At 44.2% G+C, this 288,358-nt stretch overlaps 1 protein-coding gene across 2 annotated transcripts; it reads left to right on the top strand.

Moving 5' to 3' along the window:
* Positions 1 to 24,399: 24,399 nt before the first annotated feature.
* On the top strand, positions 24,400 to 189,046 carry DPYSL4 (dihydropyrimidinase like 4). 2 transcript variants are annotated; one of them, XM_069239749.1, is made up of 14 exons: positions 24,400 to 25,019; positions 44,447 to 44,535; positions 74,885 to 75,069; positions 86,188 to 86,352; positions 92,415 to 92,476; positions 92,575 to 92,655; positions 99,076 to 99,144; positions 99,618 to 99,738; positions 115,437 to 115,593; positions 120,631 to 120,772; positions 128,700 to 128,870; positions 130,729 to 130,908; positions 167,070 to 167,241; positions 187,267 to 189,046. In XM_069239749.1, exons 1-14 carry the CDS (start codon positions 24,537 to 24,539, stop codon positions 187,356 to 187,358), a joined length of 2,169 nt encoding a protein of 722 aa, XP_069095850.1. In that variant the 5' UTR covers positions 24,400 to 24,536; the 3' UTR covers positions 187,359 to 189,046. The 2 variants fall into 2 exon arrangements, with proteins under 2 accessions (XP_069095850.1, XP_069095851.1); XM_069239750.1 differs by lacking the exon at positions 24,400 to 25,019 and adding an exon at positions 26,900 to 27,406.
* The last annotated feature ends 99,312 nt before the right edge of the window (positions 189,047 to 288,358 follow it).

Genomic DNA, 288,358 nt, shown 5'->3' on the forward strand with positions numbered 1-288,358 from the left:
ATTAAAAACAATATTCTAAACTACGTGTAGGAGTGATCATTACAAAATTTGGCAATGAGCGCTGGAGCATCAATGACCTCACCTCACATCCCGCGAGCTCCACATTGCCTGCAACTGCCACATCGCAACTTAGCGCACCCATTGTGTTCATCCTAGGCGTCCCCTTATTACGACACACAGGATTGTGCTTGCTGACACTGTCTCCATGCAGCTGCCATCTTTGGTGAATATTCGCTGATACGCACAGCTGGTGGTGTTTGAAGAACGTATATATATTGCGCTTTTCCGCAAAGCTAAAAACAAAGGTAGATTAGTTAATTAGCCATGGCTGATCCTCACAGCTCATAGCAAATGCGGATTAATCTGTCAACTTTCTCTTATCTGTTTATTAGTAGCATTCTATCTATTTGGAATTACATTCAAAACATTTAAGTGCTACCCAACTTATAATACGTCTATGACACCTACAGGATCTTCGTGTGCTAACAGTGATTAGCATGCTTATGGAGTAAATATAGTGGATTTTTACAGGCCAACTCCACAAAAAAGAACACTTATAAATCTATAGACGTATGAATTAACAGCGTTTTAACTACTATTAAATGGTGTTTAAGGCTACAGTTACATTCATATATATACTTTTTTTAGTACATCTATATTACATATACATTTTGAATCTTTTGATTAATTTTGCATTAACATTGAATTTAACCATTTAAAGGCAAAACTGTATTTATATAGTATATTGTATTGCAGCCATGAGTTCCCAAAATTATTCTTTACAGCCTCATCAAGCATTGTGGCCAGCAGGCGTAAAACCCTGCATGAAATGGTTTGACTGAAAATTGTATTTTCTAAATTACCTAGCAATTATAGATGTGGATGGTAAAATGTCTTCCGAGCAAAAGAAACAGATCTTTTTACATTCAATTGGACCTAAGGGTTTAACAAGCATTTGCAATGCAATAGGTCCAGCATTTACTTGAATTGGAGCTATTGGCATTGTAAATGCATAACTGAACTTTTTTGCCACATTAAGGGTTCAACCCTGCCATATATTTTGGTTGTTTCGGCTACATTATTCCAGTGGCCCTGTGTATAACTAAAGGGCTACTAGGCCTACTGGAATATTTTTGTAAACAAGGCCTTTAAAACACAAAGTACTCCCAGGTGAAAAACATATTTACTTGGCAATTGGTACAGACCACATTTCCCGTGGGGCAATGAATAAATATGTGTACTCCAAGAATGCGTGTTTACTGGATCACTATTCCTTTACTGCAATCTGGGGATTCGAACAAAATGTCCATGATTTTTCACACACTTGAGTAAAGCCATCTCACATGATATTGATGATCCTCAGTCAGTCTTGAACTGAAATATCACTTATAAAATATTGACCATTGTACAGCATAATCAAATGTAAGTGCTCCTCGAGGTTAGTTTTATAAATACATGCACATACAGCTCAAGTTTCAAAGACTCAAACATGTGGAGTTCATCTAGTCAGGTTTCTGCTTTGTATTCGCAGCTTGTATCACGTTATAAAAATAAAACTACAAGTCCAAGAATGCAAAGCAGAAACATAATCTAAATGAGCAAATCACATTTTGAACTATGGAGTTGGACAACTCTATGAATACTACTCCAAGGGCTGTCTTCCAACTTTATGATATTACGGTTGGAATGTCCTCTTGAATAGTAGTGTCTCACAATAAAAACACAGCAAAGCCAGGATTTCAGCACCTTACCTGTTATCATCACAGACTGCAGCTACAGCTCTCATGAGCTGGGGCTGGCTGCCTCCACAGGGTTTGGAAGTAGCCACAGTGCACAAATTTCAAAGATATTTATTAAGGAGTTCAGTAAAGTTGTAATATTACACAGAAACAAATAACTCATTATTCCTGGAGGCCCAAAAAACACAAACATCTTCAAAGCAGAAAATAGCTTTAAAGCGCTATGCAGTTGACATGGATGCTGCATATAAATGTTAAAGCACTAAATACAGATGTAATGTAATTTTTAAAGCTACATCGCGCCTATATATTCCACGTCCAGCCACTCCTGGTCCCTCAACTCACTGTTACAGCTGTTTTTTTGTCCATGTCATAATCACTCTGGTGAATAATGTTCTTTCTGCATTAAATCCTGTTTTCCTTCTAGAAAAACGACCTCCATTTTAAGACATTGCTTTATTTATAAGCGATCACAGACATAGTGGTCTACTGACCCCAGCAGGCCACCAAGTATATGATTGTAGCCAATCGCCGTGGGTCACAATTTGCGACCTAACTCGTTAATATTTATGAGGTATGTCGAACTGTGACACTACAATTCTCTATTTTGTGAAACGAAATATAAATACATAAAGTTGGTTTGCAAAATTAGAACGTATTCAGTGAAAGTCAGTGCACAAATTTCAACCCCTTTTATCGAATGCATTCTTCACACAAGGCTCTAGGGGCCAGATGTAGCAAAGGGTTTTACCCATTCTGTGTCTATGGGAAAATATGTTCGTACATATGGCCCTAGGTGTGCAGAAGTGCGAGTGTAGTGCATCTGATGTGCTCTCGAGGAATTATGGTAAAAAAGCCTCTTATTTTCTCCATCCTTCCACATTTTCTATGTTTGAATCATCATGCCCAAGAGTAGGTGTGTTCTGTGGGAAAGTAATGTCTATTTATTAGAATGAGGGTATCAGCCTTCTATTAAGTAGTTACATCTGCTAGCTAGCATTGCTAGATTGCTAGCAATCGCAGATCGCCAATTTAATTCGATGCGCTGTTAAGTTGCAAGATTGCACTTGATGTTGACTTTCTTTAATGAGAGACGTTACTTAAGACAGTATTCTCTGGGATTAATAATTGTGTTAGCTATCTTTGCATTTCTTTGACTTTCAATGGGCGAACTTGGTTTATGAGTGGGTTTCAGTGGCTGTCAGTTGCGAGGTACTTTTTCTTACAAGTGACAGTTTTATGTAGACTGGAGGGACTGTCACACTGTGAAATATTGGTTGACGTCACAATCTGAGGACGTAGGAATGATGAGTTAGTAGTCATGACAGAGACGTGGCCAGGGGTTTCATCCTGACTGTTCTGTCCCAGAAAAAATATTGTTGCTGCTTTTAGCAAATGCACTGGCTAGAGATGGGTGCAAAGAGTTCTCTGCTGGCCCTAAAAAACAGCCCAAAGACTATCTCAATACAAGTCTCTCTTGCATCCATTTGCAGACGAGTCCATTTAATGGTACATTTGGTTGCCAGAAAAATCTGAAACTCTTTCCTACACACCTAAAAAATTTACACAGCCGTAATATTGGATTTCAGATAGAAAGCTCCTACAAACGCGTGCGCTGCATGCCGCTGCCATCTAGTGGTTGAATTTGAAATAGCTCTAAAATTATTCAAACAATTTATGTATAAAAACAAAGCTAAATTGGCTGCTTCAAACAGACCAGGGCGGAGTACAACTTAAATGCCGAATCTTCCTTACAACAAATCATTTGTAATTTGCTTTTTCAAGCCATATAGTTAAATTGAGTTTATTTTTGTTAATTCGAGCTTATATTCACATAAACGCTAGGCGAATGAGTTTTTTTACTGGGAAACAATTCGTGGAAAATAATCTTATCCAGACTACAACCCACCTCTACCAATTGGATTGTGACAGAGGTTCACTATGTGGTGCAAAGAACAAAAATCTACTAATTACCCTCTTACAGGGATGTGCCTTTGGATGGGGGAGAATTCCATATTGCTGCCAGAGCGCAAACAACTTTTCTCAACCCACCATGGATTTACTTATTCGTCCAGACTACATCATCTCACTTCTAAACTACAAGTAGGTGACGGGGTAGCAGCTTTCTACAGAAACTCAATTCCTCCTCGTTAAGAGTTTAATTCAACTCAAACCGACCACGCCATCTGTCATCCTCCTTTATTTAACACTTTGTGGACCAAATCAACTTGGATCCTAGGACTGTATCCAATTACAATCAAAATTTCCAAAGGGACTTCAACATTCACTCGAACAATTTTCATTATTCTCCACGCCCTCCCTCCGTGCTCCCTTTCTGTAGGAGAATGACCTGTTTCAGCATTCCCTCAAACCGCAAACATCCAATGGGCCACATTTGATATCATCTCAAACAAGCAATGACGTGGGCGAGTCGATTCAAAGTGCCATAGCCACCATGAGCATGAGCACGAAGGAGAGACACAATAAGAGACAAAAGAATAAAAGAAGTTCGCTCACAGTAAAACATATCAGCAATAGTGCAATTATCCATGTAACAACACGGCAAGTCTTCAAGGCGTTAACAAACCAGCCTCAAAGAGGAACAAACATAAGGCATTTACCAACATCATCAAGGGATTTTTCAAAGGCAAGCACAGGAATGGATGAAAGTGATGGGCGTGAGGTGGGCTTGGTTAAAGTCCACAGAAAGAAAACAACATGTCGAAAAGCAGCACTTGCTCGCTGCTATGCTTGACCTAAAAGCATATAAACAATTACCTATGATTCAAGACAGTGGAGATTTGAATGTTTTCGATAGAGCTATTGCAATGTTTGTCAAATATTTTGCTCCTAATGTGTGCATCGGTACAGTTAGGTATAAATTATTTCAATGAAAGCAAGAAGCTAATGAACAAATAGATGATTGTGTTTCCCCCTTACGGAATTCATCTTATTAATGTAAATTTGACGGATTACAAGAACAACATATTCATTATCAAGTGGTCATGCACACTAAAGATCTTGCAATTCAAGGGAGAGGGGTGAGTGGGAATGCTGAATTACAATATATTTTGGACATTATAAGGAAAGCAGAACTGTCAAGTCGTAGTGTTAAAGCAGTTAAGGATGAAATTTGCAGTCAACCAAAAGAAGTGATTGGAAAGATTAAAAGTAAAGAAAACATTTTCTTTCAGAAAGGAACAATAGAATGAGTCAGAACAAGAAAATGAATAACCCTAAAGAGGGTATGAGATATTATTGTTGTGACAGTAATTCCCATCTGGCTAACCGTAAATTATGCCCTACCACAAAAGCAAAATGTTTGTCTTGTGGAAGAATAGGACATTTTGCTAAAGTGTGCAACAAAAAGAAGGATGCAGCCGTAAAATGTACTGATGAGGAGGTTAATTCAGAGGAGGAAGAACAGGTTAATATATTTTTAATGTAAAGGATTCATTTGGGCTGAATGTTAATGGAGAAGATGATAAGTTAAGGAAGAACCCTATTTGTACTATAAGCATTGGAGGGGTGGAAGTCTAAATATATGTTGATTCTGGATCTCCTTACACTATAATCAATGAGGAGGTGTGAAAAAAGAATTGCAAATCAAATTGGTGAGAGATTATTCACTACTAACATTCATCCGGAAGGGTTTTATAGTGAAATGATTGATGTTTTAGGTTGTAGAACATTAAAGTTAGATTTGAAAATAGTAAATCTACAGGAAAACTATGTATTGCTAAGAGGTGGCCATCTGTATTAGGGTGGCATGATCAAGAAAATGTAAATATGATGTTAAACCCCAACTGCTCAGAGCCTGTAATGGTTGTAGATAATAGTGAAGAAGTGGGAAACCTAATGTTAAAAAATGTCCTTCTTTTTCAGGGAAAATTGGAAATCTAACAGATTTTGAATATCACATTGTTTTAAAAGACAATGCACAACCTACAATTCATAAAGTGAGAAATATTCCTATTCTTCTGAGGGAGGAAGAACAAAATGAATTAGATAAATTGTTAAAGACTGATATTATAGAAGAAATGGAAGTATCCGAATGGAGTTCGCCTGTTGTAATTGCCAAATGCAGCAATGGCAAAATTTGATTATATGTTGATCTACGCTTCCTAAATAATATTATTGTGGTTGCCGAATTTCCACTTGCCTAAAATCTCTGTGTTGCTTGCATTAGTCAAGGGTGAAAAGTGGTTTGCATCAATTGATTTATCTGCAGCTTATCATAAGATAGCTCTTCATGACAATAGTAGAAATTATACAGTATTTATGACCCCTGTGGATTAACATCGTCTGCAGCAGTATTCCAGAGGTTGATTCACAAATTATTTGGCAAAATGAGAAACGTAAAATGTTTTCAAGACGACATTCTGATTTACAGCAAGGATAGGCAGGAACATAATTCTACTTTGGAAGCTGTTTTGCAAACACTATATGACAAAAATTTAGCTGTGGAATTTGCTATGCAAATTTGCTGTGCATTCCATTCCATAGCTAGGGTGTGTGTGGTGTGAGGAGGGCATTTCTCCTAAACCTAATTTGATTGAAGCTATTAGTAGTGCCCATGCACCAAATAGCAACGAACATTTTTGATCTTTCCTGGGTTTAGTTGAATTTTATTCAAAATTGTAAAATAATTTTCTGGAAAAATATATAAAATTAGACAGTTGTTGAAAAATAAAAATACGTTTTTATGGTCCCCAGATTGTCAGAAAGACATCAGAAATGCTATTGTCCAAGCTTCAGCTTTAAAAAATGTTGACCCTGATTTAGAGAACTGTTACACTGGATGCCAGTAACAAACGTTTGGGGGGAGTATTAACACAAAGGGACTCCAAGCAGAGAGAGAGAGAATCATTGCTTATGCGTCCAAGGCCTTGTCACCAGTGGAAGAAAAATTCTCTGTGATAGAAAAAGGAATGCGTGCATGTGTCTGGGCATTAGAACACTTCAGGTCCTTTGTTTGGGGTATGCCATGAACTGTAAAAACTGATAACAAACCGTTGGTTAGAGTGTTAACTACGGATGGATTGTTCAAGGCTTCTTCAAGGATAGCGAGAATGTCAATGTGATTGTATAATTTTATTTCAAAGTTGGATATGTATCAGGCAAATCAATATTATGACAGATGTTTTATCCAGAATGCCATTGGATATTAAAGAGTGTGAAAGGCAAGACTGGGATCAGTTCCGCAGTGCACATGTCCATGATCAAGGCATAACTAGCATTAAGGAAGAAGAATGGAGAAAAATACTAAAGATATTGTCTTACAAAAGTTAATACAATATAGTAAACAAGATTGGCTGATGAAATCTGATTTAGCTGTAGAATGCAGACATTTTTGTGAAGTAAGGAATTAATTAACAGTAGCGAACGGAACTGTGGAAAGAGGTGATGAGGTTGTACCTCCATTTAGCTTAAGAAAGAAAATTGTAACTCTGTGTCATGAAGGGCATGGAGGGATTGTCAAAACTCAGAAACTGTGAAAAGATGGTATTGGTGGACAGGTTTAGATATGTTTGTAGAGAGAATGGTTAGGAAATGTATTATTCGCTCTAATTCAGATAAATCTCTGAATAGTATTAGACCTCGTATGTGTGTACCCATAGTTACAAAACAAACTTGGGGCACACTTGCTATAGATATCATGGGGTCCTATACGAGAAAGTCAGAAATACGTAATTGTCTTAATTTATATTTTCTCAAGATGGCCAGTTGTCAAATTTGTGGAAAAAGCTGAGAGTGATGCTGTACTAATGTTTTTAGACAAGATCAATTCAAATGAAGTCTTACCTGTACAAATAATTAGCAACAATGGTGTTTAATTCACATCTCATGAAGCTAAAATTATTTTGATAAAGTGAGCATAAAATGTAGAACCACATTGCTCTATGCTCCGTATGGGAATGGAATGATAGAATGATTTAATAGAGTAATTAAAAATGTTCTGCAGTTAGCTATCAAAAATGAAAGTGATTGTGAAGTTCAAGTTTTCAAAAGAGTTTAGATGTACAGAACTACTATTCATGATTGTTAGAAATTGGGTCTCTAGTTGGCAGAGGTATACACCCTTGTCCAAGTATGGACCACAGTCCTAGTCAGGGTAAGTCACTGCACAACCTAAATTGTCCTGTGCTCACCCTGTGGCAGCTTGGCGCAGAGCAGGCGGGCTTAACTTAGAAGGCAATGTGTAAAGTATTTGTGTAATAAGGCATACAGTAACAAAGTGAAAACACCACAAAAAGTATTCCACACCAGTTTAGCAAAATAGATAATATTTATCGGAATCAAATCAGACAATATTACAAAAATCCAATAAGTAGATTGTGAGATATGCAATTTTTAAAATGTAGGTTAAAATAGCTCATAGAAGTGCAATATGCCAAATGTGGCTACCTGATCACGCTGGACTGGGACAAATTCATAAGTTCAGGCCAACCGCTATGTAGCATGTGCAAGTTACAGGAACCCATTTGGGCCCGCTGGACACAATGCCTGAAGTCCTAGTGTGTGGTCTGCACAGCGTGGCTTTGCAAGGCTTCCCGTCGTCTGGTGTTGGTTACGAGAAGCTGTGGGGCGAGGCTTTGCAGGGCTGGACTTAGCTGTGCATTGATCCCGGGGAGCTGTGCAGCAAGGTTTTGTGGGGCCTGATGTCACTTTGCGTCGATCTTGGGGAGCTGTGCGGCAAGGCTTTGAAGGGCCTGTTGTCGCTCTGTGTTGGTTCTGATGGCCTGGCAACCGCGCGGCAAAGCCTTGTGGGGCTTCACGCTACCTGGCGTTGAGTCCAGTGATGCTGGCAGCTGTCCAGCGAGGCTTTGCAAAGCTTCATGTTGTTTCATGGCAGTTCTGATTAACACCACAGAAGGTAAAGCACCTTAGGCCCACTTCCAAAGCAGTGCAGACTCACAGCTTGTAGAGTCCAGGTGCAGATGGTTCACGTCTTTGATGTCCCTGAGACATGGGAACAAGCTCAATCCACGCCCTTGGAGATAACTTGTGGAGAAAGGCAGAGTCCTTCCAGCAGAGGCAGGGACCAGCAGGCTGCTATGCAACATGCAGGCCAGCATTCCTTCCAGCAAAGCTGTCCAGATGAGTCCTTTGGGCAGCCAGGTAGCTCCTCTGACAGAGTTTGGTTGCAGATCTAGAAGTGTCAGATTTTGGAGGGTCACAGACCCAGTATATACATAAAATGCCTTTGAAGTCGGGAAAACTTCGAAAAGTGGTTTGAACATCACAAGGTTCTCTTTCAACCCAGCCCTGTCTGCCAGATTCCCTGTGGGGGGTTAACAGTCCTTTATGTGGGTCAGAACCCCTCCACCCTTCCTGCCCAGGGAGACCCATTCAGAATGCAGATGAATGCAGAGGTGTCTGAGTGTCCTGTGTTTATGGCTGTCAAACAGCATCATCCAGACGTGGATTGGAGACAGGTTGTAAGGCACAGAAGGCAGTAACTGCAGAGAAATTCCCACTTTCTAAAAGTGGCATTTCTAAAACAGTAATATTAAATCCAACTTCACCAGTAGGCAGGATGTTGTTTTTGTAATTGTTTTGTTTTATTTTCACAGTTCTTTTACAGTCTAATGTTCACAATTGGCTAGATTTAAGTATAAAATGTGTTTTATTCATTGTTTATGTTGTATTTATTTAATTGTACAGCCTGTGCTCCAAAGCATTGCTGTTCTCTTGAAAAGGGATTCTACATTGTTAAGGCAAGAGAACAGTTGTCGGAGAGTGAGAGAAGTAACGAGCCGAGCGAAGGTTAGGAATGTCATTTGGTGCTTCACTCTTCAATAAATCTTCTAAACCACTGTAGTATCTTATTGTAGTGGTTTATATAATCTTAGAACGACCCACAGAGGGTGATAATGTTGTGTTAGAACGTATCTAATGGAACGGGGGCAGAACAATGGTGAAATGGGAGCAACATTGATGAGAGAAACACTTGGATCCCTCTGAGGTGAAATTTGTTTAGCTTTATCATAAATAAATCCCTTCATAAAGGATCGGCTTTGGTGTAGTCGTCACTACATTTTTGGCAACAACCTGTCACCTCAGGAAGACGAACCCAGCAACCAGCAAGTGTGTGTCTACGCGGTCACATACACGTGATCGGAACAAACCGAGCAACGGACTAATTGTTTTTTATGAGACCACGCGGATCCAAAACTTATCTCCAGCGTCATTTGGTAGTAAAAACGTCGGTGGATACCTCAGACACTTTCTGTTATGTCAAGGTTTGCCTGCAGCACAGAGCATCAGGGAGGCTTTGTGTGCTCCATTCACTTTAGAAACATGAAGCAAATGGCTGCCATTTTGGGGGCGTGTTTTGAATTATCATGAGAAAATAACTATTTCCTTCCTCAGTGACACAGTCAGTATTTATGCACTATAAGTTTTATTTAGTTTTGGTCACAGTTCATTCATTTTTCTTGTTGAGATTGTGGGCATCATTTGTGCCCTGTGTCTGCAAAAACATCGTATTTTTTCAAAGTCAGTTGACTAGTACAAAAATGATAACAAAAAATATTTGAGGTATGGAGTGGAGGTGGGCAATTTAATAATTTTAAGTTTGTCTTGGATATTAGTTACTCAAGAGTTTTATTTAATTGTTCAAACTATGCAGTCCATAAACTCTCCACCACCATTTCATGAGAGTCCTGAAGAACCGCACATACAGTGGAAACAATGGTATGAGGCTTTCGAGACATATTTGGGAGCAATAGGGGCAGCACAATGTAGACCAGAACGGAGAAAATATCTCCTTCTTCATTCATTTGGATTTGAAGGATGTGCTATATTTAAATATCTATCAGACATTCAGAATTTCAAAGGAGAAGACATTGATGACTATTTAGAGGCTATAAAAAAATTGAGCAATAGGTTTCATGCTCCACCCAGTTTAGTTGTATCTAGACATAAATTATTCCAAAATTACCAGAGAGCTGGTGAAGATGTGGATAACTATATTTCTGTCCTCAGAACATTGGCTGTGGAGTGGCAATTTGGAATTTTGAACGATCAGTTGATTAAAGACCAGTTTATATGTCAATGTACAGACAGATCAATTAAGCGGAAGCCATGGTCATTAGACAATCCATCGCTAATAGAGATGATCAAAATTTCAAAAAGCATTGAAAGTTCTATAAAATCGATTCAAGAATTTGAGAAATCTATAGACAGTAAAGTCAGTGTTGTCAAAGACAAGTAAGAAAAGGGGGGAACAACCGAAGCACAAAAAAATACATGTTTTATGTGTGGTAATACTTTGCATCAAAATGGGGTCAAATCTTGTCCAGTTTTTAATGTTCGATGCTGGTGTTGTGGGAAAACTGGTCATTTTGCCAAAGAGTGTCAAGGTGGGAAACGTAGTGGCAACGAAGTCATGGCAGTTGTTGAAGAAGAGGATAACACTGAAAGTTTATTGGAGGAGGTGCGAGATATGGTATTGGTAGTTAGTGATGACATAATAAACAGTGGTGATCCCGAATAGTGCATTGACCCTTACGTAGATGTACAAGTGGGCAATAAACAACTATGGGGGTCATTCTGACCTTGGCGGACGGCGGAGGCCGTCCGCCAAGGTACTGCTGTCAGAACACCGCACCACGGTCGAAAGACCGCGGCGGTGATTCTGACATTTGCCCTGGGCTGGCGGGCGGCCGCCAAAAGACCGCCCGCCAGCCCAGGGCAAATCAACCTTCCCACTAGGATGCCGGCTCAGAATTGAGCCGGCGGAGTGGGAAGGTGCTGGGCAGACACTGAAATACTTTTTGGGGCCCTCTTACGGGGGCCCCTGCCGTGCCCATGCCATTGGCATGGGCACGGCAGGGGCCCCCAGGGGCCCCGCGGCACCCCCTACCGCCATCCTGTTCATGGCGGGAGAGCCGCCATGAACAGGATGGCGGTAGGGGGTGTCAGAATCCCCATGGCGGCGGAGCGGGCTCCGCCGCCATGGAGGATTCAGACGGGCAGTGGAAAGTCGGCGGTACACCGCCGACTTTCCGTTTCTGGCCGCGGCTGAACCGCCGCGGTCAGAATGCCCAGCGGTGCACCGCCAGCCTGTTGGCGGTGCTACCGCCGACCTCCGCCATGGCGGTAATTACCGCCATGGTCAGAATGACCCCCTATGTCTGTTAATTGACTCTGGTGCTAGGATCACTATGATCACGCAATAACGTTTTAGTCAGATATGGGAGGGGTGCACACTGTTCCCTCCGGACAGAGCCCCTCTTTTTTATAAAGGGAGAAAGATTTTTTGAGAACATTTTGCAATTCAGGAGAAGACGCATTTTGGAAAAATCTATGTAGCAGCAAAGGGATTAGACATTCTATAATCTTTTCATCAAGGTTTATTTGGAATGGTGTTACGACCAGGTACTAGTGATCAAGTGGCCGTGGTCAGGGACACAGATGAAATAGATAGATTGTTAAACAAATTTCCTAAAGTGTTCTCTGGTGAACTTGGGAAAATTCAAGGTTTCAAACATAATATCAAGGTTAAAGAAAATGCTAGACCAGTTAAGCATAAGTTGAGATGGGTTCCGTTCAGTATCAAGGATGATTTAGAGAAAGAGCTTGAGAATTTAAGAAGCAAAGGTATTATTGAAGCCATAGATTCTTCCTTATGGCTTTCTCCATTAGTGATGGCGAAGAAAAAAAAATGGTGGCTTGAGGGTATGCATGGATCTGAGGTCACTGAATAAAGAGATTTGGGTAGATTCACATCCTTTGCCAAAATAACTGAAATGTTGTCTACTATAAAAGATACTAAGATTTTCAGTAAACTGGATTTAGCATCAACATATCATCAGGTAGAATTCACACAAGAATGTAAACACTTGACGGCATTTGTATCACGATCAGGAACATTCCAATTTTGCCGCATTCTGTTTGGGCTTACGTCTGCGGCTTTGGTCTTCCAGACAATAATGACCACGCTACTTAAAGATGTTTCTAATGTTTATGTTTTTCAAGATTCTGTTTTGATTCATGCACCAGACATAAAGGTATATAACAAAGATTTGTCTCAGGCTCTAGAAAGTTTTGAGCAATATGGGGTTGTTATGAAAAAAGACAAATGTGAATTTTTGAAGTCATCTGTGGAATATTTAGAACATGTAATCTCTGTCGATGGTATCCACCCAAAACCGGGTTTAATTGAAGCCATTGTTAAGGCTCCTCCATTCAATGACAAAACAGGAGTTGAGTCATTTTTAGGACTATGTGAATTTTATTCATATTTTATTCCAGAGTTTGTGACTACTGTTAGGCCCATCTTTAATCTATTGAAAGATAAGACAATGTTTAAATAATATTATGTCAAAAAAATAAAAAACTAGTTTGTACTCTGTGTTATATAAATTGACATTATCAGTTTCATTTCATGTAAAGCAAACCTAAAACTCTCCTTCCCTTGGATCTCTTGATTGTGCTATTATATAGTAAAACATCTTTCAGATTAGGTTAGCTGCTGTCCTGTTGGATTGTATTTGACTTCTACTTAAGCACATTCACAGGCTGTAATTAAAGGAAAATTTGGGGGTGGGTTTTATCTTTGTATTCCTAAACTGTACCTTTCATGGGTGGGTTTTCATCTGTGGACCTTGCACTTCCCTTGACATACCGCCAAGTCCAGTAGTTTGAAGATTTATGGTCTAGGATCCTTTGGTAGGGATATTGATTCAATATAAGTGATGTGTTCTCAGATATGGCAAAGCACTCTTGACACTGGCCAGAACTTTCTCTGGTTTGATTGCATGGATATTTTTGCATTTTTACATTTTAGGGGCTCTGGTATCAGCAGGTGCTCTCAGCCCTGGGTACCAATCTTTATCTTTATACAATGATTGATGTATATGTGACCTCGTACTTCTTCCATCATGTTTTTTGGTCTAGACCTCAGACATCATGATTCCTCCTTTTAGAAAGTGTGCTTGTTGAAAATGGGCAACTTTTAAATCCAAATTATTCTAGTACTTCATTTCTAGGTTCATTCCTGTTAGGCTTGATGTCTGGAATGTTTTCTGGCTATTAGTCAATTAGTATCTATTTTCTTGTGAGTCATTTATGTACTCGCTCTTCTTTCATTTGTGTTTTATGTTTTCAGTGGTATTGTTGATGAGAAGACAGAGGTTGGGTTCTCCAGGGGAGTTTAGTTTTCTCGCAACGAATGGAAATGGAAGACTCAGTTTTGACTTCTGTTATTCTGTCAAACATGATCCTCCCTGCACTGCGAGTTTGCCCTGACTTACTCTATTTGGAACAGGCATATCAAGATATTATATTCTAGCAGAGCTGTGATATTTTGCATGTATTTCGTAATATATTTTATTCCCTGTAGGGGTGTCCAATGTGATTTCATTCCTCTGGGAATCTCTTTTTCCTACCTTGAAATCTCTTTATTCTCACTGTGAATTGGCCTGAGTCAGCAGAGCATGTGTATTCTCAGATCGCTGATTGAACTAATATTGATTGGATAGTTGTGGCCCTTAAGTAGGGGCTCTCTTATCCTAATTCATAGACAGATTTTTTTTTTCACTCCTGGTTGTTAGAGGGCTATATACCTGTGGATGTCCTCTTTCGTATCTGTAGGAGTCAGTTCAGACCTTCTGGTCTTTTTGTACATTTCAATCTATATGTAACACTCCTATCGAGAAGGGTGTAGGGTTCATGACCCCAGAGTATGGTTAACAGAGACTGAAATCTTTATCCACTGGCTTGAGCAATTCATAGAAAGCTGCTTTCTTTCCTTACTCATGTTCTTCAACTAGTAGACCCACATGATCATGAGTTAGGCATGTTTCACAGGGTACTAAGTTGCTGCCTGTGATGGAGAAAATGAAGTGACAATGCTTTAATTGCTTATTGTAAATCTTCATCACACTGTCTGTCTTTTAATTAGTCCTAGGGGACTTCCTGGAGAAAAGTGAAGTGTTTAAGGCGTGATGGCATGGGGTGTGGTCTAAAAGGTGTTATTACATTTAAAGGGCTAGCCCTGTAGCCTCTTCCTCTGACTACACTCACTCTAATAAAAACCCATAATATTAAAAACACATGTTATCACAATTGATTTTTGAAATGTTTATGTATGTAAAAACATGCCTGTCCTCAATTGAAATGCAGTTGCAGACCCATGTGCATGGGTTAGTTCTTGAATTAGGGGATGTCATGGATCAGGAGTAAAGTGCCCACTAGAAAGCTTTTTCTTTTGTCTGAGATGACATAACAGGCATTGCTGCAGGTCAGGAATAAGGTGCATAGAGTAAGCATTAGACTTAAAGTCACAAAGACATAGCTTTTCCAGTCCTTGATTTTCCTTTCAGAATTCATTGTTTCCACTAGTGATAGTTTTAAAGGAATGTTAGAAATTAGGTCTCTAGTTGGCAGAGGTATACACCCTTGTCCAAGTAGGGACCACAAACCTAGTCAGGGTAAGTCACAACATAATCCAACTATCCTGTGCTCACCCTCTGGTAGCTTGGCACAGAGCAGGCAGGCTTAACTTAGAAGGTAATGTGTAAAGTATTTGTGCAATAACTCATACTGTAACACAGTGAAAACACCACAAAAAGTACTCCACACCAGTTTAGGAAAGTAGATAATATTTACCTGGATAAAATAAGACCAAAACGACAAAACTTCAGTATGACCACGACAAGATATCACTTTTTATACGTTTAAATGAGTCTCAATCCTTAAGAATCAGCATTTGTATCCTTTTAACACACAGTACCTGGGATGCCAAATTTAATGATGCATGGGGGCAGCAGAGGAGGAGATGCATTGAAAAATAGGGCGCTGTATTGGATTTTCCAGCATGCCACAGACAATGCTTTGTTTCTTTTCAAGCTGCAAGGTGAAGCATTGATTTCCAGGAGCGCAGCCTTAGTTCCTCACTGCGATGCAGGGATATTTTGATGCCCAGGGATGATGAGTTGAAACTCCTTGATACTGGTAAAAAGGAGTAGGTGCTGTGTCGATCCGGTAGATGATGCGGTCATTCTTCAGCTGCGAGGCAGGTGCTACGTCGATTTCTGCGGGCGTTGCATCGCTTTTCCGACCCACTGGGATTTTCTTCTCTTTGGTGAAGTCTTTGTGGCCCTGAGACTTAAGAAAAGGAGGCAAGCTCAATCCAAGCCCTTGGAGAGTACGTGTCGGTAAGGTAGAGTCCTTCCAGCTGAGTCAAGACTCAGCAGGCTGCAGGGCAACAAGCAGGGCAGCATTCCTTCCAACAAAGCAGTCCTGATGAGCCCTTTGGGCAGCCAGGCAGTCCTTCTGACAGAGTCCAATTGTTGATCCAGAAGTATCTGATTTTAGTGGGTCACATACCCAGTATATATACCCAAAAATGCCTTCGAAGTGGGGGGAAACTTCAAAGAGTGGTTTTGAAGTGCACAAGTTCCCCTTTTAACCCAGTCATGACTGCCATAATACCTGTGGGAGTTACCATTTTTTGAGTGAGGGCAGGCCACTGGCCTTTGAAGTGTAAGAGAGAGCCCCTCCACCTTTCCTGCACAGGGAGACACATTCAGTATGCAGATGAATGCAGATGTGACTGAGTGCCCTGTGTTTATGGCTGTATTGGTGGCGTGCACAAGAGAAGCTGTCAACCAGGACAGACCAGACGTGGATTAGAGACAGGCTGTAAGGCACAGATGGCAGTAAGTGCAGTGAAATGCCCACTTTCTAAAAGTATCACAAAACACATATCCAAGTGAAACTCATTTTCTATCAATTTAAATATTATAGCAGAAAAATCTTGCTACTGGTTAACTAATACAAAGAAAATCCTAAATGAAGACGAAAATCGTCTGTCTAGAATATTTTTTTTATAAGCACTGAATCCAGTACCAACACATATGTGAACAACATGTTTTTAATGCTTTGGAAGCCGCATCAGCACATAATTGTGAATCACGTTTATAAGCATACTTTAGGAAAATAAACAAAGAGTGATAGTTGAAACAAGTGATCCCCAAGTGAGAAAAGACACACCACACCATAAAGCAATAAAGAAATAGCTTATAGTTATGTGATCTTTGGTGTATCTCACAAATACAACCTCTTCTTAAGTTATGAAGTATGCTTGTCAATACATTGATCGATAATTCAAAACATAATCAAAGAGGTCTTGTCTGATTAAGGTGTCAATGGTATTTCAACCCTCATACTGGATTTTAGGGTCTCATCAGGACAAAAATGACCTGGGGAATGGTGAAAGGTTGGAATTATTAAAGCCTCAGCTGGATGTTGAATATTGGTATCACTGTCTGACCCAGAATGATGCTTTTGTCTCCTTAATATAAGAGCTGAGTAGACTGGCAGCATCTTTCCACAGTAGGGAAAGCTGTATTTTCTTAATTCTGAAGTCTGGATATCCAGACTCATCCAGCTGAGGCTTTATTAAATTCCACCCTTTCGCCATTCCCCAGGTCATTTTTTGTCCTGATGAGACCCTAGAATCCAGCATGAGTGCTGGAACGCCGTTGACAAGTTAATCAGACAAGACCTCTTTGATTATGTTTTGAATTATCAATCAATGTTTTGGCAAGCATACTTCATAATTTAACCCCTTCGCTGCCAGGCCTTTTCCCCCTCCTGTGCCGAGCCTTTTTTTGGCTATTTGGGGCAGTTCGCACTTAGGACCTCATAACGTTTTGTTCACATAAGCTACCCATGCCAAATTTGTGTCCTTTTTTCCCAACATCCTAGGGATTCTAGAGGTACCCAGACTCTGTGGGTTCCCCAGAAGGAGGCCAAGAAATTAGCCACAATACAGTGAAAATTTTGTGTTTTTTTTAAAAATGGGAAAAAGGGGCTGCAGAAGAAGGCTTGTGTTTTTTTCCCTGAAAATGGCATCAACAAAGGGTTTGCGGTGCTAAAATCACCAGCTTCCCAGCTTTCAGGAACAGGCAGACTTGAATCAGAAAACCCAATTTTTCAACACAATTTTGCCATTTTACTGGGAGCTACCCCATTTTTACGATTTTTTGTGCTTTCAGCCTCCTTCCAGTCAGTGACAGAAATGGGCATGAAACCACTGCTGAATCCCAGAAACCGAAACATTTCTGAATAGTAAACGAAATTCTGAATTCAGCAAGGGGTAATTTGTGAAGATCCTACAAGGGTTTCATGCAGAAAATAACAACTGAAAAAAGAAAAATTGAAATTGAGATGAAAAAATCTGCAATTTTTCTCTACGTTTTACTCTGTAACTTTTTCCTGCAATATCAGATTTTTTAAAGCAATATACTGTTACATCTGCTGGACTCTTCTGGTTGCGGGGATATAAAGGGCTTGTATGTTCATCAAGAACTCTAGGTACAAAGAGACAATAAATGACCTGCACCCTGTCTTGGGTTTTCATTCTATACCGGGTACACAGCAATTCATTTGCTGAAATATAAAGAGTAAAAAATAGCTATCAAGAAAACCTTTGTATTTCCAAAATTGGCACAAGATAAGGTGTTGAGGAGCAGTGGTTATTTGCACATCTCTGAATTCCGTGGTGCCCATACTAGCTTGTGAATTACAGGGCATTTCTCAAATAGAAGTCTTTTTTACACACTCTCTTGTATTTGGAAGGAAAAAATGTAGTGAAAGACAAGGGGCAATAACACATGTTTTGCTATTCTATGTTCCCCCAAGTGTACCAATAAAAATGATACCTCACTTGTGTGGGTAGGCCTAGCGCCTGCAACAGGAAATGCCCCAAAACACAACGTGGACACATCCCATTTTTTGACAGAAAACAGAGGTATTTTTTGCAAAGTGCCTACCTGTAGATTTTGGCCTCTAGCTCAGCCGACACCTAGGGAAACCTACCAAACCTGTGCATTTTTTAAAACTAGAGACCTAGGGAAATCCAAGATGGGGTGACTTGTGGGGCTCTGACCAGGTTCTGTTACCCAGAATCCTTTGCAAACCTCAAAATTTGGCTAAAAAAACACATTTTCCTCACATTTCGGTGACAGAAAGTTCTGGAATCTGAGAGGAGCCACAAATTTCCTTCCACCCAGCGTTCCCCCAAGTCTCCCGATAAAAATGGTACCTCACTTGTGTGGGTAGGCCCAGCGCCCACGAAAGGAAATGGCCAAAACACAACGTGGACACATCCCATTTTTTTACAGAAAACAGAGGTGTTTTTTGCAAAGTGCCTACCTGTAGATTTTGGCCCCTAGCTCAGCCGGCACCTAGGGAAACCTACCAAACCAGCACATTTTTTTAAAACTAGAGACCTAGGGGAATCCAAGATGGGGTGACTTGTGGCGCTCTGACCAGGTTCTGTTACCCAGAATCCTGTGCAAACCTCAAAATTTGGCTAAAAAAACACATTTTCCTCACATTTCGGTGACAGAAAGTTCTGGAATCTGAGAGGAGCTACAAATTTCCTTCCACCCAGCATTCCCCCAAGTCTCCCAATAAAAATGGTACCTCACTTGTGTGGGTAGGCCTAGCGCCCGCGACAGGAAATGCCCCAAAACACAAAGTGGACACATCCCATTTTTTGACAGAAAACAGAGGTGTTTTTTGCAAAGTGCCTACCTGTAGATTTTGACCTATAGCTCAGCCGGCGCCTAGGGAAACCTACCAAACCTGTGCATTTTTTTAAATGAGAGACCTAGGGGAATCCAAGATGGGGTGACTTGTGGGGCTCTGACCAGGTTCTGTTACCCAGAATTCTTTGCAAACCTCAAAATTTGGCTAAAAAAACAAATTTTCCTCACATTTCGGTGACAGAAAGTTCTGGAATCTGAGGGGAGCCACAAATTTCCTTCCACCCAGCGTTCCCCTAAGTCTCCCGATAAAAATGGTACCTCACTTGTGTGGGTAGGGCTAGCGCCCATGAAAGGAAATGGCCCAAAACACAACATGGACACATCACATTTTTTCACAGAAAACAGTGCCTACCTGTGGATTTTGGCCTCTAGCTCAGCCGGCTCCTGGAGAAACCTAGCAAACCAGCACATTCCTGAAAACTAGACACCTAGGGGAATCCAAGATGGGGTGACTTGTGGGGCTCTGACCATGTTCTGTTACCCAGAATCCTTTGCAAACCTCAACATTTGGCAAAAAAAACACTTTTTCCTCTCATATCGGTGACAAAAAGTTCTGGAATCTGAGAGGAGCCGCAAATGTTACCTCACTTGTGTGGGTGGACCTAGCGCCCACGAAAGGAAATGGCCCAAAACACAACGTGGACACATCACATTTTTTCACAGAAAACAGAGGTGTTTTTTGCAAAGTGCCTACCTGTGGATTTTGGCCTCTAACTCGGCCGGCCCCAGGGGGGGCAGAAATGGCCTAAAATAAATTTGCTCCCCCCACCCCCTCGGGGAGCGACCCTTGCCTACGGGGTCGCTCCCCTTACGTGACGGCGCAAAAAAAAAGATCCCTGGTGCCTAGTGGGTTCTGCCCCCCTTGGGGGCAGATTGACCTAAAATCGGCCGATCTGCCCCCAAAGTGGGCAGAAATGGCCTAAATACAATTTGCCCCTCCAGGGGAGCGACTCTTGCCTAAGGGGTCGCTCCCCATCTCTAAAAAAACAAACAAACCAAAAAAAAAAACACAAACAAAAAATTTGCCCTGGCGCCTAGAGGTTTCTGCCCCCAGGGAGGGCAGAAATGGCCTAAAATATATGTGCCCCCCCACCCCTTCTCCAGGGAGCGAACCTTGCCTACGGGGTCGCTCCCCTTGCCTGACGGCGCAAAAAAAAAAGATCCCTGGTGCCTAGAGGTTTCTGCCCCCCTTTGGGGCAGATTGACCTAAAATGGGCCGATCTGCCCCCAAAGCAGGCAGAAATGGGCTAAATACAATTTGCCCCTCCAGGGGAGCGACCCTTGCCTAAGGGGTGGCTCCCCATCTGTAAAACAACAACAAAAATCCCCGGTGCCTAGTGGTTTCTGCCCCCCTTGGGGGCAGATCAGCCTAATTAAAATAGGCTGATCTGCCCCCATGGGGGGCAGAAATGGCCTAAAATAAATTTGCCCCCCAGGGGAACGACCCTTGCCTAAGGGGTCGCTCCCCTTACGTGAAATTCACGGGGAAAAAAAACTCCCTGGTGTCTAGTGGTTTCTGCCCCCCTTGGGGGCAGATTGGCCTCATAAAAGTAGGCCAATCTGCCCCCAAGGGGGGTAGAAATGGCCTAAATTTAATTTGCCCCCTATGGGAGCGACCCTTGCCTAAGGCGTCGCTCCCCACACCTAAAACAAAAAACTAAACAAAAAAAAAATAATTGCCCTGGTGCCTAGAAGTTTCTGCCCCCCTGGGGGCAGATCGGCCTACTAATAGGCCGATCTGCCCCCAGGTGGGACAGAAAAGGCCTTAAAAAAAAATGCCCCTGATTGGGAGCGAGCCTTGCCCAAGGGGTCGCTCCCTTATGACAATTTCATTCAAAAAAGAAAATCCCTGGTGTCTAGTGGGCGTTTTGACGGCTGGATTGCTTTCAATCCGGCTGCCAAAATGCAGAGAGAGACTTCAAAGGGAAGGAAATAAATTTCCTTCCCTTTGAAGCCTCTCTCGGCCTCCCCCACGTGATCAAAAGAGAAATGCAAAGCATTTCTCTTCCGATCGCGCTGGAAGCTGAGCTTCCAACGCGATGGGGGAGGCTCTGTGACAATCAGCGCGTGCTTGCGCGCTGATGTCACAGGGGGGGTGGGGGGGTTGGGGGTGTAAGGGGAAGGGCTTCCCCTTCCATCCCTGACTTGGGGGGTGGGGGGGAACCCCTCTGAGGGAGCGCTAGCGCTCCCTCTGGGCTGTGTGCCCAGGACGTAATGGTTACGTCCTGGGCACAGCAGCACTGTGCCGCAGGACGTAACCATTACGTCCGCAGCACAGAAGGGGTTAATAAGAGGCTGTCTTTGTGAGATACACCAAAGATCACAGAACTATAAGCAATTTCTTTATTGCTTTATGATGTGGTGCCTTTTCTCAGGTGGGGATTACTTGCTTCAACTATCGCTCTTTGTTTATTTTCCTATAGTATGATTATAAAAATTATTCAACATAATATGCTGAGGCAGCTTCCAAAGCATTAAAAACATGTTTTTCACATATGTGTTGGTACTGAATTCAGTGGGTTTTTTTTTAAAGATTCTAGACAGATAATTTTCGTCCCCATTTAAGAATTTTTTGTATTAGTTAACTAGTAGCAAGATTTTTCTGCTATATTATTTAAATTGATTGAAAATGAGTTTCACATGGGTATGTGTTTTGATATAATTATACCCAGGTTCACGTGGACATTCTGGGTTGTTCTTGTATTTGTTTAGTGTCACTTTCTAAAAGTGGCATTTCTAAAATAGTAATATTAAATCCAATCTATATCTTAAAAGTATATAAGGGCAGTTCTAATGCTGGCCTATGAGAGGAGCAGGTCTCCCAGTGGTGAGAAACGAATTTGTGAGTTTTTCACTACCAGGACATGTAAACACATAAGTACATGTCCTGCCCTTTACTTACATAGCACCCTGCCCTATGAGTTACCTAGGGCCTACCGCAGGGGCGACATATGTAGAAAAAGGGGAGTTTAAGGCCTGGCAAGTAGTTTTGAGTGCCAAGTCCAAATGGCAGTAAAACTGCACACAGGTCGTGTAATGGCATGCCTGAGACATGGTTAAGGGGCTACTTATGTGAGTGGCACAATCAGTGCTGCAGGCACACTAGTAGCATTTAACTTACATGCCCTAGGCACAGGTAGTGCACTTTACTAGGGACTTACAAATAAATTAAATATGCCAGTTGGGTATGACCCAATGTTACCATGTTTTTAGGGATAGAGCACATGCACTTTAGCACTGGTTAGCAGTAGTAAAGTGCCCAGAGTCCTTAAGCCAATGGAAATTAGGTCAGAAAAAGAGGAGGATGAAGGACAAACGTTTGGGGTGACCCTTCAGAGAGGGCCATTTTCCAACAAGAATCATTTAAACTAAACCAATACTACATGGCAGAGGATGCGTTACAGTGGTAAATGACTGCTTTTGAACTGGTAATAGGTGCATTTATAACACAGAGACATATTTTATTCTTTGATGCGAATTTGTAGAGTTGCAAGTTCCCAGCAGTGGTATAGATCATGACTGAGGTGTTCTGTCAGTGCTACGTGGGTCCTAGTATTACATTTTAGGTCAGTATTTGGGTACATTGGCACAGCTATGTGGACACATGTAAGTCCTCTTGTTCAGTTCCTGGTGTGGTCAGTGGTAACTGGGCAGTTATCTTCTGATAAAATAATATTTATTACGTATGTTTGTGTGCCTTGGGCACTGTTGTACTACACATTTACTGCCAAGTATTCCTGGTGTGATTGCTCAGTTAGGTTGTAGTCTAGTAGTCTACAAAGAGAGGAGAAATTGGAAATCTGATTTAGAAAAATACAAATAAATAACGTTCACTCAAAGGTATTGTGCGGTTAAAGCTATGTAAAATATATTTATATATATCAACATGTAGAACATCAAAAATAAACAAAGGCAAAAAAATAGAAGGTCTTACTGGCTTCTGGGATAGGAATACGACCTGGAACAGTGTAATAGCACGTATGCAGGAAGGCAGTACAGTTTAGAATAAAATAGGCACCAATGCACAATGTTCAGTGCAGGAAATATTGTTGACCTCTTTCTTAAAGCTATTTGCACTTTAGATTCACATCCAGGACAATACCATGAGTGTTTTCTTGGCTAGTAAAGTTAGAGACCTAATTAAGCTTTTAAACAACTCTTTTGCTACCTTGGCAAGGTCTTTTCTTGTGAATATGCCACAGCTATATGAATAGTTCATGTATATGCGCTCCATGTGCTAAAAGTCCCTCCATCGGCCACAAGGATGAGGCTGCGCCATGACATACGATGGCTGCACTCTAGTTAAATCATAGGTGGTAAATAACTTAGGTTTTATCTGCATTTGTAGATTTCTTGCTATTTTGTTAATCTCGCAGTTATTGTATTTTAGTATTGTCACTTCCTGTGTTTTCCTCAGTGTCAAAGATACAGTGGCATCACTTCCTATGATGTGATGGGGGTTCAAAGGGTAGATTCTGGAACCTTTGACTGGATTAATTGACTCCATGACAGGCCCCAGCCTACCGAACATTATCCATTGGTAATCAAAGCATTATCTGCAAAACAACGTTATGCAGCCTGTGCTCTGCAGGTTTGGTTATATAACTTTTTCAAGGACAGTCGCTGATCTCGGAATAGTTAAGAATGAATTAAGCACATAAACATGTATTTGTAAAAGCGTGTATTGTAAAAATATTAAAAAATATTGTAAGAAGCGTGCTTACTTGTAAAAATAGACATTCGTTTTAAAAAAAAAAAATAGCGAACGTGTTAAACGAGGATCGTGGTGTTCTGATTTTGGGTCTTGGTTATATAATCGATCTACAGTGACTCGCTCAACAGATACTAACTAAACTAGATGCTACGTTTGTCGATTCAGAAGTGCCAGGAAACTGTGAGGGCTCGCTTAAAGTAAAGGAGGGGCGTGACGGTAAAACGACTTGAAGTGCTGTCCAAGAGGTGGCAGATGCGGCAGGATCCTCAGGGAACCCTATCGAGGCAGCATCTGGGCCTCTTGTTTCAGCACTTCCTCCGGGGGACAGCTCCACTTGGATCAGCCTCATTTAAAAGGTACCTACCAGTGTCCTCACAGCAGTGGGAGTGGGTGTGGGGCGGTGTAACCCGAGTCCTGAGACCTCCCCGCAGAGAGACTGCTGACCCTGGACCGCAGACGCTCAGAAGTCTTCAGCCTCTAGTCCTAAACCGTCGACCTCTGGGCAGCTCAGCTATGGCCGCGCTGAAGAAGTCCGATACCCCCCAGGAAGAGCAGGGCGGCTGCTTCGCGGGTTTGGGGTCTGGCAGTCCTAAACCGAGACAGAAGTATGGAGGCATGTTCTGTAACGTGGAGGGGGCTTTCGAGAATAAAACCCTGGACTTTGACTCGTTGAGCGTGTGCAGCAGGACGAGTGGCGGCAGCAGCCTTGAGAGGGGGCATCCGAGAATTAATGGTGAGGCTAGCGCAGGCCGGGAGAGTAGCAGAAGGCAGAGTAAAGGCAGCTGCCTGGAGAGGGGGTATCTGCGCATAAATAGCGCGGCTAGCAGAAGCAGGGAGAGTAGCACCGTGTGGAGAGAAGACGGTCACCTCGAAATGGAGCGCTCAAGAACCGCTAGCAATGAAAGCGGCATCATGGTGGACGAACTGGCCCAGGAGGAATCTGGCACCCACGGGGCAGGAGCAGCCACGGGGCAAGAAGAAGTCATGCCGAATCAGGTAACCAAGCGCTAGGGTCCTCCGGGACAGCAGAAAGTAACGTCGACTTTTAATGCAGCCGGTCTGTTAGCAAATCTGCCCCATGACACCAACATACAAACTAACGAGGAGTTATGTCACCACTTACATGGGCGTATCTGCACGCGCAGTGAATGCTGTTTCTAGAGTGCTGTATCCCAGAATGGTGTAAAATGGTGTAGTATATGCTTTATAAAAATGCGCTTCAAATATCCCAAAGTGATCTATGCTTCTTAAAGGTATCAAACGTAAAGAATGTGCTTCGTAATTCGGCTGTACGAGTCCGCGCAGTCACCCCAGCTACTAAAAATTGGACTTTATTTTTAAATACCTTTCATGTTACATGTCCCCTAAAACAGTGTTTTAAAGAGAAATATAGAAGTGCAAGTACTCACTTTTTAAAGTATTTGCTTGTTCCTCTCAAGTGTCGGTACTCTCCCATTAAATGTAGTGCAACAGTGCTGAGAAGTGCTGGCACACTGCTTTTCAAACTAAAGAAGTTCAGGTACTCTGTACCTGGACAGTACCTGCCCATTTAAAGCACTGAAAGTACTCAACGATATGTGTTTCTTTATCTTTCAAGTTTCGATTATCTAATGAATGATTTCGCTAACCTTTGTTTCTTCGTTTTTTCTGCCTTCATTCCCGTGACCCGCCATCCTTTTCGGCAGAGAGGGCACCAGCTGCCGGTTCATTCGTTTCGGACTGTAAAAGTGTAATGTCCCCCACCCCCCGAGTGTAATTCTTGGGTGATGCTGACAGCGCCCTCAGGAGAACTGAAAAGTAAGGGGCTGATTCTCACTGGCGCAGATGGCTCCAGATGAGGTCGATGGTGCCTCTGAAGCATGTGTGCTAATGCCGGGCGGAGTAGTGTGGCGGAAGTGCTCCAGTGCCGTTGCCTAGCAAGGGTGCCACGGCCGTGGGTGCAAGCAAGGGAAATGCCCCCCCGCCCGACCGCTGTTTGGGTACTGAAATGCAACAATATGCCGAGTTCAATGGGCCCCTAGGGATCCTGGTCCCTGGAGTTACTGCACCCGCTGCACCCTTGATAGCTTTGCCAGGGCCCAGTATTAAAGCTGCGGATCTCGGAGCACGAGACTTGCATTCGAGCTCCAGCTTTCAGTTTGGCCACGTGCCACAGTTCCATGAATCCTTGTGCCCCATTCTCTTTATTCCAAAAAGGGAGTGCTAAAGAGATTCCATGAGACACATTTCATTCACCATAAAAGTACCTCACTCTCATTTGGGTTCTTTGCACCTCCAATCTTCCAACATTTCGCATAGTAATGCAAAAGAAAACTACGCATATTTAGCACAGGACAGGGAAGGGATTGGGTGGGGATTCGGCAGGGGTTGTTTAATGATGAGGGGCGCTGGATGAAGAATGGGGCAAGACACTGGCTGTACCTTTAGGATTGTTGAGAGGTTGCAGGCGTGAAAGGAGAAGTCCTGCTACACGAGATATCTGCACCGAGATTGGTGGGCGAGCAAGATGTTGCGTGATTGAAGGAGAGTGGCTAGTGCACGAAGGCTGGGGAGAGGTTTGTGGGTGATAGAACGAGGGGCAAGTGGACTGGGACTGGGGAGAGTGGTGGGCGATGACAGGAGAAGAGCTGCTGGTTTAAGCGGAAAGAGGTTGCTTGATGGTGAACCCAGGGGAACAGCTGGACGTGGTTTGGGAGAGTTTGTGGGGTAGTGGGAGGAGAGAGGGTCCTAAGTAGTACTGGAGAGAGGTGGACGGGAGAAAGGCTACTGCCGATGAACCGAGAGCAGTTAGACGAGGATGGAGAAGTTGTTTCTGTGTAATGAAAGGGGATGGGTTGCTGGGTGAGGACTGGGGAGAGGATGATGGTGGGCGGGGGGACGTTGCTGTCTGATGAAAGATGGTGCTGTGAAAGCATTGGGGAAGCCCTGGCTGGCACCGCTCCCCTCCGGGGCACCTGCGTTGCCGAGCACGCCGGGCTTTGTTTCCTGCCTCAGTCCTGAAGTTGGTCCCTGGGTGGGGACGGGAGAGGGGCTGCTCCCGTAAGGGCTGCTTTCTGTCAGCCCACCGCATGAGGCTGAAGGCTTTTCAGCCAATCGCTGTATCCAGCCGCATCTCAGAGCAGGAGAGCTCCAGCAGCGAGGCTCGGTCCTAAGGCAGCACCGCGGCCGAGAACACAGGGCAGAGAAAGGGACGAGCACAGCCCCTCCCCCGCACCCAGCAGAGGGGGAAGGACTCCTCCCAGCAGAGCCCACGAGCGGAAGAACGGTCCAGGCATCTCCGCCCGAACACAACACCCATCTCTCCCAGGACCCCTCCGGACAGGGCCCACCCATCCCTGGTGACCATGTCCTACCAAGGGAAGAAGAGCATCCCTCGGATCACGGTTAGTGGCGGGGAGGGCGGCGGGGGGGAGCTGCTCAGGCAGAAGGAGCGGAACTGAGAGGGACGTGTCAGCCATGATTTAGAGATGGCTGGGGAGGCAGCCCAGGCAGAGGCTGATCCCCGAGTTTATGTATCATGCTCACAGCCGTCTCCTCAGCAAGGCAGGTCTTCTGCAGATAATTCTTCAGGCCAGGACCGCAGACCTGGCCTCGCAGCGGTGTGTACACACCCCGGAGACAATAGCACACCACCGCTATAAACAGAATGCCTGGTCGTAGCCGCAAAACACCGGATTCTGATAAATATTCATTGTTTGTACCGGGACGTATCAACGTTAAAAGAAGAATCCCAGACTGTTAAATAACGCACAGTGGGAATGCGCTGGTAACGGATGCATGTATGAGATCTCCGTGTTCAGGCGCTATAATAGCAGTATGAAATGCTTATTGACGTGCTTTTGCTATATGCACACAGAGGCAATCCCTCTCTGATTCCTTTCCCTTCTACTCGCTACTGCTCTGGTAGGTCATTCCTTCCTTCTTCCCTTTCCCCTTGCTCACGTTTTATTTCAGTATCTATCTCTTTCACTCTAAAGCACCACTCCCCCCAACGCCCCCTCTCTCGTAGTAATGTAAGGAATAGTGCGTTCTCGGTCATCCCCGCATCACAACAACCAAACCATCAATATTCAGCGATAGACGCTGCCTCGGTTTATACTTCATTGCAAAGCACATTTACTCTCCACAGAAAATTCGGAGTCAAACGAAAGCCTCTCGACGAGTGCACCCGTTCTATTCTAAAAATAAAATCGTGAGGGAAACATTTGCATTAACAAATCTTTTTTAGCGTCTTATATCGAGTACGTCTGTCCTTTAATGCTAGCCTTTTAGAGTGTTGATTCCAAGATATCAGTGCAAACGCTCTATGTTTTGTTTGATTTCGAAATCCCCGTGAGAACCCTGCCGGGGAAGAACAAAGGGAAGGGCGAGGAGTGACCCGTGACTGCGAGGAGCCGGCAGGCCCGCTTCTATTACAGGAGACACAGTATTGAGGCATCATTTAGAGACTCAATGCGGACCGACCGTGAGGTTGACTTACCAGGGGCTGCTCCAGTGATACAAACAGGAGACAAACTGCAGTGAAAAGGGTTCACGGGAACGCGAAGGCTATTTTGTTTTCTGGCCCTCACTTTGAACTGGACTTTAAGTGGGATGTTTTCTGTGGTATGAGTAGGAACGTTGATGCTGAAGGCAATGTCTTTTAATTATTTCAGTAAACACCGATTGTATATGAAAGGATCTTCATAGCAGAAGGAGTTATCGCTCCTTGCCTCCCTGGATGACTTTATAACAGCTTTGCTGGCCCAGTTATTTCCCATATGAAGATCACTTGGCACATCCCGTCCAGTTATCTACATATGAGGCTGAGTTATTTTACTGTGCGCGGCCAGATGTCCATATCTGCATGTATGTATGAACATATAGATGTGGTACTTCTACAGGCAAACCTAACCAAAGGTCAGCGGGATGCAGACGCATAAAGTCAATTACTAATAGGACAGGAAGCTGGTTACTGCGTTGCGATGTAGTGTTCCTTAAACAAGTAAGTCTTCAACTCTTTTCTAGATTGGAGCAGCGCTGGGGCAATGTCGATGGATATTCAGATGTTGTTTTACATCCTGAGGGCATGGAAGGAAAAGGCCTGCTATCTTACTTCTTTTTTATATTGCGTAGTCCTCAGTGTGATGTGTACTAGGGATTATTTGTGTATCCTAGTGGTACCCATGAGAACTGCTCTTTCTGCTACATCTCCTTCTCATCCTTGGCTACTGATAGACTATGTAGAGTTCCTCTTAGCCAAGCTTTATATGCATCCCAGGTTACATGAATCAGAGCTGATGCGAGGTTCCAGCTAAAAAAATCTCCCGTAGCCTTCTTCAGGTTCTGCACTATTTTTGGCTGATGGATGAGCTTCCTGTCAACTATCCACCTCCCGCTGCCATACTGATCTAAGGTCTTAACTTTAAGAAATAAAGCAGCATGGTCTGAGAACTGAATTGGAAGGTGTTCAATCAATGGAGTCCTGTTAGCTTCTCTATGTCCTACGAAAAAGTAATCTAGTTGTGAGTAATGTCTGTATTTCTTACTATAGAAAGTGTAGTCCCTGCGATTACCTTCTAATCTCCGTTGTACCTCACACAGATTCAGGATTTCTATCATGAAACGCAAGTAGACCCTCATCTTTGGAGAGATTACTTGAAGGCTTGGCGAGGAACTGTCCAAGCTATTGTCTAGAAGGATATTAAATTCTCCTCCAAGAAGTAGAGGAGCCTTAAATTCCATAAGTGCAGAAAGTAGCTGGATTAACTGGTTGGCATTGTCGATATTAGGGCCATAATGTGGGCCATAATAACTTTCCAAAGATAATGGATTTTGTCTCACCTTAACTTCTGCAATTAACCACTGTGTACCTTCATCCGACTTAGACCTTACTATCCCCACCCGGGGATAGACCATACTGTAGTGGCTACTCCCTTTGTACAATGTTGCTGTTAAGTTGCTAGCACTTTCACCACTCGTCTCTGTTTCGACATAAGATCGCTGCATCCCTGCCTCAGCAAATGGGTCTTCTGGAGCATTATTATGTGTGACCTAGCCTCTGTCAGGTATTGCAGTGTTGCTCGCTGCTTCCTTTCCACCCACAACCCATTGACGTTCCGACATAAAATACAGAGAGCCTGAATCTCCTGCTGATCACCCATTCTCCCGATATTCTTTTCTTTTCATTTGTCCACAGCAAATCCTACCTAAAAACAACTATTATTTTACATTGAGGACAAAACTTTTTTTGATCTTTTCCTACATGCTCTCCACCTCGTACACATCCACCTGCTGGAATCCTCCCTCACCTTCCACATGGCATCTCAAATGCCTGTTTCAGCTCCTCCTTCTCTGTTTGTCATAGCACTTACCCCAAGTTTAACTACTTTTCTTCGTCCGACCTTCTCCCTCTGACCTTAAATGCATATTAAAGTCATCCACTGCTTCAGGCCCAGAAAAGCTAAATATCTTATTCCCCCACATTATTTTCAACATCAATGTGAATCTGAGCTGCACATTCACTCTGACTTTCCTCAGCTCATCCATGCACTTGCCTAGCTCCCATTGCCTGTCCTCTGTGGCTCGTGAGATGTCTGATCTAACAGAAAAGGTGAACACCTGCAAGGTTTTCTCCTTAAGGCCAGAACTTAGGATTTCTTCTTTTACTTACTATTACAGGAAGTTGACTAAAATTTTGTGGAGTTTAATGAGCTACCTGACTCTTTGAGGGCACCTCTCCTGTCTGGTTCTCTGGAGCAAATTTTGCAGAGTTTCTTGCACCCTGGTTTCAGTTTAAAAAGGTCTCTATGCACCCTCTGAATTTCATGCGTAAGGTCCAATGAGGGATTGATCTGTGGGTAGGTGTCTTTCTACAGATTAACCACAAAGAGGTTTATGCTGTTCTTCTCAGCCCCTCCCACTACATTCAACATTCTGAGCTTAGTCTGTCTCCCATTGTTCTCCAGTATCTTTAACTTGTCTGCCAGCTCTTTGCCTTGCTGCCTAACCATGACACCTCCTGCATGTTTGAGTTTACCTCTGTGCCCAGCTTCAATATTCTGCTCTCTGCTCTCAAGTGCCTCAGTACTTCAGGTTAAACCCATTATTTTTTCCTCCAGACATGTCCACTGAATCTTCTTCTTATTTGCATCAGAGATGGAGAACTGATCCTTAAGTTCTTGGGCGAGAGCACCAACCACTTCCTGTATCTTTTTTCACCCAAGAGGGCCACCACTACCAGGGGTAGTGTTCTGTGACACACCTATCTCATGGCCCATCACCTGGCCTGTATCTACTTGTACCTATTCCCTTGTTTCTTTTGAGGCCACTGTTGCTACCTCTTCGAGGGCTACCATCGTGAGGGGGAAAATCGGTTTGCCAAAGGTAAGTCCAGGGGCACCCCGGCTAATCTTGACCTCCCCTCATCCATAGTTGCCTCTTCCAGATATCTTGTCTTCCCAGCCACACAAATTTGTTTGCCGACCTCACACTGCCAAATGATCTTAGAAGCTAAAATCAAATTTGCCGGGGAAGCAGCTTAGGTTCAAACTATTCCAGAAGTGGCCCAAGCTTGTCAGTAGGAGGTTGGATCCTTCACTTCCCATAGGCATTAAAAAAAGCCTACTTTAGATTTGCAGGTTCTATCTATAGTCCCAGAATGTTATCAAAAAGAGTTCTCAGCTCTTCAGCCAAATTCAGGCATCAGACAGACACCTTGGTAAAATTGTCTTTGGTCAAATTGTCTTGTGACTAGAGCAGGATTCTCTACATACATTCAAGATCTACAGCAAAATAATGTGGTGGTGCTATTGGCCGTTGAAGATGGAGGAGTGAACACTTATTCAGTTTCATCTTTGCTCTCCCAGGTTATTATGATGGTAAAGCCTGGTGATAAATTTAAAGAACCTAAATCAGTGGGTGAAATGATTTTCATTAAATAAGGAGAATGCCCAGATGAGCATTCTTTTGGTGCTTCAGAAAGTTTCATTTTCTAGTTGGATTTAGAGGATGCTTATTTTCACATTCCAATAGCACCATCCTACCCGAAGTTACTCATGTTTTGTATGCAAAATCTTCACTTTCAGGCTAGGGCTCCTTTCCTTTGGCAAACAGTTTGTCCTGAGGGTTTTCAAATATGTATTGGCACTATTACCTGCTTTTCTCCACCTTAAAAGTAGGGATGTTTTTTCTTACCTCAACAGCTGGCTGCTTCATGCTCCCACAAGCTCATATTTATTTGATGGACTGAATTCTGGTCAGACCTCTCTGAGTGAATGATATTCCTTCTCAACTAGAACAAATGCATTCTCTCTTCATCATAGTATGTAGTATTTATAGGGACTTGTGAGGAAAGTGATGTACTATATGGTGTGGTTGTGAGACCTCACCATGTAATACACACATGATAACCTTAGGTATCTGTGGCTTTGATCAGTCAGGCTTAAATAAAGCTACAAGTATAAAGTGTTTAGAAGTACCAAAACAGCAAAAGAAGAGTCACACAACACAAAAGATATCCAACACCAATTTATAAAAATAGATTTTATTTGTATACATTTTTAGACACCAAAATGAACAAAATCCACCTGAGGGTTCAAGACATATAGCTTATTTAGATGCTTTTCACTCAAATCATCAACAATCATTGGCAAATTTCACAGTTAACAGAAACTTTGGAATCCTTGTGTACATTTTTTAAAGTTGTGTTTGGACACTCCGGCCCACTTTGGGCAACCAACTCTGGCAGGAAGGAGGTCAAGGGGGCTACTAAGAATTTCTAGGACAGTTACCTTGTCACTAAAAGAGTGTCAAGTCCAGTTCGGAGCTCTATGGGTAAACAGCCATTAACTTCAATGGAGTGGACCTAATGCAAGGGTTTACAGAATGCTGAAGATGTTTAAGATGCTGAGGATGCCATGCGGTCGCGGAAAGCTTCCTGTAGCTAATTCTTGGTCCATGGTTCAGGTGGGGTGAATTTAGCCACAGGGATCAATGTCCACTGAAATACTCTTGTGTCCAGCAATAGTCCAGTTGTCACTGGACTACCAATTTCCAGTTTCAGAGAACCCAGTGGTTCCCTTTGGTGAAGGCTAGTGTCCATCTTGGGCAACCAAACTATGCTCCGACCACACTCCTGAGCCCAGCAGACTATAGTGCAACTTCAGAGCATCAAGATTCAGTCTCCCGGAAATCACACTGGCGATCAAGTGATTGTGGGTACTGACTTGCCAAAACTGGCTTTTTCAGCTTTTGTGGCCTTGGTGCTGTAATAGGAAGTCAGACAACTGACTTTTTGAGTGCACCTCTTCTGTCTGGGTCTCTGGAGCTACCTTACCACAAGACAGGCACCACATGCACAACCTTCTCTTTTCTAGCCCAAGAATCAAAAGGCGCAGTCCAGTCTTTGGTGTAGCCTCTCTTGCCTGCCCAAAGTAACAACAGGGCAGTCCAACTTCGCTCCTCTCTTTAGTCCATATGTAATCAGTGGGACTGGTGCCAGAGGTGCCATATTTATGACAAAAATATGCCCTCGGGGAATGCTACAGTTACCAGCCATTGAGCTACCAGGTCCTCTCCTGCCCGCTGACAATTTCTTGCAATGTGTGGCAACTGGCTATCCCAGAGTGCACTATTCTCCCCACTCTCAAGACAGGTTACAGTCCCTCATTTCCTGGCTTGTGACAGCGGGGCTTACAGCACTTTGCAATAGGGGGGTTCCGAATCAATGGCATTTCTGTAACTTGATCAAATAATCAGTCATAGAGCTGCAGCTTTGAGCTTGATTTCTATAACAGCATCGCTTACGTATTGTATTCTCACATACCTCATCTTATCATCATGATATGACAGCAGCTGCTTTATACCTAACAAGCTGTATTCAAAAACATTGTTACCCATTTTGCAGTCAATTTATATTATCTTGTGACACAGAAACACACTTGTGTGGGTAGTCAGTGAACACTATGCCATCCTTTTTAGAGCTAAACAAAGATATACTTGTCTCCTTTGAAGGTCAGTACCACCTGACGGCTAGTGAATTTTCATAGCCAACACCACTATGCATGGACATTATCTGCGTTTAGAGATATATATGCACTCTTAACATTTTACCTTCATGGGCATGTGACTGAACCCCCGGTTTATTCTTTCTAGCCCCCTATTTCTTTTCTTCACTGATGATGTTCTCTAGTTTCTTTGAGGACACAGCATCAACTGTGTGTACCAGTACCAAACAGTTTTACTATTACTTTACTTATGTAGGTCTTACCTATATTCTCACTACAGGACAAAATGCACCCTGGGTCCCACACCAGGGCCCTTCAAGTTGAGGCACAACACCCAACATTAGCGGGTAAGCTTGTGTATCTTGTATGAATGTCACAATTTTATTGATATTATACACACGCTTTCGTGGTGGTCACATTTCACCATAATTGGGGTAGGTGGTGGCACTATTTCTGGTAAGTGCTACTGATATCATTATAAAAACCTACCTGCCATTGTATTTCCCCACAGTTTGCAATGTAGTGGATCTGGTGGCAAAATTTACCGTAGACCACTTATTGGTTTTGTATTTTTTCTTTCAAGAGCATGCTATCTGAACAGAAGTGATACTTGGAGGTCCTGACACATGCCAATATGCCTCTTATGAGGCCTAGTTTTCAGAAACATGTTGACCTATAACGCAGAAGCAAGGTCAGTTGACCACTACAGTGTCCCTTCTCTCTTTTTAATCCTGACCCAGTCATGCATAATAAAGTTGTATGCCTGCTATTGAGTCAGTTTTGATCAACTTCTTCATATATTGCACGCTCTGCAAGCCTTTACCACCCTTTAGTTCCCCATAGGGCTTCTACCACACCTCTTAAAACATTTAAAGAGCTCCTCCATCTCAGAGAGGGAGTTGTAGCCCACACTGTCAGCTGTCACAGTGCGAGGGGAATCAAAGTGATAAAGGATGCCACCTCTGGTGGTTAGGAAATTTGTCATAAAAAAGTAACATTTCTGTTCATCTAGGTTTTCTATCCCTTTTTAGACCAAGGTGTTTCTGTGTGTGTAAGATTTAGCATTTGGGAGTGAATACCTGCAGGTTTCCAAACCTCCCCTGGATCCTTCTTTTGTGTGTACCAAAGTTGAGTTTGCAACTTAAAGCTGCTCTTCCAGGCTGTTGTTGTAGGCATGGGAGACATGTTTTACTTTGTCACACTGAGGGGGGCACAGTAAGTGCTGCAGTCCCTGGGGTACACTTTAACTTACAGGGCCTGAGTGATCATGTAAAAGAGGCATTTCCTTATAGGACTAGATTAATAAATTACCTGGTCATGGTTTTTCTTTGAGAAGCCTAAGTGGTGAGACTTTCCAATTATTATCTCTTCCACAACTTTCATAAGCACCAGCACACAAGTAGTATTTTCACAGTGACACATGGCATTGTGGGTGTTCACAGTACCATTGTCTCATCTTCATACAATTCTCTTATATCTTCACAGTCAGTGCATTCTGGTCTCTCAGGATTCTGACGCTTTGATTAATGTGCAATATATTTTACAAAAGGCTCTTCACTGTTGTGTGATCCAGGAGAACCTTTCCAAAGGCCTTCAACTTCAAACTGTGATGCCAGTGGTAGTAACAACAGATGCAAGTTTTCTGGGATGGGTAGCAACTTTGGTGAATCTGTCAGCAAAAGATTGAAGGTTAACTGACTACAGTAGTCTGGGCTGTAAAGTATATATTTAGGGTTTGCTTTTACAGGAACGTGAAATGATGTAAAAGAGACACTATGGTGACCGTTGCATACATTAACTGCCAGGTGAAAACATGATCATGGTTGTGGCTAGTAACAGATCAACTGATATCTCTTTCAAGCACAAAGTACCTGGTTGCAAAATCTCCGTAAAGAACCGCAGCAGAGGAGATGCGTGGAAAGCAAAGGGGGTGTGTGTCGATTTCTCGGGCCGCACACAGTGATGCGTCATTTAGTTTTCATGCAGGGATGGTTGTGAGTCGATTTCTGGCACTCGGTCGTGGATCCTTTTCAGGTTGCGGGCTTTTTGGACGCCCCGGGGACGATGCATGGATTTCCTGCGCTGGCAGGACAAAGTCATAGGAGCTGCGTTGATTCGGTGGGCGTTACGTCGAATTTTCTACCACACGGCAGGCGCTGCATGGATTCCTCTCTGGAAGTCAGGCTGCGTTGTTCCGGCTCAGCTGTGCAACGATCCGGTGGGCCGCGCGTCGAATTTCAGGTCGCTAGGCTGGCGCTGCATTGGTCATCTAAATGCAAAGTCAGGCTGGGTATTTCCAGTTTAGCGTGCAGTGAAATTTTCACTGCGGTGCAGGCTTCGTCGCACAAGGAGTCCTTCTTGTAGAGATGAAGTCTTTTTGGTCCTGACACTTCAGGGAACAGGAGGCAAGCTCTATCCAAGCCCTTGGAGAGCACTTCTTCACCACAGCCAGGGAACAGCAAGGCAGAGGGGCAACAGCAAGGCAGCAGTCCTTCACAGAAAGCAGACAGGTGAGTCCTTTGAGCAGCCAGGCAGGTCTTCTTGGCAGGATGCAGGTTCTGGTTCAGGTTCTCTTCTCCAGGAAGTGTCTGAGTTGGTAGGGGCAAAGGCCCTGTTTAAATACCCAAATATGCCTTTGAAGTGGGGGAGACTTCAGAGTGGCTTAGAAGTGCACCACGTCCCCTTTCAGTTCAATCCTGTCTGCCAGGGTCCCAGTAGGCGGTGTGGCAGTCCTTTGTGTGAAGGCAGGCTACTCTCCTTTGACATGCAAATGTCAGGCCCTCCACCCTCCAAGCCCAGGAAGACCCATTCAAAATGCAGATGTATGCAAGTGAGACTGAGTATCCTGTGTCTGGGGTGTGTCTGAGTGAATGCACAATGGAGCTGTCAACTAAACCCAGCCAGACGTGGATTGTAAGGCACAGAAGGATTTAAGTGCAGAGAAATGCTCACTTTCTAAAAGTGGCATTTCTACAATAGTAATATTAAATCCAACTTCACCAGTCAGCAGGATTTTATATCACCATTCTGGCCATACTAAATATGACCTTCCTACTCCTTTTAGATCGGCAGCTACCCCTCAAACAATGTATGAGGGCAGCCCAATGTTAGCCTATGAAGGGAGCAGGCCTCACAGCAGTGTAAAAACGAATGTAGGAGATTTACACTACCAGGTCATGTAAACCACACAGGTACATGTCCTGCCTTTTGCCTACACAGCACCCTGCCCTATGGGTTACCTAGGGCATAACTTAGGGGTGACTTATATGTTGAAAAAGGGGAGTTTTAGGCTTGGCAAGTACTTTTAAAGGCCAAGTCGAATTGGCAATGAAACTGCACACACAGGCCTTGCAATGGCAGGCCTGAGACAAGGTGTTATGTGGGTGGCACAACCAGTGCTGCAGACCCGCTAGTAGCATTTGATTTACAGGCCCTGGGCACTTTTAGTGTACTTTACTTGGGATTTACCAGTAAATCAATTATGCCCATCATGGATAAACCAATCAACAGTACAATTTACACAGAGAGCATTTGCACTTTAGCACTGGTTAGCAGTGGTAAAGTGGTCAGAGTTCTAAAGCCAACAAAAACAGGTCAGGAAAAATAGGAGGAAGGAGGCAAAAAGTTTGGGACTGACCCTGCAAAAAGAGCCAGGTCTGTCAAACATTTCTCATTGGCTACATGCTTTTTAAGTGTCCCTGCTCCAGCATATGGTTAGTCCTCGTGTGGCAAGGTTTTCCCTGTCAGTCTAGAAATTTAGAGGAAGCAGTTGCAATACAAAGTTCCTCCAACCAATCTCTCTGAGCGTATTCATGATCCCCCCTCTCTCTCATCCTGTGGTTTATACTTTAACTCCACAATGGTGTTTTCGTTTAGATTTCATGCCCTTCAACACCTTCTCTTCAGCCTTTCAAGTCTATTGACACCAAATTTCTGACATGAAATTAGCCTTTTTGATAGCAATTACATCAGCTCGTATCTGGTGAGTTGGGAGCTTTACTCTGCTCATTACATTTTTCAGTTTTTGATGATAAAGTAGTTGCTCACCCTAATATTATCTTTTAACCCAGTCTTTACTTCTTTACATTTGACACAGAAGGTAGATCTACTTGGGTTTTTTCATTCCCAGCCCCCTCTAGAACAAGAGTTGACACATATATTGGATGCAGAGATCTCTTATGTTTTACCTTAAACACTCTCAGGAGGTTAGTTGACGGTATCACCTGTTAGTGGCCTTTGCTGCTGCAGGCCAGAGTGAAAAAGCTTTCAATGATAATTCCCAGGTGGATCCGCTCAACCACTGTTTTGAGATTACTCTACCAGCTGGGTTTCAGGGCCATCAGCAAGAGGTTTCACATCCTCATGGGCAGAAGAGATGATTGTTTCTCTACCAGAGATCTGTAGAACAACTACATGTGATTCTGAGAATGCGTTTGTACATCATTACAGACTGCAAGGCATTAAGGTAGATGAAAGGAACTTTGGAGTTAACCTATTACGTTCCATTCTGTCATAATAATTCCTTCCTGATACAATTTCATTTCGATAAAACAATAGGTGCCACGTAATGCATTTTTTGTTTTTTCCTATTTGCTGAAGTCCAGATTTGCGCTGGTACCCCTCATAAATAACGATTGGGAGAAGGAATACAGGTCATAGAAGTAGTGTCCCAATTATGCAAATGTAACCTTTATTACTGTCGGCCGTGATTTCCACATACCAGTCACGATAACCTATTCGTCCCGGTATCATCTATCCAGCCTTCATCAATCTTTGGTTATGTCAGAACAATGTTAGGAATTAAAAATGTTAATGGCGCCCACATGTGGTGGTTAGTGCTTTCATTTGCATTAATTTTAGAGTTTTTTGTCTCAAGGTAGATTAAACTTCAGAAAGATTGAACCTCAGAAGTAATGGCTGGGGCCAGTACATCCATCAGAATTATGAGTAAGTAAGATTGCTGGTAAGTAATCAGGACTTTAAGTGCTAAGTTTTCTTTTTAGAAATTAAATAAGACTATTATTCAGAATGGTTCAATAACATAATACAAAGGTGATTAAAATAGACTTAAACATTTCTTTCCTCTGGTTGGGACCTTCAGGTTTTAATTCTGAAGAGCAAGCCGACAAACCACAAGGGGAATTCAGGCCCATGGAACAAATGTGTGATCTTTGGTGTTTTTTGAACCGTGGTCTGGGTTTTAGGTCAGCAGAAAAAGTCAGAATTCTTTATGTACACTTGAACCATCTGTTTTTCAAATGCCCTTTGTCTGCAGCATTAGCTGTGTCATTGGTGTTCTGTGTGTCTCAGTTGGTGTTACATTAGTTTGACACGACATTCAACAGTTTTGTAGCTGGTAGCGCTAAGTCAAAGGCATACAGAAGAATGCATATCTTAACATAGTGGTTTATTTCAAGGATGCCATAATTGGCTGTGTATAGTGTTTTTGGAGTCGAAGACTTACATGTTTAACAAAAAATGAACCAAGACACGTCAGTTTGAAATGGGGTCGTCAGTGGCATCCTTCTGCAGTGCCAATAAATGGCACACTGAAAGTGGCCCATTGGATTGAAGCTTGCAGTAGTTTTGGGGATTGTTGTGGGATTCATCCGAAGCCGTAGCCTGCAGATCGCACCTGTCCAGTGGAAGCTGGCCCTCAAAGATAGCTCCCATTCTGCAAAATGGTACCAACAAATTCGTACAATAATTAGCCATCCAAAGCTTTGTGACTGCATGAGTGGTCCAAAGCATTGATATACATCCTCGCATTCTACAAGAATGGAGGATGAACTCTTAACTGCCCCATCCATAGTGTCTATATTGTAAAAAGCCAAGTACAGAGGAGCAAACTTTCTCTTAGAAGTCTGCCTCTGGTGCTGCCGAACACCAATGAAGTGGGACTGTCTATACGTGATTGGAGCTGTCTTACACCCCCCCCCCCCCCGATTTATGTCACTCGTGCAGGTTCATCCCTGTTTTGTTCTTCTGTTGTTGTTTTTGTACCGTTACCTTTCTTATTGTTTCTTCTTTTTGCCTTTCTCTTGCTTGTTCTTGGTCAAAGTCCAGTGCTGAAATCTTTGACCAGTCCTGAAAAACGAGTGGTGTCTCCAGCAACCACTGACATACATTTAGCACTGCCTTAGTACAGTAATTTGGAAGGACTTCCCGATGTGCCTTTTTTTATTTAGATGTAATGTGTTGTCATAAATCTCTTAAGTAGCACTATTTTAGGTCCACGTATTACTGGACTGGAGCTAGATAGAAATGACAAGTGATACATAAGAAATAGCTATAATGAAACAGTAGTCTTGCTTTTGTAAATATATAGATGCAATAAGACGAACTGAAACTAACAGCATTCAATTGTTATCTGCTAACAATATTATTAGATGCGTAGCCCCTCTCAAACCATCAAGTTCTGTGATGAATACATGCCCAGTCAAACTGATTAAAGGCTAGCTAAATTTATTTGTCCTGCTCAATCAACGCGTACCTGTAGAGAGGTGTCTAACTTAAATATAAAAAAAATAAGCAGTGCTGTAAAAAATTAGGTACATGAAACCAGTCGAGGCAATTTAAGACAAATCTCTACACTCATCACCTTCTTTGAAATCATTCCAGATGAAGTCTGCGAACAAATATAAGGTACTGTATAGAAAGTAGATTTCTTAGATGATGCATAATCCGTCTCCTGCCTCCTGCCAGGAATAGGAACAGTCATCATGTGGATATTAGACAAGGCGCTAGTGCTCAGAAATCTGGGCCACACAACCGCAATTTTATCACTAGACCTGTCAGCAGCCCTCGATAACATGGACCTTTGCGTCCTCCTTACAATACTAAAATAATGGTTTAATATTACAGTATAGGTATGGTCATGGCAAAAATAATTCCTCAGAGAGCACACATGATATGTTACACTTGACAAATCCTGCTCGCAACCCACACTGAAGAATGTGGAGTACCCCAGTTTTCCGTACCGTCTCCTTTAATGTTTAATCCCTACATGCTCCCTTTGGCACATATAATAAAAGAAACAGATTTTAAGCGTGAATTCTATGCAGATGACAGGTAACTACTGTTTGAAAGTAAACACGAAGTTTGCGCCTGTGCTCTATGAACTTCGTCTATCAAAGTGAGATAACAAGTAACCACGGAAACGTCATAATAATCCTTACTTTTACAGTTCTATTGTAATTTATGCCACCTGTGCTTAGGTGATCTGACAACAGCAGAGGCATTGACTCATACTACATTGTAATTGAATGTATGTAGTGCTTACTGCTCCTGATGCGGCATTGCAGCTCTTCGTGGCACATAGAGCGTTGCTCTGCGACCCAGGGTTAGTGTTTAATGTAGTGGTTAGTATGCTTATTCCTGTGTTTTCAGAAGAAACCCTCACATGCATTACCCCAGTGTGTTTGTGGTGGAACCAGAAGGAGGTAGATGCCATCGCTAGTGGGGTGAGGGGTGTTCTTGTTTGTGTGAATCGTTGGTGGAGTGAATAGATAGGGTAGCGGATGCCTAAAACATTAATAAATTGCTAGCAAGTGAAAACCAGTTTGTGAAGAGAAAATGGTTATGGGCTATGCGTGGAGGCTTGGTCAGTTCGCACAAGTACAGACGGAAAAGTAAGCCAGATGACGTGCAGTTTTGTGTAGGATTCGGGCAACGGGGGCAGGGCATGCAGAGAACTATAGGTATTCAATGGTCATAATTCAAAACTCCCTTTTTTCGGCAGTAATGTGGCATGCACGGGAGTGAAGGTTGTTGGATTTGTTGCACTTTGGCTACAAAAAAGACGAGGGTTGTTTGATAGTACTTTTATTTCGCATTTTATTTTACAGTGAAAGGGTGAGAGGAAGATCTATTGGCAGGTAAGATTGACTGAATCTTTGCATAAGATCATGACAAGTTGGCCAAATATTCTGTTGATGTACAGAACAGGCTTTATTTTTGCAATATGTCTAGTTTTTTAGAAGGCAGCTTGTCAATGCGTCCATGATAGCCAGGTTGGGAATAACCAGCTAGTGACCATCCTTTTAAATTCCAGTTGTTTGTCAGTGGCTGTTATTTTTGCAGAGATGGAATTCCATAATTTTGTAGACTATACAGAAGAGGTTGTGCTGCAGGCAATATTCTTTTTGTGAAGTGAAATGATTTATCGCTCAGTAGTTTGCAACGTGAATTTCTTGATCAGGAGATCTTTTTGATTATCATCCAGAGGAGTTCAGGATCTTTATTGTGTATTGCTTTGGCAGTGATGCACAACTGGTTGATTGACATCTTCTTGTGACTAGTGGAGAGCCTTGAAGGTAGAGGGGACATGTCTGTGTGCATGCCTTTAGATGTAAAAGTAATCTTGTGGCTGAGTTCTGAATCCCTGGAATCGTCTCATGGTTTGGAGAGGAATCCCACGAGACAGACCATTGGCTTAATCATGCTTTCTTCAAGTCCTGTGGAAATATTACTATGGTCTGAGAATTATTGATTAAATTGAGTGTTGGTATAGCCACCCATGGATTGGCTTAAAAGTGCATCCAGCTGGTTTGCACTTTAGGGCCCATCCCCAGGGTGATAGAGATGCATGCATTTTTCTGGACTGCTTGTTCAAGGTGGCATCGCCAAGTGGTAACTGTTTCTCTTGTCCCCTAGGTATGATAGAGATGCATACATTTTGGGAATGCTTGTCTAACGTGGCATTTCCAAGTAGTAACTGTTTCACTTGTTTTCTAGATAGGAGTAAAATGTATCTGTTGCTGTGGTGCAGTGAGTTGTCATTTTCTTGCAGAATCCTTGAAAGCTAGGAATAGTTGTTTGACTGCTTTCGGGATTTTTGAATTCTAATAATATTTCATGGCATTCCTTGCCTGGGAATTTGGCGCTGTAGATTCTGCTTGACTAATGTATTTTCTTTGTCTGTTTGATATACAATTAACCTACTGTTCTGCCTAAATAGGTGCATTTTGTCAAGGAGGCTCTTTGATTTCAAGCAGGTGTGCTGACGTGCTGAGATGTGTCCCTTTATCATTCTTAGGTATTCTTCATCAGAGGGATTTCTTTTTCTTTTTGGCATGTTTTGATATTTTTAGATTTTTTTGGGCAAATACCCTGGTCATCCAGTCATGTTGCTTCTTTACAGAGTGCATTCTCTCCAGTTGTGAGTTAATGGTTAGAGGAATTTCAAACCCATCCATTCATTGTAATAATGTCTAGTGGCAGAATATGGTGGCTAAAGTTCAGCCTTCTATGTGGGTCAGCCTGACTGTATGGATTAGGCGTTGAGAGACCAAGCCTGATAAGATGGCATTCCATTGAATGATTTGAGGTTTGTCAAATCAGATGTTTAAGTCAGCGATGGCCCGCACACACAGGAAGAAAGTTCCCTTCACATCAATGCCACCGAGTTTTGTGTTTCAGAAAAAAATCCCACTTTGATTCTTTGTTTCTAAACAGAAAAAAAACTTTGCACCAAGTCACCATGCCATGGTGGTTGGCTTTCATCACACTTTGATAAAAGTGCTTTGGGTGAATAGGAGGGACATTGTTCGTCAAAAGTTCCACGCCAAGCCAGACGAAATTTATTAATTTTGATATTGTGGCATTCACAGTCCACCTTTAAAAGTGATAATTAGGGCTGGGTGAAAGTTTAACAATGTAGGAGTAATCAAAGTAATTTTGGTAATTTCATGTTACTTATGTGACAGGAAATTAACAATCACTCCTGTTCATGTAATTCAAAGTAAATTGGGGCAAAAATGCCTTACAAATGGGCACAAGAACAGAGCTTGAGCAGCTGCTGCTGTTCGTGTTCTGTTGAATTTATGGTATTTTTTTTTGCGCAAAGTGCATCTCCAGGTCCATTTTGGCAAACTGATAGTTTACGCTTCTCCCATGATTCCGCATAATCTCATGTAATTTTGATATAGTCTTGTGTATTCAAGACTACTGCACATTTCACAACTTATGCCCATTTTGTTATGCATCAGCTAAAATATGTATCAGCACTTTCACAATTCTTGCACTGAGGAACATTTAAGGGTGGGATCACGTAAACAGTTTTTGACTGTGTTATTGAGATTTATCAGCCATAGATATGCTAGCAGTGTATTCCTGTCAGCAGTAAATTACAAAGTTCCTGAAGTTAGAACCAGATTTCACCATATAGTGTATTTTTTATTGTTGTCTTAGTAAATGATGTTTTTCACACCAAATTTTACAACAGCTGATAGTTTTCAGTTAAGTAGAACTAAAACGGACAAAAAACTGTGTATGTGATAAGCCCCTACTTGCATCAGTGACGGTATGTGGTATGTTTAATGTGGTGAGCATCATATTTAAAGTTTCTACATCCTGTTTTCCGACTTCATTGGTTATCATTTTATGGGTATGTAGAGAATAAATCAACTAACTTTTTCACAAAACATCTTGTTTTAGAGTGACCGACTGCTGATCAAAGGGGGGAAAATAGTCAATGATGACCAGTCTTTTCTTGCGGATTTATATGTGGAAGATGGGTTAATCAAGTAAGTTCTCTTAACTGAGAATAGTGATTACGTTTTCTAAATGTATAGCTATTAATGCTTAAAATAAAAAATGTCTTTTTTGAAACCCTTCACTATTAATGCTCCCACATATAACCTACATGGAGCTAATAAATTAAGAGGAAAATAGGGAAATGTAGTAATAAAGAATGCTGTCAGAGAAGGGTTGTTAGTAAGTCATCTAGCAAAAATAATCTTTGCATGAGAAAGGCAAGAGAATGCACTCCTGGAAAATATGATTTACATTTTCATCTGTTTGTAATGAAGGACATTATCTGGAACCCCATATTGGTGAACTTAATCATGTAAGTGAGTTTATAAGCAAGTAAAACATTGCTTAAGTTCAGATGCACAATATTGCTGAAAAGCTATTCTTAGACAAATTAGCACACCATATGTGTAGAATATGTTCAGAGAAGCCCGAGCATGGGGATTCACAGATTATCCATTGATGTAGAATGAAACAATGGGAAAAGTATGGAAGCACAGTACAACAAATAAAAAGAAATTAGAAGCAAAACGGTGTTACCACTTGAAGAACAGGTAACTAATATTTGTTGTGTAGTTGAAATCATTCAGTATATGTATGACGTTGCTCCACGCAGGGAAGCAGGATATTAAACCAATATCACTTTAATATTTCAACAATCAATTATATTAATCAAAATCAATTGCCAGAAGAAAGAATTTATCAGAGCTGTCTTGATAGAAAAACATATGGAGATACAACACTGGCATTGTTTTAAAAAATACAGAAGCCATTTCCAATGACAGTCAGACGCTCAGTGGTTTCCGGTTCACCTTTAGGCTCATAACACTGACGTAGGCCAACCTAGAAAGTTTTATTTTTAAAGGCAACTGCTCACATTTTTGATATCGTAGTTCACTTTGATTTTGATGATTAACTTTCTGAGAACGCCAGGCATGATGGGTTAATTATTTTTGACCAACAAATCGTGTTCTGGTACGGGATAACGTTCTGTTTCACGGTTCTTATGTGCTCTAGAATTCACAGTTTGCAGTAGTGGTGAAATGTACCATACATTAAGCCTTTTGCATGTATGCAATTACAGACCACATACAATACTTTATAAAACTATAGAGGAAGATTCTCCAGTGGTTCTGAAATGATTATAGAGCATTTATACCACTTACTCAAAAGCAATTCCAATCCCCGTCTTTCCTCCCAACTTTCCATCTTCTGCCACTCTACACATCTTTGCCTTGATACCCTCCCGTGCCTTTGTATGTTCTTTCTGTCATCAATTCTGCTGATTGCTTGTTCACACTCTCGCGCTCTCTTACTTTATCTCCCTCGCTTTTTTTTTCTTTCTCCACCTCAAAATGCATGTAACATGAAATTAATTTAACAGACAAACAAAATACATTTCCATGTTCAGCAGGTCTATACAATTCATTTTTTTCCATGGCTGTTACCAGTGCCTCCTTTTCACATGCCCTCTGCACTCTTGAACATAAGGAGTGATGTTTCACATGATATCCTTGAACCCTGATGGAACCTGGACCACTATCCCCTCAGGATTAAGAAGTTGCTAAAACCACTTAATCAGTAGGGAATACCTGCATGTGGCCTTTCAATTTCAGATCTAGAGGCACCACTCACCAATTCCCAATCAAACAAATAGGCAGGGATCAAGAGCAGAAAAGAATGTGTCAGATGTTCTCACCTGAGAGTGGTTAAAGTTAGAAATTTTAAAAGGGATAACCCGTCTGTGATTGCATTTTAAGCAAAGTGACCCCTTTCCTTTTTCAGGGATAAGGCTTCTGGTTAGCCTATCCCTGTTCCTATTTCAGTGGTGAAGAGCAACATAGCAGAAGGCTAGTTTACTTGTCCTCATCCCATCCTTTATCCAAACTCCACTCAAGGCTAGCCTGTTATTCCCAATAATGATCAAAGAAATTGTCCACTTTTCTCCCTTTCTTACTTCCTACAAGTGGATCTACCATTCTGAGTTAGGATTCCCGTCAAAAGAAATGTTGTGTTCTGAGTTTATTTTCACAGAAGAATGTGACCCGTGAATGTGGCGAGAAACCCTCACTATGACCAGCATCCCTTCTATGGTGGGGTAGGAATTCAGGAATCTGGTCACCTCACCACCCCCAGGAATTTATGTGTAAAACCTGATGATAATGTGTAAAACACTTAAGCCCATCAAAGCAATGTAATTTGTTTTTTAAGAGAATGTGTTTCAAGAGGGCATTATTAAACAAATAAAAACATATATCAGAAACAGAAGTAATTAAAACCTAAAGTTTCCAGTAGTTTTAGCATACTGATTAACATAAATGCAGAAAATCTGGTTTGTAGTATTTTTCTAAAAGCTATTAGGTAATTAATGTTATCACCCTTGGCACATTTAAAAAAAAGGACAGTTTTAGCCTTCTTTAGAAAGCTGATAATGTTACCACCCTATGTTCTTAAGAACAAGTGAACCAATATTTCTCTCACTCTTGTTCTACATAACTAAAGTGTGCAAAACATGTGTGCAAAAAGAGATGACTTGCCAAACTCACAGTTATGGCAACATGGTAGCACGTTTTTCTACTTAAATAAGACTGAGAAAGTAACAATGACCATACATTTGAACCACAACTACCTCCTCATTAGCTGACTCACAGAATCCCTTTCAGGGGGCCCCTTGGCATGCAGTGTTACTGGGCTCAACTGACGTAGTATAGGCCTTTTACTCTTGATGCCCCTAGGGCCCTCCCTACCATGGAGCCCTCTCAATTGCGCCAAGCACCCAATTTTGCACCTGACTCTCAGTTACAAGCATAGCAAGAGCAGTCAAGGCTCCCAGGGAGAGAAATGTAGATACAGATTAGTGAACATGACTCAAAAGCAACGTGCAATCAGCACACACAATAAATCAATGTCCAGTCAAATAGTTTGTATGAAAGTATTTTAATTCTAATTCTACACAAGCAAAGGCAAACAACATTCATTCAAAAAGCAATAAGATTGTCCCCTTTGAGGTAGGCACACTAGTAGTTGTCAGGCCACTCCCCAGATGCCTAGTTCTCATGTAAAAGGTGTGCTGTTATTCTCCATTCACATGCAGCAACATCCTTGGAATGTAAACTATTAGGCTCTGTTCATGGGGTATCCCCTCTTGGACTAAGTTAGTATGGTGTACTTAGAGTCAAGTGAGGTTGCAAAACTCAAAGGTAGTGTATCCCTCGGGGTTGCTCTGACAAACCTCCCTGTCGGGTTATGCTGGCCTCAAGTTGCCTCTCCTGCGACCCCTCCTGGCATACGGGTCGTGGCTACTTCCAGCACACAGACAGCCATATCAATGCTACACAGTTCCTTGGCACGGCGGCCCCTCCTGGCATATGGAGTCACTAACTTCCACGACCCTGCACACAGGGAGAAGCCTGATCAGTACAGTACTTGTTCTTTGTGCATGGCTTCCCTTCCTGGCAAACAGGCTCACCAAACTCACAATGCTGCACATGGACAACACCTCGATTGATGCGGCACTGCTCCTCAGACTGCACTCAGGAGCCCCACACACCTGGGCTCCCCTCTGGATCTCACTCCCTCCAACACGCTCCTCTCCCTCACAGGTACACCAGTCTTGGTAAACAGGTAGGTACTGGTGCTCCAGATGCCAGGGCAGGTATTCTTGATTTCCCTGGGTAATGTCCCCTCACTGAGCAGGGATACTAACAGACTGTGCCCCTAGTCTTGGTCAAAGGCAGAAGTATTGCAGAGCTTTTCCTCCTCATGCACTCTGCTGGATGCTTGCTAGATAACAAACTTGGGGGTCTGAAACTCCCCTACTTATAGTTCTCTTCCAGGCACCAAATGTGATTTAGGGTCTGGACCTTTGAAGTTTTATGTTGGGGTTCTGCTTCTTTGAAATGGACATCTCTCCCCTTCACCGTTCCTCCTGAAAGATATCTATCACAGCAGGCAGTACTCTGAAGCTGAATAACAAGATTCATGGAAGTGAATAGCAAGATTCATGAAAGTGACCTGAGTTCACACCCAGGTGTCAGCCACAGTGATGTGCACACCAAAAGTTAATCTTGGGCCATCAGCCATACTCTTTATGGTTTTCTTATTAGCCCCTTCTCCCTCTTCTTGAGATGTGTCCAGGCCGCTTTCTTGTGAAATGTCACTGAATCAAAGAGACCTTTAAAATTTACAGGTAGAGCTTGGCTCCTCCTAATTCAGTGCTTGCCCCACCTAGCTTACTGGGATGCAGCAACATACAATTCCATCTGGGGAGATTCAACTACTCCTTATGTTTCCACCAGGCAGACCTGGGCTTTCCAAAATGGAACCAAAGGCTGTCCATCTAATGTATTAGGTCAGGCAATTATGCACTCAGTGTATGTTCACATCACACTCCACTGTCTAGTACTGTTGTGCCCATGTTCCATGCTACTAGCAGCACTCCACATGCAGCACACGCACTCAGTCTGCTCACACTGTTCAGTACTTCTGTACTGCACCAGAGTGTGTCACTTTAAACACAAGTTGCCAGCGCACAGACATTTGTAATGTGCATACTGTTCCACACTGCACCCTGTGTGTAGTGTATACCTTGCATGCTCACATGCATTCAGCACATGTTTTCATCACACATGCACTTCCACATCAACCTAGGGTATGCCAAAGGTGAGGTAAACACACAGCAACAGAACTTTTAAAAAGGTGAATGAGGCTGTAGGCCTCACTCAAGTGACAACCCCTCTTGAACTAACCTCCTGACTTAAGGGCTTCAGCCAGGGGGTTTCGAGATCAGAACTGATGTTACCCTTTAGCGCAGCCCTCACTGATGTTCTGCTGGGGACGTGGTCCAAACTCAGCACAGGGGATCCAGCTCCAAATGACCTTAGTTTCCTCACCCAAACATCCCACCCTGGAGAGCTTGGTGGTCCAGGCCACCGCTTCCCATGGTGCCTTCTTCTCCACTCCCCTGGATAGGGAGCCCAAGAGGCTGGGACAGCTTGGGAAGAAAATGTTTTCTTTCTCCAGCCTGTCATTGAGGTCTGTAAACACCTCGTGCCTATTGGGATGTTTTCCCCATACTTTATGGGATATGGTGACACAGGTGCTGCCACAGGTCACGGAGGCCGTGTGGGACACTCTCTCACAAGCTGTCAAAGATGGGAGAGATGCAGCAAAGTTTACAATAAGATGTGGTTTGTGTAGGAAAGTAGCCTCTTTCTAGTGTGGTTACCCCCTCTGTTGGCCTGTTTGTGAGTGTGTGTAAGTGTGTTTTTACAGTGTCACTGGGATCCTGCTAGCCAGGACCCCAGTGCTCATAGATAAAAACCTATATGTCAGTGTGTATTGCCTGTCTCACTGGGATCCTGCTAGCCAGGACTCCAGTGCTCATAGTTTATGGCCTAATGTGTATGCCTGTGTAGTGCCTAACTGTGTCACTGAGGCTCTCCTAATCAGAACTTCAGTGCTTATGCTCTCTCTGCTTTTAAATTTGCCACTGTAGGCCTGTGACTATATTTACCAATTTCAATTGGCATACTGGACCCCCTTATAAGTCCCTTGTATATGGTACCTAGGTACCCAGGGCATTGGGGTTCCAGGAGATCCATATGGGCTGCAGAATTTATTTTGCTACCCATAGGGAGCTCAGACAAACCCTTGCACAGGCCTGCCATTGCAGCCCGCGTAAAATAACGCACACGTTATTTCACAGCCATTTTCACTGCACTTGAGTAACTTATAAGTCACCTATATGTCTAACCTTCACTTGCTGAAGGTTACGTGCAAAGTTACTAAGTGTGAGGGCACCCTTGCACTAGCAAAGGTGCCCCCCCCATAGTTCAGGGCCATTTCCCCGGACTTTGTGAGTGCGGGACGCCATTACACGCATGCACTACATATAGGTCAATACCTATATGTAGCTTCACAATATGACCATGTAACATGTCCAAGATCATGGAATTGTTCCCCCATTTCAAATCTGGTATGGGGGAGCCAATTCCATGAATCACCGGGGCTCTACAATGGACCCCCAGTACTGCCAAACCAGCTCTCTGAGGCTTACACTGCAGCTACAGCTGCTGCCACCTCACAGACAGGGCTCTGCCGTCCTGGGGTCTAGGCAGCCCAGTCCCAGGAAGGCAGAACAAAATATTTCCTCTGAGAGCAGGGTGTTACACCCTCTCCCTTTGGAAATAGCTGTTACAGGCTGGGGAGGGGTAGCCTCCCCCAGCTTCTGGAAATGCTTTGAGGGGCACAGATGGTGCCCTCCTTGCATAAACCAGTCTACACCAGTTCATGGACCCCTTCTCCCCTGCTATGGCAGGAAACTGGACAAAGGAAAGGGGGGTGACTACTCCCCTGTCCATCACCACCCCAGGGGTGGTGATGCCCAGAGCTCATCCAGTGTGTCGCAGACTTCAGCCATCTTACTTTGCAAAGTGTGGGGGCACTCTGGAGGGCTCTGAGTGTCCAGTGCCAGCGTGTGACGTCAGAGACCCCTCCTGATAGGTCCATACCTGATAAGGCCCTCTTAGGGCTATTTAGGGTCTCTCCTGTGGGTTCTCTTCAGATTCTGCTTGCAAGTTTGCTTCAGGAATCCTCTGCAACAACTTCAGACTCTTCTGACCTCGGATCAACTGCAGCCTGCTCCAAGAAATGCTGTAACTGCAACAAAGTGTCTACAAGAGACACTTTTCTTTAGCAACCTCAGCTCCAAGTTAGCAACTGCAACAGTTTCCATGGTGTGCACGCTCTGGGGACTCCCTGTCTTCATCCTGCACCAGAAGGACCGAAGAAATCTCCTGTGGAATGACGGAGTCACTCCCCTGCTCCAAGCAGACACTTCCAAGACGACGACCAGTACCCTAGGTCTCCTCTCACAGTGAAGAGCGTTCTCCTAAGGACACAGAGGGTAGACATCATCGACATAGACTGTCCTGAGGTCCTGCTGATGCAATTTGAGGGAGGTAAGACCTTGCCTTCCCCGTCTTCTTCGCCTCCTGAGGCCTCTGTGCATTCTTTGCAAAATTCCTTCATGCACAGCCTGGCCCAAGTCCCCAGCACTCCATCCTGCTACGCACAACTCGCTGAGTTGTTCTCCAGCGGCGTGGGACCTTTTTTTATTGTGCTGCATCAACTGCATTTTGCACCTCCTTTGATCCTGGATCCTGTGACTCCTAGGGGTGCTGACTGGTATCCTGAGGGCTCTCTAAAGTGCTGAGAGCCCCCTCTTCCTCCTCACACAGAATTGAGGCTCCCAGGTCCCTCCTGGGTCCATCCAGCGCCATTTTGATGCAAAACGTACTTTTGGTGTAGCCAAGGCTTGTTGGCGACTTCCAACATGAAATCTCGTCTGGAATGATCTTCACGCTGTGGGACATGTTTTGCAGTATGTAGGAACCTTCTGGCATCTTCCTAGGGAGCAATTCTGCAGTCTTCAACTAGCAGTGGACTCTTCTTTTGCACCCTCTTCTGGGTTGGCAGGGGCTCCTGTCCTTCCTGGAACCTCTTTCGACTTCTGGACTTGGTCCCCTTCCTTTGCAGGTCTTTTGGTCCAATAATCCAGCAGTTATTCTCTGCAGACTTGGTTGGCTGCTGCAAAATCCCCAAAACGAGGTGTAGTGTGTACTAAGGAAACATGAAGTATTTTACTCTTGCTTTTCTGGCCTCTGGGTGGGGTAATTTACTTACCTTTACTGTATTCTTACTCTCCCAGCGATTCTGCACACACTACACTTGGCTAGGACGGAATTTGTGATTCACATTCCACTTTTTTAGTATATGGTTTGTGTTGCCTCTAGACCTATTTTCTCCCATTGCTATCTATAGGATTTCCTACTGTTTGCTTTGTTCTATAACTATTTACTTGTCTAATTTTGGTGTCTAGTGTATATGTTGTGTATAATACTTACCTCCAGAAGGAGTATTGTCTCTAAGATATTTTTGGTACTGTGTCACCCCAATACATACCTTTATTTTTGGTAACACTGGGTATTGTCTTTACTTGTGTATAAGCACTGTGCAACTATAAGTGGTATTGCATGAGCTTTGCATGTCTCCTAGTTCAGCATAAGCTGCTCTGCTATAGCTACCTCTGTCAGCCTAAGCTGCTAGAACACTACTACATTCACTAACAAGGGATAACTGGACCTGGTGTAAGGTGTAAGTACCCAAGGTACCCACTACAAACAAGGCCAGCCTCCTACAGTTTGGACATGACTGACTCACTGGGTAGGGCAATTTCATCGACAGTGGCCCTTTGTCACCACACCTGGCTTCGTGCATCTGGCTTTTTGGGAGATGTATAGGAAAACCTTAAGGACATGCCATTCGATGGCTTGCGCCTATTTGGTGAAAAGGCAGATTCGGCGCTAGAGCGCTTCAAGGATTCTCGGACTATGGCCAGGACCTCGGGCCTCTCAGTGCCTCCTCACCAGCAGTCTGCCTTTTACCCCTTTTGAGGCTTCGGAAGAGGTGGGGTACCACGCCATCCACAGACCAGCCACTGTCCTCCGTCAGGTCAACATCCTGTGCAAGGATGAGGTTGTGGTAGCTTCATGCCAGTGGGTCTGGCCATAAGTCATCCACCACCCAGCCTCCCTCCTCCACACCACACAAGCCCCCCTAGTATGATTCTACAAGACCACAGGCGTCCAGTTGGAGGGAGGTTTGAATTTCATCTCCCTCACTGGTGATCCATAACATCGGACTAGTGGGTCTTGCAGATCATACAGAACGGCTATTCCCTCCCCTTCCAGTCTTTCCCTTCCTCTATGCCTCCATTAAAAGAACGGCTGATGGAGGATCACATAATCTTGCTCCACGAGGAATTTACCACTCCCTTGTCCAAGGGAGCTATAGAAAGGGCCCCAATGTCAGAAGTAGGCAGTGGTTGTTATTCCCGTTACTTTCTGATTCCCAAAAAGAACAAGGGTCTTCGCCCTGTTCTGGATTTATGGAACGTCACTCTCTTATTCAAAAAAGGAGAAATTCAAGATGCTCACTCTTGCTCATGTCTTATCTGCCCTAGACCAAGGAGTCTAAATGGTAGCCCTGGTCTTGCAGGATACATATTTTCACGCCCCCATCCTGTCTAACCAGAGGTGTTACTTGTGGTTCAAGGTGAGCCAAGAGCACTTTCAGTTTACGTGCTTCCCTTCAGTCTCACCAGTGCCCCTTAGGTGTTCACAAAAGTGATGGCAGTGGTAGGAGCTCATCTGTGCAGGTTAGGGATTTCAGTCCTCCCCTACTTCCATGCCTGGCTGTTGAAGGCTCCTACGCCCCAGGCTCTCGTCACCCACCCACCGGGCTTGACCTCCTGAGCAGCAAGTCCAGGATATTCAGGTTATGATACCAATGTTTCTGTCTCTGTTCTGGATTTCTGTGAGACATACTCTGAGGATATTGGGCCACATGGTCTCCTGCATCCTGTTAGTCAAGCATCTCAGATGACAAATGAGGGCTCTACAGTGGGACCTGAAGTTCCAATAGGCACTGTGTCAGAGAAATCTCACTGACACAGTTCAGATCTCGGAGTGAACTGCAAAAGATCTGCAGTGGTGGTTAGTGAACTGCTATTGGGTCAGAGGCAGACTCCTCTCCCTTCCCTAACCAGATTTCACAGTAGTGACAGATGCTTCACTTCTAGGATGGGGTGGCCATCTGGGAGAGGTGGAGATCAGAGATCTCTGGTCTCCAGTGGAATCCTACTCCATATCAATTTACTGGCTCTCCAGGCAATCAGACTGGCATTGAAAACATTTCTTCCGATTTTGAAAGGGAAGATAGTGCAGGTGTTCATGGACAACACTACCGCAATGTGGTACTGCAAAAAGCAGGGCAGGGTGGAATCGTGGACCCTTTCTCAAGAGGCACTGCGACTCTGGACATTACTGGAAGGGCAGGGCATAACCCCGGTTGTTGAACACCTGGCAGGTTCTCGGAACGCCAGAGCAGGCAAACTCAGCCATCGATGCCTAGTGGATCATGAGTGGTGACTCCACCCAGAGGTGGCGCAAGGACTCTTTCAGCAGTAGGGAGAGCCTCGGTTAGATCTGTTCACCTCTGTAGAGAACGCGCAATGTTAGCAGTATTCTGCGTTGGAGTTTCCAAAGCGGCAATCACTCAGCAACTCTTTTCATCGCGAGTGGAGTTCAGGCCTCCTGTACGCCTTTATGCCCATACCACTTCTGCCCAGAGTTCTCAAGAAGATCGAGAATGGATGGGCCCAAGTAATCCTAGTGGCTCCAGATTGGGCACAGAGAGTCTTCTTCCCGAGCTTCTGAAAATGAACATTGATCCTCTGATCACTCTGCCCCTTCGGGAGGATCTTCTGTCGCAACAGCAGGGGAAGGTTCTCCACCTGAACCTGTCAACTCTGCATCTGCATGCGTGGAGATTGAGCGGCAACGGTTGACAGCCTTTGGGTTTCCTTCTAAAATCTGTAAAGATATTTTGGCAGCCAGGCATCACTCCACTAAAATGGTATACGCCTGCCGTTGGAAACACTTTGGGGATCATTACAACCCTGGCGGACGGTGTTAAAGCTGCGGTAATACCGCAAACAGGCCGGCGGACAATAAAAGGGAATTATGACCGTGGTGGAAACCGCCAACATAGACAGCCACTTTAACACTCCGACCGCCACGGCGGTACAGACAAGCAGCGCAGCGGTCACCGCCAACAGACAAGCGGAAGACAATGTACCGCCCACAGTATCACAACCCGCCAATCCGCCACCTTTTCCGGGGCGGATTCACCGTGGATAAAAACGTGACAGAAACAGCTTTTGCAATGGGAAAACGCTCACCCCAACACACTCCACGAGGAAGGAGGCCACCATGGAGCCCGAACTACAAATACTCCCTGTGCTTGTCTTCCTGCTCCTCTACGAACACCAGCAACGTAGGCGCCGAAGACAACAGTGAGTACTGCACCTACGACATAGGGGAGGGGGGAGGCAAAAGTCAGGGACACACACACGCAACACCCCCACCCCCAACCCGACCCTCACCCACTACAACACACACACCAATGCATTTCCAAACAGAACAGGAACAACCCACAACCCCCCCGGTAGAATGCAAAGACAAAAGGAAATCAGTTCAAGCATTGTAATGTATCAAAATACAGTAACCAAATATACACAGATATATATAAACATTCGAAAATCATACATCACGATTAGTACTGCAGGTATGCACATATCAATGTCCGTGGACCACTGGGCCCACAATGCATGGGCGAGGCCCACACTAGATACCTGTCCACAAACGAAGAGAACACTGCAGGGGCATCAGATAGAAATACAACAGGCACCTCAGGGGCAAGGGAAGGGGGGGCACCTCAGCCGGATTACAGCACCACGCCAGATCCACGAAGGGGCTCCATGCCCATTGATGTATCCTGGGGAGTGCAAAGCCACAGTCTCTCAAGTCTCTACAGTGGGTGGGTTGCCCACTGTACCATCCTGGGGAGTGCAAAGCCACAGTCTCTCAAGTCACTCCAGTGGGTTGTTTGCCCACTGCTTTATCCTGGGGAGTGCAAAGCCACAGTCTCTCAAGTCTCTACAGTGGGTGGTTTGCCCACTGTACCATCCTGGGAGTGCAAAGCCACATTATCTCAAGTCACTCCACTGGGTGGGTTGCCCACTGCTTTATCCTGGGGAGTGCAAAGCCATAGTCTCTCAAGTCTCTACAGTGGGTGGTTTGCCCACTGCTTTATCCTGGGGAGTGCAAAGCCACAGTCTCTCAAGTCACTCCAGTGGGTGGTTTGCCCACTGCTTTATCCCGGGGAGTGCAAAGCCACAGTCTCTCAAGTCTCTACAGTGGGTGGTTTGCCCACTGTACCATCCTGGGGAGTGCAAAGCCACAGTCTCTGAAGTCACTGCAGTGGGTGGGTTGCCCACTGCTTTATCCTGGGGAGTGCAAAGCCACAGTCTCTCAAGTCTCTACAGTGGGTGGTTTGCCCACTGCTTTATCCTGGGGAGTGCAAAGCCACAGTCTCTCAAGTGGATAACAGTCTCCACTGGTTCTGGAGGGGGACTGGTGCCCAGAGTGCTTCATCCTGTGAAGGACAGACAGAGTGGATGCAGGTCTCCACTGGTTCTGGAGGGGGACTGGTGCCCAGAGTGCTTCATCCTGTGAAGGACAGACAGAGTGGATGCAAGTCTCCACTGGTTCTGGAGGGGGACTGGTGCCCAGAGTGCTTCATCCTGTGCAGGACAGACAGACTGGATGCAGGTCTCCACTGGTTCTGGAGGGGGAATGGTGCCCAGAGTGCATCACGCTCCCCGTGACGGTCCCAGTTCCGTCACTGTCCCAGCTGCACATGGGCTAACGATGCTTGATTTGGCGGTCTTTGCCCTGTTCAGCGGTCTTCACCATGGCGGTCTTTGCCCTGTTCAGCGGTGCTTGCCTTTGCTGTCTCTGACCTGTTCAGCGGTGCTTTGCCATGGCGGTCTTTGCCCTGTTCAGCGGTCTTCACCATGCCGGTCTTTGCCCTGTTCAGCGGTCTTCACCATGGCGGTCTTTGCCCTGTTCAGCGGTGCTTGCCTTTGCTGTCTCTGACCTGTGCAGCGGTGTGTGGCATGACAGTCCCTCAGAGCCCAGTGGGGCTGTGGCTGCCGGGGCCCTCCAGGTCACAGACTCTGGCGGTGGTCTCCAGACCAGTGACGATAGTGGTGCCCTCCAGGGCACTGACTCTGGCGGTGGTCTCCGGACCAGTGACGACAGTGCTGCCCTCCAGGGCACTGACTCTGGCAGTGGTCGCCGGACCAGTGACGATACTGCTGCCCTCCAGGGCACTGACTCTGGCGGTGGTCTCTGGACCAGTGACGACAGTGCTGCCCTCCAGGGCACTGACTCTGGCGGTGGTCTCCGGACCAGTGACGATACTGCTGCCCTCCAGGGCACTGACTCTGGCGGTGGTCTCCGGACCAGTGACGACAGATAGTGGTGCCCTCCAGGGCACTGACTCTGGCGGTGGTCTCCGGACCAGTGACGATACTGTTGCCCTCCAGGGCACTGACTCTGGCGGTGGTCTCCGGACCATTGACGATACTGCTGCCCTCCAGGGCACTGACTCTGGCGGTGGTCTCCGGACCAGTGACGACAGTGCTGGCAGTGGCGTCCCGGCCGGTGGGGAGGATGGCGGCCTTCTCCGCCGTGCTGCTCTTACCAGACTTTGGAGACTTCTTCTGCCCCTTCACCACCTTGGGAGGAGTCACAGCTGACTCAGCACTCCCCCCGGGACCCTTGTGAGCTGTTTTGCCGGCAGGAGTCTTCACCCTCTCCCGTCGGCCACTTTCCAACTTAAGGTGCTTTACAGGGGGTGGACGGGCAGTGTTTTGGCTCCGTGTCACACCGGCTGCCCTGGTGGCCGGTGCACTCCACACACCTTTAACACGCACCACTGGTACCGGACTTTTTTTGGCTGAGGTGCTACTACGGGACCTATGAATTGGAGGGGTGGGGGTGGTGGGAAAGAGGTCAACGTTGCTGAGGAAGAGTTTCTGACGAACACTGGGATGGGTAGCTGGAGGGGGTCTGGAAGTGGAGGAAGAGGTGGGTGTAGGAGGTGTAACTTTAGGTGATTTGGGTGCAGGTGCAGGTACTGGAGGCTGTCGTGAGGTGGATGGATGTTGGGTGTGTGGGTGCCCGCGTTTGTGTACTTTGGGAGGGGGCGTCACAGACACACTGGGAGTGGACACAGGGGACGTGTAAATGGTAGTGGGGGTGGTGAGTGCAGGTGAGCGGGGTGTGGTGCTGGGTGTTCTGGTGCGAGTCCTAGTGCCTGTAGATGTAGTGCATGCAGGTGAGAGTGTAGACGACACTGGGAGGGAGGAGGGAGACGACGAGGAGGGGGACACAGTGGAGGCAGTGGATGTTGCTGTGTCTGTATGTGGGTGATGCTTGTGTGAGTGCCTGTGGGATGTGTGGTGCCTATTTTTGCCTGAGCTAATTTTGTGTGTTGAGGTGTGTGCATGCTTGTCTGATGGTGTGGTTGGGATAGGCTGAGGTACAGGGGATTGGGTCTGTGTGGAGGAAGTTGGAGGGGGAGGCTAGACACAGGGACAATGGCTGCCATCAGTGCTGAGGCCAGAGATTGCAGGGTTCGATGATGGGCAGCCTGACCAGAATGAATGCCCTCCAGGAATGCATTAGTGTGTTGCAACTCCCTTTCTACACCCTGGATGGCATTCACAATGGTAGACTGCCCAACAGTGAGTGACCTGAGGAGGTCAATGGCCTCCTCACTGAGGGCAGCAGAGGTGACAGGGGCAGGGGCTGAGGTGCCTGGGGCGAAGGTGATGCCCACCCTCCTGGGTGAGCGGGCACAGAGCGAAGGCTGAGGGGCTGCTGGGAGGGCGGTGCTGGTGGGGTGGGGGGTGGCAGCTGTACCTGTAGAAGTGGGGGGCACAGATGGTGCCACCACCACAAGGGAGCTCCCATCGGCAGACGAGTCCGTGTCGCTGTTTGCTGATCCGGTGACCGACGTGAAGCTCCCCTCGCCCTCCGTCACACTGATGTATTCAGAGTCTGTGGTGTGGCCCTCCATGGCCATGTGGGATGCAGCTCCCTCATGCTCCGGTGCCACTGTACCTCCGCCTGATGATGCTGATGCACAAAAGAACAGGGAGAGCACAAAAAGGGGGGGGGGACGTCAGAAGAATGACAGGTTGCGTGCATGGCTTACCACTACCGTTGGTGGACAATACAGACACAGCAGCCCCCTGCACCACGCCGTGCTCTTGGCCTCTACAGATGCAATTCCTGGGATATGGCCTACATGGCTTTCAGTGTCATCTGTCCACATAGATGACACAGCGGTATGTATACCTGTACTTGGCACTCTACAGAGGTGGGGTGGAGGGCCACAGGGCCATGCCTTATGAAGGGGCCTAGCCTACGTAACTCGCCCTGGCCTAGGGAAACCCACAGCCCTCCTCCCCCACCCAGACCCCTCCACTGCGGGAAAAGTCCGCAGAATGAGAGTGTACTCACCCCCTTGTGTCTGCTGTGATGCCCTCAAGTGCCCATCCAACTCAGGGTAGGCCACCGCCAGGATCCGGAAAATTAGGGGGGTCATGGTGCGACGGGCACCCCTCCCAAGTTGGGAGGCCATCCCCAGCTGAGCCTCCGCCGTCTTCTTGCTCCAGCGGCGAATGTCCTCCCATCTTTTACGGCAGTGGGTGCCCCGTCTCTGGTGGACCCCCAGGGTCCGTACGTCCTTGGCGATGGCACGCCAAATGTCCTTCTTCTGGTGGGCGCTGACCTCCATGACATGTACAGGGGAAGAAGAGAAGTCATTACCAACTGCACCGTCGAAGTGAGTGGCCCCCATCCCTACCCTTGCCATGTGGCACATGCATTCACAGTCCTTCATGGTCGCAGAACTCTGCCCCCTTCCTACTGACATCCAGCCCCCTCCACCCAGCTTAGCCCATACAACGTGCTCCCTGTGTACTTGCCTGTTGGTCTGGAGGACCGTAGAGTAGCGTGTACTGGGGGAGGACCCCGTCCACGAGCTTCTCCAACTCCTGAGAAGTGAAGGCAGGGGCCCTTTCCCCAGACGCAGCAGCCATTGTCTCTTCCAGACCGAGGTCACAGCAGCACTTGCAGTGTAGGTCCTGTCCTGTCGAAGATCAGGTATCGAGTGATTGAACAGATAGAAAATGGTGGTCACGTCCGCGGCGGTGACGTCCGTGGCGGTGCGTATCATCACCACCGGCGCACTTCATCATTAGCTCCTGGGACCCATAGGGTCCAATGTTAACCAATGCAGCATTGCGCCGCGGTCTACGACCGCCTACCGCAACGGTGTACAACGCCAGCGCAGATACCTCACATCCCATTGTCCCACTTTAGAGGTCAGGCAGCCGCCATTTCAGGGGCCCACATGGCTTCATTTACTACTGCGTCACACATACCTAGGCCTACACTCAACACACATACAGGAAGAGTTTGGTATTTGGTGTCGTGATCTGTGTAGCTGTGGGTACATACCTGAGAATTTGTTGACTCTGTGGTCGCTGTTGTCCTTCTTAGTCACCGTCAGCTGGGACATTTGAGGAGATGGCGGAATCCTCCGGTGTACCGACCGCTGGTGGACCTGTTAACAATGGAGGAGCGACATTTGATCATCACCTACAGGTTTGACCGTGCCACAATCCAGGAACTGCGTACCCAGTTGGAGCCAGACCTGATCTCACCAATCCGCTATCCCACAGGAATACCCCCTGAAGTGCAGGTGCTATCAGTGCTCCATTTCCTTGCAAGTGGATCATTTCAAACAACAGTGGCCATGGCATCAGGGATGTCCCAGCCTATGTTTTCCAACGTGTTGTCCAGAGTGTTGTCTTCCCTGCTGAAACACGTGAGGAGCTACATCGTTTTCCCTCAGGTGGAGGATTTGGCTACAGTTAAAGGTGACTTCTATGCCCTGGGACATATCCCCAACATCATAAGTGCTATTGATGGCACCCATGTAGCTCTGGTCCCCCCACGCAGGAGTGAACAGGTGTACAGGAACCGGAAGAGTTATCATTCCATGAATGTACAGATGGTATGTTTGGCAGACCAGTACATCTCCCAGGTAAATGCTATGTTCCCTGGATCTGTGCATGACGCCTACATCCTGCGGAATAGCAGCATCCCTTATGTGATGTTCAACTCCAGAGGCACCGTGTGTGGCTTTTAGGGGACTCTGGTTACCCCAACCTGTCATGGCTATTGACCCCAGTGAGGAATCCCAGGACCAGGGCAGAGAAACGCTACAATGAGGCCCATGGGCGGACTAGGAGGGTGATCGAATGCACCTTTGGCCTCCTGAAGGCCAGGTTCAGGTGCCTCCATAAGACAGGTGGTTCACTATTCTACTCACCAAGAAAGGTGTGCCAGATCATCATCTCCTGCTCGATGCTTCACAATCTTGCTTTGCGACGCCAGGTGCCTTTTCTGCAGAAGGATGGTCCAGATGACGGTGTTGTGGCAGCTGTGGAGCCTGTGGACAGTGATGAGGAGGAAGCTGAGAAAGAAGACATAGACAGCAGGGAGTCAGTCATACAGCAATATTTCCAGTGACACACAGGTGAGAACAATTCTTTTACTATTACATTCACTTTCACACTTCTACCTCTATCCTGTCTGTCAATTAGAAGCAGTATTTGGTAACTGAGTTGTACATTTCCATTACGGTTTCACAGGTGTGGTTACCAACGTGTGTCATCTGCTTGCATCCTTCATGGACTTGTGATGTGTGACATAGGTATGTTGGCATTACATTTGAAAACGCATTTATTTACTGTCATTGCTAATACACATTTTCAAAATCACAGACTGACTCCAGATTGTTTTGTGGTTCAAGGGTGTTTATTGAAGTGCTAATTATTGGAGGGGGTGGCAAAATGGTGATGGGTGATGGAGGAGGAATGTCCATGGCTGAGTCCAGTCTATTAGTCTCACAGGTGCACTGCCCATATGGGCATAGGAAGTGGAGCTGGGGCAGTTCCAATCTGGACAGGGTAACAAAGTGAGACAGTGGGATGACAATCAGGGTGGTCTCATTTCCTGGCGGGGGTCTTGCCATCTTGCTCTGTCCTGTTCCTGGATCTCAGGGACCGCTTGCGTGGTGGTTCTCCGTCTGCAGGGGGTGGGGTGCTGGTGTGGTGGTCCTGTGGCGGGGCGTCCTATCCACGAGTGCCGGCGGAGGTGGTGGGCAGTTCATCGTCCAGGCTAGTGTCAGGGTGTCCCTCATGGTCTTTTGTATGTCCTTCAGCACCCCTACGATGGTGCCCAGTGCGGAACTGATGGTTCTGAGATCCTCCCTGAACCCCAAATACTGTTCGTCCTGCAGGCGCTGGGTCTCCTGAAACTTGGCCAGGACCGTAGCCATAGTCTCCTGGGAGTGGTGGTATGCTCCCATGATGGAGGAGAGGGCCTAGTGGAGAGTGGGTTCCCTTGGCCTGTCCGCCCCCTGTCGCACAGCAGCCCTCCCAGTTCCCCTGTGTTCCTGTGCCTCCGTCCCCTGGACCGTGTGCCCACTACCACTGCCCCCAGGTCCCTGTTGTTGTTGGGGTGGTGGGTTATCCTGGGTTCCCTGTAGTGGTGGACACACAGCTGATTGACGTGTCCTGGGTACGGAGATATGGGCCCGCTGGGTGGGTGCTGTGCTGGTGTTACCAGAGGGTGGAAGTTCAGTGTTGGGCTGTGCCTGTGCAAGGGGAACTGACTGTCCCGAGGCCCACGATGGTCCGGGCTGGTCATCTGGATCCAGTTGGCCAGAGCTGCTGTCGTCACTGTGGGCCTCTTCTGTGAGTGGAGTGGAGATGTCTGGACCCTCCTGTGTGGTGACGTTACGTAGTGGTCCTGCAGGGGTATAAGAGCATGATTATTGCATGTGTGTGTGTCATGGTGTGCAATGGGTGGGTGCGCGTGTACCCCAGTGCAAGCATTCCTGTGTGGGGGCTTGTGTGATGATGGTTGGGGGGTTGTTATGGGTATGTGCAGTGGCCATGCTTTAGTGATGGGTGTCCATGCTTAGTTGTGTCATGCAGGGCTTGGTGTTGGGATGTGTGGTTTGTGTTATTAGTACATTAGTGAGGAGTTGGAGTGATAGGGGAGGGGGTGAGGGTGGGGGTGTGTGATATCATGCAGGTAGGGTGGGGGATATGATAGTTAAGATTTGACTTACCAGTGTCCATTCCTCCACCGACTCCTCTGAGGCCCTCTGGATGCATGATGGTCAAGACCTGCTCCTCCCATGTTGTTAGTTGTGGGGGAGGAGGTGGGGGTCCGCCGCCAGTCCGCTGAACCGCGATGTTGTGCCTGGAGACCACGGAACGCACCTTCCCCCGTAGGTCGTTCCACCTCTTCCTGATGTCCTCCCGATTCCTTGGATGCTGTCCCGCAGCGTTGACCCTGTCGACGATTCTGCGCCATAGCTCCATCTTCCTGGCTATGGAGGTGTGCTGCACCTGTGCTCCAAATAGCTGTGGCTCTACCCGTAAGATTTCCTCCACCATGACCCTGAGCTCCTCCTCGGAAAACCTGGGGTGTCTTTGGCATGACATGGGGTGGTGTAGGTGATGTGTGGGGTGGTGTATGTGTTGATGAGTGTGGTGATGTGTGGTGGTGTGGGGTGTTTTGAGCGTGGATGTTGTATGGGTGATCGTGTTGTGTGCCTCTGTGTGGTGGGGTTGTCTATTGCTGTAGTCTCTGTCTGTCGCCTTCGTCTTCAGTTTTTGGTCGTAGGGGTTTGTGGGTGATGTGGGTGTGTGTTTTATATTATGTTGGGTGTGTGGGAGTGGTGTTTGTATGTGTATCAGGTGTGCGTATTTGGAATTGTGCAATGTGGCGGTGTTTTGGAGATGTGTGTGTATTTTGAGCGCGGCGGTGTGTACCGCCAATGGAATACCGCGGTTGAATTCGTGGGTCGTGATTGCATGGGCGTGTTTCTGTTGGCGTGACGGAGGAGGTTTTGTTTTCGCCAGTTTATCACTGACCTTTGTTGTGGCGGACTTGTGTGGGTGTCTGAATTTCGGCCGATTCCGAGATGTGGGTCATAATAGCTGTGGTGGAATTCCGCGGCGGTGTATTGGCGGTCTTCTGCACGGCGGTAAGCGCCTTTTACCGCCAATGTTGTAATGACCCCCTTTGTATATTATTGTGCAGAAAGATCTATTGATCATCTTTCTGATATCCTACTCTTTATACAATCCCTTGCCCAGAAGTGTTCTGCTTTGGGTACTCTCATATTGTATCCTTCTGCCTTATCAGCGTTCCTTCGGCTGCCTGATCAGCCTTCACTTTTCACCAATTGTAGATAGATTTCTTAAAGGGCTTGTACATATGATTTCCGTCACGCCCTTTGTTATGCCTCAGTGGGATTTAAATCTATCCTCACATTTCTCATGTGTGCTCCCTTCAAGCCCCTACACAACTGTCCTCTCTGGCTACTCACCATGAAGACATCCTTCTTAGTGACAATAATGTCTGCCAGGATGGTGAGTGAGATGCAAGCTCTTTAATCTAAGCCACCATATCTCACTATGTTCCCAGACAAGGTGGTTCTCAGAACACGTGCCTCTTTTCTTCCCAAGGTGGTGACCCCATTTGATCTGGGTCAGAATATCCCTCTGCCCACCTTCTTTGCTCCACTGCATCCCTCTAGGGAAGAGGTATTGACTCAACTGACTGGACCCAAAAAGAGTGTTGTCATTCTACCTTGACCACACTAAAGAATTCCGGGTGGATGATCAACTCTTTGTGGGGTACGTGGGAGAAAAGAAGGGTCAGGCAGTGCAGAAACTAACCATTTCAAGCTGGGTCATCCTCTGAATTAATATCTGCTATGGACTGACCAATAAGCTGTCTCCTGAGGGCTTGAGGGCCCATTCTACAGGGGCAAAGCTGATACCACTGCACTAGCATGGGATGTTCCAGTCCTCGATATCAGTCAGGAAGCTACGTGGGCATCCTTGCACACATTTGCAAAACACTACTGCGTGGACAATCAGGTCCGGAGAGGCAGACACTTTGCCCGTTCGGTCCTACAGGACTTTCTATTGTAAGAAGATCTATCTGCAGCCCACTGCCAGGAGGTTATGGCTTGGATATGTATTCTAAGGTAAGGAATCTGCAGCTAGAAGTCTCTAGCAGATGTACAAGTTACTTACATTTGGTAACACATAATCTGCTAGAGACTCTATTCAGCTGCAGATTACCTTACACCCGCCCATGCCTCCCCGCTCTGTGGATATGTCTAATAGGGTCATGGATTGTCACTTTTAGGGCTGTAGTTTTTTGCGCAGATGAACTATTAGTTCCATTCATGGCTCTGCGCTTCTGGCATGGAAGTTTGTGGGAAAAAGAACTGACGTACCGTGCCGGGGTGGTGCCTTTATAGGCAACCGTGATGTCTCCGATGGCTTCGATGACATCAACGAAGCCACGCGGATTCAAATGATGCCACCCAACGGCATGCAGAGTGTACGGCTAAGACAAAATTCCAGATTCCATGCTGATGCCAGGAAGTTCTAAGGTAAGGAATTTGCAGCTAGATTGAGTCTCTATTAGATAATACGTTACTGAAGGTAAGTAACTTGTTCTTTTTGCCTAGTGTGCGTTTGTAAAGTTTTGGGCCTATCCGTCAAGCGTGGGCTGAGAAAAAAGGGGGAGAGGTCCCAAAACAAAAAATCCCCATGCATTTTCCACAGACATCTTTAGGCAGGGCTACAGCAAAAACTGCAAAAAACGCTGATCGAAATTATACCAAATTTGGCAGGAAGCTAGATCTTGGAATGCAGATTGTGCTTTTTATGATTTGTTGAAAATCCATTCAGTTTTTGAAAAATTAAGGTTTAAAAATATTTGTATATCTGGACAGTTGAGTCAACAAGAGGCTTGCAATAGTCTCACAGGGGCACCAAAGTTAGATTAGGAGGCAGGGTAGGGATACTCTTCCACCGTAGGCCCATGGGGGAACCCAGAGAATACACTCCCACAGCCAAAATTATAAAAATGGCAATTGTTGCTGCAATCCCATGGGACACTTTGGGTCCCATGTGTACCAACTCCTTGAGCTATCAAAAGCCCCAGGGACCCCATCCCCCTTGGGCCCATAAACTATTTATAAGTAAGGGGGGCTGGGGCCCCCTTCCCTGAGCCTTTAATGGCTCCAGTGACCCCAGCCGCCATGGCCGGATCACTTGCTGTGTCCCAGTGAGTTCACCCCTGGACACAGCCATTTTCGTGTCTGCACTGGTGTGGGCAGGAAAACGTGTTTGCTCCTCCCTGGTCTGAGCATTTTTTAATCTCCCACCAAATTGGAGCAAACACAAAGTCTGCTCCCAGTGGGTCGGAGCTTTTAAATATGCTCCAGCCAGCTGAAAGCAGGCTTGTGATTAGATCAATAGATTGGTCCCACCTAGAGGGAGTAGCATAAATAGAACAAAGGTTACAGGGAATTTATAGTTAGGTTCACATTTTACACCAAAACATAGAAAAAACAGAGAAATTCAGAAGTTATAGTCATACTCATCTGGAGAAAATATGAATATAAGGCATGTGTGGCGGTCAACCTCCCACATGCAGCAAACCCCATGCCATGCACGGCCTTCGGTGTGTGTGGCAGGTGGTTGGCCGCAGGTTGATGGGTCCTTGGAACCATAATCAGCCTTTGGAAGAGGGGGGCACTTGTGCCCCATTTCTGTAATATATAAATACATTTCCCCCAGGACCTGGCCCACCCGGGAGCAAAAAAAAGCAACCATGGATAACCACATCTGTTTTCTTAAAAATATTGGATGAATCACAAATCGAAAGGAAGTAAAAAAACAAATTCTGCCCCACAATGGGTTCCCTGTGGACCCCACCACCAGGCCCAGGGTTCTGGGTAGTCCTACCCTAACCCCTTCTGCTTTAATTTTTATTTTTTACTTTTTGACAGCAAATCATATCTCATTTTGAGATCTCTAAGAACTGCAGACCCTCAGCGTACCTAGATATACATGCATCTTTTTTCTTTAATAACTCCACAACTATTAAACGGATTTAGACCAAATTGCAAAAAGCACACTTTCTGGACCAAGATCTAGCTTTCTGCCATTTTTTAAAAACTCTTTTTATGAAAGTACTCAAATGCTCAGTGTACAAATCAATGTCATCATCATTATGTGGATAACAATTTGCATCTAGAGGAAAAAGGTACAGTGTTTCAGTCTGACATGTCAGCAAGAGAGCACATCAGTTGTTCAACCTTCAGTCCAGTATCGCTCATGCATCTATCAGAAACGAGGTTGCTAACCAATGCTCCATTTTGGATTTTCCCCATACCGTGTGAGCTTTATGCCAGATTTGGTCATATGGCTCCCACCCCTCTACAAAAAACACAGCCGCGGGGAATGGGGTCTCTGAGATGTGAGAAAGGCTCAGGGTGGGGGCACACAGTCCTCCTTCCCTTTTTTATTGGTTTGTCCAGGGGGGGGGGGAATGGGATCTCAAGGGCCAAAAAGGCTCAGTGAGAGGGGGCCGCCTGTCCCCCCTTCCCTTTTTTATTATATTTGACTCTGGGTGTCCTGGGGTATGAGGTCATGTGAGCCTAATAAGACTCAGGGAAGGATGGCTACATGCCCTCCTCCCCTTGGATTTTGGTCCTGGTGATGGGTTCCCTAAAAGATTTCTTTGCACCATTTTTTGTGGCATTTTTAACACCTGCAGGCATAAAAAGAGGGCACACCGTTATTTATAATGGGCCCCTATGTACTGTTAAGGGTTAGTGGCAACATTTTGGAGCTAACTCTGAACAGTACATCAATAGCATAAAAAATTCTGATGCTATTGCTCCCTACCCTCCTCCATTTTTTAAATATGGTGCACACATGGTGGCGGTAGGGGGGCGCTAAGGGGCACGAGAAAAGTGGCACTGCACTGGGTGCAGCGTCACTTCTCTTAAATCTGCCCATGATGTTTCTCATCCCTGGGCTGCGTGCTTCAGCATCAGCTCCTCCAGCGCAGGGTTGGGTCCAGGGCTCTCATTCTACATGGCTTGGGCCCATCCCTAGCGTGCAGTGGTGGTCCAGACCGGTCCATGTTCCTGTCATCTAAGGGCACACTGAGGCAAACAAAAGGTCCTACAAAATGGCACGCATTCCTTTGGTGTGCAGCCTTCTGTCTGTCATGGGCCTTAAAGCCACAAGTACCGACAGTCACCTGTGTTTCCTGGAGCCGATACCTGTGCTCCGCTGGCTAAGGCTGGATCGGTGGCAGGAGCTGCTGGCCACCAAGGAGCACTGAGGGGCCCTACAGGCTTTCGTAGACTGGTAAGAGCTAGCTTGCTGCTGCTGATCCTGGTGGAAAATCTGATTATGCATGCAGATCACTTCCCTGCCGGTGGCAAGAAAAAGAAGGGGGAAGAGCCTTTTGAATCTGGCAAAGTTACACACGCAGCTGCTCACAGGGAAATACTTGTGGCAGCCAGAAGCTGGTGGTTGCCCAAAATGACCTCAGGGCTGATCAGGCTTTGCTGCTGGGCCACAGTAAAGAGAAAGGATGGTATGTAGTTTAAGTTGATTTCCTGCAGCCAACGCAAACCTAACCAATCCTGCTGCTGATCTCATGCTGTTTTCAGCAGCCTTCTGAAAGGGTACGTCCTAGATACTCTGTAGCCTACACTGCTTGACATAGCCTTGCCGAGCAGAACAGTCTGTCTATCCTGGTATGTAAATTATGCATGTGTGAGTAATAGTAGGAGCAGTCCCTGTTCCTTCCATGTTGGAGCCTCCACAAATCATTGAGGGCTCACTGTTGTATCCATTCCCTGAATTCTATGGCCAATTTAAAAGAAGGAGCCCCCTCTAATGGTGGAGTCGAGTGGTCTAGTTGGACGTCATCTACACAATTAAATTCTCCAATCATTAATTCACCCCTCAGGATTGAGCCCATCTGTGCCGATAAATTATGGAGAAAACCAAGTTGGTCCTGATTTAGTGCGTAAATGTTACCAAGGGTGAGCTCCCTCCCGCATAACCTGTCTGAAATCAGTACATACCTCCCCTCCTTATCAATGAGCTCACTCAGAGACTCAAACGTCACTCCTGGTTTGATCCAGAGTAGTGCTCCTCTTGCATAAGCTGAATGAAAGGTAGCATAAAGGCAGCCTCGCCTTCTCCATTGCAACCATGTTATCTCTACCCCCATCATGTGGGTCTCTTGCAACATCGCTATATGTACCCCTCTGCGTTGCAGGTATTGGTAGACTTTGTAATGTTTGGCCGCCAGTCCCCGACCCCGAACATTCCAGGTCATGCATGTGATGTGTTGTGATAGCCATGTTATACTAGAAAGTACAAGGTATCAAGTAGCCCCCACCCTCTGCCCCAACCCAGCTATTCAGACCACCAAATAACCCAATTCCTGCTTCGTTGAAACTTAAACCAACATCCCACAATGAACTCTGCAATCCTAGGGCCGGACACAATTGGCTTTCCGCCCAAATAAAACAACTTCTGTGATTGAAACCACATCTCCTGCTCAGCTCCCTGGTGCTCCCTCAGAGAGCATGGATGTGGGGGGGAATTGCCAGCAGTTCCCAGCCAGCCATGTCACTCCTGCATGTCTGATGTTGTAATAGTCTACCTCAGGTGTGTCCTATTCGAAAGGGAGAGTTTACGTCTTCCTCAGCTACTGGTTGGACCTCGTGTCCAGTGGTCTATAATTCTCTCTTCTCTATTATTGCTCGCTGATTTGGGTGTCCGTATTCTCATCCCAGAGCGCTTGATAATCCTTTATGTCCATGCTAGTACGTAGTGGAAATTTGTAGTTGGTTATATCAGTCCGTCTACTGACTGTGGTCTTACCATTGGTGACCCGTCATTTTCAGCATCCGTTCTGTCAGCCTCAGAGTCCGTTGTTGATCCACCTGCATCAGTCCTGGAGCAGAACTCCGTGCTGCGCTGTCCTGCAGTGTCGACTGCCACTCTGATCGCTGCTTCTCTCTCCATGTGGTTTTGCAACAAAGTGGGCCTCATTTACTGTTTGCGTCATCAAAATCTCTGGCGTGTCCCAGGAGGTCCCTGTTTTTCATCTTGGTGCTTGTGTTTCTTCCCTATCCAGGGAAATCCTGTCTCATGTGCCTCCAGCCAGTCCCATGCCTCACGGGGGTCCTTACAAAAGTGTGTCTCGCCGTCCATTAGGATTTTTATTTTAGTAGGGAACAGTAGTGAGTACTGTACCCCCATCTCTCTCACTGTTCTTTTCACTTAAAAGAATGCAGCTCTTTTTTCTTGCACTGCCATCGTATAATCAGGAAACATGTTCACATTTCCATTCGCAACGGCGTAAGGGCCATCTTTACATGCAGAGTGCAGTATAATATCCTTATCTCGATAATGCAGCAATTCAGCCACTGCTGTACGTGGTTGTCTGCCTGGGGCCAGTGGCCTGGCGGGAACCCTGCGCGCATGCTCCAAATTGAAGAATGGCGTGAGTTTGTTTGGGGCCACATCGTTCTGGAGCCAAGTCTCAAGGTACACCACCATATCTTTTCCTTCTATTCCTTCCGCAAGCCCTACCATTCGGATGTTATTGTGTCTATTGTGGCCTTCTGCATCTTCCGCACGAAGTTACAATCTTGTACTCAGTCGGTCAGTTCTGCTACTCGCTGTATCATTACTTCTTGAGCTGGTCGTATATCTGCTAGGCCACATTCCACCTCTTGCACTCTTTCCACAAATTTCCGGTGTTCAGCTCATAGTAACCCCAAGCCCACTGAAATGGCCCCAATGTCTTGTTGAAGAGCAGTTTTAGTATCACTGGTTGCTGCCAAAATGTTGTCGAATTGAGATTGCATGTTGGTGGGTATGATCTTTTTCCCCTTCATCTGGTCTGGCAGCATCTCCTGCATATTCAAACCGTCAGAAATCACCTGAGAGGGTCTCACTCGCGATTTCCCCATTTTGCCCAGACTACTTTTTCAAGCTTGGACCCTGTCTCCAGGTTGGTTAGTCATGTACTTGCTTAACCTAGATAGGGTAATCTATAAGTCCAACCCATATTATCTTGGCAATGAAGGGAGTGTTATGGCCCGGGTTCTTAGTAGTTCTGTTGGATAGGGGATATGTCTGCTGCCTAGTTGAGGGTGTAGCCTTTGCTTTATTTGCCTATGTTGTTGTGTAGTGTTCTTATTCCTCGAGTATCAATGTGATGTCCATTCTGGTGACCCAGAGCGTGGCCATTTTACTCGGGTGGAGTCCCTAGCTGCATTACATCCATTTGTCCCTTCTTCCCTAGGTAGTGTCTTTCAACCTCCGTTTTTCCTTCCCCTCTCACCTATATGCAACCTTTCCTTTATTCCAGGTCTAGGCAGGTCCAGGGGGTCACTATGTCCTCTCCTTCATCCTGCAGCAGCATGGGACACGGGAGCGTTAGGCCGATTCTCAGGGCCACCAGTCGGGGAGGGGGTCGGAATCTCCATGGCGGCGCTGCTTGTAGCGCCGCCATGGAGATTCAGCCCAGACAGGGGAAATCCGGCAGGAAACCGCCGGATCCCCTTTTCTGACCGCGGCTTTACCGCCGCGGTCAGAATGGGCAGGGAAGCACCACCAGCCTGTTGGCGGTGCTTCCGTGGTCATCCACCCTGGCGGTCGATGACCGCCAGGGTTGGAATGACCCCCTTATTGTAACTCCTGTCTTAGTACAATTTAAGTTATTGTCATTTCAGTGAACTCATGAGTGGCCATTTAAGAACCTTTAACTTCCACCAGAGGGACTTTGCTTCCACATTAACAAAGGAGGAGTCCTTCAGTCATAAGATGCTATATTGACTCTTTCACTAAGACGTTAAACTAAATAAATATGCCTGAGGTGAGCATATCCTGTGGTTGCATAGCCCAAGCTGAAAGCACATACATGCTTCCATGGACATTTCGGCACTGCCCTACTGCCCTAGTTTGAAACAGAACCATGTGGATTGTGCACTAAGTTTAACAATTAAGACAAGTTATTTGTGAACTTTTGTGCAACAAAGCACTTTTTATTTATGAAAAGCGGTGTGGATCCATGAAACAACTACTTGGCAGAATTTATATCAATTAACATTTTAACCAAAAATAACAGAGTTTTGGACTCTGGGTAAAGAAATTCTTATATATGGCAATGGAGGAAACAGTTAAAGACTGCATGAGTTGAGACATAAATTTGTACATTGAAAATTGGCCCATTTAAATTCATACATTTTTATGAAGATTATAAGATTATTTAACCAACAAGAGGTTGCCTCGTTTGTCATTGCGAAATATAATGTTTGGTTGACTGATGAGCCATCTTATAATTACACCTCTCAACAATAAAGATCAAGACATTTACCTAAAATTAATTTTTTTATAACAAAAGTCTGCTTGTGATAGAATTTATCATCCTTTCTACTTTTGATGTGGACTGTTCACACAGCAAAGTCATCCCTGAGTTCCACGTTGTCCAACCTATACATGCAGCCTTTGCCCAAAATTTCATTGCTCTTTAGGGTATCATTAGTGTCTTATGCATTTGACACTCAGCTGGTATTCTCCCTTACCCCTGACTGCGAATATGCTGCCCTTCTCAATTTGACCATGCCTGCAGAGGGTATCTAGCTGTATGGACAAATCTTGCCTTAAGCTCAATGGAAACAAAACTGAGCTGATTATACTAGGGAACAACATAAACCCCCCAAAAACCCTTGGGTGGCCAGACCGTCTAGTCTGCCCCCTGGCCCCAAAAGGGTTAAAAAAAGTTTAGGGGTATTGCTGGACACAACCGTTCCATGGAGACTCAGGCAACCAAAACCTTCGCCCTGCTGCAATGGGATCCTCAGAATGTTGCGAAACATTCTTCACTTGATCCTCCCTCTTTCCAGGAGGCTAGTAATCCAGGTACTGATTCTCTCCTGCCTGGACTACAGAAATTCCCTCTACCTGGGATCGCCAAAAGCCGTAATTGGCAAACTTCAAGTGATGCAGAATGCGGTGGCCAAGACACTACTAAACATCCCCAGGCACCTCTCAGCATGGCAAGCCTTGGCTGATCTCCATTGGCTCCTGGTCATGCAGAGGATCACTTTCAAAGCACTGTGCCTTGCACACAGAGCCTTTCGAAATCAAGGCTCCTCCATCTCCCTACAGCTGATTGCTCCCTATAACCCTGGTAGAGCTCTGAGATCCTCCAATACTGTGGTCCTGCCATTCAAAAGGGCCAGAAGTCAAGGAAGATCTTTCAGGCACAATGTAACAGAACTCTGGAACACTCTGCCTCGTAACCTGTGGAGAGTTGATAATGAATTGTCCTTTAGTAAACGGCTTAAAATCTTGCTGTTTCAGAATTAAACCACTTTGAAAGTTGCGATCACAGTCTATGTTACTCAATCAGCGCTGGGATTCCTGCGGGTTGCCATGTGCTTAAAAAAATCCCTAATAATAATAATAATAATAGTTATAATAATAATAATAATAATAACTATTTCATGGTCTCCAGATATATATGAGAAGATTCTATATAATCTCTAAAATAACATAAAAAGCATACTGTATTCATGCATCAACATTAAGGAATTAATATACAGACATTCAGAATAACTGTTTTCTAGACAATTGTCTTTGTAAAAAAATATTCTGTGAAAACTAAGCCACTCATTGGGCCTAATTAATAAAATATATGATTTGCCTATATGTGCAGCTTCTGCATATCTTGATCATGCCTGATTTGCACAAAAGCTGCCATTGATGATGCCAGCTGCCCATAGCATATGCTGTTCCCCCCCATCTGTTGCAGGCATAAGTATGCCTGTGCCTTAAATTTCCTTATCTGCTATTTACCAGGCAGCGCTGGAATAAAGGCCTTCTGGTAATTGCGTATCTTTGGACTTTAGAACTGGGCCAACCTTTTGGAGACAGCCCTCATGCAGTGGCATATCTAACCGTGAGCCCCTCCCCTGCTAAATACATGAGTCCCCCCATGCTCTAGATGTAGCAGGTGCTTTCAGACCAGGAACCTTCTGCTTGTGCTCAGTGTTGTAGAGTGTCCCCTGGAGCTCAGGCCCCCCACGCCATGGGTCACCATTGCCCTTATGTTCCCCTGATCTGCCATACCAAAAATAAGGTAACATTTGTTAATGCCCCTTTTATGGGGTGTTAAGGAATTTTGTGGAGAGGGACTCATCCCAGGTTGAAGCTTCAGTGCACAGCAGATATGCTCAGCACTCAGACGCAACAACGAACCAGTGTGAGCTGTGCGCTTTCACTTGGGCCTGTCATGAGTTCGCCCAATAGAGCGTGAATTGGAAGAGTGCAAAATGACAGGACTTGTAGTAATGCACCTGCACTAAAGTTACTATGACAATCCTTTATACATTTGTATATTCACTGAAGAGATGGTCTCAGCACCATAACGTTTTTTAACTCAACAAATATTTTTTTATGATTCATATTCAGACAAATGCTTTTAAATTTCATGGTTGTGTTCACTAGATCCTGAAACACCTATGGCTTAGCAGGTGTTGTGTAGCCCCCTATATGTTTAATTTCTTAATACAATTATAATTTGCATATCTATAACTTACATATCATTTCCCATCACACTGCCAGACGCTGCATTCCATAACATAATAACTACACCTTGGTGGCCCTCATGCATGACCTAAACACACATCCCACAGAGGTTCAAAAGATAAACATCTTTCTTCCATCTACACACCACAGTGTTACTTGCTATCCCAGTGGTTAAGTGCTTTGGTGCCCCACATAGAGGTGGTAAACATTATGAAAAAACTATAATACAATACAGTTCAATAATTGAAGGAATCTGGTCATGTTTACAGGCAAATTGGAGAAAATCTTATTGTTCCTGGTGGAGTAAAAACAGTTAATGCTAATGGGCTAATGGTTATACCTGGAGGAATCGATGTCCACACCAGACTACAGATGCCTATAATGGGAATGACTGCTGCTGATGACTTCTTTCAGGGTACCAAAGCTGCCCTTGCAGGAGGAACCACAATGATAAGTAGGTGATTTCAAAACCTTTAACAATGTCATCTGAATTCATCTTTATATACGAAACCTGCATTCAGTTTACAGTTTATTGGTTGGTGGATGGATGCATTAACTACAAAACACAAAGTAATCTATATTTGTGAAAAGAAAGTCAATCAATTGTTCTGAAACTAACTCTTTTATACTATGAATTCGAAAAGTAATTACTTAACTCTCTAATTTCATTGCCTAAATGTATTTATCCCTGCATTTAAATTGTTTTGCTTTGTATCCCAATGTGAAGCTTGGAAAAAATATTTCTTGCTATCTTTATATATTTTATGTATTAACCTACTTGTACCCTGTTTTATTTATTTAATCTTATTTGAGATATCACATTGGTTTACCTGTTAGTGTCAACACTGGTCCTGAGGATAAGCTTGCTTTTAATATGCTTACGTGTGTGTTACCTTCATCACCTTAGTCTTCCTTATAAATGCTTTGAATCCTGAGCACAGAATGCCTTTGATTCCATTTGTAGAATCTACTAACATGAAGCATGAGATAATTGTGATCCTTAGTGTTGTAAAGGCCCAACCTCAGGAGATATTCTATGTGAAATAGAAGTACACATTTGGTGAAGTAACAATAAAAGATAGTTAAATGGAGCAGCATGTGACTTCAAGAAGCTTTAAAACTTTGCTGAAAAAGCTTTTTCTTATTACTGTAGCTTAATATCGTTCACTTCCTCCAAATCATCAGAACATTCAAATATTCTAGTTATACTAGATAGCCTTAGTCTTCTTTATACATGCTTTGAATTCTGAGTACAGAATGCCTTTCATTTCTTTTATGGAATCTACTAAACATAAAGCATGAGCTTATTGTGATCCTTGGTGCCGTAAAAGCCCGACCTCAGGGTAAATTCTGTGTGAAATAAAAGTACACATTTGGTGAAGTGAGAATGCAAGATAGTTAAATGTAGCAACGTGTGACTTCAAGGAGATTTAAAGCTTTGCTGAAAAAAGCTTGTTCTTATTACTATAAGCTGATGTTGTTCACAGTCCCAATTCAGCAGAAGATGTTTTACTATAGTTTAAAATCTCTCTTATCATGAGGTCTTCATTCTAAAGCTTCTCTGTAAAATCTATAGGTTTTCACAAATATTGTAAATATGTGTTTCATTTCACTTCTAGTAACATTGACCCAAGGCTGAACCTGCCTTTTGACAGGTCCAATTAAATGTATACCCACAACTATACATCATTTTATTTCTTCCTCTTTTTGGAGCAGCATGTGCCAACAATGCTTAGAGCTTTTGTCACCTTCTTTCTCAGGAAGCTGTCATTACATTGTCTAACTATAGGGCTGTTTCACTGTTTCTTTCTCTGACTAAAATCAAAGCTAAGGGTATTTACCCAACAGTTGGCTACTTTTTTAAGGAATCTGCAGCTCAAAAACCAATTGCAGCTAGTTTCCACCCATTTTATAATATAGCCTTAGAACCCGCCGTAGCGGGCTCTACCGGCTATGAAAGGCCCGCTCCCCGCGTTAAATGCCCGAGCCGAAGGCGAGGGCATTTAACAAGGGAGAGGGACTTTAATAGCCGGTAGAGCCCGCTACGGCGGGTTCTAAGGCTATTAGAACATTCTGCCACACAGGGCAGAATGTTCTATTAAAAAAAAAAAAAAATCACGGAGACCGAGGGGATTTAAATCCCCTCGGGCTCCGTGAGGCTTTGTTCACAGCTGCTGCTGTGAACAAAGCGAACATTGGAATGTTGGCGCTGCAGGCTTTTACCGGCCTGTAAAAGCCCGCAGCACTCCATTGTTTTCAATGGAGCCTCCAGCATTCCAATGTTCTAATACGGATTAATTTCTTACTACAGTACAACCTGAAAAAGGCAATTAGACAATGATAGATCACCTGCCCTATGATTCCCAACATAACAGCTATGCTATCTTATAACATTTGCAAGTTGCTAGTGCCCAAATTAGCAATTCTGAATTAATAATACAGCTGTAGGCAGACTACCCTTTTTCTGGGTGAGTTTTGTCTCTTTTTATTTAATTAATTATATATTGTGTTTCTTCTGGATTATTGGCAATTTCAAACATAATACAGGGTGGTAAATACTAGCATTTACATACTTTATTTTACTTTTACTAAGTCCTGCACACACTTCTTCCAATGCAGCTTGCTCATAGTCATATATTTATTTAGTGCACATTATAAATTCATTTTCCAAGGGGTATTTCAACATATATATATATATATATATATATATATATATATATATATATATATATATATATATATATATATATATATATATATATATATGTATATCTATATATATACATATATATATACAGTATATATTACCTGGTGGCGCTTGCCACTAGGTAGTTATAGTTAGGACCTAGTTTTTATATAAAAAGCATTTTATCTGCTAATGACCCCACAAAATATTGCACTCATGACATCTTTGATAACATCATTGATGATATCAATGTAATATTTGCAGTAAGAGTTAAGTTATAGTTACTTGAGATAACTCTAACTGTAACTGGTGAATTTCTATGGTTTTGTACGTTTAAAATGTTAGCCCAACTATAACGTCTCTGCAAACTTTGGTTTTATATATATGTTTTAATAGTGAGTGATTTGAACAGTACCTTCACTTGCTTTATTGTGATGCCAGTGTGTTAGCATTCCTTCATAATATGTGTATATTATATTCATTATTCAAAGTTCTAACCTCAACATAACCCACAGTGTGCCTATCACCAGTTTCAGCCTGCTTGTCCAGGAGATCATCATGTCAGTTTCTTGTATTCGTTTTTGTATTTTGAGTAGATGTTTTTGATTCAGTACAGAACAGCAGGCTACAATTTATTTTTCTCTCAATACTTAAGTTAGTTTATGTGTCATATTTGCATCAAATTTCTCCAGTGCTCCTGCGACAAGCTTTCCTTGTCCAATAAGAATATCATTATGATAGGTAAAACATATGGTGCCAGAGAAGGTCATTCCTATATAACAAAATTAAGATGCCTGATGTAGCTGCATCTAACAAGCCATTGTGTAAAATTTGCTTTCCTCTTCCTTTTGCTAAAATCTAATTTCCTTTGTATTCCCAGTCTTTATTTTTTAATAATTGGGGGCATATTTATAATCCCCTAGCGCCACCTTGCCCCACGCTAGTATCATTATTTTTTACGTTAATGTGGCCCATTGAGGTCGAAATCCCTGCACCTTATTTACAGAGTGGCGCAATGCATGCATTACGGCACTATGTATCTCTTTGCGCTACATTATGCCTTTGCCAGGCATAATGTATGCAAAGGGATCGTTCCCCCTTTGGGGGGTGTCGAAAAAATGGCGCAAGGAAATCTATGAGATTTTGTTGCACCATTTTTTACTGCACATTTAACACCTGCTCAGAGCAGGCGTTAAAAGGGGGCTTCCATTTAGAATGGGCTCCTATGTACTCTGCAGGAATGTCACCAACATTTTGGCGCTACCCCTGCAGAGTACATCAACAGCGTCACATTGAATGACAATATTGCCCCCTACCCTGTGCTATGGTGTGTCGTATTTTAAATACGGCGCACACATGGTGGAAGTAGGGGGCGCTAAGAGGCACAGGGAAAGTGGCGCTGCGTTTGGTGCAGTGCCACGTTCCATAAATCTGCCCCCAAGTGTTTCAAAATTGGGCACATTCATCCAAGGTATGTTGCAAGCCAATAGGTGTTACATCAAAATGCATTGTATTATCAGAAAAGTATTCCTTGGATGGTCTTATGATGCAATTTTGGAAAAACACAATGGGGCTGTGCAAGAAAGTTAGTGGCATCTGAAATAAAGGATGTAAACACCGAGGGTGCCAAAACACACCCTTACATAAGTCAATTTTGAGTCTTAATCTTTTTTCATAGGGCCCTACTTTTTCCTAGATGAATTTGGACTCAGGATTGATTGTTTAGTTTAAATATTAGTTATTGTGGGGGTATCATAATTCCCTACACCAACATTGTACTCCATAATACATTTTATTCTATGAAAGCCACTTACAAGGGTACCTGGTCTTGTATTGAATATGTGTAAAATTAAGCATCCATCTATTGTTTTGTGCTCTATTCCAAAACCTAATTAGAGTATAAGAAGCATTCCTGTGCATTCTACCGATTATGCCTAGCTCTTTATGAGGCACCTTGCATACTTTTTTTTTTATCACAGATGTACATTAGTGCTGCTATTCAGTTTTTTTTCTGGACACAATTGATCTCCCTTTTTATAGACTGGAATTGAAATACTCCCTCTCTGGGACTCTAGTATGGTGCTACATTTAATTGCTATAGTAATCTGCATCTCTAGAATTGATGCCCAGACCATAGAAAGAAGCTTCATTTCATTTGCAGCTATTGCATCTGGGCCTTGGGCTAGAGAGGAGTTGTTGGCTTTTATATATTCTTCAGGTTGCTTGATGAAAAGTAGTAGTGGATTATAATTGTCATATTGGGTGTTGGTGGGACTTCTTAAAATAGCATATTGTCCTTCAGTCCATTAACTAGAGCCAAATTAAATTCTTTAATGATAGAGTCAAGCAATTTTCATCTTTAATTTGGAATTACTCTCCTCACTCTTTGTTCTGGAAGTACTATTTTTTCTTCTTTTTCTTCGTAAGAATGATATAATTGTTCATCCTCATTCACAAAATTGATTTTTGCAGTCAGGTCTCCTAAAATTATAATTGGCAAGCAATGGTAGCTCGTATCAATATTTCACTACCACTATATTATAAAATTTATTTTCCATTTGGTGGCTGTTTGCTCCACTCACACCATATATTACCATTGTGAGAAATTGGCTATGTGACATGCATATCCTTTTTTTTTATACTCTTAATAGCTGATATTATGGCGATGTTCGCTTACTAGGGCCAGATGTTGCTTTTATTACTGCAATCTGATAGCACCTGTAATATTTAGGCAATTTATTTTCTAATTCCCAGGATACCTATAGAGATACAGTTGACAACCCAATACTGAAAGGTACCATCTCTTATTTTCTTCATTGTCTAGTAACTCCTGCCATGTTTCAAGGCATTACGTTAAATAGAAGTTTTACTAGAAGTGCATAAGACTTCAGGGCGGTCAATTCAGAGGCTGTTGCTGTCCCCATCTATCAAGCATCTGAATTAATTTTAATTTAATTGATTTTGCTTTGGTCATATGTTTGCATAAATCTTCCATTACCTGATTTTTGACAGAATCATTCTATGAGATGGGTCAATTAGGATCATATCTGGTATTCAGATCTCATAAGATTCATGACTTCCCTTAGAAAAATCCCTTTAAGCTAATATTGTTAATTCATTGGCTATTTTGCCTTAATCCTCGAAAGGCTTTAATCTTCTACTCTGACCAATTGAATCTAAGAATTCTTCTGCTATTTTAGTAGAGGATAAATGCTTCTGTAGCTTTAATCCACTCTATTTTGTCCAGTTTCTCTTTGAAATTTCACTAATGAAAATAACTTAGATTTTTTTTTGCAATTTATAAACTTAGGGCCAGATGTAGCAAAGGGTTTGCGCCTCGAGGCGTAAAAGCCTCTCTGCTATGCAGAAATGCATTTTGCGAGTCGGATCCGACTCGCAAAATGCATTTGCGACTCGCAAATAGGAAGGGGTGCTATTCAATTCGGGGTCGCAAAATGAAATCGCAGTTACCATCCACTTGAAGTGGATGGTAACCCAGTCGCAAACGGGAAGGGGTCCCCATGGGACCCCTTCCCCTTTGTGAATGGAAAAAAATATATTAAAAACTAAAGGTTTCGTTTTTTTTTCCAAGTGCAGCTCGTTTTCCTTTAAGGAAAACGGGCTGCAGATGGGAAAAAAAACCTGCTTTATTAAAAAGCAATCACGGACATGGTGGTCTGCTGACTCCAGCAGGCCACCATCCCCGTGAGTGCCCATACTCGCAATGGGGTCGCAAACTGCAACCCACCTCATTAATATTAATGAGGTGGGTCTTTGCGACCCCATTGCGAGTTACAGAAGGGGTCTGAGACACCTTTCTGCATAGCAATTTGCTTTGTTGCTACATCTGGCCCTTAGTGCACAATCCTTGAATGATTCACATAGTCAGCTTCATTTTCATTTGTGAATATAACTTCAAACTGCAAGCAGCAGGTACTGAAACATACTATACTCTTGATAATGTTAATCTCATATTCAGTTCTCTTCAATATTTGTTTTATTATTTGATTGTTTCTCTTATTTTGATAATCAGCTGATTTGATATCAGGTTGGTGTTGTGCTTCCATCTATATATTTGAATCTACTTGCAACCTCATGTGAGAAATTAGTTTGTTGGTTGCATAAGGAGGTGACCCTGCATCCCAGCAATAGCCACAAACCCATTCAGGGTTAACCATTAAAGTCACTAAATTACCCAGTGATAAGCAGTCTGGTAACTTGGCACAGAAGCAGTCAGGCTTAACTTAAGGCAATGTGTGAAGTATTTATGCATCACACAAACAGTAATAAAGTGAAAGCACAACACAAGAAAAATCCCACAGTTTGAAAAAATAGGGTAACTTTAAATGAATTACTTGACATCAAAATGACAAAAATCCAATCAGTAGAAATGGATTTATGATTTTTTAATGTTTAAGGTAAAAAATAGTGCCTAACGATCACATAGTCTACCACAGACATCTAGTCATGCGAGACTGGTCAAAGTAAATAAATGTGGCCTACCGCTATGGAGTGTGAGTCGGATGCAAAAAATGGATTGGGCCCAATTGATCCTACCTTCGCACTTGGAAGAAATTTTGAGAAAAAGTCTCTAAGATGGTAGATATTCAGCTGGGCAAAGCTGCAGGTGGTTTCCAAGGAAGATGCATTGTTATCGAGGAGCTACTGGACTGAGTTATGGCAAAGATTCCCTAATTTGGACATAGTCCCTTTTTGGAAGTAGAAAAGGCAGGAAGATGTAGCCAATGAGAATTCCAGGAGGCAGGTAGCCCCTTTGGGGAAGGACCGCTGAACAGGATTTGCTGCTGTGGAGGAGAATATAGCGGGAGCTGCTATGAAAGCAGGCCGAACATTGATACACCTTGAGCTGGCAAATGAGAAGGTCAGTCCCAGTCTCCTTTCAATTCCCAGAGCAGTTTTAACCAAAACATTTCCCAAGTTTTTTATTTTGGCTACCTGGGCACCTTTGGCACCACCACCAAGGGTCCAGGACTGGAGGGGCACTACTTGGGGGGTCAGGACTCACTCAGACCGGGCCCAGGTGTGGATTCAATATAGTTGGAGCCTTTTCTGTCATTGAGGCTCTGAACAGAAGGCCAGACAACTAGCCCTTTGAGCCCTTGGAGCCAGTCAGGTAGCCCTGGATTCAAGCACTGGAGCAGGGCATGCGTGTGAGGGTTCAATGCAGGCTTCAGGCAGCAAAGCAGTCTTTCCTGGTGTAGCAACCTATTCAGTTGCAAGTGGAGATGTGCCTAGCCCTGTTCCTCCATCCTGCCGGTTGATGGCCTGTCCAGGCACACCTAATCCCTCTACTATGTGGCTGTCTGGAAAGAATAAACAAAGTCTAGCTGACAAATATACCTACTCTTGTGACCCAGGAACAGGCTGCAGGCACAAAATAGTTTGGCAGGAAAAGGCAACTGTCAAAAAAGTTTCAAAACTGTAACCTAAAATCCGACTTTACTATAAAAGAATATTTTTTATTACAATATCCCAGGCATCAAACATGAAATGTTCACCTGTTCCCAATCAAACATTAGCACTTATTAAATGTTATAAGGCAACCCAATGTTATTCTATGGGAGAGATAGGCCTCACAGTAATAAAAACAAATCTAAGAGTATTTTACTACCAGGACATGTAAACCTTTAAAGTACCTTTTAATTACAATGTGCCCTGCCCTATGAGCTACCGGGAGCCTACCTTATGGGTGACTTATATGCAATAAGAGGGGAGTTTAAGGCTTGGCAAGGGGTGTTATATTGCCAACTCAAATTGACAATTTAATGCTGCATTCAGGCTGTTGTGGCAGACCTGGGGCAGGTGTTAAGGAGCGACCTAAGTAGCTGGAACAAAAAGCGCTGCAGACCAACTAGTAGCATTTGATATACAGGCCCTCGGTATATGATATATCACTCTAAAAGGGACTTATAAGTAAATTAAATATACCAATCAGGTGTAAGCCAATTTTACCTTGTTTAAGGGAGTGATTACAAGCACTTTAGCACAGGTTAACGATGGTAAAGTGCACAGAGCCCTAGAGCCAACAAAAACAAATTTCAGAAAAATGTGGAGGGTAAACGCAAAACTTGTGGGGGAAAGGCCACCCAAAGGCTAACAGGTCTAACACCTCTCATTTGGGCCATTTTTCCACAGTAATATTAGAGGATGGTGATCATTTGTTTTGTTGATCATTTGTGATTTCATTTTTAATTGGTCTTAATGTATCAGAACATTCTTCATCCATTTCCTGTATCATGGAGGACTCGGTTTCAAGGTACTATTTGACATACTTGCCTAGTTGATTCTCAGAAGGCATGCAGTGGAAAAAAGATTCAGGTTTTTCATCTCATGATTATATTTGCTAATTTCATCAATATAAGCTTGTACTTAACCTATCAGTTTCAATATCCTTGTCCCGTTGTATGTTATTCTCTTCTTTCTTTTTTTGGTTATTTTGACATAGACAGCCCTCTTTACTCAATCTCAAAGGTCATACACTTTTTCTTCTTTTTAGGTCTCGGCACTAGACAGCACGCATGAGCTGTCTCAAAGACAGACAAATTGTACATACTATATGGGCTTCAGCCTCCCCCATAAGCTTTTTTTTTGCTGGCTCCATTGTCACTCTCCTAATCTTACTCCTCATTTGTAATGACATGCATGTGTCATGGCTCTTCCTGTCTTTACCCCTCCCCTGAGAGCAGAGACCAATTAGTTCCATTCATCCACTCCTTCCATTTTAGATAGTGTTTAGGGACTACTTTTTTGGTTTGTTTTCAGCACTTAACACCAGCGCTTGTGTTTTCAGTCGATCTGCGCTCCGATGCACATACTTTTTTGGGATGTTTTCAGTTTTTACCATGAGCGCTTGTTTATTATCAGTACAGCAATTCATCATCATTCTTGTCTCTTACTGGAATGCTGAGCTGTCTGCCACCACCGACTTCTGCGCCTTGCAGAACTATCTTCTGAGTTTTGTGTTTAAGATTGCATATTCACAACTCCACTGGGTTTCTGTTTCTGAAGAATGGCAGTGTGGAAGAACAAAAATGTGCTGCAGAACTGCTTTAACAGCCTTAAGGTTGCTGACCTGAGAGGTTCCTACGGTTAGAACTAAACCTGGTACCAAAAACATATTTCATGTTTAAAGTTCCATCCATGAAAATGCTATTTAGCAACCCATATGTAGCCCAATCATGCACCAAAAAATGAGGAGACATTTAATCCAACGACTCTGTAACTACTCACCTGTACCCCATTGGTAGGGTTGCCATATTGTTCGATATTAAGAGGGTGTCACCCATGATTCCAGCCTAAGACAACCCCATGGGATCCTAGGACTCAGTACTCCAATCCTGTGTTTCCACTTAAAAACCCAGTGCAGTTTTAGAAGTTTAAGTCTTGATTCCCCTTATCTGATCCAACTGAACTAGCACAAATGAAACCAATGATCTGTAAAAGAATAGTCCAGTTTAGAGCATTAATTACGTCCTTGGTGTGCAGTCATATGGTAACCTTAACCCATAATTTCGTACTTTGCTTTCATTTAACAGGCCAGTACATTCTGGGACTTGTAGTATTTGCATGCTTGATTGAAATGCAACATAAGATGTGGATTTTGTGCTTTCTACACTAAAATCTGCATGTCCTCCTGTGTGTCATGCCCACCCCCAACTCACGCTGTAAATTTCTGCAAGTTTTTCCTTTTGCTCACGTTTTTTTCTTGTCCATGATTTACTTTTACATCTGTATTCTTTCTTCTTTAAAAGAGTAAATGCTGTAGTGTCTCTGTTTAGATATACTGTGGGACGCTACAAGAGACGCTGTTCTTAATAAGGCAGGGAGCAAGGAGGTTTGCAAAGGCTAGTTAACGCATACATTTTTCAATTGATTATTGCTAATGTAAGTACCAATGTTGCCTGGTAAGTCAGCTATCTGGGACCATCCTGTCCTTCTCACACTCTTTCTTTCTGGTCTTTGCACAATTTAGGTACAAACATATTTACAACATCCATCAATTATTTATCAATGCTAAATAAATCAGTGTTTTGTGCAGTTAATTAAAGAATTTGGTATTCAAGGAAAAAAAGAGTATCCAAATTCTGCTAAATCATTGATTATTATTAACAAAACAGTCCTTACTTTAAAATCTTAGGGTTCACTCTTTTATTCAGCTGTGCTGCTATTCAACATGTCTAAAAAAGACATTGAGACATCGGATTGCCGAGACCTAATGGTCTTTGTCAATGCTTGTTTGAGTTTGTTTTATCAGTTTTCGAATTGCACTCATGGCTTGAGCTTCCTTTCTACCATATAAAATTCCTCTATATTATCAGCATCACAAACTGTCCTCTGACTTTATGGGCATGCTAATTCTTGGTTGCTAATATATTTTTTATCTCGTTTGGCTGTTCTCAAATGTAGGTGGTCATGTTCATTGACGACTGCTCGATTGTCTAAAAGGCCAGTGTAACACTGAAATATACTTTACAATGAATGCAAAAACTGTTCTTGTTTTACTTAATAATTGATTCAAAGTTGTGCTTTGATAACAAAGATTTGCATGCAGGCCAGAATAGATTCTATCATTCACATTGGATGGGCACTGTAAGAAAAATTTTCTTTTATGCAGCATTTTGAATATTTAAGCATGTTATGGTATGTTTACTCGAATTCTACACTATATCTATGATGCAAACCTGAGAAAACACTTAAATTACTCCTGAGCTGATCTACTTTGCTCAACTGTTTCATTCAGACAATTCCTTAAAGTCTTTCATATGTAGGCACTGCTGAGTTAGAATTTAGAAATCATTCATGCGTACTTGCTATATTCCACTTCATGAACATCAAAATAACTCATCATTTATTTTTGTTCCTCAGTTGACCATGTATTTCCTGAAGATGGGATGACCCTAGTGACAGCATATGATCAGTGGAGAGAATGGGCTGACATCAGTGTGTGCTGTGATTATTCACTACATGTAGACATCACACACTGGCATGAATGTTTAAAAGAGGAACTCGAGGCCTTGGTAAAAGACAAAGGTAAGAGAAGATGAATATGATGTGTGACTGGTTCATCAATGAAGCCCAGAAATTGCACTAGGTTGCAATGTTGGTTGGTCATTGACCCAAAAATGAAAAAAAAAACTGCAATTTATTTGAGAATCTTTGCTCTACACAGTACGTTTTGTTTTTTATAAGTACCAGAAGTACAAGCATTGCTTTTGTGGCAACCAAAAATCCTTCTCTTAGTTTTTTTATGGCTCTGTCTGAGCTCGAATCTTTTTACTTTGCTTACATTTTAACTATTATTCATATTATAGTTCATTGCCCGGGGCGTAGCTTGGACAATATTATTGGGGGAAGGGGTGTGAGCTTCAGATTTTCCAACAACCAGGCTGGCACATATTGTTGAAATACATTATACGACAAGCATGGCGCACAAGAGGGGCTTAGGGGCAGTGGAAAGGGAGAGGAATGCAGATTAGTAGGGGCACTAAGTGAGAGAAGGCACATTACTTTGTGAAATAACCAGATTCTATTAAGTATTCCCAAACAGAGTGAGAGAGAGAGAATATGTGTGTGTTTTTGTTTGTGTGTAAAATTTGTGTGGAATCCGACAGACACCTCACCATACCCGATTAAAAGCCCCTGTGCCCAAATATTTATCACAAAATACTTTTGTTAGGGGGGTGTAACACCCACCCCACAAACCCTGAATCTATGCCTCTGTTCATTGCTAGCTATCATTGGTGTAATAGAGGTTCATCTGTGACACATGTGATTACTTTTAACTAAATTCTGCCTGTCTCTAACATAGGAGAGCCTATCCATAACTTCTTGTGACTTTTTTATGCCATGACTTTCACTGAAATAATCGAGGTGCAAATTACCACACAACGGATGCTTGCTTCTTTTCATTCAGTGCCACAGTTTTCTCCATTCATTCATGTTAAATGTTCACTGTCTTCAAAGACCTGTCATGCCATCACCAGGGTGATTCAAAAAATGACACAAAGAAAGTAGGTGCAGAGTGGGACATCAAGGCCCGTATTTATACTCCGTTTGCGCCGAATTAGCGTAGTTTTTTTCGACGCAAATTCGGCACAAAACTAACGCCACATTTATACTTTGGCGTTAGACGCGTCTAGCGCCAAAGTATGAGTAAAGAGCGTCATTTTTTGGCGTGAACGCCTTCCTTGCGTTAATGAGATGCAAGGAAGGCGTTCCCGTCTAAAAAAATGACGGCGACGCAAATGCGTCGTATTTATACTCCCGGGCAAAAATCACGCCCGGGAGGTGGCGGGTCAAAAAACCCCGCATTTGCGCCACTATTTAACGCCTGGGTCAGGGTAGGCGTTAAGGGGCCTGTGGGCTCAAAATGAGCCCACAGGTGCCCTCCCCTGCCCCCAGGGACCCCCCTGCCACCCCTGCCCACCCCAGGAGGACACCCAAGGATGGAGGGACCCACCCCAGGGACATTCAGGTAAGTTCAGGTAAGTATAATTTTTTACATTTTTTATTTTTTTTTGGGTGGCATAGGGGGGCCTTATTTGTGCCCCCCTACATGCCACTATGCCCAATGACCATGCCCAGGGGACATAAGTCCCCTGGGCATGGCCATTGGGCAAGGGGGCATGACTCCTGTCTTTACTAAGACAGGAGTCATTTAAATGGCGTCTGGGCGTCGAAAATAATGGCGCAAATCGGGTTGAGGCGATTTTTTTGCCTCAACCTGACTTGCCCCATTTTAAGACGCCCTAACGCCATTTTCCCCCTACGTCGGCGCTGCCTGGTCTACGTGGTTTTTTTCCACGCACACCAGGCAGCGCCGGTCTGCTAGCTCCGGCTAACGCCATTCCATAAATACGGCGCCCGCATGGGGCTTCAGAATGGCGTTAGACAGCGCTAAATTTTTTGACGCTAAACTGCGTTAGCGCAGTTTAGCGTCAAAAATATAAATATGGGCCCAAGGCCCGTATTTATACTCCGTTTGCGCCGAATTAGCGTCGTTTTTTTCGACGCAAATTCGGCGCAAAACTAACGCCATATTTATACTTTGGCGTTAGACGCGTCTAGCGCCAAAGTATGGGCAAATAGCGTCATTTTTTTGCGTGAACGCCTTCCTTGCGTTAATGAGATGCAAGGAAGGCGTTCCCGTCTAAAAAAATGACGGCGACGCAAATGCGTCGTATTTATACTCCCGGGCAAAAATCACGCCCGGGAGGTGGCGGGTCAAAAAACCCTGCATTTGCGCCACTATTTAACGCCTGGGTCAGGGTAGGCGTTAAGGGGCCTGTGGGCTCAAAATGAGCCCACAGGTGCCCTCCCCTGCCCCCAGGGACCCCCCCTGCCACCCCTGCCCACCCCAGGAGGACACCCAAGGATGGAGGGACCCACCCCAGGGACATTCAGGTAAGTTCAGGTCAGTATAATTTGTTATATTTTTTTATTTTTTTTGGGTGGCATAGGGGGGCCTTATTTGTGCCCCCCTACATGCCACTATGCCCAATGACCATGCCCAGGGGACACAAGTCCCCTGGGCATGGCCATTGGGCAAGGGGGCATGACTCCTGTCTTTACTAAGACAGGAGTCATGAAATGGCGTCTGGGCGTCGTAAAAAAATGGCGCAAATCGGGTTGAGGTGATTTTTTTGCCTCAACCTGACTTGCCCCATTTTAAGACGCCCTAACGTCATTTTTTCCCAACGCCGGCGCTGCCTGCTCTACGTGGTTTTTTTCCACGCACACCAGGCAGCGCCGGTCTGCTTGCGCCGGCTAACGCCATTCCATAAATACGGCGCCCGCATGGCGCTTCAGAATGGCGTTAGACGGCGCTAAATTTTTTGACGCTAAACTGCGTTAGCGCAGTTTAGCGTCAAAAAGTATAAATATGGGCCCAAGTGGCTTCAGGTTGTGTTCATGTCCGGGAAGTGGCTTCCTGCTTGTGAAAACAATTCACAATCACTGCTAATGTAGTTTTCTGTTTATAAAGTGGTTACCTTGGCATGGATGTCAATTCACCAAAATGCCAAGGGTAGCAGAAGTGGCATCATGTGCCATTTCATCTTTATGATCACTCACACACATACACAGACACTTACATAAATACATATTCATCCATACACACACTCTCTTTTACATAAGCACACTCTCACTCGCAAGCATGCACACACCATATATATGTAAAAGTGTTTTTTATTACCTCAGATACCAAGGAGGGTCATAGTCCAGCTAACTGTACTCAATTACTAATAGTGAATAATACATTTTATTAACTATTAGTGTAATAAAAAAAAAATGATTGAAAACAAGAAAGCAGAGCCCCAAGCAACATCCATAAAGATGAGCTGCCTCTGTGTTCCTGGCACTGATTGTGCCACCTCTGAGGTCAGGGGTCACAGAGGTAGTGCCAGGGCTAACAAGGGCCAAGCTGAGGGTCACAGCTGCATCCCCTGGCGACCCTTAAATTATCTCATTGTACCTTGGCCAAGACCAGACTGGTGGTACCTTGCATCAGAGTTTCCCCGGGAGGCTGGTTTTGTAGCTGTGCAGCAGTCTTCAAGGCACTGTAGAGTTCCTTGTATATCCAACATTTTTCAGGCAACATTGAAAGTGCCAAGATAACTCTGATGACTAATGTACCTGCTGGAGAGAGATATGAGTTTTGTTTAGTGGCAGTTTTGACTCATCCAAGGTAACGCAGAGGGTTAATATGCCAACTGCAAAGAATGTGTTCTATGAAGATCGGAGAACAGTATTCTATTTGCAGTGTTCAGTGGGATACTGCTTTTGTCACAGAGATTATTTTCCTACTGTGCAATTCATAAGTTGCAGTCATACTCTAGCACAGTGAACAATGAACTGCTATCAAAGAGCTTCATGCAAACTGCATGATACAGATTAGAAAGTTATGTTTTTTCCCAGGCTTGATTATCCTAATTTTGCTAAAAAGGGTTACTTTGGGTAGACATACATTTTTATTAGTGAAGTCAATCCTAAGCACCGTGTTACATTCTGAATCCTGGGTTTATGCTTTCCCCAGACCAACCACTCTTAAAAAATCCCTGCAAGCCTGGATGGCATGAATCCTACACTTTGGAGTCCCCTTTGTCTTACGTAACAGTTAGAGGGTGATGGTGAAGAAATTATTGAAGAGCCCCAATAAGATTGCTGTATCCTGGTGCACTGTAAGGTCATCATTTACTATCCTTTAAAAACTAATACAAATGAATTTGTAATGAAAAATGTTTTTGTAGAATGCACCGTTTTACCATTTTTTCCAGAATTTTCTTAGGGGTGAAAAGTGCCTCAAGCCATATCTTAGTGATCAGGATCTCTCGCTAGGCCCCTATTGAAGGCTGGTCTGACAAAATTTGCCAGGCATGCTTTGGGATCCCATCCTTCTCCTGACCCTGGCATTGCTGTGGTTACTTTTGAATAAAGTAAAGATTATAGAGAGAAGAAGACCTCAATGAATTTTCTATGGAGTGGCCAAGATCCTTTCATTTATAACACAGATATATATAGTCATTACTGAGACAATGTAGGTAAAGCTACAAGGATTTTAAAAAATCTATGGGCCAGATGTACTATATAGGTGGCTGCAAAACTGGTTGCAAATTGTGTACAAACTTTTTGTGACCACTATTTTGTTTTACAAACCAATCTATGTTCCCGGAGGTAGATCTAGCAAACAAGGAATCACAGAGTCAGAGAATAAGCAATCAGGTATCACAAGGGGTTCCAAAACAAGCTGCCTAATTACTTAGGAAGGTCACAATTTGAAAACCTCTGTGATTGGCCGCAAAAAGGAAAGGAGGCCTGCAAGGACACCAAACCACTATGCCATTCCAAAAGCATCCTAATTTTCATACAGAAAGCTGTAATGCTTTAAAAAAAAAAAAAATTGTGCCTCATTACGAGTTTGGTGGGCGGCAGAGGCTGCCGCCAAACTCCTTCAGCCTTCAGGCCGCCTGTGTGACCTGAACACCGCCGGCCACATTAAGAGTTCACAGCAGGGCTGGCAAGCGGAAACAGCGTTTCCGCCTGCCGGCCCTACGGTGAACAGGGCCTTAACATTGACGCCAGCTCCTAATGGAGCCCGCACCAATGTGGCAGTGTGGCTGGTGCAGCAGTACCTGTCGCGTATTCCACTGCCTGTAATTCGGGCATTGGAAAGCCCAACGGGGCTGTGCATGGGGGCCCCTGCACTGCCCAAGCCAAGGCCCCTGTTCTTCCAGTGTTTCCATGGCAGTGTACACTGCCATGGAAAGGATGGTTGACAGGGGACTCGTAATCCCCAGGACAGCGCTGCCCTGACCGATTACAACCTGGTGGTGTCGGCGGTCGGACTGTGGTGGCTCCTCCACGGTCATAATGCAGCGGTTAGACTGCTACGACTGTGGTGGTTCAACGGCCACTGTGGGTCTGGCCAGACTCATAATTGTCTTTAAGGAAATTTCAGTAAGAGTGCACAGTTTCCTCCCTCTGAAGCTGCCACCCCAATTCACAGAGGGGATTTGGTTCAAAGGGACTCCTTTACTTGGAGTATAAGAAAATAAGATTTTGCGGTGGAAAACCCTGTCATTTAGTAATCTGCAGGGTTTGCAACTTCTAACCTACTAAGTACATCTGGAAGGAATGTACTATTTACTTCCAATTGCAAAAATCTTGGGAGCATATGTAAAAGTCCCTAGCGCCTCCTTGCGCCACATTAGCGCCATTTTATTATGGTAATGTGGCCCAATGAGGCCAAATCGCTGTGTCAAATTTACAAAGTTGCACAATACATGCATTATAAATGTAATGTAGCACCACTTTTCCTAAATCTGGCCCTTGGTGTGGAACAACAAATGTTTTCATGTTATTGCTTGATGCTTTGTCAAGGTGAAACAGAAGCAAGCATTTACTTGTATCCTTCGGAATTAAAAAGGGGTTAGCCGTTTAAAAATAACTGCATTTTGAAGCAGATTTTATAAACAAATATCAGTGTAATGAAATATGATTATATAAAATATAAAATGTAAATGTAATTAAAATAGATAGCATGGCAGAGTGTTACTAGACAGCTACATTACAACACATGTATATTTTTATTTTAGGTGTGAACTCCTTCCTTGTCTTCATGGCTTATAAAGATAAATTTCAGTGCACAGATGCAGAGGTGAATATTTTTTATTTTTACTACAAAAATACATACCAGTAGTTGCCTTGGGGCCATTTTATTGCTTTCAATAATTACCAATCTATTTCACTCTACAGATGTATGAAATTTTCAGCATTATACGGGAATTGGGTGCAGTAGCCCAAGTACATGCAGAAAATGGGGACATAATTGCAGAGGTAATGTAATTGCATTATTGAGATGTTCATTTATAGTTTATTGGTCTTGGTCCCTGGATGTACAGTTTATTTTCAGGACATTAATGACAGAGCTTATGTGTCAAACAATGTTTTATTAGTCACCAGATAATTTTGTTGAGTCTAAATTCACAATACCACTTCCTGACTTTACTGACAGGCTTCCAATGGCTGTTGTACTTCCATTAGCTAGACAAAGGGGGTCATTTTGACCTTGGCGGACGGCGGAGGCCGTCTGCCAAGGTACCGCCGCTGAATGACCGCACCGCGGTCAAAAGACCGCAGCGGCCATTCAGACATTTCCTCTGGGCCGGCGGGCGCTCTCCAAAAGAGCGCCCGCTGGCCCAGAGGAAATGCCCCTGCAACGAGGACACCGGCTCAGAATTGAGCCGGCGTAGTTGCAGGTGTGCGACAGGTGCAGTTGCACCCGTCGCGTATTTCAGTGTCTGCTTAGCAGACACTGAAATACTTTGCGGGGCCCTCTTACGGGGGCCCCTGCCGTGCCCATGCCATAGGCATGGGCACGGCAGGGGCCCCCAGGGGCCCCGCGGCACCCCCTACCGCCATCCTGTTCCTGGCGGGAGACCCGCCAGGAACAGGATGGCGGTAGGGGGTGTCAGAATCCCCATGGCTGCGGAGCGCGCTCCGCAGCCATGGAGGATTCACAAGGGCAGTGGTAAACCGGCGGGAGACCGCCGGTTTACCCTTTCTGGCCGCGGCTGAACCGCCGCGGTCAGAATGCCCTCGGGAGCACCGCCAGCCTGTTGGCGGTGCTCCCGTGGTCGGTGACCCTGGCGGTCACCGGCCGCCAGGGTCAGAATGACCCCCAAAGTTTCTAAGCAGTGCTTGACACCTTACCAAATGTTTTTATCATAATCCAGTAATGTTCCTACTTTGTGGACAGTGTTGTGGTCTAAAGGTATCACTGCAATTCCCTAACTCATTCATTATCAATTTAACAAAGGGTAGTGATGAGGAGTTAAGAGACTTATTGCATTTTTTTTGTCTACAATAGACTGTTTGTGTGACTTTCAACTCATGACCTTTACAGCTCCGCTGCCTTAATGACTCAGAAACACAACACCCTCAAATTAAAGATTCTCAAGGGGTGCAATCTTTATTGCCCCCTCCCACGATGTTAGCCCATTGTGATTCACCTGCTGACCGTCCACACAAATATGGGCAGTTTCTCAGTCTACTTGATTTTTTCTATCTTTGACAGAGATTAAATAACCATGAAAAAGGCTGCAAAACCAATGCAGAAGTACTAATCAACACAATGGGGAATATTTACAAGCCCTAGAACCACCGGACTGTCACCTTTTGTGACACTCCGGTGGTGCTGTGGACTGCTCCGTTTTTACAAGGGCTTTTGTGGCTTAATGCCACCTTGTAAATATGACTCCTTAACACGCAGCACTTTGCGTGGAAGGGGCGTGCAATTGGTGTTGCTGTGGGTGCTCCACAGCAACACTCATTGCATTTTGACGCTGTCCCAGATTTACCAGATTTAGTCAATCTGAGGCAGCTAAAAACACAACGAGAAAAAATGGTTTCATTTTGCCTCGTTTTTTGCTCTTTCTATGTGTCCTGCATTCTTCAGGACACATAGAAAGAGAAAATCACCATTGAAGATTGTTTGTGTGCAGGAAGATGTCCCTTCCTGCACAAAAACAATCTCCCCCAGCAATGCTGCCATCCTTGCACCGTGGTGCAAGGGTGGCTGCGTTGGTGCTCAACAGCAAATTTAGCGCTGTACAGGGGAAGAATGGGCGGGCCATATTCTTGTTAATACAGCGTATCCCTGCATTTCTAAAGTGATGCAGCAAGGTGCTGAGAATTGTGGCGTTGCACCACTTTATTGTAAATATTCCCCCATATTTCTAGGGAATATCTTTTACAGCAGATTAGCTTTAAAGATGGAACATGTACAATTGACCATGTTTAGGAATTTAATAATACTAGTTGCTGATATGTTTGAATTTTGTACTATTCTTCCACACCAGCTTTACTTTACACAATCAGGGTACTGCTGAGAACATCAGACAACACATCAAACTCTTCCTTTATAGGCAACAAATTTCCACGCATGCTTGCACACCCTGGTCTGTAAACAAATGGACAATATTGAGTGCTTCAAGGTTACTAATACAGTAGCATTGTGTTGTACGCAAGTCAATGAACAATAAGAAAAACAGATATAAAACTAAAAAATATCACCATATCTTGAATCATATTTTCCACAATCCATGCAGGCGAAAATCCCTTGGTAATTGTTGTTAAGCAGTTCTTATATCATCTTTCTAAAACAACAGTACAGAATACAAGAAAGTCAATTTTTGCACTAGCAAATAAATTGATGTAATGCACAATCAACTAAATGTGACATACTCTTAATAGCAACAAAAGGAAGTTATTGTTTCTTGAAAATAGATAACCATGGGCTATACTGATCACTAGACTAATTGAAAAACAAAGTCAGAGTACGGACGAGGACCAAGTCCAGCATTGTGCCCCACAACCCCATAGAGTCAGTCCCTAGCTCTTGTTCCCTTCATGATTTAGCAATGGTGATTACTTCTGGGATTAAGAATTTAGCTATAGTAATTATGGATGTGTTTGGATATGTTCTTATCTGAAAGTACATGACTATATTGCCTTTGATGTTTTCGTATATTGCTATGTAACTTTCACTCCAATAGAGTCAGTGATTAGGTTTCTGAAAATATACCATTCAAAGTACCAAACATAAGTCTCAGTAAAGTAGTGCATTGATAGACTAACTACTTCACAGCCCAAAGGAAGCGAGCTTGTTCTGTGATAGGAAAAGATCAGAAGAGAAAGGCTTGTTGTTCTTTTCATAAGATTGTGTAGTTTAGTTTTGTATATTTTAAGCAGTCCAATATAACTAATCATATCAAATAATTAGATCAAGCCTTTCTCGAGGCACTGTCTGCCTCTCCCATCTGTGACAGCATCTCCTGTCACTGTCGTTACTCCAATAAGTGTTGACCTATAAGGCCAATGTCAATTTATCACATCAGTGTTCCCTTCTAATGCAACTGTCCAGATCTCCTGTCACTGTCCACCTCTCCCACAGTGGCCACTTCACCCATCATTCTTTCCTTTTCTATCAATGCCCTCTTGTCCTATCATCGCACACCTCTCCTCTCAGTCTGTACCTCTTTCTTCTGCACAATTCCTGACTCTCCTTTTATCCCGTCTCCATTCTTAGACCGTCTCTTTTTATTTAATTTCTCTTCTAGTGTTACCTTATATCATTCCTATCTTTTCCCTATCTCCTGTCAGTATCCAGCATTCGTGTAACTGTGTGTTCATGTCTATGCTCCTCTCTTAATATTGTCCACCACTTTTGTCAATGTGCCATTCTCTGTCACATTCCCCGCTTCCATCACTGCTCACCAGCCTAACATTTGCCTGACTCGCATCATAACTAGCATTTTAGAGGCCTGACAAGGGACAATGTTTCTTTTATTACCTTTCTTCCCATGTTCCACTGCATGCATTCACCTGAACTTTATTGGACTTCCCATCCTGCTACAACCTTGCCCTCCATCACACTTCAACCTGTGCCACTAGGATCAGCTTTGACAACAGAAGAAACATTCTCATAGAACACCAACAGCACCTTGTGGTGAATTTCTTTAGGTTTTTTTTCTGATAGGCATTTGTACTTGTTCACAATTGACTGCATCCCCATGGACATGCCACCAAGTCACCCCAGGGGGTTATGCTTCACAGTTTGAAGACCAGTGGCATGGGGATTGTCTTGGAGTGCTACTTCATCATGGTTCATTTTTGTTTGCATTTTTCAACCAAGCTGAGGTTTTGTGACTTCTAACGTGGTGACAGGAAGCTAATTGAAAATCTTTTTTAATTTACTATCTTTTGCAGGTCTCATTGTTGTTCCATGAGGGTAGTATACCTTTGATTCTTACTAATGGTTTGCTAGGTACATGGGGTTTATTTTTAAAACACTACTGACATAACCCACACAATACTTGGCATGAACTAAGAGAGGTAGTCCTGATAGCCATAGGATGTTAGGAATTCCTCTGGCCTGATGAAATGCTGCAGACTTGCATAGGGCTAGTCATAGGATTAACGTAAGCATGAAACATGTTGAGAAGTCATTGTTAGGTGTTGTACTCACCCTCCAAGTTTTACAGTTGCCACAAGGAGGAGCTACGTTTAGCAAAGGCAATTTTAGTTCTAAGGGCACATGGCAGCAGGTCACAAGAAGCTGCATTTTAATTGTTCCTCTCAAGTTACTTTACTCAACTGGGGACTACCTCAGTTGATCCGTCAAAAAAAACCTTCTGCCTCCACGGAAGCCCACCCGAAACAGCCATGCAATCTGGACTGACAAGCAGGTCTGATGATGAATCATGCCATCTGTTACATGTAAGAGGTTTGCATCCTTGCACTCAATAATTCCTTTGACTAGGACTCTGTGTACCACGTTAACGATCTCTCCAGGTCACATGATAACCTTCCTTTACCTCACACTATTTTTGGTTATGAGAATGCAGTTCTCCATATAAAAAAAGTTTGGGCACAATCCATACTTGGCCAGAAACTGTTTTTCTTCTCAGCCTCTCCAATATATTATGGTCTGTGTTTAGTTTGTGTGTGATTTGTCAATCCAGCGCCTCCCAAAGGAGTCATTTTCATGTGCTTGATGAATTTCTGCATTTTTTAAAAATGCATGCAGCAGGATGCATTCTCTGAATGCTTGCGAATTGCTGCGCATTTTCAGTATGAATCCTGCCAGGGATGCAAAGCACCAGCTCTGTTAAAACATTTGGAAAAACACAGCATTAAGAACACTGATTGTGCGAAGGGCCTCATTACCACAGAAGCATTTGCAAAGCAACGCTCTTGCATTTGCTTGCATTACAGCTATTAGCTTTCTAAGCTACTAACCGGACTTTTCTTGCCACATAAACTAATAATGAAAAGTAAAACAGTTTCACATATGCAAACCGATGGTCGCCGTGAGTGTGAAGGAGACACAGAACAGGAAACAGAGATTCGCTTGCAGTGAAACTTATCAGCAAAAGTACAATTATCCATGTTACCGGCAAAAGTGCAATTATCCATGTAACCAGCAAAAGTGCAATCATCCATGTAACAGGGTCGATGTCATGCAAAGTGCTTGACTTCTGGCCAGCGAGATCGTGCTGCGCAGGAAATGAAAAGATAAAGTAGTCCAGAAATCAGTTGAAAACACAGAACCTCATATGTTTTCAGTAGTTTACTGGTGCGCTCGAGGAGAGCTGAACACAGGAAAAGGCATGACGTATGCATGCATTTCACAAATGGAATCAATCGATTTTTAAAAGGCAAGCCCACGAACTAATGAAAGTGACGGGCGTGACAAGAGCGTGATTAGAAACCCACATAGAGAGAACAACATGGTCCAGAGCGCTTGCGAGCGCTCGACCTTAAAAAGTAGCATATTGTAAAAGGCACATCAGAAGGAACTGGCAGCAGTCTACCAGAATGATGTATTTACCCTTCAATGACCTCAACTGCAAATCATCAACAGGCCAATTCTATCAGTTAACTCTATGCTTTACAACAGACTGCAGAAACAACCACACAGCAATGATAATCTTCCTTGAAAATTCCAGGGAAGAGCAGAATACATCTTTTATCTTAGCCTTTTCCAAGGTCGGAATGGGACAAAAAATAGGCACCAAAATAAAAGTGTCATTTATTAGTGAACACAATAGCTTAAAAAGTGGCCAACATTTGCAAATCAGGCACGTTTCTAACTTATAAAGATACGCTGTATGGGCATTGTGAAAGGAATGGGAGACTGCATGCATTTGTACTTGTTGCTGTCAATATTTGTGGTAATATCAGGGAAATCAACAGTAAAAACCAGCCTACCTGACCATAAAATAGGCCCACAAACTGCTAAAAACCTGACTCACACACTCATCTGTTAGGCCAGACCATCGGGCAGTGCCTGATTGCACCACAGGCCAGTCCGACACTGGCCTTTTCCTTGAAAGTTACAAAAATCACAACTTTGACGTAAGTCGCTATGACATTTGCAACTCACAATGTTTCATTGCTACTCTGCGTTTTTATTTAAAACACAGCAAAGCGTCCCTCTTTATATAGACCCATTTATGTGAAGTGGAATTCTCCTGTCACTTCAATGATGTGGGACGTTTGCAAAGGCAGGGCTGGTTACAGGCAACACAATAATTCACTACAACCAACCTGTTTGGTTGATCAGGCCCAATAAGTTTCACACTGGATTGCAGTAATGTGAGTAAAACTCTGAAATGGACCTTTAGTACTTGAAGTGTGATGAGACAAATTATTGCATTATTCATGGAATTGTGTGTTTATTGTGGATTTTAGGAACAAAAGCGGTTACTGGAATTGGGGATTACAGGACCAGAAGGACATGTCCTAAGCCATCCAGAGGAGGTACAGTGTTTATTAAAAACCCGATTTACACCATGCAAAAATGCAGATTCTCTGTATTGAGTTTCATTCTTACACTGCTTAATTTGTGCCTGTTGTTTCCGATGCTGAGCACCAGCACTTATTCATGAAGGCCGGTGATTATTCTTCTATCTCAAGCATTTACTGCGAGCAAAAGACACATATGGGAAAGACGGAGGAAGGGAAAAATGAAAAGCGTCACAAAGGGAGAAAGCAGAAAGCTGCTAGAGTGAGCTGAAGGGGCAGGGAGTGGCTTTAAATGGATTGAAGAGGCCCGAGATGGCTTCAGGATTATGCTGCCTCAGTAGTCCGTGTTCCCACATTTAATTTTAGCACCTGGTGTTTAAGAGGAGGGCTTTGGGCACCGGCACTTTTTATGTACAAATTAAGCACTGTTCTTACAAATATATTGATCTAAAAAAGGTAACCCAAACGTTTGTTTATCATTGCCTCAGGTTGAAACTGAAGCCGTTTACCGTGCGATTACAGTAGCAAAGCAAGCCAACTGTCCCTTGTATGTCACTAAAGTAATGAGCAAAGGGGCTGCCGAGGTGATCGCACAAGCAAAGCGGAAAGGTAACTGCCTTCAGTGCATTATGTAGAAATGTGTGGATTTTAAAATTAAATGCATGGCATCCCAATTTAGGTAGTTCCCACTAAATACAAATTCATTTTCAGTGTTTCCCAGAAAAATGTAAAGCTACTTTCCTGTGGAAGCTATCTTTTCATCTGCATGTTTTTTCCCTTATTTTGCCAGTGTACCTGATGTTCAATCTAATCACTGCAGTGCAAGAATGCTATGACTTTTTTGCTTATTGGCTTTCAATATTTTTGTTGTCTGGTGTTTTGTTATCTCCTCCACGAAAAAGAGAAGCTTTTGCAAAGCCAAAAGGTCTCCTGTGTGACATTTTCATAGCTGCCAAGGTTTCAGATTGCTTATGTGTGACATTTTCATAATTTCAAAGTACATGGAGAGGGCCCTCCATTCTCTGGATCTAGTCAGGAGCTCTCAGGCCAGGCTCCCTCCGTCCGTGCAGAATGCTGGAAGGGGGCCCTCTGGAGCCCCGTGCACCGTGGGGGCTGCGGGGTCTATAGTTACCCCACTGATTTCAGTGTAATTAAGAGTGACGTTTCAATGACTATGAGTGACACTTTCTCACAAGCAAACTCAAGCAATGAAGACGAGGGAACCCATTTGTGCAACAAGATGGACTTAGGCAAGCTAAACGGGTGCCATGCAGCAGGTTTGCAGCCCGGCAGGGAAGATCACCGTCTGCAGCGCTACAAGGCAAATTTCACTGTGGCTCTAACTAGTAGACTCATCCTACCCAAGACAAGTTGTGCACTAAGGCAGCACCTGATTAGGTTTCCAATATTGTTCTGCTTGCTGAGAGCTGATTTGATACAAAACACTGCAAAACTTGCTTGCAGTTCAGCAGCCAACACGTTTAAATTTGAATGCTAAGTGAAGGCTGAAAGCCGTACAGGAATGCTTCTATAGACACTCAGGAGCAGATTCATGAGCCCCTAGAGCCACCTTGCGCATTTATTTAGACACAAATGTGGTGTTAAGGTGGCATTTCCCTCGCGCCAAATTTACAAAGTTGTGCAATGCTTGCATTGCGCCACTTTGTAAACATGTGCAGCAGATAATGCCTGCGCCAGGCATGATGTAAGCAAGGGGGGTCTGAAAAAATTGCTATGAGATTTCCTTGTGCCATTTTTTTGCCACTTTTAATGCCTGCTCTGAGCACGCATTAAAATGGAGCTTCCATTATTTAGAATGGGCCCCTATGTACTCTGCAGGAGTAGCACCATTTTGGCGCTACTCCTGCAGAGTACATCAATATCGTCACATAGAATGCCGCTATTGCCCCCTACCCTGTGCCACTGTGCGCTGTATTTTAAATACGGCGCATACATGGTGGCGGTAGGGGGGTGCTAAGGGGTGCAGGGAAAGAGGCGCTGTACTCAGGGGCTCTTTAGACACACATACACACTTGTTAACCTCTAAAGCATAAACCACAACATGCATAATATATACATGTTCACTGTTCAATGGACAAGTACCAACCATCTTCCGCCCACATAATGTGAATGGACTCACACTGCACACCAGCCACCAGGCCCTGGTCATCACTTTTCAGCTGCTTCAAGGCCCCTGGACTGCCAAGCCTGTCTCTAGCATTGCAGACCGCCTCCTGGTCAAATCAACTCTGCTGCACACAGTCAGGGACAATTAAGATGACAGTGTAGGATAAGGTGCATGAGGCTTGCAGGGCGAAGGCCATATGAAAATGCTTAACTGTATAGTATGTGCAATACTGGAAAACATTACTTGCCTGAGGCAACATCTCTCCATCTGTCGGTGACTCTGCTTCACACACAGAAGTTACTTATGCGACAGCCGGGGTAGCAGGGAAAAAAAGCAGCAGCGTGCCGCCTGCTGCCTGAGTGTCTCTTCCACTCCAGTCTCTTGGGGAAATCATTGCTGTGTGGTTACAGTGATGCAGGTGCCTTGGTAGAAAACAGTAAGCAAGGTGCTGCCCCCTGCCCCAATTCACATGGGGCACAGAGAAAAGTTAGTGCCAGGACTAGGGTGATTACTGTTTATACCCACCACACACCACTGGCAGAAGGCACATGTGGTGGTTACAAGGATCGGCTTATGAGTAGCAATGAAAAATGTGCTACGCAGTGCAAATATTTTTTTTTTAATGATGTGTAATTGTTTGCACACACATAGTTAACACACTCAGGGCCTGATTCTAACTTTGGAGGACGGTGTTAAACCGTCCCAAAAGTGGCGGATATACCACCTACCGTATTACGAGTTCCATAGGATATAATGGACTCGTAATACGGTAGGTGGTATATCCGCCACTTTTGGGACGGTTTAACACCGTCCTCCAAAGTTAGAATCAGGCCCTCAGTGCTAGCACACTTGTGGTTGATAAATGCAGCACAGTAGAGCATTCCTGGCGGTAGTTAGAGGGGGGAATGGTAATGCATGACTAAAGCACTTTAGTGCTGTGATGCGGACACCAGCACTAAAAAGCACTAGTCTAACCTCTGATGAGTGGTACTTAGTAGGGCTGACTTATTGCTTTTCCCCAGCTACAGATCATGCACCACCTTGAAATGTTTTATCTTTTGTTTTAAGAAAAAGCGTTCAAAGATAGCAGTCAAACATGTATGCAGACATATGGCAGCCATTTTGAAATGTGCTTTTCCTTTCTTAAACTTAAAATAAAACAAAACCCATTCAGAAAGTGCTGCCTTGCATGCTCATACATGTGTACACAAGGATGACCATCTTGGAATGGTTTGAAATCTGTTTAAAAATTGCCGCCCACCGAAACAGTAATAGGCATAATGGGAGACAAGGGTGCTGGAGGAGCTTATTACTTACAAAAATAGCATGGGAGAGAGATACATAGATGGAGAGAAATTAGTCCCTCCTGAGCTGCAATACAATGTTATGATATCAGAAGGGACGGAAGCAACTCATCCTGTCAAAAGTTGGTGCGTGACGGAAACAACTCAAAAATAGGAATGAAATACATTAAATTAGTACATGGAACTAAAATAGACCAGAAAGCAATCAAATCATTAGAAAGGAGCAGAGGCAAACCCCAATATATATTAGTTATTAGATACAGCCACGTTAGTGGTTGAGGCTGTTGGAGCACCGCGCAGTAAGGATGAAGTAAGGGTGCAAGGAGGAACTGTGGCTCGAGGTGAATTGGGCTTCAGAGTGCCAGCTGTTTCCACTCCATCCACTGTGTGGCACTACCCCCTGTATCCCTCCTTGGCAGGCCCGTTCAAGGCCTATCCAGTCTCATGGGGAAATCACTGCTGCATGGTTACAATGGTGCAGGTGCCTTGCTAGGAAACTGCAGGCAAGGATTGACCCCTGCCCCATTTCACATGGGGTATGGAGAGAAGTTAGTGCCGGGACTGTGGTTATTTCTGTTTATAATTACCACACACCACTGGCGGAAGGCACATGAGTTGGTTCCCAGGATCAGCTTATGAGTTGAAATGATTGATATGCTATGCGGCGCCAAGAGTTTATTTCAAGATGTGTAATTGTTTGAACACACATAGTTAACACACTCAGGGGGTCATTCCGACCCCGGCGGTCAAGGACCGCCGGGGCCGGGGATGCGGGAGCACCGCCAACAGGCTGGCGGTGCTCCTCAGGACATTCTGACCGCGGCGGTTCAGCCGCGGTCAGAACAGGAAAACTGACGGTCTCCCGCCGGTTTTCCGCTGTCCTGCAGAATCCTCCATGGCGGCGCAGCAAGCTGCGCTGCCATGGGGATTCTGACACCCCATACCGCCATCCTGTTCCTGGCGGGTCGCCCGCCAGGAACAGGATGGCGGTATGGGGTGTTGTGTGGCCCCTGGGGGCCCCTGCAGTGCCCATGCCAATGGCATGGTCACTGCAGGGGCCCCCGTAAGAGGGCCCCACTTTGTATTTCAGTGTCTGCTTTGCAGACACTGAAATACGCGACGGGTGCCACTGCACCCGTCGCACATACCCACTCCGCCGGCTCCATTCGGAGCCGGCTTCCTCGTGGGGAGGGGTTTCCCGCTGGGCTGGCGGGCGGCCTTCTGGCGGTCCCCCGCCAGCCCAGCGGGAAAGCCAGAATGGCCTCCGCGGTCTTTCGACCGCGGAGCGGCCATATGGCGGCTCCCTCCAGGCGGGCGGCAGAATGACCCCCTCAGTGCCAGTGCTCTTGGGCTGATAAATGCAGCATGTTAGAGCTTTCTTGACAGTAGTAAGAGGGGGGGATGGCAATGTGTGACTAATGCATTTTAGTGCGGTGATGCAGACACCAGCACTAAAATGCGTTAGTCTAACCCCTGATGTGTAGTACTTGGTAGGGCTGACCTATTGTTTTTACCCAGATAAAGGTCATGCATGGTGACCACCTTGTAATGTTTTATCTTTTGTTTTCAGAAAAAGCATTAAAAGAGAGCAGTTGAGCACGTATGCAGCTATATGGCATCAATTTTCAAATGTGTTTCTTCTTTCTTAAAATAAAACCAAACACATTCTTGCACACACATGTACGTGCAAACAAAGATGACCATCTTGGAATGGTTTTCAATCTATTTACAAATTGCCACCCACTGAAACAGCAGAAGGCACGATGGGAGACAAGAGTGCTAGAGGAGATTATTAATTACAAAATTATGAGGGGAGAGAGACTCATAGATGGAGAGAAATTAATCGCTCCTGCACTGCAATGCAAGGTTATGACATCTGAAGGGACGAAAGCAACTCATCCTATCAAAACTCAGTGCTTGATGGAACAAGCACAAAATAGGAATGATGTCCATTAAATCAGTACAGGGAACTAAAATAGACCAGAAAGGAATCAAATCATGATATAGGGGCAGACACAAAACCCAATATATATGAGGTATTAGATACAGTAGGTCAGTGTGCCAACATACACCCAAACCTGTCTGTAGATAAGACAAAATTACTTTACATTCCTCACCCCTGCATCAGCACAGGGTTAAAATGTGTGGTATAAATTCAGCAATTCCTTGATGACAGATGTTAAAGGCTTCTATACTTACATATATAATGTATAGATACTCTGTATTGCCTATTGCAAGTCAATTAAGGTTTAAGACAAGATGTATGTCTACACTGTTACCTGTATTTTCCTCTGTAGCTATTCATGTTTCAGCCTTCCTGTTAAGTTTAACCCTGTCTTGGCAAAGGGTTTTCCTACTTGTTTTAGTCTATTCAAAAAGATTTGTGCCTGATGTACAATGACCAATACACACAACAGGATGTGCAGTTTGCACACAAATTGCTTTCTGAATGAGTATTCAATTTGCAACCTATGTACTTATAGGTCGTATTACAAAATGCCCATTTACAGTTGGTCTCTCAATAACTGCCTTATCATTACTAATTGCAAAAAGAACAGATGATGGATGGAATGCAGAGCAAATCAAACATTCACCCCCAGTCACAAAGATCTGGGTTTAATCCATCGTTTTTTTGCTCACCACGGCACCCCAGGGTGCACCCAGCCATATGCAAATCAGTCTTGACCCTGTTCCTCCTGGGGACAGTCCAGCCCAAACTGCCATGCCAGGTCCTCCCTGGACCTGAAACAAGCATCCTAGGACCGGTTTCGGGGTATCACCCTTCATTAGCTAGGCTAGCTTGAATCCAGTGGCGCAGTGAGCACGGGACCCACATCTGGGCATACCCTTCCCACTTGGGGCAACAAATGCAAAAAGAACAGATGATGGACGGAATGCAGAGCAAATCAAACATTCATCCCCAGTCACAAAGATCTGGGTTTAATCCAGCGTGTTTTTTGCTCACCATGCCACCCCAGGTTGGACCCAGCCGTATGCAAATCAGTCTTGACCCTGTTCCTCATGGGAACAGTCCAGCCCGAACTGCCAAGCCAGGTCCTCCCTGGACTGGAAACAAGCACCCTAGGACCAGTTTCAGGGTATCACCCTTCATCAGCTAGGCTAGCTTGAATCCAGTGGCGCAGTGAGCAAGGGACCCATGTCTGAGCATATCATTACTAATTGGGCAGGTCACTCATGAACTTGACCTTTCTACAGGGTCATCCAAAAGCTTTTTTCCTTAACACTCTTGATTTCTGAACCGGTTTATGTTCGCTTGTAGGACTCTGTGCACCTTACCCCTGCTACCCAGTGCAAAAATGGCTGTGGTCTCTCCTTAAACATGGTGAAATTGGCTTAGGTGAATTAGCTTTTGAATTGGAGCTGACATCGCAAGGAGGAGCCACAAGGAGTAGTAATGCTGGAGCAGTTGTGCTGCACATTGCACGCAGCTCTAAGGACACAAGGAGCCGGCACCAGAGTTGAACTGCCAAAGTGGCTGGGGCACCGTGCCACAACACACAAGGAGCCGCAAGTATGATTCACAGCCAGAGCTGGTGCCTGCTAACATCTGTGTGACCAGCTGAAGCATTTGCTGTGCCCCACTGCTGAGTACTGACTACTGTTTATTTATGGTATATATGATGACAGCAAAAAAACTGAGATTGGGAAGACTAATCCCATCACATTGTTGTCAAAATACTAAATCTAAACCACTAAGGAATGAGGCACTGCATTTGGGTATCCTAAAGGAGAAATCAACTATCCAGTCATATTTTTTTAGATCGGGGGAAGAGCATTTTAAAATGGAATTTGACTTGTTGCCATTGAAAAATGAATCGGGAGCGAATAATATCAAAATAAATCCACAATGGTACTGTTCTCTGATGGATTTAAAGGGTAACTCTCATGACCTGCTATGCGGTAAGGCCTCCATTGATACATAATTTCTTCCTCCTGAGAAAGATTCTGTTACAGCTGTTAAAGAAAATTCTAATTCTGGCACTTTGGGAATGGATCTATCTGGGTCCCTGCATGAGAAAAATCTGAATGCTCTACAGGAGGACTGTCCTGGTGATGCCTCTTTGGTATTAAAATAGACCTTATCAGAGACATCAACTTTTAAGGCTGTTTCACCTGTGTCTACTAAAAGTATCTCAGAAAGAGCTGTGTCGCTATCACAGTAAAAGATAAAGCCAATGGAGTTTTTTAGTAATACTCCATGTATAAGTCTTTCATCAAGATCAATTCTTCTTGCAGGATCAAAATCATTGTTTAATCCATCAGCAAATCCATCTGGTGACTATGGCCCTCATTACAACCCTGGCGGTTGGTGTAAAAGCGGCGGTAATACCACCAACAGGCCGGCGGATTTTTTTTTAATTACGACCATGGGGGTTACCGGCATGGAAATCCGCCACTTTTACACATCGACCACCAGGGTGGTAACGACCGCTGGGCTGGAGACTTCGGTCTCCAGCCCGGCGGCCGTCACTAGACCGCCGGCGGTATCAGGACCCCGCATACTGCCATGGATTTCGTGGGGTTTTCTACCGCCACGAAATCCATGGCGGTAGGCACTAACAGTGCCAGGGAATTCATTCCCTGGTACTGATTGGGGTCACCCCCTACCCCCTCCCCCTCCCCTGAGTCCTCCCCAACACACACGACCTACATACACACACACATACACAAACACATATACGCACACATACATGCACACAGACATATATGTCACATTTCCCATACACACAATCCACCCCCTGCATGGATACACGTACTCACACAACCCCACTACACACTCACAAGCACACCCCCATGCATGCATACAACACACAACACCCCCCCACCCCTCTGCCCTAACGGACGATCACCTTACCTGTTCGGGTGATCCACCGGGAGGTAACGGGATTCATGGGGGCTGCTCCGCCACCAGCACCCCGTCACCAGAACACCGCCACAGTGAATCCTGGGACGTGACTCGGTGGGCGATGTTCTGATGACATGGCGGTGGAGGTGGAGCAGCCTCCACTTCACCGCCGACCGCCAGTATGGCTGCAAGCGGCTCGCCTTCCAAAAAAGGGCGGAGGGCTGCCGGAAGTCATAGTACGGTTGGTGGCAGACTGCCACCACTGGCGGTCTTCGGCCCGGAGTAACCTCAACGGTCTTTAAAAAAGACCGCTGAGGTTAAAATGAGGGCCTATGTCTGCTTTTCCAGAACTCTTCAATGCCTTAAAATAATTTTGTCCTCTATTATGCAGTTGTTGGAGAAAACTACTGACAGTTCAGATCATATGTTGGATATTTTATCAGTAATTTTGAAAGAACTTCGAATGAAATGTGTGGGAGTTGACTCATCAACTAGTATGCAGACAGGTCAAGTTACTACTACAAGTAAGATTGATGTTGCGTTCCAAGTAGGTTGCCCGATCCTCAAATCTACTAAACACCTACTAATAAAGGATGAGGTGCAACTGTCATCATTAGAGCTCCTTTTATGGAGATGCATCATTCTCCCCAAGTTCAATCAGAAGTAGTTTCTGGGAAAGATAATGTTTCTTCTGCACATGGTATTGGTTCTGAAGTTTTTCCTATTTTTAAATTGAAGGGAAAAGAGAATAAGATAGTTCAAAAGCAACCACCTCTAGCTACAACTCCTAATAAAAAATGAACAATTGGAAAAAGGCTACATGAAAAATTAAGATTATTGAGTAAAAGAGGAGTTACAGTAATTGCATTTCAGATGGAGAGCCCATCCACTAGAACTGAAATAGACCCTGGGAACAAGGAGCAGCTTACCACAGTGTTGGGGAATTGTCATTCAGTGTACTGTTCTGTGAAATCTGGTGGCTCAAGTATCTGAAGTGTGCAGGCACCACAAAAGAAGTCAGAGTAAGAGTTTGGGGAGGATTTTCATTCTAGTATTAGCATGCCATCTGATCATTCTCTCTGGGGCATGAATGACTTTAAAAAGGAATTAAAGAATCATTCTGTGGCTCTGAAGTCTACTCTAATGGGTCTTGTGTCCCGTAGAGTCTCTGATAAAGTGGACATTGGGAAACAAAATTATCAAAAGCCCCAGAACATAAGGCAAAATATAGCAGAGGAAATCTCATCTTTAGATTGTATTGTTTTATTTGAGGATGACTCCTTCTCTTTGAATCAATCATTTGTGTTAAATGTTTTAACTCAGGTAGATCCACTTAAATTGGTATAGAGTAGTGATGTGAAGTTGGTGGAGTTATTAGACTCTTTGGCTGACAAGAACAATAGAGTCTTATTTAAGTTGCCCCCTGCTGTAAGTTTAATTTTGAACAATTGTGACTTTTTAAGTCTCAAGGAATATATATCATTCTCTCTCCTCTTCAAAATAAGGTTTTATCTGTGGTGGAAAAATTACTTATCAACAATACTTCCCATTGAGGAATGCTCAGTGTCACAGGAAGAGAGAGCTATTAATACCAAATTTACTTTAATTTCTTGTAATGATGGCACTAGGGTGGTCTCATGTAATGATCAGACTTCGGACTTGATGTTTAAAAATGAAGAGATATCTCAGTGGGCTTGGTTAGCTATCCGGCTCAAAACCAGAAAAACTTCTGCCCCAATATTGTTGAAGGAGAGTGTTTAGTAGTATGTCCTATTCTATTAAAACATATCATGGAACATAGCCGACTGATGGAATCATTTGGGAGAACTTCAGAATCTGGATGTGCTAAGTCCTACAATAGTTTGTCTGCAAGAAACTTGGGCACCAGCTCCTTTTGAGGTTGAAAATGTTTTCGTAATTAGTTGTCCAGCTAGTAAGGTAAGGAGAGGTCACACTAGCTTTGGTATAGCCATGCTTTTGTCCACAAACTTTACTTGGAAATATCAAGTTTATACTCATCAATCAAACCTGTTACATTGTATTGCATTTCCAGAGGAGAATTGGGGTCCCTGTTATATTTGTCCTTTTGTACTGGTTAATTTGAACATCTTACCTGGTCAAGAATACACCTATCTGCTAAGTGAGTTTTTAATTATATCAGGACAATTATGTGTAAAGTAGGTGTCGCTAAGGTTCTAATAATGGGAGACTGTTTCTAACCACTCTCTTGCTCTTTTTACTGACAAGGAATGGGAGCAGGCTGTTAATATTTAGGTTACCTTGTTCCCTTCTACCTCGAGGACTAATAAAAGAGGAGCTTAGCTCCTTAAGACATTTAAGGAGCTTGCTTTCATTGTCCTCAATGGGAGGTTACAGGATGATATTCCAGCTATTTCACCCATATTACGGCTAAATCAGCTACAATGATTGATTATGTTTTCAATCCCCTAGGTATCCGATTTAAAAGTGATTAAGAACATATGCAGTGACCACAATATTCTTCTTCTTACCATCAATGGGGAACTTCAGGAAACTCATTCATGGCAGATTCCTGATAGTGATGATGTTTTATTTAGTTTTGCTTGTGGGAGGGTCTTATGGACCAACAAGTTAGGGAAAATCGTTAAAAATCTTTCTCCTTCTAGCTGGCTGCCAGTAAATGTATTTGAGGAGGATATAGGAAAACTGGTGAGAAGAACCCCGATTCTTGAAGGTAGTTCTAGTAAAAAATTGATAAGGCAATCCAAAAAATGTAATACAAGATTTGTCTTTAATAGGTTTATTAACCATTTGCAAAGAAGGGATAATCTTTGGATTAAAATAACAGAGGCAGTACAATGCAAAAATTCAACAGTTTTTGGGAAAATTATAGTGGAAAATAGTAGTTATTTATCTAAGCCAAAGATAAATAATAGTACCAGTATGAAATGGCAAGAATGTATAACTTCCCTCTATGCCGTACATAGTGAGATTTCTTGTAATGGTATTACTGAGTTCTAAATCGGATGTTAGCTGTGGGTGTTTTTCCTTCTCCCCTCTTTCTAGACAGAAAGTGTTGAATCAGCTAGGAATACAGGGATAAGATGTCAAGACCAATTACCTATTACCTTCAAATAATTGGATCTCAAGTGATTCCTAGCTCATGGAGGGGCAGTATTATGCTGCTGTTACATAAAAAGGGTCCTATAAATCAACCATGTAATTAAAGGCAGATTACTTTGCTAGATGCCACACAAAAGATCTTTGCTAAATGTCTTATCTAACCTACTAGAATAGGTAGAGGAAAAAAATATCATACCTTGGAGCAGTCAGGCTTTAGAGCTGGTCACTCGACCATGGACAATATAACTGTGCTCCACCTTCTTTTGAAAAAAAGAAAAGAAATGGACAGCGATGCCTGTCTACATGGCCTTCGTAGATTTTTCAAAATCTTTTAAACGTGTAGACAGGCAGACACTCTAAAAAATGTAGATTGACATGGGTATTCCAAGGGGGCTTTTCTTTGAAAACGTATTATCGCCATTCACACAGACACTAAGAAGGTCATTATGAGTGTGGTTGTCTATAGACCACCACACTTGCGGTGGCGGTTTGGAATGCTGATGATGCGGCCGCCTGACCTTCACATTACGACCTTGGGAGTCGGACCACCAGGGAACCACCAGCTCCGCCAGGATCTTGGATCCCGGTGGTCTGGAGATGGTGGATATCTTATTCCACAAGGGTAGAGCTGCAAGCAGCGCTGCCCTGGGGATTACGACTTTGTCCTCCATCAGCTTTTTCATGGCAGTAACACCGCCATGAAAAGGGCGTTGGAGAACAGGTACAGGGAGTCACTGGGGGGTCCTCACTGCCCATGCATCTGGCATGGGCAGTGCAGGACCCCCCCTTGCCCTGCACCGTCGCAAACTTCACTGTCTGCTTTGCAGACAATGAGCATTGCGAGGGTGCTGGTGTACCCTGTGGGCTACAGCTTTGCACCAGCTTGATTATGAGCCGGTAATAATGCTGTAGCCTGTTTCCCACTTATCTGGCAGATGGAAACCTCGGTTTCTGCCCTCCAGCCTAGTTGTAAACTCTTAATGGGGCCAGTGGGGAGGTAGACTGTGTGGTGGCAACCTCCCCGTCGGAAGTTCGGCGGATGGTGAAAACCAACTGCCAAACTCGTAATGACCCCCTTGGTGTCATGTAATGTTAGGTGGTGTCCCTAAATTAGGTGCCTATCCTTTGGGGACAATGAGTAATGTGGATGATATTGTCCTGCTAGACCTGACTTCTAAAGGCCTTCAGCAGTGTCCTGATGTTTCGGTCTCCTATCCTGATGCCCAGTTTTTGAAGGTCAATATAAACAAGACCAAAATCATCAGATTCTGTCCAGAAGGGTGCCCAAATGGGAAAAATTCTAAGTGGTTTTACAGTAACTCTACTTTAGAAGTATTAAAGTCCTACCCTTTTCTGGGAAAAATTAGATCAGCAAATGTGGCTGAAAAGGATCATATTGGACATATATCAAATAAGGCTTATAACTATGGTAATGCACTATACATTTATGGAGCGACCGGTTATAGACATTTTAGCTGTATAAAAAATGAAGGTTCCTTCAACTCTTTTATATGCTGTAGAGACAATACAAAGTAATCAATGGCACTTTATAAGGTGGAAGGTAAGATTTTGCGAACTATTTTCTCTTTAAACTCCATAGTTTCAATAGAAGCCCTAAGGTTAAAATTTGTGTTAAGCAGGAGGCTTACCTGCTATTTTCAGATGGTATCATTGTATTTTATGTGCTAGAGAAAACTATTTAAGAAGTCTTATAGTTATGCAATGTCTCCTTCCCTCTCCACAGTCTGGCTCATTTCTATCTAATGTTTTATTTGCATTGCATTACTTTTCTCTGACTAAACTAGAAATGCAAAACATGACCTATGTTTACCTTAAAAACAATTTGAAGCACAATAATAAAATGTCTTCCATGGTGCATGATATGGATTTATGCAGAGCAAAACTTTGCCTCCATGGTGTCATTCTGACCTGCCAGGTAGCTACACTTCAGGCATATTTAAGTTGGAACCTGGAGTATAGGGTGCATAGATGTATATTGCTATGCATGATTAAATCTTTACCACTAAAATCCATAATGGACGCATGGCAGAATATAGCCTAGGACAAAATAATCTGTAATTTCCGCTATACTCGTGTACAAACGATTGAACATGTAATATCTGTTTGTCCTGTATTAAGGATTTACCAACTGAGATTTTTAAACCACTTTTTAAAAAGTATGGTATTACAACTGTAAAAGCTGCTATGGGTATGATAAATTGCCCAGTTAATGAATTAATGTGTGGAAAATCTTCTACATTTTTCAGTTCCTTTTTAAAATTGTATTAAATTGTTGTGCTTTCATATATGGTAGATGTTGCTGTAAAATCTTAGGGGGTTATTCTAACTTTGGAGGAGTGTTAATCTGTCCCAAAAGTGACGGAAAAGTGACGGATATACCACCAGCCGTATTACGAGTTCCATAGGATATAATGGACTCGTAATACGGCTGGTGGTAAATCTGTCACTTTTCCGTCACTTTTGGGACGGATTAACACCTCCTCCAAAGTTAGAATAACCCCCTTAATCACTAATAACAAAACCTGACTTGAAACTTGGCTTGAATGGAATTGGCACAATTGAATTACTTATAAGTCCCTCATAAAGTGCTAACATGTAGCCTTTATTTGCATTTTAAATTGGCCTTTTGCCTGGCCTAGACCTTCCTTCTTAATTCAGATAAGACAACCTAGGGTAGGTCACAAACAGCCCACAGGGTAGGGTGCATTGTATTTAAAGTTTTGGACATATACTTTCAAGTTTTACTTGTCCTGATAGTCACTCCTAAATGTGTTTTTCACTATTGCAGGGCCTATCGCTGTCACAGGACAACATTGAGTTAACTTGTTATACTCAATAAGTGATAGCTTTTGGTTGGAATCAGGTAGGAGAGTCATGGTTGGTGCCTGAAGAATTGTAAATGTAATCCCTCTTTTATGGTAAAGTCACAATTCTGTAAATGCCACTTTTAGAAAGTTGGTATTTTCTTGCCCTAACCATTTGGTGTCTGCAGCCTGTTTTTTGGCTTATGTGAACAGATGTAGTTGACAGATGGGCTTTGTGTATACTTCCAAGACACCATCGCAATAGAGGCTGTGGGTGTTGGCAGGATGGGTCATCCTGCCTTAATTGAGGGGAAGTGGTGACAACTGAAATTACATAATTGATGACCTTACTGTGGATGGTGAACAAGAAATTTAGAGTTACCTGATTTATTTGTAGTTATAGTTAGGTCAGACTTTCCATAGGAAGAGTATTTATTAACCTCAGCTACTTCCTTAAATGATTCGTCAATAATCCGTCAAGTGGGGGCCAAGAAGAAGGGGGGTCTAAAAATGTGATTTACCTATGCAATTTCTCATTAGAAATTTAGACCGTTATATAGAAATTACACCAAAATTACATCAAAATTTGCTGAAAGCTTGAGCTTCACCTGGAAAGGATGCTTATTATGATTTGATGTAAATCTTTTCAGCCATTTTCGAGAAATCAAGATTCAAAGGATTTCCACAGTGCTCCTTTGATGCAGCAAATAAATAAAAAAAGGCTATCTGTTTGCCCAACTGGGCTTTTTCCCATTGGCCACTTGTGTACTGGAGCAGTCCTATAGCACTGAGTGATCTGTTTGGCTGCCACAGCGAAAAAGTGAAGTTGTGGCCACTATTACATAACTTACGATCCTAGAGTCCTGAAACCTAAAGAAAATAAGCTGTAAGGGAGCAGGGTAGGGGTAGGCTGACTCGTTTACAGTCATACGGGGGTTGGGAGCCCTACAGGGACCCTCCCAGGAGCAAAACAAAATCATTAGTGATGTCATTAATGATTTCATCAAACATGTGATGAGTGATAAAATATGTCAGATCATAAACAGTGCTTGGCGATGGTACATAAAATAGTTAGTTTGCTGATGTATATCTGACAAATTTCTGTGGTCTTTAGGGTTTAAAATGTTATGTTATTGCTGACATTATCATCTAATTATAAGGTCTCTTTATACATATATAAACGTTAGGTGAGTGATGGTGAGTACATATATATATATATTTATATATATTAAAAATTATGAAATTATGTTTACAAACTTATCTGCAAGGTAAAGTGCTACCAATGTAAACTACTGTTATTTAAAGGTACAGCTAAGATAATGGATCCGATATAAAGACTCCTGATGTACTAGAATGTGAGGTAATAACATACAACCTCCTATTTTAGTCTGCTGTGTGATCTGAAACCAAGTCACTAATCGTGATGAAGACTATTGACGTTGATATAACTGATGATGTATATACACTTATTTTTTTACGTTTTTTCTATTCAAGGCTAGGGTCTAATATTGATTGAGAAGTCTTAGGGGAGGCAGGCGTCAATGATGCTGAGTGGTGGAGAGATGGCTTCACCAGACAAGGCTTTGGTGAAGGATGAGGGCAGGATTTTTTCCTCCAGGGGGTGGCAACGACAGTTAAGAATGTATGTGAGGTTTTTGGGGGAGAAGTAGTTAATGGATTTACATTGCAGTAGAATAAGGGGTGAGAGGAATATAGTCTTGCTTGATGTTGTTTGCATACTATTTGGCTTTGACTGATCTGCCTATGTGGTGTGCAGTGTGATATTGTTGTACGAGGTCATCCAGACTGCCATTTTCTATTTCCTTTGCTATTTGTGGAGTGAATGTTTGCTGTCAGAGACGTCCTTGAAGTACAAGGGTGTTGAGCCACAATGCCCTTCGGAATATGCCCCCTTGTTATGTTGCATGCTAAAAGTGACCAAAGAGCATGTCTTATATAATGGCACTTTGTGTATGGGGTTAGCTTACCAGCATTAGGGTAGTAGTGGATTTCACCACTTATTACGGGGTGCTTTATCACATTCCACATTGTTAATCTTTAAACTAATAATTCCTTTCAAGGCACTGTTGTGTATGGAGAGCCAATTACAGCCAGTCTTGGCACAGATGGAACACACTATTGGAGTAAAAACTGGGCAAAAGCAGCAGCATTTGTGACATCTCCACCTCTTAGCCCTGATCCTTCCACACCTGACTATCTTTGCACCCTATTATCTTGGTAAGAACTAATGTTTTCTATTATGTCGTTCATCTTTTGAAGCAGTGTTACCAGTTAATGTTGAAGTGATATGATTTTTCTTTTTCATTTATTAATTTCCAAAACAACGTATTAAGGAGCTATGTTATGTGTTAGGGTGTGAGATGCAACAAAAACAAATTGAGACCTACATTTAAAAACAAAGATGTGAGTTTGTTCAAAATATTTAACGAAATGTAACATGGCAGGACGTTTTTTTTCTAAAGGAGTGCATGTAAATGTATCATCCATCAACAATCTCTAAACTTGGCACCTTTGAATACAATCTAATGTCTAATCACCAATATTAGCTTCAGACAATTCTACCTTTGATTATTAAGCAAATGTCCTCCTGTTAATTTTTGTAGGAAAGTCGTCCTTTTTGCCCTGATCATTCCAGTTTTTTTACTGATTCTGGTGGTTACTAACTCTGAAAGTGCCTTGGACTCTGCTAACCATGCTGAGGGCCAGATCTCTATCTTCTAAAGGTATATGGTAATAGGTATAGTTCTAAGTGGCAAAGACAACATACCTGTGAGTCCCTAGTATACAGGGAGGATACAGTAGGGCACGTAGATTTAGGGGCCCCAATTGACTTAATGCACTTAATTGTGCACTGCTGTGGTGTCTGGTGTCCTTTTAAAGCCAGGCCGGCCTTGCAGACTGGATTTAACATAAAACTGTATCCAAATTTGACATTGTAATGAAAAGTTCTTCCAAAGTCCAAAACTCCCTTTTTATAACTTATAGGTCACCATTAGGGTCTGCTTTAGGTGCCCCAAGGGTAGGGTTCATTGTTATAAAAAGCAGAGATGATATAAAACATGTTTTATATGTCCTGGTATGACCAAACAGCCAAAGTCGCTTTTCCCTGTGGTGATGCTGCTAGTCCCATAGTCTAACATGGGAAGGCTTTATTAAACTTAATATAGTCTAACCTTTGTTTGGAGCTAGCTAGACATATCATTCATAGTATCAAAATAAATGTTATAATAGGTTCAACAACTCACCAATGTCAAATTTATTATAAATATTACAGGAAAGTAGTTGTAGAACTTACTATCATGAAGTTACTTAAAGGAGCCCTGCAGCAGCCTCTTCTGATTGGTCACCAGTTTACAGTCTGAGTCAGGCTTCTACCTGAGTAGGTGTGAAGAGGCCTGGGGCTGCAACAGTACAGCCATTTGGTGGGAGAAGATTTGTTTCCTGGAGAAGTCAGGGAGAGGAATGGGGCTGGGGAGATAAGCCGGACTTCAAAGGCAGGAGAACAGATGCCATGGGACCCAAACTAGCCCCCACGTCCTTGGTCCTCAGCCTGATTGGAGCCCCCCTAATTAGATTAGTGTAGTGTAGTAGAGTAGTCAGAGGTTAGCCAACCCTCTGGGTTGGGCTACACAGACAACAACACCAAGAAGAGAATTTTTGATTTTTGGGTGCACTCTGCTTCACAAATATACTACACTTTGCAGGAAGTGGTCACAACAAAAGGAGGTAGCTTTGCCCCTATGGGTTTGGGTGCCCCCCGTTTCTGCCAGTGTAGAATGAAGGATATATAGGATAGCTGCAGGAGCTCCTCTGATCGCTGCCTGGAACATCAGAAGAAGAAGGACTGCCTGCTGGACCCTTGAACTGTGCCACATGAGGCATGCACTCAGAATGACTGCACCTGCTACACTCACAAGGCTCCACAAAGAGAGAACAGGGCCTGACCTAAAGGAAAAGGAGCGGAATATCCGAACAGCAACAGGTACAACAGAGCTGGAAGAAGTCATCTGCCAAGTCAAAGAGATGATCACACCAGCTGACTAGTTGCAATTGGATTTTTCCTAGACTGTGCAGGTTCATTGTGGGAAATTGAGTCCCAGTCCCCAAGCGGTAATCCAGAGACTCTGAATCCTTGGCTGGTGCTACAGGACCCTTATTTTCCCCGAAGGAACTCAGAAACAACAAGATTTCAAAGTTTGGAAATTTTTTGTAAAGTTTTACAAATATTTCCTGGACAAGAACGGTGCAACGTCGAGAGTCAAGCCGTCATTGTCGACTCATGAATTGGCCTGACCATGCAGGTTTTTGTTCCGCTGAAACCTCTTGAGTTTCTTGCAGTCCACATTGAGGCCAAAAACTTCTAGAGGCTCACAAAGGCATTGCACAGCAGCAGGCTGCCATCATTGGATAAAACTCCAGAGGAATCTTCATCGAAAGAAAAGCTCCAAGACAAAGACTAAGGGGGTCATTACGACCCTGGCGGAACAAGTCCGCCAGGGCTGTGGGACGCGGTGGCACCGCCGACAGGCCGGCGGTGCCCCGCGGGGCATTCTGACCGCGGCGGCTCAGCCGCGGTCAGAGAAGGGAAACCGGCGGTCTCCCGCCGGTTTCCCGCTGCCCCAAAGGAATCCTCCAAGCCGGCGCAGCATGCTGCGCCGGCATGGGGATTCCGACTCCCCCTCCCGCCATCCAGTTCCTGGCGGTTCTCCCGCCGGGAACCGGATGGCGGGAGGGGGAGTCGCGGGGCCCCTGGGGGCCCCTGCCGTGCCCATGCCTATGGCATGGGCACGGCAGGGGCCCCCGTAAGAGGGCCCCTAAAAGTATTTCAGTGTCTGCAAAGCAGACACTGAAATACGCGACGGGTGCAACTGCACCCGTCGCACCTTCCCACTCCGCCGGCTCTATTACGAGCCGGCGTCATCGTGGGAAGGGAGTTTTCCCCTGGGCTGGCGGGCGGTCTTGTGAAGACCGCCCGCCAGCCCAGGGGAAAACTCGGAATACCCTCCGCGGTCTTACGACCGCGGAGCGGTATTTCGGAGGGGGGAAGCCTGGCGGGCGGCCTCCGCCGCCCGCCAGGCTCGGAATGAGGGCCTAAGAGCCTGAGTTAGATAATGGCGGACGAGTTACTCCGTCACAATGGTCACAGACATCCATTATATTTTAAGGGATTTAAAATTCAACGGATGGGTTATCTGTCTGTTGTGAACTGAAGGTAAACATTTGAGTGGAACCTACCACTCAACCTATCTGACCAATGCTCCATCGCAGTAGGCCTAAATCTTTGACTTTTCACAATTCCGCATGAACAGATTGCTGCGAGTGGCACTTTACGCTTTTTGATCCTAAAATGCTTAATTATTTATCCCAAGTTTGAAAATTCATATCTCCAGTGCCCTACAATGGATTTTTGTCATTTTGGTGTCCTTTTAGAGATATAAATATTCCCTTTTATTTTTATAATTGGAGTTGTATTTCTTATTCTGTTGTGTCTTTTACCTATTTACTGGTTTGGTGTTATCAAGTGCTTAACACATACCTGTCTCCTAAGTTAAGCCTGACTGCTTGTTTGCTAAGCTACCAAGGGTTGGGCAAGGATTCATTTATTGATACTTGACTGGACCTATTGGTGACTGTGGTATTATTACTAGCTGAGGGTGAATACTTCCACCTCTTAATAATTTACTTTCATACGTTTCTTTCACCCAGTAAGCACAGCACTATTTCAGAACAAATCACAGAGTTCATGCAATGATCCTCATGATAGCTCTGCTGCATTAGGAGACTGTGAGCTGTCCTGCTTAAGCAGGCTGTGAGTTGTCAAGGTATGACATATTACGCTTGGCAAATGGTTTCTGTCTGTCCTCAGTAGGCAGTAACCAGTCCCTGCTTTGCATCCACAAAAACAGTTGCAAAGCTTTCATGCACTATATTGCATTTTCGCTTGTGACTCACATTGGCTTGTACTGTTTGAATTGTGATTTTAATGTCCATTACAAACTGCTTGCACTGTTGTGCACTACGAATTGAGGGCCATATGTACGATCACTTTTTCCCATAGACACAGAATGGGTAAAAACCTTTGCTACATCTGGCCCTTAGACACTAGTTTTGCAGTCGGTTACACTGATTTTGTAAATGCAATGTCTCTTGCCCGAAGGCTAATAGAGGAAATATATGTACATTGTCTGCTTTTTTATAGGTTCCTTAAGAGGCATGTCTGCTACACTCGTTGGATATTCCCAAACAGGAAACAGTGATCATGAATTTTTTTTAAAGTTGTTTAACCATGAAGGAGCATTTGTCATATACATTGTGCTCACAAACACATCTGAAATGTTTGTTGATCAGAAAATCTGGACTGTTGACAAATAGTATTGCACTGCTGTGAAGATCATTAGAAAGAGTAGCTATCATTCATTCATTCAATTTCAGACTGATTTCCAAAGTCCCATGATCAGATAAAGCCTTTTCTTTCAATACCAACAAGTAACACTTATTGGCAGACCACAAATCTATTTTTTGCTGTGGATTTAGCACTGAAAACAGAACCAAAAAATTATGGGTAGACATTCACCACACATCGGATCTTGGAAACTCCTGTCATCTGGTTTTTATTTACCTTATGGCAATCTATGACACAATTAGCCACCCTAAGTCAATAAGGAGTGTGCATAATTGCATATTTCTGTCCATTTCACCAAAGTTTTTGAAAATTTGTGAAATTACACTTTTAGCATAAAATGTTGGTGCCCAACCTCTTATGTCACTGTTTTCTATCTAAAGCCAGGCTTAGCATAAACAAGTCAGGTGTAATATCATCAGGAGACGGTCTCAAGCAGAAACAGTCTCTTTTAGTGGCATTTCCTGCACCAGACAGTTTCCCATCTGCAAAGATCATATGAAATTATGTAATGAGAAATTATGAATTTCACAAATGTTGCCTTCCGTAATTTACATACTCCACAGGCATAGGGTTAATACAAATCCTAGAGATGTATGTGGGCTTTCTATCCAACCCCCTAGTTCATGCAACAGCCAATAACCACAGGGGGTCAGGTAAGAGTAATCCCAAATCGATGTTCCGGCAGTGTCTAGCTGCCTTCCCCCCAGCTTCTCCAATCACTATATAACTTGATACACTGAGGTGGACTTGGGAAACCTTTTTTAAAACCATGTCAATGTAGAACTAATGAATTTGACTGTTACTTGGTAGAATTTCTATTTTATGTAATAGTATATCTTTTTTTCTTTTAGTGGAGATCTACAGGTAACCGGCAGTGCACATTGCACATTCACTACAGCACAAAAGGCAGCAGGAAAGGATAACTTTTCACTTATCCCTGAAGGAACCAATGGTATTGAAGAAAGAATGTCTATTATTTGGGAAAAATGTGTTGTAAGTAGGGAAACATTTGTATATGTATCACGTTTCACTGTATTGCATTCTGTCTTAAGCTAATGTTATTCACTGAATGTTGAAATGTGAAACACTGTTATCACTATGAATCAAAATCCCAAAACATGATATTTTAATATAATGCTCTGATTCTGTTTGTGTCCGTAATGTTTGTGCACTCTGTGCTGGCATGCATAACTCAAAGTCTTTCAATATTCATAGTATTTGAATATTGAATGTATTGTTTCCTTTGACAATATACTCATGGCTCATAGAGAAATAACAGACAAAAAGAAATTAAACACATGAAAAAGCATTGTTTACACTCTCTGAGGTCTAAAAATATTTTTCACACTGTTAATAGGTAAAATAAATCTCCCAGTCAGCACTGGCGAGATTTAGTTGTCTGTTGTCAATTATTTATGTAGCAAGGCTTCCAAATTCTTGATCACAGTAGTAGAACAATCCATTAAAATCATGCTTCAGTGAGTCCCATTGGCTTAACCTGGTATATGGATGCTTCCCATCATTGCAGTAAACAGATCAGTGTTGCGTGACATCGGCTGTCCCACTTCGACCAAGATATTTTTTAAACTGCACAAACATGCTCCTCTTTCCACATACCCACAAAGTACATACTCTACTCATCAATTGAGTACTCTGCAATCTATGTTGTTACTTGTAGCTTTTAACCGTCAGACAGGCTCACTCTTAGTGAGATCACATAACTCAATCTAGTATCACCAGATGTCATGTGCACACATGACAACCAGCTGCAACAGTTCATGAGACCACCTGCACCAACTATCAGATGAGGCTGTGTTATGCATTTGTTTTAAACAATTTGCATATTGCTCTCACACACCACGATCATCAATATTATGGTGAATTCTTATTTCTACCTGTAATGGCCAAAGCTCTTCTTGCATAAAGTGCATTGGGTGAAAATGACTGAAATATTTTCAGGCCCCTTAATGTGTAACATTGTCAGGCCCCTTAATGTGTATGTTCCTGCCAGGGCTTTCTAAGATCTCTCTCAAAATATAGAGTCAGTCCCATGGAGAAGGGCCCTGTCAGGTCTGAAAAAATTTAAATGCAGAGTGGAGGTAGAAATAAATTGTGGTTCATGTTCTTTAACTGCTACTGTCGGCCTCACCTTCCAAATGTAAAAGAAGATTATCCTTCTATTTAAACCCCACCCTCTGGAACATTCCTTCCCATTCCACTTGCCATGGTAAACTTGGCCTCCCCTTATGTCATATTCATGAACCTTTCCTGGCTCTCAGTGAAACACAAGATGACATTGAAACATTGTGTACCATCCACATACCCTCAAGCGAAAAGCTAACTTGAGAACATCCCATTCTCCCACCTGAAATGTAATTTGCAGTAACAACCAAGAAATTGGGCAGGGCAAATTCAGAATTAATAAATATGGAGGCAGTTCTATCAGCAGACAGCCACTCCCATCACTCTGATGCGATCTCTGGGACACCCTCTTTTTTCTGAATAGCACAAAGCAAACAAGTGGGGGATACATAACCACTCTGGTAGTATCTTTGCCCTACTTACTCAATTTGAATAGATATTTCTGTGCAACATATATGCGGAAACTAATGTTAAATGTGCAGTTTTGGGGGCTATGTAAATTATTTGTTTTAACAAATGGCCTATAATGCATATAGAAAAAGTGGTACACACCTGCCCAACTCTTCTTCTGTCACAACACAAGCCATATGCCAACCAACATTCAAAAGACTAAAACTGAGGAGAAATCACTGAATGTTGGACATGCAAAGTTTGGAAATTCTCTACCATCAGCCATGATTGTGCTGTCAAGATAACCATTTTTAATACAGGTTTAACACAGAACACACCATTTTAACACATAAAGGGTAGGATGGTAAAATTAGGAAACATAAGGTGGAATCAGGACGAGGCATTGAACAACTCCGACATTCATTGACATTAGTAGAAAAATTTAAAAAGCCTTTGGCTTATGCATTTTTATTTATTTATTTATTTATTTTACAAAGGAACCTTTGTCTTTCTTTTGGATAGTTACCCTACTATTGTCAACATCTTTTTATTTCAAACATAATTGTAGAGATCTGAAGTGGCTAAAGTGATGAACATTGCCACAATGTAAAACAGCAAAACAAATAAGTAAAGAAATATGATTTCAATATAAATGCATGAATTCCTTTCACTACATGTATTTGTGTGGTCTGCCATCAAAGCGTAAGTCATAAAGTCAATGAGAAGTCAAAAAATGTTGCTAAAGGACTAGTTACTCTAATGTAGAAGCTGGTAATTATGTTGCTTCTTCCAGAAAAAAAAATAGTTTATTCTATTTTTCTTATGCAAGACCAATTTAACACTTATGGAGCTCTACAATTCACTTATATATATTTGCTCTCTACAGTACAGTGATATATTACTTCTCTGTGTGAATGTTTGAAGGAACAAAGAGCAGTAATATTCCCCAGTAAAATTCTTTCACTTAAGTCACATTTTCATAAGAGTACATTCCCTCCACAATGGGCTCATTGTAGAAAGTGTAGTCCTCAATTATGTTCTGAATTATCCAGATAGATTCCAAGCATATTCTTTTCTAACCTTCAAAGGAAAGCATGTAGTAGGTCAGAGTACTTATAAGAGACAAACAGTATGAATTTGTACATCAGAATAGGAATCACAAATAGGAAATCCGTATTTGCAATTTCCTATTCTGGGAATCGTAAACTGCTATTTCTACAGGGTAGAAATTGTAGTTTGCGATTTCTTAATGGCCTTTGTATTACATAAAAAAACGGATTTGGACCGTTAAGAAATGCAAAAGGACTTTTTATATCTGGCCCACATTTGGTTTTTCAGCTGTGACTTCCAAGGCAACTACTCCAGACATTGTGGAAGAGACAAGGAGCCTATATGAGATGATTACATTGAGAAGGCAAAGCAAGTAGTAGCACATGGGGATCACTTTACTGCCAAAATGCACATGCATTGTCATGCATTGCACATTGATGCACATGCAACCATTCCTTTGGATAGTTCCAAAATACTTTGTAAACCCAGAGATCACTCACGATTAAAGTACTCACCACTGGAGCACTAGTGAATAAGGCTGCAAATGTACACCTTAACAAATTGGTGTCAGTAAAAGCAAGTCACAATTGTCACAGCACTGAGAATCTCCATTTTCATACATTAGAGGTCCTCTAACCAGGTTTGGGCATGGACTAATAAGATTTTTGTATCCAGATGACTGCAATTCCAACATCAGAACCCACTTTTCTTCATGCAGTGCTAGTTCAGTACACAAACATAGCCATGCTTCATAACCTAATCAAAAAAGCATACAACATGAGTAATAATTAATGTGCTGTTTTTTCACATCCATACTAGTACAAGTGAAATGAAACTCAAGTGGACTTGCTGGCAGACACAGTAGTACCTTTGTCGCATAGGCTCTCATTATTCTAATGAGACTACTGGATTTTGAGTGGCAGAATCGCCTGCGGCTTGGGAGAATAAGTCTAACGCACTGCATGTGACACCTGTCACTCCATCCGAGTTTTGCTGTGGCTAACTAGCAGTGCCTCACCTCTACCCGGGGGCAGGGATGAATGGGCAGCCGGGCGAATGACATAATTGGTTTCTCAGGGAAGCCGTGGTCACTCAGGTCTCATCCGTTTCTCTCAGTTACCTTAGTCTCATATATAAATGACAAACAGAGGCAGTATATGTTTTAATTATGACTTTAAAAAAACGACTGCATCCTAGATAGCAAAGCGTGAGCTGCAATAACCTGGATGACACAGCATGACAGTATTAAAATTGTGACGAGGAGAGTGAAGCATAGAAATAACACTATCATATTGTCACTATGGTCAATAGACTAACTCCTACCTAGGCTATGATAGAGCACAGCATGTTAAGCTCTAATTCTGCCCTTCAGGTTCCCCTGGGAAGACATCATTCCCCATACCTGAGCAAAGGCCCGCGTCCTGCGTTAGCATCTTTAGCGAAGTATTCGCCAATCAGCATACAGTCGTGGTTCTCTGGCTGGATTCTCCCTCTAACCTGTAAGGGACAAGGAAGTGTTTTTATAACAACACAGTTGATGTTCTGAGAAAATGTTCCTACTTAAGGATGTGTGTTTTCTACGAATGTTGGAGACTAAACTTCTACCACGTTCACCGTCAATGTACCGTGCTGTAGCCTTGGAAGAAACACAGAGTGAGCAAGAATGTCTTGTTTGAGTGCTGGCCTAGGCAAAAACAGTTAGATAAACAGAAAATAAAACAAGAAAGTGGCTATTGTAACAATAATAAAGTAAAGCCGAATAAAATATATCTAGGTTAGAGTTCACAGCGGCTTGGTCTAGTGTGTTAAAATAACGTGCATAGCTAAAATGGCTACACAACACCTCCTCCGACAACCCTGCACATGCTTATGCCAGAGGGCAAAATTAGAACTGCATTTATACCCAGTTGACAGATACACATTGCAAAAGGCAATAGCACCTGTTATACAATGTCATTAATTAATCACAGCCAGGAGATTATACCTGTGAAGGTCATATGCCCAAAACAGATGACAACTGGCAATATGCACAGCTTTATCAAGGACAAAATGTGTATCCTGTTACAGGACATACAGCCTAATGTAAAGTAGGGTGAAAACACAGCTATCCATAAAAACAGATAAGATACAGCCTGCAAGTGGATCCGGGCCACAACACAACATAGGCTGGGTGTAGTTCAGCTCAATGACAGATATGGCTGAATTTTCAAAAAAAGGATCACCCTTGCTCAGTTACAGGGCCTAGCCTTGTACTTGATTGGGAGAGGGACACTAAAGGTGATCGGACTGGATTTGGCTGTATCCGTTACATCTAACCTCCACATTACATAATCACTCCATATCCCTGACCAGCATTACAAAAGCGCAGAGAATCATTGTATGAGTGAGAACAATCTTCCCCACCAAACAATACTACCTTAGCAGAATGACTTACAATAGTGACAGGATGGAGTCTTGGGCATTTCTGAATGAGGTCTATGGTAAGGTCATTTATTTTTTTCAATCTTTCTAGCATAGATAGTGTTTTGTTGACAGTGATGAAATGAGTGTTTCTGTTTAGTGATACAAACATACACAACAAACAATGCTTGTGTATCAGTGTTTAAATACATACTACTCTATGCATCTTCAGAAAGGTGTAAATGTGATGCCGGAGGTAAATGTCTGCACCACTGACACACTCTCTATGAAGTTCTGCTACACCTCGGCACTGGCCCACTGAAAGATCAGCATACCAAATGTCCAGTCAATCACATGTTACCTTTTACAATCAAAAAGCTTAGTTGTATGGTGATGTCTACGAATTTCTGGTACAAATGTTACGCAATTAGCTTTACATTAGTCCAGTGCCTCTCAAGGGCTTATAGACCTGGCCGTTATCAATGCCACCTTACGTGAGTGTCTCTGAAAGGTTAGTTGGGCTAAGATAGAATCTGTCATGTTCTAGGCAAATACCTCTGTGGTGCTGAGGTGGCGCTCGGAAAAAGTTACAGAATAAACAAATGCCTTCTGAAAAATAGAAAGTCCTAGGGGTAGTCATTCCCACACACAGTTGGCATTACAGAAAGAGGGGCCATCCTAGATTAGACCAAGCTTTAGCTAGTCACCAGTAAGGTATTTCCCATCCTGGGTACAGCCAGTAACTTGTGGCTTTTATTATTGAGGGTAAGTATGGTGAAGGAATATTGTGAAAAGATTTATGGAGCTATGGCAATGGTTTGCGACAAACATGTCTCATCAGTGCTAAACTTAATTGCATTTATGTTAGTGCCTGTGGATTCCAGTATACTTTGAGAGTCAAATATTAATGTCTACCTAGATTGGTGTCCAATGCCAGATCATTGCTTCTGAGAAGAGGCTGAAAACTGTCAAGTCTGAATGATAACCCTCAGTGTCTCCATGTTTCAAGGTGAGGTGATAGGAGTTTAGCAGTTTAATATTATAACATAAACCTGCAGTGCCTGTTCAAGCAGCCATTGCATAAACACAACCATGTATATTCAGATGTCTTCCTTTCCCTCTCTGTCTTGAATATACCTTTGTGTAGTGCAATCTTTAGATGTTGGATGCAGTCGTGAGTCCCATAATAGGTTTATCCAATCCACATTCATTGATGGGTTAATAGAGTCTCTGTAAGGGGGATTAGTTAACTTTTGTAGTACTAGGCTATGCTTCCTTAAAGTTTGTATGTCAGAATAAAATGTACAGAAATATTTTCTGAAAAAAATGTCATGACTTAAATATGGTTGTCAAATTTGCTGCATATTTCCATTATTAACGCCAATTGGGTGACAAAAATGTAGGATAAAGTCATTACATGAGATATTTTCTCAGAACAGTACTGTACCTTCCTCAGTATCATAGCCCCTATCTGAGCATTGTAAACATAATTTTGTAGTCTTGTCCATGAGTGGGATATTGATTGTACTGAAAGGGTAGGCTTCTCTTGTTTACGCATGGCATCATTTTAGCGTCCATGTGCTTATAACCTGCTTCTTACCATAATGTCTTGACAATTGGGTGGTTTTCTAAAAGCAGTGAAGGCCAACCATTGAATTTCTCTCACAATGTTTCATCTTGCTGCAGAATGGATTACAATTTCCTTGCATCATTACCTAGGTTTGGGTTTCAAACTGTGAATGTGAGTCATAACACCCAGATCCCTACTCTAGGCTTCCCCTGCACTGTATTCCAACATATCACTCTGTGAATTTGGTAACCTGTGATTCTATAATATCCATAGTATATGATGTCAGATATGAAAACCAGTGTATTGCCATGTAATCCCACTCTGATGTGTATAAGCATATCCTATTGAATGCTATTTCATGGAAGCATATAGTGGCAAGTTTGTGTGCTTCAGATAAAAGCTACCACTGTTTAGATGGCTGTTTTTTATGTTTCACGTAAAAGCTGCCACTCTTTAGATGGCTGTGTCAGCTGTTGTTTTGTGATGCACCCTGATATGCAGCCAGCTGTCTGGTATACATGGTAGTGTCCTATAAATGCATTGTTTTCTATTGAGTAGACATTGTTTAGTGTTGATATTTGGATGAAATTAATTAAAACACCTATAGAAAGGAAAGAGGTTCTGCTCCCCAACCTTCCAAGTTAAGCTGTTTCCCTCAATGTAGCACAGCTATGTTAATGGACTCCTGATTAAATGTGAAAACTGAGGTCCCATTCATGCTTCCATTGTGCTACCCATCATTTTTAGATATGTGCCATCTCCAAAGGTGAAATAGTTGTGGATTAGACTGAGTCCCATGGGCTTGGCTACAGTGTCATTTAGAGGGTCCCGAACTCTAAGGTCATTTTAGGAGAATGTAATATTTATGTACAGTTGATTCCAAATCCATAATTACATAATTGTTCCTGTTGGAGGAGAAATGGTAGCATTGTGTTTTTTAAATAGATCAGTGGTTTCTTTGATGTAGCTGGGGGCTCTTTCTTATGAACTCCCCCTTGGACTTGTAAGTTAAAAATCCATTTTATTAATAGCTTAACTAATGTAAGAATGGTCCATCATGAAAGTAGGTATATCAATGTTTTTTAGTCTCATTAAGGTATTATTAACTGCTTTCTTCACATGAATGGTATTAATATTTTGCTTGGCCCACTTCTCACAAAGAACCTGAACACACATGTATTGTTTTGTAAGTGTATGTATGTATACTGAGAAATTACAGTACATTCTACTCTTGACAGGTTTAGATTTGTAGACTAACATGTGAAACTACCATGCTGCATTGAAACATCTTTATTATATTTTGCTTTAAAAGGTGCATATTTCTTCATGTCTTATTTGAATTAGTCAACATTTTTTGTCTATTTTCAGATGTCAGGAAAGATGGATGAAAATGAATTTGTTGCTGTAACAAGTACCAATGCAGCCAAGATATTTAATTTTTATCCTAAAAAGGGAAGGATTGCAGTAGGTTCTGATGCTGACCTGGTGATATGGAACCCGAAAACAGTAAAAATTATTTCAGCAAAGATGCATAATCTGGTAAACATACTTATTATCTTATTTCAATGCTTAGATTCTGGCACTTTTTAGATTCTGGAACAAAGTGTCATATTTTGTATTGGAATACAGTACAGTGGTCATGCAGGCTTTGTTGTAAATTGTAATACATCATATGTCTTAAATTTACACAGGACCCATCATGACACATGACCTGATGGACTACAGTGCTGAAGATTGGCTGGGCACTTTTGCAGTGTAGCGTAGTATGGTACTGTGCAGACAAATCAATTCTCCTCATTCTATTTTGATTGACATTTAAATGTGGGTCTTCCCATAAAGCTGTCTTCCTTATTTTTTAAAGTACTTCAACACCTAGGTTCTTACAGTGAATTTAAAAAAGAATGAGAACAAGGAAAATAAAAGAAAAGAAAAGGAAAAAGAAAGAAAACATACAATGATAGAAGTGTAGAGAGAGAGCCTCATGATTTTAAATCGAAGTGAGGAAAAGTCAGGCATGTTTTCCTGAAGAGCTCACATTCTGAAGCTTTCCTTGAAAATACTTTCAGGGCATAGAGCCAGACTGTTTCAAATCCTCAGACAAGAGATCTACTTTAGTGGGCATTTTCAATGTCACTGTCTGCTTATTATAATGTCTATCACTAATCCCTGTTAAATATTCTCAAAGAGTACTGCATCCATCTCAGGTAATCTGACTTCTTTTTTCAGAAAAGGTCATTCAGAAGTGAAACCCAAGATACCAGTTATTGATGTAGACATGGATGTGGCACTGTTTGTGAATACATAAAGTATGATTAAACAGATTATATTAGTAGTCAGAGTTTATTTATAATATTCTTGATCAGGCAGTCATAGCATAGTTGTAATTTGATTGTAAATAGTCAGCCTGATTTACTAGAAGAGAGGGTAAAAGGGATTCTTCTATTAAATGGTACACCTTCCATTGACATTGTGACCACCAAAACCAGCAAAGATGGACTTATATCCCTGGTTGTTGTGCGTCTGGCACAGTTATTTCATCTTCAACTATGGTGCATTACCATCTTCATATAAAATAGTAAACAAGCAGTACCAATAGGGGTCATAGGGCCACCGCATGTTCTAGTGGAGTCAAATTTGTGAAAAACTAACATAGAAATGTTCATGAACTCTCACCAAAAGGTAAGCCTTTTGTCCTAATAGGCTAGGAAACAGTATCCTCTTATGTGTGTGATACCACACTTGCTAGTGGTGTACTGTACAGTACATTGTCTTCACAGATATTGTAGAAATTGTCCAGTCTGACACTGATGTTGGAGACATTTCCATCAATTTCAGGAAGCATAGCCAAAATAGAAACTTTGTGGGCAACCCTTGACTGTCATACTGGAGAAATCAAAATATAGAAGAATGTGTACTGCGAGTGTGACTGGATACTCACATATCAAACACCTGTGGATGGAAATTCTGCTAGCAAAACTCAAGATCAAACTGATAGTCTCTGAATTATCAAATACTACTGCCCTGCTAAAGGACAAACAAGTATAATGTTTAAAATTATTTTTAAAATGTTTTAATCTAATCATTTGTCACGGAGTTATATTTAATCACATGTTTTGTCACTTCCAGTCTATTATCCAATCTTGTTGAAATATCTTTATCTTCTCCTACCAACCTTTTCTAAACCTTTCTGCAGCACTTTGGATTTTAAATGTGCTCATCGAAACAGGCACCGTTTTTACTAATGATTTACATATTTTTTTGGGAGAAATTAATAAGTTTGTTTTGTTTCTTTGTATATGACTTACCTAGTACTTCAATAATGCAAACTATTATCTTTATTTTTTCAGTTGGAAACTTTCATACTTGACATGCTAAGATCTCGATTTTGTATTGCCAGGCTGTTGATTGTAACATATTTGAAGGAATGGAATGTCATGGTGTTCCTGAAGTTGTTATAAGTCAAGGCAAAATTGTTTTGGAAGATGGAAATCTCCACGTCAGTCAGGGATCAGGGCGTTTTATTTCAAGAAAACCATTCCCAGACTTTGTTTACAAAAGAATAAAGGCAAGAAGTAGGGTAAGGATGATTAAAAATACATTTCAACTTTCCTACTGATCATGGATGTTTACTATCAAAAATTTTGTAATTCTGTGGACTGGCCTTTTTATGTTTTATCATATTTTGTCTATGTTTCACTAATTTTCCAGAATAGATGCACATTCTTGTTAACAGATCCCTCCAGCACAACTAGTATGCACCATGTGCATTAAAACAAATAGAGTACTATACTAAAGGCTTACATAAAGTTGTTATAGTTATTCCTTCAGGATTTGGGCCCTCATTACGACTTTTTCAAGACCGCCAAAGCCGCGGCTGCCAGATGACTGCCACATTAAAAGTGCTGAGGGATTTCCACCAGAAATCAGGCAGAAATCCATCAGCAGTCGTGTTGGCAGTTGGCGCTGAAGAGGCAGTCCCACCACCAGCACCACCACTCCAAAAGGACGCTGCACAGCGTATTACGACCAGTAATATTGTGTGGCAGTGTCCTGATGGCAGGGTGCTGCTGGCGGTGGAAGCGAATGGGGATCCCTCTCCTCAGGGACGACCTCCTTGACGGATGAGATAAGTTGATCATCTGACGGGGTGGGGGTGTTGAGTGAGTGTGTGTGGTGTCTGCCTGTGTGTTTGAATGTGGGGGGGTGTTGAATGCGTGCGTGTGTTAGTGCGTGTTTGAATGTATGAATGCGGGGCTGAGTGTTAGTGCATGTTTAAATGTATGAATGTGGGGGTGAGTGTGAGTGCATGTTTGAATGTATGAATGTCGGGCTGAGTGGGGGTATGTTATGTTTGTGTATTCGTGGGTGAGTGGGGGTGTGTGAATGCGTTGTGGAGGGGAGAGTGTATGTGTGTGTGCAGCGGTGTATGTGTGAGTGTGAATGGGGGTGTATGTCGAGGTTGCGTGGGGGGGTGTTTGTGTGCATATAGGAGTGTTTGGGTGCATGCATGGAGGTATGTTGATGTGTGCAAGTGTGTCGCTTATTCCTGTTGCCAGGATGCAAGACTGGCAGCATTTTGCTGGCGGTGCGACTGCCAGGAAAATGTTGGTGGTCTCCCGCCTCGTTATACTGCTGGCGGTATGGCGAGGTCCGCCGTGCTGGAGATGCTAACTCCAGCATGGTGGACCGAGGAAAAGCGGCGGATAGGCCGAAGCCAAACCACTGACCTTATCATATGGCGGTCTTCACTGCCGGCCTGTTGGGCCATAGTATCAAAAAGATGTATTGCATGAGTTGTATGATGATAAAGTCTCAGAAAGTTATAAAAATAGTCATTTGAGGAGATGCAATTCTTCAGAAGGGCCTGCACATAATGAATGGACAACACATTCAGTATCCCTCTAATATCTTTGAAACAGCTGTGCGAAAGATTTTGGGCCCAGATTATATCTTGGTGTTAAGGATACTCTATCACAACGGTGACAGAGTATCCTTACATCCAACAAAGTATCCTTAAAGAATAGTCTGCACACCCAATTTATATGCATTGGTGTAACCATGGTTAAACCTCTCTAATGGCCTGATGGAGTAAGGGCCATAGGAGCTTGAACTCTTTGTCTGCCCACCTAACATAGAGAGTCAGTCATAGTGGTCAGTTTACACTGTCCATCACCGCCATAAAAATCCTTGTGGAAAGGAGCAGTGAAAACTGCAAAATGATTCTCTCGCCATGGGAGATAACTCCTTTGGCCAGCAGAGCATTTGCTTTTTTATTTTCAAAAACAAAATCCTGCTTTAGAAATTTATTTTTGAAGAAAAATAAATTGGATGAACAGTCTCAATAGGGAGACTGCCATATCCTGAAGAGCAGCAAAGCAATTTATGTATTATGTAACCGCTACTATCTACAGTATTTCTTGACACAGTCCTCCTTTTCCTACTTCTAACAGAGTACATAAATGGTATAGTTCTTCATGAGCACCAGAGAGGACAAAACAAAAGAGCCACAAGCACAGCATAAACTGTGTGATTATTGAAGATCTTTAATCAATATTGATTTATTAGAATAATGACCCAAAATGATTAACTATTTAATCCTCTTGAAGAATAGAGAAACAAACTTTTAAGGGCCTAGGGGTAAGGTTTCTGAACAGGTTCTTACAATGGGCAGTAAAGGAAAAAACAAGTTCTAATATCTTCTCTGTTCCCAGATGAGGATGTCTAAATATCGTTAAGAAGTTAATATATTTAAAACAAAACGAGGAAGGGGAAAACCGGACAGGTATGGCAATACCTAATACAAAAAGGGGAAAACAGGACAGGCCTGCATTTGTACCACCTGGGTTCATCTATCCTCAAAATTATAACTACCCAACAAATTTGGGGTACATAAGCATAAAACTTGTTGCCCATGTAAGCTTTAATCAAGAACATAAGACATCCATGAAATGGGTGAGTAAACGTTGATAGAAAGTAAGGAAGAACCTCAAATAGACATAGTTCTTCCTCAAAAAGCCAACCTTTTACAGGGCCCTTTTTTCTTTTCCCTCACTTCAATAAATTACTTTGCTTCTTTTTTTTAAATACAATTTTATTTCATTAACATAGCCATCACAAATCGGGGCACATTACAGCATGAATATATCATGATCTTATGTGCAGTACATTATTCATGTAAAGTTACTTAGCAAATTTGTACAAGTTACAGAATCAATGCACATAATGCGAGATAAAATAGGGCTTCTCAACTCCAAATTAATTTACCTCCCACCCAGTCACCCCCAAATTTGCCTCTCATGCCATGCTGTCCCATTTGTGTGCCATCACTGGGAACATATCACCTGCTCAGTTCTCCAACATGCACAAAGATTTACAGGTCCCTCTCTGTTATGGGATCTGATGAATCTAGTCAGTCTCTCCATGTAAACTATCTGCATGGTGTCGGTACCTCTTGTTGTGTCCAGCCCGGGGTTTTTGAGATAATCTACCAGAATCTCCCAGGCTCGAGCCATATCAATCAGACCACGCCCCCTCTTCACCTCATAAAGTAAGACAGCACTCTGAAATCCTGCCCACTTAACAAGCTCTTCTCACCATTTATCCAGCCTGGGACCCTGTGGCCTTCCAATGTATCGTAATATCCAGTTCTGCAAGTGTCAGAGCCAGGTCCATAACCTTAGTAGTAGTCTTACTTTTGCTTGGGGGTGGGGACCCCCCAAGTAAGCAGGCCACAGGAGTGCAAGGAATCGTCCGCTGGGTAATGCCATTAATAACATCCATCACCTCCACCCAAATCCCAGTCAGCGAGGGGCAGTCCACAGCATATGAAACATCCACTATGTGAGTTCACCACATCTGGACTGGTCACCTCAGTTGTGTTGTAAAACCTATTGATTCTGCCAGGCATGAGATAAGCTCTGTGCAAGAAATAGAAGTTTATTAATTTAAACCTGGTATTTTGAGATACTGCAGGGGTACTTTCAATGATCTTTCCCCAGTCCGTATCAGTAATCTGGATTTCTAAATCTAAATCCTCCTCGCATTTCATCGTTGCTTAGTCAGGGGTCTTATAGTATCATCCCACAATGCCTGATAGACATCTGTAACCACTTTAATGCGGCCAGTTGCAGTGCAGAGCAGCTGGCAGCATTTATTGGTGGGGGGGTTCAGCAGTTCCAGTTCCCCAGTGATTTCTGATTGTGGTCACCACTGCTTGGTGCAATAAGAATTGCCCCCCCCGACAGCTCAAAAGTATGAGGTAGGTCCTCAAATGGGAGAAGTTCACGTCTCTGAAGAGGTCCAGCATTCGGGTCACTGCACAGGCAGCCCACTCCACAAGCCACGCAAAACACCAGCCCAAGCCATTAGTTTCAGACACTGCAACAGCAAGTCTGGTGAGTAAGGTGTTTTAGTACAGGTTTGCTGAAAGCAGCACTGCCAACAGAGCTGCATAATCAGTTATTCCTGGAAGTTCCCCTGAAGGCTTTGATAGGGGTCAAGAGAACCCGGAACAGGCCTCAAGATTCTAGGATCGCAGAGAGGGCCTCTCCATTGGGGTCCATCCGGGAGTAGATCTACTGGTTGAATCATTGCAGAGGTGTTGCCAGGTAATGAGCTTCTAGGTCTGGTGCAACCAGTCCCCCTTCATAACTGGATGCTGTAATTAGGACATTGTCACTCTTTGCCTGCCCGACCCCCACATTAGCTCAATCAGCAGTGTCTCAAGGTTTCGTAAAAGCCAGCAGGGAACAAGTAGGGGTAATGTCAAAAAAATGTAAAGCAGCTAAGGAAGTGCTACCATTTTGGCCACACTACACTAGTACGTAGGGCCCTGGTTTCTGCACCAATATTACCGTTGAGGAGGTCCTGGGGGTCATTATAAATATTAACCCCTAGATGTTTCCAGCATGTCTCTTCCCTTGTCAAGCCGCACAGATCCCGGGGTGGAGTTGCCGCAACACAAAGCAGAAACAAGTGGGATTTCGGCCAATTAATGCACAAGCCTGACACCTTCCCAAAGCTCTCAGATGAGCTACCATGCCTGGTAAATCTGGAGCAACATAGCGAAGGAGAAATAACATGTTGTCAGCATACAAAGCTGCAAAGTGAGAAGTGCCTCGACTTCCAGCCCTCAATAGAAAATGCCAGTGCATGCTCTGTTAGCTCATGGTTCCAAAGCAGTGGCTAAAAGGAAAGGGAAGCATGGGCACCCTTATCTGGCCCCACCTTGTAAGAGTCTGAGATCGACCTACCAGTGTAAACCCCCGCCTTGGACCTTGAATAGAGGAGTTTAGTCCAATCTAAAAAGCCTGCCCCAGGCCCATTCATGGCATCATCTCTTATAGGTAGTCCCATATTAGGCTGCCAAAGGCTTATTCAACATCTATGACCATGACCACTGCCATTTATCTTCAGAGTCATTGGCTAGGAGTGATAAGAGTCTACGAATATTAAGTGCTGTATTGCACCCTGGTATAAAACCCACCTGGTCAATTTATTATTTGCTTGGTGTCATTAAAGAAAAACAATGCTGATGCCATGTCAGAATGAATTATGGATGCAGATTATTTTAATCTGGAGTAAATTCCCCAAGTGAATTCCTGTACTTCTATTTATTCATTCGTTATTAAGCAACTGTGTTATGTTCATATGTTCCATAATTGTTGAATGCCTGTTTGTGTCGGTGTTCTGTCACTGTTTGTTCTGTCCGGGGGTTCCGACGATGTCAGTTGGAGCACATCTGACAGAGGGCGCAGTGGTGGTTTCTTACCAGGATCTAAAGAATAATAAAGTCTTACCTAAGGTTTCTCCAAGCCTCTGTGACTCCTTGAGGGACATCATAACAAACTATGTACAGCATATTTGGGTGACGTTGAACTGTTACTACTGCGTTAGTTTTCATGTAGGTGAAATGTTATATATTTTATCTCAAGAGCCTCTGCCCATCACGCTTTGCCTCAACCGACATAGATTTCTCGTACTGGAACTTCCTGACAGCAGAAGCATAACACAAAATAATGAGGTCTTCTGTGAGAGTTGCTGAGAAGTTTCAATGTTTCATGTAGGCTAGCCACGCCTGACATATAAGAACATTGCCTGAGTGTGGAATCCTGAGAAGACAGGACCCATCTTCTCCACAGTGACTGGAGAGGTTTGCATAATGCCATTGCCTCCCAGTCATCACTTGGTCATACGAGGGGATAAACAAGATCAGTTATAACCTTCTATTGAAATGCTTTATAACAGTTTTGTGCATGTCACTACTCAAGTGACTTTCAAAAAGTAGTGTTTTTAAAAGAATCTAAAACATTCTTTTGAGCATTATATCAGTTTTATGATATTACAAACAATAAAATAACAAAAACGTCACTGTCATTGACAAATTAATTCATGAACACATTGACTGTATATATTTAGATATGTGCCACTAAATCATTTTTAAACTGATTTCCAGAAATTGCACCTCGTAATGTGGTTCACAGAGTTCATGAGGTCAGAGCTGAATAGCTCACTTTTTTTTAAAAGAAAATTTGGATAATGACTTTCTTTAAAATGAGGTAGTTCTGCCTTTTTTAGGATCCAGGTGAAGTGCCCCAGGTTATTTGGGCTACAGCACACATGCCAGCCCAGTGAAAGTCTAGAAAGTAAACACTGACATGGTTCTACCCAGAGGCTTAAAGAACGGGACGGCATAAACTGTCATTTGTCTTTAAAAAATGAATTAAAGACTACGGTAGTGGCAGGCTGAGTAAAGCAGCATTTTTCAGTGTCACATTTGTTCACATCACAGGGAACAGACAAATACTGCACACTAAGTGGTTTAGAAATTCAATGGTGGTCTGTGAAACGTAAAATACACTGGAAGAGCAAAATAGATGTCCTAAATGTTCTTATAGTAATCTGTTCATAAACCATTTAACCCAGCATTTAAAATATAAAGCAAGTACAATTACTTTAAAGTACACTTAATAATTAAATCCTTTGTCATCAAAAGAAGTTAAAGCAAAATCTGCCAGTTTATTACTCTAAACAACGAAATATTCTCATAAAGGCAGCGGAAGCGGTGTCACCCACCTTTTAGCAGCAAACACTATATAGCTGTATATATATTGGCTCAGAACGTGTTACAATTATTGGCATTATTATGATATCTGGCAAAATTAAGTAAGAATGCTTGGAGCAGATGTCATTAGACATATACACAAAAGAGCATTAAGAAAGAATTGATAATGTTTAGTTCTTCTTTAATGTACCTAATTATCTCTGCGTACTCAGACGGATATGGGCATATACGTTTCACTGTTATTATTTGTTACCTGATGTTAACAATTACATTTAAGCTCTCCTTCATGCAGAGCTATGTTATACTTAGATCAACATTTCAGTAATTTCTATACAGGCAGATTTTATTGGGACGTACCCAAGAGTGAAATAAACCCAATTCACTGAAAGTAATTTCTACAAAAATGCATATTATAGCCTTATATCCCACTGGTGAGGGCAATATCAGTTGTTAAAGGCTACCGTCTTGGGCCTATAAAGAGGGAAAGGGCCTTTAACAACCCGGTATAGCAAGAGGCAGAAGGGCTATAAGGCGATTAGAATATTTCACCCACTGAGGGCAGAATGTTTTAAATTGAAAAGGAAGAAACAGAAAGACAATCATTGGAATGTTTGAGCGCAGGGCTTATAAGCAGCCATTATTGCCCAGAGTATACATAATTTGCGGTCTATTGTCTCTATCTGTCCATTGGAGTCATGTACCCACCCCTCCTGCTCCAGCAGCTAGAGGGCAGGGAGCAAAGGATGCTACTGGGCCCACAGATCCCTGGGTGCTGAACAGAGTAAAAGTTGTCATTATGATCGACAGTTTGCCTAGTTTGATTGTTGCTGCACTAAAACTTTATGGGGGTAGCAGTCCAGGGGCTTGTTGCTCCTCTTGGAGCCCTTTATGCTTAGGTCTACAACCCTAAGAAAGCCTTAAAGGGCTCCTTAATCTTCAGAGAGAGAGACAGCGAGACCGAGTCCAGGAGAGTCTCCGCTAGCATCTCAGGAGGTCGCTGTTCTCTTGTGTCAGAAGCTGTGTTTAACAGGACAGTAAGTGAGGCGGTAGAGTCCTTTCTCACTTTCCTCTCCTTTAATGAGGTACATCTCAGGTTCAGATTTACAAAACTGTCAGGCAACTCAGTGCAGCAACCAAAAATGCTGTGATGCGTTCCGTGACAGGGAGAGAGCAGGAGAGTGCTATATTTACCGAACTATGGCACTTCCTTCCCCTCTCCCTAGCGCGCCGCAGAAGTTTTCTGCTGAGCACCATGCGCACCAAGTGCAAGGGTGTTTACGTGAGTCTAGCATAGATTTTGAACTGGAAGGGTACCCTTCCGGTACAAAATACTATGCTTAGACTTAATTTTTCCTACTTTGTATGTGCTGTACAGTGCGGCACGCATGGAAAATAGGAAAAGAAACAAGAAACAAAAATATTTCTTCTTTTAACATATCCTTTAAAATAGTGTTAACCTTTGGCACAAAACCCTATCTACTATTGTTAGTAGATAGGGTTTTGTGTCAAAACGCACATGTGGTATCATAGGAACGTCTATGTACCACCCATGCAACGTCCCCTTGGCACTATATAATACAAAGCAGTGCTTTGCGCTGCTTTGTGTTACTTTTTACGCACTTTCCAGCGCAAAACAAGTTTTGAACCCATATAGGTAAAATAAGAGTTTGATATATTTGATGTTCTTGGATATGTATGTATAGGAAATGCATGTACATGCATATTGACATGCACATTGACAGCGAAGTATTATAATTATGAATTAAAGATTTTTGTTTTCGATAATGTAATTTTTAAATGTTTTGTGCAGTCATTTACGGGTTTATATTGCCTCAGTGGCACAAAATCATACAATAAAATTAAAATTGAAAATTAAAATTATCTATTTAAATTATCTAATTAGTAATTTGCAAATAAGAACTGAAATTAAGACCGAGCACTCCTTTCACTACCAGACTTGTATGACTGAAGAAACTATAGCCCATATTTATACTTTTTTAGCGCCGCATTTGCGCCATTTTTTGACGCAAAAGCGGCGCAAGCGTACAAATATAATAGTACTTTGCAAGTTTGTGCCGCTGTTGCGTCAAAAAATGACGCAAATGCGGCGCTAAAAAAGTATAAATATGGGCGTATGTCACTCACTTTTTAACGCCAGAAATACATATAGCTCACTATAGAAAGTGTTTGAAAAGCATTTTTAGTTGTCAAAGCTAATTTTTCATCTACATGATTTTTATCTTAAGATCGGCCCTTCTAGAGAAAGAGTATCAAACATGTCACTTTTTTGTCACAATTATGACTTTCTTTTATCAATAGCATTACTTTTTACTTCAAACGACACAATTTAGGGAAACACACACTGGGCAAAACAATATTACTCTTGTTATGTCCAGAATGGAAGGGATGAAACAAAAAAGGGAAGCGGGAAGGTGAGATGGAAGGACAGCGATAAAAGGAGGTGTGTGAGGGAGAGAAAGACAATTGGACAAGAAAATTGAAAAAAGAAGGAGAGATGATTGAACTAGGGAGGGGTAAGGTGAGGAGCGAGACAAAGGTCTGATTGGTAGTGTGAGGGGGTAGAACGAGCAGGGACGAAATGGGAGAAAGGTCTGGTAGGAAAAGAGAAAGGAAAGAGGCAGGCAAGATAGAGCTAAGGAAAGAGTGGAGGAAAGAGAAGTGGAGAAGGGCAGGGGAACAAAGGGAAGAGGGAGGCAAAAGGAAAAAGTGGACAGAGGAAGGGGGATTCGAGAGAAAAGAGCGGAGACTAGAAAAAGGACGCGCTAATAGAAATAGGCGAAGAGAGAAATGACAGGAAATATGAAAGAATGACTCATATGTAGAAACTGGCTTGCCAGCATTCATTCTGGAAGTGGGTCCAAGTGGGAGCTTTTTATCTTTTTTTGGTTACTCCCTGGGTATTTCATCATGATGATTTCACAATTCGAGAGTACCTAAGCATTCCTTGTGGGCCATTTACTCCTATGAACTATTGTGAACAGTCATCATTTGAAACTTGCAGTTTCTGTGATTTGGTCTTTGTGGTTACCGTCAAACAATATCTATAAATCTAGTTTATTTGATTCTTCCAGTGTTTATAGCCGATATGATCATAGTTTTGTAGCTTGTTTTATGTATGGATTCATTTTTCCATGCACTGTAATGGCCTTTTCGGCAGCTGGCGCAACAGAGAGCTGGACGGCGTCCAAAAGAATTAACAAGCATTGTCAAAACCAAGAGGTTTTGCCTTTGTTTTTTTCTTTTGCATTCTATCTTGCTAACTGGATTATAAATATTACAAAAGGGTTATAATAATATTTGTGTAAAAATTAATAAACCGTTAATAGTTGTTTCTGTTGTGATTTATGATCAATTATTTTCCTAGGGTTCCAAACTTGTAATTTGTACCTTGTTTAATATTGTGTAGAGTACAGTAATGTGTGGCTAGCAAAGTGCCACTGCACCTGCTGCACCATTCAAATAATGCAACGTAACCACAATTGTGACTGCATGTTTAGAAGTAAAATATAGCAATATTTGTTCTTAAGAGAAGCTATGACAACTTTTGGCCACGGTGCCACTGCACCTGTTGCACCATTCAAATCATGACCTTAATGCCTACAAGATACCTGCAGTTGTGACTGCCTGTTCAGTAGTGAAATATAGCAATATTTAGTATTTAGAGGGGTTCCTACAGCTCTTGGACCCTGTGTCACTGCACCTGCTGCGCCACTAAAATCATGATCCTAATGCCTGCACGGTAACTGCACTTGTGACTGCCTGTTTAATAGTAAAATTTAGCAATAATCTGTGATTCCAGGGGTTCTGAGAGCTTGTGGCTCCGGTGCCCTGCACCTGGTGCACCATTCAAATCATGACCCTAATGCCTGAAAGATAACTGCACATGTGACTGCCTGTTTAGAAGTAAATGTTTGTAATAATTTGTGTTTAGTGGGGTTCCTAGAGCTTTTGGGTACGGTGCCACTGCACACGCTGCATCATTCAAATCATGACTCTAATGCCTGCAAGGTAACTGCATTTGTGACTGCCTGTTTAGTAGTAAAACTTAGCAATAATCTGTGTTTAGGGGGCTTCTGAAACCTTGTGACACAGGTGCCACTGTACCTGCTGCACCATTTAAATCATGACCCTAATGACTGAAAGGTAACTGCACTTGTGACTACCTGTTTAATAGTATAATATAGCAATATTTGGTGTTTAGAGGAGTTCTGACAACTTTTGGGCCAGGTGTAACTGCACTTGCTGCACCATTCAAATCATTACCCTAGTGCCTGCAAGATAACTGAACTTATGACTGCCTGTTTAGTGTTAAAATATTGCAATATTTGGTGTTTAGAGGAGTTATGACAACTTTTGGCTCCAGTGCCACTGCACCTGCTGTACCATTCAAATCATGACCCAATTGCCTGCCAGGTAACTGCACTTGTGACTGCCTGTTCAGTAGTGAATATAGCAATATTTAGTGTTTAGATGGATTCCTAGAGCTCTTGGCCCCGGTGTCACTGCACCTGCTGCACCACTAAAATCATGACCCTAATGCCTGCATGGTAACTGCACTTGTAACTGCCTACTTAGTAGTAAAATCTAGCAGTAATCTGTGTTTCGAGGGGTTCTGACTCCTTGTGGCTCCAGTGCACTGCACTTGGTGCACCATCAAATCATGAATCTAATGCCTGCAAGGTAACTTCACTTGTGACTGCCTGTTTAGAAGTAAAATTTAGCAATATCTGGTGTTTAGTCCTGACAACTTTTGGATCTGGTGCCACTGCATCTGCTGCACTATTCAAATCATGACCTAAGTGCCTGCAAGGTAACTGCACTTGTTATTAAGTCACTGAGAGAATAACAATTTGAAATACAACATCACCCAATTATACAAATCACTTTTCTTTAAAAGTGAGTGAGTGGTAATTTAAGGATAATCAAAAATGTAATTATTAAGTAATGAAAAGCACAACATAATGAGCTCACTCACTGCTTGCTTTACATCTGCACTCGATACTCCATTGCAAGATGGCTGACATGTTTACACACATTTCAACCCAAACTGACTTTCGTTCAGTTCATCTTTTCATGTACAAACACTTACTTGTCATCAATCACCAAAAACTGGAAGGTGTTCTTCGGCCACATGCCACATGATGGCAAAAGCAGAACAGAAGAGCATGAAGTGACCTGCTAGCCGATAAAAAGCAAGTAAATTCAAGTGGCTTTGGAGTGACATCTGAATGAAGAATTGGGAAGTTCAGGTAAGTAAGGGGCGAATGAGGGGTGGGTTTTAGGTCCCTTTAAATAATTTTTTAGCAACATACTACTTCACAAGAACAGCGAAAGCACTGTACAGGCGAAACCGAAACTTTGTCAGTATGAAGTGAATAGTAAGGGTTTTCTAGACTGACACCAAACTTAGCAAATTACTCATAACTTTCTCTGTGTCACTTGGTCGCTGTATAATGCCTTAATATGCTGGTATATGATTTCTTAGCTACACACAAAAGCACAAATTTTTATATTATGATATTATGAGTAGTATTGCTAAATTATGTCAGCTCATTTCTTCATTTATTTATCCGCTATTTATTTACATCATTTATTTTTTGTGTTTTGTTGAGTTTTATGGCAATTGTTCTTAAGTACACTTTACAGGGCCGTGTTCAGTTGCTATGTTGTCTTTTCCCTTTGAAACCCAGCTACACTTAAGGGTGTGAACAATTTCCATATTTGGTCTAGTCTTATTATACAATTTTTCAGCAAAATTATTCATAGTTAAGCAAAATTTTAATTTGTCAGTTTGTGCTAACTTTTAATGTGAAATGCATCATTGAGTCCATTTGGACCCGTTAGGAGCGGGAGTCGGCCACTACCTCCCTGGTGCGGGTCATGACCAGTGTGCGACACCAGGGAGGGGATTAAAAAATCCTCGGGTGCAACTTTTTTTTTAAACCCCCAGGAGACATGGAAGATCTTCCGTGTCTCCCCCCGCCCGCGCTGATGTCACAGTGTTGTCTTCCCCATCGGAGCTGGAAGCGGCCGTAAGGCCACTTCCTGCTCTGATGGGGAAAACAGCCCCAAACGGCCTTCTTGACGCTCGGGAAGGTCTCGTATGAAAGGGGAGACCCTCCCCTTTCACACGAGGCCTTCCTGAACGTGTTTCCTGGCCCTCGATCGCAGCATAGCTGCAATCAAGGGCCAGGAAACACCACTAGACCCCAGGGATTTCACTCGAAAAATGGGCCGCCAGGAAACCATACAACTACAAAAAAATATAGATCTATATACATAGAGATATATATATATATATATATATATATATATACTGCTACAAAAGGATCAGACTTTTGTCTAGTGGCAGTTTGAGTGCCATAAAGAAGCGCAGAAGGTTTATATGCCTGCTGAAAAAAGCAAATCTGCATTTTATGTAAATAGCTGAGTACATTAGTAAAGTCAGCCATTACCTGTGCTATAATACAAATGAAATGTATGTGCGGGGTGGGGGGCGGCTATGGAGAGATGAAGGGCACTTTTGCTGGGTGGTAATGAGGGAATCCAAGAAGGAGGACATGGGAGTGGAGCACCAATAATGATTGTTGGACTGGGCGCAGGAGGTGCTAAAGACTATGACGAATGGTATGTGACAAGGTGGTTTTTTGAGTGTCTTGAAAGAACGTGCTGATTGACTGAAGAAGCGCAGGTAAGGTGGCCTCTACTGTTGCACGTATCACACACACACCAGCAATTTTGTGACTGTCTACTTTGGCTGGTGTTTTAGAGCAACAGTTTGGCCAATAGCAGAGATGGCATCCTGATGGATGACTGATGCTGACGCCGTCACTCGCATTATAGAGAACAGCTCTGACATAGGTTCAGAGACTGAGACAGCAGATACTGAGACAGCATCTGAGGGATAGGACAATGGTCAGACTCTGAGAGTGATTTTTCAGTCGGAAGAGTCGCATTGGATAACTCCTCCTCCAGTAAATTATGAGGGAGGTGATGAGGACAGTCCTGCTGTCCCTTCGCAAGTACAGAGAGCGAGTGCTCTCTTGGGAGCTCCCCAATTTAGTTCAGCCCCAAATTCCACTGCCCAAATCGTATTGTGGAGGCATCAAAATTATCTATCACAAAGCAAACTGGTTTTGTAAGGCAGGCACCTGTGTTTTTGGTCCTGGGTTTGGCGGCCATATAGGGAAACATACTAAACCCAAACATTTCTGGAAACTAGACATCCAGGGGAGTCCACAGAGCTGTGACTTGTGTGGATTCCCCAACGTTTTCTTACCCAGAATACCCTGCAAAGCTGAAATGTTGAATAAAAACTCTTTTTTTCTTGCATTTCTGTCACACAACCTACAGGAATATGCTGGGATCCACATAATTCCTACCACCCAGTGATTCCTTACCTGTCCTGATAAAAACACTACCCCATTTGAGTGCCTATTCCTTGTGCCTGCGTCAGGAATGGATCACCCCAGCGTCAACAGTTGCCTCATGTAAGGACCAACATTGACCGTTGTGTGATCTATTCCTGGCTCAGGCACTACGCCTACCCACACAAGTGAGGTACCATTTTTATCGGGAGACTTGGGGGGATGCTGGGTGGAAGGAAATTTGTGGCTCCTCTCAGGTTCCAAAACTTTCTATCACCAAATTGTGAGGAAAAAGTGTTATTTTTCCAAATATTGAGGTTTGCAAAGGATTCTGGGTAACAGAACCTGGTGAGAGCCCCACAAGTCAGCCCATCCTGGATTTCCCTAGGTGTCTAGTTTTAAAAAATGCACAGGTTTGGTAGGTTTTCCTAGGTGCCGGCTGAGCTAGAGGCCAAAATCCACAGCTGGACACTTTGCAAAAAAACAGCTTTTTTTTTAGGAAAATGTGATGTGTCCAGATTGTGTTTTTTGGCATTTACTGTCGCAGATGCTAAGCCTACCCACACAAGTGAGGTACCATTTTTATTGGGAGACATGGGGGAATGCTGGGTGGAAGGCAATTTGTGGCTCCTCTCAGATTCCATAACTGTCACCGAAATGTGAGGGAAAAGTGTTTTTTTGGCCACATTTTGAGGTTTGCAAAGGATTCTGAGTAAAATAACCTGATGAGATCTCCACAAGTCAGGCCATCCTGGATTCCCCTTGGTGGCTAGTTTTAAAAAATGCACAGGTTTGGTAGGTTTCCCTAGGTGCCCGCTGAGCTAGAGGCCAAAATCTACAGCTAGGCACTTTGCAAAAAACACGTCAGATTTCAATGTAAAAATGTGATGTGTCCATGTTGCCTTTCCTGTCGCGAGCATTAGGCCTACCCACGCAAGTGAGGTACTATTTTTATCGGTAGACTTGGGGAAACACAGAATAGCACAACAAGTGTTATTGCCCCTTGTCCTTCTCTACATTTTGTCCTTCCAAATGTAAGACTGTGTGTAAAAAAGACATCTATTTGAGAAGTGGCCAGTAATTCACATGCTAGTATGGGCACCCCAGAATTCAGAAATGTGCAAATAACCTCTGCTTCTCAACACCTTATCTTATGCCCATTTTGGAAATACAAATGTTTTCTTGATACCTATTTTTCACTCTTTATATTTCAGCAAATGAATTGCTGTATACCCGGTATACTGTAGAATAAAAACCCATTGCAAGTTGCAGCTCATATATTGGCTCTGGGTACCTAGGGATCTTGATGAACCTACAAGCCCTATATATCTCTGCAACAAGAAGAGTCCAGCACACGTAATGGTATATTGCTTTAAAGAATCTGACATTGCAGGAAAAAGGTACAGAGTAAAACGTCGAGAAAAATGGCAGTTTTTTTTAGCTCAATTTTAATATTTGTTTTATTTCAGCTGTTATTTTCTGTAGGAAAACCTTGTAGGATCTACACAAATGACCCCTTGCTGAATTCAGAATTTTGTCTACCTTTCAGACATGCTTAGCTGTCCGGGATCCAGCATTGGTTTCACACCCATTCCTGTCACTAACTGGAAGGAGGCTGAAAGCACCAGAAATAGTAAAAATGAAGTATGTCCCAGTAAAATGCCAAAATTGTGTTGAAAAATGTGTTTTTTCTGATTCAAGTCAGCCTGCTCCTGAAAGCTGGGAACATGGTGATTTTATCACTGGAAACCATTTGTTGGTGCCATTTGCAGGGAAAAAACCACAAGCCTTCTTCGGCAGCCCTTTTTTCCAATTTTATTTTAAAAAATGAAATTTTTGCTGTATTTTGATTATTTTTTGGTCTCCGCCAGGGGAACCCACAAACTCTAGGTACCTTTAGAATCCCTAGGAAGTTGGAAAAAAAAGGCACGCAAATTTGGCGTGGATAGCTTATGTGAACAAAAAGTTGTGAAGGCCTAAGCACGAACTACTCCAAATAGCCAAAAAAGGGCTCAGCACTGGGGGGGGGGAAAGGCCCAGTAGCTAAGAGGTTAAACACAAGGATTTATTTTGCTCTTAAACAATAGTGCAAAAAAACAAAAAAGCAAAAGCACTGGTAAAAACAGTCGCTTGCATCCTGTTGTTCCCATGCAATTGTGATAAATCTTTATGCTGCATTCGCTGTACATTTTTACCACAAAATGAGCATTGGCTGTAAACGTTTACCAAGAAAGGTGCATAATTATGATAAGTATCATAATAGCATAATTTCTGGTATTTTGCTGTACAAGCATAGCCCGAAATTCCTAAAATATGAAAATTACGCTGACATAATTTAAATTCCGCCCAGAACTGCTAACAAGTATTCTGTGACATTATATTATATCCTTTCCTCATGCTTTTCCCTGTTTTTGAATGTAGCTATTTTTAGGTGTATTCTGATATACAGCTTGTCTACTTGTGGTGACTCTGTAGCTCTAGGTTTGCTAATTATAATTACTCTAGCAGTTTTTCACTACTACCTGCCTTCTAGAAACACTCTTATATCATCACCTCACATTCATGGAAAGACCTTCTTAACCACATGAGTGCACTCAAAAAGAAATCCATTCCCAGTGCCATGATTCACTTAATGACAGCACAAGCAGTGAGTAGGTGTTAGAAAAAGGGTCCCTAGTTGGCAGGGGTATGTACCCAGTCTATGTAGGGACCACCACTCTAGTCAGAATAAGTCAGATACACACTAAAAGATAACCTGTGCTTATCTTCTAGTAGCTTGGCACAGAGCAGTCAGGTTTATCTAAAGAGGCAAAGTGAAAAGTATTTGCAACACACCCACTCAGTAACACAATGAAAACACCACAAAAAGACTCCATACAGGTTTAGAAAAATAGATAATAATTTTATAAATACATCAAGACCAAAGCAACAAAAATCCAATGATCAGAGGTCATGATGTGAATTCTATGTAACTAAAAAGAGTTCTAGCACTTAGAAGCAAAGAGGGCTTTAGAGGTTACTTGAGTTTGCACTGGTCTGGGGCAAAGTTAACAGTTCAAGCGGATCGCGATGGAGCATGGGCCAGGTACAGGAGCTGCACAGGCCTGGGGAACAGAGAACCCTGAAAGTGGTTGCAAGCACAAGATGTGGGGATGATGCATCAATTTTCCCACGCATTGATGGCGATGCACTGGTTTCTGAAGATGACCGTTGAAGCCGCGATGCGTTGATTCCAACTCCGATGCTCTGGGTTTCTCCACGCTGTCGAAGGGATGCGTTGATCTTCCTTCAGCGAAGCGGTGGGTTCACTGCTGCACCAATGCAGATGCACCAGGTGCTGCTACCAGCAAGCAGGGGATGTGTCTGTTGATGCAGCATTTCTGGAGATGCTGCTTGGATCCCAAGTGTGATGAGCTGATTTTACTCCTGCAACAGGGTTGGTTAATCGGTCGCCGCTTCCAGCAGGCAGGAGATGCATCAATTTCACTGGTGCAAGTATCTGGGTCTACTTCCACTGAACTAGGCACAGGTGCAGGGGTACAGACTTTGATATCCCTGAGTCTCTAGCAACAGGAAGCAAGCCAACAAGCCCTTGGAAATTATTTTATGGTGCAAGGAGGAGTCCAGCTCTCCCTCAGCAAGGTCAGAGAGCAGCAGGCAGCAGGGCAGCACAGCATAAAAGCAACCCTTGTATGTCAGCAGTCCAGCAGGGTGACAGTCCTTGATGCAGCATACCATTTCTTCTGACAGAGTACAGTTGTAGGTCCAGAAGTGTCTGATTTGATTTGATTTGATGGGTCAGAGGCCCACTACATATACCCAAATGTGCCTTTGAAGTGGGGGTGACTTCAGAGGAGGGTCTTTGAAGTGTACGAGTATCCTTCCTTCCTCAGCCATGGCTCCAGACTATCTGTGGGGGGTAGTTAGCCCTTTGTGTGGGGACAGGCTCTGACTATTCAGGAGTAAGTGTCAGCCCCTCCCACCCTTCCAGCCCAGGAAGAACCATCCGAATGCAGATAAATATAGATGAGCATTCAGATACACCTAACCTTCCTGTGTTTGTGGTTGTCTAGGGGGAATGCACAAAGTATAGCTGTCATTTGCCCCAGACATGTATTGGAGACAGGCCGCAGGACACAGGGCTGTAAAAGGAACAAAATTCCCACTTTCTAAAAGTGGAATTTCTAAAATAGTAATGTTAAATCTGACTTTACCAGTAGAGAGAATTTATCATTACCATTCTAATGGTATGAAACATGATATAGCTACTACTTTTCAATTAGGAATTACAGCTTAAGAGTGCAATAAGGAATTCCCAATGTTATCCAGTGAGAGGGGCAGGCCTCACAGTAGTGAAAAACAACTTTGGGAGTTTTTCACTACCAGGACTGTAAAACTTAAAAGTACATGTCCTACCTTTTAGTTACATAGCACCCTCCCCTATGAACTACCTAGGGCCTACCTTGGCAGTGGGTTTTAAATACCAAGCCGAAATGGGAGTTTTTCACTACCAGGACTTTAAAACTTAAAAGTACATGTCCTACCTTTTAGTTACATAGCACCCTCCCCTATGAGCTACCTAGGGCCTACCTTGGCAGTGGGTTTTAAATACCAAGCCGAAATGGCAGTTAAACTTCACACACAGGCTCTGCAGTGGCCGGCCTGAGACATGTTTAAAGGTCTAATTCGGTGGGTGCTGCAGACCCACTAGTAGCATTTCATTATATAGGCTCTGGGTATATGATATACTTTCTTACAAGGGACATACAAGTTAATTAAATAGGCCAATTGGGCATACACCAATGTTACCATGTTTAATGGAGACACACATGCACTGTAGGATTGGTCAGCAGTGGTAAAGTGCTCAGAGTCCTAAGGCCAACAAAAAGATCCAGCAAAACAAGAGACAAGCAGGCAAAACATTTGGGGGAAGACCAGTCTAAGGGTGACAGGTTCAACAATAGTTGAATACTACTTATCAACGTTTATAAGTAAACCAGTCTCAATGGCCTGAGTCATAAAATAAATATGACTCACCTAGATGTGATTACCAATGCCATACCGAACTAACTTATTTATGAGGAAACTCAGAAATGCCCAAGTTATAGATGCTTCATTAACTTTTATTTTACACCTAAATGAACAAGATTAGATAACATACCAGTATGAAGCGTACCATCCAGTTTAAAATTCACAAGCTCTGTGTTGAAATATGTCAAACATATTGAGAAATATTATAATGGAGAAAAATAATGAAACTGCGATAAAGTTAGGTATTTTATTATTACGATGGGTATGACTGAATTGTACAAGGCACAAGTGAACTTGTTAGCTAACAGAAATTACTGTAATCTTGAAGAATTGAGTCAGGTTCCCTTTTTCTGACCAAAAATCAAAAGAGTTTTAGATATAAGTGTAAGCCCATACAGCAGTTTGAGTCATTATAATATAGACATTACATTGGGATTCCCCATGATCAATCTATCTATCTATCTATCTATCTATCTATCTATCTATCTATCTATCTATCTATCTATCTATCTATCTATTAAATATGGATATTTGATTAAGGGATAAGGTACCTGAATTGAATTGCATGCACTAAAATAATTTATTTTTAATATTTTAGTTTTAGGTACCAGGATCCAAGGATTTAAAAAAAAAAAGAGGGGTTATAACAGACGTTTTAACCCGGGACTACCTGTAGGAGCAATTAGTTTGAACATTCTTGCTGGATAGGGATTCAGAGGGGATCCCAAATTGAAGTTTTTGTTTTGTTTTAAGCAATGTTCTATGTCAATTGACTGAAATTCGACCAAGGTGGTAAAGATTTGGGGGCATATTTATACTCCGTTTGCGCCGAATTTGCGTCGTTTTTTTCGATGCAAATTCAACGCAAAACTAACTCCATATTTATACTTTTGCGTTAGACGCGTCTAGCGCCAAAGTTCATGGAGTTAGCGTCATTTTTTTGTGTGAACACCTTCCTTGCGTTAATGATATGCAAGGTAGGCGTTCCCGTCTTACAAAATGACTCCGATGCTATTGCGTTGGATTTATACTCCCGGCCAAAAATGACGCCCGGGAGTGGGCGGGACTAAAAAACCCGCATTTGCGCCGGATTTTAGCGCCTGGGTCAGGGCAGGCGTTAAGGGACCTGTGGGCTCAGAATGGGCCCAGAGGTGCCCTCCCCTGCCCCCAGTGTCACCCCCTGCCACCCTTGCCCACCCCAGGAGGACACCCAAGGATGGAGGGACCCACCCCAGGGACATTAAGGTAAGTCCAGGTAAGTATTTTTTTTTTTTTTTTTTTTGTGGCATAGGGGGGCCTGATTTGTGCCCCCCTACATGCCACTATGTCCAATGACCATGCCCAGGGGACAGAAGTCCCCTGGGCATGGCCATTGGGCAAGGGGGCATGACTCCTGTCTTTGCTAAGACAGGAGTCATTTCAATGGGGGATGGACGTCGTAAAAAAATGGCGCAAATCAGGTTGTGGCGATTTTTTTGCCTCAGCCTGACTTGCACCATTTCTGGACGCCCATACGCCATTTTCCCCCTACGCCGGCGCTGCCTGGTGTACGTCGTTTTTTTTAACGCACACCAGACAGCGCCGGCGGCTAACGCCGGCTAACGTCATTCAATAAATACGGCGCCCGCATGGCGCTTCAGAATGGCGTTAGCCGGCGCTAATTTTTTTGACGCAAAACTGCGTTGGCGCAGTTTTGCGTCAAAAAGTATAAATATGGGCCTTGGTATCTGCGGGGGAGTCAAGCTGAATGAAGATAGTAGAACTGAGATCTTATTATGGAAAAAAAGCTATTTCTGAACATAAATTTTAGGTAGTGTTAAACCTGGCATCCTTGGCATGGTCCCCTCTGACATTTTGCCCTCTGACCTCCTGTCTTTCTGGCTTTACTTTTTGTGACTTTAGGACCCTGTGGCACTTTATTACTGCTGACCAGTGCTAAAGTGCATGGGCTCTTTCCCTTAAACATGGTAACATTTGGATTATCCAAAATTGGTGTATATCATTTACTTTTAAGTCCCTAGTAAAGTCCCCTATATGTGCCCAGGGCCTGTAAATCAAATGCTACTGGTGGGCCTGCAGCACTGAATGTGCCACCCACTTCAGAAGCCCTTTAGACATGACTCAGGCATGACATTGCAGGGTCTGTGTGTACTGTTTAAACTGACATGTCACCCTGGCAGATTAACCCACTTACCATGTCCAAACCTTCCTTTTTAATACATATAGGTCATCCCTAAAGAAGGACCAGGACAGCAGGGCAGTATATTTAAAAAGGTGGGCATGTACTTTTTAGTTTTCCATTTTCAGGTAGTGAAAAACTCTCAAATCCGTTTTTTCACTACTACAAAGCCTATCTCTCCCATAGGTTAACATTGGTATTTCCTTATTACATTTTATAAGTGTAATTACCAATTAGGAAAGGATAGGTCCCCCAAGGTTGGTGTCTCTGGAATCACAATTTAAAATACAACCTAACGTGATGTCAGATATTAAATTGCAAGTCTGAAAATTCCACAGTTAAGAAAGTTGTCATTTTCTTACTTTACCTATCTAGTGCCTTCTGCTAGTCTCTGAATACACATCTGAGTGGGTGACAGGTGGGCTCTTGTGCATTCCCTCCAGACAGCCACACACAAAGGGAGCTTAGGTCAACTGCATGTTGATGGGCCATACTGGGCAGGATGGGAATGAGTAGCTGATGCTTACACCTGAATAGGCTGTGTCCTGATCCCACACAAAGGGCTACATATCCCCCAGTAGTAAGTCTAGAGCCAGGGCAGGAAGGGCAGGGATTATGTGCACTTCAAATGCCTCTCTTTGAAGTCTCCACCACTTCAAAGGCACCCCAGGTATAAGAATTGGAATTCTGACCCCACAAAATCAGTACACTTCTGCACCTGAGGACATTCTGCCAGGACGAAGGACTGCTGCACTGCTAAATGGACTGTCACTCTGCTGGACTTTGCTGGACTCCTGCTTTACTGTGCCTGTCCTGCTGCCTGCTGCCCTTCTTGCCTGGGAGTGAGAGGGATTGTACCTGCATCTCTACATCCCCAGAACCAGAGTGACTCCAAGGGTTTTCTGGCTTGCCTCCTGTTCTGAAGTCTGACTTCACTTCACTTCATCCTGCAACAGCACCTGGACTTTGCTTGCTGCAAGTCCTGCCCTGCCAAGTGGCGCCAATCGAGTCCTGGGCTCTTAGAAGTGGATATAAAGTGCTGCAACTGTAAAACCCACACATCACTGTCATTGAGCCAGTCATGACCGATGCATCTCCCCTCAATGCCAACGCATCACAGCTGCCGCTTAAGACAAAGACATTGCATCACTGGCTGTGTGGCTCAATGATGACACATTGACTTCATTGTAAAGGAGTTCGCCAGCGCAACCCTGTGTGATGATATTGCATCAACATATGCATGGCTTAATTATGATGCAGGTCAGACTATACAGAGTGGAACTGATGCATCGCCTGCATCCAAAGGGATCACCGCTGAAGTATCGCCTCCTCTGCTCCTCGCTTCGGGTCTTCGACTTCGACGCTTCCCTAAATCCAAAGTACTTTTTCAGCGGACAAGGTATGTCCTTGTATAAGACCCACGCTACATTGCAGTCAACCTGACTTTTCACTTTTAACTTATTCTAGCGCAACCAGATAGCCATGGATGGCGCTTTATATTTGCAAATATTCTTTAAAAATTCATCTCTCTACTTCTACTTATTGGAGTTTTGTCGTTTTGCTCACCTCCTCCGAATACATCCTAATCAACGACCTCACCTTCCACCTTGATAACCACAATGACCCCAATCCCACAAACCTCAAGGACAACCTCTTAACACTCAGCCTCAAACAACTCATCAAAGTCCCCTCCCAGAGCCAGACACATTCTCGACCCCATCTTCTCTGCAGGGAACAACATCACCATCTCTCACAACCTCGGAATGCCACTGGACTTACCACATGTGCATCCACTTTAGCTTCACAAAGAACACTGCACGCCACTATGCCCCCTGCCTGCGCACCCTCAGCTGGGGCAAAGTTACAGAAGCATAACTCACCAATGCTCTCAACTACCCGCCCCCACCAGACGCAGCAGACCCTAACAAAGCCGCATGCAATCTAAACCACTGGATATAGAAATGTACCAACCATGTAGCCACCCCTAAGGGAACCTCCAGGAAACCAACATAGCAAAACACCTAAATGGTTTACAGCAGACCTTTAAGAATCCAAACACTTCTGCAGACTACTGGAATGGAAATGGAGGAACAGCAAATCAACTGAAGACTGCACAGCCTACAAGAATGCAGTCACCATGCTTAGTCCAGTCAATAATACATATAGAATATTGAATTTACCAAGAATCACAGCTGCACACTGTCGTGAAGAACAACTGAATTAAGAGATACTACTGGTCTTCAGAAAGAACCTCAAGACTTGGCTGTTCGACCAGTGACCCTCCCTGGCCCACCCCCCCTCCCACCCCCCATTCCCCCCCCCCCCCAGCGCCTTGACACCCTCATGGGTGAGTAGCACGCTCTACAAATTTCTTTGATTGATTGATTGAAGAGATAGAATTTGGTATCAATTGTTTCTAATAATTTACAGAATATTTACATGTCTATTTTTCTAGAACTCTCCTTTCTCTTTATGTCAGTATAGGAAGGGTTTCACTTAAATGCAAACAAAATCTGCACGGTTGCAATGCCAACATGCCTCCCAAGTCTAGGTCACTTCAAAGCTGATTAGCAGCATTTCCATCTTTCTTGCATTCATGTGTTAGAAGTAAATTATATTCTATAAATCCTAATTGGCTGAAGAGATGACCTACTGCATAGAATGTGGATTATCAGGTATGTATTTGTTTCTTTTAGAATGATGGTATTTTTTCAAATACATGTACTTTAGCAAATTGAAGAGCAGGGAAGTCATTTTGGGGTAGCCATTGGTACCAATTGTTACGCCCTTGTTGCTGCTTTCATTTTTCCCCATACACCAAACACCATATTTTCAATATTTTACATCTCAACCTTCCCATCATTTCTTAAATAGAAATCAACTTTCAATTTACAGGAATGAAAACTCAAGCCCTGTTTAAGACAGACTATTAGTATTGTATTGAATGTGTTAATCCACCACACCTCCTGGCATTTTAAACTTTTTCCTAATCTATCCCTTGAAAGTGATGGCATTTGTGCTAGTATTATTAACTGACATACATTATGTTGAATTTCTCTCAAATGCCTTATCAACATTTCTGGTGTTTCTGTTGGATATCATACTTACATTTGCATATCCTTATTTTAACTTTGAATATGGTCCTAACTGCATGAATCAGACCTCAAGTGAACAAAGTACAATATCCCTTATTGAGGTATTTAACCATTAGCCAATGGCAAGTCAGGCATAGAATCTGCAATACATGGCTATTCTCTTATTGTACTTAATGAGGATATTTAAGAAATTAGTTACATAGTCAAGAGACATGATAAATACTGTTTACAATCCACAGACTGGGATATGCCTTTGTAATTGGGGTGGGACAGTTGCTCTTCTCTTCTCCCTCAGAAGTATATTGAATGCTATAAAAAGCCATGATATAGTCTGAATTACCCTAGGGACATGGCTGGCGCGTCATGGAGTAGGAAACGTTCACCAGAGCCCCAGCCATCTTGATGCAGCAAGCACCATTTGTTAACTTTAAACATCACAGATATTATTGCAGCCTTGCATATAATTACCCAGTGAAGAAAAAAAAGGAAATTTTGGAATGGCAACTGATGAGACCCAAAATGGAGAGTGAGGCCTGATTGAGTAGAGCTAAAGTGGGAGCTAGTCAGATGAAACCCCATGACCAAAGACAAGCGAGTTACTCACACAGAGAACATGGAAGAGGCAATGATGAGACTCAGTAGGACAGGTTGCTTAGCTTTTGCATGAAATGTTTGTTGCACACCAAAAGCCTCTGATAGATGTGGTCAAGCTAATTGGTGGTTGGTAGATTTCCCTTACGGGCTTACAGCAGGGAGAAATGAGCTGTTCCATTGTAACGGTCTGTGCAGAAGAAATCAATATGCAGGCCACAGTGGCACATCTGCTGGCTTTTTGCACAGTGCTCTGGCATGTGGTTGAGGTGTCCCATGTTTTGAGTGTAAAAAAATGACCTGCGAATTGTGCCTGAACAGATTTCAGAACAGGGGAATCAGTGCCCTTCACTGTGACTCATATCCTGCAAGAAACAAGACATGGTGGCCAGAAGAGGGGGATATGAGGTTGATGCACTAAAAGGATACACACCTGAAGGGGATCAAGGCCACTGGACATGGAAGCCAGATGGGGGAGAAATAGGGAAAGGCACCATGAAATGATGCAGACCTGAACGAGACAGGGAATTTGTTAATACCAGCTGACGTCTAGCTTTTGACCAAACTGCAGGTAATGCAGCCCACACAAACTTCATGGATCCCTAGTAAGCATAAGACTGGATTGGAATAAGGTAGAACCACCTCTCAATAGCTAAATAGTGCATCCTAGTGAGACATGAGACCTTGACACTGAACATTATCATAACCCTTTCTGTTTGAACATATTGGGCTGGACTAGGAGATCTGTGTTTACACTGCATTCAGTGTCACATGAGGCAGGGCCAACACGGTGCTATAAGAGCCATGGAAAGTCATGTTAATAGACAAACTATGCTCCGCTAGGGACTTCAATAGACTTCACTAACAGAGTACCATGCATGCACCAAATGAGGATGGACAGACATGAAAAAGTGCTGTTGCTCCTCAAGCATATCAATCTTCAGAGAAGCTTGATTACATCATCTCCGCCACAGTAAGTGCTAGAACTTAGTATAGACACTGTTGTGGTGGACATAAGTCTCCTACAAGGCAAAATATAACACATAGGGTGATAAAATATTAGGACTCCGTACAAGACATCATGCATTAGTTAATGCTGCAGAAACAAGAAACTGATTTATCTGAAAGAATGAGGAATTTGGAGTACAGAGCAGAAGAATCGAGTAACTCATCTGACACTATAAAATTTGCATTGTGGGCCTACCTTAAGGGATGGAAGGAAACCAATCGAGGAAAATGGAGAAGTCTGTTTGACGCCACTCAAAAATGCCCTCACAGATTCAAATCTGAATGATACAGACAGCAGTGGCAATTTAGAAGGGAGATATGCCTCTTGAAATTGCAGGAGACACTGCATCTGATTTATCATGCAATGGAAAGACGACTGAAATCTTAGCACAAGAAAAAACAGACCTTCCTTAGTTTACTGCTCATCCGGCAGCTGACCTCTGAGGAACCGATGCAACATTCTCTTGAAGCACAAAATAGAGCCTCATACCGAAGTACCGCTGCTGAAACTGTGTGCCCTACATGGACTGCGGGTGAGCTCATTATTGATGCATAGGTTTTTCTGTATGGGCAGGAAAGGACAGCTGGAGAAGGACATTATTCACAGTGTACACACCCCGTGAGAGCTCCCTTCGCTGATGAGGGAAGGTTGAATGTTACCTTCATTTTTAAATGGGTGGCAGACTGAGGCATTGCTGTCCTGAGGAGAGAGAGTTGAGGTCTGACATGAGAGCTTCAGAAAGAGTGGGGGGTAACATGACCTCGGACTACAAACACACATATTGGTGCATCTATTGTTTAAAGTGGGTAAGGGCACAAGAATGTGGCTACTATAAGGCCTTGCAACATATGACTAAGACGAATAGGAAGTTATTGAGGGACATATGTAACACAGTCTCTGGGAAGGAGTTAGACGAGGGTGATTGGAAGAAGGCCCAGGGGATCCCACACAAAGTTTCCTAGAAACCCAGGTTTAAATACCTCAGGCTAATTTCTTAATTCAGACATACATAACTCAGTGATACATTAAGAATATAACATTTGCAACAACCACCTTCAACTGTCCTAGGTGAGAAAACACAGATGTGGTGTAGGGGCACCCAATTGTGATAGAGTATTGAGAGGATATTACATCACAATAATTAATGGGAGGGAAGGACTGTGTTTCCAAGTTTGTTAAGACAAGAGCCTCACCCCAAAGGAATTAAAGATGGTAGTAGCTTTGTAGATTTACTATTACTGGCAAAGAGAGCAACTGATATGACATGGAAATCACTGGTACCCTTTTATGTGACACAATGGCAGAATGCAGTAAATAAATAGGCTTGTTGTGATCGTATGGCTCTGCTTAGAGAAGAGAAGAGGGGAGAATGCAGGAAGCCCACCACTGAATTACAGGACAAAATATTACCAAAACTGGAAGCAGAAAAGGGAAATAATGACAAAACCCCAAAAGAGAAGATGCTGTCTCAATTTAATACAATGGGTGACTGAGGACAATGAAGGATAGGATGAGTTTCAGAATAGAGGGATGCCGCAGAGAATAAAAGCCAGGTTTTGTACACAAACACCCTACAATGCTACAAAAGCTGATACAGCTTAGGCCACCCTCATTCATGACCACAACAGCATAATCAGACTTAGCAGCAGCAACAAACCTCGAGAAAGATGGATGATCTTGATGATGCTCTGGGCCCATTTTTCTTCTTCCAACAATCTTTTTAGGATGCTAGCAAAGTAAAGGAAAGTCAAAATTATCCCTTTGATTCAATTAACAGTGTAACCTATTTGGTCACACAATAAATGCAGGAGGTGGAGGATACATTTCAAACGTTTATTACAAATTAAGGGCCAAACTGATGTAAATGAATCTCACAAACATGCTATATAAGTAAAAAATCACTAAGGGAAATTTAAGAGTCGAAAGACATTAAATTGAATGAGGAAAAGACATACAAGAATTTAAATTGACGCTATACAAAAGATAAGAAACAGAACCTGATAATCATTAAATAAATTGCAGTCCTCTTGCCTAATCATTTGAGAATCTAAATTAATCTGAGTACCCTAAACTAATCTAAAGAAAAATCCTAATTAAGTTTCAGGAAATATTGGAATGTGTCGGCATAGAAGAAACCTTAGTAGAAGTTCTGATAGAGAGGTGATGCATAACATAAAGCCACACAAAGAAATAAAGAGTAGAGTGGTCTGTACCCCTCCAAGTCTCCAGGGATTCTGCTTTTTTCAAACTAGGTGAATACCAATTAAACCTACAGAACCTTCGCAAAAGCCACGTCATCAACACCAGTAGTTTTCCATCTTCTGTGTACAGTTGAAATTGTCAACTCCCCTCAAGTTCTCATCCCACAAATCGAACATCAAGATGACCTTGAAGGTTTGCCAGTGTCTGGTACACAAACAGGAGTCTTTTCTTCTCAGTTTGTCAGCGCTCCTTGTCTTTCCCAAAGTATCCTCCCATTCCCACTATCTTCAACACACAATGGGGGTCATTCTGACCCCGGCGGGCGGCGGTTGCCGCCCGCCTGGCGGGAACCGCCAATTGGCCGCTCCGCGGTCAAAAGACCGCTGGTGCCATTCCAACTTTCCCGCTGGGCCGGCGGGCGCTACCCAAGGTAGCGCCCGCCGGCCCAGCGGGAAGGAAGCCTGCAACACTGAAGCCGGCTCCGAATGGAGCCGGCGGTGTTGCAGGCGTGCGACGGGTGCAGTTGCACCCGTCGCGCTTTTCACTGTCTGCTAGGCAGACAATGAAAAGCATGCTGGGGCCCTGTTAGGGGGCCCCTGCACTGCCCATGCCAGTGGCATGGGCAGTGCAGGGGCCCCCAGGGGCCCGAGGACACCCGTTCCCGCCAGCCTCTTCCTGGCGGTGAAAACCGCCAGAAACAGGCTGGCGGGAAGGGGGTCAGAATCCCCAAGGCAGCGCTGCTTGCAGCGCTGCCCTGGCGGATTCGCCCAGCCGGGGGTAAACCGGCAGGAAACCGCCGGCCCCGGTTTTCTGACCGCAGCTTTACCGCCACGGTCAGAATGGGCAAGGAAGCACCGCCAGCCTGTTGGCGGTGCTTACGTCATTCGCGGCCCTGGCGGTCTTTGACTGCCAGGGTCGGAATGACCCCCAATATTCCTTTCAGGAACTATAGACTCGCATAGACACACCTGCAAAGAAAGAATATTGCAACACAAACAAAACTCAATGTTGAAGGTTAAACACTAGAAACCAAATGTTTCAGGCCTTTTGTTATCCTAACTTAGTGAAAGATTCAATGCACATTTGAGATACAACATTGTACGTGTATCTTGCATTATAAATGAAACCTAGAATTATAAATGAAACATGAATATATGCAGTTTCATCATAGTACCATAAACAGAATACATAAATATAAATGTGCATGAGTACTATAATTCAACATGTCAAAGTCAAACATAGGAACACACTTATATATGAACATCTAGGCCCATATTTATACTTTTTTAGCGCCTCATTTGTGCCACCTTTTGACGCAAAAACAACGCAAACTTGCAAAATACAATTGCATTTTGCAAGTTTGTGCCGCTTTTGCATCAAAAAATTACGCAAATGTGGCGCTAAAAAAATATAAATATGGGCCCTAGTCTTCTACTGTGAATGCACTTTCAGTAATACAATTTAGGTACTCTACATTAGTAATGTTAAGACACACAATATATGTATTGTCCATTCCATTGTTATGACACTTCTATAACGCATGATGGTGCAACCAAAATTATGTGTCACCAGTCTCTAATGTTGAAATTTGATTCACCTAATCACAACCCACCTAGGTTGATAGATGGTTGTTTGTTTCAGTTGTTCCATTAGTTATAATAACGCAGTCTATAAAACTGTGCTAGATACATATTTGCAAATGTAATACGAATATTTGTAACATTTACTTTAGATGCCTGTGCTACGACTTACCCAAGTGCTGAAGCAGTATATCCGGTGTGATAAAATCAAAAATGTAGGTTCTAATAAAATAAAAGCCTGAATTTTCTCTTTTGAGTCATTGCAAGTCTCTGCTTCTTTGCCTTTTAAGCCACTTATCTATTGTCATTGAAAGGTTTCTGCTTCCCATGAATCTCTAGCTTCTGCTATATTTTTATCTAAAGGAGTAGACTAAACAGGTTGTGATTAGAGAAACATTTACTCCCTACATGGAAGACATAATGAACACGAAAAAAGGCCCACAAATGAAATGGTTCGGCAAATATATGTAGGCACATATTCCACCATTACCTAAATGACCTCTTTATTTTTGGTCGGTGCACTGCTATATTCCTTCAAGACCTCCGCCATAGACCCCTCCCCCATGTGTAGCAGCAGCTGCAAACCTTTAACAATGAAACAATAATAAACTGTGCTTTGTTGTTAAAGGGGAGGGGCCATGGGGATGACGGGGACCTATCCCCCCTGCATGCCGCCCGCCCCTTTACCACACTGCGAGCCATGACTGGAGAGGATAAGGCCTATTTGAGTCAGTCTGAATCGTGATTGATCATATATCCAATAGCAGAAAGTAAAAACCGACGACTGTGAACTTAAACTGATAAACATACACCTTAAAACAGTTTTAAGTAAGTATCAATTCTGTAAACAGGGAAGCCGGCTCCATATATAATATTTCTAGTGAAGCTGGTACAGATAAGCCTCCTTCTCTTGAGGCTGAAACTATCTCTGAACATTGAGATCAGCGTTTAGGAGTTTGGGTGCTGAACAAATAGGCAATGAATTCTTGTCAGAAGTGAGGCACGCAGGTCGCAGTGTGAACTGTTGGCTAAGTGTGGAGTACTCACTGCAGATGCTGCCTCCACTTCCACTTTTCATTTTAATGCAACAATATACTGTATTTTTAAAACACATTTGCAGCGAGCAACACTTTTGAACCCTAGAGCGCACTAATTGCATGAGCTACGGATGGCGGTCTGTGTGCTGTTTCACTCGCCTTCCCACCAGACTCCGACAGATCATTCTGCATTAAATTCAAACATTTAATGGTTTCTGGCGTCTGACGCTGCGCTCTCAAATGAAAAAAACATTGCAAGATACTGATGAATACGTTTTGAAGGGTACACGGAAATTTCGACTTCATTGCACCACACCAATCACATTGCATTTCTTAGAAGTAGAAGCACATTGCCAGTCACTTTATCCGCTTCTTCTCTGTGTGCTGCCCTCAAAAATACACTTTTTCATTTATATAAGTAAACCCGCTACCAAGATGTCCAAAGTCCTCTGGCAAAACAGTAACTGCCCATTAAAGGCAACAATACTCCTTGAGAGTTAGGCAATTTATTTATTTAGGTATTCACACTTGACATCGTGCGTGCGTCGTTCAATTAGTATATCATTTTTATATAAAAACGTATTTCAAAAAGATCTGAAAGCCCTTAAATTATGTCTTTAAATTGAGAAGGTGAAGGTGTTAGGATGTAAATACTTCCTTCAATTTCAGCTATATTTGGCAAGTAAAGATCTGTACTCTCTAGATGACCTGACCCCTGGCTCTTAGAACCAATGTCGATCAAGATTTTATACGAGGGTAGCAATCAGCAGTGTCAGCTTTGTATAAGTGTAAACATTGTAAAGGTAACTAGCCCTGTAAATTGCCCGTTTTGAGAACACTTTGATAGGATTACATGTGGCCTGGTCTCTGATATTTTGGATCTCATGCAGGAAATTCTTTTTACTGTTCTTGTTCTTACAGAGATGCGCCTCAAGAGAAGCGCAAAAGCAGTCTTGCTCTTATGATCCCGCATAGCATCTCTATCCTATTTAAGAAAAAAGTTGATAGTAGAAAAGAACTTAGAATTACATTCTTTTAAACTCTGAAAGGTGGCAAAGTCCTTATAGCTCACTAAAAATATATATCTCATGAAACATTCTTGCACAAAATACGTATGTGTGACTCAACACTGTTGGGCTACACTTTGATTATAAACTTTTTAAAATTATCAACAAGATTTATATGGGTGAAATTGCAGACCTAGTGACAATCATGAGTAGCTCAATCTATAACCACTGGTTATAGAGTCCACTGCCACGGAGAGTATCCACCAGGACTCCACCCACGAAGAAGCTCAGAGTCCGGCCGTGTTAATAGTTCATAGTTGACGAGAGAGAAGCAATGACTCGCTCATTGTGATCTTTGATCTATCTAGGGCCATTGACAATATTAATTTTGTTGGATAAAATGAAGGTAGTAGTTATGTAACTCAGTTTATCCATTAACTAGTTTTGATTTTCCCTTAATGGTTCGTATTGATTAATTTGAGGTTTCTGCCAACATTTTAGTGCAGTCCACAAGGCTCATACATTTCACCACTTTCCATGTTCACAAGCTGTCCTCCCACGATCTTTGTACCTTCAGTGGACTACTTTTTTATACCTTTACTCATCATGCTTGATTTACACCACACTGGATATTATGAGAAGGACTATCAAACCATTTGACGTTGGTATAATGTTTCACAAGTTTTGGTGGATGCCAACAGGGTGGCAATGAATTGTAATAAAACAGAATCAATCATCATGAAATCACAACATATCTTTGTAAAACTAGTGGCTGAATACACAACTTTCCTTATAAAGAGATGGCCAATTCAGGTTTCTTAAATTAGACCCTGAATTAACTTTGACTCAATTTGCAAACTGTGAGGTGGTGGCTGTAGTTATGCTTGATGTCCCTATGTAGCACCCAACCATTATTGCATGACGAATACAGGGCAACCCTGGCTCACTCTAACATTGCTTCCAAATTAGGAAACTGCATTTGCCTGATCTCGCGCTTTCATTAAAGCTGCAGAAACATAATAGTTCAGCTGCAGGAACAGAAGCCATAATTCACAGGAACAGTTATATCACCCCAGCCTTGAATAATTAACACTGGTTCCCTGTTCCAGAAAGAAATATTTTCACATGTTGAAAATGTATCATAAATGTATCTGCCATTGGTACAGATTCATCTAATGGCACTTTTATCGGTGCACACCTCAACAGAGAACATTGGTGAACCTTTGAAGGCCTTTAATTTAAAACTAGATTTTCCATTCAGTAAACAACAATCTGCCATAGGATCTCACACAGGAACTATATTGGGTGGCTCTTATGAAGAAACGAAATATGCTCATGTTAGCTCAATGTTACCCTTATTAGGAGAGGTTTCAGTCCGCTTATCTGGTAGTGTCCCTGGTAGTGCTTGGATACCAGTTATTCACTTTGGTCGCTCCACAATCCAAATTAAACTGATCTAGTTTGAAGCCACTGATCTCCATCGTAAGGACATAGAAGTGAAATATGCACGCAGAAGGTGGGAACATATTGATGTGTAGCAAATCATTGGAGAATTATCTTCATTTTTTCAGCTTTTGTTTCCAAACATTTACCTTATGCATTGGCTCTTATGCCAGGAAGGAGTGCTTCTTCATTATGACTTTAGTCTAGGCTCTAGCTGGAGCATGGCTCTGCCACCTGGAGGAGTAGAGATGTCACTAGAAGCCAATGGACACCTTCAACCCAAGACAATGGAAAACAGAAGTTGATTGCTATCCAACCTGCTACTCATTTTATCAAGATCTCAAGGGGGGGGGGAGTTAAAGACAGAGTAACCAGTCTTGAACCTGTGCCCTTGGATTTTTTTTTTAAATGGTCACATTAGTCCATTGATCCATCAAACCTAAACTTTGTCATTGGTTGTTACGTACTGAGTAGAGGTTAAAAATGCCCATGTTGCCAGGTGCTGCAGACCTCTAAGGAAGTAGAGCGCCAGAGTGCAGAGATGTCATATATGAAATAGCCGGAGGTATTGCTGTATTGCTGTATTGAGGGTGTTTGTGTCGTAGAGTAATTGGGAAAGGTAGAGCTGCACAATGTAGCTGTCTATGAGCTGAGTTTTAGTTTGTCATTAATATTCTTAAAATATGTATTTCGGTTTTATATAGAAAGATTTATTTATAGTCTATTATTATCTTTGTTGCTTCTGGTAACAAGATTGCAAGCTAAGATTTCCTTGTAAACTATAGGTAGCTATATGTGGATAATATAGTCTTCAGGGAACTGGGAGTTAGAGTGGAAAACAAGTACGAAAGGAATACACAAGACTTCCCCTAGGCTATTTAGATGTAATTAATATCTCTTTTTTTCTAGACTAAGGAGCATATTTAGGAAAAGTGGCGCTGCATACAGTGCAGCGCCACTTTTTTGCACCCTTAGCACCCTCCTAACGCCACCATGTGTGCACCGTATTTAAAATAGGGGACTAGCATCAGAATTTTTGACGCTAGTCTGGAGCTTTGCTGGATTAGCATAGAAAATGTTGACACTAATCCTGCAAAGCCCATTGAGGCCCATTGTAATCAGTGGTGTGCCTCCTTTTAACGCCTGTTCGGAGTAGGTGTTAAAAGTGCCAAAAAAAGAACGCAAAGAAATCTCTTAGATTTCTTTGCGCCATTTTTTGCCCCCCCCCCCCTCCCCCCTCAATGGGGGAATGCCTCCTTTGCATACATTATGCGTGGTGCGGCATAATGTAGCACAAAGGGCATGGCGAATTTGGCCTCCTTGGGCAACATTAGAGTAAAATAAAATGTTGTTAATGTGGCGCAAGGAGGCGCTAAGGGCTCTTAAATATGCCCCTGAGTGTTGAAGGACACACAACCTTTGTATGCTCCATTTGAAGCTATCAGAGACAAAGGCATGCATAGTTACGAAGGACAGCTTCGAGATAATTGTTTTTAAGATGTCATTTTTTCAAGATGAGGAACTGTGTGCACATTAGTTGGTTAGTCTGTAAATAGCACATTTAAAAAACTGACTCTCTTATCCTCTTTTCCATCTTTGATGTTTTATTTTTCCAAAAAAGCGCCATCACAATTATTTAATCTGCCTACATTGGGTTTTCATTTTTTTCAATTCTGATAGAACTCTATTCTCCTGTTTTTATTCTGCCAAGGTTCTGTAGTTGTTGCACCAGGAATTAAAACACTGAAATAACAAATGGTCAGTTTTCTTTTAATCAATCTACATTTTCATTTTTTTTGTAAATGAAGTAAACATATGCTGCGTACTGTTAGAAGACCTCTATGAGCAACTATTTAAATGCTGTTATTGAACTATGCATAAATGTCAAATTGTGTTGTGATAAACAATTCGGGTTTAGTGCCATGCAAACATCGCAATATTCGTGTTTTTTCTCTTGGGATTTTGTGTGGGTGCTCCTGCGATGCAATGCAATTTAGCACTGGGCCACACTAAGGGGCATATTTACAATCCCCTAGCGCCACCTTGCGGTGCCCTAGCGACATTTTTTATTTCGATATGGTGGAGTTAGGAAGGCATTTCTCCCACGCCCTATTTACAAACTGGAGCAATGCTTGCATTGCACCACTTTGTAAACCCTTGATTCACATAATGCCTGCAGCAGCTATAATGTATGTAAGGGGGCTTTCCGATCCAGGGAGGCCAAAAAAAAATGCGCAGTGAAATTTACAACATTTCACTGTGCCATTTTATCTATCATTATTAATGCCTGCTCAGAGCAAGCGTTAAAATGATGAACCCATTGTAATCAATGGGCCTCCCTGTGCTTTGCTGCAATAGACTCAACATTGTTGATGCTAGTACAGCAAAGCGTCACAATAGCGATAAATGTTTTGATGCTTTTGTCCTAATGACACGGCACAACCATGGTGTCACTAGGTGGGGAAGGAGCGACACAAGAAAAGTGGTGCTTCAGTACTGATGTGCCATTTCTTGTAAATATGCCTGCCTCTATCTTTTGTGTCATGTTGCATCACTTGAGCAACTGCAATAGACGTAACACATGTGAGTCAAGGCTCGATAAAGGTAGATCTTAAACCGGAGTACTTTTTGCAGGCAGCACACTACTTTTTAAAACCTGATCCAAAAGCGTATTATTAGTTATAACACCTTGCAAAAAACCTTTTATGGAATTAACATATTATGGCTTTACGGGAGGGCACCCTGGAACAGACCATAACATTAAGTATTAATGATATGAATGAAAGAAACCTTGGCAGTAACTTTTAACGACTTTTTCATAACATTGCATAACATTTATCTTCTACAATTAGTCTACTCTAAATAAAAGGGTCACGTTAACTAATATTTGTTCTATTTTACTGCTACCGTACATGTTCATATTAATGTGCCGGGCATTTAACATCAAGGGCATGCAGATATATTTTGGTTCTAATTTCACCGTATTGTGTCTACTCAGAATGTTGTTTATTTTAAACGCAGGTAGTTAATATTGCCAATAGATGCCACATTTAATTGATCTGTATGATTGCATCTAAACTCAAATTTACTTGTGTTTTTTTTTTACACTGAAGCTTGCTGATGTGCGTGGTGTTCCAAGAGGACTTTATGATGGGCCAGTTCATGACACGACTGTCACGGTAAACTCAGGGGCTGCCACACCTACCTCCCGAATAGCACCGTGTCCAGGCAAAATAGCAACACAACCTTGTCGTAACCTGCATCGATCTGGATTTAGTTTGTCTGGTAAGCAAAGTATAAGTATTAAGATTTATATATATACATAAGTATATGTATTCTTCACACGGAATTGAGTGTTCATTCAAGGTACGGCTGCACAGAAGCAGGATGCAAACAGCTGTAAAGCCAAAAAATGGTCCAACTCTCACAAGGTTCGGTGCTCTTTGATTTATTCACAGTGTCAAATATCGCCAACTCACCCCCTCCAACAAACAAAATTGAAAGGTACTATAGATATGAACAATGAAACATGTCATAGGTATTGCAGAAGTTTCGTTAAAATACAAGTCTATAGTTTTTAAAAAGGTAGGGCCTGATTTAGAGTTTTGCAGACAAGGCAGTTCCGATGGAATACCTTATCCACCAAACTCTCAGTCCACCCGCCTTATTTAGAGATGCGTAGACCTTAAGTTTTCCTATGACAGAGCTCTCAATTGGTACTCTGGAGGGAATCTTCCTCCAATGACTTGACAGAGTAGTGGCTGCCGGAGAAAGAACATTACACCAACCACCATGTTTAGAGTGGAGAGTATAGTATCTTTTTTTCTCTCCATCACTGTAAAAAAAAAACCTGGTGGCGTGGGACAGAAAATAAAATAACCCTCACACCCTCTGAGAAACCTGCCAGGGTGTGGAGGCCATCAGTTTTTTTTATCTGGAGAACAAGAACTTTGCAAAAATTTGGTAAACAGCCATCAAAACCGATGGTGGCAGTCCACCAAGATTTTTGCATAATGAAAAGAACCACAGTGACAATGGTTTCTTTTAATGTACAGAGGTGGCCGCCAGGCTGTCAGTCATCTCTAAACTTTTTTCCTCTTTCTATGTGTGCTGTGTACTTCATACATGCTAGGCTGGCCGAGAGGGTGAACGAGGCGGAATCCTTCCTGATGTCCCTGTGGGCGTTCATTGTCTCTGTGCAGGATCAACTCAAAAGCTTGCAGAAGGAAGTGTGCTTCCCTAAGGCGAGGGTGGAGGATGGGGGGTTCCCCAAAAAGAAAGAGAGTCCCAACACAGAACGCTTTCTTGAGGAATAGTTATCCCAAACTGTTTTGGCCAACCGTGTCCCCAAATTATTTTCAATAGAGCAGGCCCACCGCATACCTGCCCGACTGCCAGATGCCCCGCCGAGACCCATGATTGCATGGCTCCGCAATTACAGAGACAGAGATTTATTTCTCCAACTGTTTTGCACAAAAAACCTAAACACCCCCTAGCCGGAGTACACAGCAGAAGTACAGCGTCGCCATAACGACTTAGAAGTAGTGAAAGCGAGGCTGCGTGACCCGGGCCTAGCATGTGCTCTGCTTTTCCCCGTGAAACTTAAAGTGGTTGATAAGGACACTATACAGACACCATGGGCTCTCGAGAGCTGGAATGTGATACCATGAAGGTGGTCACAAGGGGTCACTGCATTAAGACATCTTGAGGAGAGGGGCCTTTGCCTCTTTGCAGTGTGCTAGAGTTCGAGGGGAGGATTTGTGCCACAGAGTGAGAAGCAGTAACAATGACTGTTGCTAGTATGCAATTATGGGATCTGCAGACCCAATACAGGGAGGAGTCGCAACGCCTTACTAATATTGATTATGGGGCATCCCTGGCCTGTCAGCATAAGGACGGCTACAAGCTGGGCCTTATGTTGGTGTGGCTGCTGCATTCAGCCACTTCTAGGACTATTATAGGTGCAATTAAAACCCTGGAAGGCACTGTTGTATCCTCCCAGGCAGAAATATGTAAGGCTTTTGCACAGTATTATGAACGTCTTTACTCCCCAAGCAGGGCCCACCAGATGAGTCTATTAGGCAATATCTTGCTGAGGTCGTTATCCCAACTTAGACCCCTCCAGACACAGGAACTCAAGCAGCCTCTACAGCTTGAGCAAGTGCGCACTGCTATATGCCAGATGGCCTGGAACGAGACTCCTGGCACGGACAGGTTTCCTGTTGAATTTTATGCAGCATGCAGTGCAACTGTTATCCCCAAACTGATTGCTGTTTATAAAAAGGAGCACCAGCAGGCCAGTCTTCCTACTTCTCTTAGAGAGGCATTGATAGTGGTTTTACCTAAGGCTGGCATAGACCCCTTCAGATGGGCTCTTATTGCCCTTTATTGATGCTCAATATCGATTATAAAACTCTTACTAAAGCCATGACCAATCATTTACTCCCGCTGCTGCATACCCTGGTCCACGCAGATCAACGTGAATTCATCCCCTAAAGTGCTACGTCACACAACACGCACCTTTCGTACCACGTATTTGACATGGCCACTCAAATCAGGAGGTTCCTTGTGGCGATCTTGCTGGATTTCCAAAAAGCATTCAAAACCTTTCGATAGTCATATTTGATGTTGGTCTTGGGAGCCATGGGAGTGGGCTCAGAGTTTCTGGGGTGGATCAGACTGCTGTATGTGGCGCTGCGGGCAAGAGTTAGAATGGAGTGCCAGATCATCAGGGTGTGTGGTATAGGTAGGGGCACCTGACAGGGTTATTCCCTCTCCCCTGTGATTTTCGCATTGGCCATGGAACCATTGGCAGCCCTTCTGAGAGCAGGGGGTCCCAGCTTGGGGGTTGAGGTGGGTACCCAGGTGCACATGGTATCACTATTTGAGGATGATGTTTTGGTCTACATAGGTGATTCGGGGTGAGATCTCCCACCATTACACACCCTGCTTGACCACTTTGGGGTTATGGCAGGTCTGCCAGTTAATCGGGGTAAGTCGTTAGTTTTTCCGTTCAAGCATGCAGAGCAAACAGAAATAATGGAATTGCAGTTAAATCACTTGCCATGGAGGAGGGAATCTTTTTGCTACCTGGGAGTGAATGTATACCATATAGATAGAGACCTACTGAACGGCAATCATGGCAGAACCCTGACATCACTGCAAAAGTTGGTGGGTTTCTGGACACAGCTACCATTATCACCCATGGGCAGGGCCTCCATTGCAAAGATGTTGCTATTACTGCATCTGCCCTATTTCTTTGCAGCCATCCCTGTGATCCCAGTCGGGGCCTTGTTCTGAGACCTATGAAGCTTACTATCAGACCCTATATTGGGAGGTGTATGTAAATGGTTAGCAATTAGTGCACTTCAGTGCCCACTCCTAGAGGGAGGGCTAGTGGTTCCAGACCTTGAGCTCTATTTTGCAGCAGCACAGCTGCAGTGGACCATGAAATGGCTGGCAGGAACAGAGCTAGTGAGGGTCATTACATTAGATCTGTTCTAGGTGAGACCAGTATATTGGACTGGCTCTTAAAACCGTGACCCCCACCGACAGACAGCAGCAGGCTGGTGTGCATTGCAAAATTATGTTGGAATAGATTCATACAGCCACACCAGGCCGTTCCCCAAATACTAACCAATCTTGAGCATGCCTACAATGCGGGCACTACTGACAGCACACAACGTGGGGCCTTGGAGAGACATGGAGGTTACTCACATGAGGGACTTATACACAGACAACAGGTTGCACATCTTTCGGGAACTACAAGACAATAACGGACTGGGTGCTGGTCAATTTGTGGCTTACAACGCCCTTTAATTGGTGATTAGGGTCACTTGAGGGGTGGAGGGGGATGCTCCGGTTACACACCAAGGGCTACACTGTATGTTGACACATGGACTGGACTGCAGAGTGATCACAGTGCTCTACGCAGGGGGTAGGTGGAAGGCGTGCCTTGAGCTGAACTTGAGGCTAAAGCAGCGGAAATTAGCACTGGAACATGTGAAGCGTGTGTCATGCAGTACCCGTCTGAACTGTAACCAATTTAGCTACTTGCACCTCACTTATTTAACACCATACCAACTCCACAAAATGTCCCTAGGGATGGCTTTGGCGTGCCCTCAGTGTGGACCTCCCAGCACCACTTTTTTTCACATGGTATGAAACTGTCCTCCGCTCCTACGTATATGGGATCAGGTCATGTAAATATCTCTGAAATAATAGAGGTCCAGATAGTACCTCACCCACTATTCTGTCTCCTGGAAATCACAAAGCGTACAAAACGTAACAAACACTATCTGAAATTCCTAGACCTAGCCATGATGCTTTTCAAATGTCTAATAGCTATGTCTTGGAAGACAGCGCAACTGCCCGCTATCGTCTGCTAGCCCAGGGCAATGCTCTGATGGTCGACCACAGAAGCTGACGCATTCACTCATGATCTGCACATTAGAGGGAGACAAGGAGTGAGCGCCAACTGGGATGTATATGTGCTCCACTTGCAGGAGAAGGTGTTGACCATTACTTAAGATACTGCGACTAAGGATGACAGGGTAAGAGGATTGATGGTCATATTCCAGAGGAAGAACTGCTCCCCCTGATAAACCCACATGTATTGTTTATGATGTGCCCTGAATGATCACCTGGGGCTATTGTTTTCAGGCATACCATGATATAATGCTCCCTATGAGCTGGCCCTCACGGGGATGTCCAAGAACACCTTAGTACTCACAGCCTTTTCGCACCTCATCAGCGACACACTACCATCATTAATGATTGCTGCTGTCACTCTCAGCTACCCAGGTTGTTTAACGGTTTGCAGGTAATTGTGTTATACGTTATGCACAATTATGCAATGGTTCTCTTTGAAGGACATCCTGATAGTGATAGCTTGTCAATAACACTCATTTCTTACAGTAAACATGTATTTATACAAAGCACATTTACATACTTTACACACTTGCCATACACCTTGCTTTTATGTTGCAAATGCATTCTGATTGTATCTCTGCCCTTGATTGCTATGTAATGTGTGAAGATAATTGAACTATATCACTGCTAGTTGTCACACATCGAATAAGGTAAATAATTTAATATTTTCAAAAATATATATAAATACATTTTCTTGCATTGAAGACAGTAGAGATAAATGGCACACTTCTACAAGCATTCTTCTTAAGAAATAATTTGAAAATTAAGTGCATTAATTCTTCACAGAAAATAACAACTTGGCTTGTGTGTGTTTGTAGTCCAACACACAACACCAAGGAGCACAATTTAAAGTGTTTAGCTGGGTTTAACTGGGTTTGCATTTGCACACAATAGACACTTGTATTCCACTCTTTTGCCCTGGTGATTATATATTCTCCAGTATTTTACTCTGCTCCCTCTGCTACCAACATAGATTGTTTCACAAACAAATCAAGATAGCAGGAATCAAATCAGACCAGCTTTATCTGTAAGTGAGGCAACTAAAGCAGTGCAGGAATTGCCAGAAGCCTTGGTATCACACACCTAAGAATCGTGGTTGTAGGTCTTTTAATGTGTTTCTGCCCCCAAAATAGTAAATCATCTATGAGTTTAAACCACAGAGTATACTACTATACTCACCTAGAACAGACATCCACCTACATTTTCGACTGCCATTTTATGAACTTTAGGTGCTTCATCTTAGGCATCAAATTTAACATAAGTGAGGACTCAGTGGTGTGAGTATCCGGTGATAGCCATATAAATACAAGACCAACGATCACCCACATCACAGGAGATTATGTTTTTTCATAAGCACAGGAAGGTTTCGAATTAATGATTGTAGCCATTGAGCCCATTCACATGCCAGACCACCAAGGATTAATAACTCAGGACACATTTACAAGAAGCAGTGGAAGCTACCAAAAATCTCACCTTTAAATATCAATGCAGTATTTGAAGGTGTTAGTCAAGATTCGAATGTTCAATATGTGATCAAAACAATTCCAGAGCAACTTTTCTACAGTGTATGTTCCAAAATGCTTGCAAGTAGCAATCAGCAAGCACAACACAAATCAACAACCAGATAAGTTCTTTCCCTTTGATCTCAAATATAAGCTTTAATATATGAACAACAATGTCAGCCATGGATTAAACAATATCAGCGATCAAAAGAAAGATAAGAGAACTTTATTAAACCATGCACACAAACCTTTAGGTATCAGCCCTATTAGGTGTGTTCTGCCTTTCAAATCCGCTGCATATTTACAAAGTGGTGTAATGCATTTCTACAGAAGATACCTGTAAGGAAATGCCTCCTTGGCATGGTTACCCCCTGACTTTTTGCCTTTGCTGATGCTATGTTTTGAATTGAAAGTGTGCTGAGGCCTGCTAACCAGGCCCCAGCACCAGTGTTCTTTCCCTAACCTGTACTTTTGTATCCACAATTGGCACACCCTGGCATCCAGGTAAGTCCCTTGTAACTGGTACCTCTGGTACCAAGGGCCCTGATGCCAGGGAAGGTCTCTAAGGGCTGCAGCATGTCTTATGCCACCCTGGGGACCCCTCACTCAGCACAGACACACTGCTTGCCAGCTTGTGTGTGCTGGTGAGAACAAAATGAGTAAGTCGACATGGCACTCCCCTCAGGGTGCCATGCCAGCCTCCCACTGCCTATGCAAGTATAGATAAGTCACCCCTCTAGCAGGCCTTACAGCCCTAAGGCAGGGTGCACTATACCATAGGTGAGGGCACCAGTGCATGAGCACTGTACCCCTACAGTGTCTAAGCCAAACCTTAGACATTGTAAGTGCAGGGTAGCCATAAGAGTATATGGTCTGGGAGTTTGTCAAACACAAACTCCACAGCACCATAATGGCTACACTGAAAACTGGGAAGTTTGGTATCAAACTTCTCAGCACAATAAATGCACACTGATGCCAGTGCACATTTTATTGTAAAATACACCCCAGAGGGCACCTTAGAGGTGCCCCCCTGAAACCTTAACCGACTATCTGTGTAGGCTGACTGGTTCCAGCAGCCTGCCACAACCGAGACATGTTGCTGGCCCCATGGGGAGAGTGCCTTTGTCACTCTGAGGCCAGTAACAAAGCCTGCACTGGGTGGAGATGCTAACACCTCCCCCAGGCAGGAGCTGTAACACCTGGCGGTGAGCCTTAAAGGCTCACCCCCTTTGTTCCAGCACCACAGGGCACTCCAGCTAGTGGAGTTGCCGGCCCCCTCCGGCCACGGCCCCACTTTTGGCGGCAAGGCCGGGGGAAATAATGAGAATAACAAGGAGGAGTCACTGGCCAGTCAGGACAGCCCCTAAGGTGTCCTGAGCTGAAGTGACTCTAACTTTTAGAAATCCTCCATCTTACAGATGGAGGATTCCCCCAATAGGGATAGGATTGTGACCCCCTCCCCTTGGGAGGAGGCACAAAGAGGGTGTACCAACCCTCAGGGCTAGTAGCCATTGGCTACTAACCCCCCAGACCTAAAACACGCCCTTAAATTTAGTATTTAAGGGCTTCCCTGAACCTAAGAATTTAGATTCCTGCAACTTACAAGAAGAAGAGGACTGCTGAGCTGAAAACCCCTGCAGAAGAAGAAAGAAGACACCAACTGCTTTGGCCCCAGTCCTACCGGCCTGTCTCCTGCCTTCCGAAGAAAACCTGCTCCAGCGACGCTTTCCCAAAGACCAGCGACCTCTGAATCCTCAGAGGACTGCCCTGCTTCAAGAAAGACAAGAAACTCCCGAGGACAGAGGCACTGCTCCAAAAGAACTGCAACTTTGTTACAGAGGAGCAGATTTAAAGACCCCTGCAAATCCCCGCAAGAAGCGTGAGACTTGCAACACTGCACCCGGCGACCCCGACTCGACTGGTGGAGAACCAACACCTCAGGGAGGACCCTCCGGCGACTCCGAGACCGTGAGTAACCAAAGTTGTCCCTCCTGAGCCCCCACAGCGACGCCTGCAGAGGGAATCCCGAGGCTCCCCCTGACCGCGACTGCCTGATCCTAAAGTCCCGACGGCTGGAAAAGACCCTGCACCCGCAGCCCCCAGCACCTGAAGGAACGGAACTTCAGTGCAGGAGTGACCCCCAGGAGGCCCTCTCCCTTGCCTAGGTGGTGGCTACCCCGAGGAGCCCCCCCCTTGCCTGCCTGCACCGCTGAAGAGACCCTTTGGTCTCCTATTGAAATCTACAGAGAACCCGACGCTTGTTTGCACACTGCACCCGGCCGCCCCCGCGCTGCTGAGGGTGTACTTTCTGTGTGGACTTGTGTCCCCCCCGGTGCCCTACAAACCCCCCCTGGTTTGCCCTCCGAAGACGCGGGTACTTACCTGCTGGCAGACTGGAACCGGGGCACCCCATTCTCTCCATTGAAGCCTATGTGTTTTGGGCACCTCTTTGACCTCTGCACCTGACCGGCCCTGAGCTGCTGGTGTGGTAACTTTGGGGTTGCTCTGAACCCCCAACGGTGGGCTACCTTGGACCCAAAACTGAACCCTGTAGGTGGGTTACTTACCTGCAAAAACTAACAATACTTTACCTGCCCCAGGAACTGTGAAAATTGCACTGTGTCCACTTTTAAAACAGCTATTTGTGTTTTATGTGAAAAGTATATATGCTACTGTAATTATTCAAAGTTCCTAAAGTACTTACCTGCAATACCTTTCAAATGAGATATTACATGTAGAATTTGAACCTGTGGTTCTTAAAATAAACTAAGAAAATATATTTTTCTATAACAAAACCTATTGGCTGGATTTGTCTCTGAGTGTGTGTTCCTCATTTATTGCCTGCGTGTATGTACAACAAATGCTTAACACTACTCCTTTGATAAGCCTACTGCTCGACCACACTACCACAAAATAGAGCATTAGTATTATCTCTTTTTGCCACTATCTTACCTCTAAGGGGAACCCTTGGACTCTGTGCATGCTATTCCTTACTTTGAAATAGCACATACAGAGCCAACTTCCTACAATACCTAACAAAGTATTTAGAGTCTATCACTATTACCCTCCAGCCTGTGTGAACCCTAACTTTTAGAGGACTCCCTCCTTACAGTATCTTTCCATGGGTAAGCGGATAGTGCCCCCTCAACAGATCCTAGGGCACCTCCTCAGGTCTCCTCGAGCTAGCATATATGAGTTTCAAACCTGGATATGGTGTGATATGATTACTAATGGAAAAGGCCCAAAGCCCTCCAGCGTGGTGGGAGGACTGTACTGGAAGAACCCCTGATAAGGTGTTTATAGGGTGGCTTCTATTTCAGATTGAATAACATGTGGGTGTCATTCATATTACTTATCATGCGTTCCATTGCTAATATCGTCCACAGTCATTGATAACATTGGTTTGTTGCTGGGCCTTCCATTTTCTTCGATTATGAACCATTGTTAGTTTTAGTTTTGTGGCTCCTATGCATCAGAGGCTTGTGTGTAATTCCTGATTTGTCATCACCCTCAAATTGGTATGCTTAAGGCCCAAAAGCATTGCCACTGGTCTGAAGGGGATTGGGTATCTCAGTACCTCCTGCAAGAACTTCGAAAAAACTGCACCCAAAAATAGTTGATCCCTGGTCACCTAAGTGGAACGCATGCTCAGGCGCTCTGCATCCCCTCCAACATCTGGGAGAAGCGCTATGGTACACAGGGTGTAGCTTATGTTGAGTTTAGTGCCAGCCATACCAAACCTTATGATGTCTTTTTTCCCTAATGTGTATGTCTCTACTTAATCTGTCCTATCACTTGGTGGTGCGCTGTAGGCCCCAAGGGCTGTTCCCACTGCCTGTTGTAGGTAGTGTGTCTTGACGTACATGAAGCTTATTAAAAGCAGATATCATACCTCAGATGCATATAAGGTGGGAAAAGGTTATTTTAAAAGGTGGTTTAGCCCTAGTGGCCCTAGCTCAGATGGTGGAATGTGTCAAACAAATGTTAGATCTGAGCACAGCAATATCTTTCAGATTCTGGGAGCATAACTGCACTTTTGAAGGCTTTAGTGACTCCATTCTCATACATGTCTGAAATCATGGTGCATCATAACTCCCTTCACTCCCTGGAAGGCCTGCCACCCCCCATTGCAAAGGTGAATGTGGGGTTGTAGTGGATAGGCATGTAAGGTGATTGGTAGGTAAGCTGGCCGCATGACTCCACATTCATGTCCTGTGCCCTGAGGGTGATAGCCAGTGGGGTGCTAATGGGGTGCTAATGTATGCCTTGAGGGGTCTGTTATGCCTATTCAACCACACCAGGACCACACCAGGTCCCAAAGGGATCTCTGTGTCTCGGAATCCAGCATGGACCCCTCTGCCATTACACACACCTGAGCCACGGCACAGTAGTGGGGTATACTGAGGGCCACCACTCTTCCCTGCTCTCCAGGCTGTCATGAGTTTCAGCCGGAGTCTATATGCTTTGCACTTCCAGATGACTCACATGAGCCAGCATTGGGTGTACTTTGAAAATGTGGGAATCTAGCCATATTGGGAGGGCCTGGAAGAGGTATAGGAGGTGGAGGAGGACAGTCATTTTTTACTGTGTTAATTCTACCAAGCCAGTAAATTAATACATTTCCCCAGGACTGAATGTGTGCCCTGATTGATGCCATCAGGGTAGTATTTTATAAAGAAATTGTCAACAGTTGGTATAAGGCATGCACCTAAATATTTAAAGGAGGATTTAGCCCAGCAGAAAGGTAGATGCAAAGCAAGTTATCCCTGCTCCCTCTGTCAACTTTAGTATTTCTGATTTTTTACAATTCATTTTGTATCTGGAGGATTTTTCATAATCCTGAAGCAGATGTTTAGCAACGAGTAGCGAGGTTCTCAGGGACCCTAGCGTTAGAATAACTTCATCGATATGTAAAGTCATTTTAAATTTGAGTGATCCGAATGGTATCCTGATCACATCTTGGGATTGCAAGACCAGACAGTCCAAGGATTTCATGAAAAGAGCAGATAGCAAGCGTGACAGTGGGCATCCCTGCCTAATGCCCTTGGAGAGCGAGAAGGGCGATTAAAGGTGACCATTTAGAGTAACCCAAGTTGTAGGGTTAGCGTAACCCGCAAAGACCATCTTCACGAAATTGGTACCCAGGCCCATAGTCTAAAGAGTAAGGTGTATGAAAGCCCAGTGTACCCTGTTGAAGGCCTTCTCTGCGTCCAACTACAGAAAAGTTGCGGTATGTATTATGGGGGATGCCTTCTCAACCAGCTGAATAGCTGTTTGAATATTATCATGCGTTTGTCGGCCCTGGATGAATCCATTCTGATCTGGGTGTAGCAAACTGAGAAGTACTTAATTGAGCTGTGTGGCTAATACTTTTTTTAAAGTTTAGCACTGATATTAAGGAGGGCTATCAGACAGTAGGATGTTCATCAGGATGGATCTTTGTCAGGTTTTAGTATGACTGTTACCACTGCATCTCTATTGTTCTGCATGACTGCCCCTGATGTAGCACCGTAGTTGAATAGTGTTGTGAGCTTCAGAATCAGTTTAGACCATCAGGCTGCTGGGCTTTGGTGGATTTCAAGGTTTTGATGGTTAAACAGACTTTCTCCAGGAAGATGGACTCTGTAGGGAATTCCTATGGATATCCTTGAGCTTAGAAAGCTGGACCTCCTCCTGGAAGGCCTGTCCCTACTCAGAGACTGCAGTGGTACCCCTACAAGGGGTCTCATAAAAGCAGTGAAATACATCTGCCTTCCTTGCTTCATCTATTAATGGGTCCTGGTTGTCATCAAGGATTACCTTAATATATTTATTTTCTCTCTTGCTGTGTAGGTAACTCTCCAGTTGAGTTTGTACCTTGTCCCCAGAAAGTATTAGTGCTTTCGGTGATGAAGCAATGAGAGTTCTACTTTATTTGTATAGTATGTGTAGTTGTCTGATGGCTGTTATATGGGCATGGGTGGTGTGGCGAGAGGGATGCTGGAATCTTTTGTTTTCTAATCTCTAGTTCCCAGATCTCTAGCTTTTGGAGTCTACTATACTCTTCTGATGCCGCTATAAAATGGCCCTGAATGCTTGCCTTAAAGGCATCCCAGACTCCTGGGGTGGTGATGTCTTCCGCTTCATAAAGCTCAAACTATTTGTTAATAAGGGTGCCAATTTTTTGCCAAGTGACATGGTCTATTAGCAGAAAGAGATGAAGTCGCCAAGTCATAGTGTGAATCCATTGTCTTATGTCTCGCTTTACCAAGACAGGAGCATGATCCGAAACAGCTATACTACCTCCCTCCACCTCACTGAGCAGTCCCACTGGAGGGTTGCTCAATAATATATCATCAATATGAGAATGCATCTGGTGGGCTTTTTTGAGTAGAATGTGAAGCCAGGCACCACTGGGTGTTTCTTCCATAAGGAGTTTTGGAGGCTTTCGTTACCGAAAGTCTTCTTCAATTGCTTAAAGAAGGCTCCCATGTGTGTCCCACACCCTCCCTCCCTGTCCCTGTGAGGATCCCAGACCATGTTAAAGTCTCCCATAGGAACAATGTCTCCCTTGGCCAGCCCCGCCAGCACCTCCAGGAAGTTTAGAAGAAAGAAGTCTTGTGATGTATTTGGAGCATAGATTGTAGCAAGTGTGATCGGTCGTCCCTCCAGGGTTCATACCAGTATCTGCCGTCTTTTCGGTTTTAGTTCTAAAGACCATCAAGGGGAGGTTGTGTTGTATGACAATTGCTACTCCCCGTTGTTTTGTGGGGCTGAAGAGTAATATATGACTGTGAATATCGAATGTCTGAGCTTTCTCCAAAGCAGGTGGGTCTCCTGAAGACAAATAATGTTAGGGTTGGTACTGTGAAGCATACACCAAATGGCACCCCATTTGTTAATGAGTTCAAGTCTCTCTGGACCATCGTGGTATGCAAGAGGAAGGTCCATGTGTGTTGGGTTCTCTCCACTTTGCGAATGTGGTAGTGTAATGGACACTGTATTATTCCCTCTGTCCTTCCCGGTGTCATCAAACTAAGAAAACCATAAAACCAAACCAATTGAACAGGGAGGAAAAAGAGAACCTTCCCCAAGGATTGGTGAGTTAGGGTAACCTGTGCCCCAAGATTCCCACAATCTGGGGCAGGGAAGCTCTTTTCAGTATGAACTACTAACCCCAGCCAGAGCAAGGCCATTCCAGGCATGGCAGGCTCACCCAAAAGGGTTACTTGACCTCTCCCTAGCCCCAGTAAACCCATTCAGCAATTCATTCGGATAGTTTCCATGTGTTCAGAATGTGAGTATCAGCACCGTTTGCCGTAAGGTGATGGATTAATTTTTCCTACAGTCCCCCGAGGACCCCAAGTAGAGAAATCGTTGGAGCGCTTTTAATACGCTGGTGCAGATTGTTTTTTTTACTATACTGGGTGGCCTCTTGGACGGCTCTAAGTTCTTGCACAGAAACAGACAAGTGCAGTATTGCAGGTAAGGGACCTAGGTCAGGCTTTGAGCAGTAGGCCCAGCCTCAGCCCTAGGACAAAAGGACCCATGTCATGGCTGCATCAAAGCCATTCTTGATCCATTGGGATGCTATTTCCAGTTCACTAGTCGCCCATGTTGGTGGTGATAGGGCTTTGGATGCAATTATGTGGTCAGTTAGATAAGCGATCCTGATCTGTCACTGGTCAGGAGTTTCCACCCCATCCATGCTGGTGAGGCTGTTGCCAGACATTCTCTCTTTTCAGTTAAGCTCTTATTCCCGATGTCTCCGATTGCAGAGAATCTGTCTAGGGGAAGTCCCACCAGGTTCGCCACCCTTCATAGGTCTGAGATAGTATGTCATTGATCCCCATGCTGGAAAGACAGGCCAGACTTGTATGTTCATCTGTAGTGATTGCCATCTGTACAAAGTTTCCTTTTGATGGGCAAAACTGAGCTCTGCGATGCAGCATGCTAAATTGTGCAGGAGTAGTCTTGAAACTGCACTTCTCCCACTTTCCCAGCAGAGACTTTTTCCTTTTGTAAGCAGTAGTGAAATCTACTTAGCACCTTACGTTAAGCTTGTGTTTTTGGGACTGTCTTTTGGGGCCTGAGTGCTGGACTCTGTCTTTTTGAATCTCAGAGTGATCATCGCCCAACAGGGAGGAGACCACCATGATCACAAAGGTCTCCAAGTTGACATTCTGGACTTCATCACTAAGTAACCCAAGCTGTGGTTCTCCTTCTTGAATGGTTTTAAGGTCTTCTAGTTTGTTGACTGCAGTCATGAATGTTTCTTCCAACGTTGTGCATTTGGAGGCATTTTCAGCCTGAGCTGTTGATACAGCCTCAATTCAGTCTTCCACATCAAGGATCCATTGTCCCACTTTGTCCACATCTGTGCAGAGTTCTTATATTCTGATAGACAAGATCTCACCACCAAACTGGCTGAGTTTTTCTGAGTAAATTAATCTCTGAGCTATGTTTAGAAGGTACAGAGGATGTCCACCTGGTCAGAATTGTTGAGGGCCATGGTGGGTTATTGAGCAGTGGAGTCTGCCTGAAACTTGCCTAAATAGGCAAGAAGCATGCCCCAAGAGCACGTTTTCTTTTTTGGGGGCATGGAAGGCCCCTTTGTACATCGCTGGAAATGGCTCTGAAGGGAAAAGGGTCCTGCGGCGCTCAAGAGATTATGGGATAGGCATTACCCTCAATGTTTCAAACCCTGCTCTTCACTATAGCCACTCTCTAAGTCTCTAGGCTCACCTTTTCGAATGGGAGTGTGTCTATGTTCCAGCTATCTCTCCTAGAGACTGGATTAACCCATCTTCATGTCCGTGCTCAATGGTACCTGGTGCCCCCTACTTTTGCCACCTGAGGACCTTTCCAGATGGTTGTCAATCATCACATAAAGCAGCATTGAGCAGGACCCATGTGAACCGCTAAGTCACTCTGTGGTGAGAGCTTATTTTGTCATGAACAAATCTCTTCCAGGTCTGTGCTGTGCTGCAAAGGGTCTGCCAGTGTTCCCGGGTGAATGCCTCTGGCTCCCCCAGGACCTGCCGTCTTCACAAGTGGCCAAGTTCAGGTGACCCTGGCTGTGCTGTGATTTCAAGGAGCATTAGCTCTCTGGCCATGCACACCCCAATGCCACCTCGTGCAGTCCCAAATTTTAAAGATCCCAGGTCCCTCGAACCTCTGCTGCCACTGTACCTCGATGTGTGCAGTGTGGTTTTGGGGGGGAGGCATGAGCCCCCACATCAGCCCTTACCACTCCGATGCCCTTCTGCCTGCCGCAACTCTGCCATAATCCCACTCACAGGCTTTGTCCTTGCAGTCCATAGGCAACTGCCGCAAAGTTTGACTCAGGCATCTCAGGTCACCACTTCAAACCTCACTCAGCACTCCGTGTAGGGGGTGGCCACTGTCTATCAGCTCATTCTTGGCAGCATTGGGGCCCACAAAAGGGCATGGACGGTCACAAAGATGACTGGGCTTGCAAGAATGATGGAAGTGTGTGACTCAATTTGCTGCTATTTTGGCCACACCCCTCAACAGTCCTTATTTTCCATCTAGGCACAATGCTTTGTATGCTTGTATTTGTTTGTGCTGACAATTAGCAGGTAGAAGCATTCAGCAAGGCCATTTTCTAATCTTGAATCAACCCAAAATGTTTTTCTGAACATAAAAAGACATTACACAATTATTATGCAAATTTGTCGAGAAAAAATTGTTTTTTGAGTTATCTAATAACAGCATACTGTTCTCAATAGACTATATACTGAAACTAATGAATTACACACTTCATTAATAACTGTTGTAAACTCTTCACTAAAATTGAAGGCAGTAAGACTAAAAGAGCAGAGCGTTTTGATACAGGTACACGGCTGTATGTAAATTTCCTGAAAGAGGAAGGATTTTTCCAGATCCGTCAGTAGCACTGCCACTGCCAAAAAATCTGCCTAAATGCTAAGAATAAAATATTGATTTGGTTGTGGGCAGGTGTCTGTTACATGGTAGAGTTCTCGTACTGCAAAATAGTAGCTAAAATTAAACATTACTTTAACGAACTCAGAGAACCAACTGAAGTAAGTAGGAATTCAACCTGTAATTGGAGCAACGAGAAAATGTAATGTGTTGTAAACATATAAACACTGAACTCCAGAGTCAGCTGCTGCCAAATAGAACGTTTTAGACCTAAGTTTAATATGCCTCCCTGTCCGATTACCCTGTTTGGGGTCTCGGGTGGAGAATCTCTGGAATTGGGAATAACCCTCAAATAAACTCTGGCTGATCTCTAATAATTTCTGTTAGAAATGGGGTCTCTAGTTTGCACTTGGTTGCACCCTGTCCGAGTAGGGACACTCCCTCTAGTCAGGGTACGGGAATCACACGGCTCAAGTAGTTAGGCTTATCTCAGAGGCAATGTGTAAAGTATTTGTACACATACACATTAACACAGTGAAAACACCACAAAAGTACTCCACACCTGTTTAGAAAAATAGCCAATATTTATCTGAGTAAAACAAGTCCAAAACAAATATATCCCAACACACACAGGTAAAGATACAAATTTTCAAAGACTAAATCTTAGCACAGCGCTTAGAAACACAATAGCTCCAACTTGAGCTATCACAACGTTTTGACGTAGTCGTTCCCAACAATCTTGCACCACTCGCGAGGGAGTGCGAGACAGTTATGGAGTTCCATGGACCCCATGTACAGTACCATAGAAAACGATGAGGAAACAAAGATATTGCAGAGAGTCGTGGAGGTGAGGCAATGCTGGAGCTGTTGCAGCATCAGGTACTTACTGCTACTGGGGAGGTGAGGCATTGATTCCTTACTGCTAGGCAGTGTTAGTGAGGCGTTGGTTCCTTATGGCTGCAGGGGAGGTGATGCGGCCTCAGAGGCGAGGAGTCGGTTCCTTACGAAAAGGATGGGTCGATGAATGCAGCAGGTCAAGATGCGAGGCATCAACTTTGCAGTGCCGCAGTCACATCACGGGGCCACAGGTGCTGCGACGGAGTCAGAGTTGGGTGCCATGGATGTCGGTGACACGCGCTCTGGACTCGTGCCCTGGTGGGGCTTCGGAGGCATTGTGGCAGTGTCAGGCCTCCATTGTCTGTCGAGGGGAGTGCACTCAACGGGGAAAATGGCTCCGGTGCAGGCAGCAGCACAGGGTCACAGAATGGTACCGGTTCTGAAGTCGTTCTAGAGGTCGATGCACTTGTTTCTTCCTTGTTACATTAGAATCCACTCCCAAGGGCCTGGGACTGGCTTTGTCACCACTTGGCAAGTCGGGACTCTCAGCAAGAGTGCCCAGGTACTGGTAGGTGAAGTCTTTGATGTCCCTGAGATTTATTGACAGGAGGCAAGCTCAGTCCAAGTTCTTGGAGAACGTTTGGAAGCAGGATATAGAAAGCAAAGTCCAGTCCTTTCACTCCCCAGGACAGAAGCAGCAAGCAGCAGGTCAGTACAGCAAAACAACAGGTAGAAACAGGTAGAGTGGCAGTCCCTCCTACAGCATCCATCTCTTCTTTCTGGTAGAATTCTCTCAGTCCAGAAAGATTCTAAGTGGGGTCAGAGATCCAATACTTATACCCATTTCTGTCTTTGAAGTAGGCAAAGTATAGTCCTATTCAGGTGCAAGTGTCAGCTCCTCCCACCATTCTAGCTCAGGAAGACCCACCAGGATATGCAGGGCACACCTCAAATCCCTTTGTGTGACTATCAAAAGTGAATGCACAAACAGCCCAACTGTCATCCTGACCCAGGCATGTATTCAGTAAACAAGCAAAGGCACAGATTGGTTAAGCACAAAAATGCCCACTTCTAAAACTCACAGTTCAAAAAACAACTTCGCCAAAATATGAATTTTTTAAATTGTGAGCTCAGAACTCCCAAATTACCATATCTCTATCAGCTCTCAATGGGAAATTACACTTAAGATATTTCAAGGCAATCCCCATGTTACCCTGTGGGAATGATAGGCCTTGCAAGATAAAAATAAAAAATTGCAGTATTTCAATATCAGGACAAGTAAAACACACCAACACATGCCCTACCTTTTAAATACACTGTACCCTGCCCAGGGGGCTGCCTTGGGCCTACTTTAGGGGTGACATACATGTAGTAAAAGGGAATGTTTGGGTCTGGCAAGTGGGTGCACTTTCTGGGTCGAAATAGCACTTTAAAACTGCTCACAGAGACTCTGTGGTGGCAGGTCTGAGACACGCTTGCAGGGCTACTCATGTGGGTGGCACAATCAGTGCTGCAGGCCCACTAGTAGCATTTGACTTACAGGCCCTGGGCACACCTGGTGCGCTATACTGGGGACTTACTAGTAAATCAAATATGCCAATCATGGAGAAACCAATCACCAATACATTTTAGACAGAGAGCACGTGCACTTGAGTACTGGCCATCAGTGGTAAAGTACCCAGAGTCCTAAAGCCAACAAAAACAGGTCAGAAAAATAGGAGGAAGAAGGCATAATTTTTGGGGATAACCCTGCAAAAAGAGGCCAGGCCCAACAATTTCCATATGAAAGAGAGGAGCTTGATCAGATCTTCAACGAGAAGCCAATTAAGAGTGTTGTGTTTTGTCAGTGTTATTTGTCAGATTAAAACAGCATGGATAACTTCTACATTTTGTCCTGAGATACATTTAAATACACCACTGAGCAGTGCAAGAGTCTGCAATAATGCATAGGCCTGGATAAACAAAATAAGGTTTGAGGCACCCAAAGGGCTGAGCTGAAATGACTCCCAAACATCTTACAGACTGCAGCGGCTGTAGAGGTGCGCCAAGGTCAATAATCCAAGGAAAGCCCAAGGACAGCTGCTTAAGACTAGAAGCAAACAATTTGGTTTACCTTTGTTTAAACATAATTGATTCTCAGTGCTCCATGAGGAAAAACCAGAATATACTTTACCATCCAATGGCTCAGAGAGCTACTGCATCGTCTCGGATGTAGAAATAAATTATATAAATCTGTTGGTTCCAGTAAGTGCTGTAATATAAGCAGGGCCACTGGAATTATTCAACAGGGGAGGGCTGTATTATGTGGCAAGGTTGAGTAAATTATGTGGCAAGAAAAGACAAATTATGCTGTGGAATGTGGCACATTTTCTGATAGTGTTACTTCATTATTTTGTCATTTTTACACTTGTTAACACTGCCTGGGCATTGCTTGCACTTTATTAGTACCAGGCTTTGCAATGGGCCTTCCACTTCACAGTAACGTGTTATTAGTAACTTTTGAACAGTTTAAAGTGGAAATATTTTTTTGTTAAAATCTGCAGATTATGCAGCAGATGATGGATTACGTGGCAAATGTGACAGATCTATAGTTATGCAAAAAACGCTGCAACTGCAGTGTCGCATAATTCCAGTGGGCCTGAATATAAGTGATTACATGTCACAGCTGAACTGTGATACCGCTGCTGTCCTCTTGTATTTTAGGACCGTTTTATTATCAGAGTGCAATGATTTCCAGAGGTGCCACCGAGCCTGGATCTTCCCTGGGCAAATGTCTCTTAGACCTGCTACACTGAGGATTCACTTGAGAGAATGATTCAGGAAAGGGACTGGAGAGAAAATAAAGCTGTAATGACAAGAACACCATCAGTTTGACTTTCGGTAATCAATTCTCCCACAACTATAAATTCTACACTTTAAAAAAAATCACACTTGATGGGAGTCACAGTAGTTAGTATAAAGTTGTGCAGTATGTAGCTACACTCTCTTTAAACACACTTCCTTCAAAAAAGCATCTTCCTAACATTTTTAGTTTCACCTCGATTTTTCAGTTTAATTGCCACAGGTTGGAATTCTCATTGTAGGCTTTTTGCCACAGTAGCATTATGTGCAATGTTTCAAATGAAAGAAATTCTGGCTACTGACAAGAAGAAATTCGAAGAAAAATGATCTAATCGATGCTTAATTGTTTTTTAAAGTTCTCTTCATCACGATGAAATGTGGTTTGTCATAACGACGTCAATGTTTAAAAGTCCCAGCGCTTGTGTACCATGCATACTTAACCTCTGATTTCCCAAATGCTGACTTAATCTCCTTGCAAATCTCTTCTTAATCCTGTCAAAGTCCCCGTGCCGGTGTACTTTTGCTTATGTTTGGCCTAGCACTTCAACTGAAAAGTACCTTCAGTCTAGCTCGCCATACCTGCCCCAATGAGTCTGATAAAAGGCACTTGCAAAACAAAGAATCCTCATCAGCACTGTTTCTTAAAGCACAAATCTTGAGAAAAGGTAGTGGATTTTAAATTGTAAAATATTTATTTTACATGCAGGTCTTATTTCATATTAAAAAATGAATAAACCTCCTGTATGTACCAAAGATTATAAAAATAAACATATGTACCTCTAACAACATATGTGTTCTGTTTCATCTCTTTTAGGGTCTCAGACAGACGACCATGTTCCAAGACGTCCAACACAAAAGATATTTGCTCCCCCTGGTGGCCGTTCTAATATTACGTCTCTCTCATAAGAATATACCGTTTGTAAATCATGCGGCAGCTTATTCATTCAACATACTGAGAGGATCAGCTACGGGAAGAGCATGCTACATATTCACTTTACTGCCCCATTACTGCCCGCCAATACCTAACGCTTTTTGTTTCACATCTGCGACTTATGGAATGCCACTAGATGAGCATGTCATTTTTTGTTTTCTTTGAGATTTTGAAATAAGACAAGGAAACCCGCATTTAATCACTTAAGTTTTTAAATGTGAATCGATATCCCTTTAATATCCGCACTCTTACTTCTGTAATGCAGTTATCTCCTCTCCCCCTGGGCACTGTCGCTTGAAATACAACAATAGTATCAAAGATGCTTAGAAGCGAAATTATGACGGTGCAAAATCACAAAACCCAAAATGTAGCAAAAAAATAAACACACCAATATTAAGTTAATGGGATATAAAACAATGCAATTTTGTTTGTTTGAAAATATATATTTATCGAAGAAACAGGTACTCAAAAAGCATGCATGTACACGACTGTGAGGGCATTTTATGTTGCGTTGCTGCTGGTAACCTTGTTCATCAAGCTTTTCAAGAACTCGTTTCAAGTGTTGTATAGTTTGCACGTCTTTTACAGACGTCTTTTGCAGACGCTGTATGCTCATATTTTTTAACTTTATGAAACATTTGTCTCAATTATTTATGACCATATGGTATATGTGGGGGACATATTTACAAGCCCCGTTGCGTCGCTCCGTGGTGCAAGATCGACGCAAGCCCAAAGTGAGACTTATAAAGCCACGAAAGGCCATCTCATAAAGGAGATCTCATAAATCTCAAGTGAAGCAACGCAGTGCAAACTGCTGCGTTTCCTTACTCGGCAGCAGGGAGGGATTCCATGGGTGTTGCGGGGGTGTTCCCGCACCGCATCAGTGGATTCTGATGCATTCCCAGATTTACCAGATGTGGTGGACCTGGGAATGCGCCTCCCCAGGTGAGGCGTAACAAGGAGAAATATCTTTATTTCTCCTTGTTTTTTCCTCTTCCAATGAGTGCTGCATTGTGCCTGTGTTGCTGCTAGGCCGGCCATGTGCACTAGCTCTGGAAAAAGGACAGGAATGCAACATATTGGGATAAACAGGCACATTCCTGCCCTTTCCTGTGACGCAGCGCAGCAAGGTGAATTGCTGCACTGCTCCACTTGGCCATAAATATGGCCCAGATTTTTTATCATTTCAAAGCAATCTCCCTTTCATTATGTTTCATTGGTCAGGTTAGGTAACATGCCTTCCACAAGCATCCCTGCACAGCACCATGTGACCTCATGCATTAGCCCTTCTTGTGTTCTCTTTGCTAGCCACGGAGCTATTACTCATCCAGTGTGCTTCTTTAGAAGTGTTGCCACAGTACCATTGCAGCTTTTTTCTAAACTGTTGTTCTAGAACTTGACAAATGTAGTTGATACAAATTATGGTTTATATTTTTTGTTACACTGTTTTTTAAAGCTATTCTACAAATTGGTATTTCTTCTTATTGGCCGTAAACGGCACAATTTACAGCCAGTGGCATATAAGAGACTTTTATAAAGTGTGCTTGATGGTGTTATTTATTGTAGGAAAGATTCAGTTTCCCTTGTCTGTATCATTCCAGGAAAACTATGCATGTTGTTTCTCTTTATGTTAGCTGTGATTAATAAATATTTGTCTAACCTATTTATCTTGTCAATGTTTGTCGGGCACCTTTTTCACGAAAACCAAATCATCTTAAATATGTCTTGCAGTTCCGGTGCTCAGCTTCTTTAACTTTGTTAGTCACGGAATGCAGAGCTCGGCTACTAAACCTTTTCAGCTAGAACTCTGTTGCCTTTGAATGCTAAAGGATCAGATACCTTGCATTAAAACATAATTTAAACATAACTGTAACTTGTATGAAGAAAAAAGTGCCATCTGTACTAGTAACAGCTTGATCCTCATTCGCAAAATCACAATGCGTGGATTTTACTGAAAACATATCAAGTAGGAATGTTGGGCGTCTGAAACGTGCATATTTTCCCAGAGTTATAATTAACACCTATGGGTGCCGAGATGGACTGTTTTAGGGGAGTGTAAAGGGCAGTGCTTAATTTGTGAAAGAAAGAGTGCCACTGCCCGAAACTCTTCTCATAAGCTGACGGCCAGTGTAATTAACATTGGTGCATGGAATACCAAGGCTGGTAGTTTTAAAATCGCCTCACATCTCCTAAATCCACTACCTGACGCTCCCTCCCTCTTTAACTCACTCCTGCAGGTTCTTGCTTTATACTTCTGTGATGGTTTTGCTGTCTTTCTTTCCCTCCTTTCTAATCTGTGTAATTTCCTTCTCTTTCACTCATTAAATAAATAATGCAGAAAAATAAGTGCCAGTGCCCCACACCAGCAACCTCAGGCTAAATTAAGCACTAGTTAAGGGATCAGAAAGTGCAGTTCCATATGTATGGGTGGGTGATTGTTGGACCTGACCCTTTTAGCATGTTAATTCTCAGACTTTTTGCCTTTGGCCTACTATTTTTCTGACCCTCTTTTTGTTGGTTCCAGTACTCTGGGTACTTTACCACTGCTGACTAGTGCTAAAGTGCATATGCTCTCTGTGTAAATTCTGATTATGATTGGTTATCCATGCTTGGCATTTTTGATTCACTTGTAAGTGCCTAGAATAGTGCACCATGTGTGCCCAGGGCCTGTAAATCAAACGCTACTAGTGGGCCTGCAGCACTGATTGTGCCACCCACATGAGGAGCCCTGTAAACATGTCTCATACCTGCCACTGCAGTGTCTTTGTGTGCAGTTTTCACTGCCAGTTCGACCTCGCAAGTGCACCAACTTGCCAGGCCGATACCTTCCCTTTTACTGCAGGTAAGTCACCCCTAATGTAGGCCCAAGTGGGAAACATCCTGAACATCTGGGTCCAAAACAACAACTTGCCTAAACCACTACTGCTAAACAACTAAAAAGTCACTACAATGTAGTACTGAACTACGACTGTCTAAACAACGATTTTGCCTGAATAACGATTGCCTGAACAACAAGTGTTTATATTCACCTAGATCTGGATCCAGGGAACTAAGGCATTGCCCCACACAGAAGGCATGGTATGCAGGTGTGTGACCAGCTGGTTGACACTTTTGTCTCTGGAGTCACCAGTTGTGTTACAGGTTTTATGTGTTTGCACAGTCTGTTGTCAATGATGATTGGTGGACATTACACACTCAATCCATGAATTCCATCCTGAGACTATTTTGTAAGCCATATATAATGTATGTAAAGAACAGATGTTGTCAGGAGTCTAAAGTTGTGCCATGCTATAGATTAATGTCACTGCATTTGTGAGATATCCATGGATATCTGAGTGTTTCAAGGATTGATGACTATGCATAGAGTGAGTGAGGATTGGCATTGTGTACAACAATATAGGTATATGTGCAGCAGAAGAGTTTAGGTGTCAACCTTAGATTATTGAGATACCCATACTCCAAACAAGCATGCATTCCCCAATGATTATATGGGGCTTGCTGTGTGGCACACTGCACTTTAGGCAATGGCCCTTACACACATATGTGACATGGGGGTGACAGCCAGTGTTAGAAACATATTTATCCACTCACTGAAAGCTTGTATAAACCACAACATATAAAAATTAAAACGTCCATGTGCTGTTAATTACAAATGCAATTTGATGTCAGAGTTTGACACACAGTGGTTATGGTGCTGACACAGTGAGGCAAGGGTTTTTAAGTTAACCTTGAGTTGCTATGATACTCTGTTTTCCCACATTGTCTCATGATGGGTTGCATTATGCTTTAGTAACATACTGCACACTCCTTCTATCTCCATGCTTCTTATGGGATGTACTCAGACAGTACTGAGTGCACACTGGTATGTGTCGGTGTTGAGTTGTGAATAGGATTAGTAACATGAAGCCTATGTATGTTCTAGTTTAGACATATATCTTGTATTTGTGTGCACTGCTACTCAGGTGGCAGTGAACTGATATGACTTTCATATGTACACCATAGTTCTAAGTACTAGTGTACTGTCCTTTAGTCTCCATGCTCAGCAACAGAGTACTTAATGTGTCCAGCCAAACATCAAGGTATATAGTATTGTATGTGTAATGCTGAATGCATCACACACACATGACTAAAGGACATATAATTGAATATGTCTCTTTCTCCTGGATATGTCAGATATTTTCACAAGGAATGGATGGCTCTGTTTGTGAAGTTAATGGTTAAATAACACAGCCCCCCAGCGCTTACAACACATTTAGTCCTGCCACTGGAACACCTCCACTGCACTGCAGTGCGCTGAAATATTGTAGCAGATTTGGGTGCGCCCTACATTATTAATCTGTTCTTCAAGGCACCATAAAGCTGAGAGTACATATGAATTACCCCCTCGGTTAGGAAGTGGAATTCTGCTTCACTGGTACTGGGTGCCTTGTCCTCATGTCCCGCAGCCATGTAGGGGGCAGGTTAGTTAAACAGCAGCAGGATGGCCCAGAACTACCATAAAATGGCTGCCTGCAACTCCCTGTATGCAACTTCCTCCTTTTTACTTCCTGTTTGTCATTTCCTATATTAAATATTTGTTTTTCGGCTCAACTGTGTAATCTCTGCTCCTAGTGTGGAGTCTTTGCCCCAGATCCGGAATCTCCATCCCAAGTGTGTAAACTTTACACCTGGGGTGGATACTCCAAAGTCTGGCCAGAACCCAAAGATATTATACTAGAAATGTCAAACAGGAAATAAAAAACAGGGCATTCCCTATAGATTGCTATGAAATCATCTTGCCTCCTTTACATGTCTTGGCAAGATTTATCAGTCCTGTCAATCATCCCAGGGAATTTTCTGTAGTGAGTCTGAAATGTCAGACAGAGTAGCTCCTATGGCACAAATATACTGCCTCACACCAGCCTGGTGTTCAAAACAATCATCGTCCCACTGGCCACAATGACCATCTACCAGCCTACTCTGCATGGGATGGCCTCTGATATGAGTGTTGGGGCCACCAACAAAGGGAAGGGTGGCACATGGGAGGCTGTGGGGAAGAGATTGGTGCTTATGGGATACCTGCTCCTCACCAGGAGTGTTATGTCCCTCAGATGCTTGAGAGAAGGCCTGGGATTGAATGTAATGGGAGGAGTGTGTAGGAGAAGCAACAAATCTAATTTGGGTGAGAGGGCTGGGAGGAGATGATGGTTGAAAATGTTGTAGCTAGTTGGCTGACTCCTCAGAATGGGAAATCCTCAGAGGTGAAGCAGGGGGCACAATGCTGGCTGGATGTAATGTAAGCTTCAGGGTTTTGCCAAGAGGGCCATCAATGCACTGTTGATAATCCAGGTCCTCCTCCACGACTAGCACTTGATCATCTTCTTCATCCTCATCTTCTTCCTTATCATCCTCCTCTTTTGGGCATTGCTGGCTGCTGACCTTGCTGCTTGGAGGAGGGTTGGATTCTCTCCTTGGATTGCCCCCCGCCCTCAACTGGTGGATGGTTCAGCTTCATCAAACGACTCATTGTCCTCAGCACCTGAAAGGCAGAGGTTGCAGCATGCTAAGTATTTTCCATTGTATGTCATGTGCTACAACAAAATGGTTGGGTCAAATATTCTTTGTTTCTATCTGATGTTCCACATGGGACATAGCCTGTGTAAACCTACATGAGACAGCTCACACTTTAGCATTGAGGTGTTCAATCAAAATGTGCAGAGCAAAATCAAACTCACCAGCTCCAGCCCCAGGTATGTGTGGTACTGAGATACCCCATGATGTCAGCTGCAGAACCTGGCTCCTTGAGTTTGTGGCGGAAGATGTGGTCCTCGATACAGCAGCTTTAGATGAAAGTGACACCATAATTAATGTTCAGCATGAAATATATGTGAACATGCAAAAGTAACACAGACATCACTGATTATGTTGGAACATATTACACACCAACATCAGATGCTTCAAAAAGTGACAGTATCTCCTAATATCCCTTCACAGGAAATTAGGATTTGATTTTTGTGCACTATTTGGGAATCAATAATTTACAATACTTAATGGCACACTTACCTGACCCACATATGGTAGGGGTTCTGACTGCTGCAACTAAATTGTCTCCCAAAACCCTGGATGAGATACTTTAGATAACTGAGAAAGACCAGACAGTAGCAGTAACGTACCATACATATCCATATTACAGTCAAATTACAGTACAACGGATAATGTGGATAATTTGAAATGTATATGTCATAGGCATAGAATTTCAACCCAGTTGGGGCTACTCCTCTTTAGCTGAGACATTATAAGCAATTTGGAACATATTGTGGTTTTTTTAAATAAATGTAGAGTCATCCTTTTATTAGCCAACATGTTATGAAGTACTATACTTTTATGAATCACATCTGCGCATATGGATATTAGTGACACACAGGATATATAACACACACCACCTACTGCTGACTTATCATCCAATATTTAAGAGTATGAGCCTTTGATAAAGTAATTTATATATATATTTACCAGTGTCTACCATCCACTCAGTGTGTGGTGCTGAACTATATGTCACACATGTACATCAAGCCGACATCACTGTCGTATGTGTATTTCTGGCCAACATCACAGGACCTATAATGATATGAGTGTATTTAGTTTACATTCTAGTTGACACATGTAATGAACAACATATCCTAGTTCAGCTCACATGTTTGAGACTATTGATGGATTCTATGTAAAATATCTATGGGTAGACCGATCACAATGTAGTAAATGGGGCCCTCTTCTGCGCATGTTTATGTACCAGTTTGTGCTGATGCTATGAGTAGATATGACCCATGACGTTGCCTCCCTGCAACTGCAGGGACCTCTGCTTCCATGTGTGAATCTACTTTGGCTGTATGTGGCAATAAAAAGCAGTCAGCAGACAATACTAACAAATGATGATTATGTAGACCTTTTCACATCATTATTCAATTTCATTTACAGGACAACTGCGTTGGTTACTATTTCAGGCACATTTGCACAAAGTTGAAGTGGCTTCCATAGTCACATTAGCAGTGTATCATACACATTTATAATTTTAGTTCATTGTTTAAATCATCATATGTTACCTGGCATCACATCAAGCTCATCATTCACAGGTAGCCATGTAGCACGTGGGGGTACATGTTGGAGAGAATGTCCTTCTCAAGTGGGGTGAGATGGAGACGGGTTTCAGCTTGTCCATTCCACTAGGGAGGGCTCTGGCCACCTCTATCCTGGTGAACTTCTCCATCACCCACCTTCTCTCATCCTGTAAAGTCTTTTTGATGTCTGTAATGGACAGGACATTCTCCCCCAATGCCCTGACTGCTGTAGCCAACTGCTGCCATATAGGTTCCTTCTGTGTTGCACTGCTGAGTTATGGAGGTAGACCATACAGTTTTTCATAGTTCCTCACTACGGATGTTACAATCATATTGGTCTCCACCTCAGTGTAGTTCTTCTTACTCCTCACATGTAACATGCTGATGGCAAGGCAAGGAGAAGTACAGGCAGGAGACGTGTGGGTGTGGAAAAAACAGAATCTTGGATGCCTGCTGCTTTTATGTGGTTTGTAGTACATGGGTTGCAGGCAATTTTAATTGTCTGCAGGTATATGAAATTACACTTACTCCACCCCGACTGCGGGGATTCTGCTCCAAGTGCACAGGTTCTGCATTTGGGGTGGAGATTCTGCCCCGAGTGCTGAATCTCTTCCCGAGTGTGTAGACTACACGTAAGTCTCTTTGTAAATACCAAAAGTAGAAAAGTTAAACTTTTGGTGTAACTACCTCTGTGAATCAGGCCCTCAGTGTTGCTTGATTATAACGGGTTTTTGAAGCATGAACCAGTCGGGTTCTCCAAGGGTGGGGTAAATTTCTTTTGAACACTTGAATTTCTGCTCTGAAGACTACTTCCCAGAGAAAGGAATCTGCCTTTGCTAGAAGTATGCAGTGATTTTCACTGATTTATGTAGGAAGGGGCAGTATTGATCCTTCAGCCACTTATCAGGTGTGTATCTGGATATTCATGTTTGACCCAATTGGTTTCTGACAGAAAAGCAGTAAATCATCTTAGAACAAAATGTGTAAAGCTCAGGCATAAGCACACTAACTTCTTTTTCTGAAATTAGCAGACTCATGCTCAAGAAAAACCATCATGTCTTGCTTAGCCTTTTGCTATTGCCTTCTTGATTAGTCCTTACTCTGAGTTCGAAATTGCAGCTGGAATCTCACCACTCAGTGTGCAATAAATGTGGCTGTCTTTGTGATGCACTGGACTCATACAGGCTGTAAACTGTGATGATTGCTTGCAACACAGCCTTGCAGGCGTCCCAACAAAAAAAATAATCTGCCAACTCATTATTTTCTGTTAAAGAAATTCGCTGAAATGCCAAAATATTGTTTAGCTAAGCAGTATTATGTCAAAATGCCATTTACCAGGTGGGATTTACTACAAATAACCTTTTACTAAGGTAAGGGCAGACTGATCAGCACAACATGCCAACATAAGTACAGTTACTATACCAAATGTATTTGCAAAAATAAAAAAGATTATTTTAACAGAATGCTGAAGATTATTGACTAGTGTAATATGTATCTCCTAAAAGTACTCCTGACCACATGCATACCCAAATCGCCCACAAGTCCACAACATGTGACATACGGTTAAATATGCAAAGATACATAACGTGTGGTAAAATATTCTGCACAAATTGTTCATGTATTATAAAGTGAAAGTACCTCACAATTCAAGATCATAGAATGAATAAACATAGATGAAATGAAATAAATGAGTTCCCTCTGATACCCAGTGCTTAATCTGTAAAAACCTTAAATGTCAGGGCCCTTATCAATAGGATACTGTAGTTTGCACAACTCTTTGCTCCTTCCAGCACTACCAATGACAGTACCAACAATACTACTAACCATCACACTCTTACAGATGTGATAATTCAGACTATCTCAGACCACCTCAGCTATAATAATGGCTGGGGTGGCAAGTATAAGTCACTCTTTATGTGTATTGAATGAATAAACAATGGAGTTTATCTAGAAAGCAGACAAACAGTACTACCAAGTGGCAGACTGTCATAGGTGCCGGTGTTCACAATTAAGTGCAGGTGTCGAGTACAGGAAACCATTGGCTCAAATTAAGCTATGCTGATACCATTTTTTGCTGTCCACAGACATAGATGATAGGCCTAAACAACAGCTGTTCACAGCACTCATAAAATACTGTGAAGAAACAGGAAGGTTTTTCCAGTTACTGATTGGTAACATCAATCCTTTAATGGTTGAACATCACAGTAAGCAACATACAGGGAGTGCAGAATTATTAGGCAAGTTGTATTTTTGAGGATTAATTTTATTATTGAACAACAACCATGTTCTCAATGAACCCAAAAAACTCATTAATATCAAAGCTGAATATTTTTGGAAGTAGTTTTTAGTTTGTTTTTAGTTTTAGCTATGTTAGGGGGATATCTGTGTGTGCAGGTGACTATTACTGTGCATAATTATTAGGCAACTTAACAAAAAACAAATATATACCCATTTCAATTATTTATTATTACCAGTGAAACCAATATAACATCTCAACATTCACAAATATACATTTCTGACATTCAAAAACAAAACAAAAACAAATCAGTGACCAATATAGCCACCTTTCTTTGCAAGGACACTCAAAAGCCTGCCATCCATGGATTCTGTCAGTGTTTTGATCTGTTCACCATCAACTTTGCGTGCAGCAGCAACCACAGCCTCCCAGACACTGTTCAGAGAGGTGTACTGTTTTCCCTCCTTGTAAATCTCACATTTGATGATGGACCACAGGTTCTCAATGGGGTTCAGATCAGGTGAACAAGGAGGCCATGTCATTAGATTTCCTTCTTTTATACCCTTTCTTGCCAGCCACGCTGTGGAGTACTTGGACGCGTGTGATGGAGCATTGTCCTGCATGAAAATCATGTTTTTCTTGAAGGATGCAGACTTCTTCCTGTACCACTGCTTGAAGAAGGTGTCTACCAGGAACTGGCAGTAGGACTGGGAGTTGAGCTTGACTCCATCCTCAACCCGAAAAGGCCCCACAAGCTCATCTTTGATGATACCAGCCCAAACCAGTACTCCACCTCCACCTTGCTGGCGTCTGAGTCGGACTGGAGCTCTCTGCCCTTTACCAATCCAGCCACGGGCCCATCCATCTGGCCCATCAAGACTCACTCTCATTTCATCAGTCCATAAAACCTTAGAAAATCAGTCTTGAGATATTTCTTGGCCCAGTCTTGACGTTTCAGCTTGTGTGTCTTGTTCAGTGGTGGTCGTCTTTCAGCCTTTCTTACCTTGTCCATGTCTCTGAGTATTGCACACCTTGTGCTTTTGGGCACTCCAGTGATGTTGCAGCTCTGAAATATGGCCAAACTGGTGGCAAGTGGCATCGTGCAGCTGCACGCTTGACTTTTCTCAGTTCATGGGCAGTTATTTTGCGCCTTGGTTTTTCCACACGCTTCTTGCGACCCTGTTGACTATTTTGAATGAAACGCTTGATTGTTCGATGATCACGCTTCAGAAGCTTTGCAATTTTAAGAGTGCTGCATCCCTCTGCAAGATATCTCACTATTTTTTACTTTTCTGAGCCTGTCAAGTCCTTCTTTTGACCCATTTTGCCAAAGGAAAGGAAGTTGCCTAATAATTATGCACACCTGATATAGGGTGTTGATGTCATTAGACCACACCCCTTCTCATTACAGAGATGCACATCACCTAATATGCTTAATTGGTAGTAGGCTTTCGAGCCTATACAGCTTGGAGTAAGACAACATGCATAAAGAGGATGATGTGGTCAAAATACTCATTTGCCTAATAATTCTGCACTCCCTGTATTATAGATGGACACAATTGTAATTTGTGACCAAGGGCCAGATGTATGAAAGCATTTTGCATTCGCAAACGGTGCGAATGCCCGTTTGTGAATGCAAAATGCCATTTCAGAATGTATGAAATACATTGTGAACGCAATTTTAAGGAATCGCTAAAATAGCGATTCCTTAAAATTGCGACCCTGTCGCAAATTGCGACTCTCTAAATTAGAAATCGCAAGTAAGGATTGCTTATTTGCGATTTCTTAGCACATGTATGAAGCAATTCCTAAATGCGATTTTGGCATTTAGGAATCGCTAATTTCCACCAAGTTGAACTTGGTGGTAACCATGTGCAAAATTAAAAAATGCATTTAAAATGCATTTTAAAATTGTACATGTAAAGCACACATGCCCTTTTGGCATGTGTGCACCTTACATGTCCCCCAAAACAATTTTAGGGTGCAACAGAGGGGGCCTTAGCCCCCCAGCACCCTGGGTTTTGCATTTCCAAAATTGCGATTTCTGGTTCAGAAATTGCAATTTCGGAAATGCAAATAATTCTCAGATATGGGCCAACAGGCCCATATCTGCGAATGGGGCCGGTATCGCAATTTGCGATTCGGAATAGCATTTGCGATTTTTAAGAAATCTCTATTACTTATTCACAAATGTTATACATGGCACTTTGTGAATAGAAAATAGCGATTTCTTAAAAATCGCTATTTCCGAATCGCAAAGGGCCGTGATGATACACCTCTGTTGCAAGGCATGACAGATATAATCAATGCAGATGCTGCAGAATATTACACAGTTGTTGGAAAATGGGTTATTGGTAAGGGCAGGTAGGTACCTACACCTAGCAACAAGCCACTAACCTCCACTTAGGTCCAGTTAGGTCTCAGTAAATTAACCCCAGCTCAACCCTTGGTAGCTTGGCAACGAGCGTCAAGGCTTAACTTAGGAGACAGAGTGTAAAGCATTCAAATATCACAAAACAGTAATTAAATAAAACACAGGAAACAGTTTAAAAATCCAAAACCAATTTATAAAAATAGTTTATATTTTTATCTTTAAAATGACACCAAAACGAATAAAATCGGATAAAGGGAACCGGAGATATTAATTTTTAAAGAATTATTATTTTTCTAGCGCTTAGAAACAAAAAGCGCCAATCGGGTCATCTGGTTGCACCTCGACCGGGGCAAAGTCAAAGTTTCAGGCCGACCGTGATGGAGCCCTGCTCGGCTACAGGTCGCGGGAGGCCTCGGTTAAAAAGTTACCTTCTGACTTAGTCTTTATTTTGAAGATTTTCTTCAGCGGGACGAACCTGCCAGTCCTATCCGACCTCCTGGAGCCCTTCTCCGGATACGCGATGCTGGATTCCTCGGTGGAGATTTTTACCTTCGTACTTAGTCGTTTTTTCGAGGTGAAAATCCTTCGACCGGGGTAAACCTGGATCTTGATCCAACGTCCATGGAGCCCTTCTCGGATACGATGGCTGGGAGGTCCCGGTCAACTTTTTACTTTCGGACTTAGTCTCTTTTTCGGAGATTTTTCTTTACCGGGACGAACCACCAAATCAGGCCGGGTCGCGGTTGAGGCAAGCCGGCTAGAATTTCCACGGCGGGTCGGTCCCTCTATGGAGCTTTTTTACAAAAATTCTCAAATCTTCTCCAAACTTCTGGGGCTTCACCCAGATGTTCTTTTAAGGTTCTTTTGGGGTCCACAGCTCACCCCAAGGGTCCAGAAGTTCTGAGATGGTCCTTGGGGGGTGCGGACTACAACTCCCAGAATGCAACTGGCGCAAACTCCTTTTTGGCCACTGGACAGTGGTCAGCTGGTCACTTTCTTCAGGAGTTGGTGCAGGGGACTCTGAATAGCAATTTTTCACCTGTAGCAAACAGGGAGTCCCTCCTTGAACCAGTTAAAGCCAGGCAAAGTCCTTCTTGTGGTGAAGCCCAAGTGTGCAGCTGGTGCAGTCCTTCTGAGTGCAGGTTCCAGGTGCAGGCCAGGGGTCCAGCAGGGCAGTCCTTCTTCTCCTTTAGTTCTTTCTTGTTGGAATCTGATGGGGTTCTGAGGTGTGGGTGCAGGTCTGCCAGTTTTATCCTTGCTCCTGGGTGAAAAGCAGGGGGGTCCTGGTTCTCCAATCAGGGGCAGGGTCCTTCCCCCTGCGATGACCACTTCCTGGGAAGTGTGGCAAAAATCCATCCCAGAAGGCAACATTCTCTAAAAATCCAACATGGCTGAATCTGATTTTTGGAGGTTACATCTGGCTGAGCCCACCCACTGGTGTGGCTAAAAATCATAAACACACCTCTCTCCTGCCCTCTCCTAATCTAATCAAGGGGGCACCTAGTTGTCTGGGGTTGCAGGATGTGGGGGTGTTGCTGGTTGCTCCAAATGTCCTTCTCTGCCTTTGAAGACCAGTTTGGCAGCCCTCCCCCTTCCTGCCTCACCATCTGCTGAGGGGAGATTCTCTCCCACAGGCACATTCCTTTGTGTGAAGCCAGGCCACTTCACACCTCATCAAAGCAGCTTGGCTAAGCTGCTGCAGGCTGGCCAATCACACAGCAGCAAAAACAATGCAGGGCTGAAATTGGCAACTTTTTAGGTAAAGTCTAACACTTTTTACCTGAACAAGTTATATTAAATCCCACAACTGGAAGTTGTGGGATTTATTACAACAATTAATTTGATACCAAATTCTTGGTATGCAACATTTAAGGAGACTTTAAAATTTAAAATAAAGTCTCCCCGTTCTAGCCTATGAAGGCCATTTACTTCAATGAGGGAAAAACGAATTTGGCTGTTTTTACCTCACCAGGGTTTATAAGTCTATTTTTATAAAGTCCCTGTTTATAGTTACATGGCACCCAGCCCTAGGTGCACATAGGACACACCTTAGGGGTGACTTATATGTAAAAATAAGGTAGTTTAAGACTTTGGAACTACTTTTAATTCCAAAGTCGAATTTGCATATAACTTTAATTTAAAAGCAGCCAGCAAGGCAGGCCTGCCTTTAAAATGACACTGGGCACCTCAGCAGTGCACCTAGGTGTGCACCACCTATGCTGTGGTCCCTAAACCTACATGCCCTACCATATACTAGGGACTTATAGGTAGGTTAACTTAGCCAATTATAATTAGCCTAATTTGCATATCCATTTTACACAGAGCACTGGCCCTGGGACTGGTAAGCAGTACCCAGGGCACCATCAGAGTCAGGAAAACACCCGCAAAAAGTGGAAAATGGGGGCAAAAAGTTAGGGGGCCTCTGCAATCAGCCCTGTTTTCTCACAACAGTCCATGCACAGAAGAATTGGAATGATGATATGTAATGTACAAAGGAAAACCTGCAATGCATTTGTGGGTCTCTTGCTAGAACGAAAGAAGACTCCCACTACCAAGAAAAGGTAACAGATGCAGATGGATAATTTTTATGCTATAAGCCTCCCAAAACACAGGAGGTCCAAACTCTGGTGGCTCAGACACTGCATACCTCAAGAAGATTATTACAAAAAAATGTTTAAAACAAACTCACTCTGCCAAACTAAACATGGGTGGACAGCTAATATCCTGCCCTCATACTTTATCGTGTTATAAATGTACCAAAATACACATACTTTACTTTTAATGTAATATTTAATTACAGCACGGACAACACTTTAAATTTTTTTGCTGGCCTGTCACCATATGGGTTTTGTGGCATTAGCCATGGTAAACTGCAACACAATTAGCAAAGTTACAATGAAGATGTATATGTCCTTCCAAATTGTAAGAAACCACTTTCTCAAAATAGCTAATATGTGTACAGTAGAAGGAAGAACAAAATAATACACTATACAGAAAACACAATATAAAATAAAATGGTGATGCAATAAAATGCAGTGTTATAATGAGGTCCTCTGGTTGTCAGCATTTCACTGTTAGTCATCACTAAATAATCTTGAGCACCAGAACACTCTTGAAAACCAAAGAGGCAACACTATAGAAATGCATGTACTGGAGCAAATGGAGTTCAAAATGCTCCCGCCAAGTGCATGATATTTTCCAACAGTTCTGGAAATGTATGCTATTCACATTCATATTTGGGGTGGATGTAACTTGTGTAAATTGCTGCAGCATATCCAAGAAGTGTAAACCCACATTTAGCACCATTTACTTACCACAATTGTACCCCAGATGCATTTTGTGCTAAGAAAGTAATAAGAAAATAAATGTTTCTGTGCTTACCCGCTTCCCTCCAAATTACTCTAAATTATGCAAGGTGGCATAATCATACAATTATTGGTAATCCCAAATCAAAGAGTAACGTTGAATTACCAAAATGTTTCTGATTATTCTGGTGTAATAATAACTACAGTCAGGCTCTACTCCCTTGACAGTGAATATGGAATGAAGCTAAAATGCAGAATTCACAGTAGCAATCAAGAATACAGTGGATCAACAAACCATAAATAAAATGGACAGTGTCTCAAAGTCATGAAAAAAGAAATGGTAGTAATGGTAACAACAGTGCACTTCCCACGAGTGTCTAAAAGTAAAGATAGGGGAGTATATGGCGGTGCAATATGGCCCCATTGTCTTACTACCTAAAGACAAAAACATTTTGTATCACAAAGATATATAACATATCAATAATTAGATAAGAACCACAGCACTCAAGTGCTATGGTTCTTATTTGGTTCTTATCTAATTTCATGAAAAATGAAGTTGCAGTGCCTGGGAAAATAAGTATATCTTCTCTAATAAATGTACATACAGACAGCAATGGTTTCAAGCAGATAGCTGCAAAAGGATTTCTCTAAACTGCAGAAAGCTCACAAGACAACCGGGTACAAAACCTCAATCAAAGCGTCAGACTCAGTGATTAACGAAATAAATAATGGCGGGGCAGAGTGGAGTGTGCTGACAAAGCAGTCATCACTCAGTTCACCTTTCGCACTAGGTAGGGGAATCCTCATGTGGACCCTGCTGAGGGGTATAAAGTGCTTCAAGAAGCTTTGGGGCTGATTTAAGAAAAGTAGCACTGCACCCAGTACAGAAGCATTTTTCCTGCGCCCCTTAGTGCCCCCCTAACATCACCATGTGTGCACCAAATCTAAGATACGGCGCATCATGGCTGTAGTTAGGGAAACTAGTATCAAACTTTTTTACGCTAGTTTGGAGCTTAGCGGGATTAGCATAAAAATGTTGACGCTAATCCTGCAAAGCCCATTGTAAATAATGATGTGTCTCTTTTTAATGCCTGCTCTTGGCAGGCATTAAAAGTGCTGAACAAATGACGCAAAGAAATCTCTTAGATTTCTTTAGCCATTTTTGTGGCCCCCCCTAATGGGGGAACTCCCCCTTTGCATACATTATTCCTGGTGCAGGCATAATGTAGTGCAATGGGTTACAAAGTGGCGCAATACATGCATTGCACCACCTTGTAAATTTGGCATGGCGATTTCAACCTCATTGGGTCACATTAGTGTAAAAAAAATGGATGCTAATGTGGCGCAAGGAGGCGCTAGGGGCTCTTAAATCTTCCTCTTTGCCTTTTCCTCCTCTTGGATCCTTGGCCTATATAGAGGCCTCCATGAAGACAGGTTAGCAGTAGATAAGACCGGCAGAGCTTCAGCAGGCATCTTCAAGCTTGTTTCTAGGAAGGAGAGTATGAGAGCACTGAGCTCCATATTCTAGATGCACCAGCAATAAAAGGGTCGTGGCAAACCAGTCTCTACAATTATGTTTTTTCAAGAAAGGTGAAGCCTCACTTATGTTTTTCAAATCTGGCAGTTGGGCAGTAGCCACCACCAATAAAGATCATTATATCCTAGAAAGTTTGATCATTCAGCCAACACAGCCATTGCAGGGTTTCTTTCCTTAGAGGTGTTTATGGGAAGGGCATTGTAAGAAAATGTGTTCACTTCTGACCTATTTAACCCCCCTCCCACCGATTTTATGATTTTGGGGGTCCTGGGTTTTGGACTCTGCTATGAATGAGGATCACTAATTAAGTCTCCCCACTGTAAGCTTCTATAACATGATCTTTAGTTCTAACTGCCAGTGCACACTTTTTTCACATAAAGTGTGCTGCTGTGCAGCTGGGGTGAGAACCTCTGCATTGGTTACACATGAACGCATGTGCATTTGTGTGTAGGCTGAGCGAGTGGACCCACTGTCTAACGCACAATCTATAGTGATCTTCTGCAGTCATACTCTAGGTGAACAAAGCTTGTGCCAAAATCTCTTCATTGACTCATTAGAAAAGATGAAAGTTTGTTTTCGTCATTTAATACAATCTTGAGGGTAAATGTGATATGAATTTTGCCATCTTTGCACTTCTTCTTATATTGTGGTTTCTGCAGTATTTTATTGTTTTACTCCTAGTGAGATTTCGGCTTTAAACTTCTGCCAAGTTAATTGCTCTGCTGGCCAGCAGTTAGATCAAAGTCTCTCCAGAGAAAAAACTCAATGGGGTAAATAAGTATTATCAGTGAAGAGGAGAAGGTGGGGACATGACAGGCATTTTGTAATTATCTGACACTTACTGACAAGTCTAAGCATATCATTCCTACAGGGACAATGGGGATGAAAGCAGACCTTTGGCTCCAGGCATACCATGTGCTGTATTACAGAAAGGACCATGGGGGTGCAGTAGGCTTGTGTGCCTGCTTTGTGCACCCCTGAGGCACTTTGGTACTAAAGAAGTGGACACAGACACAGGTCCCTCCTGAGAAGACCAGTGAGGACCTGGTTTGGCAGCTCAGGCTGGACTGTTCCCATGAGGAGCAGGGCCAAAACTGATTTACATATAGCTGGTTCCAAACTGAAGCAGCATGGTTCACAAAATAACAATAGATTAGGATGAGGCCAGAGCAATTACCAGCAGCTGAGATTCATTGAAATATTCCACCCATCATGTTTTGTGTACTTTAGTAACTTTCTAAAAGTGGCATTTTCAAAACTGTTACTTAAAATCTAACTTCACCCTTAAAGAGGATTTTTATTTACAACTTCTCAGACACCAAACACCAAGGGCTACATGCACCAAAGAAATTATTTGCGACTCGCAAATTGTGAGTAAGAGCAACTTGCAATTTGAGAGTCAGAGCGACTCGCAATTTGCGAGTTGCAATACAGTATGTTGAACAGTGTCAATTACACGGTTTGTGATTCACAAGGGGGTCCCAAATGCCCTACCTCATGAATATTCATCAAGTAGGTCGCAATTTGCGACCCCCTTGGGAATGGCCGACCTCACAGCGATGGTGGCCTGCTGGAGACAGCAGACCACCGTGTCTGTAACTGCTTTTAAATAAAGCAGTTTTTTTTTTTTTTTTAATGCAGCCCATTTTCCTTAAAGGAAAACAAGATGCATTTCAAAAACAAAAAATGAAACGTTTTCGTTTCATTTTTTCAGAGCAGGAAGTGGTCAGTAGGACCACTGCCTGCTCTGAAAAAATGTTTTGACTGCCATTCACAATGGGGAAGGGGTCCCATGAGGACCCCTTTCCGTTTGCGAATGGGTTAGCACTAGTGTGACACTGGTGCTAACTGCAATTGTTTTGCAACCACATTCACGGTCACAAAACAGTCATACATGGGCCTGGGACTCACAATTAGAAAGGGAACACCCGTTCCTAATTGCGACTTGCAATCCCTTTTTGCGATTCAGTAAATAGTTTACCAAATCGCAAAAATGGGTTCCAACATACCAGAGTTTATTTTGCACATTGCAAACGGCCTGATTCGCTGTTTGGAATGTGCAAAATGCTACGTACTTGTAGCCCCAAATGCTTACCTGCTCCTGATCAAAAGTTAGCACTTTTTTTCAAATGTAATATGCCTACCCAATGTTATCCTGTGGGAGAGGTACACCGCTTAGTAGTGAAAAATGAATTTGGGAATTTTTCAGTACAAGGACATTGTTGGATCGGGCCCTTTTTCAATGGTCACCACCAAACGTTTTGTTTCCTTCCTCCTGTTTTTTCTGACTATTGGCTTATTTTATTCACTAGTACTGTAAATCAAATGCTACTAGTGGGCCTGCAGCACTGATTGTACCACCCACATGAGTAGCCCTGTAAACATGTCTCAGACCTACCACTGCAGTGTCTGTGTGAGCAGTTTTAAACTGCCAGTTCATCCTGGCAAGGGTAACCACCTGCCAGGCCAAAACCTTTCCTTTTACTTCATGTAAGTCACCACTAAGGTAGGCTCAAGGCAGCTCCATGGGAAGGGTGCAGTGTGTTTAAAAGATAGGACATGTACTGATGTGTTTTACATGCTCTGTTAGTGAAATACTGCTAAATTCGGGATTCACTACTGTACGGCCGATGTCTCCCTTAGGTTAACATGGGGACTTCCTTGAAATTTCTTTTAAGTGTAATTTCCCACTGGGAGCAGATAGAGATGTGGAGTTTGGGGTCTCTGAACTGACATTCTAAAAATACATCTTTTGGTGAAGTTGGTTATTAGATTGTATGTTTGAAAATGTAAATTTTAGAAAGTAGGTATTCCCTTGCTCAACCATTCTGTGCATCACCTGCTTCAGCTTGGTTCCATACACTTCTGGGTCAGACTGACAGGTGGGCTGTTTGTAAATTCACTCTAGACAGTCATAAAAAGGGAGATGGGGTGTGTCCTGCATATCCTGATGGGTCTTCCTGGGCTTGAGTGGTAGGAGGAGCTGACACATGCACCTGAATTGGGCTGTACGTGTCCTCACACAAAGCGGTCTCCAACCCCTTAGACTGTGTCTGGGGCCTGGCGGGGAGATGCAGGGTCTTGTGCACTACAAAGACTTTCCTTTGAAATTTACCTACTTCAAAGGCAAAAATGAGTACAAGTATTTGACTGCTGACCCCACAACTTCAGAACACTTCTGTACTGAGGACATTCTGCAAGAAAGAAGAGCTGGCTTCTGTAGGAGCAACTGCCACTCTGCCTGTTGCTTTGCTGTGCTGGCTTGCTGCTCCGTTTCCTGGGAGTTAAAGGACTGGACTTGGCTTTCTACATCCTGCTTTCCATGGTTCTCCAAGAGTTTGAACTGAGCTTCCCTCCTGTTGTGAAGTCTCAGGGACATCAAAGACTTCATCAGTCAGTGCCAGGACTCTTCTGCAGAGAGTCCTGACTTGCTAAGTGGTGCCAAATCTAGTCCTTGGCCCCGTAGAAGTGGGAGCTGGTAACCTGCGTGAAAATGCATGCAGCCATGCTGTTGCAGAAGAAAAATTGAAGCAGCGACTGTCTCGCGGCTACCAAATCGACGCAGAACCTGATTCAGCTTGGATCCATTGTTGGGGTGCTTCTGGATTTTCCATGCATCATCTCTGGGCATAATTTTTCTTCATAGAAGTTGCTCCGCAACCAGGAATTGATTCATCGCTAGTCCATTGGTGAAAGAATCCACACATCGCCAACCAGGCAGGAAAAGAATCCACGCATTGCCTGTCCAGCATGAAAATAATCAACGCATTGCTTGCTTTTCCGACGCATCACCTCCTTGCAGCCTGCATCATTTTTGTTTTGACACATGCAAGGTACTCTGTATTATATGGATACAACCACTGATTTTTCAGGATTAAGACTCTTTTAAACTTTAAAAAAGTGATAAGTTCATTTGTGTATAGTGGATTTTTGCTGTTTTGGTCTTGTTTTACTCAGATAAATATTGGCTATTTTTCTAAACTGGTGTTGAGTACTTTGGTGGTGTTTTCACTGTGTTACTGTGTGTGCGTACAAATACTTTACACATTGCCTCTGCGATAAGCATGACTACTCATGCCAAGCTACTAAGGGGATAAGAGGGGGTTATCTTAGGAGTGTGACTCCCTTGCCATGACTAGAGTGAATATCCCTACTTGAACAGGGTGCAAACCACTGCTGACTAGAGAACCCATTTCTAACAGACATTTAAAACTTAAAAGTACATACCCAAACCTTTAGTTACAATGCACCCTGCCTTATGGGCTACCTAGGGCCTACCTTAGGAGTGACGTATCTGCAATAAAAGCTGATTTTAAGGCTTGGCTATCGGGTTATATTGCCAAGTCGAACTGGCAGTGTAAAACTGCATTCAGACCTCTATGGCAGACCTGGGACATGGTTTAAGGGACTACTAAGGTGGGTGGTGCAATGAGTGACACAGTCCCACTTATAGCAATTTTTTACAGACTATGGGTATATGGTATACCACTTTACAATTGACTTATAAGTTAATTAAATCTTCCAAAGAGGTGTAACTCAATCTTACCATGTTTAAATTAGAGAGAACAAGCACTTCAGCACTGGTTAGCAGTGGTAAAGTGCACAGAGTCCTAAGGCCAACAAAAACAAATTCAGCAAAAATAGGAGAGGTGAAAGCAAAATGTTTGGAGGTGAACCTGCAGAGTGCCAAGTCCAATAGTGGTGGTAGAAGTGGTATTTGTATTGATGAAGGTACATTACTATAAAGAGTGGTATTGATTGTATCTGTGGTTGTACTTGTGGTTGCAGAGGTGTTGGTATTAGTGGTATTGGCATGGATAGTAAAGTTATTTGTGGTGATGTTGGTGGCAGTAGTATTAGTGTTATTAGTAGTGGTATTGATAGTGGCAGTATTAGGATATGGTGATGGTGGTATGTGTAGGTCTCAGTGGCAGTGTGGTACAGGTGGTGATAGTGATATTGGTGAACGTGTTTGTTGGAAAATGGGTTACTACTTGAGTGCTATGAAATCGTACTAAAGTAGCAACAACAAGTTCTGTCAGGAAGAAGTAACAGGCAAACCCCAAATTAGACTTCTGTTACTTTGGCACACAAGCATTCAGGCTTAACGTAGAGGCAATGTGTAAAGTATTTATGCAGCACTTCAAACAGTAATAAAGTGAAAATACAGTACAAATTAACAAAAATAGAGTAAATGTTAATAACTTGTTTCAGTCAAAGACAACAAAGATCCAAACAATAAAACTGGAGAAATGCAATTTCAAATATTTAAGTGAAAGTTGTCCCCTGAAGAACAAAGCACCAACTGTGGTTATCTGGCCACGCCAGACCAGGACAATGTCACAAGTTCATGCCAAGCACGATGGAGCATGGGCCGGATACAAGGACCAAGTTAGGCCCTTTGAAGAGAATACCTTAAATCCTGGTTTTGGAGTGTTGTGTGACCCCGCATTGAGGATGCATCACACAGCAGCAGATCTGAGGAGATGTGGGGCTGAGATGCTAAGTCCTGCATCTCCATCGAGGGTGCTGTCGATGGTGGTCTAGCACTATAAAGTCTGGCATCAAAGATGCCGCAGATGAGGTGCTGGTGATGCAAAGGCAGGTGTTGAAGATGCATCATGCAGTGGCCATTCTGAGGAGGTTGGGGGCTTCAATGTGAGGTCCTGCACCAGGGATGCATTGCACATCAGCAGTTCTGAAACAGCTGGAAAGAGATGCATCACATTGCATTGGTTCTGCTCACAGGACAACAGGACAGGTAGAGCATCTTCAGGTTCACTTCCAAAGGTCCAGCACTGGCATGGCACCACTTGGAGGTAAGACACATAGCATTCAGAATCTAAGTGCTGAGTGCAAGGTGGTTGGAGACTTTTCTGTCCCTGAAGCTCTTATCAGGAGGTCAGTCAACTAGCCCTCTGATGCTCCTGGGTTCAAATGCAGGTCCGGTCCTTCTCTCTCAGGCAGCAGTTCAGCAGAATATCAGTCCTTCCTGCAGAGCAGCATAGCAGTTCTTAATCTTCCACCGGCACAGGGATGTACTGAGGAGTTGGGTTTGAGTGTCAAATATTTATACCTGGCACCCATTTCCAAGCAGGAGAAGGTTCTGGAGGATTCCACCTCCCGAGGTGCGTGGAATGTCATGCCTCTCTACTCTGGCCTCAGCAAGTCTAGAATCACAAAAAGACTAATGCCAAACCCTTTGTGAGTGTGCTCAGGCAGAGCCTTTGTGATGTGAAAGTGCGATAGGTCACAGCTTCTCCCCCTCATCAAAGTCAGAAATGGTCCATCCTGCTAACAACTATTCCCCGTTGTCTCATTGTCTGAGACCAAAACACAAAAAACTACCATCAGCTACACCTGGTCATGTGACCCAGGATACAGGCTGCAGGCATCAAAAGAATTGGGACAGGAAAATGACAACTTTCTGCAAGTATATACAAAAATAGTACCCCTACACCATAGATTCATTACATTTCTATGTAGAGTATATAATTATACCACACCTCTAACCAAAGGATATTCACAAATCCTTTCACAAAACAAGATACTGCTCACAGTTGTCCCCTCATTATTATACTGCTATTGCTCATGCAAGTCACACCAACAACATTTAACATACAGAATATTTCTCATAAATTTTTAATTAGTCCATTTTGCAGAATTCAAAGGACAATACAAAATAACAAATACAATAAAAATACAAAAATAACTCCTCAACAAATATAAGTGTCAACAAATAAAAGTGTTGAGAAGCATAAGTGTACATCAAATCATTTAAACCAATATAGTGTCTGACATTAATTATTGGTATCACAGGGGCTATATTTTTATCTTCCGCAAGCCATGTCTACCAAGTGCCATGGGCCCTTAAAGCAGTCGGGGCATTTTCATCTTGAACTGTTCAAAGTGTCTGAAAGCTGTTAGTTCTCTCAGTCTCCCTCACATGATTTAAGCCATTTTATTTTATATATAAATGGGCCCTCAGTCCGTACTCAAAAATATGCTGATGCGTTTCAACCTTCTAGGTGGGCCTGTTATTCTTAGTGAAGGTCTTCCTCAGGCTATGTGTTTATAGATGAAAAGGGGACACTAGAAAGAGGACCAAAAAGAAACATGAGTAATTCATTGTTTAAGATGTTGTGAGGAGTTATACAGAGGATTAAAAACAAGCATGTTTCACCTACTCTATTATTACGGAATATGTGACAGTTTGTGGTGATCAGCCCTTAGAATAAAGAGATAGAGCTGGGTCAGGTTATTTAATGATAATCTATGGTTTAATGCCAATAAAGGGATAATTGACATGGTCTTAGTTATGTTATCTCCAAAAAAAAAGTCGAAATTAGATTTTTCCTACCTGCTACCAATTGAAAGATCACTTATTAAATGTAATAAGTTAAGCTAAAGGTATCCTATGGGAGAGGCAGGCCTTCCCAGAGTAAAAAAATAAATTACACTGCACTATGGACTATTTCGGGTCTACCTTTATGGTAGACCCGAAAGGTTTTAGCCTGGCAAAAGGTCTATTTTACCAAGTCAAAATGGCAGTTTAATCTGCACACACAAGCTCCAACTGCAAGCTTGAGACATGTTTAAAATACTACTTAAGTCTGTTGCACAAGTAGTGCTGCAGGCTCACTAGAATAATTTAATTTACAGGACCTGGACACAGGTAGTACCACTTTACTAGGCATTTACAAGTATATTAAAAAAGCCAATTGGGTGTACGTCAATTCTACTATGTATAAAGGAGAGAGTACAAGCACGTTAGCTGTGGGTAGCTGTAGCAAAGTGTGCAGAGTCCTAAGGCCTCTAAAAACAAGATCAGCAAAAGGGAGGAGTAAGACAAAAAGTTTGGGGGAAGACCATCCTAAGGCTGACAGTTATAACAATGTTATTGGTTGTGGTGTTGAGTGCAATATTATTAGTGATGGAGTGGTGTTAGTGGTGGTACTGGCTGTGGTATTGCTGTTGTGTTGAATGTAATGGTGTGATTGGTATTAGTATCAGTGGTGATGTGGTATTGGTGATGGTGGTGGTAGTTTGTTGCTTGCTGGTGTTACTGATGGTTGAATTTGTGGTGTTAGTACATGTGTTGGTATTGGTAGTATTGGTGTGAGTGTGGTGATATTGGTGCTGGTAGTTTGTTGGTGTTGGTGATATGTTTTTTTCTGTATTGGTGGTGAGTGATAGTTTGGTAGTGTGATATATGTAGTAGTGGTATTTGTGCTTGTGTTATATTGGGGCAGTGTTGGTATTGTGGTAGAGGAGTTGGTGGTTGAGGCACTGATGTAATTGTTTTTGGTACTAAAGGTGGTTTTGGCAGTACTGGTCATTGTGGTAGTGGTGATGATACTGGTAGCATTGGTAGGAATAGTGTTGGTATTGATGTAGGTGTGTTGGTAATGGAAGGGGTATTGTTTGAGTTGATGGTGGTGTTGGGGCTAGTGGTGTGGTATTGATCATTGCATTGATGTTAATGATGCAATTATTGGCATGATTGATGGTGGTATTGGTGATATTGAGCTTGGTGTTAATGGTGGTGGTAATGTTAATTGATGTGGTATTGGTGGTAATGTTGGTGTGGGTTGTATTGGTGGGTGATAGGTAATGGAAATAAGTCTATTAGTGTTGTTAGTAGAATTTATCGCTTTTTTCCTGTGATTTATATTTGTTGTTGTTGGGTACGGTGGTACTGGTGGTGGTACCAGTGGTATTTGTAGCCGTGCTGATGGGTGGGTATGGTGGGGTGAACCTATGCCAACACCTACAGTTTTGATACATAGGTTTTGACTCAAATCAAGATCAACTATATTGGCATGACCTTGCTTTGTGTCAAGACCTAATGCCAAGTGAAACTATGAGCAAACAATGGTTTACGTGGCATTTCATGTATGGAAAGTGTACTTTATGTAGGAATACACATCTTAAGCTGCCTACCCTTCTGAATGTGTGCTAAAGAGTGAGCCCAAAGCACACAACCTACACTAACCACCCTTTAGTTATTGTTGCACTCACACAAGGGTCTTTGTTGGTGAGAGGCAGACCCTTTTTAGCTCCAGGGGCTTGAACTGAGCTTGCCTCCTGCTGTGAAGTCTCAGGGACATCAAAGACGTCATTTGCCAGTGCATGGGCTCTTCCGCTGAGAGTCTTGACTTGCTGAGTGACTGATGGCTTGATTGGCTGGCAACTCTCTGTCAATCCAATGCTGCACTTTTTCACACAGTGCACGTAAAGAACAGTAAATCTAGTATTAAACTTCAAGGCAATGGATATTTAGTTTGGCCAAAAACAGTTAAATCTTTCATAAAGATAGCTGTCATATTCCTATTGATCTATATGAAAACGTTCTTTGTAGTTTATGTAAACTCCTACAAGCCTCCTAAGATTCATTAAATAACCAATTTTCTTTGTGATACTTAATAAACGAGGAAAGCCTTCGTCTAAGCACTTGTACATATAGCAGATGAAGGCTAACTTGAACATTGAAACGTTTCTCACAAGACTGGGCTCCCACCTGTTGCAGTAAATCTCAGACTTTCGCTGTATTCTCAGGAAATCATGAAATGTGAAACTTACACTGGAAGGGTTCACGAGAAAATTATATGGAACGACTTTCTCATCTGTCACTTGGGACAGAGCTTAATTTGGAGAGTTTCTTGTAGAATTTATTCTGGACGCACAAAAAACTGCCGTTTGTCTTTTCATGGGATTTGCAGTGACAGTAATACCGTTATTTCTTTGTCATGTGATTTTTCACCTTCTCGAGCACTTGACCCTAGTCTATCAATATCTGTTACATCCGCACAAAACCTTTATGGTTGGTGTCACAAGAAACGTTAAACAGTTCTCAGTAAATGCATTTACCTTTCAAAGTGTCAGCTCAACTACAAATGCTAGCCAGAACTCGACCTTCAAAGTCCCTGTCTTCTATCCCGTGCCCGCTCTTGATTTATTTTCTTAACGTGTGCTTGGGGAAGGAATCTTCTGATGCTTCACGAGGCTAATCCTCTATCTGCAATTTCAATGTTCATTACTTCCTGGCTTGCTCTAATGAAAGGGAATATGTGGTTGATTTTCTTAAGTGGTAGACAGAGGTGGGTAACTTGAATAGTTTCAATCACTATGACTGTAATGTAAATTTTGACATTCAAAATGCATTTTTAAAAGTCTCATCCTCTCTGGAACTCTTCCAGATTTAAACATCTAATAGCTGGATTTTACAATCTTAATTGGCAGCTCAGTATTCAAAATGTCCAGAAATGTTTCATAATTTTTTTTTCTTCCTGACATTATCTTATTTGTGGCTTTTAGGTGCCATCTAGTGGCTGTTTGTTGAACGACTTCATTTTGTTAAGAAATATACCTACCATGATTCTCTGTCAGGACCGGAGACTTCGGATTATGCTTTTCTCTCTCTTTATTGTCAACACACAGCAGCCAATAGAAACACATTAAAACATAAAACGATATTCCCCATAGTCATAGAGCCTCACTATGACACCCCAATGAGAATCAGCCATCCCTTATATAACACAAAGTCAGTAAAGTCTGTTCTCTTTCTTTGCAGATTCACGCAGAGATAAGTGCTCCCAATCTTGTAATGGATTTTGTCGAACGTTATTGAATTGACTGCTGTTTTCACTATAGGCGCGGCAATATGCCTTCAGGTGCCCTTTTTGCTTGTTTTTGTTCGGCGGCGTGTGCTGCATTGCTATGGTAATGGTCCTTTCCGACTGTGATGGCCGAAGCCAGTGAGGAGCCTTAGGGGAAGTGCGGCCTGAGCGGAGCAGTCCTCTTTTCTGCCGCCAAGACCATGCATGCGCACAACTCGGGTTTTCGAGCTTGTGAGGGCTCGATCGGCACCGGCAGTAAAGGACATCCTGTTGCTCCGGTGCTCCCCTTCTTATGCCCGTCAGGGGCTGCAATAATGCCAGCCAGAGCTTAGCTTTAGGGGAAAGTGGTGCTGAGCTCCTCTGTTCACCTCTATTCATTTTATTTACCGGCAAGGGTCTCCTTAACCTTTTTGGCACCAGGATCTTTCCCCCCATTTATAACTGAAGCAGTGTGTACTGGGACCTCTAATATTGATTATTACATTGCAAACATGGCCCAATATAATGAGGATGAATATTATGGGGACCATATTGGACAGCCTGACCAGCACATGGAGGAACGGCTGGTAGAAGCCGTAGATTTTCATATGCAAGACTCTGTAAATAAAGCTTTGGTAAAGGTTTTACGTCCTTTTGTGCAGCCTATATTTAATTTTGGTCTCAGACGTTTTGACGCAGGCTCGGGGAACCCCACCCCAGTTAAGGTCAATTTAAATGAGCCTGGCCGGTCAGATTTGACCCTTTGGAGCACACCATTAACTCAGTGTTAAATGATCATGAATATAGCGCCTTCCTTAGTCAAGGGGCGACAGGTTCGTCAAGGATCTCGCTAAATACGTCAATACTTTTTCAGCCTTGGACAAGGCCCAAACCTCAATTAAAAAAGTGTTCAACAGTGGCCTTTTTCACTGGGCTGGGCGTTTCAAGGGTCGATCGCCTGGCCGTTTCGCATCCCTGACCACTCGCCCATACCAGAGAAGTCGAGGAGACTCAAATTTCCAATCTAACTCCAACTTCTAACCCGCCAGAGGTCGAGTACATAGAGGCCGCAATCCTAGAGGTCCTCACAAGGGAGGTGTTAGACTTTATATCCTTGGTGTGGTCTCCCTTAACTTTTTGCCTCTGTTTCCTAGGTTGTTGATGTGTGCTGGACTCTGACATTGCTGTTTTTGTTACTCTGGGCACTTTACCACTGCTAACCAGTGCTAAAGTGCAAGTGCTCCTTTACAAAAATGTATATGTAATTGGCTTATCCATGAGTGGCATATTTGATTTATTATTAAGTCCCTAGCACAGAGCACTAGAGGTGCCCAGCTCCTGTAAATCAAATGCTACGAGTGGGCCTGCAGCACTGGTTGTGCCACCCACATAAGTAGCTCTGTAATCATGTCTCAGACCTGCCATTGCAATGTCTGTGCATGCAGTTTTTAACTGTAAATTTGACTTGGCAAGTGTACCCAACTGCCAGGCCTAAACCTTCCCCTTTTTTACATGTAAGACACCCCAAAGGTAGGCCCTAGGTAGCCCCAAGGGCAGGTTGCAGTGTATGGTTAAGGTAGGACATATAGGGGGTCATTACAACCCTGGCAGACGGTGTTAAAGCTGCGGTAATACCGCAAACAGGCCGGCGAAAAAAAAAAGGGAATTATGATCGTGGCGGAAACCGCCAACATAGACAGCCACTTTAACACTCCGACCGCCACGGCGGTACAGACAAGCAGCGCGGTGGTCACCTCCAACAGACAGGCAGAAGACAAAGTACCGCCCACAGTATTACAACACACCAATCCGCCACCTTTTCCGGGGCGGATTCACCGTGGATAAAAACATGGCGGAAACAGCTTTTGCAATGGGAAAACGCTCACCTGAACACACTCCACGAGGAAGGAAGCCACCATGGAGCCCGAACTCCAAATACTCCCTGCGATTGTGTTCCTGCTCCTCTACGAACACCAGCAACGGCGGCGCCGAAGACAACGGTGAGTACTGCACCTACGACATAGGGGAGGGGGGAGGCAAAAGTCAGGGACACACACACACAACACCCCCACCCCCACCCCGAACCTCACCCACTACAACACACACACACCAATGCATATCCAAACATCACAGTAACAACCCCCAGCCCCCCCGGAAGAATGCAAAGACAAAAGGAAATGAGTGCAAACATTGTAATATATCAAAATACAGTAAGCTCATATATACAGAAATATATACACATTAAAAATATATACATCACGATTAGTAGTACAGGTATGCACATTTCAATGTCCGTGGACCACTGGGCCCACAATGCATGGGCGAGTCCCACACTAGATACCTGTCCACAACCGGAGAGAACACTGCAGGGGCATCAGATAGAAATACAACAGGCACCTCAGGGGGAAGGGAAGGGGGGCACCTCAGCCGGATGACTGCACCATGCCAGATCCACGACGGGGCTCCATGCCCATTGATGTATCCTGGGGAGTGCAAAGCCACAGTCTCTCAAGTCTCTACAGTGGGTGGGTTGCCCACTGTACCATCCTGGGGAGTGCAAAGCCACAGTCTCTCAAGTCTCTACAGTGGTTGGTTTGCCCACTGTACCATCCTGGGGAGTGCCAAGCCACAGTCTCTCAAGTCTCTACAGTGGGTGGTTTGCCCACTGTACCATCCTGGGGAGTGCAAAGCCACAGTCTCTCAAGTCTCTACAGTGGGTGGTTTGCCCACTGTACCATCCTGGGGACTGCAAAGCCACAGTCTCTCAAGTCTCTACAGTGGTTGGTTTGCCCACTGTACCATCCTGGGGAGTGCAAAGCCACAGTCTCTCAAGTCTCTACAGTGGTTGGTTTGCCCACTGTACCATCCTGGGGAGTGCAAAGCCACAGTCTCTCAAGTCTCTACAGTGGGTGGGTTGCCCAATGTACCATTCTGGGGAGTGCAAAGCCACTGTCTCTCAAGTCGATGCATGTCTCCACAGGTTCTGGAGGGGGACTGGTGCCCAGAGTGCTTCATCCTGTCAAGGATTCAGGTAGTGGATGCAGTTCTCCACTGGTTCTGGAGGGGGACTGGTGCCCAGAGTGCTTCATCCTCTCAAGGATTCAGGTAGTGGATGCAGTTCTCCACTGGTTCTGGAGGGGGACTGGTGCCCAGAGTGTTTCATCCTGTCAAGGATTCAGGTAGTGGATGCAGTTCTCCACTGGTTCTGGAGGGGGGCTGGTGCCCAGAGTGCTTCAGTGCATCACGCTCCCCGTGACGGTCTCAGTTCCGTCACTGTACCAGCTGCACATGGGCTAACGGTGCTTGAGTTGGCAGTCTTTGCCCTGTTCAGCGGTGCTTGACTTTGCTGTCTCTGACCTGTTCAGCGGTGCTTGCCATGGCGGTCTGTGCCCTGTTCAGCGGTGCTTTGCCATGGCGGTCTTTGCCCTGTTCAGCGGTGCTTGACTTTGCTGTCTCTGACCTGTTCAGCGGTGCTTGCCATGGCGGTCTTTGCCCTGTTCAGCAGTGCTTGACTTTGCTGTCTCTGACCTGTTCAGCGGTGCTTACCATGGCGGTCTGTGCCCTGTTCAGTGGTGCTTTGCCATGGCGGTCTTTGCCCTGTTCAGCGGTGCTTGACTTTGCAGTCTCTGTCCTGTGCAGCGGTGTGTGGCATGACGGTCCCTCAGTGCCCAGCGGGGCGGTGGCTGCCGGTGCCCTCCTGGGCACTGACTCTGGCGGTGGTCTCCTGACCAGTGACGATTGTGCTGCCCTCCTGGGCACTGACTCTGGCGGTGGTCTCCGGACCAGTGACAATAGTGCTGCCCTCCTGGGCACTGACTCTGGCGGTGGTCTCCGGACCAGTGACGATAGTGCTGCCCTCCTGGGCACTGACTCTGGCGGTGGTCTCCTGACCAGTGACAATAGTGCTGCCCTCCTGGGCACTGACTCTGGCGGTGGTCTCCGGACCAGTGACGATAGTGCTGCCCTCCTGGACACTGACTCTGGCGGTGGTCTCCTGACCATTGACGATAGTGCTGCCCTCCTGGGCACTGACTCTGGCGGTGGTCTTCGGACCAGTGACGATGGGGCTGGCGGTGGCATCCTGGCCAGCGGGGAGGATGGCGACCTTCTCCGCCGTGCTGCTATTCCCAGACTTTGGAGACTTCTTCTACCCCTTCACCACCTTGTGAGGAGTCACAGCTGACTCGGCACTCCCCCCGGGACCCTTGTGAGCGGTTTGCCGGCAGGTTCTTCACCCTCTCCCGTCGGGCACTGTCCAACTTCTGGTGCTTTACAGGGGGTGGACTGGCAGTGCTTTGGCTCCGTGTCACACTGGCTGCCCTGGTTCCCGGTGCACTCCATATACCTCTAACACGCACCACAGGAACCAGACTTTTTTTGGCTGAGGTGCTAGTACGGGACCTATGAATTGGAGGGGTGGGGGTGGTGGGAAAGAGGTCAATGTTGCTCAGGAAAAGTTTCTGACAAACACTGGGATGGGTAGCTGGAGGGGGTCTGGGAGTGGAGGAAGAGGAGGTGGTTGTAGGAGGTGTAACTTTAGATGATTTGGGTGCAGGTGCATGTTCTGGAGGCTGTCGTGAGGTGGATGGATGTTGGGTGTGTGGGTGCCCGCGTTTGTGTACTTTGGGAGGGGGCGTCACAGACACACTGGGAGAGGACACAGGGGACGTGTAAATGGTAGTGGGGGTGGTGAGTGCAGGTGAGCGGGGTGTGGTGCTGGGTGTTCTGGTGCGAGTCCTAGTGGCTGTAGATGTAGTGCATGCAGATGAGAGTGTAGACGAGACTGGGAGGGAGGAGGGAGACGACGAGGAGGGGGACACAGTGGAGGCAGTGGATGTTGCTGTGTCTGTATGTGGGTGATGCTTGTGTGAGTGCCTGTGGGATGTGTGGTGTCTATGTTTGCCTGAGCTGCCCTTGTGTGTTGAGGTGTGTGCATGCTGGTCTGATGGTTTGCTTGGGATAGGCTGGGATACAGGGGACTGGGTCTGTGTGGAGGAAGTTGGAGGGGGGAGGCTAGACACAGAACAATGGCTGCCATCAGTGCTGAGGCCAGAGATTGCAGGGTTCGATGAAGGGCAGCCTGACCAGAATGAATGCCCTCCAGGAATGCATTACCGTGTTGCAACGCCCTTTCTACACCCTGGATGGCATTCACAATGGTAGACTGCCCAACAGTGAGTGACCTGAGGAGGTCAATGGCCTCCTCACTGAGGGCAGCAGGGGTGACTGGGGCAGGGGCTGAGGTGCCTGGGGCGAAGGTGATGCCCACCCTCCTGGGTGAGCCGGCACGGAGCGAAGGCTGAGGGGCTGCTGGGAGGGCGGTGCTGGTAGAGGGAGTGGAAGCTGTACCTGTAGAAGTGGTGGGCACAGATGGTGCCGCCACCACAAGGGAGCTCCAATCGGAGGATGAGTCCATGTCGCTGTCTGCTGATCCGGTGACCGACGTGAAGCTCCCCTCGCCCTCCGTCCCACTGGTGTATTCGGAGTCTGTGGGGTGGCCCTCCATGGCCATGTGGGATGCAGCTCCCTCGTGCTCTGGTGCCACTGTACCACATGGCCTGCAATCCGGAGGGGCCTAGCCTACGGAACTCGCCCTAGCCTAGGGAAACCCACAGCCCTCCTCCCCCACCCAGACCCCTCCACTGCGCGCAAAGTCATCAGAATGTGAGTGTACTCACCCCCTTGTGTCTGCTGTGATGCCCTCAAGCGCCTATCCAACTCAGGGTAGGCCACCGCCAGGATCCGGAACATCAGGGGGGTCATGGTGCGACGGGCACCCCTCCCACGTTGGGAGGCCATCCCCAGCTGAGCCTCCGCCGTCTTCTTGCTCCAGCGGCGAATGTCCTCCCATCTTTTATGGTAGTGGGTGCTCCATCTCTGGTGGACCCCCAGGGTCCGGACTTCCTTGGCGATGGCACGCCAAATATCCTTCTTCTGGTGGGCGCTGACCTACATGACATGTACAGGGGAAGAAGAGAAGTCATTAGCAACAGCACCGTCGAAGTGAGTGGCCCACATCCCTGCCCTTGCCATGTGGCACATGCATTCACATTCCTTCATGCTCGCATAACTCTGCCCCCTTCCTACTTACATCCAGGCCTCTCCACCCAGGCATAGCCCATACAACTTGCACCCTATGTACTCACCTGTCGGTCTGGAGGACCGTAGAGTAGCGTGTACTGGGGGAGGACCCCGTCCACAAGCTTCTCCAACTCCTGTGCAGTGAAGGCAGGGGCCCTTTCCCCAGGCGCACAAGCCATTGTCTCTTCCAGACCGAGGTCACAGCAGCACTTGCAGTGTAGGTCCTCTCCTGTCGACAATCAGGTATCGAGTGATTCAACAGATAGAAAATGGCGGTCACGTCCGCGGCGGTGCGTATCATCACCTCCGGCGCACTTCGTCATTGGCTCCTGGGACCCATAGGGTCCAATGTTAACTAATGCATCATTGCGCCGCAGTACTCGACTGCCTACCGCGACGGTGTACAACTCCAGCGCAGTTACCTCACATCCAATTGTCCCAGTTTAGAGGTTAGGCAGCCGCCATTTAGGGGCCCACATGGCTTCATTTACAACTGCGTCACACATACCTAGGCCTGGACTCAACACACTTACAGACAACTGTTTGGATTATGTTTCGTGTACTGTGTAGCTGTGGGTACATACCTCTGAGTTGCTTGACTCTGTGGTCGCTGTTGTCCTTCCTAGGCACCGTCAGCTGGTACATGTGAGGAGATGGCGGAATCCTCCGGTGTACCGACCGCTGGTGGACCTGTTGACAATGGAGGAGTGACATTTATTCATCACCTATATATTTGACCGTGCCACAATCCAGGAACTGTGTACCCAGTTGGAGCCAGATCTGATATCACCAATCCGCCATCCCACAGGAATCCCCCCTGAAGTGCAGGTGCTGTCAGTACTCCATTTCCTTGCAAGTGGGTCATTTCAAACAACAGTGGCCATGGCATCAGGGATGTCCCAGCCTATGTTTTCCAACGTGTTGTCCAGAGTGTTGTCTGCCCTGCTGAAACACGTGAGGAGCTACATCGTTTTCCCTCAGGTGGAGGATTTGGCTACTGTTAAAGGTGACTTCTATGCCCTGGGACATATCCCAACATCATTGGTGCCATTGATGGGACCCATGTGGCTTTGGTCCCCCCCCACAGGAGTGAACAGGTATACAGGAACCGGAAGAGATATCATTCGATGAATGTACAGATGGTATGTTTGGCAGACCAGTACATCTCGCAGGTAAATGCTATGTTCCCTGGATCAGTGCATGACGCCTACATCCTGCGGAATAGCAGCATCCCGTATGTGATGGGTCAACTCCAGAGGCACCGTGTGTGGCTATTAGGAGACTCTGGTTACCCCAACCTGTCATGGCTATTGACCCCAGTGAGGAATCCCAGGACCAGGGCAGAGGAACGCTACAATGAGGCCCATGGCCGGACTAGGAGGGTGATTTAACGCACCTTCAGCATCCTGAAGGCCAGGTTCAGGTGCCTGCATATGACAGGTGGTTCCCTATTCTACTCACCAAGGAAGGTGTGCCAGATCATTATCACCTGCTGTATGCTTCACAATCTTGCTTTGCGACGCCAGGTGCCTTTTCTGTAGGAGGATGGTCCAGATGACGGTATTGTGGCAGCTGTGGAGCCTGTGGACAGTGATGAGGAAGAAGCAGAGGAAGAAGACATTAATAACAGGGACTCTGTCATACAGCAATATTTCCAGTGACACACAGGTGAGAACACATTTTTTTACTATTACATTTACTTTCACACTTCTACCTCTATCCTGTCTGTCAATTTGAAGCAGTATCTGCTAACTGAGTGGTACATTTCCATTACGGTTTCACAGGTGTGGTTACCAACGTGTGTCATCTGCTTGCATCCTTCATGGACTTGTGATGTGTGACATAGGTATGTTGACATTACATTTTCGAACGGATTTTGTCCTTGTCATAGCTAATACACATTTTCTAAATCACAGACTGACTCCAGATTGTTTTGTGGTTCAAGGGTGTTTATTGAAGTGCTAATTATTGGAGGGGGTGGCAAAATGGTGATGGGTGATGGTGGAGGAATGTCCATGGCAGAGTCCAGTCTATTAGTCTCACAGGTGCACTGCCCATATGGGCATAGGAAGTGGAGCTCGAACAGTTCCGATCTGGACAGGGTGACAAAGTGGGACAGTGGGATGACAATCAGGGTGGTCTCATTTCCTGGCGGGGGTCTTGCCATCTTGCTCTGTCCTGTTCCTGGATCTTAGGGACCGCTTGCAGGGTGGTTCTCCGTCTGCAGAGGGTGGGGTGCTGGTGTGGTGGTCCTGTGGCGGTGCCTCCTGTCCACTAGCGCCGGCGGAGGTGGTGGGCAGTTCATCGTCTAGGCTAGTGTCAGGGGCCCCGTTGGAGTGCCACGGTGTCCCTCATGGTCTTCTGTATATCCTTCAGCACCCCTACTATGGTGCCCAGGGCAGAGCTGATGGTTCTGAGCTCCTCCCTGAACCCCAAATATAGTTCGTCCTGCATGCGCTGGGTCTCCTGAAACTTTGCCAGGACCATCGCCCTCGTCTCCTGGGAGTGGTGGTATGCTCCCATGATGGAGGAGAGGGCCTCCTGGAGAGTGGGTTCCCTTGGCCTGTCCGCCCCCTGTCGCACAGCAGCCCTTCCAGTTCCCCTGTGTTCCTGTTCCTCCGTCCCCTGGACCGTGTGCCCACTACCACTGCCCCCAGGTCCCTGTTGTTGTTGGGGTGGTGGGTTATCCTGGGTTCCCTGTAGTGGTGGGCACACAGCTGATTGACGTGTCCTGGGAACGGACGTATGGGCCAGCTGGGTGGGTGCTGTGCTGGTGTTACCAGAGGGTGGAAGGTCAGTGTTGGGCTGTGCCTGTGCGAGGGGAACCGACTCCCCCGAGGCCCACGATAGTCCTGGCTGGTCATCTTGATCCAGTTGGCCAGAGCTGCTGTCATCATTGTGGGCCTCTTCTGGGGGTGGGGTAGAGATATCTGGACCCTCCTGTCTGGTGACATTAGGTAGTGGTCCTGCAGGGGTATGAAAGCATGATTATTGCATGCGTGTGTGTCATGGTGTGCAATGGGTGGGTGAGCGTGTACCCCAGGGCTAGCTTTCCTGTGTGGGTGCTTGTGTGATGATGGTTAGGGGTTGTTATGGGTATGTGCAGTGGGCATGCTTTAGTGCTGGGTGCCCATGCTTTGTTGTGTCATGCAGGGCTTGGTGTTGGGATGTGTGTTTTGTGTTATTAGTACATTAGTGAGGAGTTGGAGTGATAGGGGAGGGGGTGAGGGTGGGGGTGTGTGATAGCATGCAGGTAGGGTGAGGGATATGATAGTTAAGATTTGACTTACCAGTATCCATTCCTCCACCGACTCCTCTGAGGCCCTCTGGATGCATGATGGTCAAGACCTGCTCCTCCCATGTTACTAGTTGTGGGGGAGGAGGTGGGGGTCCGCCGCCAGTCCGCTGAATTGCGATGTTGTGCCTGGAGACCATAGAACGCACCTTCCCCCGTAGGTCATTCCACCTCTTCCTGATGTCCTCCTGATTTCTTGGGTGCTGTCCCACTGCGTTGACCCTGTCGACGATTCTTCGCCATAGCTCCATCTTCCTAGCTATGGAGGTGTGCTGCACCTGTGATCCAAATAGCTGTGGCTCTACCCGTACGATTTCCTCCACCATAACCCTGAGCTCCTCCTCCGAAAACCTGGGGTGTCTTTGGCGTGCCATGGGGTGGTGTAGGTGATGTGTGGGGTGGTGTATGTGGTGATGAGTGTGGTGATGTGTAGTGGTGTGTGGGGTTTTGTGCGTGGATGTTGTGTGCCTCTGTGTGGTGGGGTTGTCTATTGCTGTGCTCTCTCTCTGTTGCCTTCGTCTCGAATTTTTGGTCATAGGGGTTTGTGGGTGATGTGGGTGTGTGTTTTATATTGTGTTGGGTGTGTGGGAGTGGTGTTTGTATGTGTATCAGGTGTGTGTATTTGGAATTGTCCAATGTGGCGGTGTTTTGGAGATGTGTGTGTATTTTGAGCGCGGCAGAGTGTGTACCGCCAATGGAATACCGTAGTTGAAAGACCGCTGCATGGATTCGTGTGTCGTAATAGCATCGGCGTGTTTCAGTTGGCGTGACGGTGGAGTATTTGTTTTCGCCAGTTTATCACTGACCTTTGGTGTGGCGGACTTGTGTGGGTGTCTGAATTTCGGCGGATTCCGAGATGTGGGTCATAATAGCTGTGGCGGATTTCTGCGGCGGTGTATTGGCGGTCTTCTGCACGGCGGTAAGCGGCTTTTACCGCCAATGTTGTAATGACCCCCATAGTAATGTGTTTTATATGTCCTGACAGTGAAATACTGCAAAATTCGATTTTTCACTGTTGCAAGGCCTGTCTCTCTCATAGATTAACATGGGGGGCTACCTTTAAATATGATTAAAGCGTAGGTTCCCTTTGGGAGCGGATGGACATGTGGAGTTTGGGGTCTTTGAGCTCACAATTCAAAAATACATCTTTAAGTAAAGTTGATTTTAAGATTGTGAGTTTGACAATGCCACTTTTAGAAAGTGAGCATTTTCTTGCTTATACCACTTCTGTGACTCTGCCTATTTGTGGATTCCCTGTCTCGGTCAGTTTGACAGTTGGGCTGGTTGCACCTCACACTAGACAGTGACACAAAGGGAGCTGGGGTGTAGTCTGCATTCCCTGATGAGCCATCTGTGCTAGGAGAGAAGGGAGGAGTGGTCCCTCACACCTAAAAGGGCTGTGCCTGCCCTCACACAATGCAGTCTCCAACCCCCTGGTGTGTGTCTGGGGCCTGGCCTGGGCAAGGCAGGATTTCACATTCAAAAGAGACTTTGCTTTGAAGTAGGCCTACTTCAAAGGAGAAATTGGGTATAAGAAGGGCACTCAAAACCACAGACTTTAGAACACTTCTGGAAGCCAAGAGGAACCTCTGCATGGAGAAGAGCTGAAGAGCTGAGGAAGAAGAGCTGCCCTGCCTGTGACTGTGCTTTATGGAGCTATCCTGCAGTTTCTGCTTCTGCCAGAGTAAGAGAGCAAAGACTGGACTTTGTGTGCCTTCCATCTTGTGAAGATCTCCAAGAGCTTGATTTAGGGCTTGCCTCCTGTTGTTTGAAGTATCAGGGACAGCAAAGACCTCTCTCTGCCAGCACCTGCAGTCTCTGGAGAGACTCCTACTCTGCCAAGTGGTGCCCATTCAGTTCCTGAGACCCTGAAAAGAGAAGCTGGCAGCCTAAGAGGAAGAAATCCACGTACAGAACGCCGTGCAGGGAAAAGATCGACGCGAGTCCGATCTGCGGCTGGAAAATTAATGCGCTGCCGGCTTCGCGGCTGAAAATCGACACTCATCTGCAACGCGACCGAAGAATTGACGCAGGGAGCTGGAGAAACATCACGCAGCATTGCGTGGTTTTCAGGTCATCGTGCGACTGGATTTCCGATGCAAGCACCACTGGGCGTGTAAAAACAATGCAAGTCCTGCCCGGACCAGAGAGTGCTGATCGGATCAACGCATCGCTCTCCTGCAGAGAGAAGAAACAACACGCCTGACCCAATGAAAGGAGAAACAACACAAGGTCTTGCACCTGAGTGAAATCGATGCATCGCAAGCCCTTTGTGATGCACACTCACCCGTGCAGGGTTATTTTTGACGCACCCAAGGTACATTTTACCGCTAACAGTGTTAGTGTGTGTTTAAAACTACATGAAGACTATTTTTGCTTTTTAATTGATGACTTGTGTATTGTGGAATTTTGTCGTTTTGGTCTTGTTTTGGTTAGATAAATATTCTCTATTTTTCTAAAGCTGTGTTGTGTCATTTTGCAGTGTTTTCATTAAGTTACTGTGTGTGTTTGTACAAATACTTTACACCTAGCACTTTGAATTTAAGTCTACTGCTCGTGCCAAGCTACCAAGGGGGTAAGCAGGGGTTAGCTGAGTGTGAGTCTCTTTCACCCAGACTAGAGTGAGGGTCCTTGCTTGGACAGGAGGTAACCTGACTGCCAACCAAAGACCCCATTTCTAACAGGAGGATATTAAAATCAAAATTCCTCTCAAACAGGTAAAAATCATATCTTCTGGTTATGTTGTTCTGGGGGAAGAGTGAGTCTATTTGCTCAAAATTGGTCTTTGATTACGCAAGATGCTTGGATACTAGACACAATCTCAGGTTATCATCTAGAGTTCTGTTCACACCCTCATTAACCTGAGATCCCTACTACTCTCAGTTTTTCCCATCAAGAGACAGTTTTCATAGTTCAAGAAATAGAGGCCCTTCTTCAAAAAGGTGCAATTGTCACTTCTCATCCTTATCCAAGATGTTTCATAAGTACGATCTTTCTGGTCCAGAAGAAGGGAGAGGGTTCACATTTGTACTCAAGCTACGCCACTTCAACTCATGGATTGTTTACTGACATTTGAAGATGGAGGGCATCCATCTTCTCAGAGATCTCTTATTGGAAGGAGACTGGATGGTCCGTTTCGACTTCAAGGATGCGTATCTCACCATTCCTATTTTTTCCCCCCATCGCAGATTCCTTCATTTCTTTTGGAGAGACCATTGTTGTCAATTTTCCATCCTTCCTTTCGGCCTTTCTTCGGCCCCCTGGTGCTTCACCAAGGTAATGCGACCGGTGATGCAATGGCTAAGGGAAAATAATTTTCGTCTCCATCTTTCCTGGACATTGCAACTCCTTCAAGACCTCAGGTTTATAATCAATGTGGATAAATCTCAATTAACACCAGTACAAATTATAGACTTCTTGGGCTTCAGGATAGACTCTGTCTTGACTCAGATGAAACTTCCTTTAACCAAGAGACTAGCTATAAAGAAAGAGTTGAAGAAAGCATTTTCAGCTCATTTGATTTCTTGAGGGTACTAGCCTGATTGGTGGGCTTCCTACCATCGTCCATTCAGGCCATTTTCCCAGGTCCTCTACACTATCGTGCTCTCCAGAGGTTGAAGATTCTTCGCCTTTGCAGGGGTCTGACTTACTCCGAACTGATTGTTCTTTCTCAAGAAGCCCGGACGGAGCTTCAATGGGGGCTGACTCATATGGACACTTGGAATGGCAAGGCAATTTTTCCTCATTTCCAGAAGTGATCATAGAATCAGATGCCAGTAGATGGGGCTAGGGAGCCAGATGTGGTCAAATGGAGATGGGGGACGGTGGTCCCCCGAGGAACTTCAGCTGCACATCAATTGTTTGGAACTTCTGGCGGGTTCCTTTGCAGTGAAGACTATGTCCCCCTTCAAATTAAAATGTTGTATCCTTCTGAAGATGGACAGCATTTCAGCAGTACGGTACATCAACAAACTGGGGGGAACACGGTCTCAGATGTTGATGGAAACTGCAAAGGACTTCTGGAATTTTTGTCTAGCACATTAGATTTCCATAACGGCGGAATATATCCTAGGGAAAGTGAATGTGGTCGCGGACTGGAATTCCAGGTATCTGAGGGATGCTAGCGATTGGTGTCTTCACCCCAGAATATTTCAATTTCTGAATCAGCTTTGGGGTCCGTGCTCAATAGACCTGTTTGCATCACGGCTGAATACACATCTTCCACTATTCCACAGTTGGAGAACGCTCTCTGCTCAGATGCCTTTCTCCAAGTTTGGATGGTAGGATTACATTATGCCTTTACCGAGTTCTCTCCCAGGTAATTCGTCAGAGAGTAGAATTAGTTCTGATAATCCTGTGTTGGAAAGCTCAGTCATGGTTTCTGGTGGCATTGATGCTGTGTTGTGCTTCTCCAGTTCGAATCCTCCCTTCAGAGGATCTCTTATTGGACCCAATGGGGAGTCCACATCCTCTGATTTTGGAGGAACAGTTGATGCTCATGGCTTGGAGGATATCAGGGGATCATCTCAGGGTCCAGGAATTTCAGAAGACACTAGGGGCCAGATGTAGGAAGCCTTTTGCGCCTCACAAATGGCGAAACCGCCGTTTGCGAGGCTCAAAAGGCCAAACCCGATGCACAACCGCAAATTGCGAGTCGGTACCGACTCGCAATTTGAGGCTGCGACTCGCAAATAGGAAGGGGTGTTCCCTTCCTATTTGTGACTGCATCGCCATGCTGAGTTGGTTTGGGACCGCGAATGCGGTCGCAAACCAACTCGCAGTTACCATCCACTTGAAGTGGATGGTAACACATTCGCAAAAGGGAAGGGGTCCCCATGGGACCCCTTCCCCTTTGTGAATGCCCCCAAAAATATTTTTTCAGAGCAGGCAGTGGTCCTATGGACCACTGCCTACTCTGAAAAAAACGAAACTAAATGGTTTCGGAAGTTCTTCGTTTTGCAGCTCGTTTTTCTTTAAGGAAAACGGGATGCAAAAAGAAAAAAAAAACTGCTTTATTTAAAAGCAGTCACAGACATGGTGGTCTGCTGTCTCCAGCAGGCCACCATCCCTGTGAGTGCTTTGACTCGCTATGGGGTCGCAAACTGCGACCCACCTCATTAATATTCATGAGGTGGGTCTTTGCGACCCCATAGCAAGTCGCAGAAGGTGTCTGAGACACCTTTCTGCATAATATTTTGCGAGTTGCAAATTGCGAGTCGCTGTGACTCGTAATTTGCAACTCGCAAAATATTTTTTTGCTACATCTGGCCCTAGATTTTTCCTTTCTCAATCCTTGGCACCTAGTAGGCATAAACAATATGCCTCCCCCTGAAGGAGATGGTTGGATTGGTGCAGTCAGAGTGGTGTGGATCCCTTGGGGGCCTCAGTGCAGATGATAGCAAATTTTTTGTTGCATATTGTGGCTCAAGGTCTAGCATACAGAACGGTGAATAATTTTAGATAGGCCATTTCAGCTAAACACCCTCACATTGATGGTAAACCAGTGGGTGAACACCCGTTAGTCTGTAAGTTACTGCGTGGTGTTCGAATGCTTGGTCCTCTTCTTCCAAAATATTCAACTCTTCAACTCTTTGGGATGTCAATATAATTTTGACGTTTTTGGTGGCTTGGCCAGCCAATGAAGGTCTTTCAAGGAAGCAATTGTCAGCAAAATTGACCATGTTACTTTTTCTAATTTCATGCAGGAGAGTCTCTGACGTAAAAGCCTTGAACATTACAGGTAGAGCTTTTACTCCTATCGCATTTCTAAGCGTACAAAATCAAATTCAAAATGTATTAGTTATCTGGTATTTAGAGATAGCTCTAAATTATGTGTGGTAAATTGCCTAAAAGTATATGAAGATGTTACTAGAGAATTGCAAAGGGATGTAGCTGGGCAATTATTGATTTCCTTGCAAAAGCCCTTTGGTCCTGTTTGCTCTGCGACTCTTACGAGATGGGTCAGATGGTTGTTGCAAGAGGCAGGCATTGATAACTCAGGTTGGAAGATATCATGACAACAGTAGCCTGGTCATCAGATTCTACTTTTAAATTGTTTTATCATAACCAATTGTTGATGTAGCTTCTGGAGTGATCGCTCAGCTTTAAACTAGCATAATCCGAAGCCTCCAGTCCTGATATAGAATCAACATTTTTATAGCTTTCGCGACAAGAATTTTCAATTCTACTAAGGACACAGAGGCGAGGATTATCCCACCCTGGGTATTTATATTATGTTGCAAAGTATTGTCATTAATATCTGATTTAAATGTTTGTTGTCCCACCCGATATTTGTTTACATGTAGTGGTAGTTTAGGAGGTTACCGCTTTATTATCTTTTTCTAGATAAGAAGCCTACTTGATGGACACGTTTGGGGAATCTTCTGCAGATCTGGAGGAGGATGATTTGTTCCTTGCACCGTTGTGCAATCTTCCAGCTTCCTTGTTCGGGAAGACATCGTTTGGTTGGATTTCAGTGTTCTTGACGATTGGTTTGTTATTCTGTTCCCTTTGGCACAGACATGCAAAGAAAGAGGACGGACTTTACTGACTTTGTGTTATATAAGGGATGGCTGATCCTGATTGGTGGGTCATAGTGAGGCTCTGTGACTATGGGAAATGTAGTTTTATTTTTTAATGTGTTTCTATTGGCTGCTGTGTGTTGACAGTAAAGAGAGAGAAAAGCATAATCCTCGCCTCCGTGTCCTTAATAGAATTGAAAATTCTTGTCACGAAAGCTCAACAATTTTTTATTCTGGTGTACGTCTGATAACTCTATTCAAACAAAACACGAAGACCAAAGTGCTTGAAAAAATGTGGAGAATCATTTGTACATTTCCTGTAAAAGAAAAAGGTAAAATATGTGGGGAAAATATGAAAAATATGCCAAAGCGACAGTGAAAAGCAACTCTAAATACTCAATATCCGTCACAATTTTTTTTTTGATGTGTATGAAATTTCAGGCTATTGGACTAGTTGGTAAAGAAAGCTGTACATGTGCTAATGAGCACATGCATTCTTACTACTGTGCATGTATGCAGATTTACCACTGTCCGTTTTTCACCAAAGTTTTCAAGGCTGAGTGATATTTTATGTCAAATATTCTGTTATAAAGAAAGTCACAGATATATAAGACTATTGATCAAAATGGTCATAAATGTGTTTATTTTTTTAAAAACTGACACTACTTAAAGCTGAATAATTCTGAATTATATCAGCACCAGAATTAAATAAATTTGTACACAAACACTTAAGGATGACGTCCTGCATTGTATACACATATTAGCACCAAGGCAAGCAGGTTTCATCTGTTGCTTTCTTTACTTTTCATTATTATTCAGGAGCAAAGGAACTGGGGAGTACAGGATGACATGGTCTGTCCATAACTTCCGGTAGCCAGCCTCTATAGAGTGCCTTTTACGACTCTCCCACTGAAGAATGGTATTGGACCAGGCATCCTCAATCGAGGGATATAAATACCTACTTGAAACAGAACAACCAGACGACAAATGAGAATCATTCGGTGATTGCTAGCAGAGGGTAGTTCAAGACGCGTTTCCTCAAGTTCTGGATGTGGTATGTGGCCGTTCTAAGACAGTCCCGTTTGCTCATAGCATTATGATCCTGGTAGTAGGTTGGTGGCTAAGTGCAAACTGACTTCAAATAACAAACGTGGGGAATGCTGTGACACTAAAGGGATACTTCATCAAACAGTGAAATACAGAGAGCAACATTCCGGTTATTGATGTCACACATAATCTGAGGAGTAAAAGATCTCTTTGCTGATGTAGGGACAAAGTTGCTCTCTCAACTCAGCAATTGTAATATCCTTACCGTTTTTTTCTTTTTCTCCCGATATTCCGCTGCATTTTTCTTTTTGCCACGTTTTTTTAGGCTTATACACTCTAACGGACTCTCAAACACGTCTAGTGTTTTTCAGAGAGAGCCAGTAGGGTAGCCTGAGTTAGGAACACCCCTCGTTAGTCTTTCATAAAGGTTAATGGGGATACCTCATAAAAGGATCAGCACAGCTCCTCGTTTGTGGAAACATTTTATGAAGTTTTTGTAAGAAGTAGCTACACCCAGAGTCGATGTTTACCGACCTCCCCATATAAATTACGTCCAAATGCTTATGGGCCTCTTTGTGTCTATTTTTTAGGGGTGGACAAATATTCTACGGAATCGGTGGAATTTCCGGAATTTTGGCAACTCTACATTACTCTTTAACATGGAGTTCTGGCCAAATACATCCAATTTTTCTACGAGATTCCACGATATGCAAGCTGGTGAGTGTGTGCGAGATTTTGCATCCTCTTGAGCGGTTTTCTGAGGTGGGCAGTTGCGGCGCTACCAGCACCAAATTGCAGTGCGAGCTGCATGTTTTCTGCCTGTTGGTAGAATCTCACAGAGTTTTTCTGTAAATTCGCAGGTTCTGTCCACCCCTACTATTTTTGTGTATTTGGGATGTTTACTAACATCATACACATAAAGTTTTCAATTATGATCACATTAATGGGAAAAGTGGGCATGGTAAATGCTTTACGAACTCTAGTGTGTGCATTTAGAGTTATAATTAATGTGGGTAACCATTAGGAGTGGACTTGGTACTGTTTTTGCAAGCACTTGTTTGTTGCAATTTTGTGCTATGATCTTGGGCCTTTAAAATATATCGTAAAATGGTACCACGTTTTGCTTTGCATTGTACTAGTGGAACAACTCCACAAAACTTTAGTAAATCGACGCACTAGTTTTTGAAGAACGTTTGTTTATTTCTAAGAACGATGAGTAAAAGATGGAAGATGGTCAATTGCACACTAATTAACAGGTATAGACCCATGCCTGAGTTCTTCTTCCTGTGTCGTTTCTTTGTTTCCATGGCTGTCTGACGACCTTGACCTATGTGGAACCAACCTAACAGCTCAAGGAGTGAAAACAGCACCTTGAATCTATCCTTCTCTACTTTTGAGTATTGACTTGTGATAACGCACTCTATCTCCAGCATCATTGTTGCCGTCTTGTGTTAGACCCTGATAATTTTATGTTGCTCGAGAACCCATCTGCCTTTCCAGCTGGAAGGGGTGAGTGACACCTATGTAGTCTGAGGCAAGTTCTCAAGAACTCTCATCAGCTGCTTTGGGTCAGACTGTAATCTGCCTCCCTTCTTCATCAAGGATGGTCCACTACTGAGTGAGTAGTTGCTGAAATGAAGCTCTGGTGCCCCTTGATAGTGAGCTAGTACCTTTGTAAGTAATTGAAAGTAAGCAGATTATTATCTGAGGTGGACGGTTGCCTACCTCAAGGAATAATAACATTAAATTGTCAGTTTAAACCCCAAAAGTCCATACATTTACCTAAGCTCAAGCCCCTGGTAACTATGACACTGTGCAGACTGGCTCAACTTAGGGCAAGGTGTAAAGTAATTTTGTAGTACCAACACAGTAATAAAGTTAAAACACCAAACAATAAATTCCATTCCAATTTAGAAACAGTTAATAAATAAAATGGCACCCAAGAAACAAACATTTAGTAGTGGCTGGACAACGCAGAATCCAGCAATATGTTTTTTCAGGTTTTTGTGTTACTTTAGCAGCACATGAGGTCAGCCCACCGACCCTTGATGTAATTCATTTGACCTGAGTACTAGAGTGGGTATATCCTGTCATTTAGGGTTTCTCCCAGGTTATAGCAAGCTGGGTCCTGTCCTTATCAGATTTCCTGCAAATCCAGAAAGTGTTCTTGTTGGAAATTGGGTCTCTCTAGTTGGCAGAGGTATGCACCCTGTCCAAGTAGGTACCACAGTACTAGTCAGGGTAAGTCACAACAGAACCTAAATTATTGTGTGCTGACACTATGGTAGCTTGGCACAGAGCAGACAGCAAACAGACTATATACCAGATTAGAAAAATAGAGACTATTTCTCTTAGTTAAACAAGACCAAAATGACAAAAATCCATCCTGTGGAAGTCGAGATATTAATTTAGAAAGATTAAATGTGAAAACAGTGCTTAGAAGTCACTAGCTGTCAAAAGGATACTTGAGGTCACGAGGGGACGTTGCAAATCCAAAGTTCAGGCGAACAGCACTGGAGCGTAGGCCGGCCACAAAACCCATGCAGGGCCCCTGAAACACTACATTGGATGGAGCAAAGCGCGGACGCGGAGGACAAAATCCAATAAAATGTTCCATGCAGAAGGATCACTGTATCGTCTGTGGGCTCTGTTGAAGTAAAGATGATGCATCACTGTGGGGCCATGCAGAGCATTGTCAGTGAGCCACACAGGGTGTGGATGCACTGTTGATGGGCAGTTGATGCATCGCCATCGGAGATGCGATGCACCAATTTTTCTACTGCACTTGGAGCGATGCGTTAATTTTTGTAGAACTCAACTGCAGAACCCACTTCTTGGGCCCAGAACTTGTAGGAAAGGGTGAGGCTCACAGAAAGCAAAGTCCAGCACCATCAGGAGAGTTGTAGGTGGTCTTTGATATCCTTGAGACTGCAGGAGAACAGGGGGTAAATCAGAAAGCCCATGGGGATCACTCTGGTGAGAAGGCAGAGTCCTTCCAGCAGGGTCAGAGAGCAGGAGACAGCAGGGCAACAAGCAGAAAAGAAAAGCAGTCCTTCCAGAAAAGCAGTCCAGTTGAGTCCTTTGAGCAGCACAGCAGTTCAGCAGTTCTTCTGACAGATGTCCAGAAGTGTCTGATTCAATGGGTCAGAGATCCAGTTCTTATACCCAAACGTGTCTTTGGTGTAGGGGAGACTTCAAAAAGTGGTTTTGAAGTGCACCAGTTCCCCCTTCAACCCACTCATGTCTGCCAGGAAATCTGCGGGGAGTTATCAGTCCTATGTGTGGGGTCAGGTCATGACCCCTTGAAGTGTAAGTGAAAACCCCCTCCAACTTTACTGCACAGGATGACCCATCACTATGCAGATGAATGCAAATGCAGTTGAGTGTACTGTGTTATGGCTCGCTGCATGGAATGCACAAGGGGAGCACAGATCAGAGGTGAATTGGAGACAGACTATAAGCCACACAGAGCAGTAAGAGCAGAGAAATGCCTACTTTCTAATAGTGTAATTTCTAAAATAGTGACCACCTTACCAGTAAAGGAGATTGATCACTACAATTCCAAAGATAATTAAACGTGATGTAGCCACTCCTTTGTGATCAGAAATTACAACTTAAAAGTATATTAGGGAATTCCCAATTCTGGCCTACAAAAGGAACAGGATTCACAATAGTGAAAAATGACTTTGGGAGTTTTTCACTACCAGGACATGTAAAACTTAAAAGTACATGTATTACCTTTTAAGTACACTGCACCCTGCTCTGTGGGTCACCTAGGGCCTACCTTAGGGGTAACTTATATGTAATAACAGGGGATTTTAAGGCTTGGCAAAGGGGTTTAAATGCAATGTCACGGTGACAGTAAAACTGCACACAAAGGCCTTTCAATGGCAGACCTGAGACATGGTTAAAGGAGTACTTATGTGGGTGGCACAATCAGTCAAATCAAATCAAATCAGAGTTTATAGAGCACAACTACTCACCTATAAGGGTCTCAATGCGCTAAGGGGGTTTGTCTTCCGAGCTCCAGGTGAAGAGCCAGGTTTTAAGGTCCTTCCTGAATTGAGGTAGCGAAGGTGACTGCCTGAGGTGCAGGGGCACCTGCCGTGAGGTAGTCAAAAGATCTTCCATCCACCCAGGTTGTCCATATGCGGGGTACAGTGGCTTGTTGGGCAGAGCAGAGAGATCTGGGGGGGAGTAGAAGGCGATGCGGTGGTTGAAGTAGGCGGGTCCTAGGTTATGGAGGGCCTTGTATGCATGGACAAGGAGTTTGAAAATAATTATTTTCTCTATAGGAACCACTGGAGGTCTCTTAGGTGATTGGAGATGTGTTCATGGCAGGGAATGTCCAGGATGAGTCTGGCAGATGCATTTTGGATGTGCTTTAGTTTCTTCAGGTTCTTCTGGGTGGTGCCGATGTAGAGGCCATTGCCATAGTCAAGTCTGCTGGTAACCAGGGCATGGAATACGGTTTTGCAGCAGTTCCTTGGGATCCATTTGTAGATCTTCCAGAGAAGTCAGAGTGTATGAAAGCAGGATGATGCAATAGAGTTGACTTGGTGGGTCCTGGTGAGCGATGAGTCCAGGATGAAGCCGAGGTTGCAAACGTGATTTGATGGAGTTGTGGGGGCTGCCGAGGGTGGATGGCCACAAGGAGTCGTCCCAGGCTGATGTGGATGGTCCCAGGATGAGGATCTCAGTCTTGTCGAAGTAGAGCTTGAGGCAGCTGACCTTCTTCCAGGCAGCGACGGCTTCCATCCTGTTGTGGAAATTCTTCTTGGCGGTAGTGAGGTTTTCAGTCAGTGAGATGATCAGCTGGATATCGTTGGCATAGAAGACAATCTTCAGCCCATGGTTCCTGATGATGGATGCGAGCGGGACCATATAAATGTTGAAGAGTGTGGGGCTAAGAGAGAAATCCTGTGGAACTCCGCAGCTGATCTCCATGGGTTCTGAAAGGTAATGCAGGAGTCTGACTCTGTGTTCCGCTAGATAGAAAGTAGTGTAGTCATTGTAGGGCCTTTCCGTGGACGCCAGCTGCATGGAGTCTGGAGCAGAGGATGAGGTGCGAGACCGCGGTCCAGTAGGATGAAGGCGCTGTATGGCCGCAGTCGAGGATTGAGTGCATGTCATCTGTGGCTGTGAGGAGGGCAATCTCCGTGCTGTGGTTGCTCCTGAAACCTGATTGGGAGTTGTCCTCGATGTGCTTATGGGCTGAGCGCTGATGGCCTTGGCTAGGAAAGGCAGCAGAGAGATGGTGTGGTAATTCTTGAGGTCCAGGAGGTCAGCTGTGGGTTTCTTCAGGAGCGGGCAGATCTCGGCATGCTTCCAGTCCTCTGGGAAGGTGCCTGTCTTTATGGAACAGTTGAGGGCATTTCAGAGCTCGGGTGCGATGGAAATATTTATTGAAAATGTAGTGAGGACAGGGGTTCGTAGGGGCTCTGGAGTGGATGCTGCACATGATGGTGCGGGTCTCGTCTGTGGTGAGGGTGGTCCACCAGTGCAGGATCTGTGAAGGTTCAGTGGGTCAGAAATGAGGGGTTGTGGGAGGGCTCAGAGTGTCTTGGGATCTAAATCAGTGTTGCAGGCCCATTAGTTGCATTCAATTTACAGGCCCTTGGCACATATAGGGCACTCTTCTAGGGACTTATAGGTAAATTAAATATGCCAATTGGGTAGGAGCCAATGTTACAATGTTTAGGGGACAGAGGACAAGCACCTTAGCACTGGTCGGCAGTGCAGAGTCCTAAAATCAGCAAAGACGAAATCAGAAAAATGGAGAGAGGCAGGTAAAAAGTTAGGGGAAGACCACTCTAAGGCTGTCACATCTAATAGTTCTGAAGAGGATTTCCTGAGCTACCACATTTATCATTGGCACTAGCCAGTGGTTGGGATTGACTCCAGGCTCCTTCCTAACAATTGGGATAAAATTCCTAGGGGAAACTTTAACTACGCTTTCTTCAATTCCGATTTGCCATACTGCAAGCAGTCCCACAGTGCACTTTAGATCTAAAATGAAAGATGGGGGCACCCTTTCTCCCTTGGTCAGAGCTCTAATTTATGCTTGTCTTCCTCCATGTCTCACTCTACATCTGCCTCTCAAAGGACAGGCTTCATATTGATTGGTGCTTTATAAGTTAGTGAAGTTCCTGAGCTCACCACAACTATCCTTCCTGCAAGGGGAAGGAAATGCACCTAACAAGGCTATTGTCTCAGCTGTGGGAGTAGTTTCCACACCTTATTGTCAGGGAGGAACTGTCAGTTGCCAATGCTAATGCTTAATAGCCTAACTGGCACTTAGGCAGTATACGTATACCTTTCTAAATGTTATGTTTTTCGTGTATGTAATAGCAAAAAATCACTTTCACCAATGGATTGGATTTTTAATAAATATGAAAAATAGAATTTGAATGACAATTCTAGCTATTTCCAGTCAAAAAGTACAAATTAAAGTTTATAAACTATATTTTAACATAATCTAGGATCCAGTTACAGCCCTGCCAGTGAAAATAGCTTTTGGGGGATAGTCACTCTAGGGACATGCTAACTTTTTCTTCACTCATGTTCTCCTTTTAAATATCAGACACCCGACCCTGTGGGAAACGAGTTATACTTATGTGTGACTTATTAATATTTAGTAGCACAGTTTCATACCTATCTGAAAAGGTTATTTTGAGATGTTTGACTGCAAGTTTTGGGCTTCCGCAGTCAGGCTACATATGGCAGGCCTAAGCCATGGTTTACATGGCACAATATGTGCCACAGTCCACAGGTGGCATTTAATTTCCAGGCCTTGGGCACATTTTCTACACCAAATACGGAATAGTTGTAGGCAACGTAAATATGCAATCTGGGGTAAGACAACTTAACCAACTTTAAAGGGGGACACAAGCCTGTTTCTCCTGTTTAGCAGTCTTAAGTCCAGCAAAACTGCCAGGACAAAAATTGGGTGTAAATCTCACCAAATATAGCAATTTTCTACAGTACCCAATACCACTAACCCAAAACCTAGGGGGTACACTTCCATACCTGTATCCAGTACTCTCTCACATTCCAAACACCAAGACATTTTCCCCTTGCTTTACAGGTCATGGAGTACAGATTTCTTTTTTCACTTAGTTTTCAGGTGTACTTTAAGAGCAAGGTTACCAAAACAGTAAATTGTAAAGATTCATAGCATAGTATCTCAATTTTGTCAGTTGTATTGTTAACCTACATTTCTGTGATTGCCATGATCTAGTAATAGCAATTATTATATGCTTCCAAGCATCATTAAACTTTTTTAACTTTCTCACAATTATGTTTTAGCTTTTTTTATTTAATAGATATTTGCATTCCTTTAGCAATTGTAGGCAGTAATTAGTGGATCTAGTCAGGGTCCTTGATTTACTACTGGACTCTGCTACATCACCATTTTCATTGTGCTTTGTATACATTCTATTGAGTCCAATCGACTTGCTATGCCATTTCCCAGTTTTGAACGCTCACGGCGGCCCAGCCCTTTTTCACTGGTATAGCACAACATAGCAGGTATCTACGTGCTACACATGGGAGCAACTGCTAAGCAGAGGAGGATCCTTGTCTCCTCTTCAGAGCCGATACCAAAGTATTTTAATTCTGATCAGTTAGTGGGGAAACATAAATTAGAACACTGGAAAACAGAAACACAAAAATTATCCTAGCTCCAGGCAGCTCACTATTGTTTACCACCATTTTCATTTGGTCATTATCGCTGTGCATCACTGCCTATTGTCTTCCCTGTTTCCTTGTTTCCTTTTGATGCCTTCTATTTGCTACCTGTGGCTGCTGTTGCTGTTGTGGCTCTAGCTGTGCTGCAGTGGCTGAAGCCCTTTCCTCAATCCTGGTCAGCAGTGGCCTGTCTGTATGGGCTTACGGGCCAAGCACCCCTACCTTTTTCCTGACCTGAAGACTATCTGTCAGGCTGAATAAAAGTCAGCCTGACAGATACTCTTTCAGGTTCAGGTCAGGCAGCCAGGAGTTGGACATGCGCTAAGTGCACATACTCCTGTCTGCCTGAGTTGAACTTTGCATGGTTGAAGAAGTCACAGCCCTCTGGGCGTCATCTCTTCAGCCTAGCAAAGTTGCCTTGAGGCCCTCCCCCTCATGACGAGGGGGAACAACACTGATTGCTTTGGACTTGGGCTCTTCAGTTTTAAGCCTGAAGTGTCCAGGGCTGAGTGTCAATCAGTGACACCTCATCACAGAGTGGGGTCGGGTCAGCAGTCTCACTGACCCCATACAACTCTGTGACAAGTTGGGACTGCTGCCTTCCCTCATTGGCTGATCTAAGGCCAGCCAATAAGGGAAGGCAGCATTCCCAACCCTCCTGGGGCCTCTGAGGCTTCCTTGTCAGAGCTGCTGAGGTAAGTTTTTTTTAGATTTGATGCATGCATGTATGAATGTATGTGTATTTGTTAGTGAGTGTTGTGAATGGGTGTGTGAGTGCGTGTGTGAATGAATGGGTGTGAGTGAGGTTTATGTTTGCATGTCTAAACTCCCCCCTCCCCAATCACCCCTCCTTCTTAAAATTACCGGCCACCACTGCTTCTGGTACTACTGTATTGTATCAATACATTTACACTCCACCGTGCCTGCGTGCCAATAGAGCCAACAGTGTAGTTCAAATGCTTGGTGGACGACCACATCAACTAATAGCTCCTGAGTCCTTCCTGTGAGGTTCTGTGTTCTCATATTCCCCTTTCTAAGACAAAGGGTTGCAATAAGGATGGAGAAGTGAGAAGGTGGGTGTGGCAGCGCAGAACCAGAAACAAGTGTCGGCAGACGGTGTGGTTGAACAGTGCAACGCAGATTGATGGAATCCTCCAGGTTCTTTGGGGTTTTTCATGCTTTTGCCCCTCCTTCTGTGAAAAGGGAACAAAGAAGGTGGGTGTGGCGGTGCACATTGGGGGAAAGTGAGAAGAGGTGGAACAGCTAGAATCAAGTGGCCTCAGGAAGTAACAGAGAAGGAATTCAAGAGGCTCCTAAGAAGGTTGAAGGGGCTGTAGGGGGGATTGTTACACCTTCCTGCAAGCTCGTGCCCCACTCCTTGAAGATATCCTTTGGGGAAAAAACACTTAGGAGTGGCAATGCAGTGCAGCAGTCTCTACCTCTTGGCCTCTTAGACGGTTTCTATGGGGGCCTTATCAGGATGAGATCGGGAAAGTCCAGAGGGCCAATTGTGAACCAAAAAAGGAGGAAAAAGAGGGAATCAAACACAGTCACCATACCCTCTCCAGATCTGATTTCACCATTAACTCCAACTGTGCCATTAACATCACAGGGCTCAGACGATATCTTATAGAGATTAGTTGCGGAGGCTATCTCTCAGGGGGCGGAAGCCAAAGGATCAGACGGTCTAGTCTTAAAGCTTGACCAGCCAAAAATCGCTTAAAAATGCAACTATTTAAAGGATGCTGGGGAAGCCATTTTTTCGTCTAACGCCAACATTAAAGGGCTGCCTGTCCCCTTAGACCCTATTGTGCTCATTGAAACAAGGGCCTTGTCCCCTTTCAGGTCGTTATGAGAACAGGACAGTTGCTCTGTTCACCATACTGGTCATGCCTCTCCAAGTACCAGGTGCCTATCTACTCAAAAGCTGGCACAGCACAGGGAGAAAGCCCAGGCTGATACTTGATACACAAGCACCCATAAGAGCGCTCCTGTAATGCTTTGCACTAAGGACACCCTTTGCAGTCTGAATCTGCACCCGGGGTACACAGGGATCAGGATCACAATCCTACAGATGGGGGGAATCTGAATCCAACCCCACCTTCCTTCACCTCCTCCCTAGGAGGTGAAAACTTGTCTCAGCTATTTTCACAGCTAGAAGAATAGGAAAATAAGCAAGCATTCTCTGGCTCAGATGCACCACCTCCGGTTCAAGAAGGTGCAGGGCTTAGTACAACTTGCACCTAGTACTAAAAAAGGTCCTGCCTCTTGCCCTTGGGGAAATTGATAGCAATACATCTAAAAAGGTAGAGGAAATTGGTTCAACCCAACAGGCATGTGATGAGGACCTACCAACATCTGGTAAAGATCTCTCATACCTCCATTCTAAAGAATTGGAGAATATGTTGGCTTTTTATGCCAACAAAGCACCAAAGAACTCCAGCCCCCTTAGAGCAGGTGCTGCTGATCCTCAGGGGCCTCAAGAATCCTTATAGGTTAGAGCACTTGTCATCTTACAGAACTCAGTGGAAGCTATGAAGTTTCAAGCTAATATGATGGATATGCAGATCAGCCTGCTAAACACCTTAGCCATGTATGTTGCAAGTATAGATGGAAAAAATTACAAACTTAAGTGATCTGATAAAAAGTGCCCAGTCCGGCACATATGGGCCTGTCCCGAGATGCAACTGTTCTCCGGTCCTAGACAAACTAACCATGCTACCAGCCATAATGTCAAAGCTAGTGGGTGACTTAAAGGAAGTGGTTGATGCTAAACACCATAAAACCACAGATGGAGCTTCCGGAATCAGAAGTGATACAAACAGCTGAAACTCAGGGCAGTCTGGGGTACGATTCCAATATGTCAGTGGTCGGAGGTGTAGAACCATCGTTGGGACTGTGCCCAGGACCGTCTTTGGCAAATGTCAACAGTCAATTGGTGACATCGAAGGGACGTGACATGGGCCCATCTCAATCTAGTCAATTGGTAACATCAAAGGGACGTGACCTGGGCCCATCACAATATACTCTGCAGGCTTCAGACACAGGGGGTTCTACCCCTGATAGGGATTTAAGAAAAGGAAAGGGCATAAAAAAAGGACAGCCCAGTCCAAAAATTTGGGCACTTATCCAATGTTTCAATCTTTAGAAATTAGCACGTATTGCCTGGGTTCAAGCAGTGTGGAACCTCAAAATGGTCGGGGGGAGGCTTCAACGGACCCGAATTGATCCTCCAAGCTGACCTCTGAGGCCCAAGCCGTAGCTCAAGCAGTGGCCCAGGCAGACGTCCCTGTTGCAGCACTGCACCGGAGGTAAGTGGGCCCCCTCCAGGTAAACAACAAACCTCCCATTTAGCTGCACTTATGGACAAAAGTCAGGTACAATCCATCTCAGTGCCAACTACTCTGGTTAGCAGCCCCCTTACTTTGCAACCAAACACGAAGCTGGAGAGGCTGTATTTGTTTGGCCAGTTAAACATCATTGCCACACAAATTCCAGAGGAATCTAATCTAAATGATATTACGGGTCCCGTACCGAAAATAGTTTTGGCCACAAGCACAGTGCGTGAGTCCCCAGCAAATACCCAGTCTGAGGGTACTGTAGTTAACTAACTTTGTTAGCAAAAAGGATGGGGCCACAGTCACATCTGCTTCACTCGCTGGAGAAATGCTGAAGCATCAGCTGATGCAACTAACGGCTGTCAGCAGTTACCCAACCTCCCTCCAAATGGATTGGGGAGGATGTTCATCCTACATGCTTGGTGGCGGGTCCCAAAAAATGCTGCAAGTGCACTCAGCTTGTATGCTTTTTTACCCAGAATATACGTCTAGAGGCTTGCTTGACATTTTAAACCTGGGAAACATCCTCAGGCTTGTGTACTCAGTCGGGCCATTAAGGGAACTAGCATTGCATGATATCGCCTTTATAGAAGTCATTGCTCCCAGCCCTGACCAAATTAATTAATCAACCAAGGTGACCTGGAGTTCTGTGGAGTTGGTACAGAATGTTCTGGACTGCTCCAAGACTGTTAAGCAGTGTGGTATGACTTTATCTCCCTTCATGGAACCTGGATACCTGCATGTCCTGGAGTCTGGGCCGATTGAGCCTGTCACTCGAAGGCAAAATAAACCTGCGTACTAAGTCTTAAGAAATACATTAAGCAAAACCCCTATCTTGACTCTAAAGGTGAGCAGCATGCGCCAGAAGGAGTGCATGTGTGGCACCACAGTAAAGGATAACTGGAACTGGTTGCCAGGGGCCTTTAATATTACCAGATTGCTGCACTGACAAAAACCATTCAAAGTTGTCTCTTCTGAATGGCCCCTTAAGTGTTGTTCCTGGAACTTCAACGGGCTGGTAAATTAGCTAGGAGATCCTGACACCATACGTTACCTTCAACCTTTTCATTTCATCCTTTTACAAGAGACTTGGGGCCAGATATAGGAACGAAAAAATTTGCGTGTTGGAAATAGCGACTCCATGCGAATCGCTATTTCCGACTCGCAAAACGATATTCTAGTAAAAATCGCTATTCCAAATAGCGAGTTGCAGCGGAGTCGCACTGCATTTTGTGACCTCTGTTCCACCCCCTACAGCAATTGAAAGCATGGTGGAGACAACTCTGGAGCCGGAGGCTGTACTGGGCATTGGAGACGTAGACGGTTCTGCACCAGGAACATCAAAAAGTAAGTAACAAAATATATGCATTCACACCCGCATATGCACTATGCACACAATCCCAGTAAACATCAGCAGGCAACTCCAGAGTAGCTCCATTCACAGTTTTGCAACCTATAGAATAGTGCATTATGGGCAATGTAGTACAGTAGTCAAAATATAGGCAAATGTTTATTTTGAGGCATCAAACATATGTGCATGGCTGACAGTGTATCCCCTGTGTCCCACAGGTCTCCCACAAGGCCCCCCCATCAGCGCCACTGTGCAGGGAGAGGAACATGACACAGACACACAGGAGGAGGTTGCCACAGACACTGCAGGGGAGTGCAGGACAACACCACCCGTGGAATTGGCACAGGAGACCATGGACGATCCTGCGCTGGGTATGGAGGCAGCCATTGGAACACCAGGGCCAATGCTTATGGAAAGGCAAACACATGGATCATCAGGCGCAGTGCGTAGATGACGCCGCACAATGCAGTCTGTGCGTAGTGAGGATGTGTCCAATGTAGATTTTGTGGGAATTGAGGCATCCTTATTGCAGTCAGCGCCTGCAAAATAGACAAATGAGGTTAATGAACCGTAACCTCTTAAGACTGCAAGCTACTATCACGCATGGGCTGGCAAATGTGGACAACCAGTTCACAACAATGAACACTCACTTGGGTAACCTGACTACCTCCATAGACAATTTGGTCAGGGAACTGGTTGCTCACAGGGCACAGGCACGGTGCAGGGAGCGCAACACTGCTGCCCGTTTAGACAGGCTAGGGGTGTCCATAGGGCGCCTGGCAACCAATACAACCTGCCTGTCAAGGCGCATTGTCAGCCTGCAAGTGGAACTGGGGCATTTTTCAGGCGATGTGGCACGTGGACTTGGCCGCATCAGCCATGTGGTGGATCTGCTGGAGACCAGACAGGCTGCAAGGGGCATTGGGGATACCCCCCAGGACAGAGAAGAGGGCTCCACTGACACTGATGCACGTGTCTTGCGGAGTAGCAGTGCATGGCAGGGCTCAGGGGACCAAGCTGGAGGGAGCCATGGTGGCGGCAGTCGTAGGAGGCTGTGAGCTACTGACACATAGTGTTACAGAGGCACATGGACATAATGTGTCCGATTTGACTTGTTTTTTTCTATACTGTAGCATAGTTCACAATGATTTCAACATTATGGTCCTGCAATAAAAGGTTTAGTTTGTTTGACTACACAACTGGGCTATGTGTGTCTTACATTAGTGAGTGTTCTCATGGTTGCTACGTACCTGCCAAAGTAGTGGGTTGCAATGTGGTTCCGTCTCTGTCTGCCCTCCATTGTGATGCTTCCATCTCCAGGCTGTCGGAGTGGTAGTTCTTGCTCCTCATCCTCCGTATCTGTTTCTTCAGGGGTGAGATATAGCCCACGTCTGGTGGCAATGTTGTGTAGGATGCAACAGGTGGCAACTATCTTGCATGCAATGTACTTTTGTGGAGGCATCAGAATCTTGACTTCAACAAGCCAAACGTCCTCTCGACTACAGTTCTGGTCCGTCGATGTGCAATGTTGTATCGCCTCTCATTCTGATTGCCAGGTGTTAGGTATGGGGTGAGTATCCATGATCTGCATGGTCGGCATATGCACTGTCACCTGTTTGACAAAAGAGGCAAATTTAGCAGGGCATCACAGGGTTATGCAGTGACCTGTATGTAAGACTTCAGAGTGTACTCGCCAGTACCTAATAAATATCCTTCTCCAAACTCTCCAAGTTCTAGGCGTTGGTGTATCCCACTGTGCCTGAATATGTGTACTCCCTGGATATTTAGCCACGATGTCAGTAATGACATCATGGGCGTCACATACCACCTGGATGTTTAGTGAGTGGGTACATTTCCTATTGCGGAACACATATTCCAGATTTGCTGGTGGGCAAATTGGTATATGTGTTCCGTCCACACACCCTATTACATGGGGAAAGTTGGCAATTCTGTAGAAGTCCAACTTGGTGCTGTTCATTTCTGGGAAGGTATATATATCTGGACATGTGTGAGAGTATGGCATCTAGGAAACGTCTGAAGAATTGTGAGAGTGCACTTTGGGATACCCCACCAGCCACAGCAATTACCCCCTGATAGCTACCCTAGGTCAAGAGGTGCAGTGAGCATAGCGCTTGCACATGTGTGGGGATGGCGCTGCCGTGCATTGTCTGGCGTTCAAGCTGAGGTTTCAGCAGTTCAATTATCTCTAAGATAACAGCACTGCTCAGTCTGTATTTATTATATATCTCCTCCTCAGTTTGTTGAAATAGTGTCTGCCTGGTTTGATATATCCTCTCCTGTCTCTGCTTCCTCCTCCTCTGCTGGGCAGCCTGGACTCTCCTCCTCCATGCAATCACGTATAGTGCAGCCATTTTGAATAGCCCAGATACCTTCTGGGTCTCCTTTTATACTTTGGTTCTGGTTACCACCTGGTCTGAATCAGTGGTAATCTGTGTGTGCAAAACAGGCTTTTTGTGACTAGTCGCAATTTGCGACTTGCTTTTTCATATGGTTTGCGACTCACAATTTGCGACTTCCTAATTGCGGGTCGCAAAATCAGGTCGCAATTTTTGTGAGTCGGTAATGGGTCGCATCGCTATTTGGTACTCTGAAATGGGATTTGACCATCCCATTTTGCATTTTGTGGGGTTGCAAATAGCGCTGCGAACCGTTTGCGACTCACAAACATTTGCCCTTGGTCTCAGCAGGCCCAACACCTAGAGGGTTATATTACCCACTTTATTCCAGCAATTAAAATACAAAAATATGGCCACAGTATGGGCGCCCTTGTGACGTATAGCCCCATCTCTAGTCAAATTCAGTCCCGGGGACGATTGAATGTTGAGCCTGGTCTTCGAGTAGTTGATCTAATCTCTTCAAATAGATGTGAAAAGGAAATCAACTTGGTTAATGTTTACATACATCCAAGTGCCTCGGCAAAGATGGCACTAATGAACAAGCTGACTCACATCATAATAGATTTATCATCAGATGGATCAAGCAGTGATGTTATGATCTCAGGTGACTTTATCATGTGGCTGATGAGTGTAATTCCTGCAAGCGAGGTTACAAAGGCTGAAGGTAGCCTGTGGATGACCCCGCCTCAGGTGCAGCCTGGGTGGACTAAATGTGACAAGAAAGGACTCATTCTATAGGGCAACTTGGAACATCTTTGCCTTAGGGTACTAGATGGCCAATTTGCCCCTGACAAACTACCAGGACTTTCTTTTCTAACTGCAACGAGGGCCTCTTAAATTAAATACACTTTTGTTAGCCTTTCTCTATTATATTATATATCTTCTTTTGGCTTTGGTGAAGGTCTGGATAGTGATCATCCCCCGCAGGAGATCATCTTCAATATTAGTGTGGGATACTTTGAATGCACAACAAACCTAGGGCTTAATGAGGACACAATCAACCTGAAGTGCATTAGGTGCACCACAGCATCCCTGGCTTCTCTGGCAGCTAAGTCTAATCTTTTCTTCTCCTCCTCTTCTTCTGCTGCTGGAGACCTTTTGTGGCAATGGGTAACATTTACGGAAGGTTTTGTAATGCACCACACCAAACAGTCTCACCCGAGGAGGAAGCAGATCCAAAAGAACACAGCTCTCTCTAGTGGGGAGGAAATCAACTATTGGGTGAAAAGGGCCAAAGGCAGGGCAAACTCGCAACGGAGAGCATTAAGGAGGTCACCTATGGCAACTATTATCCTGCCCCTCCTGAGGGAGGCCAGAAGAAATCTAAAAATCAAGGAAAAGAGTTTGAACTCATTCTGGACCAAATTACTTCATGATAGTAAGTCCAATAATTCTGCAAACTTTTGGCAGAAAATCAATGGCCTGGGTGGACTCCCTCCAGCGGTGGCTCCTCAAATATTTCGAAACCAAAATGGCATCATTTTCTTAATGATCATTAAAATCCCAACTCAGATACAACAAAGGTCTTTGCTAAAAAGGTTAAAGTTGTTGAGTTTTTATGGGTCACACCCACTTGGGATAAGAATGCTCCCTGCATTGTATATGATGTGTATCACTTCCCTGACTGACCAAATGCAAATGACTCTGGTATCCTGATTTTTTCTGGCCCCATTATCACGCTAATTAGCATGTATGCTGAGACCTCTTCCTGGTAATCCCTTGCTCAGAGGCCACATATGCCAAGGTTGACTGGCCCCTTTATTGCAACTGTTGAAGGCAAGCACTCACCAGTCCAACCTGCCAGGCTGTCATCCGAAGCCGTCATTCAGCAAGAGAGAGAGAAAGTGAGAGAGGGGAACAGGAGTACCTCCAAGGTCAAAGTGAAGCCACCAAAGCAGGGGGTCCTGAGCCCAAGAGGGCCCCCTCAGCACAGTACACTGGTCTGACAGCTCCTGAGTGAATTCAGAATGGGGCCCATCCATGTACTTTGCAGGGCCCCTCCAAAGTTTCGTTACACCACTGCACCAAAGATTCCAACTGTGTACTTCAATGTGCATACCCTCAATGGCCTGCCAAGCCATGTCCTCCGCCAAGCAGGTAAAAGCAAAACACAGCCTTCAAAGGTTGAGAGACAAATTAATTATAAACACAATCACAGTAGAGCCATGAGAAGGAATTGCTTTGATTGGTAAAATCCTTTTGCGGCCAAAGAACGATATGAATTGATACACTGGTCACCCATAGGTAACACTTTTAATTAAATGCACCTATACCTAATCTTACCTAAACTCCACTTGAACTGTAGAGTAGAGAGGAAGGAGTCTAGAGTGGTGTAGAAGTTGATTTAATCCATGTAATTGTGTAGTACATTGCACCACTGTATTATTAAACATGCTTTATTTTCTAAAATGACAAGCACTGGTCTGGACAGGGATATTGTATCTATTAGATGACTGTTGAGGTATGACTCTATGGCCCCACACTACCTCATTGAGAACGCTTGGCTGATTGCCCTCACTAGCTTGAGAGTTCAGTACAGAACTGGGGCTCAGAGGCCCTTGCCTGCCCTTAGTGCTGCCCACTTCTCCAACAAGGTCCGGCACATAAAGGGTCACCTCGAGGCAGCATGTCAAAATTACATCAAAGCTAACTCAGCCTTCCTTCATTAACCCCTTCTGTGCCGCGGACGTAGTGGTTACGTCCTGCGGCACAGTGCTGCTGTGCCGAGGACGTAACCACTACTTCCTCGGCACACAGCCCAGAGGGAGCGCTCTCGCTCCCTCTGTGTGCTTCCCCCCAACCCCCCCAAAGTCAGGGATGGAAGGGGAAGCCCTTCCCCACCCAACCCCGGAACTCCCAACCCCCCCGTGACGTCAGCGCGCGAGCGCGCGCTGATTAGTCACAGGGTCTCCCCCATCGCGCTGGAAGCAGAGCTTCCAGCGCAATTGAAAGAGAAATGCTTTTGCCTTTCTCTTTCAATCCCATGGGGGAGGCCCCGAGAGGCTTCAAAGGGAAGGAAATGTATTTCCTTCCCTTTGAAACCCCACTAGACACCAGGGATTTTTATTTTTTGGGATGAAACTGTCAAAAGGGAGCGACCCCTTGGGCAGAAACCTCTAGGCACCAGGGAGCTTTTTTTTTTTTCTTTTTTTTTTTGTGATGTTTTCTTTTTTTTTTTAGGTGGGGAGCGACCCCTTAGGCAAGGGTCGCTCCCCTAGGGGGCAATATATATTTAGGCCATTTCTGTCCCCCTTGGGGGCAGATTGGCCTATTTTGATGAGGCCAATCTGCCCCCAAGGGGGGCAGAAACCATTAGACACCAGGGAGTTTTTTTTTTCCTGCAAATTTTACGCAACGGGAGCGACCCCTTGGGCAAGGGTCGCTCCCAGGGGGGGCATTTTTTTGGGAAGGCCTTTTCTGCCCCCCCTGGGGGCAGAAACCTCTAGGCACCAGGGATCATTTCTTTTTGTTATGTTTTCTTTTTTTTTTAGGTGGGAAGCGACCCCTTAGGCAAGGGTCGCTCCCCTAGGGGGCAAATTATATTTAGGCCATTTCTGCCCCCATTGGGGGCAGATTGGCCTATTTTGATGAGGCCAATCTGCCCCCAAAGGGGGCAGAAACCATTAGACGCCAGGGAGTTGTTTTTTTTTTGCGTGAATTTCACGCAAGGGGAGCGACCCCTTAGGCAAGGGTCGCTCCCTGGGGGGGGGGGGGGTTATTTTAGGCCATTTCTGCCCCCCTGGGGGGTAGATCAGCCTATTTTGATTCAGCTGATCTGCCCCCAAGGGGGGCAGAAACCACTAGGCACCAGGGATTTTTTTGTTTTTTTGTTTTACAGATGGGGAGCGACCCCTTGGACAAGGGTCGCTCCCCTGGAGGGGCAAAATGTATTTAGGCAGATCGGCCGATTTTAGGTCAATCTGCCCCCAAGGGGGGCAGAAACCACTATGCACCAGGGATCTTTTTTTTGCGCCGTCACGCAAGGGGAGCGACCTTGTAGGCAAGGGTCGCTCCCTGGGGGGGGGACGTAGGGGGGCAAAATTATTTTAGGCCATCTCTGCCCCCCCTGGGGGCAGATCGGCCTATTGGTATTAGGCCGATCTACCCCCAGGGGGGGCAGAAACCTCTAGGCGCCAGGGCAATTTTTTTTTTTGTGTTTTTGTTTTTGTTTGTTTGTTTTTTTAGAGATGGGGAGCGACCCTTCAGAGAAGGGTCGCTCCCCTGGGGGGCAAACTGTATTTAGAGCATTTCTGCCCCCCTTGGGGGCAGATTGGTCGATTTTAGGTCAATCTGCCCCCAAGGGGGCAGAAACCACTAGGCACCGGGGATTTGTTTTTTGGCGCCAATGTCACGCAGGGGGAGCGCCCCCGTAGGCAAGGGTCGCTCCGAGGGGAGGGGGGGGTTGGGGGGGCAAATTTATTTTAGGCCATTTCTGCCCCCCCTAGGGGCAGATCGGCCTATTATTAGGCCGATCTGCCCCCAGGGGGGGCAGAAACCTCTAGGCGCCAGGGCAATTTTGTTTTTGTTTTTTGTTTGTTTGTTTTTTTAGAGATGGGGATCGACCCATCAGACAAGGGTCGCTCCCCTGGGGGGCAAACTGTATTTAGAGCATTTCTGCCCCCCTTTGGGGGCAGATGGGTCGATTTTAGGTCAATCTGCCCCCAAGGGGGCAGAAACCACTAGGCACCGGGGATTTGTTTTTTGGCGCCAATGTCACGCAGGGGGAGCGACCCCGTAGGCAAGGGTCGCTCCTGGTGGGGGGGTGGGGGTTGGGGATGCAAAATTATTTTGGGCCATTTCTGTCCCCCCTGTGGGCAGATCGGCCTATTATTAGGCCGATCTGCCACCAGGGGGGGGCCGAAACCTCTAGGCGCCAGGGCAAAATTTTTTTGTGTGTTTTTTTTTTTGTATGTTTGTATTTTTAGAGATGGGGAGCAACCCATCAGGCAAGGGTCGCTCCCCTGGGGGGCAAACTGTATTTAGACCATTTCTGCCCCCTTGGGGGAAGATTGGTCGATTTTAGGTCAATCTGCCCCCAAGGGGGCAGAAACCACTAGGCACCGGGGATTTGTTTTTTGGCGCCAATGTCACGCAGGGGGAGCGACCCCGTAGACAAGGGTCGCTCCGAGGGGGGGCGGGGGTCGGGGGGCAAATTTATTTTAGGCCATTTCTGCCCCCCCTAGGGGCAGATCGACCTATTATTAGACTGATCTGCCCCCAGGGGGGGCAGAAACCTCTTGTTGCCAGGGCAAATATTTTTTTGTGTTTTTTTGTTTGTTTGTTTTTTTAGAGATGGGGAGCGACCCATCAGACAAGGGTCGCTCCCCTGGGGGGCAAACTGTATTTAGAGCATTTCTGCCCCCCTTGGGGGCAGATTGGTCGATTTTAGGTCAATCTGCCCCCAAGGGGGCAGAAACCACTAGGCACCGGGGATTTGTTTTTTGGCGCCAATGTCACGCAGTGGGAGCGCCCCCGTAGGCAAGGGTCGCTCCGAGGAAGGGGGGGGGCTTGGGTGGGCAAATTTATTTTAGGCCATATCTGCCCCCAGGGGGGGCAGAAACCTCTAGGCGCCAGGGCAATTTTGTTTTTGTTTTTTGTTTGTTTGTTTTTTTAGAGATGGGGAGCGACCCATCAGACAAGGGTCGCTCCCCTGGGGGGCAAACTGTATTTAGACCATTTCTCCCCCCCCTTGGGGGCAGATTGGTCGATTTTAGGTCAACCTGCCCCAAGGGGGCAGAAACCACTAGGCACTGGGGATTTGTTTTTTGGCGCCAATGTCACGCAGGGGGAGCGACCCCGTAGGCAAGGGTCGCTCCCGGGGGGGGTGGAGGTTCGGGGGCAAATTTATTTTAGGCCATTTCTGCCCCCAGGGGGGGCAGAAACCTGTAGGCGCCAGGGCAAATTTGTTTTTTGTGTTTTTTTGTTTGTTTGTTTGTTTTTTTAGAGATGGGGAGCGACCCATCAGACAAGGGTCGCTCCCCTCGGGGGCAAACTGTGTTTAGACCATTTCTGCCCCCCTTTGGATGCAGATTGGTCGATTTTAGGGCAATCTGCCCCCAAGGGGGCAGAAACCACTAGGCACCAGGGATTTGTTGTTTGGCGCCAATGTCACGCAGGGGGAGCGACCCCGTAGGCAAGGGTCGCTCCTGGGCAGGGGGGGTTTGGGGGGTGGGGGGTCAAATTTATTTTATGGCATTTCCCCCCCCCCCCCGGGGCCGGCTGAGCTAGAGGTCAAAATCCACAGGTAGGCACTTTGCAAAAAACACCTCTGTTTTCTGTGAAAAAATATGTTGTGTCAACGTTGTGCTTTGGGCCATTTCCTTTCGTGGGCGCTAGGCCTACCCACACAAGTGAGGTACCATTTTTATGGAGAGACTTAGGGGAATGCTGGGTGGAAGGAAATTTGTGGCTCCTCTCAGATTCCAGAACTTTCTGTCACCGAAATGAGAGGAAAAAGTGTTTTTGGGCCAAATTTTGATGTTTGCAAAGGATTCTGGGTAACAGAACCTGGTCAGAGCCCCGCAAATCACCCCATCTTGGATTCCCCTAGGTCTCTAGTTTTCAAAAATGCGCTGGTTTGCTAGGTTTCCCAAGGTGCCGGCTGAGCTAGAGGCCAAAATCCACAGGTAAGCACTGTTTTCTATGAAAAAATTTGATGTGTCCACGTTGTGTTTTGGGCCGTTTCCTGTCGCGAGCGATAGGCCTACCCACACAAGTGAGGTATCATTTTTATCGGGAGACGTGGGGGAACGCTGTGTGGAAGGAAATTTGTGGCTCCTCTCAGATTCCAGAACTTTCTGCGAAAGAAATGTGAGGAACATGTGTTTTTTTAGCCAAATTTTGAGGTTTGCAAAGGATTCTGGGTAACAGAACCTGGTCCGAGCCACACAAGTCACCCCATCTTGGATTCCCCTAGGTCTCTAGTTTTCAGAGATGCACAGGTTTGGTAGGTTTCCCTAGGTGGCGGCTGAGCTACAGGCCAAAATCTACAGGTAGGCACTTTGCAAAAAACACCTCTGTTTTCCTTCAAAAATTTGGCTGTGTCCACGTTGCGCTTTGGGGCGTTTCCTGTCGCGGGCGCTAGGCCTACCCACACAAGTGAGGTATCATTTTTATCGGGAGACGTGGGGGAACGCTGGGTGGAAGGGAATTTGTGGCTCCTCTCAGATTCCAGAACTTTCTGCCACAGAAATGTGAGGAACATGTGTTTTTTTAGCCAAATTCTGAGGTTTGCAAAGGATTCTGGGTAACAGAACCTGGTCCGAGCCACACAAGTCACCCCATCTTGGATTCCCCTAGGTCTCTAGTTTTCAGAAATGCACAGGTTTGGTAGGTTTCCCTAGGTGGCTGCTGAGCTACAGGCCAAAATCTACAGGTAGGCACTTTGCAAAAAACACCTCTGTTTTCCTTCAAAAATTTGGCTGCGTCCACATTGCGCTTTGGGGCCTTTCCTGCCGCGGGCGCTAGGCCTACCCACACAAGTGAGGTATCATTTTTATCGGGAGACGTGGGGGAACGCTGGGTGGAAGGAAATTTGTGGCTCCTCTCAGATTCCAGAACTTTCTGCCACAGAAATGTGAGGAACATGTGTTTTTTTAGCCAAATTTTGAGGTTTGCAAAGGATTCTGGGTAACAGAACCTGGTCCGAGCCACACAAGTCACCCCATCTTGGATTCCCCTAGGTCTCTAGTTTTCAGAAATGCACAGGTTTGGTAGGTTTCCCTAGGTGGCGGCTGAGCTACAGGCCAAAATCTACAGGTAGGCACTTTGCAAAAAACACCTCTGTTTTCCTTCAAAAATTTGGCTGTGTCCACGTTGCGCTTTGGGGCGTTTCCTGTCGCGGGCGCTAGGCCTACCCACACAAGTGAGGTATCATTTTTATTGGGAGACGTGGGGGAATGCTGGGTGGAAGGAAATTTGTGGCTCCTCTCAGATTCCAGAACTTTCTGCCACAGAAATGTGAGGAACATGTGTTTTTTTAGCCAAATTTTGAGGTTTGCAAAGGATTCTGGGTAACAGAACCTGGTCCGAGCCACACAAGTCACCCCATCCTGGATTCCCCTAGGTCTCTAGTTTTCAGAAATGCACAGGTTTGGTAGGTTTCCCTAGGTGGCGGCTGAGCTACAGGCCAAAATCTACAGGTAGGCACTTTGCAAAAAACACCTCTGTTTTCCTTCAAAAATTTGGCTGTGTCCACGTTGCGCTTTGGGGCGTTTCCTGTCGCGGGCGCTAGGCCTACCCACACAAGTGAGGTATCATTTTTATCGGGAGACGTGGGGGAACGCTGGGTGGAAGGAAATTTGTGGCTCCTCTCAGATTCCAGAACTTTCTGCCACAGAAATGTGAGGAACATGTGTTTTTTTAGCCAAATTTTGAGGTTTGCAAAGGATTCTGGGTAACAGAACCTGGTCCGAGCCACACAAGTAACCCCATCTTGGATTCCCCTAGGTCTCTAGTTTTCAGAAATGCACAGGTTTGGTAGGTTTCCTGTAGTAAGGCTGTCATCCAAGCATAGATTCAAGTTGACACCAGTTGAATGATTTGATGGAGGTTTATTTCCAGTTTGATCCATAAAAGAAACTTCATCCACCACCAAGACACAGAGCATCCAGTCTCCACTCCTAGTGCTTCCAAGACCACTCCATCAACATTCCGGAGAGTCCAAGACACAAGAGAAAGGAGGAGAAGCAGTGGGAGAAACCAACTAAGAAAAATGATATAACTAAAAGAAACACTATACAGAAAAAAGGAACATTTCCGTAATAAACTCAATAAAGAAATAATGTAACACACCACACTATCTTCCCCCTAAATGAAAAGAAAAGGATTTTTTTTTTCCTTTCACACTTTGACAACTCTATTCAAATTCCAAATACGTCCATCATCCACTTTGATTGCTCCTTTAAACACCTTCGTAACTTTAAATATTTTACTGTATTGAGAAAAGCTTGTGCGATCTTTTTTTGGTAACTTAATCCTAACAGAATCACCAACCGCAACAACAAGAGGTTTGACTGCTTTACGAAGATCATGTGTCCACTTCCTCTTCTCCTGCAAAGTCTTCTCCTTGTCTATAGCTAGTTCTTTCACTTTCTCATGATTCAGCTCTTTCCCAATATATTTATTCACCCATGAAGGACTTATGTTGGTGTTGGGTACCCTTTTTTTGAACAATACAAATGGGGACTGACCAGTACTGGAATGTGGTGTATATCTATAACTTTCAACCTTAGATTTGACAGCTTCTATCCAACCACGTCCTGTCAATTTAGCCATTTGAATGGTTTCCTTCAACGTTCTATTAAAGCGCTCAACCATACCATTAGTTTCAGGATGATATAGAGCACTTTTCTTATGTAATATGCCTCTAGATGCTAAAAACTCACACATGTGCTTAGAGGTAAATTGAACACCATTGTCCGTTATGATGAACTTGGGATATCCTTCCCTTGAAAATACCCCTGCAAGAAAATTTGTAATAGACTGAGATGTTATGTCAGAGGTAATCAAAATCTCCGGCCAGCGAGACAACATGTCCATTACAACTACAATGTACTTAGAAGAAGAACCACAAACCACAGGTCCCATAATATCCATTGCAACATCCTCCCATACTTCTTTAGGAATTGTTCTGATTTCCAAAGGACGAGACCTACACTTGAGCGTCTTATCTGCAAATTTGCATTCAACACAGTCACGAACAACTCTCTCTAACGCTAAATCCATTCTCGGCCACCAATAAAATTCTCTCAAACGTTCCTTTGTCTTGCAAATACCATGGTGGCCCAAATGAGCTAAATGTAACAATCTCTCTCGTAAACCAGATGGAGGCACTAGTCTCCCACTTCTGAAAATCAAACCGTCCTCAACAGAAAGTTCATTCCAAACTTTTTTATACACATTCTCTTCGTCACAATCAGCTGGAATGCGATTAGATTCAATCAAATCCTTCACCCGCTTTAAACTTGAATCATTACTAAACTCCATTAACCATTCATCTTCTGTGATACAACCATCAGTCAAAATGCACACTTTAACATTCTCATCAATCCACCATGTGCCACAATCTGTATCATGGTCCCAGCCCAGTGACCTTAGTCTTGACAAACAGTCAGCAGTGCGGTTCTCACATCCAGGAACATATCTGACAGAAAACTGAAAGTCTTGTAGACCAACAATCCATTTGCAAATACGCGAGGAGATACAATCTAGCCCTTTCTTATCAAAAATTTCTTGTAGAGGCTTATGATCTGATTGCACAACAAACTGAGATCCCCAAAGAAACTGTTTAAACTTCTTTATAGCCCAGTAAATAGCCAAAGCTTCTTTTTCAATGGTGGAATACCTCGATTCCGCTCCCCTTAATGCTCTGGAAGCAAATGCAATTGTTACGTCCTTACCATCATACTGTTGCTTAAGAACACTTCTTAAACCCTTATCTGAAGCATCAGTTACGACACAACATGGAAATCCTGGACGAAAGCTGCTGAGGCATTGAGCAGAGGACAGTGCACACTTTAAATCCTCAAATTCTTTCCTGCACGCTTCCGACCATACAAAATCAACACTCTTCTTAAGCAACTCTCTAATACAGGAAGACCTACTGGCAAAATTGGGGACATACTTAGAATAGAATTCCGCCATGCCTAAGAACACTTGCACATCTTCTTTTTTTTCAGGATCAGCAAAATTGACAACAGTTTTGACAAGGTCTTCCTTTGGTTTCACACCTTGAGCAGAAATTACATGGCCTAAATAAGTGATATCTGAACATGCGAACTTGCATTTCTCTCCCTTTAGTGTGATTCCTTTACTACGAAAAATTTTCAAGACTTCTCTAACCTTAGAAAGATGTTGTTCAAGAGTGTTAGAAAAAATGAGAACATCATCTTGAAAAAAACTAACGCCATCAGTTTTACCAAGAATATGGTACATTAATCTTTGAAATACAGAAGCAGCAGAGCACAAACCAAACGGCATCCTATTAAATTTAAACACACCAAAGGGAGTGATAAATGAAGTCAGCAATTTGGATTCTTCACACAATTGGACTTGGTGATAGGCTGAACTCAAATCTAATGTTGTGAAATATTTAGCCTCCCCTAAAAGACTGACCATTTCATTGATGTTAGGTAATGGAAATCTGTCCTCAATCACAGCTTTGTTGAGTTGCCTAAGGTCCACACAAAGTCTAATATCACCTGATTTTTTCACGGCAACTACAATGGGAGCGATCCATTGTGCCGCCTCAACTTCCTCAATAACACCCTCAGATTGTAACCTTTGTAATTCAGATTTTACTTTGTCTTGCAAAGTAAAAGGGATTTTCCTGACTTTGCACGCTACTGGTTTTACATCCTTCTTAAGACAAATGCGATGTTTGTATCCTGTAATGCACCCCACTTTAGAGGTAAATACATCAGGAAATTCACCCATAATGTCATCTTTGATGCTGCACACATTTTGAACCAACACCTGAGGAATAGAGTTGGGATTCAATATAATGCCCAGCATCTTCTGATGTGGCCAGCTTAGAATTGTGTCTCCAATAACCGGAACATATATTTTCCCAGTAATCGTGTTCCCTCTGAAGGTTATAGTAGCTTCAAAGTAACCCTTCAGCTCAATAGGTTTTCCACCATAACTATAAGGAATGATGTCAGGATCTAGTAGAGAAACTTTCCCCATAAAATGTTTAGAAAAATCTGAAACTGAGACTAGAGAAAGTTTCGCACCAGAATCCATCATCATTGAAATAGATGTTCCGTTGACATCCACAAAATCTGAAGGATACTGACAAGTGATATTAGCGACACAATTAACATCATTAATAATCTGTAAAACAAAATCTCGATCATCATTACAATCAATTTCTTGAACCTTGACTTTAAACTTTGATGATGATTTACAATATTTAGCAAAATGTCCTTTCTTGGAACATTTGTTACAGGTAACAAGTAATGCAGGACAGTCTTTACTATTAGCTAAATGAGTTGTAGATCCACATCTAAAACACATAAGTCTTGTTCTAAAGTTAGCTTGAAATTTGTTATTAGTTTTTGTATCAAGAACTTGCACATCCATTGCAACATTTCTCGATTTCCTCAAATTTTCAATACAAGCCATTGAATGTTCCACTTGCTTCGCAATAATTAACACTTCATCCAATGATGGATCATTCTTGGCCCATAACGCCTCTCTTACTTTGTCACATTTACACTCAAGCATGAATTGGTCTCTAATGTGCTCTTCTAGATTTTCTCCGAAATTACATGATGAAGCTAGTTTGCGTAATGCTGTCACAAAATCTTCAATAGATTCACCATCAGTCTGCTTCTGTTTCCCAAAGTAGTAGCGTTGTAAAATAATTGAAACTTTAGGTAGAAAGTGTTTGTCTAGTCTAAGTAGCGTAGATTCAAATTCATTCAGAGAGTTGTCACCCTCAGCACTTTCTGACGTTGTTATTGTAGGTAAAGTTTCCAAGATTTCCTGACCTTCCGCACCAAGACAATGTTGTAAAACAGAAGTCTTTCTTTCAGATGATAAGTTGCTGCCACAGACGCGCATGTAGGTCAGAAAAACCTTTTTCCATTTTTGCCACGGTATAGGTGGTTCTCCAGGAAGAGCAAGGAAAAATGGTGGAGGTGTAATGTTCTGCATTATATCTTCTTATTGCAGAGAAATAGTGTTGAACACCAAAATATAACGTGCCTCACAAAACGAAATAAAATATCCAGGACCCATTAAAGTGCAACAATGACAAGTGAAGAGCAAATAAAAAAATGTTTCCAAAAGTTGAACAAAATAGTTTTAAACAGGCAGTTTAAAACTGTACTCTTTGTTTATATGTTGAATACAAAAAATGTTGTACGAGCGCATGTAAGAAGAAAAATATATATATCTATATATGCGCAACTTCATTAGTTAAAATCTACTTCAATTACATAGATGCAGCTCACAATAGAGTGAGGAGAAAAAAAAACCAACGTATTTCCTTTGAGCGCAAAAACAACGAGTTGTCCTGAGTGCAACTGTGTAGACAGTACGTGTTACCCTTGAACACGTACTGAATAAACAAACAGCGTGTGTTTCCTTAGAGCGCGGCTGAATAAACAAACCGCACGTGTTTCCTTTGAGCGCGGCCGAAGAGAAAGAGCTCGCGTACACGTTGTTATGGAAACAGAATAAACACAGCATATGAAGCGCGCGTCTCCGGAGGCACGAGATAAGGAGACAGTTGGCATACACGCTAATGAAATTTATAAATAAACACGAACGACAAAAGAAATATGTGGCACATGAAATAGTTTGAGGAAAAAAAATTGAGCCACAGGAATAAATATCACATATCGTCGCCAAAAATGTAGTAAGGCTGTCATCCAAGCATAGATTCAAGTTGACACCAGTTGAATGATTTGATGTAGGTTTATTTCCAGTTTGATCCATAAAAGAAACTTCATCCACCACCAAGACACAGAGCATCCAGTCTCCACTCCTAGTGCTTCCAAGACCACTCCATCAACATTCCGGAGAGTCCAAGACACAAGAGAAAGGAGGAGAAGCAGTGGGAGAAACCAACTAAGAAAAATGATATAACTAAAAGAAACACTATACAGAAAAAAGGAACATTTCCGTAATAAACTCAATAAAGAAATAATGTAACACACCACACTATCTTCCCCCTAAATGAAAAGAAAAGGATTTTTTTTTTCCTTTCACACTTTGACAACTCTATTCAAATTCCAAATACGTCCATCATCCACTTTGATTGCTCCTTTAAACACCTTCGTAACTTTAAATATTTTACTGTATTGAGAAAAGCTTGTGCGATCTTTTTTTGGTAACTTAATCCTAACAGAATCACCAACCGCAACAACAAGAGGTTTGACTGCTTTACGAAGATCATGTGTCCACTTCCTCTTCTCCTGCAAAGTCTTCTCCTTGTCTATAGCTAGTTCTTTCACTTTCTCATGATTCAGCTCTTTCCCAATATATTTATTCACCCATGAAGGACTTATGTTGGTGTTGGGTACCCTTTTTTTGAACAATACAAATGGGGACTGACCAGTACTGGAATGTGGTGTATATCTATAACTTTCAACCTTAGATTTGACAGCTTCTATCCAACCACGTCCTGTCAATTTAGCCATTTGAATGGTTTCCTTCAACGTTCTATTAAAGCGCTCAACCATACCATTAGTTTCAGGATGATATAGAGCACTTTTCTTATGTAATATGCCTCTAGATGCTAAAAACTCACACATGTGCTTAGAGGTAAATTGAACACCATTGTCCGTTATGATGAACTTGGGATATCCTTCCCTTGAAAATACCCCTGCAAGAAAATTTGTAATAGACTGAGATGTTATGTCAGAGGTAATCAAAATCTCCGGCCAGCGAGACAACATGTCCATTACAACTACAATGTACTTAGAAGAAGAACCACAAACCACAGGTCCCATAATATCCATTGCAACATCCTCCCATACTTCTTTAGGAATTGTTCTGATTTCCAAAGGACGAGACCTACACTTGAGCGTCTTATCTGCAAATTTGCATTCAACACAGTCACGAACAACTCTCTCTAACGCTAAATCCATTCTCGGCCACCAATAAAATTCTCTCAAACGTTCCTTTGTCTTGCAAATACCATGGTGGCCCAAATGAGCTAAATGTAACAATCTCTCTCGTAAACCAGATGGAGGCACTAGTCTCCCACTTCTGAAAATCAAACCGTCCTCAACAGAAAGTTCATTCCAAACTTTTTTATACACATTCTCTTCGTCACAATCAGCTGGAATGCGATTAGATTCAATCAAATCCTTCACCCGCTTTAAACTTGAATCATTACTAAACTCCATTAACCATTCATCTTCTGTGATACAACCATCAGTCAAAATGCACACTTTAACATTCTCATCAATCCACCATGTGCCACAATCTGTATCATGGTCCCAGCCCAGTGACCTTAGTCTTGACAAACAGTCAGCAGTGCGGTTCTCACATCCAGGAACATATCTGACAGAAAACTGAAAGTCTTGTAGACCAACAATCCATTTGCAAATACGCGAGGAGATACAATCTAGCCCTTTCTTATCAAAAATTTCTTGTAGAGGCTTATGATCTGATTGCACAACAAACTGAGATCCCCAAAGAAACTGTTTAAACTTCTTTATAGCCCAGTAAATAGCCAAAGCTTCTTTTTCAATGGTGGAATACCTCGATTCCGCTCCCCTTAATGCTCTGGAAGCAAATGCAATTGTTACGTCCTTACCATCATACTGTTGCTTAAGAACACTTCTTAAACCCTTATCTGAAGCATCAGTTACGACACAACATGGAAATCCTGGACGAAAGCTGCTGAGGCATTGAGCAGAGGACAGTGCACACTTTAAATCCTCAAATTCTTTCCTGCACGCTTCCGACCATACAAAATCAACACTCTTCTTAAGCAACTCTCTAATACAGGAAGACCTACTGGCAAAATTGGGGACATACTTAGAATAGAATTCCGCCATGCCTAAGAACACTTGCACATCTTCTTTTTTTTCAGGATCAGCAAAATTGACAACAGTTTTGACAAGGTCTTCCTTTGGTTTCACACCTTGAGCAGAAATTACATGGCCTAAATAAGTGATATCTGAACATGCGAACTTGCATTTCTCTCCCTTTAGTGTGATTCCTTTACTACGAAAAATTTTCAAGACTTCTCTAACCTTAGAAAGATGTTGTTCAAGAGTGTTAGAAAAAATGAGAACATCATCTTGAAAAAAACTAACGCCATCAGTTTTACCAAGAATATGGTACATTAATCTTTGAAATACAGAAGCAGCAGAGCACAAACCAAACGGCATCCTATTAAATTTAAACACACCAAAGGGAGTGATAAATGAAGTCAGCAATTTGGATTCTTCACACAATTGGACTTGGTGATAGGCTGAACTCAAATCTAATGTTGTGAAATATTTAGCCTCCCCTAAAAGACTGACCATTTCATTGATGTTAGGTAATGGAAATCTGTCCTCAATCACAGCTTTGTTGAGTTGCCTAAGGTCCACACAAAGTCTAATATCACCTGATTTTTTCACGGCAACTACAATGGGAGCGATCCATTGTGCCGCCTCAACTTCCTCAATAACACCCTCAGATTGTAACCTTTGTAATTCAGATTTTACTTTGTCTTGCAAAGTAAAAGGGATTTTCCTGACTTTGCACGCTACTGGTTTTACATCCTTCTTAAGACAAATGCGATGTTTGTATCCTGTAATGCACCCCACTTTAGAGGTAAATACATCAGGAAATTCACCCATAATGTCATCTTTGATGCTGCACACATTTTGAACCAACACCTGAGGAATAGAGTTGGGATTCAATATAATGCCCAGCATCTTCTGATGTGGCCAGCTTAGAATTGTGTCTCCAATAACCGGAACATATATTTTCCCAGTAATCGTGTTCCCTCTGAAGGTTATAGTAGCTTCAAAGTAACCCTTCAGCTCAATAGGTTTTCCACCATAACTATAAGGAATGATGTCAGGATCTAGTAGAGAAACTTTCCCCATAAAATGTTTAGAAAAATCTGAAACTGAGACTAGAGAAAGTTTCGCACCAGAATCCATCATCATTGAAATAGATGTTCCGTTGACATCCACAAAATCTGAAGGATACTGACAAGTGATATTAGCGACACAATTAACATCATTAATAATCTGTAAAACAAAATCTCGATCATCATTACAATCAATTTCTTGAACCTTGACTTTAAACTTTGATGATGATTTACAATATTTAGCAAAATGTCCTTTCTTGGAACATTTGTTACAGGTAACAAGTAATGCAGGACAGTCTTTACTATTAGCTAAATGAGTTGTAGATCCACATCTAAAACACATAAGTCTTGTTCTAAAGTTAGCTTGAAATTTGTTATTAGTTTTTGTATCAAGAACTTGCACATCCATTGCAACATTTCTCGATTTCCTCAAATTTTCAATACAAGCCATTGAATGTTCCACTTGCTTCGCAATAATTAACACTTCATCCAATGATGGATCATTCTTGGCCCATAACGCCTCTCTTACTTTGTCACATTTACACTCAAGCATGAATTGGTCTCTAATGTGCTCTTCTAGATTTTCTCCGAAATTACATGATGAAGCTAGTTTGCGTAATGCTGTCACAAAATCTTCAATAGATTCACCATCAGTCTGCTTCTGTTTCCCAAAGTAGTAGCGTTGTAAAATAATTGAAACTTTAGGTAGAAAGTGTTTGTCTAGTCTAAGTAGCGTAGATTCAAATTCATTCAGAGAGTTGTCACCCTCAGCACTTTCTGACGTTGTTATTGTAGGTAAAGTTTCCAAGATTTCCTGACCTTCCGCACCAAGACAATGTTGTAAAACAGAAGTCTTTCTTTCAGATGATAAGTTGCTGCCACAGACGCGCATGTAGGTCAGAAAAACCTTTTTCCATTTTTGCCACGGTATAGGTGGTTCTCCAGGAAGAGCAAGGAAAAATGGTGGAGGTGTAATGTTCTGCATTATATCTTCTTATTGCAGAGAAATAGTGTTGAACACCAAAATATAACGTGCCTCACAAAACGAAATAAAATATCCAGGACCCATTAAAGTGCAACAATGACAAGTGAAGAGCAAATAAAAAAATGTTTCCAAAAGTTGAACAAAATAGTTTTAAACAGGCAGTTTAAAACTGTACTCTTTGTTTATATGTTGAATACAAAAAATGTTGTACGAGCGCATGTAAGAAGAAAAATATATATATCTATATATGCGCAACTTCATTAGTTAAAATCTACTTCAATTACATAGATGCAGCTCACAATAGAGTGAGGAGAAAAAAAAAACAACGTATTTCCTTTGAGCGCAAAAACAACGAGTTGTCCTGAGTGCAACTGTGTAGACAGTACGTGTTACCCTTGAACACGTACTGAATAAACAAACAGCGTGTGTTTCCTTAGAGCGCGGCTGAATAAACAAACCGCACGTGTTTCCTTTGAGCGCGGCCGAAGAGAAAGAGCTCGCGTACACGTTGTTATGGAAACAGAATAAACACAGCATATGAAGCGCGCGTCTCCGGAGGCACGAGATAAGGAGACAGTTGGCATACACGCTAATGAAATTTATAAATAAACACGAACGACAAAAGAAATATGTGGCACATGAAATAGTTTGAGGAAAAAAAATTGAGCCACAGGAATAAATATCACATATCGTCGCCAAAAATGTAGTAAGGCTGTCATCCAAGCATAGATTCAAGTTGACACCAGTTGAATGATTTGATGTAGGTTTATTTCCAGTTTGATCCATAAAAGAAACTTCATCCACCACCAAGACACAGAGCATCCAGTCTCCACTCCTAGTGCTTCCAAGACCACTCCATCAACATTCCGGAGAGTCCAAGACACAAGAGAAAGGAGGAGAAGCAGTGGGAGAAACCAACTAAGAAAAATGATATAACTAAAAGAAACACTATACAGAAAAAAGGAACATTTCCGTAATAAACTCAATAAAGAAATAATGTAACACACCACATTTCCCTAGGTGGCGGCTGAGCTACAGGCCAAAATCTACAGGTAGGCACTTTCCAGAAAACACCTCTGTTTTCCTTCAAAAATTTGGCTGTGTCCACGTTGCGCTTTGGGGCGTTTCCTGTCGCGGGCGCTAGGCCTACCCACACAAGTGAGGTATCATTTTTATCGGGAGACGTGGGGGAACGCTGGGTGGAAGGGAATTTGTGGCTCCTCTCAGATTCCAGAACTTTCTGCCACAGAAATGTGAGGAACATGTGTTTTTTTAGCCAAATTTTGAGGTTTGCAAAGGATTCTGGGTAACAGAACCTGGTCCGAGCCACACAAGTCACCCCATCTTGGATTCCCCTAGGTCTCTAGTTTTCAGAAATGCACAGGTTTGGTAGGTTTCCCTAGGTGGCGGCTGAGCTACAGGCAAAAATCTACAGGTAGGCACTTTGCAAAAAACACCTCTGTTTTCCTTCAAAAATTTGGCTGTGTCCACGTTGCGCTTTGGGGCGTTTCCTGTCGCGGGCGCTAGGCCTACCCACACAAGTGAGGTATCATTTTAATTGGGAGACGTGGGGGAATGCTGGGTGGAAGGGAATTTGTGGCTCCTCTCAGATTCCAGAACTTTCTGCCACAGAAATGTGAGGAACATGTGTTTTTTTAGCCAAATTTTGAGGTTTGCAAAGGATTCTGGGTAACAGAACCTGGTCCGAGCCACACAAGTCACCCAATCTTATATTCCCCTAGGTCTCTAGTTTTCAGAAATGCACAGGTTTGGTAGGTTTCCCTAGGTGGCGGCTGAGCTACAGGCCAAAATCTACAGGTAGGCACTTTGCAAAAAACACCTCTGTTTTCCTTCAAAAATTTGGCTGTGTCCACGTTGCGCTTTGGGGCGTTTCCTGTCGCGGGCGCTAGGCCTACCCACACAAGTGAGGTATCATTTTTATCGGGAGACGTGGGGGAACGCTGGGTGGAAGGAAATTTGTGGCTCCTCTCAGATTCCAGAACTTTCTGCCACAGAAATGTGAGGAACATGTGGTTTTTTAGCCAAATTTTGAGATTTGCAAAGGATTCTGGGTAACAGAACCTGGTCCGAGCCACACAAGTCACCCCATCTTGGTTTCCCCTAGGTCTCTAGTTTTCAGAAATGCACAGGTTTGGTAGGTTTCCCTAGGTGGCTGCTGAGCTACAGGCCAAAATCTACAGGTAGGCACTTTGCAAAAAACACCTCTGTTTTCCTTCAAAAATTTGGCTGTGTCCACGTTGTGCTTTGGGGCGTCTCCTGTCGCGGGCGCTAGGCCTACCCACAGAAGTGAGGTATCATTTTTATCGGGAGACGTGGGGGAACGCTGGGTGGAAGGAAATTTGTGGCTCCCCTCAGATTCCAGAACTTTCTGCCACAGAAATGTGAGGAACATGTGTTTTTTTAGCCAAATTTTGAGGTTTGCAAAGGATTCTGGGTAACAGAACCTGGTCCGAGCCACACAAGTCACCCCATCTTGGATTCCCCTAGGTCTCTAGTTTTCAGAAATGCACAGGTTTGGTAGGTTTCCCTAGGTGGCGGCTGAGCTACAGGCCAAAATCTACAGGTAGGCACTTTCCAGAAAACACCTCTGTTTTCCTTCAAAAATTTGGCTGTGTCCACGTTGCGCTTTGGGGCGTTTCCTGTCGCGGGCGCTAGGCCTACCCACACAAGTGAGGTATCATTTTTATCGGGAGACGTGGGGGAACGCTGGGTGGAAGGAAATTTGTGGCTCCTCTCAGATTCCAGAACTTTCTGCCACAGAAATGTGAGGAACATGTGTTTTTTTAGCCAAATTCTGAGGTTTGCAAAGGATTCTGGGTAACAGAACCTGGTCCGAGCCACACAAGTCACCCCATCTTGGATTCCCCTAGGTCTCTAGTTTTCAGAAATGCACAGGTTTGGTAGGTTTCCCTAGGTGGCGGCTGAGCTACAGGCCAAAATCTACAGGTAGGCACTTTGCAAAAAACACCTCTGTTTTCCTTCAAAAATTTGGCTGTGTCCACGTTGCGCTTTGGGGCGTTTCCTGTCGCGGGCGCTAGGCCTACCCACACAAGTGAGGTATCATTTTTATCGGGAGACGTGGGGGAACGCTGGGTGGAAGGAAATTTGTGGCTCCTCTCAGATTCCAGAACTTTCTGCCAAAGAAATGTGAGGAACATGTGGTTTTTTAGCCAAATTTTGAGGTTTGCAAAGGATTCTGGGTAACAGAACCTGATCCGAGCCACACAAGTCACCCCATCTTGGATTCCCCTAGGTCTCTAGTTTTCAGAAATGCACAGGTTTGGTAGGTTTCCCTAGGTGGGTGCTGAGCTACAGGCCAAAATCTACAGGTAGGCACTTTGCAAAAAACACCTCTGTTTTCCTTCAAAAATTTGGCTGTGTCCACGTTGCGCTTTGGGGCGTTTCCTGTCGCGGGCGCTAGGCCTACCCACACAAGTGAGGTATCATTTTTATCGGGAGACGTGGGGGAACGCTGGGTGGAAGGAAATTTGTGGCTCCTCTCAGATTCCAGGACTTTCTGCCACAGAAATGTGAGGAACATGTGTTTTTTTAGCCAAATTTTGAGGTTTGCAAAGGATTCTGGGTAACAGAACCTGGTCCGAGCCACACAAGTCACCCCATCTTGGATTCCCCTAGGTCTCTAGTTTTCAGAAATGCACAGGTTTGGTAGGTTTCCCTAGGTGGCGGCTGAGCTACAGGCAAAAATCTACAGGTAGGCACTTTGCAAAAAACACCTCTGTTTTCCTTCAAAAATGTGGCTGCGTCCACGTTGCGCTTTGGGGCGTTTCCTGTCGCGGGCGCTAGACCTACCCACACAAGTGAGGTATCATTTTTATCGGGAGACGTGGGGGAACGCTGGGTGGAAGGAAATTTGTGGCTCCTCTCAGATTCCAGAACTTTCTGCCACAGAAATGTGAGGAACATGTGTTTTATTAGCCAAATTTTGAGGTTTGCAAAGGATTCTGGGTAACAGAACCTGGTCCGAGCCACACAAGTCACCCAATCTTGGATTCCCCTAGGTCTCTAGTTTTCAGAAATGCACAGGTTTGGTAGGTTTCCCTAGGTGGCGGCTGAGCTACAGGCCAAAATCTACAGGTAGGCACTTTGCAAAAAACACCTCTGTTTTCCTTCAAAAATTTGGCTGTGTCCACGTTGCGCTTTGGGGCGTTTCCTGTCGCGGGCGCTAGGCCTACCCACACAAGTGAGGTATCATTTTTATCGGGAGACGTGGGGGAACACTGGGTGGAAGGAAATTTGTGGCTCCTCTCAGATTCCAGAACTTTCTGCCACAGAAATGTGAGGAACATGTGGTTTTTTATCCAAATTTTGAGATTTGCAAAGGATTCTGGGTAACAGAACCTGGTCCGAGCCACACAAGTCACCCCATCTTGGATTCCCCTAGGTCTCTAGTTTTCAGAAATGCACAGGTTTGGTAGGTTTCCCTAGGTGGCGGCTGAGCTAGAAGCCAAAATCTATAGGTAGTCACTTTGCTAAAAACAGCTCTGTTTTCTGTGATGTGTCCACGTTGTGTTTTGGGGCATATCCTGTCGCGGGCGCTAGGCCTACCCACACAAGTGAGGTATCATTTTTATCGGGAGACTTATGGGAACATAGAATAGCAAAACAAGTGTTATTGCCCCTTGTCTTTCTCTACATTTTTCCCTTCCAAATGTAAGACAGTGTGTAAAAAAGACGTCTATTTGAGAAATGCCCTGTAATTCACATGCTAGTATGGGCACCCCGGAATTCAGAGATGTGCAATTAACCACTGCTTCTCAACACCTTATCTTGTGCCCATTTCGGAAATACAAAGGTTTTCTTGATAGGTATTTTTTACTCTTTATACTGTATTTCAGCAAATGAATTGCTGTATAGCCGGCATAGAATGAAAACCCACTGCAGGGTGCAGGTCATTTATTGGCTCTGGGTACCTAGAGTTCTTGATGAACCTACAAGCCCTATGTATCCCCGCAACCAGAAGAGTCCAGCAGACATAACGGTATATTGCTTTCAAAAATCTGACATTGCAGGAAAAAGTTACAGGGTAAAACTTAGAGAAAAATTGATGGTTTTTTCACCTCAATTTCAATATTTTAATTTTTCAGTTGTTATTTTCTGTAGGAAACCCTTGTAGGATCTACACAAATTACCCCTTGCTGAATTCAGAATTTTGTCTAAGTTTCAGAAATGTTGCGGTTACTGGGATCCAGCGTTGGTTTCATGCCCATTTCTGTCACTGACTGGAAGGAGGCTGAAAGCACGAAAAATCGTAAAAATTGGGTATTTCCCACTAAAATGCCAAAATTGTGTTGAAAAATTGGGTTTTCTGATTCAAGTCTGCCTGTTCCTGAAAGCTGGGAAGCTGGTGAGTTTATCACCGCAAACCCTTTGTTGATGCCCTTTTCAGGGAAAAAACCACAAGCCTTCTTCTGCAGCCCATTTTTCCAATTTCTTTAAAAAAAAACGAAATTTTCACTGTTTTTTGGCTAATTTCTTGGCCTCCTTCTGGGGAACCCACAAAGTCTGGGTACCTCTAGAATCCCTAGGATGTTGGAAAAAAAGGACGCAAATTTGGCGTGGGTAGCTTACGTGAACAAAAAGTTATGAGGGCCTAAGCGCGAACTGCTCCAAATAGCCAAAAAAAGGCTCGGCACAGGAGGGGGAAAAGGCCTGGCAGCGAAGGGGTTAAAATAAGCAATGGTAGTTGATATTACATTGCTTATAGTGCTTACAAACACAAAAAGCCATAAAGCACTAGTTCAACAATGCATGGTTTAGTTACTCTTTTTAAAGAACCACAAAGAAGATGAAATGCAATTAAGAATATAAAGAAACTGCCTTTTCCCTTCCATAACTAATATTATGATGTGATAATGATTATTTGATGATTTGCATGACCTAAACTACTTGCTTTGTCTTGATTCTAAAGAGAACTCATTCAATAAAATGTTAATTACTAGGTTTATCTTCGGTATAAATCCGAATCTGGCTTTGATCAGAATCACACAAATTAAGCAAAAGGTGCCTTTCTGGTGAAAGCTAGACTCATCACCTGACAAAACCAACATCAGTGTAGTTTAAGTCTGTTTTTGGTAACATAGTCCACACATTGATGTGCTAGTGTCTATATATTCTCTCAGTCTCATTTAAATAGAGATCTACCTAAGCAGCTTTTTCACCATTATTGAAAAGGTAGAAACTACAGCATGTTTGCAATGAGAGTGTGACCTTGTTATTAACGGAAACATTTAGGTATTCGGATCCTAGGAAATGGCCAAGATGGAAGAACAAAGCACATCAAAACATATATGTGATGTCACTAAAAAACACTCTACAGGGCACATATGTTTCCGAGTGATAAAACTGCTGGCTATTCATCCCCGCAAAACTCCATGCATTACATTGCGTTTCTAACAACAAAGAGATTCACTGCTGCCTTTGTTTTTGTATGTGTTTACACAAAATTTGAAGGCAAAACATGTTATAGAAGACTAATTCCCCACTACTTTTATGTGATTTACTCCAGTGTAATAGTAGACCTTCATGTGGTAATATTACAAGCAAGAACAAGGGTTTCTGACTGCAGGGCAGCATTTTCGGTCTGGCCTTTGAGACAGCTTTAGGTGCTTTGCGAAACCATTGTTTCTAAAGTAAAATGATATATACATACACAGATGGGCTTTTGGTCAGTGGGCTTAATCTATTGGTTTGTTAAATTGTCATTCACATTTTTCCTTCCATCTGAAACATAATGCAAGGGCCAATGAGTCAACCCACTTTACCTATTAGTTCCCCTTAGTGTGAGTGACTGCACGTGTGCATATTATTCGCCTCCTCTGAAAAATAGCTCCTTTCTCTTTAATAGCAAAGTTGTTTAGAATAGGCTTCATTTTATTGATTTTTATATTACTCATTTTGCATTTATTGTGCTTTGGGTGCTCAGCTAGACGGCAATTTATTTTGTATTTGATTTAAAATTGTTGTAGTAGTGTTTCTGTGACACAGTGACATTGTAGTCACTATTGCAGGTCAGATCTATTGGCTTTGCCAATGCTTGTTCAGTAATTGCAGTCACAATCCCAGTCATTGTAACATAAACTTAAATGTGCAAATGGCTTTGTGACTCAGACCCTTAAACTCTAGTCAAGTTAGTGGTAGGAGCCGTTGTTGATATGCTTTTTTTAACCAATGCCTCATGGTGGTTGACTGACATGCTTTTACAAAAATCATGATGTATTTGTAACTCTAGAAATAAATAATTACGAGAATGAAAGAGTTAAAAACATAAGTGCATTAGCAACACTAATGCAGTGTAACAGTGGTTCTTAACCTGTGGGGTCCACAACACATACTCAAAGGTTCTGCAACTAGTTGGAAAATTATTAGCATATTGAATAAAAACATATACCAACTGGAATTTATACATTAAATTTATATTCTTAGCTTGAGTCACAGGAGCAGCAACAAGTACAGCAAACAGAATCTTGTACGGAGAAGTCTCATTTGAAGCAGCACTGGTATGTACCCACAAAATGAGAGCATGTGTTAGTGGCAAAAAAGTGATATACAAGAGTATAGTTTAGTGCTCTGCATTGTAGAAATAGAGCTACTTTTTAAAAAGCTTCAACATTCCCATAAAAATTTCAATTTTTCACATTTGTTGCTTGAATATTAAATAAAATATTTCATAAGTGGTAAATTGGTTTCATATATACTTTTTTGGCATTAAAGTGTATTGTTTAGAGGTTGAAATCATAGAAATTACTTAAGAAGGGGTCTCCGGCTTCCAGTTGTGATTTAGAGGGAGTCCATAGAAGACAAAAGGTTAAGAATCTCCGTTTTAATATATTTTTTCAACTTGCTAGTGGGCCTTACTGGCAGGACAACTTACCTAGCCAAAGATAGAGAATACCTTATTTAGTAAGTGGGCTATAGTTGGCTTATTAAAATATGTGTAGTGTTGTTCTAGTTCTTAATGATGGAGCCATCTTGGCTCCTGATAGACTCTGTAGAACTGTGACATAACTTTTAGAGCGTGGTGAAGTGAATGCAGGTTTAGAATGTAGTTCACAGCTACAAACAGACCAATGATGTCGTGAAAAACACATCTCCATGTGTGGTGTAGTCATTGGCTTGCACCCAGGCTTGGAAAGATGCTACAACAGGCAACAAGATAGAGGCTAAGTACCCAAAGATCGACATTGCTCTCCCAGAGAGTTTGCAGTGATCCAAGCAAACTCGTTGTCCGTGCCACGTGTGCCTCTGTGGAAGTGAACAATCAACATTTGATGTATTTGGACTCACAAACAGAACTCCAGCTGGTGTGAGGCATTTGAAGATAAAGAAAGCTTCACTGAGAAGTCTACACATCATTGGCCAAGAACTTGCTGGTAAAGCCATAAAAAGAGGCACTATGCTACTGCGCAGCACAAAATTATACATCATACAGAGTGATTACACTGAATGCAGATACAGCCAGGTTTTGAAAGTGCAACAAATAGCGACAGCAAATTGCAAGATAGCGCTGCGATCAGAAACGCTGTGCGGCAGAGATCAACCAGCATAGCAATCCAGATAGAAGAAAAGGTCATCTGCTTACCAGAAACGATTAAAGAGAGTCAAAGGCTGCTCTTCCAGTGGAGACCAACAAAGAGGCAACATTTCCAACAGCTATCAAAGATGATTCGGAAGCCAGCAAGTTGCAAGGCTTCAGAGATAGTGTGCCCAAAACAAGATCATCAAGACCACAAAGAGGAGCCAGAGAGAACTCCATTCTCACTTTCAACCAATCCCATAAACAGTTATAATGCAACCGATTTGAAACCAACACCATCATTTGATACCGCCAAAAAGCAGAATACTGAATAAAGATGGACTCATTGGACAGAAACATTTGATGATTTCATTGATGCACTAGAAGAAAAGGATAACAAGAAGATTATCAAGTACCTTGAGAATTTTGCTGGTGAGGGTGTTACAGTAGTCATAAAGAAATTACTGCAATTTGACAAAGTTACAGTTGTTGAATTAAAGAAGCCTCTTGTCAAACACTGTAAGTTCAATTAGTTTAATGATGAGGAAGCAATACATCTCAGAGTTATTGATGGATGCTTGTCAAATTAGTTCAGACGATGAATGCTGAGTCTTAAGGGCTCATTTTGACCTTGGTGGGTTACCCTGCCGACAGGCGCGCTGACGGGTGACGGAAGACTGCCAGTGGGGCGAAGACCTTGCTGGCTCTATAATGATTTTCCCGCTGGGCTGGCGGGCAGAAACAGTGTTTCCACCAGCCGGGCCAGCAGGAAACAGGGCCTTTACATTGACACCGGCTCCCAATGGAGCCAGCGCCAATGTGGCAGTGCGGCAGGTGCAGCAGTACCCATTGCGCATTTCACAGCCCATAATTGGGCAGTGAATTGCACAACAGGCTGTGCATGGGGGCCCCTGCACTACCCATGCCTAGGACATGGGTAGTGCAGGGGCCCTCTGGGGGGGCCCCGAGTCACCCATTCCGCCAACCATTCCCTGGTGGTGTAAACCTCCAGGAAAAGGCTGGAGGAATAGGACTCATAATCTGCAGGGCAGCGCTGCCCTGTCAGATCTGAAACGCTGCCACCGCCAGGCTGCCACGGTTATAATAGGTTGGGCAGACCGCTACTACCTCAGTGGTCTGCCCGCCACTGTGAGTCTGGCAGTCCATGGACTGCCAGATTCATAATGAGGGCCTTAATCTGGAATGAGTTCTCAGTGCTGCCAGAGCTGAAGACAGTGCTGATCGACAATCTTCTGACATGGTGGTCGGAGGTACCCAAAGTGAGTCAGTCATGAACATGAAAAGCAAGCAGAAGCACAAGGCTGAAAGACACACAGTGATGTTTCCACAGAAAAGGAAGTTGTGCTTCAGGTGTGGATTGTCATTTCCACACAAAGGTAAATGTCCCGTCATTGGACAGATACGCAAAGGCTGTGGGAAGGAGAACCATTTTGTAACGGGTTGCAAGACAAAGGAAAAAGTAAGTGTACTAGGGTGATTGTCATCGAAATCATCATCAAAAAATTCTTTGGTATTAAGTGAAAGTGAAGATCATTCTGCAATGTCAATGTTTGCCTCTAAAAAAGTTGCACACGTTGGACTGGTTGCATGTGAAGAAAAATACCAGTCAAAGAAGAGTCGACATAAAAAAGCACCAAGCTCATTCAAACATTGTCTGAATATTACATTCAAAGTAAATAGTTGTTCAATACTTTTTATTATCAACAGTGGTGCGTAATATAATGAGCTAACTCCCATTGCCACAACTAACGCAATCAAAAACTAAAGTATATATGTGGGCTGCATCGATGCCATTGAAAAGTCAAGGTTTATTCTTAGCAACAATGAAACACAAGAAGATATATGTGCAAGCGCCCATTCATGTGCTTCAAGGTGCAGTGTTGAGTGCCTATTTACTCAGTTTCAGCACAGCTGCTAATATGTGACTGATCTCAGTAAACTACAAAATGATGTTCATCACAAAATAATAAGTCAAGAGCATATTTACAAGTGTCTCACTTTTTTGGATGCACTGGTGCAGGCTGGAGGCCCATATCTACAAGGCCACACAAGCCACTTTGTGTGGCTTTTCATGCCTTCTATTTATGGAGTAAGGCAAGGCAGTGCAAGTCATTGGGCTGTCTTACTCTGTGTCAAAGAGGCATTCCATGGACATTACAGTGGGTTTTCACACGAAATACCATTGGATTTTGGACGATGCCCAAATTTACAAGGATTTGTAAACCTAGGAATGCGTCAAAAGCCTATGCTTCCCATGGGAGGCATAACAAGGAGAAATAACTTTATTTTTCCTTGTTTTTTTTATCTTTCTTTGTGTGCTCCATACTGCAGCACATAGAAGGAGGAAAATGCCTTAATTGAGTGTATCCTTTCCTGCTAAAAAACAATCCTTCCTACAACACAGACACCCTTGCATAATGGTGCAAGGGTGCATGCGTTAGTGCACGGCAGCAGATTGTGCACCAGCGCAGTGGAAGAGGACAGAAATGCACTGTATCTTATAGATACAGCACATTCCTGCCCTTTTCTTTTAATGCAGGGTAGTGCAGCAAGAAGCCTTGTGGCACTGCCCTGCACCAAAATATTGTAATTATGCCCCTTAGTTCCTTTTGTCATTTCATGGTTTATGAAAGCTTAAAACTATGAGCGTGCAATTGAATTATAATGAGGATGTCCGTCCAGTTGGACAAAGACACAGATGAATAGCATTTCCATCTACAAAAAGTTGCTAAAAAAGGAACCATTACTCAAACATGATCTCATTGAGCGTTCCAATATCACAGGTTTCTCCCATAGTGGTAGTACCCAAAAAGGACTATGAAGGAGCTGTGCGCATCTTTCTGCATATGCGTCAAGTGAACTAGGCAATTGAAAGAGAAAGAAAACCAGGTCCGCACATTGCCGAGATGATAACACAATTAAATGGTGTGAAGCCTTCTTTCGCTTTGATTCAATAAAGGATATCATCAGGTGGAACTCGAGGAGAACTGCAGGTACATTACAAACTTTTCTACAAACATTGGTCTATTTTGATATATAAGACTAAGGAGCATATTTACAAGGAATTGGCGTAGCACAGTGCTGCAAGCATTTCTGTGGTGCTGCCCTACACCAATTTGAAAGGGCAGTAATGAACCATATTTAGAAGATACAGTGCATTTCTGTCCTTTCCCCCTGTGCTGGCACACAAAATGGCAGCCTAGTGCCAGCACAGGCTCCCTTGCACCATGGTGCAATGGTGTCTGCATTGTTGGCAGAATTGTTCTTGTGCAGGAAGGGACACCTTCCTGCAAAAAAACAATCCAGAGAGGCATTTTTCTCTTTCTATGTGTGCTGCAGCATGCAGATTGCAGCACACACAGTGAGAGGAAACAACTAGAAGAAACAAAGATGTGTCTCCTCAATGTGCCGGCCCGGGGGAGGCATACAGTTTTGACGCATTCCCAGGTTGACAGATTCTGTCAAAACCCATGGGTGTTGCGACTTGTGCTGTTTTACCTTACACCATATCTACAAGGCCATGAAAAGTCACACAAAGTGCTTTTGCATTGTCGCGTAGGCTCTCATCATCCTAATGAGACACCTGGATTTGGGAGGCAGATTCACTTGGGCTGTGGGGGACTGAGTCTAAACCCACTACAGGTGACACCTGACGGCCTAATCCGGGTTTCGCTCTGGCTAACTAGCAGTGCCTCATCTCCACCCAAGAGCAGGGATGATTGGGCAGCCGAGCGCATGACACAATTGACTCCTCAGCGAAACCGTGGTCACTCAGATCGCATCCGTTTCTCTCAGTTACATTAGTCACATACACAAGGACTATCAGAGGTAGAATATATTTCAACTGCATCTTAGATAATAAAGCATGTACGGCAATAACTAGGATGATAAACCATGACAGGATTCAAATTGTGACAAGGAGAGTGAAACATAAAAATAAAGCTACCATACTGTCACTAGAATTGTTGAAATAATTCCTACCTAGGCTATGTTAGAGCACAGAATGTTAAGCTCTTGTTCTGCCCTTCAGGTTCCCCTGGAAAGACATCATCCCTCATACCTGAGCAAGGGGCCTGTAGTCTACAAACACTCAGCAATCAGCATGCAGTTGTGGTCATCTGGCTAGAATCTCCCTCTAACGTACATGGGTCAAAGTAGTGTTTTTATAATAAAACAGCTGATGTTCCAAAAAAGGATCCCTAGGTAGGATTGTGTATGTTTCTATGAACAGTAGAGGTAAAGCGTTACCACGTTTGCTGGCAACCTATCTTACTGCAGCCTTGAGAAAAGCACAGAGTGAAAGAAATGTCTTGTTTAAGAACACAGTGCTGGCCTAGGCAAAGAACAGCTAGACAGAGAAAAAAAACAAGACAGCAAATGTGGCTATTGTTAAAATAATAAACAAAGCTGAATAAAATGTATCTAGGTTAAAGTGCACAGTGGCAGTCCTAGTTCGCTGAACTAACGTGTATGTAACTAAAATGACTACACAACAGCATGGCCTTGTAGATAAGAGTCTGCACTATGTGCCGCTGGTGCGTCACAAAAAGTGATGCACCAGTGTTGCAAGCTCCTTGTAAATATACTTCTAAGTTTCAGTGTGTCATCAGCTTAAGAGATTTTTTAAGCTGTCATTTGGCATATCATACAGCCTGTCGTGAAAATTTTCAACCATAGACATTAGTTTTCAGATCTACATAAAAGGAGCATGACAGCCTTCAAGCAAGTGTGTTATTTACTTGTTGATGCAGGTTTAATTTTGAATGCTGAGAAATGTGTCAAGGCTAAAGTACTGTGGCCAAATCTTTTCTGATGAGGGTATGACACTTAATCCAGCTAAAGTGCAAGAATTGTCAACTGCCAGTCCCCCACAAGATGTTTTCATGTTACGTTCATTCCTTGGCTGTTTCCGATACATACAAGAATTTGCCACTGTGAATGCTCCATTGAGAGACTTGACAAAAAGAATGTTTCATTTCATTGGTCAAATGAATGTGAGTAAAGCTTTAAGTGATCAAACAAGCCATTGAACATGCTGCTGTTAGCATATTTTAATCCAAAGCTCCATACAGAAGTTGTTGTTGATGCTAGCCCAGTTGGGTTAGGTGCAATCGCTGCACATCATAGTGGACACCCAAATGTTTGAAAACCTATTGTGGCAGATGAGAGCAAATGTTTGTCCCAAACTGAACATGCTTCTTCACAACATTAGAAAGAAAGTTTACGAGTGGTGTGGGCTTGTGAATATTTCAATGTGTTCTTATACGGAAAGCCTTTTACGCTTGTGACAGATCATCAACCACAGCAGGTAATCTTTGGCAATCCAAAGGCCAGATGTCTCCTCGCATTGAACATTGGGGTCTATGATTACAAGAATACAACTATACAATTGTGCACCGTTGAGGGTAAAATGAAAACTCTGCTAACTACTTCTCCAGAGTGCCTACACAGTGTCATGGAACCCTTTCCAACACACTGAGACCTACATAAATTTCATTGTGAAATCAAGCACATCAGCTGCCATTTTGTTGGAATAAATTGTCACTGCAGTGACATGTTAAAACATGTGACACTGTAGTGACATGTTAAAACTGAAAGACATTACTACACATTAGTCTTGGATACAGCAGGCTCGACCTCTTGCCAGTGACAGTGAATACCAGAAGTTCAAGAATGTTAAAGATGGAATGGCCATGACTCAAGACGGCATATCCATAGGGGTGTTTAGGAATTGTTATTTCAGAGAGTCTGGACAACAGATAATTGAAATGGCCCATGAAGGACGATGAAAGAGATGAAAGAGAGTTGAAGGCCTGTCATGTATGTAACTGCCTGCCATCAAAAACTACTCAACACTCTTTAAGCATGTCAGAGTTGCCAAAGCATACAGGTAAAAGAATTGCGGTTGACTTTATAGGTCCTCTTAATAATGGACATCACCTGATGGTGATTATTGATGACTACTCCTATTTTTTATTGTTAGAACATCTCTCATCTATCACTCAAAAGGGAATTATCAAAAGATTAGACAGCATCTTTGCAATATGGAGCATTCCTGCCATCTTAAAGTCTGACAATGTTCCACATTTCAACAGTCGAGAATTCAGAGACTTTCTCAGTCATCTTAATGTAAAGCACCAGTTGAGCACACCTCTTTGGCCACAGGCTAATGGCCTTGTTGAATGTTTAATGAGTACATTAAAGAAAGCTGTTTAGCAAGATGCCTTTGAAAAACTTAATCTTAAAACTGTCTTGTATTCTACCCTGCGACCTTACAGTTCGTCTCCTCATTTGACCACAGGTGAGGCCCTGCAACTTGAAATATCCCGTCCGCCATACTATGATGTCCATAGCATATAATGAAATTGTAATACAGTAGATGGATCCCGTCACATTTGTGATAGAGTACCCCTTCCACCAAACTCTAAATCAGGACCATTGTCTTCATAAGAGGAGAGACGAGTGCTTGTCCATCAGCCAGGGAAACATAAGTCGGACGCTCCATTCGTTGCAAGACCATTTCAAGTTGTAATGAGCAAAGGACACTTGGTGACTGCCCAACGTCCTGGGAAGTCCATTAAGCGAGATTCCTTGCATTTCCAACGTGTAGCTCTTCACTTGTCAGATACAAATATAAACATAGAGACTGGTTCTCAAAGGACATTTGAAAACCCCCTGACTGCTGTTGCTCCCACATCGCCAACACAGATAATGGGCACTTCTATTGCCAGTTTCTGAAGACACGAGTAGGATGAGTAATTGGAACACCACAAAGGCTCCTCAAAATAACTATGATTGTGTACATATTTGGATTTTTTCTTTTTTTTACTGAACATAGGGAGAGATGTTGTGTCGTGTGAGTTCTTAATGACGGAACCCTTTTGACTCCTGATAGACACCATAGAGCTGTGACGTAAGTGTTAGAGTGTGGTGAAGTGAATGCAGGTTTAGAATGTTTAGTTCACGGTTGTTAGACCTGACAGCTTTAGGATGGTCTTCCCTCAACCTTTGGCCTGCCTCCCTCAATTTTTCTGATCTCATTTTTGCTCGTTTTAGGACTCTGCTGACCAGTGCCAAAGTGCTTGTGCTCTCTCGCCTAAACATGGTAACATCGGCTCCAACCCAATTGGCATTGATAATTTACCTATAAGTCCCTAGTAAAGTGCACTAGACCTGTAAATTAAATGCTACTAGTGAGCCTGCAGCAGTGATTGTGCCACCCACATAATTAGCCCCGTAACCATGTCTCCAACCTGCCATTGCAAGGCCTGTGTGTACAGATTCACTTCCAACTTCGACTTGCCATTTAAAAGTACCTGCCAAGCCTAAAACTCCCCTTTAACTACATATAAGTCACCCCTAAGGTATGCCCTAGGTAACCCATAGGGCAGGGTGCTGTGTAGACAAAAGGCAGGACAAGTACCTGTGTAGTTTACATGTCCTGGTAGTGTAAAACTCCTAAATTCATTTTAAACTCCTGTGAGGCCTGCTCCTTTCACAGAATAACATTAGGGCTACCATCAAGTACTGTTTGAGTGGTAGCTCCTGATCTGAAAGGAGTAACAAGGTCATATTTAGTATGGCCAGAATGGTAATACAAAATCCTGCTGACTGGTGAAGTTGGATTTAATATTACTATTTTAAAAAAGCCACTTTTAGAAAGTGAGCATTTCTCTGCTCTTAAATCCTTCTGTGTCTTACAATCCACATCTGGCTGGGTTAGCTGACAGCTCCCTTGTGCATTCACTCAGACAAACCCCAAACACAGGATGCTCAGCCTCAATGGCATACATCTAAATATTGAATGGGTCTTCCTGGGCTGGGAGGGTGGAGGGACTGACACTTACATGTCAGAGGACTACCACACCCCCTACTGGGACCCTGGCAGACAGGATAGTACTGAAAGGGGACCTTGCACACTTCTAAGCCACTCTTTGTAGTCACCCCCACTTCAAAGGCACATTTGCGTATTTAAACAGAACCTCAGCCACTACCAACTCAGACACTTCCTGGAGAAGAACCTGAACCAGAATCTACAACCTGGCAAGAAGAAATGCCTGGCTGCCCAAAGGACTCACCTGCCTGCTTTCTGAGAAGGACTGCTGCCTTGCTGTTGCCTTGCTGCCTTGCTGCTCTCTGGCTGTGCTGAAGAAGTGCTCTCCACTGGCTTGAATAGAGCTTGCCTCCTGTTCCCTGAAGTCTCAGGACCAAAAAGACTTAATTCCTGCAAGAAGAACTCCCTGTGCTGTGAAAATCGATGCACAGCCTGCAAGAAATGATGCACAACCTGCATCGCTGTGAGAAAATTACTGCATGCCGAACTGGAACAATGCAGCCCAAATTCGCAAGGAGAAGATTGACGCAGCATCAGCGCAGCGACCGGAAATTTGACGCATGGCCCACTGGATCAATGCAAGCCGAGTCGAAACGACGCAGCCAGCCTTCCTGAGAAGATTCAACGCAGCACCTGCCGTGCAGTCTAAATTTCCACGCAACGCCCACTGGATCGAGGCAGCCCCTGTGACTTCATCCTGCAAGGGCCGGATTTCAGCACATCGTCCCCGGGTGTCCAAAAACCCTGCAAACCGAAGAGGACCGAAGTCCAAGCGCTTGAAATTGACACAAAGCCTTCCCTGCATGAAAAACAAACTACACATCCCTGTGTGCGGCCTGAGAAATCAACACACACCTCCCTTTTTTCCACACATCTCCTCCTCTGCGGTTCCTTGTGGAGATTTTGAACGCAAACCAGGTACTTTGTGCTTGCAAGAGACATGTGTTGCTTTTAAGAGACTTAAGACACTTTGGCCCTCATTCTGACCCTGGCGGTCGGCGGAGAGGCGGCGGTCGGACCGCGAACAGACCAGCGGTATTAAAAATGGCATTCTGACCCTGGCGGGAACCGCCAACACAGCCCGCCAACTTAACACTCCGACCGCCACAGCGGTACAAACAAACAGCGCGGCGGTTCCCGCCAACAGCCCGGCGGCAGACAAAGTACCGCCCACCCTATTACGACCCACCAATCTGCCACCTTTTCCGGGGCGGGAGCACCGCCGATAAGAACACGGCGGAAACAGACTACGAACGGGAAAACGCTCACCTCTACGCACTCCACGCGAGATTCCGGCAGTATGGAGCCAGAGTTACAGGTCATCCCCGCACTCCTATTCCTCCTCATATACCAGGAGCACGCCCGGCGGCGCGGAAGACATCGGTGAGTACTGCACCTACGACACAGGGGAGGGAAAAGATTACCGGCACACACCCACCCACCCACACCCACTACAACACACACATCAATGCATTCCCACAGATCACTGTCACAACCCACAAACCACCCCCCTCCGAAATAATGCAAAGACCAAAAGAAGAGATCATAAACGGCCAGATATATTGAAATATGGACACCAGTAATCCAAATAAATAAATAAACTATGTACAAAATATATACAGCTACTAAATGTAGTCCAACCACTGTCCGTGGATCACAGGGGTCCTGTGCAAAGGGGCAAGGCCCAGTCCCACGACAAGAACTCCACGGAGAGAACACTGCAGGGGCATCAGAAAGAAAATAGGACAGGCACCTCAGGGGGAAGGGAAGGGGGGGCACCTCAGCCACTTGAGTACACGACGCCAGATCCACGAGGGGACTCCATGACCACTGGCCCATCCTGGGGAGTGCAAAGCCACAGTCCATACAGTCCATACAGTGGGTGGCCTGCCCACTGGGCCATCCTGGGGAGAGCAAAGCCACAGTCCATACAGTCCATACAGTGGGTGGCCTGCCCACTGGGCCATCCTGGGGAGAGCAAAGCCACAGTCCATACAGTCCATACAGTGGGTGGCCTGCCCACTGGGCCATCCTGGGGAGAGCAAAGCCACAGTCCATACAGTCCATACAGTGGGTGGCCTGCCCACTGGGCCATCCTGGGGAGAGCAAAGCCACAGTCCATACAGTCCATACAGTGGGTGGCCTGCCCACTGGGCCATCCTGGGGAGAGCAAAGCCACAGTCCATACAGTCCATACAGTGGGTGGCCTGCCCACTGGGCCATCCTGGGGAGAGCAAAGCCACAGTCCATACAGTCCATAACAGACCCCACTGCCACTGGAGGAGGCAAGTTGGCCAGAGGACATCCTGCAGCCCTGCCCGAGATAGATCCTGCCCTGCCACGTCTGCCAAAGGGCCAGCGGTTCTTGCCCTGAAGGGCCCAGTTCAGCGGTTCTTGAGACGGCGGGGCCCAGTTCAGCGGTTCTTGCCCTGAAGGGCCCAGTTCAGCGGTTCTTGAGACGGCGGGGCCCAGTTCAGCGGTTCTTGAGACGGCGGGGCCCAGTTCAGCGGTTCTTGCCTTGAAGGGCCCAGTTCAGCGGTTCTTGAGACGGCGGGGCCCAGTTCAGCGGTTCTTGCCTTGAAGGGCCCAGTTCAGCGGTTCTTGAGACGGCGGGGCCCAGTTCAGCGGTTCTTGCCTTGAAGGGCCCAGTTCAGCGGTTCTTGAGACGGCGGGGCCCAGTTCAGCGGTTCTTGAGACGGCGGGGCCCAGTTCAGCGGTTCTTGCCTTGAAGGGCCCAGTTCAGCGGTTCTTGAGACGGCGGGGCCCAGTTCAGCGGTTCTTGAGACGGCGGGGCCCAGTTCAGCGGTTCTTGAGACGGCGGGGCCCAGTTCAGCGGTTCTTGAGACGGCGGGGCCCAGTTCAGCGGTTCTTGCCTTGAAGGGCCCAGTTCAGCGGTTCTTGAGACGGCGGGGCCCAGTTCAGCGGTTCTTGAGACGGCGGGGCCCAGTTCAGCGGTTCTTGCCTTGAAGGGCCCAGTTCAGCGGTTCTTGAGACGGCGGGGCCCAGTTCAGCGGTTCTTGAGACGGCGGGGCCCAGTTCAGCGGTTCTTGCCTTGAAGGGCCCAGTTCAGCGGTTCTTGAGACGGCGGGGCCCAGTTCAGCGGTTCTTGAGACGGCGGGGCCCAGTTCAGCGGTTCTTGAGACGGCGGGGCCCAGTTCAGCGGTTCTTGAGACGGCGGGGCCCAGTTCAGCGGTTCTTGCCTTGAAGGGCCCAGTTCAGCGGTTCTTGCCTTGAAGGGCCCAGTTCAGCGGTTCTTGAGACGGCGGGGCCCAGTTCAGCGGTTCTTGCCTTGAAGGGCCCAGTTCAGCGGTTCTTGAGACGGCGGGGCCCAGTTCAGCGGTTCTTGAGACGGCGGACGGTCTATGGCCAACTGCTAATTGCCTGGTGGTGCCCTCCTGGGCAGCGGGGATGGTGCTCCTTCACTGCCCACCTGGGCTGTGGGTGGTGGGGCCCTCCTGGCCAGCTGGGCTGGGTCCTCCCTGGGCAGCGGCTATGGGGGTGGTGGGCTCTCCCAGGGCAGCTGTGCCGGTTCCTCCCGGGGCAGCGGCTATGGGGGTTGTGGGCTCCTCCTGGGCAGCAGGCCTGCTGCCTGACCTCTCCAACTTGCTGCCCTTGCCCTCCTTAGTCGTCGGCCTGTGGCCCTTGCCTCCCTTTGGAGCTGTGGCTGGTGATTGTCTCTGGGTGGTGTCCGGGGGGGATGTAGAAGGCGGGCTCCTGCGGCGCCCCTTCCGCCTTCTGCTCCTCTTCCCAGGGGGTGGGCTGGCTGTCCCCTTGCTGCTGGGCGAAGATCCAGACATGCGGGCTGGCGGGCTCCAATACCCCTGCACCCTTGTCAAGGGGGCTGCAGGGCTGGTGGTGGCTGAGGTGCTCTTCTTACCCCGACGAGAAGGAGGGGGAGGCTCAGGGTCAGGAAAGAAGTTAGTAGTGGCGAGGAAGAGCTTCTTGGGACAATGGAGAGTGGTAGGTACAGTGGGAATGGGAGTGGAGGGAGAGGATGTGGTTGTAGGTGAGTCACGTTTGCTGTCTTTGGGTGCAGGTGCAGGAGGGATAGGCTGTCGTGAGGTGGATGGCTGTTGGGTGGCTGCGTTTGTGTGGTGTGGAAGAGGGGGTGACAGACACAGTGGGAGAGGACACAGGGGACGTGTAAATGGCAGTGGGGATGGTGACTGCACGTGTGCGGACTGGAGTGGAGGGTGTGCTGGTGATGGAAACACTGGCTGATGGTGAGGTGAATGGAGGTGTGAGTGTAGACGTCACAGGGAGGGAGGAGGGAGACGAGGAGGTGGGGGTCACAGAGGTGGTAGTGACTGTTGGCATGTCTGCATCGGAATGTTGCGTGTGTGAATGTCTGGGTGATCTGTGGTGCTTATGTTTGGATGAGCTTCTCTTGGGTGTTGAGGTGTGTGCAGGCTGGTCTGATGGTGTGGGTGGGACAGGCAGAGGAACAGGAGACTGGGAGGAGGGAGTTAGTAGAGGCAGGCAGGAGACAGGGACAATGGCTGCCGTCAGTGCTGAGGCCAGAGCCTGGAACGATCGCTGATGGGCAGCCTGACCCGAATGAATGCCCTCCAGGTACGCATTGCTGCGATGAACCTCCCTCTCCACCCCCTGGATGGCATTCAAAAGGGTAGTCTGCCCAACAATGAGCGTTCGGAGGAGGTCAATGACCTCCTCACTGAGGGCAGCGGGGGTAACAGGGGCAGGGCCTGAGGTGCCTGGGGCGAAGGAGATGCCCGGCTTCCTGGCAGAGCGGGCACGGGGCGAACGCGGAGGGGCTGCTGGGAGGGCGGAGATGGTGCGCTGGGTGGCGGATGTACCTGTAATGGCGGGGGGCACGGATGGTGCCACCCCCGCAAGGGAGCCCCCTTCCGAGGACGTGTCCGTGTCGCTGCAGGCTCCAGTCGTCCCCGTCGTGGAGCTCCCCTCGCCCTCCGTCTCACTGGTCCAGTCTGACTCTGTGGCATGGCCCTCCTGGGCCATGTGAGATGCAGCTCCCTCCTGCCCCGATGCCACTTCTCCTCCGCCTGATGATGCTGATGCACACAAGCACAGAAAGACAAACAAAAAGGGGGGGGGAGAGAGAAATAAAGGGATATTGAGTACATGGATCTCCGGTACAGTTAGCGGACATGACAGACACAGATGCCCCCTGCACTAAGTTGCGCACTTGGGGTCCGCTACGCATTCCGTGGAACATGCCCTACACGCCTAGAGTTGTCAACTGCACCCATGGATGACACGGCCCAGGGATGGCTGTACTGACACACTACTGAGGGTGGTGGCTGGGGACACAGGGGCTTACGGGGGTGCCCAGCCTACAGATATCGCCCTGGCCTAGGGGGACCCACAGCCCTCCTCCCCCACCCAGACACCTCCACTGCACGACAACAGAGTAGATGATGCTTGTACTCACCCCCTTGTGTCTGCTGTGCTGCCCTCACGCGCCCATCCAAATCAGGGTAGGCCACCGCCAGGATCCGGAACATCAGGGGGCTCAGTTGACGGCAGGCACCCCGCCTACGTTGGGAGGCCATCCCCAGCAGAGACTCGGCGGTCTTCTTGGTCCCGCGGCGGATGTCCTCCCACCTCTTGCGGCAGTGGGTGCCCCGTCGATGGTGGACCCCCAGGCCCCGGACTTCCTTGGCGATGGCACGCCAAATCCCGATCTTCTCATGGGCGCGGACCTATGTGACACGTACAGGGAGGGAGAAATACCACGTTCAAGTTACTCAGCATTTTCCTTTCCAGTGGCCCAACGCCCCCCATCCCCGCCAGGCCCCCCGCCAGGCCCCCCGCCATGCCCAACATGCCCCCCATCCCCGCCAGGCCCCCCGCCAGGCCCCCCGCCAGGCCCCCCGCCATGCCCAACATGCCCCCCATCCCCGCCAGGCCCCCCGCCAGGCCCCCCGCCATGCCCAACATGCCCCCCATCCCCGCCAGGCCCCCCGCCAGGCCCCCCGCCATGCCCAACATGCACCCCATCCCCGCCAGGCCCCCCGCCAGCCCCAACATGCCCCCCATCCCCGCCAGGCCCCCCGCCAGGCCCCCCGCCATGCCCAACATGCACCCCATCCCCGCCAGGCCCCCGCCATGCCCAACATGCCCCCCATCCCCGCCAGGCCCCCCGCCAGGCCCCCCGCCATGCCCAACATGCCCCCCATCCCCGCCAGGCCCCCCGCCATGCCCAACATGCCCCCCATCCCCGCCAGGCCCCCCGCCATGCCCAACATGCCCCCCATCCCCGCCAGGCCCCCCGCCAGGCCCCCCGCCATGCCCAACATGCCCCCCATCCCCGCCAGGCCCCCCGCCAGGCCCCCCGCCATGCCCAACATGCACCCCATCCCCGCCAGGCCCCCCGCCAGCCCCAACATGCCCCCCATCCCCGCCAGGCCCCCCGCCAGGCCCCCCGCCATGCCCAACATGCACCCCATCCCCGCCAGGCCCCCGCCAGCCCCAACATGCCCCCCATCCCCGCCAGGCCCCCGCCAGCCCCAACATGCACCCCATCCCCGCCAGGCCCCCGCCAGCCCCAACATGCCCCCCATCCCCGCCAGGCCCCCAAGCCAGCCAGTGGCCCCAAATCCAGATAGAATTAAACTCACTTGTTGGTCTGGAGGACCGTAGAGTAGCGCATACTGGGGGAGGACCCCATCCACAAGTTTCTCCAACTCCTCTCCAGTGAAGGCAGGGGCCCTTTCCCCAGTCGCAGCAGCCATTGTCCCTTCCAGACCGAGGTCACAGCAACACTTGCAGTATAGGTCCTCTCCTGTGAAAGTTCAAGTCGCAAGTGGATAAGTAGATAGAAAATGGCGGTGACGTCCGCGGCGGTGCGTACCGCGGCGGTGCGTCCCGCCACCGCCGGCGCCCTTCGCCATTGGCTCCTGAAACCCATAGGCTTCAATGTTAACCAATGCGGCTTCGCGCCGCGGTCTTGGCCCGCCGCCCGCCGCGGTGTGCCACGCCAGCGCATTGACCTCACATCCCATTGTCACACTTCACAGGTCAGGCAGCCGCCATTTCCAGGGCCCACATGGCTCAATTTCAACTGCGTCACACAGGCCTAGGCCTTGCATAGCCACTCATACACGCCATTCACTGCATAGAGAATCGTATACTGTGCTAGCTGTGAGTACGTACCTGTGGGTTGCCTGACTGTGTGCTCCATGTTGTCCTTCCTAGGCACCGTCCGCTGGGTTGGGCGAGGAGACGGATGAATCCTCCCGTGTACCGACCGCTGGTGGACCTGTCGACAATGGAAGAACGCCACATTATCCTGACCTACCGTCTTAACCGTGCCACTATCCATGAACTGTGTGCCCGGCTGGAGCCCGACCTGATGTCCCCCATCCGCCAACCCACAGGGATTCCCCCTCTGGTGCAGGTCATGTCAGTACTCCATTTCTTGGCAAGTGGGTCATTTCAGACAACCGTGGGAATTGCTTCTGGGATGTCTCAGCCCATGTTTTCAAAGGTGTTATCCAGAGTGTTGTCTGCCCTGATGAAATCCGTGAGGAACTACATCATTTTCCCTGAGGTGGGCGAACTGGCTACAGTGAAGGGTGATTTCTACGCCCTTGGACATATTCCCAACGTAATTGGTGCCATTGATGGGACCCATGTGGCTTTGGTTCCCCCAAGAGACAGGGAGCAGGTGTACAGGAACAGAAAAAGTTACCATTCAATGAACATCCAGGTGGTGTGTTTGGCTGACCAGTACATCTCGCATGTAAATGCCAAATTCCCAGGGTCAGTGCATGACGCCTACATCCTCAGGAATAGCAGCATCCCTTACGTGATGGAACAGCTAGAGAGACACCGTGTATGGCTAGTGGGGGACTCTGGGTACCCCAACCTGTCGTGGCTACTGACCCCAGTAAGGAATCCCCGGACCAGGGCAGAGGAACGGTACAATGAGGCCCATGGGCGTACTAGGAGGGTGATCGAACGCACCTTTGGCCTCCTAAAGGCCAGGTTTCGCTGCCTGCATATGACCGGTGGATCCCTAATGTACTCACCTAAGAAGGTGTGTCACATCATCGTGGCCTGCTGCATGCTTCACAACCTGGCTTTGCGCCACCAGGTGCCTTTCCTGCAGGAGGATGGTCGAGACGGTGGTGTTGTGGCAGCGGTGGAACCTGAGGAGAGTGAC

Source organism: Pleurodeles waltl, chromosome 6 (genome assembly GCF_031143425.1).
Source record: "Pleurodeles waltl isolate 20211129_DDA chromosome 6, aPleWal1.hap1.20221129, whole genome shotgun sequence".
Taxonomy (NCBI): Eukaryota; Metazoa; Chordata; class Amphibia; order Caudata; family Salamandridae; genus Pleurodeles; species Pleurodeles waltl.

Excerpts from the sequence above, each read along its gene's own strand:
- DPYSL4 (XM_069239749.1), top strand. The coding sequence starts at position 24,537 with ATGGCCGCGCTGAAGAAGTCCGATACCCCCCAGGAAGAGCAGGGCGGC. Across the intron at positions 44,536-74,884 it reads GTGGAAGATGGGTTAATCAA|GCAAATTGGAGAAAATCTTA; the intron begins GTAAGTTCTCTT and ends TCATGTTTACAG. Across the intron at positions 120,773-128,699 it reads TTATTTGGGAAAAATGTGTT|ATGTCAGGAAAGATGGATGA; the intron begins GTAAGTAGGGAA and ends GTCTATTTTCAG.